This window comes from Cynocephalus volans, chromosome 1 (genome assembly GCF_027409185.1).
Source record: "Cynocephalus volans isolate mCynVol1 chromosome 1, mCynVol1.pri, whole genome shotgun sequence".
Taxonomy (NCBI): Eukaryota; Metazoa; Chordata; class Mammalia; order Dermoptera; family Cynocephalidae; genus Cynocephalus; species Cynocephalus volans.
The window spans coordinates 228,992,352-229,280,709 of NC_084460.1; the positions used below are offsets into that span (position 1 = coordinate 228,992,352).

Here is a 288,358-nt window from a genome sequence, read left to right on the forward strand (position 1 = left end):
ACTTTGGGGAAAAAGATATGAGGTAAACACAAGATTCCCATTAATTTAGGGGAAAGCATGAGGATATACAGAAATTGTGTGATTGCGGTGGGCCACACAGGGCTACCTCTGACTTGCATCCCTGGGCTCCTTGTTCTCTCTCCTCAGCTCTCAAGAGTCCTTTGATGGTACAATAGAGAAGCACTGTTATTTGCGAGAGCCCTAGGAAAGCTGCAGTATTAGGTAATGGAAAGGGTCATGATCCCACCTCCCAATGCACTGGCCAGAGGAGGGAATGCCTGTCAAAATCAGCTCGCCAGGCAACTCGATCCTGAGCTGCTGCTTCAGGTGGAATGAAAGAAACTGAACAACGTCTTAGGTAGAGCTTGAGGTGTTCAGTAAGTGGCAGGAGGACTTATGGCTTGAATCTCTTTTTCCACTTGAGGGGCTGAATATGGAAGTTAAAGGAGGATCTGGAACGTTTGCAGTGTTGCAGAACAGGTTTTGTCCTTCAGAGTCAGAGCAATGGGCTGTACATCACCTAAGAATGCTTGACAAGAGACTTGGAATTCAGAACAGCCATTATAAATCTACAGCCTCCTAAAATCTCATTCATGGAATGATGCTTTGCTGTGCTGCCCTTGACTTTCATGGAGGGGTCCTACAAGGAACAGCCTTGGGAAACTGGCATTGCATTGGTGGGGAAATGTGCTGGACACTGCCCAGTACCTCCCACAGGGAACTCTATACAAAGCTAGTAAATATTATCATTTTTCCAGATGATCTGGTAGACTTTGCTTCTTTTAAAAATAAGAGTTATAGGGAAACGTACCTTTTTCCTTTTTTTACCACGGCTGCCAGGAAACTCATGAATATCCAGGTTTAACTGTAGTAAAGGTGGAGACCTTTTGGGCTGTAGAGCTGCATTTTGCCCACTCCTTATCTCTCTTCACTGTTGACCTCCCAAGCTGTGATTTTAAATTTCTATTTTATTATGTTTTCTAGAAAGTGACCTCAAACTTTTGCAAAATGAAGGTTTGCAAAACAAAGAGACAGATCATTGGAAGAATAAATTTTGGGGAAACAAAATGTCCATAAAACTGAACTAAAGGTTAGGGAGAAAATTATGCATGACAATAATGACATAAGTTCCTATAGTATTTCTTAGAAGAAATAAGAGGCAAGGAGGCCAGGAATAATATTTATGGTCTCAAGCATGTGTCAAAGCACAATGTGTAACAAAGTGGATACGATGGGATCCCTGCCTAGACTTCTATGAAGACTGTAACAAATATGAGTTCTCAAGATATAATGGAGGGTGTGAGAAAACTATACAGGTGTTTGCAAATCCACAATCTGGCATGTGGAGAATGTTTGACTGAGGGTAGAAGAAGTCAAAAGGATGTCACTTGGAAAGTGTCCCACACTCTACTTTATTAAAAAAAAAAAAAAAAAAGACGGTACCTTCTTGCTACACATTCCAACATTTTCAGAACAGGAATGACAAAGGAACGTCAACTCTTTGGACATGTACTCTAAGTCTTATTCTGGCTAGAGCAGAGCTACCACCAACTTCATCTGTCTCTGACAATTTCATCTCTCAGAAGGTAGAGGAAGCAGTCAGGAAAACAGCTGCTCTGGAGTGAATTCTGAGCAGTAAAAAAAGGAACTGGTAAGGAAAGTAGTAATGACGAAAATCTATTGGCTCCCTCTCAGAACTCCCAAAGCTGTTTATTTAGATCTTTCACTGTGTCTCCTTGCAACATTGTCACTTACAGACTTGCATCTCTATATAAGATTGTCCCTTGAGGACTGGGACCACGTCATGTCATCTCTGTGTCTTCCGATGTTCAGTGCAGTTATCTTTTAAACGCAAAAAAATCAATCAAATGTGCTGAGTTGGAACATGATGAGCATAGTGACTGGTATCATTTCAGGATTATCTGACAACATTCTTTGCTAAAAAACCTTTTTTTCTGATTATAAGATATCTTCACTATGGAAAACTGGAAAATTCAGAAAAGTACAAAAGAGAAAATACAAACTGTCCGTAATCCTGCCGCTCACAGCTAAGCATTTTGAAGTACTTTCTCCTTGTCTTTTACACTTAAATATTGGTTCATAATTATGATCATACTGTGTCTACAGTTTGGTACCTCACACTTTTCTTCCACTTTAGGTCCTGAGCATTTTTTATGTCATTAAAATGTCTTCATTATATTCCCTTGTATGTCTTCACCACAGTTAATCACTGTGATTTAAAAAATAAAACAGGGATTTTCATAGGCTACAAGTTCTAAGAGAGATGGTATATCTGAGAAGTCAAAAGGGAAACTACACATTTCACCTGTTATAGGAAGACTGGGCAGGGCAGAGGAGCTAGGTGAAGCCCCAGACTGTTCTTCTGGTTCTGGGTTTTATCCTGAGTCAACTGTGATGCATCTGGAAGGCGAGTTGATGGGGTGGAGTGTGCAGCCAGATCTGATGAGGAGTTAGAGCTAGAGGGAATGCTCAGCCCATAGAAGAGCAGAGCTGTGGAGTCATGTTTCCACGTTTGAGGAACGACTGACTTATTCTGCGGCATCCCATTTGGCAGAACTAAGGCTGGGTGGTGGAAATTAAAAAGACACAATTTTGACTCTGTAAACAAGTTTGAGAGCTATCCCCAAAAGATGAAGGATGCCATGCTGTGGGGAGTGACCGTCACTGGAGGTGTTCAAGCAGGACAGGTGGCTTCAGGGACATTGGAGGGTAGGAGATATCTGCAGTCTCCTTTATAATGTGTCTCGTGTAAGTGAGCAATGGAAAAACCTAGATCACATCTTAGTCTCAGTGACAATTTTTTCAAAAAATGAATAATAGCACGAGCTTGTATTTAATCCAAGCCACCTGTTTTCAATTCTGAAGAGCCCAGAGACCTGCCAGTGCTTTTCTTGTGCCAGAGTCATGTGGTCTGGCAAGGTTTGTGGCTTCCTCCCCAGCCCCCAGCTTCCTTGAACCTTAAAAGTCACATTTAAGTCACTCCCCAGTCTGTGATCATCTGTGCTTCATGCTTCAGTTCTGACGGTGAACCCCAGATCCAAGACCCCTCAGATCCTCGACCGTGAGTGCCGGGACAGCCCCCCAACAGTCCCCCTCCCGGTCCCAGCGGATGCGTGTCTGGGGCTGGGGCCTTGGAGCTCACAGTCGGAAGCTGAACAACAGCCTCCCTCTAGTGGCTCAAGCTCAAACATTCTCATGCCCTACAAAGCCCCAGAGCGTGTACACAGAACACGCTGGAGCCATTTCACAGGACTGGAATTCCATTGCCTGGCGAGTTCATCCCACACGAAGGAACGTGCCCGCAGCGCCTGTCGGCTCCGCCAAGAACTCCCCGGGCCGGTGCGCTGGCCCGCCGCCCCGCCGCCCCGCCGCCCCGCCGCCGGCCCTTCTCGGGACTGGGGGGCACCCAGCTCGTCACGTTGCTATCTGACGGCAAGAAACCGCCTGGCTTTCCTTAAACACCGAGCTCTGAGTTCTCCCCCCTCCCCCACCCACTTGACATCTTCTCGGGCTTTCTGTGGAAGGGGGCAGGAGGGTTGTGACAGGCTGGTGACTTTGTCCCCGTGCCGCTGTATCTTGTACTTTTTGGCAACCCTCGTTGAATGAGGCTATCATCAGATCGTAAGACTTATTGAGCCCCTGCTTGGGCTGGGAAGGCACTGCCTTTCTGCTAGTGAAGTTTTAATCAGTATTCGTGAAATTCTAGGAGATGGAATTCAGGCTCCAGTGGATACACCTAGTGCCACTGCCCATGAAAGGGACAGACAGCGGGGTGAAGACAGGTCTCCCCAGGGCACTCGCTGGCCCACCTCATCGGTCAGCGTAGAGGGAGAAATTCCCATACCACAGAGCAACTGACACATCCTCTTTTTTTCTTCCAACCCTAGAATTACACCTGTGCCTATCTCAGACAAATAGGGAATTTTGGCTTCTGGTGACCTACCTGCCTGAGAACCACACAAACTTTTAGCAAGGTGGGGGTTATCCCCAAAGGTGCCACAATTCCTCTTTTTACATGTGAGTTGTACCTTTCTCTGAACCATCACCAGTCTGGTTTGATCCTTCTTTCACACAGAAGAGGTACTATCTTTGGTCTTTGGTCACACAAAAGAGCATTTAGGTGTGTGGCTGGGACACAAAATGAGGTCACATGTCTTACACTCTTAGCAGCCTGTGTTTGTCTCAAAAGAGGCCATGCTTCTCTCCTGCCCTGACATCTTTCTCTGAAACATTGGTTAGCATCAGAGGAATGTGTTTCCTTTTCTGAAAGAGCCATCAAATCCCAGGGCTTTCTTCGCTCTGGCAAATTAAGTGTCATACCTGTCCCCTAACCCCTTATCTAATTTGCATTGCGTACCACCCACATTGCAGGGGAGGCAGACAGAGATGGAGCGCAGTGGGTCTTTTTCTTGCCCACTCCTTTTACCACAATGACAGAGCCACTGGACAGCAGAAAATACTGTACAACTACATTAACATATTTAATCTGCTTTGGGTTGAAGTAGTTAACTTTTCATATTAAATGCCTTCCATAAAACACTTCAGTGAGGGAAAGAGAGGAATCCTTTTTCCCCCATGAATACTGCAAGGGAGCCTCCTATTGGGAAAAACCAAACAAGGTCACTCTCATAGAGGCCCCTGGTGATAACGGCATGGATAAAATCATCCTAAGATCCTCACTGCATGCTTGCTCACCACAGACAGGAGGCTGTTTTTATTCCATCCTCCTTGCAGGGCATTGACAAGCAATGAAATAGTCAGAGGGTAGCAGTAAGAAGGGCAGAAGGAAGGGAGTCTAGTTCTTTGGTCTTTAAGGACAGACCAACGGTGGTAAATTTTGATGTCTCTGGTCACCACACAGATTTAAACAACCAGCAAGAAGGGGGTGCAAAGGTTTTTCCAATTCTTTTCAAGAGAATGTATTTTGAGTACATATTGAATCTGACATTATTGTGAACTCCCTTTCAAAGCCATCTACTGAGCTGAAGAAAGAGATCAGAAATAAAATGAAATTCTGATACACATTTAATCTACTTTAAATAAATTGACAGGAAGAATAAAATTTCAGATGTTTTTTATTCAAAGGTTCTCAAAAGAAATAAAACAGAAAAAGCTAACAATCTGATCAAATGTACAGTTCAAAAATGTCTTTTGGCGTTTAACAACAAGTCCTAAGAAAGAAAACTACAGAGTTATCTTGAACCGGACGAATAAGTTACCACTGGCAAGTTTGTGGCACTAGTAAAACAAAAATAAAAAATTAACTCTCTTGATCATATAGATATCTCTATGAAAATCTTTTTTTTCAATCTGTACAAAAGGTCTTTCTTCATAAATTAATTTTTTTTTATAATTTAATGGCTGTCTACTATGTGATGTTTAACTGATTTTTTTTTTTATTTTTATTTTTTTTATTTATGTACAGAGGTTACGTTTCCCAAATCTTACCCAGACGAGTATGGCACTTAGTTCAGACATTTCTAGCAGCAGATTTCCCCTCCCCTCTGAGCTATCAAATTTCTGTCTTAACTAATGCAAAAATATCAAGTAGTGAGAGACCCAGGTTTATAAATGTACTAGGTACACTGAGGGTGCTGCGTTCAGTCTGGACTTTCACAAAGCAGTAATATTCCAGGGAGCATAGAACCAATAATACCACAACTTTAAAAAAAGGAAACAAAAAACAAAAACAAAAACACATTTCTCTTACGACTATGTAATTTTCACTAGAATCTACACTTCTCAGAGCAGCAAGGACTTTTGAAACTATGAAATGTCACTGACATCTATAATCAAATAAAAGCATAAAATTTAAGAACTAAAAAATACTCAAAAGAAATAACTGCTTAGCCCTAGCTCCTGAGCTAGGAGGATTTGGTCTGTGGAAACAGGGAGGGCCAGCAACCTGTCCCAGCACAAAAGAAAATAGACTCTGAGGTAGATAACTGATCACACACAGCTGACCAGACAGGTACACAGTTTTCGAAGACAACTTAATTTACCACTGCTTTTAAAACATATGCAATTGCCTTAATAAAAGAGCTTCAATAACAGTGAATTATCTCATAGGTACTAAAGTAGGAGTAACTGTGTATTTATGAATCAGGAATTTCATAGTTTCAAAATTGGTTTTCTTTACACTTGAACACTTGTAGTGATGATGTAAAGTGTGGCACTGCTTGGATCCAAATCTTCCTTCATGCTTTTTTGTTTGTGTGTGTCCATACATCAATTAAAATTATAAAACCTAAATGCAAAGGTACAAAAAAGGCACATTCTCCTAACCGCAAACTGGTCCGGCAAAAATAAAGAGCACAGAAGATGTGATGCTGAGACAAGTTAGAGCTACTGGGTACTGGCTCTTCGGTCTTTGGTGAAGTTACCCTTTAAAAGTGCCAAGTCATTTTTATTTTTCAAATTTACCTAATAGAGAGAGAGAGCTAGTAGCCAATCATTTTGCTTCTATTCATATCTCAGCTTATGTTTGAAGATAAATCCTTACTTTTAGCTTTTGCCATTTAGTTGCAATAGCAACATTTTTTCGGTTTGCCAGGTCTCAGGCATAATTCTCCTTCTAAAGCACTATCATTTGTATAAAAGAAGGACAAAACATTCGGTGACTCCCCTCCCCCGCCCCCCACCCCCACCCCCAATGTTACCTACGCTAAATCTAGAACATCAAGTTAGTTTTTTTTTCCTGAAAAAAGGCAAAAAAGACTTTACATTGCATCATACAGCAGATATCCTAAATCAGTCAAACTATCAGAGGAAACTGTAGGCGTACAGCCTTACAAACAATTTACCCTATTAAAAGTTCCCCAGTCAGAAAATGTGTTTCACACAAAACATTTTTCCCTTCTTGCATTTCACTACCTTACACATTATGTGAAAAATCATTAAAAACACCTACTACATATTTAAAAAAGCCAAAATTTCAGCAACTTTTATTGACTACCTTTTAAAAGCCCTATGCTGCTGTTTTACAAGGCATAATAGACCAGCTCATTTGGTCAAAGCATTCTACATCATTAGTTTGAACTAACTTTTACTGAAACAGCTACAGCATCAAAAGAGTTAAGGCAAATTGGAATTCATAGAAAAGGATAAGACACTTCACACTACATTGAAAGAAAAATGGAAAGCCAAGAAAAGACACACTGACGGCAACACTTAATTACGACACTCGCACTGCAAGCACAGAACACCATGGCTGAAGTGGACTATTTAAACTTCAGAAAGCCCATTTCATACAGCTGAAAAAAAAACACAAATTAAACACAAAATGAACAAAACCACAAAAATCCGGTCATGCACTTGGATAAATCTTCATGGTCTTTGTGCATACCCAGAAAATTGAAGTTTTCTTTTTTTTTTCTTTTTCTTTTTTTCTTTTGCATCATAACATTTGATAAAAATCTTTTGTTTTTATTTTGTTTTTTTTTTTTACTAAAATAAACCTGTTCAGGGGAACAGCTACTAGATGAATTTAAGGGTTTTATGCACCTTATAGAACTTATAGCAAAAATAGTTTCAGTTGATTTCATTATAAATAACGTTTTCAAGAACCTGTGCAAAACTGTCAATAATTTCCTAAAGCACAATTGATCAGAAAAATCCATGATTGTTCAGCCTTCACACCCTTCTTCATGTAAGAACACCCTTCTGTACATCTGTAAGAGAAAAATAAAGGACAAATAAATACTTCTGTAGATTTGGTATAATATGCCACAGAGCTTTGTAATCTCTTTTTCGTCTTAAAGAGACACGTTTGAAAGAGGCTGTGCTCATCACTGGTGGTTGACTGATAAACTTCAGAACTGATGGTCACTTTTCAATGGCTTGAGTCCACCTTTCAAATCTGGGACTTGCAAAATTCTTTCTTTTCTAATCTAAGGGAACTAGAGCCAAATTCATGTGGGTCTCCTCATCTTCGAAGATGAAGGGTGACTTTATAAAATCAACAATATTTATTATCACTAGGGCAATCCAGAAACCAGGGTGTTCTAAGTTCCACACAGCTATTTTCTGCAATCTGTGTGGTAAAGGGAAATGTTTTGAAATTTGCGGTTCGAGTGAGAGCTGGGAATGTAATCTTTCACTTTAGGGTTACTGACATTAATCTAAATTTATAGTCAAGATATTGCTAATCTTGTAATGCTAGATTAAGCAACATATTATACTATAATTCCTTTAGTTTAGGAGTATTAGAGCAATATAATGCAGGATACTTGTATTATAGGATAATTTTGGTATCTGGTGTTCTCTGAGTTATAGATTGTGTGTGTGTGTGTGTGTGTGTGTGTGTGTGTGAGTGGGGAGAAAATAAATACATATGACTTTAATATAAAGCATTATTCTTTTTGGGCAGAACAGTTAATCTGCAAATTCACAAAATCACCAATTTTAACATTTCAATAAGACTGGATGCCCTGGCCATGATTAAAGCAGTATGATCAAATCTTAGTTATTCTAAGCATGATTTTGGTAAAAGAATCATAGACTTAGCTTAATTTGAGTCCCACACTTACAGAGACCTTTCCCGCATACCTCACAGTTACTTATTGGGTTGAAAGGTATACGGAGAATGGTCATTAGACGTCTCTACAGCCACCTGCTGCTGGCCACTCGCATCCTACAACAAAGCAGAACAGATGGGACATGTTAGCAATGAGATCCAAACTCTGCTATAGGCCTGAGTCCAACACACACCTTAAAAACAAGCACTCTTTAAAGTGAATTTCTTAATGTCATGTAAAGCTTTCAAGGTTAATCATTTCCCTAAGCAGCTGAAATGTCTGATAGACCCAAAGAACCTCCCATCCAAACATTTGTGACTTGCCTATTCTTATCAAGCTACAATTTATTGGACAAATCTCTTACGGCCTTATTCCCTGTAGCCAGATGTGATTCGGAATTCAGTATTTTCAGAGTTTAAAATCTTAAATACCGTATGCACATGCTGTATATAACATATCCCCCAGCGGGGTCTAGGGCTGTATCTCGTAATGAAACATATTAATAGGCCTAGTGGATTGAATTATGTCCCCCCAAAACTCACTGAAGCTTGAATTGTGTACCCCAGGTTTTATGTATTTGTAACTTAGCCCCCCCTGTGACTGTAAAGAGGGTGGGAAATACTATTATGATAATTGAAAGGTGGAGCATTGAAGAGGTGATTGGGTTGTAGGACCATGCAGTAGTGAATGGATTAAAAATGGTGGTGAAGGGCGTGGTTCTGAGGGTTTTAAAAGAAGAGAGAGTCTGTTTCTTTCTCTCTCTCTGCTTCCACCATCTTGCAATGTGACACCCCTGGGTCACTGTTGTCCCCACCAGATGGACTGTGGACTTCCCAGCCTCAGAAATTGTAAGCAATAAATTTTGTTTTCTTTATAAATCACCCAGTTCCAGGTATTTTGTTATAAGCAACAGAAAAGGACTAATACAATAAGTTTACACAGTAAGTGGGATAAAGACTTTGTCTTGTCTCAGTTCAAGTTGGATTTTGTCACAGGACATGTTTTTTGCTAAAGTAGTTACACAAAGAGAACTTTTATTTTCAGATTTTTTGAGGGTTTCAGAATTACAGATAAGGAACTATGGGATCTGGTAACAGCTGCTGTCAATAACTGCACAATTGGAAGCAAATACTACTACTACTACTATTAATAAGCCACAGTCTCATGACCCTTCCTGGAATGGAACCTTTGGAATCTGCCTAGTGGTCGGATCAATTCGATTGATGACTTTCTTTGGAATTTTAAGGGTACATTGCAGGAAAATGCTATGCTTTCTGTCTGATCATAATTCAAATGCCAGACTTCTCCCATACCAATATCAGTATCTTCTATAACAAGAACTAAGAGTTATTTAGCTAAACTAAGAGCCTCTATAAAAACAGGTTTGGTTTCTTCCTCATCCCTGTTACAGTTTTGAAACATTAGCTTTTCTTTTTCATTGAGTGTCTTGATATAACTGATTTGTTTTTGTCATTATTGATACAATCTTTAGTACTAGGATTGCAAACTCCAAATTTATCTTAATGTGCCTGTAAGCAAAATTCTACAGGAGACAAGGCAGACTCTTGAAGGGGTATGAAATGTGCTATAAGCTTGGAAAATACTTATGGGAGTCTTGGGGGTGTGGCCTGGATGTTGTTAACCTAATTTGTATGGAGAGAATTATATTTTCTAGTTGAAAATAATACTTTAGGTAAACACTCTCTCTAAACTTAACTCTTCATGTAAATGTTTGACTTTTGATAGATTTTTCTTTAGTTCTATTTAATTTACTGATTTCTGAAACTACTCATTGCCAGAATGGCCACTGGATGGCCTGTACCAACCTCAACAGGAACCGCTGTCGTCTGCATGTGTGCATACTGCGGCAAATAGGCTCCTTGCATAGCTGATGCTGCAGGCATGTACTGAAAAGAATAATGAAGTCAGGATGGGCAATAGCAAACCATGCAATATTCTGAGTGCTTGGGAAATTTTGAGATGGACATAAAGCATTTGGAAGTCTCAAAGAAGAAATTTAAACAGGCTACATCAAAGCTTAATTAGTGCACATAAATATGTCACGGAAGGCAAAGTGCATGTTTTCTACCTTTTGAAATTTGTCAAAGTACAAAATCCCACTTTTCTTTGGATTTCTTTACAAAGCAGCACATGAATGAAGATCATTAAAGTTTCTCATCTTCAATAATTCAATATCACTAATGTGTTATTTTAGATCTCTCCTCAAAGGACCTCATTATTTTCTAGCAGCTCCCTGAACTAGTACCTAGTATCGTTTCTATAGGTGGAGACCAAAGCGGTAAATGACTTACTAGACCTTTAACAGGTCACTGCAGATTAGGCAGTGGAACCCTGCTTTTCTGATGCTGATAGTCATCTTTTCCCAAAGGCAAGAGGATTTTCTAGTCAATCTCATTAGATGTGTGTGGCCCTGGCTTAGCCTTCACAAGAAACTGCTGCTATGTCTTAGATATATGAGGTGATAACACAACACCCTTTGTTTTTGTAAGCCACCACAGACACAGGCTGACTTCAATGGCTTTGGCCACCTTCCCTCTAAACACTAAGCATACCAACCTGCAAGTTGAGCTGGTATCTCCTTCCCCAACTGAGTCCCCTGGACTTTGGTGAAATAAGTCAATACTAAGGTCATGATTCAACACCCCCAAATTCCATAAAAGAAGTAATAAGTGGGGGAAAATTTTCCGCCTTTCCTACCATGTATCATCTTCATCTTTTGCTTCATGAGACTAGTGCTTCATGACACCTGCACAGTGTCATGAGTGACACTAGTTGTAAAGGCAAAATGTGATCTTACATATAGAGTTGACTTTTAGTTCATCAATTAATCAAGACACATCTGAGCATTCACTTTGTGAAAGGCAATCTGGGGCGAAGGGAGGAAATCGCACATCATCTTTGTTATCACAGATTCTGTACTCTGATAGGGAAGATATAGGTGGCATTAATGCACCCTCCTCTGTTTGCCAAGACACATGATATTAATTTGCCACCTACTGTTCCGGTGCTGCCTAGCGACAGATGACTCATCTGCTGGGCCAGAGGGCTGATCATAGATGCGGGCTGTAGTGACATGGTGTGCTCCATCGAGGGAGTTAACACGGCACCCTGGGGAGTTGGAGACAAGAGCAACATACGACAAACTCAGGGAGAGTTAAGATTCTGTAATTACCGTTTGCAAAGAAAATGCCTTAGTTTGTTGAGGGATGTGAAACAAAAATAATCTCCTCTCAAACCACAAATGGTATCATAAACAATTTCCTAAAAATCTTCTAGACTGTTCTTCCTGAGACTTTCATAAGAGCATTAGGGGAAATTATCTCTTGGCACTCACTTCACAAAAAACCCTGTATTACACAACTCTCCCTTTCCTTTCCCTTCACTTAACTGCAAAGCAAGCTCGTCCAGAAGGAGGAGCTATAGTACGAAACACAAACTATGACCATTGCTGGCTGGCTAGGGTTACAAAATACTTTCCTAAAAAACTTAAAAACAAAAATAAAACAGTTGATGCTTTCTGTAGCCACATAGAACAAATGTAAAAATGTTCTATATGTATAGTCATTTGTGTAAAATGTTCCATACAGATAGTCATTTGGTTCAAGATTAGATTGTCAGGATCGAGAGCACATTCTTCATTCACTCGGTGTTTCTCAGAACTTTAAGCTACATTTTGGTGCCAGGGGATGGACGCCAATTCAGATAAAATTAATAAACCAATTCCAGATTTGTTTACTTCATTTGAAGAAGTGCTGTTCATTAAAAATCAAATAAAGTATATTTAAGAAAACAAAGAGGAAGGGTGAAAAATCATCCATCACTCAGTCTCATACAACCACTATTAGAAATGTCAGTGTGCCACTGCTACGTTCCAGCCTCTTCATGTTCTTACATAGCTGTAATCAGAGTATATAAACAATTTCATAACCTGAGTCTTTGCTTTTAACTTAGCATCCTATTATAAACATTAACTTACTCCATAGCTGTCATTATCATCATTTTTAACGGTTACATCATGGTACACTGACTGTATAAACCAAAATTAATTAACTTTATTTTTGGACTTTTGAGTCGTCTCTAATTTTCCTATATGATATTCTTATGGACTATACCATTCCTCTCACTTTTGCAATCACTCAAGGACCTAAGAATGTAAGTATTCTGACACGCTCTATAAATACTAATGTATGTTTTGATATCACTGTAGGTTACAGCCCTTAAATACACTTTTATTGATAATTAGACACAGTTGAGGGCACTGTTAGTTGTGCAGGCATTTAATTTTGGTTTAAATCAGGCAGTTTAAATCTTGGTGGGGAAAGGTAACAAATCCTCAGATGGGGACCTTCTGCATACACTCCTAATGTTTCCTCAAAAATGAGATATGTGCAGTCTTTGCCTCTAAAAATTGTCAAAAAGAAAAAAGGGTACAGATGTATAGCAGAGACAATGTTTGTTGTTAACACATTTTATAAGAAAAATTTTTAACTTTTAATGTCCATCATCAAAAAGCACGTGGTTTGGCATCACGTCTAGAGACAAAAAAGAAAAATAAAAGCATGTGGTAACATGGAAATGACTCAGAAGCCCAGAAATTGATAAAGGGGTTTTTCCTGCTCCTTTTCCTCATTCATCAGGACAATCTGCAGGAGTTACTGTACTAGGAAGTCCCCAAACTAAAACTGGGTTGATTCCAGCATTCTAAAATAGGGTAGCATGGACTATCAGGGACACAGATAGCCATTGGCATATGTGGATTAGTGGACGTGTATTATGTAAACATGTGTAGGTATGTGTGGATTAGTGGAAGTAGGTGTATATGTATGTGCACAAGTATAGATATATATGCATGTATGTGTATATATCACACAACACACATATAGGGTACTCCAAAAAGTTCATGGAAAAAATCTAATAATAAGATAATGAATCTATCCATGAACTTTTTGAGGTGCTCTCATACATATATCATTAGAGAGCTCTTCTCCTGGGTTATCACTTAAACATATTTTACTTGCTTCTTAAAGACCATCTCAGTGACTTCTTGCTCAGAACTTATTATCCTTGGATTGCTGTTTCATACACATGATTTTACATTGCAGTGTCCACTTTAGGAGGAATTCTGAGACAAATTCCTATCTCATGTTAAGGCCAAGTATAGAGTTCTTTTTCTGGGCAACTGATCTGTTTTTATCTTATAAATACTGTGAATTGTACTGCTTATTAGAATTCCCATTTTGCAATGATTACTAGAAAGCTTAGGTCTAAGTTTGTGGCCTTCTCATGGCAAGTGTGTGGGTCACTGTGTTGGGCATTCTTAGCCCTTATTTGTGATTTTGTTTTCCATCTCTATTTTCCAACCTTTTAAACCCCTACTTTAATTCAACAAACTGGATTTTGAGTATCTTTGAAAAACATGTTAAATACACCATATAATAAGGTGAAGTGTAACTCACTCAATTAAAAAATATGTACATAAGGACAACAAATGCTCATGTCACTAGAGAATTCACATTTGTTATTTAACAAAGAATGTATTACTACTTTAATATTTTATAATTTCCACAGAGAGGCTAAGTAATACTAATGAAAATCTCTACCTCAATTTTGCTCTTTGTATGTGCATTAAACAGAACATAAAAAAAACGACAGCTGTCTCATCTAAGTACTGTAAAAAAATTTAGCCGCTCAATTGAATGATCTCCTGCAGAACTGGTATGAGCAAGAGAATGGTGCCCTGCCTCAAATATAATGTATTTTAAGTTCCTAATTTAACTTCATGTCTGCTAGCTACTTGTTTTAAGACAAGAGTGAGTGGAAGTTTTATCATGAACTTGTACATTCTCATATTCCATGCTTAAAATTCCCCAAATCCTATTTTGGGAAAACCAGCAGGGCCCTCACTGGTTTTAACCCAGAAATTACACATACACAGTTTACTTGCAAAGCACAAAGCCATTTAGATGAAAAACTTACTGGGTGCTGTAGAATATACGGTTGAGGTTGCATCCAAGAAGGACTTTGCACCTTGAAAGGGAGGATTTGAAAGAAACATTGATTTCCATTGTAATGCTTACTATTTTCTCTAGAACTCTTTTAAATCATGTTAAAAATCTACAGAAGGAAAATAAACACTACTATCAACGATTAAAAAGATTAAGGCAGTTAGAATTCTTGGCAAACTGGTCACTCTGAATGGATGAAATGATTATTTACAACTGATTTCTATTTGTCCACTCAAGAAGTATTCATTAAGTATCAGGCACAAAAGAGACAAAACTGAATAAGACATGGGCCCCACTCTCAGGAAATTTACTGTCAAAGCAAGGGAGAAACACATAAACTCAAGTAAAGTAGTAAGAAGTGTTATAATTAAGGAATGAACTAGGTGCTTTAGGAATACAGATGTATGAGGATTAATTCCAGCACACCTTATTAAAAACCAACCCTTAATGTATGTGCTTATTTAATAAGAATAACCAAATTCAATCTCTCTTTGATACCTAGGACATTAGGTTTTAGAAATCTTGTATGGTCATCAACAATTTTCTAGTTAGTGTGGTAAATAAAAATCTGAAATTCAGATTTAGGACATTAAACTTCACTAACAGATCTGGGCATCTATAGTGAAAAGGGCATCCACAAAGTAGACCCTCTGAACTGAGAAGTAAGACATGACAGTCAGGCTTTGTGGCAGGGAAGAAAGCATGTGTAGCTGTCAACTCAAGAGAAAAACTTAACAGTCCATTTTTTGATGTCCAGAGCTTTCTAGAGTACATGTAATTTTAAAATGAGTTTCAGATTCTAATTCTTAACAACAAAACCCTCCTGTATCTTATCCCCTATTGTTAACTTCAGAGGTTCTATAGAGAGGATACGGGGAAGAGTCATGGGGGAAGAATGTATTGTGATTTACCTTGATAGCAGAGACCCTATACTTGTTTTCTCTGGTTTCCTTTGCCACCTAAGGCAGAGCAAAGTTAAGTGCTTCTGCCTTGTTAACATTTCAATTATCTGGACTGTAGCCTTGCCCCATTGGGGCACTGGTGGTTTCTTGCAGATGCCAATTTCTCAAATCCAATTGCATAAGCATATGGTGGTTTAGTGGAGAAAGGTCTACTCCGACATGAGTGCAGAGCCCTCACTGGATAAATCATGGGGAGGCAAGCACCACCCTACAGACCCCAATTTGGGCCAGATGCCCTCATTTTTATATGCTTCAATGGTCTTAATAATCTAATAGCCTGTAGAATTATGGGGTTAGGGAGATATGACATCTAATCCAATTTTCTTTCTTAAGCAGCAAATCAGCTGTTGTCAATTTCTATTCCTCAATTTTCTCTAATTATAAAATGGGAATAATAATCTATGTCCTATAAACTCTTTACCATTGGTTCTTATCCTCTTTTGGGTCATGGATCCTTTGAAAACATGATGAAAGAAATAAGACATTTTTCCTTCAATTAATAGTGTGCACAAGTGCGAGCGCGTGCGTACACACACACACACACACACACCATTTTGCAAACAATTTAAGGGGATCACAGATCACTTAAAACTCATCTGCTGACCCTACTGGGTCCCTGAACTTATGGGGTTAAGAATCTTACAAGCTATGTCTTACACATTATGTCACTGAGCATCAGGCAAATAGAATGAAATTATACACGTATCTTAGAGAAATACAGAATGCCCAGGAGAGGAAATAAGGTTGAATGATATGCTGTTTCCAGTAAGCCATATCAAAACTATGAATGATATTAGTCTCCTAATTTTTTATTCTATGAAATGATTCTGTGGTCAAAATGCATATTGCTTTTATATTAAAGAAGGGAAAAAGAGGTGGTGGAGAAACACTTTTATGGCTATAATATCTATATCATAAATTCAAATTAATATGCACACTTTCTCATTTGCCAGAGAATAAGCTTACTTTTGTCCCTATTTTTAATGACATATAAATGACAGGTTTTCAGGTTCAGATAGTTAAGAAAGAAGACTGTCATTTAATATCAGACATAGGAATTGTTTATTAGGTAAAATGCACTACAGCAGATCTCAGTGAGTCTTGTATAGGCAAGGAAGAGGTAGAAATCTTAAGTCCAAAACAACTAAAGAGGCATTAAATGAGTGACTACTAAGCCCAGAAGACAGAAGCACCAGAAGAAGTAATGTAACAACCCAGAGAAAACAGAGAAAATGAGTGAAAACTCAGGGAAAGGATAAAAGAAACTAAAAGCTGAGGGAGGCTGTGGATGCTACTTTAAGAATTCAACTTTAGGGCCGGGCCCGTGGACATAGGAATTGTTTATTAGGTAAAATGCACTACAGCAGATCTCAGTGAGTCTTGTATAGGCAAGGAAGAGGTAGAAATCTTAAGTCCAAAACAACTAAAGAGGCATTAAATGAGTGACTACTAAGCCCAGAAGACAGAAGCACCAGAAGAAGTAATGTAACAACCCAGAGAAAACAGAGAAAATGAGTGAAAACTCAGGGAAAGGATAAAAGAAACTAAAAGCTGAGGGAGGCTGTGAATGCTACTTTAAGAATTCAACTTTAGGGCCGGGCCCGTGGCGCACTCAGTAGAGTGCGGCGCTGGGAGCGCGGTGACGCTCCCGCCGCCGGTTCGGATCCTATATAGGAATGACCGGTGCACTCACTGGTTGAGTGAGTGCTGGTCACGAAAAAAACGACAAAAAAAAAAAAAAAGAATTCAACTTTAGCACATCAAATCACTTCTCTCTGTTATTCAAAGCCATTTTTATGTTTTTAGACAGAACCAGCTTTATAATATTGCTTATGTTGACCAATCCATTATTTAAACATTACTAAAAACAAAAGTGAAATTGTAAGAGTATAATTAATATACTCTTATTATCAGCCAGCTAATCCTGCATATTAATTATAATAATCATAGCTAACATTTATTGAGTGCTAATAATATGCCAGGTACTGTGCTGAGCTCTTTACACAGTTTCATTTAGTTCTTATAATTCTCTCAAGCCTGTGAGACAGAAACTATTATTATCCCCATTTTAAAGATGAGGAAACTGAGGCGTACAGAAATTAAAATAACACAGCTATTAGATTAGATACTGTAGATTAGATACATGCTAGCTACACTTTCAAGTGCTCAGACAGCCACACATGGCTAGTGGCTATCAATGGACAGTGAAGATTCTAGAACATTTTCCCTATTAGCCAAATACAGCTACCAAAAATTAAATGAAAATTCAATCTCTCTAGCACACTAGCTACATTTCAAGTGCTCAGACAGCCACACGTGGCTAGTGGCTATCACTGGACAGTGAAGATTCTAGAACATTTTCCCTAGATATCCTTGATATCCCTAACCCCAGAAATTAGGACTACAACATTTAATTCAATTGTTTTAAATATAAGAATACACAAAAATTTAGTTTAGTGCCACAGGATTCCAACAGCCAACAAAAGAGAACTCTATTTCCATGTCTGTGCTTGAACTCCATTACAATGTTCCTGTCTGGACCAAAGCAGTAACCCTCTTAGAGTAATCTCTGATACAGGAGCAGGAATGCATGTATACCACGGGGTTCATGGAGAATAGGAGCTAACCCTGCAATAAAACCACACCAGTATTATAACAAGGTGCTTAATGAGATTTTGTTTCTAAATTGGGAATTTATTTTAAGGTAAAGTCTCTTCACAAAATAAACTAAATTGGGAGTCACCTCTTTTTTTTTGGCCTCAAATCTCATCTGCATTGCTCATTTAATGCTACCTAACAGAGACATATCTTTGTGTATTTGCATGTTTACTGGTTCTTTTATCAGTTCCTGCCAACAAATAAACAAAAGTAAGGGCACACACCTACTGTATCTTACCTAATGATAATTCTCTTAAATTTCAATTTTTAGGACACATGGTGTCCAAAGGAAGGGCCTGCTGCGGAAGAAATATTTGGGTTCATCCCAATTCTAAAATGCTGTGATTCTAAGGACTGACAACTGACAACCATTTTTTGCTTTACATTCTCCTATACATACAAGTAAATCACTCTGCCAAAGAAAAAGCAGCTTATTCTAAATTGGGTATCCAAGCTGCATAACACCTGACCTAAATTTCATTACAAATGCTCAAAATTTTAAGACACATAAAAATGTAACAGAGATTCATAGTCTGCAAGTTGTCATACTGCTGATGAATCCTAAAGGTACAAACCTGGTAGGCAGATACAGGAGATGCAATATAGGGTGTAATAGAAGTTTGGGTGATCATTCGGTTTGTAGCAATACTGTATGGTGAAGGATAAAATCTAGAACAAACACAAAAGCCTTTATTAAGTAATTCTTTAAAGAGAATAATTCATGGAACAAATGTCTGATATCTTACACCTTCACATTCTCCCTTAAGCCATTATGAATTTATCTTAATGACATACCCGTTCTGTATAGCAGCTGTAGTTGGGTCATAAGTAAGTGTCATGCCAGCCTATAGGAAAGAGAAATATAAACATTCACCTAGAAAGGCATGATTTAAAAATCCCATTTCTTAAATTCAGAGTCATGGCAGCATAAAACAGTGACCGTTTAGGAGCATTTGATAAAACTGGCAGTTTTTGTTAACCAAACATAACTATGAATTCATGAGAATTCAGCTCTAGACCTGTGTTTTCCCATATGGTAGTCATTAGCCAAATGCAGCTACCAAAAATTAAATAAAAATTCAATCTCTCTAGCATACTAGCTACATTTCAAGTGCTCAGACAGCCACACATGGCTAGTGGCTATCACTGGACAGTGAAGATTCTAGAACATTTTCCCTAGATATTCTTGAACCAATATGTTTTGTTTTGTTTTTTTTAAAAATAACAATTCATTGAAAATAAATATGGGGAAATGAAGGCCCAATATTTTATTAAGAAATTGAGGTGGTTTTTTTTTTTTTTAAAGAAAACTACTTAAAAGAATAAGGGGAAAAAAATCGATGATAAATATACTATTTATTTTTTTATTTTTATTTTTATTTTTTTTTTCTTTTTTGGGACCGGCACTCAGCCAGTGAGTGTACCGGCCATTCCTATATAGGATCCGAACCCGCGGCCGCTGGGAGCGTTGCCACGCTCCCAGCGCAGCACCCTCCCGAGTGCGCCACAGGCTCGGCCCTACTATTTATTTTAATAATGTTATTTAGGATAATTTCTGAACATTGTACATGTAAAGTCCTCTAGAAACGTGGCTTAAAAAAAAAAAGAACCTTTTGTATTTCTTAGAGCAATTTAGAATGCTTTTTTACTTGATGAGTAGCTAGCTGGTAAACATAGCCTTCCATCTGGAGAATCATCAATCGCTCTGTTAGCACCATATACACTGGGAAGAGTTTAATCTGACATCACCTGAATTATAATGTATCATCAGGAAGGTTTAATCCTGGCACTACTTCAGAAGTGTGGCGGCCAAGTCAAGATGCCTTTGGTGTAACTTTTCACGTGACTTTCATGATTATACACCCACACTAACGTTTCAAGAAAGGACTTACAAGTCTCACCTCTCCTTCTCTATGCCACGGTCTTCCATTAGGGATGTATTTGTTTGGGTTCTGTCTCTTCTTCTGTCCTCCATCCGCAAACTTACACAATAAAGGTTCTGTAGGAGCTGAGTAAATAAGGAAAAATAATACGAAACCACAATTACATGTGTGTGTGGGTGACAAAATGCAACAATTTCTTTTTTTAACAGGAGCAGTGTTAGTGCTATAAGGGAACTGATAGAACATTTTAAAGCAAAAGGATTATCAGACCGTTAAAATTATCCACTGGTAGAAAACAGTACAGGATAACATAATAGTTATTATTTCCAGAGTGTAATGAAAACATTTAAAGAGCCATTGTGGGAAAGCAAAGGAATCTTTTGATTCACTTCTGCACTTTTTAAGTGCAGATATACTTCTTTTCATTCTGGGTCCTCTCCAATTCCACATCTAGGCAGTCACTGAAATAATCTTCAAATGTGAACAGGACTGTGCCATCCTTCCCTCCCCCAATTTAAAATGCTCCGATAACCTCCCATTATAATTCCTCAGAGAGACCTTCCCTTCTCCTAGTAGAAAACAAGTCCCCCTTTATACCCCTCACAACATATTTTTATTCATAGCATTTACAACCATTTGGGAGTGTGGTTACCTGTTTTGTGTCTGTTTCCCCCTCGAGAGTGTAAGCCCCATGGGGGCAGTGACAGTGCCTGTTTCGTTCATCAGTGTATCCCCAGTGCCTAACTGCCTGGTACTTTGCAGGTGCTTATTACATCTTGGTTGAATCAATGAACGAATATAAATAGGTATCATTTGTTCATTTCTGGGATTCAGCAGTGAAAACAGCTGCCCACCTTATTTAGAGGTTCTCCTGTGCCTTTAATCATCCCACTTGCTATTGCTTTACTATATATCCACCACACAAAATGATCCAAAGAAAAACCCAAGAAACGAACATAGAAAAGCAAAAGATGCAGAGACTATTTTAAAGGATGTTACGTTCATTAGAGTTAAAAAAGGCGACAACATAATAGGCCACCCCGACTTTTCCTTTTCTTTGCTTTCCTATAATGGAAATAGCAGTGTATTCCTGGAAGTTGTGCATTTTTCTGCATATTTTTAGTTAATGTAATAAAGGGAATCACAACCTTCCTGTCTGGTTCCCACATTCTGTTCTTTGTCTATTGTAGAACCCTGATTACTACTTTCAAGTTCTGTTTCAAGTAACTATGAAGAGAAAAACATTACTTGGGGAAAATTTACTCCTTTCTCCTTTGCCTCTTATTATCCTAATTCATCTCTTATTTTATATCACCATTACCACCCACTAATGACAGGGCAGAAGCCATAGTGTCTCTCAATACTTCTTTGCCAAAAAAACAAAACAAAAAGCCCAACTGCAATCACTCCTTGGTGAGCTGTCTTGGCTGTTGTTTGGTTCTCCTTTTTCCTCTCCCTGGTGTGAACCATTCCACAGGGATGGTTTGCAATGTAAGCTCACTTCTGAAGGGCAGCTGCACTATGGGGACGAGGAGCTAAGAGCAGAAATGTTAGGTGTCTAGTGAGGGTATCAGGGAGCCTCAGCCCTGCCATTCACAAAGAGGGCCTTTGTCTTCTGACTCCCTCGGCACCGTCACCACCCTACCCCCGGCACTTTCCTGAACAAGGAACTCCCATTTAAGGCAAACTGGGTGTGATGGAAGATGGGCAGGGGCCAAATCCCAGACTGCAGATGAAGTATATACTATGTGTCTTTTCAAAAAAAGGTGCTGACTTTTGGAAATTTCTACCTTCACCAACAATCACAGAAGGTAAAATAAATGGATGCAATGAAGCAACAGAGCTTTCTAGTCACTGATGGTACTTTTAATTCTATAATTGGATCATTAAAAGATGAAAACAACATCCAAGTAGGAGGGGATAAAGGGCAAACCTTTCTAAGCACAAGAACTTATTTCACACCTGGAACTCTCCTAAATTAGTAGTTATCCTCGTCTTTGTGGGCAACCAAAAGAATGCTGCTTAAAATTCCAGTACCAAATGCCCTCAGTGTCCTGGGTCAATATTAAGCATGTGCATGCACACATCTGGAAGGCTGTGGTGCTGTGGGATGCCAACCTTGACGTCTAAGGACAAATCAAGAACTCAGAGAGAAGCAAGAACTCATTTTCCACAGATCTAGAAAGGTCCTTAAAACTCAAAGCATGAAATGTTTTCTCCAGTGACATCTGAGGTTGTAAGATTGTGCTTCAACATAATCCTGTAGGGAAAAGAGAGTATAAATTCTGTGGTGCTGACGCTTCGTGGGTCTTCACTGAGTGGAGATGCTTTTAATCTAGAGGGTTTATAAACACTAGCTCCTAGACTGAAATTTATCTTTTTTTTTCTTAAAGTTTACTTGGCTCAGTGAGTCATGCAAACTATTTTCCTCCATTAGCATATTTTCCTCCAGAGGAAAAAAGCAAGCAGCTTGAACTCATTCTGGAAGTTCACCTCAGGCCACCTGAGCAGGCAGGTGTGAATGAAAGCAGTTGAGTAGCAAGACCCTGGTGTGTGCTGAAGCTCAACATGTGCTGAGTGGCCAAGTGTCCCTATCTGTGGATAAGTGCTTCCAATACATTTTCATTCATCTAGACTCAGCCCTGTCAAAGAAAAAGAAATCTCAGGCGACAATAAAGCCTGCTAAAAATGTATGATGATGAGGTAAACATCAAGTAAGTCATAACGTTTGCAAATATATTATTTAAAATGAAACAAATGGAACAGAATGTAGTTGAATCTTTCAAAAAGAATTATATTTACTACATGATTTTATGTTGTCATTAAGATATTTTTTTTCCCTATAATAGCAAAAAGGTTAAGTAGTTAAAACCGTTTATATACTGGCAGGTGTCCCATGTCTTAGGAAAACAAGTTTCTTATTTTGAAGAATTTTAACCAGTAGAAATGACACATTAGTTGCTGGTTCCTTGTTTCAGGGAAATAGGAGTGTCCCAGTATTCCATGTAAAGCAATATAAAATTCTAACAGCTTCTTTCCTCTGTTAAAAGTGTCTTTGGTCTATTTATCAGTAGAAATTTTTATTGAGTATCCACTATGTGTTAGGTAGATAAGAGCTGTATTAGGGATTGAATTGTGTTCCCCCAAAAGTTTAATGTGTTGGAGGCTTGGTCCCCACAATGACAGCGTTAAGAGGGTGGGAAATCCTATTACGGCAAGTGAAAGGTGGGGTCTTGAAGAGGTGATTAGATTGTAGGACCGTGCAGTAACAGATGGATTAATAATGGTGGTCAGGGGCATGGTTTGGAGAGCTTTAAAAGGAGAGAACAAGAAATGATTTTCTCTCTGCTCCATCATTTCGAAATGTGATACCCTGAATCACTGCAGTCACCACCAGGACAGAGCCCTCAGCAGATCTGTTTCCTGGACTTTGGACTTCCCAGACTCTGAAATGTAAGTAATAAAATTTTGTTTTCTTACAAATCACTCATTCCAGGTATTTTGTTATAAGCAACAGAAACGGACTAATTTAAGCTGAGAATACAGCGGTGGACAAAATAGAGTCCTTGCCTCCACAGGGCTTGCAGTTTAAGTGCACCCGATCTTATGAAAACCCATTTTTAGTCATTAACAGGACAGAGTACTGTTTTTAGAGATATTTGTTTTTAATAAATATACTACCCAGAAGCAAAAATACTTATGCAGGCATAGATGTAGTTCTTTGACAATTGCTGCTCCATTTACTTGGATGACATTATGAGAAACAGTTTATCCTTGTAAGTTATTTATGTATTACTTATTACAAAGATTGTCCATGTGCTCCAGGAAAGCAAATTATGTGAAGATTTAAGAAATTTCCATGTATTTTAGGTGGCAAAAGGGCCTGATTTATTGTAATCGACACTTATGTGACATCTCTACCATGATGCTGAGCAACAGTTAGATGATTTCAGGGAAGAAAAAACAAACAAAACACTCAGATCTGTGTTGTGCCCCACTTATTTTTAAGGGTATGTGAACTTGTTACAAAATGAGAGATTCTCATCTGACTGGCATCACCTGTGGCTTCTACCAAACCAGAGGGTAGTCCCTAGTTTGCCATTTGGAGTCTAATTCACAGGTTCCAGGTCGAAGAATCAGGAGACCCTATTTGCTATCAGCTTGTTCTACAGAAACGACCCTTCAGCTGGTCTCCTTGATTGTTTTTACAAGGGAGATACTGGAAGACATGCAGAAAAGGAAGTGCCATAAAAACTAGACTATGAGCAATAGGTAAGTTTGGATCTACTAATTTAAAAAAATTAATATGTAGTAGTCAATCTTCTATATGGTCACTTTTCTAGATTAGCAACTCTTTACCTTATTGTACAAAACAATAATTGTGAAGAGTTCTGATAAATGATTTGTGATTTAAGATATTCCTGTATTAAAGTGATATAAAAATTATTTAAACCACCCCTAATCAACTGATTTTACAAAATATGCAGAGTATTCTAGGCAGAATTTCTCCTTAATTAATCATGATCTTTTGGGTATGTAAAGGGTGCAAAACTCAGACTCTTGTGAGACCTCTCAGGTCAGATTCTCTTCCTCATCATCCAAGACTATGAAGTTATTTTCTCGTTCATTGGTACCAACAGGAACATGCACCTCCAAAAGCTAGACAACTCTAGTGTTACCTTGAGCATCTGTTAAAAGCCTAGGCAACATAACAAATGCAAACACTGTTCTAATATTTTTGGCACTTAAGAGCCTGACTGGGTTCTCCAATGGGCCCTCAACAGAGCTCTGAAAGTGGGATGATCATTTATAAGTGACTGTGTGATACTAACAATCCTTCCTAACAGACTATAAGCCATATGGGTAATGCTCATGATGACTAACTGCACCTCTCCAGCAAGTATTTTCCTCACCTACCTCCTGAAGTTCAAACCCTACAGTGACTTAGGCTCAAATGTCTTTCCTTGATATTCATACTGGTTGAGTATCCCTTATCTGAAATACTTAGAATGATGTGTTTCAGATTTAGAATTGTTTTGAATTTTGGAATATTTTTAGTATACTTACAAGTTGAACATCCCTAATCCAAAAGTCTGAAACCCAAAACGCTCCAATGAACATTTCCTTTGGGCATGACCTTTGAACATCATGTTGGTGCTCAAAAAGTTTCAGATTTTGGAGCATTTCAGATTTTGGATTTTCAGATTAGGGATGCTCAACCTGTACTAAAAATCACTTCTAGAATGCCTGCTTTGAGTAGGCACTGTAGCTCATGATTTGATCTTCTGCAAGTCCTCCTCATTTATCTAAGCACACGGCTCAGAAGACTTGGAGCTCTCTGCAGTTTGTAATAGAACCTTTTCCTCAGTTTGTTCTAAATGAGGTTTTCTCCGTGCTTTTCCCTGTTGGACATCGGCAGCAATAATAGCTGGAGAAATCGCTACTTCCAAACTTCCATTTTTCTAGTTATGTGGTATTTTATCCTAATCAACATTCTCTAAAACGTGAACTGCCCTTAATAGAAGTTTTTCCATCAGTTGTGAAAAACAAGTCCACTCAGCAATTGTAATTAGCTTTCTTTCTGATAATGTTGGTGACTTTCAAAATCCTTCAACTAACAACACACAAGGAACTGAGGCTCTTTCTAAAAAACTTCAACCTAAGGATACAATAAATATTCTCCATTTTTTACGCATACAACATCTTTTCCTGTTTTAGCACCCTCTGTTTCTAACCAAATTCTGCTGTTCTAGTCAACCACCAGGCAGATCTATAGCTTCTCTTCTTCCCACGACTGTTTCGTTAGGTTTTGGTCTCTCCTTTCCTGTCCCTACGTGTTTCTGTCTCGCACTCAGTTTGAGAAAGTAACATTTGAAATATATTCATGTGTTAGCTTTGTTTCTGCTGGGCTCAATTTTTATTCTTCTTAGATTCTCCTTCACCTCATTCCCAATCCACCAAAGAAGAGTTATGTATCAGTAAAACAATGATTTAACAATGTTAAAGTCATGTCAAATAGAAAACAAAAGCTCAATACCGCCATCACTCCAACATAAATATTTTAATATTCTAATAGATTTACTACTTTTCTAAGTCTATATAGATACACTTATCTTTACATTTGCAATGATAGGTATTTTTCTTCTACCATTTATATTGTGGGCCTTTTCCTTGTTACAGACTCATTTCTTTAACGGTGACATAGTATTCTATTTGAAAAGGGGTTATAGATAGCTTCTTTATTATTATAACTAACACTGTATGAACGTCTGTGTGTGTACCTTATTTATCTTTTTAATCCTGGTGCCAGCTGCTATATTGGTGGTTGTACTGTATGATGATTAGAACACTGGCCCACGGTTAGTCTCCCCAGGCTTGGAATTCAGCTTTGCTACTTACCAGCTAGTTATTCAATGTCTCCAGTTTCACAGTTCGCGAAATGGGGATAACAGTACCTACTTCATAGGATTGTTACAATTAACATAAAAACAGCTCAAGGAATATTAGCTGTTATTATTACTGCTATGACGACAGGGGGAGCTCTCATTTTTGAATTACAGCTCCTCTTCTTGCTGTTGAATTATTAAGATAAATTCTAAGGAGAGGGACTTCTGGTTCAGAAGTTATAAACATTTTTAGGGCTTGTTTTCTACCAGATTCGATTCTGAGAGATTTAACAAGCTGGCTAGGGCTGCTGCCTTGACTTCTCACAGAATGAAGAAATGTTCAAGTTACAGTTAAGGATGAAGTTACTGACAAACGCCTTTTAGAAAACTGTTTCATAATAACACTCACATCTTCTACCCAGGATTCTTGTGTTTTAATAAGATCTTACTCCACTGTTTATTGTTCTTCATTGGCAGAACCTGAAAGTGAAAGGGTGTAAAACTTTGATTTGTGAGGCCTGCTGTAGGCTGGCTGTGATTGATGATGGTAACAACTGCCTGAAGGCAGCCCATCATAAGCCTGGTGTGGCACTCACAGCACCTGGGGCTAAACACTGACATATCTCAAGTTGTGGTCCCTTGTTACTTTTTAAAGGCTAGACTTCCCCTCCTTGGTGGAGAATGAGATTGAGTTTTGGATTTACAAGCCACCCAGGGCTGTTCTGGCATTTTTGCTCTCACGGTGAAGATTCCTCCTAAGAGTGCAGCCCTGGAAGGGTATATCTCACAATGCATGCATTTAGACCCTGTCCTGCTGCACATACTGGGCGAGGGAGACATGAGTACATAACAATACCAAAGGGATGATCACATCATCCTAAAGGGACCAGGAGCATTGTGTATGTCTTTAATTATTTCTTTTGTCCTAGAGCTGCCAACATTTTCTGTTTTTACCGAATAACAATGCTTAAGACAAATATTGATGGAACAAAATGGGCAATAAAAACCTCTAAAAAACCCCCAGGCCTTCTACTAGAGTCATAATTTTTCCTCTAAACATTACCTTTTCTGCTTCTCGGCATAGAACAATGCCCTAATAATATTATTATACACAGAGAGTTATGAAATGTGGGTAAGAGCAGGTTTCAATCCCTACAGAGCACACAGAGTAACACAGAAAGCAGATGTAAAGCAAGCTGAAGTCTTTGGATAGAGTCTGCCAGCAGTCACAATATGCACTTCACCGGAGCTCCTCCATGACACAGATGTGACTTTGAGCGACGTGGAAGAATGGATACCAGTACAATATTGAGAATCTAACAGGCACTCACATACCCAGTGATTATACAGTTTAAAAAAAAAAACTCTCTGCCCTTAGCACACTGGGACTTATTCAGACTCCATTTATGTCATGAAGAGGTCCAGAAAGAGAGATAGGTGATCACATTGTTTTCTGCAGAATACGCTGTTGGCCTTTGTCCTTGGCGGGGTAGGAGGGGGGGGAGTGTGTCTGGTCAAGCAGGGTGCCAGAGCTGTTTTCAGCTCTAGGAGAGTTCCAGCTAACATGCCACATGCATTAGTCTTCTCAGAGACTGTACTCTCTTCCAGGAAGGTACTGGAAGAGCATTTTCACACAAATCCCTGAATCATGATCATGTGTTACTGTATTTTTGCCTGGAGTATATCTCCTAATTTGGACATCGGTTCTACATAACTGAAATTTACCATACCTTGTTTCTAACATTCACTGTGTGGAAAACTGCTACCATACTACTTCCCCATGACAGAATTTTTTCCGAGCAAGTATTAGGTAGTTATTGAAAACATCTATGGAATTCACCTACATTGTCTCACCAAGAAGCCATGGGTTCTTCTACCCTGGTTGGGGACCTTCGAAACAAAGGTGACTTACTTCAAACCTGCCAGGACTCAAAACCAGGGTAAATTAAAAAAACAAAAAAATAAAAAAACAATGCTCCAATATTTTCAGGGAAAAATGAAAGACCGGGTTTGGAAAGACAGAAGGAAAGGCCTATGAGCACCCCCCCGCCCCAATAAACTATGAAGTGCATTTAAAGAAGCATCTGCCATAAAAAGAGATAAAGCTTCTTTTAAAATAGGGTAACACGAGACACAAAAGCCCAGGATTCTCAAAAAGCATTTCAGAAAACATATTGCATTAAAAATTATGATGCAGTACCTTAGATTTTTACAGAAATATAAACATGTACTATATTAGGTACCATGCCCCAGGCCAGAGTGGGGTATGGCTGGCAAGGGGGGATCCCAGCCATGCTGCCCAGGTATGAAAAGAGTGTGGTGGCAGGGGGACAGGCAATATAGGAGAAGGGACAGCTCACGTGCACAGCTGATCTCCTTCCACTTAGACACCCAGAGACTTCCTTGAGAGTGTCACAGTTAAGATGAGTTCACTGTTCAGTTTGTTCATTTTCAGAAAGTATCTTTTGGGGATTGTGTCTAACGTGGGTTTCTTTTTGTACTCGACTCCAATGTCACGGGCAAACTGCCAGCCATGCAAGAATCCAAGTACTCTGACAGGAACCATCCAGGATAGTTCTGCTTATGCCAGCTAAACGACTTGCATCATTAAATAAACCATCTTCTGACTGTATTTATGAAATGTTATGTCTGCCTAGCAATAAGCCTACATTATTTAAACATTAAAGTGCAGGCGCATTCAATTTACCTTTGCCTGTCAATATTTTGGTTTGTCATCTGGTTCTACTGATAACCCACAGTGAAAATGATGTTATGGAGTGGCTATCCAGGTAATATGAAAGGAAAGAGCAATATCTAATAAATACACTGGTACTCAAAGATAATTCTGATATCATGTGTACAAGAAAAGAAAAAACAAGTCTAGAGCAATTGAAGAATGTTGCAAATTCTTCCTGGGTTCTCAAGTCTATTGGGAAAAGTTAAATTTGCTGCTACAGTGTTTCTTAAGTCCTGCATTGTACATTTCAAATTCATACCTAAAGGCAGTTCAACCTCACTTACATACAAAAAGCTATCCAAAAAGTCTCTCAAGATAGCCATGATTATTGGGATGAGCTCTACATGAAAAATGCTCTTAGAAACCACTTGGTAACAGGTTGGTACAGGTTGATGCACAAGCTTCCTGTGATCAGCACAAAATTAAAAATAAAACAGCTCCTACCCCCAAAGAACTTAACAATCTAGTTGGGAACCAAGACTAATACACAAGAAAGATTATTAAACATTCAAAAATGGTGCAAAATTAAGTACTGATTCAGAACAAAGAGAACAGCTTGACTGCAAAACCATACCCCCGGCAGTGATGCTGTCTATGTAAAAGGAACTCATTTGTTTCCTGTGCCCCATTTATCACTTGGCACAACTTGGAAGAAACTATTCTCCACTAGCTGCAAAGGTGCAGAGGATCCTATAATCATTTACGTGTGGTTTGGAAATTACAGTCTTTTTAAATTCTTGAATGGGTGTGACCAATAGTCTGCAAACCCACTTTAAAGAGAACAGTTAAATGACACAACAATGAAGTCCTTTAGAGAAGAAAGGAAAGTGTCCAACTTCAATCTGTGACAACTTCATAGATCTGTGATCTACTTCATAGATCTGTGATCTACTTCATAGATCTGTGATCTACTTCATTCAGGGAACTGGAATATCTTATCTCAGACTAATACCACAACAAATGTGTCCTGGATATTTTTCCTTCTCGAGCTTTCCTTGCAGCATGCAAAACTAAGTTGAGAAAGTAAAAAGGTCACAAGTAGGTGGATGAGCAGCCCTCCAAAGGGACTAATGCTTGGGTGTCCTGACTTTGCAAAGGATGATACAGGAAAAGCAAAGAAAACAGCAGCTGGGCACAGGTGCTAATCTCACAAGGCCTGATAGGGTAAAGTATACAAAAGGCTCCCGTGTCTGAAATTTCTCCCTTGTTTTTACTTAGGTAGAAGTTAAACTCATTCCTTTTTCTTTTCTTTCAACTCAAGTGTTATTGATGGGAAAATAGAACTTAAAAAACAAAAAAGGAATCGGGAACTCTTCCACTATGCTCCTTGGAATAGCATATCTCCATGTCCTATATATTATGCACCAAACTTGCGCCTGTGGGCAGTTCAACTTCAGATATAGCCACAGACACAGTGTGCTGTCAGGTTTTAGTACTACAAGATCAAGTGTAGCCTGTGGTATTGTACATACTTACAAATTAGTTTCTCTTTGAAATGAAACTCAACCGGATACAGAAAATTAATCTAATCACAATCATCAGTCATCCAGCTAAGGATGGAACCTTGGAGCTATGGCAGAATAAACACTGAACACTAGTTACACATGCACAGCCTTGGAGAAACTGCTCACTTCAATGATTTCTGGCTGGAATTAATCTAACTTCAAAATACCTCAATGCTTTCTTGCCTTTTCTTGTGTGAAAACCTAGAATAAATATTCTATGTGGCCTCTGTGCCTGCTTTCTAGAGTCGGACCTCACCTGTCTTTTGTGCTATTTAGTAAGGTTCAACTCACTGGATCTATTTACTTCAGTGTTAGGTATTTTTGCATATAAAAAGTGGAAAGATGCCTGGTTCTGCTACCAGGGGGAAACTCTATGTTTTGTCAAATGGGGCACTCTGCTCTTATTCTTCTGGCTTCTGCTGCAATTGCCCACTTCAGAGACTCCTCCTTTGTTCAGAGATGAGCACAAGTGCCTGCTCCCCAGCATGATTATTCGGGATATATCTTGTTGATATGGCTAATCCACTTAAGAGATTCTGACAAATGGGTGGCCAGGGTAGCACAGTTAAGGACTCCCTCTCCAGATCTGTACCCAAAACTAAGTGGGACCCCAACCTTAACACTAGGGTTTGCTTGGGTAGCAGCAGGAAAGTGGGGCTGTCAGCTAACATGAACCTAAGAATTGACAAACACTTGCTGATCAGGGATACAGATTGGGAAGTCAAAACACAGACCTATTTGCCAGCTAAACATAAGACTAAAATTATAGGGGAGAAAAAATGGAGGAGGGTGTATATGGCTTTTTCTCTTTTTGCCTATTTTAACAATTTCAGTACCCCCCCCCCCCCCCCCCCCGGTCAAAGCAAGGTGAGGTGGTTTCTAAATTGTGAAACTTTCTCCTTGTTGGCAGGCAGTATGCTTAGTGGCTGGCTGCAAATATGAGGACGTTTTCATTTCTTCCCCATATGCTAGCTTGTAAGGAAGTGGTAGTGTCTTGGTGTTATAGTGTAGTGAAGTTTATTCAAAACCAATAAATATTTGTTGTTGCTTAGCATGGTTCAAGTGCTGTGATGGGCATGAAAATAAAAAGATGAGAAAATGGTTTTTGTCTTCAAGGAGCATCCAGTTTAGTGGCACTGATATATATACACGTTAAGTGCTACGACACAGGTGGGGGTCCTCAGTTGCTCTGTAAACAGACTATGAGCCAACTGGGTCACAGGAGGTCCTTGCAGGGAGAAGGCAGGTCTTGAACAGTCTTGAAGGGTGGGGAGGAGACAGCCAGGTTAAAGGGAACCACAGGGATCTGAGGCATTGAAAACCACAAGACAGAAAGCAAAGAGAAGTGATGCAACTTGGTATGCTGGGAATACCTCTGTAGTTCCGTGTTGGAAGAGGATAAACAGGAAGAAAGGGAATGGAGGGGGACAGGACTGAAGCAGGCAAGGGCTCCAACTGGCTTTCAATGTCATTCTAAAAATCCTGGATCTTCTATGGTAGTGGCAGGGGGTTAGCAATAAAATGACACAGAGGTGCATATTAATTTAAATGTCTCTGGCTGTAGGCAGGGACAATACCTGAGAGGTAAGACTAGATAGGGCAGACAATTGGGAGGCTACTTTGATGGTCTAGGAGAAAGATGATAAGGGATTAAACTAGGTATGGTAGGAGGAATAGAAGAGGGTAGATTCCAGAAATAATCAGATAGAAAATGTAAGGATTTGAAGGACTATTTGTATGGAGAGATGAAAGACAGTGGGTGGAAAGAGCCCAGTCCTGGATTCCTGGCTTGGGTACCTGGGTGAATACTAGTTCCACTAATTACAATAAGGAAAACAAGAGGAGGAGCAGGATGAGATGGGAAGAAAGACAAGTATAGTTTTGGACAGGATGAATGAAAAGGCAATTGAGGCAAGGCAGCCTGAAACTCAGGGGAAAAGCTAGGATGAGAGATAAATGTCTGAGAGTCAACAGAATATTAGTAGTTGAGATCTTGAGTGTGGATGAAATCTATCAGAATTGTGAGCCAGAAATGGAATTCAGGGAAACACCAACAATTAAGAAAGAGTAGACAGAAGATATAAATTCACAAAAGAGAAGAAATTAACACAAGATGGAAGGAAAATAGAGATAGGTGTAACAGAAGTCTAGGGAGGACACATTTCAAGGATCAGTGAGGGACCAACAGTACCAAATACAGCAGACAGACAAAGCATACAGCAAGACTGGAGGGTCTCCAGATTAGACAATCAGGAGGTAAGTGTTAAGGGGTGTTCTCTGCCACCACCCCCAGCCAAAAAAAAAAAAAAAAAGGTGTGTTAGAGTCCTAACCCCCAGTACCCCACAATGAGCCTTTATTTAGAGATAAGGTCTTCAAAAATAAAATGAGGTCATTAGGGTAGGCCTTAATCCAGTATGACTGATGTCCTCAAGAGAAGGCGAAATCTGGATACAGAGACAGATGCACACAGAGGGAAGCGATGTGAAGAGACACAGGGAGAAGACGGCCACCTACAAGTCAAGGAGGGAGGCCTGGAACAGACATTCCCTTATAGCCATCAGAAGGAACCAACCCCGTCAACAATCTGATACGCGACTTCTGGCCTCCAGAACTCCAAGACAATAAATTTGTTGTTTAAGCCACTCAGGAAGTAAAGACTGTACTTTAAAAAAGTTTACATGAGAAAGAGCTAGAGAGGAATAGAGTGTTCAGTCCAATTTACTTTAAAGACTGCAAACACAAATACCTTTATCTAGAAAATTATCTATTTAAAATTTAAACTTTATTGGCATACAGTAGTTTGTAGTTTTGCTCATTAAATTTTGTAATTTAAAAAATGTCTTTGTAGTTATGTTCATAATTTTATTCCTAGTATTGTCTATGTATTTTCTTCCATTTCCTCACTAGTTAGTCTTGCCAGAGATCTGTTAATTAAAAATAAGTATTTTTGGTTTTGTTGAAAAAAAAATATAAGCAAAAGACAGATTGAAATGATAGGAAAAGGTGGCAATAAGTGGCAGAGCAAGGTCCCCATGGGATGGGGTCTCAAGGACAGATTTGAAACCCTTGTCCTTGAGACATTAAGGAAGGAGAGAAGTAAGACTGGATGTGGGTGCAGGACTCTTTGCTGGGACAAAGCAGGAAGTTCACAATGTTTCCACCTGGTGATCTCAACTTTATTCATCAAGTAGGAAGTGAAGTTACCTGCTTAGAGTTAGGGAGGGACTTAGGTAGGGGACTGATCAGGCTGGTGAAAATTGAGAACAGCTGCTGGGGAAGGGTGAGGAAGCTCAGTGAGGACCAGAGGTGCCGAGGGTCTGGTCAAGCTGGAGACAGTTAATTTGTGGTGGTGTCAACCTTTGGCTGCTTGGATATAACTGGAGTAGTGAAGGTGGATGGCTGGAGGATTAATCCAGGTTCAACATTCTGCCAGGCAGGTGTGACCAAGGGATGGGGCATAAGAAAACCAAAGAAACCACTAAGGAAGTAGTTTTAGTGCTCAAAAATGCAGATCAGATTTGGTAGGGATGGGAAACAGGTAAAGAAGGACCAATAAACATTGAAACTGGAAGGAGGTCTTTGTGTTTCACATCAGGTTTCGTGGGTGTTGAGTGAGTGCGACCTTGGAATGAAAAGCTCCTGAGGTGTGGTGTTCTTGATAATGGCAACACAAGGCAGAGCAAGGGGGGAGTGGCTCAAGCGGAGTGGAGAGAAAGGCCAGAGGAGTTGAGGCCCAAGCCCGGCTGGGATGGAAAGACAGCATACTCCTCAATGAATGTGACTGCATGACAGGAGTGTTGCAGATTCTGCAAGGCTTTACAAATCAGACAGCTCCTTACTGCTGGTGTGCTCCTATTAATATTTAAACATCCAGTGCCTCCCTTGGGAGAGGTGAATTTTTAAGTCTTACATGTAGATCCACAGCAACAAATTTTAAAGAGCAACATGAGGGCTTTTTATACTTGATATAAGAGTCATCATGTGCTAAAGATATACAAATATTATATAAAAGACCACTGATAAAATTTTAGGCAAACAACATACCAGAAACTCCTGGTGGTGTCTTAATGAATTTTCCATTAAAATGACCAATAACGGCTTCGCATTTTTCTGTTGATTCCATCCTGTTTATATATAAAAATAGAACACGTAAGTATTTAGAGGTCTCTTAGTTTTCATTCTATTCTGTAAATGCAGATATATTCTTATAGGTTTAATAAAATGAAACCTAACAAAAATGTGAATATGATAAAGGAAAAGAACATTTATTCTATCTTTTCTCAAACTGTTGCTTGTGTACTTCTATAGTAAAATGATAACTGATAACCTGAGTACATCTGAATCATAAAAGAAAGGAAAAATTATATCCAGAGTGTTTAATATCAAGTATATCAAATATATAATTTTATTCTAATTGTTGGAAAATTGAAATTCTATAGCTTTCTTAGTCATGATACTGAATTAAAAACAAAAATAATAGTTTAAAATACTGTTGTATTTCGTACTTGCTTGAATACTGGTCATTTTAAAGACAGTCTTTCCTTTTATGAATTCACAAAAGGACAGACTAAAAAGTCATGACAACAACTAGTGTCAATTAGAGGCTGTGCCTTGCATGTTTTTATATTCACTTCAGGTTTAAAATTAACTTTGTGGAGTCAATTATGTACCTCTGTGTCTTCTTGGCTCCAAAGGAGTAATTAAAGGCTGGGGCCTAATTTTACAAGTTATTCTATATCTACAGGTGGCTAAAAGCATTTGAGAAACATTTCTGGGAACTTAAATTACTTTGACTTATTTTTCTTTGTTGGAAGCAACACTGAATAATCTACTTGAATTGCACTATACTCCTGGACTACACAGAGAGTTACACCTTAGTTTTAATAGGTAGCAATAGTTTTAAAAACAATAGAAGTATAACTGGGTTTCATCTTTAGACACAGAAATGATACTATTCAATTTGCTTTCAGAGGAACACCTGCAGAGGTGATAAAATGATGCTGGGCCATTCAGTATCTCACTTGGATCCCTATAACCAGTGAAGTGCACACCAGAGAGATGCTGGCCTTGGTGACTGACTACCAGGAGGATCTTTCAGTTCTATTACAAGATTATTTGGCCTAACAGAAAGAGCAATGAACTAAAAGCCAGAAGAACTAAGTACCAGCCTTTGCTTCATTTCTTGGCAGCTAGGTGACAATGGAAAAGTCTACTTTTTGGCCTCAATTTTCTCATATGTAAAACAGTACGTAATAATGCTTTGTTGATATTACAGGTCTGTGGTAAGATGTGAACGTCATTTGTATATGAGAGTAAAATGTCAGCAATTTTTTCTCCAAAATCAAAGTCAATACTTTAAAACATGTAGACATTATCTGTTACTGCACAGTACTAACAGGTTCTAAATAATGCATCATATATAATCAGATTTTGGATCAGACTCTACCAAAAACCAAAGCTCTTTTTCTTTTAGAAGCCAAATTAACCAGTACACTGAAGTATCCTTTCTGGGAAAAAAGGGATAAAAATCAGATGGAAGGAATGAGGGCACTTTACTTATATATCGAAAATTTTATTTCTTAAAAAAAAATTTGAAGCAAAAACTGTAAAATGTTAATATTTGTTAAATCTGTGTGGTAGTGAGACAGGTTTCATATTTTTGTCTTATTTTTTCCTGAATATTTAAAATATTTCATTTAAAAACCTAATTAATTCACTTTATTGATGAGGAATCAAATTTCCACCTAAGGAGAAAACACTGATTTAGCCATGAAATTTAGGAGTCCAACTGTTATTTTTAAGAAGTTAGAAGTATCCTGATCTAATTATTCAAAATATTAAGAGCACCCACTTTCAGAACTATTGCTCATGTGATAGTTCCTTGTCATTAGCCACCAAATATTTAGCCACTAAATATTTGCACTAAATATATGCTTAGGTTTAAGAATGTTAATGAACTTCCAAAAGATGTGGAAAATGCAAACCAATATTTCCATTTAATTTAAGTTCATGGTGCAACTGGCTCTCATAACTTAAATCCTCTCTTTAATCCTGGCTTAAATCCTCTCTTCTTGGTCATTTTTTTATTTTCTAAGAAAACTTAGCAGAACTATTGCTGTTCACATAATAAAGATAGGGCAGCTTGCTTACCTAGCAAAGCCAACACCACGACTTGTACCACTGGAATCACGCAGTATCCTTGTGGAAATAACTTGTCCAAATGGTTTGAGCATATTTTCAAGTTCTTGCTCATCCATGGACAGTGGCAAATTAGAAATATACAGGTTGGTAGGATCTTGTTCCTGTTGCTAAAACAGAAAAGAAGTTGTCCATGAATTTCCAACAGAAGGTGAGATATTTATGTTAACACATCTACTTTTATTTAGCCATTCTCTTTGCTGAAGTCCTTTAAAAGTACTACCTAGTGAGACCATGGGAACTACAGAACACCCAAGTCACCTTGCACACTTGAAAACAGTGTGAAGCTGGGACAATCTGTGCAGGCCAGACCTGATGCTACGGAGCCATCCTTAGTAGATTTGGAAGTGGCATTGCTGGCAGGCATCACTTAGTTGGAGAGGATGCCCTCATGAAACCACAACTCTCAGCTGTTTCCAGTGTTTCCAAAAATAACCAACGTCTCTTCCACTGCTATTTTTAGGAGTCCATTTCAGGCATACTATTGTGCAGGAAGCTATTATGGCTAATAATTCCATGTAGAGATACATGAAGAAGGATTCTGGACTAAGTCATCTAGAGTCCAGTAGGGACTTTGCCCATATTCCCCTTCTCTCATCTATGGCAGAGTCCATACTACTTTTGAGTTGTGATCACCAATGGAAAAAGGAGAGCTCCAAAATTAAACAAAACAAGAAATCTCAAAGCCATATGAAATGATACACTCTGGGCAGAGCAAATTTTAGAATCTTGAAAAGGCTGAACTCAAGAGTAGGTGGGGGAGGGCAGGTTTGCTAACTCCTCACTATACAAAGGGTGATCCAGGGGTTAGCAGTAATGGAATTACCTGGGAGCTTATTAGAAATGCAGAATCTCAGGCTCCATTCCAGTCCTACAGAATCAGATGCTGCATTTTAACAAGATCCCCTGGTGGTTCATATGCAGTGGAAGTTTGAGAAGCAATGCTCTTAGATCATTTCCCACCCACCCCTGCTTTGCTGAGGTAGCATCGGCTAAAACCAAAAATGTACAACTGAATTTTCTGAGAACCAATAACTGCTATGTCTATTTACAAAGAATATGGTATTCAAATCATCAGGGAAAAAGTTTATATGACAACTGGAATATTTTCCAACCAAGTCAAAAATTACCTCTGCAACTGTGAGATTACAAGAGCCTTAATGGATTTAAAATCAGCCTTTCCCTTGATCTTGTTAACCAACTTTATCTTTACATATTGAAGCATATGACAACTTATGCTTTTTCTGCAATAACTACTATTAGTAAAGTCATTAGTTGATGCTTTAGCCTTAGGCAACAGAATAGCACACTTGCTATAACTTTCTAGATTTCTAAAATACACAGTACTTTCAAAATATATGTGAAGCGTTACACATGTTAAATTCATTCAGGTCTCTACTTTCAAATGTATCATAGCATTAACTAAACCTGAAATGAAACTTATTCTTTCACATAATCTGCAAATAAAAGTGCTATACTTGTGTGATCTGGTAAGATTTAAAATAACAACCTGGTATCCTAGGGAATGGCAAATGCCCTGGTATCCTAAGAATTAAAGATATCAAAGACCGAGAAACTATGGACAAAAAGAACTGTCCCTACAACTTCCTGGTCCTGATGTGGAGGAAGGCTGCACACAGCCAGGTCAGTCCCAGAGATTTACAGTGGTGGCTCCCAGCCTAGATGCCTCGACTCTCAGGCTGTGTCCAAGAAAAAATTTAAAATTTTCGAATGCTCAACAGCAAGTTGATCATGTGTCTCCTCAACCCTTCACAGGCTAACCAAAATGGCACCTATCTTTGCTTTCAGCTGAAATTACGGAAGTTCAGTGTGGTACCGCTGATTATATTACGCTGAGCAAAATCTATTGAAAATTATATAAAGTCTATCTTAATGTCTAAAATTTGGAAAGTGATTTGTTTAATACATGCAGGCTAATAATAGATACAATGTTTCAAAATACAGGGAAAAGCAGTAGAAATGGTCTTAGGTACTAAAGTTTTCAAATTCTTCTGAGGTGGGATAAGAGATAAAGTCCTATCCCCTTATTTCCACTTCACTTGCTGCCTCTACCAACTTCACCCAGTTAAGTGCACGGCTCCTCCATTAAGCCATCTCATGATGGTCCTAACCTCCCAAGTCTCTGAAGCTTCTGTGCAGTGCAGTACTGTGTTTGTTACTACAGTCTGGTCCTGACCCAGCCAACACAAACAGCATCCTCTCTCCCTGAGGGTAGGCCTGGAGTTGCCCGTGGCCTCAAACAGCTAAAGGACATTTCCAGTGCATCTTGTATCCCAGACTCTCGCTATAAAATAGCTCTGACTCTACAATGGAGCAGGGGAGACAGAAACACATGGAATGAATGGTATCCTAGAGATGTGTGCAAGCCACAATGGGAAACAGACAGGGGAGCTCGTATCAGGGAGATCAGGGACCTGACATTGTGTTGGGACTTGAGGAACAAACAGAAGTCCAGAGGCTGAAACCAGATTGTGAAAGGCTGTCTGAGGAGTTTGATTCTACTTTGTCAGTCATTGCTGCTTATACTTTCCCACTTTAGGCAATGCTAACAGCAAGAATAGTGACTATGCATTCCAGAGAGTCTGTAGGCAAAAGTCAAAGTAGCCTATCCAGAGCTCCAAAATTTTCTTAAAGTCTTGTGCTCTATCATTAAAAAAAAAAAAAAAAAAAAGTCATGTTAGTATTGCAACCTAGCTATCAGAGTTTGTTTTAAAAGAAAAACAATGTTTCTGACCTAATACCATCAAGTCAGACTGATACTGCAGGAAGATAAGCCTGTGATTTCCTGCACCCTAAACAGTGACAGGGGAGTAGGAGGAAGGAGGAATTGCAGTTTGAAAACCACACCTTGAAAAACAGAGAGGTTTTGGAGGCACAGAAGTAATGGGAAGACATGATCAAACCTATCACAGAAAGATGTCTGAGTCATGCTTAGTTAAAATCACACTTTTTTCAAAATAAAGCTGGGAATCCCCTAATTAAAGGGCATTAAAACACTCTTTGGATAATGATATGGCATCAAAAAATGTTACATTAAGAAACATATATCAAAATATTGTGGACTTTCTTTTTAATTACAATTATGAGAATCTAAATGACTAATATTTATGATTGCCCATAGGAAAAGTTGTCATATGTGAAGTATTTAAAAGGGGATTGTCAATGTAGGCACTAAGTACTTTCTAAATCTGTTTTTAGTTGCTTCTGTTATTAAAATATTAATAAAAATATTGTATATTCTTTAAAATCTTGATTCAACTTGAGAGTTTAACAATGAAGAAAACATTTTTAAAAAGTGCTAAAAATCAGAATCCAGAAAGAAATTTGGCTCTTAACCCATTCTTTGATATAGAGAGATAGAGTGGACTAAATGCAGGTCAATATTTCCTATGATATTAATGCATTCGTTTTCAACAGTAACAACCTTGTCAGTTAGGTTTCTTTATTTGGGAGAACTTCTAGAGCTAATGTTATTTGTCTTTCTTTTCAGTCAACCTGTCCTGCAAACATTGCCCACAAAGTTGTAATAATTTTAAAACTAAAAAAACCACAAAACACAAGGAATGAAAAGAAGTGTAAACTGGCAGCATTGGTAGGCCACAAAAACATCTACCCCTCCAGTGTCCCTGCATTCTCATCACCATACATTCCTAGTGAATAGAACAGGTAATACTCCCAGTAATTGGTGGTGGTTCTTGAATAAGGGTAATTTTGTCCAAATCAGTGACAATAATAACTGTTTTATTACATACAGTGCTATGTCAAAAAACAATTATTCTGTCAGTTACATGTGGCCAAACATAAAAATGGGACCAACGCATGGCTCTTTACTCTTTACGTCCCTAGGCATGGAAGGGGTTGAAGGGCTTCTCTAACAAGTAGAAAACTAGCTATCACATTGACCATGAGAGGAATAAACGGCAACTAATGTTCACTTGAGTAGAAAAGCCGGGCTTAGAGGTCTCGCATGGTGTAAAGCACTCAGTCATCATCTGAAAGAAATTAACAAAAACCTCCCTGTGCGTGTGGAACAGTTCCTAAAATGCAAGAAAGGGACTTGGCAGGACGAGCAGACATCTGTTTTCTTTTGTACTGAATAGGTTCACCAACCAGCAGATAGCTGCTCACGGGCATGTGACTACAAGCTGCTTGGGGCATGGCGGACCTCTGGGTGGAGATGAGAATAATTCTCGCTTGTTTGACTGCCTATTTATCGAAAAAAATGTGCAAACTTACAAGCAGCCAACTAATATACCATGCTCTGCTGACCCCCACCAGGCTTAGTAGGAGGGACTGAAAGGCCTACAAAAGTTGCCCTGTTAACACGTATCACCAATGTTGATTTGAGTTTTAACTGTTTTTTACCTCATTATCTGAGTTCTTTACTCTTCATAGAATGAGACTTTTATTTGGAAAAATGCACACATTTGAAACATCTGGCAAATTTTATATAAACAGGTTTTCCAAAAGGCCCAAGGCCATTTCTATTTGGCCATTTCTACGTTTCATCAGGATACTCAATGGACATAATTTTAAAATGTCCCTTTTTTAATTCTCAATATCTGCCCAAGTTCAGAAGAAAGTTGTCCTTTTGATTAACTGATTTTTTTGATCATCAACAAGACACTTAATATCTACCATATGGCAAGTACCAAACAAGGCAGTGAAAATTAAAACATGAATAAGAAACAATCAATCGCAGTCAAATAATTTCAATTTGCAGCTTTGCAATTCAGTTTTGGACATTTGTGGGGTCCTTTGTCAAGCCAGGTGGCCAATGTGTCAGACAATATTATATTTCTGCCCCCCTCCCCATATTAAATGACCCTTAATTTTTTCTGATTATGTAAGAAAGCTAGCCTTTAATATGTGGCAATGTGTTTTCAATATACTAACAGTATCCTGATAAACTCAGTAGAGGAAAGTGGACAGTGATGGTCCCTTTATCACCAACCATAGGAGCCAGACTTCAACTTCCTCTGAAAACTGTCTCCCCAAGGGATGCGTGCCAGGTGCTCCTTCCTCTAGACAAGCATGAAGGGGCTAAGTCAAGTGCAGATATTCAAATCCATGGTTCTATGGTACAGAATAACAGACACGCTAAAATACCTTCTGTAACTTTAACCATACAATAAAAAAAGAAATCAGGTCCAGGAAACACAATTCATTCTACAGGGACCTGAAGAAATTCACAATATGCAGAATGTTGGCATTTTGCGAACATCTCAGAACCTGCGTACTGGTCCTCTCCACAGATGACAGAGGGAGGGATTCCTTTTCCCAGCCAATTTACAGTATCAAGCCTCCTAAGGAGGTCTTTGAACAGTGTGTTCATTATCAACCCATGAAAGCTAGCATTCAAAGTGCCCTGTTGACACGACATATAGTGCCCATCTATACCCAGTCCCATTTTAACCAAATGTATGATGTTAAAGCCTACTTCAAAACAGTGTATATTTAATATGCTATGTTGCCTAACATCACAGGCAGTGGAAATGATGCCTAGGTAAGTACTTAAGGGACCACTCTAAATAAGTCCTCTGCATTTTTAACAGATTAATAAAATAGGTCATTTTCTAACTCTGCTTCAGCAGAGGCCACAAAACAATGGGTGTCAGGCCCTTCCACATTCCAGAGTGAGAAACCAGACCACCTAAAGAGAGCCTGCAAGCAGCGGCCAGAGGACTGGTTTGTGATGCTTAGCTGACCTCCCACCTCCTATCTGTCTACAAGAGATTGGAGAGGCTGAGAATAAGCATTTACGTGGAGAGAAACACGATGTGTTCTGAGTCTCACCTTGCAGACTGCTTCCCTGTCACTGCCAGTCAAGCAAGAGGGACTTCAATAGGGACTTCCACTCAGGAAGCCTGACCTGTGTCCCATGGAGCTAGATGGATTCAATGGATCAATGTCCGACTTAAAACCTAAGGCATCTCGTTGGAGAAGGGTGGTTGAAGTGGCCTACAAGTGTGGATGGTTGGCAAAGGTAGATCAGATGTGGACCACACAAGGAGAGTTGGGCCAGGGTTGTGTTAGATTCTCCCAAGAAGGCTGCCTTGAGGGGTAAGAGATCCTAGTCGAAAGAGACTGAAAGATGATCATCAGATTATCAGGAGTGAGGATATCAGCCAGAGGGCATATATTCTCTAGCTTCAAGGAACTACAGCAAAAAAAAATTTAGGAAGGTGGGGCTGGGGTGGGTGGGTAGAGATCTCAGAAAAACTCTAGAAGCATTCCACAAGAGAAAGCATCAGCTTGCTTCCTGGCCAAAGAAATCAATACCAGATTACATCATTGTCAGGTCAAGAAACTTTCCCATCTTCTACCACTGTTCCAACCCTGGAGGGATTAGAAGCTGCAGCTAATGAGCTAAAGGAAGACTAGGAAAAATACAAGATTTGGAAATAGGAAGGGAACTAATCATGTTCCCATCCCACTATAAGCTTGCTACTTGGAGCAGATCTGATCTGGGGGAAGGGAGATGCTTTAACATCATTACATGGCACTCAAAATTTTTGTCAAATAAACAGGATTGGACATTTAAATTACAGGCATCATGCGCTTAACATCAATCTGTTCTTGAAAGTCAGATATTCAGCAAAGTGTTAACCAGAAGCCTATTTCACATTGTTTTAAATAGGAAAAAATTCTAATGTATTATACATTGGTTACAACCCCCAACCAATTTCCTAAAATGTAACTAAATATTTATTCCCTAAAATGTTAACTAAATACATCTCTGTGGGCATGCATACATATAATAAATGGTTATGTTGAGAGGCAAACCTTTAAAACACTGCTTCCTGGTCACCAAATACTCAATATGGTTTTCAGCAAACAATTGCTTTGCAGCCTATGATGTCCCTCAGCACCAGCAATATCCAAGATGCACATCCCTTCTGTGCACTCTCAGCAGTTTTCAAAACCTCCATGCATGACTCTGACATTCTACAAAATGTATTTGGAATGTAACTTGAGTCTTTCTCCATGTGACATCTTATTTAAAATATTATATTGAGGCTGGGCAATGTAAACATAGACAGAAAGGGCTGAAAATGTATTGGAAGATGTATGTTTCATGGAGTTTGGATAAAAAATCAACAACGAACAAGAATATATCCATATATTATTTGTTCTACCAAAAAAAAAAAAAAAAAAAAAAAAAAAGCAGAAAGACCGGAAATGAAAGATGCAACTGAAGGGACTTTTTGAAATAATGAAAGTGGCTGGAACAGTCATGGATCCTGCCTTGTGTTTTATCCAAAAGAGGAAGCATAAACTTCATGAAGTGAGTTAGAATGGACAGAATGGAAAAAAGAAGAGAGTGCCCTAAGAGTCCTTCTTATAAAGTGTCTGATCACCCACTGTTTAAAGAGCCAGGTTAAACATTCTGCGGATCATTATGCAAAGCAGATATCACATATTCACAATAAATATATTTAAAACCTCAATCACTGCCTTTCAACAATGTCACAGGGAATTGCTTTGTATCACGGACAAATCTGAAAATCATGGTGCTTAATATTTATAGTTTCTGTTTATTTTAATTCCTCACACTGCAACTGAAGAAAATCCAAATTAAGTCCAACTCAATGTAAAGCTTTAAAAATATTAATTGGCAATGAGTACTTTAGAGTGGTGACCCCTTTTATTAGTTCCTGAATTCTTTACTTATGTTGATTCTCCTATTCAAAGTAAATCTCTATACTGGTAGCTGCATACATGTTCTTCAGTAGCATTAAGGTCTTAGCAGGTACGATATTTCTACCAGAGTCCATTAACTTCCATAAACTTTCTTTCCTTATGGACATGTGAATGCTCCTCAGGGAATGAACATGTGCTACTATTCAAAAGTAGCACAGGAGAGTATAAAATTACTTTCTTCTGTACTTTATGAGGCCAGATGATATAAAATTATTACTCTTTGGGAAAGAATACTTAAAATATCAAATTGCTGAGTCTGAAAATATTTTCCATAGCAACTGAAGGACCACAGATTAAAAAAAAAATTCTACATAATTACATGAACATCTTAATAACTGCACTGCAGGTACTAGATATTAGGATATTATCCAAGCTCACATTTGGGGAATAAAGACCCAGACATAAATATCAATTTAGACAATAGTGACTCCTGGATGTGTTTAGTGCATAACGGAATGTCTGTTACAGAATGTACACACAAGAGATGCGTGTGATCTCAAAGGTTACTCTCCTCTCTGAATTTTACTTTTTCTTAATACAAAGACCATGACTATTTGAAAGTGGGGTTGGGGGTGCACCAGACAATCTGAGATTCTTTTAGCTTTAGAACTATAACTGCACCTGAACTACTGATTAGGGTAATGCAAGGCCAACTTTTTTGAGTCCATCAAGCCTACCAAAGGCATCATTACTTTTGAAAAAGGGACTGGGCATCTTAAAGTGTCTAACTTTGATGATGAACTTAATGCAAAAAGAAAGACACAATGACTGGGTGGTCAACTCCACCTATATTCATAAATTATGACATCCCAGGTAAAACCCTTAGAGGAAAACTGTCATAAGACAAAAGTTTAAGGAAAATATTATATTTTACAGTAATTAATATCAATGTGCACTGTGTTAAAATTCTTATTAAACATAAAACATCTGATCTCCGTTTTATAATCCTTGAACATTCAGGCATATTCCTCACCTGGAGGAATTTTTCAAAAATATTCCTCATCTAGAATACTAAAAGTTCATCAGAAACAAGTCATAAGTAATGTCATTGCAGAACTACTAAAGAGTAGATTAATATCCCATAAATAATCAATGTGTAAAAATGTCTATTGTACAGAAGCAATAGCAAGTGCAGCTCACATGTACATTAAAACTACTAGCATATCTGTATAAAGCAGTGTATGTGCAAGTTATGTATTTTTTCAAAATATAACATTCTGTACACAATTACCTTTTGAGTTGTGTCTAAAATGTATTAATTCCTTGAGCACTGACATTTTAAAATTATTTTTTGAAAAACAGTACAGAGCTTAAAGACTCACAAATACATGATTACCTGAGACAATCTGATGCTATTTCTCAATGTACTTATGCGGTTACATAATTTACTATGTAAATTTTATACATTTATAAACCCTCCTTCACACATTAAATCATGAAGAATAGTCTTTGGCGCAATAGCTAGTGTTGAGGATGTGGAGGCATGGGACAAGTGTCCAGAAGGAACCGCGGCTAGCAGGGACGACGGGGAAAATGCCAATGGTGACTGAAAAAGCAGATGTGTCAGGCTTCAGAACCAAAGCCAAAGAATAGAGAAGAAGAATGATGCTGGCTCTCAACTTACCTTTGCCATTTGAGCTTGAACCCCACTAGCCTTCAGGGCAGACACAGCTTTCTGAGCAGCTGCAGGACTGTCAAAGTCGACAAAACCATAACCTGAAATGCAAGACACACTCGGTTTTTAAGCCATTATTTTAGGATTACGTAAAGAGTAAAAGAATGACTCCACTTTGTTTCTGATGCAGGCAACAGGAACAGAAACGTCTTGACAGATCTCAGGCGTTCACAGCCACAGAGCCGTGGCTTCCCCAGGCTCTTCCCTGTTGTCTATCAGGGGCTGGACAGGCCTCCTTTCAAGGTAGGGGGAAGAAAAGAACCAGCTTTTTCCTATTCATGATCTTCTTCTTAAGTGTCCTGTAGTTACTAAAAAAAATGACGTCTAAGTTGCCAACCAAGGTAAGAAAAAAAGGGGGTGGGGAAATTAACTTCAGAGAAATGGTGTTTTTAACAATTTGGTAAGAAAGATGGAGCCATCCTACAGGGCTTATGAACGACAGAAACAAAAAATTATGCTTATTCTGTATACTAAATCTTATTTTTCAAAATTAAAATTAGAACATATATTAGATACCCCAAATATAAAATAATCTAAATTTTAGTACTTGGTTAAAAATATCACACTCGTTTACCTAAAATATATCACATCTAGAGGGAAATGCCTTCAAATACCCAAAATACTTGTTTCAGCAGTTCATGGTCTAAAGTTGAAAAACAAAACATCACATCACATCACAAACAAACAAACAAACAACACCTCCTGAGAGAGGCCCTTGTTCAAAGCTTATTTATTCATAGCTTTACAAACATTTTTAATGAGTTGGTCATTTGTTTTCCTAGACTACAACAAATCAAAACCAAAAAATTAAGAAGAAGAAGGGTTGGAGTGAAAATAAGCACATGAATAGCATGTAGCAGTGAAAACTAATAACAAGCAATAAAACAGAAAAACTATACAAACAAAGAACAGGACAAAAGTAAACAATGCCATGAATCTCAACAGATCCCATGAGTATCACTGTATTAAAACAATGACAAATTTTTCTCTGTGATAATGCTTAAATGCTGAGAAAAGGTTAAGTTATATTTACTACATGTCTAAAGGATCAGGGTACCGGGCAAAATACCAGAGTTTTTCTTGGAACTCAAATCAATTATTACAAAATTGATTTTAAATGAGAATGAATATTTTGGAAAAGAAAAGCACCATTTGGAGGTTGTGTAGAAGAGAGGCAGGCCCTATCACTTATTTACAGATGTTATGAAGAAATAGCAACTTAGATAGTATGGTACCAGTATCAAAATAGACAGACATACATCCCAAAATCAAAGAGAAAGCTCAGAAACAGTCCAAAGTCAGTTTTACAGTATTAGTACCAAAAATAGTGTGTGGTAACGAAACAAGCTGTAATAAAATGGAGTAGACTATTGATTTCAGAAACAGACATTTTAGGAGAGATGAATGTTAAAGCTGAAACAAGAAGTGCTTCCTTATATTACTTGGAATTGTATTGAAGTAGTTTTACTTTGACTTAGTGGAGAAACAGCCAGATTGGAGATAAACAGGAAAAGGCTGATCCATGTAAAAGCAGAGACTGCTACTCAACTGCCTGGTTAGAAATTAGGTTAAATATATTTTGGGCATTATTTAGAAAATCTGCTATTAATGCCACATGTACATGCATGTACATGCAACACTCTGTGAAGACACACACATGGCACATGCCCACAACCTCTAACTATCATACACAGTTTTGGTAGCTCATAAATGAACACCCAGCTACACTGAAATGACATAGCTCCTATTGATGGATATTTAAGTTTTTCCCTCCCATTTTGCTATTGTCAATAAGTTACAATAAACAGAATATCTCAATTTCAATGTTATTGTACTTGAAGTTACTATCCACCCAGGTAATATTAGCATTCTTTTATCTGTTATATCCTTATTAAGTGATATCCATAATGGTTGTACTTAATTAATTGCTTACATCTTTTCCAGTGCCTGCCACACTACAGCTATTCCACAACCATTTGCTGAAAACAGATGTAATAGGCAAGCACACAACCTTGTGCTCTTTCATTTTCTCTACCTTGATTACTTTCAATTAAATCTAAGATTATATAAAATTTGAGTTACTCCGGTTGCATGGATTTCCTTATGTAAGTATGTATGAGATGTTTTTGAAGGTGGGGTTCACTAAATAGCATGGCATCCTCTCACTGAAGTTCCCCAGGAAATTGTGATGAGTGAATCATGGGAACGGCTAGGTTTTCTAGTTTTGCTTTCACCACTAGGAAACACAGGGACATTTTGTAATCACGTGAAGTTTCCTGCTCTCACCTTTATCTTTCTGGTTGGTCAGATTTATCCTCACCCACTTTTACTTAGGTGTGTACATGTGTTCTGGTCTCACACGCAACTTTGTAAGTATAAATGATTGATCAATCAGCTTCACAATTAATCCTACGTGAGCTTTTTTTTTCATCCTGAACTGCCACATATACCAGTGTTGGTATACATTTAAATACCTTTTGTTGGCTAAACTCTGACAAAAATTATAAAATAACAACTGAATCGTAAATTCTAAAATTTCACTAGTATGGTACATGTTATTCAGACTAATGTTCCTTTCAGCTTAATTTTGTCCAAAATATGTTAGGTGACAGAAAATGTTCTGGGACTTTCTCTTATTTCCATGTGCAAAATTCTTTGATCCGTTTAATCATAAAAATTAGTATACAACAAAAGCACCTTTCATTTACACTAATATTCTATAATTTCTTGTGCTTTAGTTTATCTATATTCATCTATCATTCTATTTATCATCTATAAACCTACCTTCCTACCATGTCAAGTTATCTGGGGTAACACTTTATCATGAGCTAAGTTTGTTATTTCTTCTCATTTGTCCTAAAATCACATTTTTTCCCCAGGCTCTCTTTCTAACTTTCAGGATTTTATAAAACCACTCTTGCATACTCTTCCTGCTCACTCACCCACCTGCCTACCAGGTATCTATCTGCTGACACCTACTGCTGGGAGGCTTGTATGAGGTAGAGCCCTGGAAGTTTCTATGACTGCCCACATACACAAAGCTCCCAAGACCCACTTTCAAAGGTTTCCAGAAGACCTGTATCTAAAATCAATTCTGACTTATTCCTACCCTTATTTAGAGGCCCCATAAATCTCTCCACTTATCTACAGGCCCTTTCCAACTGTTATAGGTTTGCATTCTGATAATATGTTAGATTTAGCATTAGTTTATTTTACCCATTCCTTTTCTAGATTATGCTGAGCACTTTGTGAAATTTTGGCTTCTACGAAATAGGTTGCCGTTGGAGAAAGAAGAGGGTACAATAGCGGTTTTCAGTTCAGGTGTGTGGTAGAGAATTCAACCAGGGAGGCCTCTGGGATCTCTCCCTCACTCAACCAGGGCAGCTCTTCTTTTTAACATACTGAGCTGCCATAGCAGATTTCTTCTTGAGTGGGGAAGAAAAGGAGGAGAGGTAGGGTAAGGCTAAAACCCCTTGTCTACTGTGATTTCTCTCTTAGTTTGATGCTGATGTTTGAGATCAGTTTCCTCTTTTATGTCTGCAAGAGGCTATTTTTCTTTATAAAACCAAAAGATTTTTTTCTGTGTCTCTGCTCTCCCAAGTCATTCATAAGTGCTAATAGTACTAATCCTGTCAAGTAAGTATTCGCATTTCAGTCTACAATTTGACTCTCTCTAGTTTAATTCATTTAAAATATTTATCGGGTACCACTCTATACAAAGCATGCTCTGTTCACTGTTTCAAGGCAAAACTGCCTTAATGTGCCATGTTGATTAAACATGGGCTTAGATATTTGCCACAATAGCTCCTTTAAATTTAGGCACTTTGAAGAAGAGACAGAAATACAATGAACCATTTCGAGTCTAGATTAAAGGAAATGGTTGGCTTATAAGGAAAGGACCCTACCATAGGGTTCACTTATGTGCTTTGCCTTTTTCAGATTGTGCTAAGCCACTGCCCTGTCCCGACTACTTGAAAAACTGGGGTCTGATTAATGAGGAGATTTGCCTTCTCTGCCTATTCCTGTCAACCTTATTTCAATTCACAGGGTCAGTAGTTAGATTCAAAGTCAGCTGACTCCATTCTTCCTCTTTCCTAGAAATCACATGCCTATTGTTAAGATGCTGGATCATTAAAAGTCAGAACCACAGAGCATCAGTACTGCCTACTCTAGACGCCTCCTCTTCCAGCTCATGGAGCTGGATGAGCTCATCCTAATTACACGGAAAACTGAAGGTCAGTGCATCAAATTAATGCAGCAGCATATTTCAAAGGGGCGCATGACCTCCCCTCCCTATTACAATTTGGTCAGTGAAAATGGTTGTCTCCTCCCCGCTGCCAATATTGTCAACAGGCATTCAGCAGAGAACAATTGGGAGTATTGAAACATGTAATTAAGTACTGCTTAAAACTACTCTATTCTAATTAATAGAGCCAATTTGCACAATATGTAATCTTTTCACAGTTCTTTAGTACAGTCCAGTGGTCTTCAGTAAGCAGCTCTAATCTCCTAAGGCTCAGGAAAGAAAAGCTATTTTCTAACTCTACTCCCCTTTTAAAAACAGGGGCTAGATGCCAACCAGTATTTTGCATGTTAACTGTACTGGCGTCAAATCTGGAATTCTGGCAAACTGTTAGCTGCTGTTAGGTTTCCGGCCAAAACTCAGCAGGGGACAAACGTAAGCAATATGCTGACATTGTGTAAGACACAAACTGGGTGACATATAAGGTTTGATTTTTAATAAAATGGAAGTAGTTCTGAAACCAAAGATCAGGTTTATCATTTTTCTAAAGCTATGATTTAGCAAATAACCAGCCAAGAAAACATACCTTTGCATTTGTTTGTTGTCTTATCCAAAATTGCCTTCGTGGAGACTATTTTCCCATATCTAAAAAAGTAAAAAAGGAAAAGAGGAAGTTATGAGAAACCCTCATTCATGTCTTAAGTCCAAAGAACATGCACACTTTTCAAACATCTGCAAACTTTAAAGTACAAAAAGTTCTTTACTAAGGGACAGGAAATGAGAATTCTAAACTCAAAACTAAACTAAAAAAAAGGGAATGGCTAGGTCTCCCATTTGAATCTTAGGATTACAGTTTGATGTTCAGCTTTGAAGTATCAGGTACTAACCTGACAGTCTTGAGACAAAAACACGGAATGTGAGCTCTGTAAAAAATATTTTCTTCTAGTAACACTATGTCTGTGGGTCAAACATGAAACTAAATGCAAGGCTACAGAATTATAAAAGGAAAGTACTATGATTCACACAGCTCTTATGAAATAGTAACAGGGGAAAAGCTGCCTGCATTATTCTCTTCGTTTTGGTTTTGCAGACAGAGTTGCACAGCCCTAGATCTTCACAGAAGGGCAGGTGTGTGCACATGTGTACATTAACACAACAGTATCAAACAGGTCTTTTCTGGAGACTTTTATAACTATTTTTGTAAATATATTCATACATTTTATTTATAAACTTATTTATATATAAAATTTTATAACTGTTTATGAATATATTTATTAATACCACTTCTAACTCAATAATAATTATACAGTATACTTATGAACATATGTGTGCTTGCACATGTGTGTAGGAAATGGACAATCATGAATATAAAACAATGAACCAGGGATTAATCGTTCGTTTTATGAGGGTTTATATGAGAAATGTGTTCAAATTTCTTAATGTGCCATAGAAATTGGGGAAGAGACCAAAAAATGCAGAACATTAAAACTGAGTGCACTGCTACTGAAAATGGACAGCATAATTTAAATTTATGCACTGAACCCACACCCTCTTATAGTGAGCAGACCTTGAGGAAGAGCACTGTTATCTGTGCTTGCTTCTAAGAACTGAAGGAAAAAATCTTTGAAAAACAATTTAAAAATTTTTCTGAAAAATCAAAGTAAGACATTGGGAAATGTATGTGACTTACTTCATGTATCTGAGACTCAATTTTCCTCATTTATACGTGGTACATTCTGAAATTCTACTTTCCTACATGTTAACTTTAAAAATTCCATATTTGCTCTACTATAACTTTCTCGTGATCAATTTAGAGGCCTACAAAGAATCTTAAAAGTTTTAGCAAACAGAAATATCTGTATAGCATTTTAAATGACTTTGAATATTGTAGACTTCTATTTTACACACTGAAACAAGCTGGAGTATATTTATCTAGAGAAACAAATGGCTTGAGCCACCTCTGTCCTCCAGTTAATTTCCCCTGTTTTTACTCTGTGAAATCATGTAATCAAATGATTACTAACAGGCATGAAAGTAAAGATAATTTAAGGTTCAAATGACAATTACATCCAAGAAGCATAATGCTGCACAAACACCTTCAATTCCTTATAGAGACTCTGAGTATTTACAACAACATTAACATAGATCATTAAGCTTAAAAAAAAATAAAAAAGAAATCCATGAATGAGAAAAAATAAGTTACTTAAAGATTACCTTTGAGCAACCATTTTGCTACTTAGGTCATATGCTTGATATTTACCAGCACTCTCTCGTTTGCACAAGTCTCAGATGAAAGCATTTTTAGATTGCATCTCTGCCTCATACTTTTTCCAAAAGCAGGAAAAAAAGTTGGTATGACTGTAATTTAGGATAAGGGGATTGAGAGTCACAGAGATTAAGCAGCTTTGCACGAGGTCTCAGAGTTCAGGGCCTTTGTAAACCAAACAGAAGAAAGAAGTTTGGGAGAAGATAAGGGGTTCGCCCTCTACCCCTCTGGTTCTGTTTTCAACATTTAATGATGGGAAAGATAGGGAAAGACATGGAGAAAGGGAGATGGAGGAGTAGGAACAGAGAAAAGGCTCTCGGTGGCAGGGGTGCTCAATCCATGCCCGACCTCCTGTGCTCCCTTGATCTCTGCTGCAGGGGACATCAGTCCCCTCTTCCATACCTACAAGAGGCCACCTCTCTACATCTCTGGGGCCTGATGCTTCACATCTCATTGCACCTTTCTCCGCCCTCTTTTAGGGGTTCTTTGTCCATTTGGCTTCCTTTGCTCCTTCTTCAGCCAGGAACTTTCGTCAAGTTTAATATGTGGTCCTCAGCCCTTTCTTTTCTTAGGAAATTCATCCATAGTGCCATGGTTTTCATGAATTAATCTCTGATGATGTCCATTTCTCCTTCATGTTTTTATAAAAAATATCCCCCCACAGCATTGTTTTTTGTCTCTTCCTCTTTTTAACGAAATATCAATATTTTATTGAGACACTTAAATATCTAGTTACATATCCCCTCCGGCCACCCATTTTCCAGCTCCTATCCTCAACAGCACCCCAAACACATCTTTCCATGTCTCCTCTCCCACTCTTCCACCAAGCTCAGGGGCTTTAAGACATCATCAACTTGGTCATTCCTGAAACCAGTCAGCCAATAGCTTCTCTGAGTTTTGTCTCTGCTACATTTCTAATATCCACTTGTCCCCTTCACTGTGCCTACGTAGGTGAAAAGCACATAGCAGTTCACCCTGCTTCCAGTTTCTGTTCTTTCCAACCCTGACTGCTGCATCAATTTACCTTAAATGCTGCTTTAAACATGTCTCTTTCATCTCTCCATTACCCCATTTTACCCATGCTTAAACCTGAAGGACCTGCTCAAACATTATCTTTTCCATGAAACCATCCCCAATCTCCTCAACCATTTAGTTGGCTATTTTATAAGAAACCAGATAGGGGATTACATGTATTGAGTTCTTAGGTTCCAAAGACTGCGCCAGGTACTTTACACATATGATCTTATTTAATTAACGTCACAATAATTTTATGAGGTAGGTGTTATTATTCCCATTTATGCAAATGAGAAAACAAAAACTCATAGAAGTTTTGAGCCTAAGACCTTGCCTAAAATCCAGAAGCTCAAAAATAAACAGTGTTCATGTTCTCACTGCAACTTATCTATGAAATGATTTTGAGGAAACAGTGTTTCCTTCATACACTCAAGAGTATGAAAGGAGAGGAAGAATATGGAAGGTCTCTTAGATTCACTTTCCAAGTCCAAGCAATGTTTTGTTTTTTTTAAATGTAAGAAACAAACATGTGGCTCATGGTTGAAAGATGGTAAGGAGACAGAAGAGGGTGAGCAGAAGAGATATTTTGGAAATTTATCAGTTTTACTTTCTATTGTGGTTTTCACCAAGATTTGTGGGTGAAGACTGAAAGACCATGATTTCACAGAAAGTCAGAGAACAGTTTCCACCCTGTCTGCAGTGCTACTGCATGCTGGCCTCCTGCACACAACTGCTTATCTGGAGTTACCTTAGGGATGGCAAAAGGTGTCCCCTCCTAAAATATCTTCTCTTTTGGGATGTCCATTCAGTCACACCACTCACAGCGCAAGAGAATCCCATTAAAATGCAAACCTGGGAACCAGAACACGCGATACGCTAAACCAGTCAGGCTCTGCCTAAGTCAGCTCCTCAGCAGGCGACTCTGTCACTTATTGTGGGAATGGAGTATAGTACAAGTAGTTTTGGTGGCATGAGCAAAAGGCCAGGAAATCTAAATCTAGAATTTGGGGAAGAGCCATCTATCAAATGGACCCACTCAAGGAGTAGGATAAGGGGCAGCAGCATTCAGCACAGTCACCATCTCTCTCCAAGAGTTTTACTTACAGGAAGATTTAATAATGGGGGGAGAAGAACCATTACAGATAGTTAAGATTTAGTCTAATTCTTTTGTCAATCACCAATGCCTACAAAAGTAACAGACATCTGAGTACAAAGTCATAAAGCAAGCGGTTTTCACCTCTCCTTGTTCCTATTTGCAGCTTAATATGTTTTTAAAAAGTCATCATTAAGGAACAGGGACATATGATATACTAGAAGAAACAGACCTCTTGACTGGCAGAATTCACACTGAAAGAACATCAAGGAGGTGTGTGCCTGAGAAAGCAAGCCATAGAATTTTACAGGAAAAAAGGTAACTATGAAGATTTTTTGGGTTTTATCCAGCTTCAAAGTAACAAGGCTCAGACCACAGTCCAGGATATTCAGATTATAATATTCTTTGCTAAGAGTAGATAATCCACTCTAGAGGAAGCTCTGACAGTAAAAGGATAAAGAGTAATTAAAGGACATAACTACAGAATAATTAGAATTTCAAAGAGAGTATAACAAGTAAAAACGCACATTTAAATCTATTGGCCCAAGTGAACTTGGCTGATAAAACATTTTGCTTAGAATCTACTGAAACTTTAGTTTGCACCACAGCTTTATTCATTTCTCCCCCATTTCCATTTATATCTCTTTTTTCATTTGCGGTAATATAAAATCTAAGTATATTTTAGGTTTTCACTTAGTAAATAAAGCTTAATTTTCTCCTCTGTCCTCATAATTTAGTTCCTCCTAAATTCTACCTTTTTGTTAATTTATCTAATTACTAAAGAAACACATGCTTATTGTAATTAGGAGACACAGAAAAAAATAGGTTAAAAAGTTAAAATCACCCGAAGTCCTGGATATGCATATCAGTAAATATCCTTACAGACTTTGTCCAATGTGTGTGTACAAACACGTGTGTATGTGTGCGTGCACACCCGCTCTCCTTTGCTAGAGAACTTGCAGCTTTTGAATGTTTCCAGTTAAGAGCCAAGGCTTTAGAGAGGAGTCCACTCCAACCACCACCAACAGATGGCGATAATGGTTGGTAAGTTCTTTTAATATTGGTCATTCCACTTGTAAATTCATTTAAGGCACCATGGGTTCACTTGCAGTGTTTGTGTTAGTTTTGGAATATTATATGTACATTTTTAAACCTGAAAAAGTAATGAGTGTGTTAAAAACAACAGTAAGAAGAAGTGTATATTTATACGGTAAACTAAAAATGACAGTTTGGGAAGGGGCTGGATATTGCTTGTGCATACAGAATGATGGGTTTTTTTGTTTTAATAGCTGTACTGCTCCTTAAGGACAAAGAGGGACTCATGCATCATAACAGATGCTGCGCCTGCAAAAGACAAATCAGCAAGAAGGAGGGACAGAGGATTGAAATAAGAAAAAAAGAAAATATCAACATTGGAAAACTTATGACCTAATGAGTTAAATCAGGGGAATAACAAAAGTAATAACTTACATTTATATAGCTCTTATTATTCTATACCAAGCACTGTTCTATGCAATTTAGGTCAATTATTTTAATCTTCACAGCAACCTTCTGAGTAGGCTGAGTATTATTCCCACTTTGTAGATTTGAAACTTAGGAGCAGAGTGAGTAAGGGACCTACTTGAGGTTACACAGCTAATATGTAGCAAAGATAGAAGGCAGGAAGTTTGCTTTGGAGTTTAAAGGCCAACCATGTTGACAGTGGCAGAAAGTTTGGTCACCAACCACAGACTGTTCCATAGATTCAAAACAATTTCCACTTTGAGTCTGCACAGCTCCAGACGAGTAAGGGGATGAGGAGAGACTCTGTAACTGCTAAAGCCTTTAAGACAGATGCTGATAACATTCAAAAAGCAGTTACCCACCTCAAGACTTTCTGGATACATGACACAGGCCTATCTGGGAATAAGATGCCCAATAGAACTACATACATATCAATGAGGAGGAGGCCAGCTGGCTGTGGAGGTTGAGAGGAATAACTCATGTGTCTATTTGGAGGGAATGAATTTGGAGACTCAAGCCAAAATCCCTCTTGTTATTTTGGAATTGTTGGGGAAAAGAAAAAAACACACACCCATAACCCCCCACACCCTCACACCCATACTAACCCCCCCTCCTGCCCCCATGATACTGTATTTGTAATTTCCTAACTTGCTTTTTTGGTGGCTTTATTTTTTTCAAAGGCCTCCCAGAAAAAGGGGATTTACTACAATTTGCTTTAGCTCCTCTAACAGTAGTTGGATAGGGGAAGGAAAACAAAGTATAAATTACATCCATTTAGCTAACAGAAAAGTTTGTTGGAGAATGAGGCCTAAGATAAAATAGGAGTCATTTGTCCACGTTATTCTGAATCCTCACTACCTTGAATAAATTCAGCTAGTTATATTTTCTTTATCTATTTGGTATAGGAAGTGGTAAGCATTTGAAAATGAGATACAAGATGTAAAATGTTAAATTACACAACCAATACTGAACAGATTTTGTAACACTATCTTTTTCACCCTGACAATTTTACATGTTTCCACGAGACTCTTCTAAGACATAAAAATATTAAAGGTACAGAAAGAGATACCATTTACATTCTGGTTGTTTTGGCTCACATTTTACACTAGACAGATAACTGACCTTCCACTTGTGTTGTATGGCTGGGTGTGCCCTTGTGAATAAATGACTCTTGGTATATGTAGAAAATGAAGCAATATCTTATGCAGCTGGAATTGAAGCTAGGACTTAAAGGAGGAAAATGCTTGGCAAAAAAAACCTACTGCAGACCTACAGGTCAGAAACGACTGAAAACCTGGTGCTGAAGGTGAACGGATCACAGGAAAGACAAGTACAGCCAAGAAAGACGAGATCAAATCAAGAAACCAATTCACAAATATTTACAACATGTCCACAGTTATGCCCTTCATTGTACAAGGCCTATGAAAAAAATTTAAGATGCCATACCTGCCATCTAGGGGGACATTCCTGTGGGAGATGTAAGGAACTTCTAATTCTAAAAAATAACTAAAATATGATACCTTGTATGATGAATGCTATACAAAGGGAGCATGAACACAGGAGGAACATCAAGTTGAGCAAGAAAGACCAGGGAAAACAGAAATCCAGGTGGATTATGGAGGACAATACACAGAAGAATCAGTCCAATGCAAACCTATGTGGAGAGTAAGGAAAGCTAAGTCTGAAAAGGTCCTGGGTGGCCCTGAGTTCCAGGAAAAGGAGAGGAACAGAATGTGGCTGGAGGTTTTGCAACTGCAGAATGAAATCACCAAAGCAAGATTTTAGTAAGATCAAGTCCAAAATCTTATGCCCAGGATCAGCAGAGAGAGATGCCACATTTTATTTGTTTTCTTGCTTTTTGTAGTCAAACAGTAACACTCACGTTCAAGAAATTAAAATGAAGGGATGTGGAGAGCTAAGAGGCAAACTGAAAGACTCTTAAGGGTAGAAGAGATTTAACCCAAAGGATTTCCTTGAAGAAGACTTAAATACCTAATTTGACATCTGAGAAAAATAACCCATGCACTATGGAAAGCCTGTGGCTTGTTTCTGTGAATTCAGAAGATGGAGAAAAGGAACTACCAAGTTCACTTTTCTGAACTGTCCTGGTAAGGAGAGTGATTTCAGCTCTAGTCACAGACCCAGAGTCTGCAGATTAGAGATGATTTAGCAGAAGCTCAGTCCATCCTCATGTGGTCTAACCCTCAGCTAGCCTGGCTGCCTTATAGCCTGACAGCTGATGGAGAATAAATTACAGAAGCTTTGGGACAAAGTATCACATTTTTCTCAGGAGAATATATAGATATTCACATACCTGATTTTTCCGAACAATGAAATTTCAAGAGAAACACATCCTTTGAGAATACAGATGAAATTGGTTATTTGCACCCAGATTTTGGGACTAATAGCCTTTTCTCACTAAATTTAGTGCCATTTCTGCTAATCTGCCTTATCAACAGGTGAAACTGGTAGATACATTATAAATGCTAGATGAAGGAAACAATTGATGCTATTTATTGCATGTATGGCTTAAACCAAAAAATTCATAAAGAATGAACACTAAAACTACCTCATTAAAAATGGCTAAGATGCATTTTTTGCTGTATTCTGTGAGAAACTTATAACCTGTCTTCAAAATAAAAAGCACACTATAAAGCATTTGATTTATTACACAGATTTGCTATTATGGTTTAGTATCAAGTCTATTACGATCTGCAATCAAGGTAAAGTAGCTTTACACTATTTTATGGTCTTTTAAGAGCATACAGCACACAAAAGGTCATTTACATTATCTTATGACAATGTTTTTACCTCAAGCCACTACAGTGCAGCACTTAAGGATGCAGTTACAGATGGCCAGACCCAAATTAGTGCTCTCAAGTACTAATACGTCAGAGGAAAATAATACACGCTAAATAAGGAACCCAGAATTTTCTAAGTAAAATGTATACTATCATTCATAGAAATGAATCCCTAAATGTCTCAAGCACTGATTAATGCCCAACTTTTAAAGCAAAGGCAATTTGATTATAGAAAGTGGTCTTTTATTTCTGAATTGAATTTATAAACTGACAATGATCATTTCTTAAATTCTCTTCCTCCCCCATCGAAACCTGATATGTATTTGACAATCTCACCTTTATGTTTATGTGGTTCTTAACTATACTGTATTCTAAGGAAGATAATGTTATAGTGGAAAGAAGACAGAGCTGCAGCCAGAGAGACCTGTCCTCAAGTGCTAATAGGGCCAATGACCAGCTCTGTGACTGGTGTTGTTGCCTGGTCTCAGTATCCTCATCTTTAAAGTGCTGTGATAACTTCTGCCCCCCAGGACCAGCACAGTGACGACACATAATGAATACTCAATAACTTATAAATGTTATCTTTTTCTCCTGTTGTCCTCCAAATAAGCGTACTTCTAATTCTTATCACTTGAGAGCACTAACTTAGACAACCTTCATACCTGAACATTACTATGCCCTATGTTGCAAAATGTGAGAAAGAGTAGACTTACCATTTTTATTGCTACATTTTAGCACACTTTATTTTTTTGCATATTATAATCACTCACCTTATACTGGTTGAGTGAATAAAATATAAACATGTAATATGATTTCTCCCCCCTTAAAGTGTTTGGTGTGGGAAGTTGGCAGCAGTAGGGAGAAGGGAAATACTGCATTTTATCTTGGAAAATGGACATGACCTTGTATTTTATCCCAATTTAGCTTATAAACACACAGGAGGGAAGCAAGGTAATTTAAGAGTTTAACATGGAATAAAAAATTAGTACCAAAAGGAAAACTGTTAAAGGTTGGAGGGGGAAAAAACAAAAACCCAGAATGGTTTTTGTTCATAGATTGTTTTTCAAGTATCTCCCAATTTGTCGCTCAAATCAAAACTGGAAATCCAAAACACACACACACCACCAAAGAACTGTGTAGAAACTGAATGCATTAAACTCCAACACTAATTCAAACTAAACAGAGATTAAAACTAAACACGCTCCCGGAGCACAGCAGAGTTATCTGAAACTATCAAAACAGAGTGTAAAAAATTACCTAGAAACTTCTCTTGATTCTGATACAAGCTACAAAGGCAGAAGGCAAATTGGACATTCTTAGAATGAACACTTATGTTGGCTTTGATCCAAAACACAGCACTGGTGTATTGATTTCCAAACGCAGTCCATCCTTTTCTAAAGTAATAAATCCTGACTGCCCCATGACCTTGAAAGGCCAGTATGAAGAAGAGACTGACAAGGAAAATGGTATCTGTTTTACTCCCTTCAGCTCTAAGAAATTTGGGAATAGGATATAAACATATCCCTAGTAAAAGACACACTTGGACTGTATAAGCAAGGGAATGCTATGGTAGCCTGCCAGCAGAGTTTAGTTTCTAAACTTAAGATATTTAGCTCAAAGGTCACCTGTGACAATGGTTACAGCTCTCAGAGCAGATCTGATGGGAAAGAATGAATAAGGCTCCCATATTGATTTCCTACTGGTTTGCCTCTGAACTACACTGTCCTTAGATACTGCAGATAAAGATGAGCGATCACTCCAAAGGCAGAGTAGAAGTGTTCCAAAATTCAAAATCTTAAAACTTAAGAAAATCAGAGGGGAATTATCTTTGTATGAAAGAATTTAACTCAAGAGAACCAAATGCTGTAAAATTACTTCAATATCAAATTACTTCACACAATTACCATATCCCAGATGAAGACAATATGCCTCCCTCTCAATACAGCTTGAAGTCACTGTATTTTCCAGAAGATGTTCTTCTGACTGTACGTGGAAAGTGGGGGGCTGTGTATGGGCTAAAAGTGCTTCTTATCTTCATGACCGCCAGCAAGAATTTTCCAATCTTGGTTGTTTTGAGAAATCTTGCATAAGAGGAGAGGTGCTAATGGAATGGCAAAATGCCATTCAGATTCTTCAAAAGAACAAAAACTAGATTCTAGAAACCGAAGGGAGGTAAGGCCAATGCTGATCTGAAGCAAAATTCTATAGAGTGGATTAGTAAACAGAAGGTTAGAGAGACTTGTGAAAAGAACAAGTACCAGTGAAATCCTTAAGAGCAAGTCATGCACATTAAACTTTCTTTTTTTCTCTTTCAGGGGGTGGTGTGGAAGGCAGGGCTGCTTGGGAATGCCACACAGTATATTTTGACTTGAGCTCAACAAAAAATCATTATTTGCTCATGGATTAGATTAAGAAATCTGGTAAGATGAAACTGGTTTTTGATAAGTGGGTAACTGGTTGAACAAGTGACTGAGCTCAAGACTATTGGTCAGTGGTCACAGTGAACCTGGAAGGACACCTCTAGTGATATGCCACAGGGCTCTGTTCATGGCGAGAACTTTTTTAACATTTTAAACAATGACATAAATCAGGTAATTGGTGGCATGCTTATCAAATACATAACAACATTTTAAACAATGACATAAATCAGGTAATTGTGGCATACTTATCAAATATATGAATGTCCAAGCTAGGGAATGTGGTGAATATAAGATCCGAATTAACACTTTAAAGTTATTTCAATAGGTAGAATGAAAACATGGCCAAAGCAAACATAATATTTAACGGGGAATTCTTACATACAAGTTCCAAGGGGTCAAAATCAACTGCACAAATTTAGGAAAAACTTTTGCTTGTTCACATGAAAATACCTGGGTTTTTGTTTTTGTTTTGGATTAGGCACAAGTTCAAGTGCTCTGAATAACTAAAACTTGGGTTGAACTGAGAAAAATATATGATCCTGATCACAGAAAGAAATTATGCTCTTGGGCCTTTTTGCTCACTATTCCCCAACACCAATTATTATGGGTTGAATTATGTCCCCCTGAAAAGACATGCCAAAGTCCTAAGTCCCAGGACCTCTGAATGTGATCTTATTTGGAAACAGTGTCTTTGCAGATATAATCAGGTTAAGATGTGCTTCTCAGGTTAGGTCCTAATCCAATGTGACAGGTGTCCTTATAAGAGGGAAACTGAACACAGAGACACACAGGGAGAAGGCCATGTGGCGACTGAGGCAGAGATTGAAGGGATGCAGCTGTGAGCCAGGAACACTAAGGATTGCCAGCAAACCACCAAAGCTAGGAAGAGGAAAGGAAGGATTCTCCCCAAACAGGATTCAGAGAGAGCACGGCCTCACTGACAACTTAATTTGGTACATCTAGCCTCTAAAACTGCGAGACAAAATTTGTTTGTTTTAAGCCAGCCACTTTGTGGTGCTTTGTTATGGCAGCCCTAACAAACAAATACAGCTTCAGCTTGCCTATATATTCCTATATAGGTTCCTGTGCCTGCCCTGTTCCATCTTAATTTCCTGCCCTTTAAGATGTCACTTCACCCGGAAAAGTTAGTGTCATTCTGCAGGACTCAGTTTAATGGCATTCTCCAGCAGCCAAGCCTTTTCTGACCTTCCTGGGCTGAGCTAAGTGCTGTCTCTGCACTGTGCCCAGGGCAGTCTGTTCACCCTGCATCTTGGCACAGCACTCTGCTGCTATGTTATCTGCATGGCTGTTGTCCCCGTTAGGTGTGTACCCTTGGACTGTTTGTTCTTCTCTTTGTAGATCAGGCCTCCACAGAGTGCCTGACAAATAATAAACACTTGAAATTCAGAAGAAAGGAGTAGATGAATAAATAAAGGAGTAGTGATAGCCTGCCTTCATTGAGTGCTTTCTACATGGAATGCAATTATTCGAAGTATCTCCTTTACCCTAGTCTTCTGAGCTCTTTTAAAAGGGAGTGAGCACCATATATAAACAAAGGTTTAGGAATCACATCCTGTGTGGAAGAAACAGCTAAAGGTCTTGTTGATGCTTACCTGGAAAAGGAAAGTCTGTAAAGAAGGGCTTTCTAAAATGGAAGTAGGGAGCATGCTGCCACTAGAAGTTTTCAAGCAGAATTAGGTGACCACCTGGGTCAGGATACTGCTGCAGAGCAGTGCTTCACAACTGACCTGGGAGGAGATGATCACCAGTGTGTCAGCAGTAAATAGAAAAATAAATACAGTGAATTTGACAAAAAATTAAATTTATTCTGAGATTAGGTACATCTGACATTTATCTCATTAAAATAGTCTTTCTTTTTATGAAAGAGTGGTGAAAGATGGTGGTTGTTTCAGTCTTTTTTTTTTTTTTTTTAAATCATCTCAACAGGTGCAGAAAAAGCCTGTGTTCTTTTTGATGAAGTAATATTTTAACTCTACACTGGATTCCTAATCCTAATTATTTTTGTTTAGTTTACTGGTCCTTAAAATCCAAAAATCTGGGAAACCATGAAAATATGGTGGGTTAGTGGGTGGAGGTTTGGTATCCCTGCTTTGAAAAGGGGATTGGGCTGATGGCCAACAAGATTAATGTTAATAAGAATAATGGTTACACATACCCCATTATTGAGCAAAAGAACAATGGCAAAAATATCTTTTAAAAATCATACCTCACAGCATTCAGTTTATTTTAATTTCAAGTTATAAACTGGGACAAAAACGAGCCCAACAGAATTTTGTAAAATTGGATATGAACTGACCATGCCACAAACAAAAATCCACACAAGAAAAAAAAAAATCAGACAACAAGGAGAAGGCTTTTGATTAGCTTTCCTGCCATCGGTTCTCTTCAAGGTTCAGCTGAAGTGGGCATGTTGTTAGTGCTGACGTCTCCTATGTGCTGTAACTATCCTGCCGAGTCAGCAGAAGAAAACCCCTCTGCTCCCTGACTTCCTGCTTCCTCTCCTGCTTTGTTCAGGGCTTATTTAACCTTGTATGTTTAAACAGTCAAGGTAAAAGGGGTCCTGAACATAAATGCAGGATTTTATGGATCCTTAGAAAGGACCCTGAGGATCTGAAAGGAGTGATTCCTCAAAAGAAAGCAGAGATCCTAGTGATACTGGAAAATCACTGAAGACACAAGGTCAAAGACTATAACTATAGAGCTTCATTACATAACATAGTTATATATACACACATATATAAACACACATATATATGTGTACATGTATACAGGACACACGAATATATAGTTCTTTTTAAGTATAATATACTTTAAAGAGTAAGTATATCATCTCTGGCATTACAATGGGATTCAAGATATAAGGCAATCCAGGTGGAAGTGAATTCACTCTTCACAGACAGGGAGGGTAGGCAGGCTTTCTTTGAGTTTGAGTTGAGTGAAAACCAAGTGTATGACATGATTATCTTCTCTGTGCTTATTTGAGAAATACATATTCCATGTAATCTATATTGTGGTTCTAATAATACTAATTCCCATTCTCTTATATGGAATATGCTGTTTTAGAACGAAGGTAAAATGAAAGACAAGGTCCTATATTGAAATTAAGTACCCTTTCCCACTACTTAACTGTTCAGAGCTCAGCTTATTTATTTTCTTTTACCTGGGTCAGTCCCCATCAGGCCAGCCTGGGACCTTTCCACAGGCCAATGCCTGTTCCAATCCACATCCAGAGGAAGGTGATAATTGCCCCCTTAACACCAAGACCTACACTGGGCTCACTAATTGCTCCAAGCCCCTGCTCATTTCCTCTCACAAACACTTTAACTCAGAAAGAAAGCAGGGAATGGCCTTAAGATGCAGCTCACTCCCTAGACCTGACTCCAAGCCCTTTCCAAACGATGTACTTCATTTACAGAAACAACAAGACAGGAACAAAAGCAAGTGAAGTGGGGGGTGGTGGTGGACAGGAATAAGTGCTTTTAGGCCCATCAGACAAAAAATCAAATTTCCTTCTAGTGCCTGGGCATAAAATACTAGACATACTCAGTACCAGAAGAATCAGAGAGAAGCTGTGATGGAAATTCTGGAGATATTAACAAGCCAGTCTCTCCAAAACCAACAAATACTTCAGAGAGATGAATCCATATAACTCTTTAGAATGAAGCCTGAATTGTGAACTTCACAGAAAGAGACGAAGTGCACCTGTTTTAAACAGCAGAAAACCTGAGGTACAGCACCTATTCTAGTACCATGTGGAACGAGATGCCCATGCTCACACTGTAAATCCTTTTTTTCTTTTTTTGGCAGTTGGCTGGTACAGAGATCAAACCTAACTAACTGAGCTAACTGGGTTGTAAATTTTTTTGACAATGATTATTTTGAGAACTCAGTTCTATAAATATTTTCTTTCTTTTCAACAAGGAAACCTTCCATTACTATTCACAGCGCATTTATCTATAGTACCTAAAGATTTCCATTTCTCGCACATGACATAATGTAAGGAGATTTTGCAGGAAAGGAGAATAACACGTAGCAATGTATTTTGGATCCTCAACAAAATATTTTTGAATAAACAAATAAACTAATGAATGAAGAATTTATTTCTAATGAGTTAACAATGAACATGTGAGTAGTTAGGGTAAGAACCAGAGAAGAAGAGGAGCTATGACATGTACTTGACTTCTACGATAAACTTTGAAAAGTACTGGCACATTTGATACATTATAAGGGCTTTCACACATATACCTGCTCCAAGCCTCATGACAACTTGGCAAAAAAGGTACGATTAGTCCTGTTCTACAGAGGAAGGGAACAGAGGCTGAGGGGTTAAAATGATTCATCTTTCCACTGCACTGCAGTAGGAAGAAACCAGAAAAGAAAACCAGGTTATTTGGGAGGTTCTTAGTAAAAAGAATGAGTCTGAGTCAGGTTCCTCCTGAAGCTCATTGCGTAACCACTTCCAGTGACAATGTGGGTTAAGGAAACTGGTGGCTAAAAAGACAAAAGGCAAGATCACACCTGTGTGCAGAGCCAAGGAAATACAGCTAGCCCTCCATATCTGTGGGTTCTGCATTCATGGAGTCAACCAACCTGAGATGGAAAATATTCAGAGGGGAAAAAAATTCCACAGAATTCCAAAAAAGCAAAACTTGAATTTGCTGCATGCCGAGTACTATGTTGAATTCCCATGAATGAAGTGATGTGTAGGCATTGTATTAGCTATGATAAGTAATCTAGAGATGATGTGAAGTATACAGGAAGATGTGCATAGGTTATATGCAACACTACGCCATTTTATATCAGGGACTCTGGGCACCTGTGGATTTTGGTATCTGCAGGATGTCCTGGATCCAATCTCCTATGGATACTGAGGGACGATTGTAATGCAACACTCTTCCTCAGGGAGATGGAACAAAAATGTCTCAACTCAAAATTCAACCTTTTAGTCACCATTCAAGGCCAAGTTTAAATCACAAGTTTTGAATTTATACCAATACAAGGAGAGACTTAAGGGTTTTTTTTTGCGGGGGGGGGGGGGGGGGAACAACCCAAAACTATAGTATTTGAGCCAAATACTTAAAGTTATAATGTACACTTAAGATTTTATCCTGAAATGTGGAGAAAAAAAAAAAAGGATATTTATCCTAGAAAAAAGGCCCAAACCCTCAGCCCATCACATAACAAAGGCAAAGTAATGAGGATTAAAATCAATCCCCACCCACCCTGCAGAAGAAAGGAAAGACATGTTTAGAATCTAAAGAATATGTTTTGTACACATAAGCTCACCAGTGACAGAAATAAATAATTCTTGGAGAAATGGCATGTGACTGACCTATCCATCACCTGAGAGGAATGCATAAAACATCATTTTGAGGGAAAACATTTTTTTAGTGTATTTAATTAATACACACATATATATACATACATACATATATACATACATACATACACATATATATACATATATATATATATATCTCAAACTAACAAACCAAGTGAAAAATCGCAAACGTATAATGATTTGCAGTACCATGAAGCTCTGCTCAGGGTATGGAGAAGCCGGCGAAACAATGTCTGGGAGCTTCCAATTCATCAGTGGGTTGAGATGCTCTTATTGTTACAATCGCGTAGCAAACCCAGACATGACAATTACAGGACGGCAACCTCCTAGGGAACTGTTTAAATTGTTGTGTGTGAAAAATGTTAATGTGCCGGAGACAACAGCAACAATCAATTTCTTGACATAAACTCGTTCCTACTCTTGCTAAATGAAAAGAAGGAAAGCTAAAGTGTATTCAGGGTTTCTTCTCATTTGTTCTTCTCAAGTTCAGAAAGCACAGAACAGATTTTCGTAAACTCTTGGCTAATTGGACTTGCAATCCTGATGTAACTGTATTCCATGTAGCCACGCCAATTAAAAACTTCCCAGTCGAGGACTCTTTTTCCCCAGGACCTTCATTATGTACTTCTAAAGCTACATGTAATGTTAACTGTTCTTAGCTTCCTTTCATTTCTAGGGCACATCTATGGATGGGCTCCCACAAGATTCACCTTGCCAGGTATTTTATGCATTTTAAATTATTTACTTCTTATGGCCTTCATGGCTGACAATGAGGACCAGACATTCATTAAAAATATAATCTGGAATGGTCACTGAATCTGATGTACTTTTGCAAAGACTGCAAATTAATTCAAACCTCTATCCAAAGTGTGGCAGGATAAACTGTCTTCTTCATTCTCTCCTGTTACTTTACACTGAGCAGCTCCTGTCAAAGTGTAAAGTTTAGTTGTTGTCTCTTTTCTAGTAGAGATAAAACACACTATCTACCAATTTGGCAAAGAGATAACAAAAAGAAAAATACGAAACGCCCCAGGTCGGAGAGAAAAATGGCAAAATAGGCATGCACCTCTGGTAAGAGCAAACTGGTCACACCTGTAGAACAATTTAGCAGTCTGCAGCAAAAGCTTTAAATCATTTCTCCTAAGGAAATTATACAGCATGTGTACAAAGCCTCTGCTGCAAAGATTATATAGAAGATTTGTAAACAATTTAAATAGTAAACTGTGATATACACGGCATGGAAAAAAGCATGTAACCAATGATATTACATGTCCTTGTTTCAGTTGGGAGACAACCCATGCCTCCAATAGAGGGAACAGGATATTGCACCTTGTGAGATATAGACTGTGAAGAAACCATTCTCTCCCGCTTTTCTCTTGAAATATCTAGATCAATGTTGTCCAATAGAAATAGAATGCAAACCATAAATGTGACCCACATATGTAATTTTAAATTTTCTAGTAACCACATTGAAAAATAAAAAGAAACAGATGAAATCAATTTTAATATTTTCTTTAACCCAATATATACAAAATATTAGCATTTCAACATGTAATGAATATAAAAATATTAATGAGATGTTTGACATTTTTTTCTATTCAGTATTTGAAATCCAGTGTGTATCTCACACTTCCAGGACATCTCTATTTGGACCAGTCACGTTTCAAGCACTCAACAGCCACATGTGGCTGGTGGCTATTGTGTTTGTTGTTCACACAGATCTAGGTGTTTATAGGTTGTTGTCCTTTCATTGTTTAACATTTCTCTTGCCATGGGAAATAGTAGCTTGGCACCATTTAAGTCATGGCTAAAGCACTTGCCAACTTTAGATTGTTAATGGTAGTTGCTTTAAAGTGGGCACAAATCAGGGCAATAACCCAATTTTTGCACTTCTGGTTATTTTTCTAACTTTGGGTTCCAAGGTGAATATCATTATTCACCTTTTTAGGGCTAATCTTTGAGAATGTCTGAACACCAAAGTCTACTTGAACAGTCCCCAATGAAAATAAATAGCATTTTAATTTAAACTTACTTGGTAAGATTTTATGGTCACTCTCATGATATAAATTAAATCTTGTGGCACAGAAGAACATTCTACAGTTCTTCCAGCATCATCTCTAACTCTTGTGGCTTAATCATTTATTTTGAGTGGGATGAATAGCATATATGGCCTGAGATCATACGTTGGAATGGTACATTTCTGTTTAAAAAAAGCTTCACTTTAAGAAAAAAACTTGAGGAGGTGCAGCCACGTATTTATTCATTGTTTAAAAATCAAAGAACTGACTAAATCTGAAGCCAATCAACCTTGCAGATCTGGGACCTCTACCTGTCTCAGATACCATATTTGAACCATATGCTACCACATGATGTTAGTGGAGCAACCAAAGCAGTCACTGGCCCTTAAGGCACATTTCTTACATACTAGAAAAAGGTACCCTCTATGGGAGGAGCCAATCTTTCAAGTATAGGACTTGGTGACTGAGTGTGAGATGGATTTCAGCTCCACTCACCCCCTGGCCAGGCATGCTTGTGCAGGTGACAATGTCCCCAGTTGTACCTGGGGTCCTGGGAACAATTTCCCAGCTGGCATACAACAGCAGACTTGGGTAGAAAGTTTTAGAGACAGCAATGAGCTCAATATGTAGGTTACAGATTTCCTTCAGCACATCGGTACCAAGAATGCCATCCTTATTCAGTATTGCAAAATGGTGACAGCCCTCCTTATGGAAAAGGTGAGGCAGAAAGAAGGACATGAAATTCCAGATTTCAAAAAGTGAAACTACTATTATACATATAAGTTGGAAATTAAAATTTCAAAAATTAAGACAGTTCTTAATATGGATAAATACATGATGAATTTAATTAAAAAAAAGTTTTCCATAAATCTTTATGAGGTATATAATAAATGATTCTGAGACAGTCTATCCAATGATACGACTGGGAGAGTTGGAGCTTGTGGATCACACACTTTTTCATTCCTCCTTTATTGCAGGGACTATAACAGAGTATAGAATAGAATCTATCTATCTTCTCTCATACATATTATAAACTTGCTAAGGATAGGAACGATGTCATTCATTTTAATGTCGGATGCTACCTACCACAGTGCCTTTTACATAATAAGTACTTAATAAATAGTGGAGGAATTAATTTTTAATTTAAAAAGAGTTAAACTGTGAAAATAAAAAAAGAAAAGGTAGTGACATAAGGCAGAAACAATAGGGCGAGCACAGAAAAATATCTGATAACCACTCGCCGGCTGGAAGAAGGAAGGTGAGGGGAAGGACAGAAGGAAAGTGTATTTGTTCCTTGCCCTATTTGTGCCAGGCACTGTCCAAAGAACTTTACATATGTTATCTCACTTAATCCTCATAACAGGCATTATAATCCCCACTTTATGAACTGAGGACACTGAGGCCAGAAAACTTAAGCAACTTGCCCTGGATCATCCATCTATTACACACTCGACCCGGATTTAACTAGGCTTGCCTGTGCCAAATCATACCCCTATCCCCTGTCCCCTCAGCTCTAGGGGAAGAGCTATTAAAGAAGAAAAAAAAAAAAAAAAAATTCAGGAAAACAAATACTTTGAGCTCTTATTCCTTTGAAGTTTATGTTAACAATGATTTTGTTACTTGTTTTTCCTGTGTTTCTGATGTAGCTGGAAACAAACAAATGCCCAAGCTATGCTGATGCTCTCAAATCATTTGTGGTCATCTAAAAGTTCTGGGAATAGTGTTTATAAAGTAATTTTTGCCACAGTGCCAGGAACTGAAACACAACGCTGTATTTATTACATATTATGGAGTATCTTAAGAAATGGCCCTTAGAGAAGGGTCCAAAACAGTAAAATAAACTTTCTGTATATGTCCAGTATTGTCAGATATCTTTATGTAAGAGTGTGTATGTGATGCAATTTAAAGATATATATTTAAAAATATATACAATAGCCTTTGTGACTAAAGAAAATAAATGATAAGGCACAGTTAGTAAAAGTTGGACTAGTTTTTAGTTTACAGGCTTCTTTCTTATTACACAGAAATGTATTAAAGGCCTTTATTTTATCCTTGCACTATTGATGCTTGCTTGCATCACTGTTAGTGCTCATCAAATATTCACAATGTTCACAGTGCTATGTAGCTCTATGTCTCTGTCCTTTGGAAGCCTGTACTGCCAGGTTCTGATGTTTCAATCATTCTCACTCTTTAGACACATACATATACACACCCAAAAATTTGGTGCACTGTTGTGAAGATCTTAGCAAACCAGTTAGGTTAACTAAACATATTTTAAATATCAACCAATAAACTGTTGAAAAAGGTTCTTTAGCAATGGAATTAATTTTGATTCTTAGTTTCTTCTTTATACTTTTTTCTATCCTTTAAAATATTTCCAGATTTTCCTAAGCATATATATATTACTTTTGAGAGAAAATATTTTTTAAAAAAATATTTTATTTTATTTTACTTCTCAATATACACTGTAGTTGATTTTCACGCCCCTTTACTCGCCCCCCCGTATCTGTTCACTTGACTTAAACAGTTCAAGGAATTTTAGTGGTTATTCTGTCTTCTTCCCCCCAACTGATTTGTTTGTTTGTTTGTTTGTTTTTAGGTCCCGCAAATAAGTGAGAACATGTGGAATTTCTCTTTCTGTGCCTGACTTGTTTCACTTAATATAATTTTCTCTAAGTCCATCCATGTTGTTGAAAGAAAATATTAAAATAGACTATTTCCTTTGCTGTGATTTATTAATTGATCAACACTACTTAAAGAGTACTAGTCAAAATATATAAAGCAGCCAGATGAGACAATAATTTGAATACAGCTCTAATTCTGCTCAGTCCCACTGACAGCTTTAAAAAGAAACCTCTTTAAGCTAATATTCTTATGGTGAATATGAGACTCTGGAAGACATTAGAAGAAAGAATTTCTCAAAACATATTCCCAGCTGGCCCAACACTGGCTTTCAGATCTCCAGGGAGTAATCTAGGAAAAGCAGAAACACACCAGCTGATCTCAGGGTACAAAGGGGTGGGGGTAGGGGGTGCGGGGAGGACAGAAGGGAGACCTCTATGGAAACGACGATAGAAATTACAGGAGGCTGGAGAGTGTGAAAAGTCGACAACACATGGAAAAGATGTGAAGCCGGTGCAAATTCAACAAGGAAGAAATATAGATAAACAGAATTTTCTGATACACAAGTTATAACAAAAGATGGGCAAACTGTTACCACTATCCAGAAAAAAACACAAACTTTTAAATTAGAGCTAAAAAGAATTAGTAGTATATGTCTATCCCTTAACAAAAAGGTAAAACTTCAAATTTAATCTTTTAGAAAACTGGGGAACTCATAGGTATATTAATAAATATATAGCATTAAAAAAAACTTGCTACTAAAAAACACATTTAAGTCTTAAGAGTAGTGATCAGTACTTTAAGCTGACTTAAATATTCAACAGTTAGAGAGGGTGTCATACTCCAAATGACGATCCTTAATCCACTGATTAAATACATCTTCACAGTCTACTCTCATTTTTCTTATCATTTCTCCCCTTTTGTGAAATATTCTTTTTTTGGTTAAAAAATTGCTATTTAAAAACTAGAATAATAATATTAGTTTTCTTAGAGTTTTTTAAAAAATATGTATTTAAGGAGGTGGGTGGATAACTATAACTTTTTAACAAAACTGGAATCATCTTGAATACATAAATATTAAATTTTTTCCCCCTAATACTATAGTGTGAGATTTTTTTCATGTCATTAATATTCTTCAAACACAAGATTTACAAAAACTATAAATGTTTTAATGGGCATTCATTAATTACTTCTAAATATTTAGGTTGTTTTCCAATATTTTAGCATTATAAGTGATGCTGTGATAAACACTGACATCTTCAGCCCCATGATTACCTTCCCTGTGCCCAGCACCCATCTCACTGTTCCTGCAAGGTAGAGAAAGGAGCTCCCGAGTCCCAGAGCTTTCATTCTGACGCTGAAACTCATTACTTGGTACCACTGACAAGGACAGAAAATCTCCCTCTTGACACCCTTAAAGATCAGGGGAATCCCATCTTCACAGTGGGGCAGGGAGAGTTAAGGGTTCAGAAAGAAATCAGAACTGAAAAAAACCATAAATCTAGGTACAATGCCACAGAAAGGGCTTACTAATTAGATAATATCTGAGGACCTTTACCCTGTTCTTAGGGACATCTAGAAATGAGTGTTCCTAAGGACAAAAGGAATAAGGCAGTTGAGCTATGCTACCATCTGCTTTTTGCTTTAAATTGAACCAGAGTGGTACATTAAAATGTCCAAATAATTTTATCCCACATCTCAATTTCCCTTCCATTTCAAATCTCACAACAAATATTAGCATGGATGATGAATGTGAGCAAGATCTAAAGTGAAACTTTTACCTGCAATCTACATACATGCTTTCAAATATTTATGACTAAATTGAAATACTTAATATGGCCAACGGGTAATATTGAGAAAACTCAATAAAAAACTGACTCTCCAAAAGAAAATGGTGAGGCATTTCTTAAGCTATTTGTTTTATCCACCAATGATAAATAAGTTTCATTTTACAATCTTAAAGTTTGATCTTAAAACCTGGTAAAACAGCCTGTGAAATCAAATGAAAGTAACTTGTTTTTCAAAGGGCTAATCAAGATATCCTGAATTCTGAGCAGCAGGTTTTATTACTGTCATTTACAGAAATTTGTCTTAAACATCTGACCCTTTCTCCTCAAAGAAAATGGCTTCTATTAATGGTTGGCATAATACCATAAAACTTTGGAAGGCAAAATCATCTTCTGAGAGATATGTTTCTATAGATATTTTAAACAGCCAAATAATCTAAACAGATATCACTATATCCCTTACAGAACTGCAAGATGCAAAATGTGTAATGCAATATAGGAAAACCCAACCAAAAATATTTTTAAAAGGCATTATATTCATTTGTTAATAGTGCCCGATGACTATTTATTTAAATGTTTGAACAAGCAAGTCTCCTCTTAAGATTATTAAGTCAGCATTACAGCAGAAATAACAGCATATTCTTAGAGGTCAGACATCTTAGAGGTCATTCTACCCCAAAGCATCCACATTATTTGCTCATATCAGAGTCCTTAAGGGCCGGCCGTGGCTCACTCGGGAGAGTGTGGTGCTGATAACACCAAGGCCACAGGTTCGGATCCTATATAGGGATGGCCGGTTAGCTCACTGGCTGAGCGTGGTGCTGACAACACCAAGCCAAGGGTTGAGATCCCCTTATCGGTCATCTTTAAAAAAAAAAAAAAAAAAAAGAGTCCTTAAGAGGTATATATCAAGTTAGCATTACAGAAGGAAAAATCAATACCCTTTTTGTGAGAAAAATCTGACATTGTCATCACTATGCTACAACACAAACTGGGGATCTTCAAGTGATATATGAAAAAATGATTATCTCCCAGGAACTGGAATAAAGGCCCTGAGAAGCCACCATGGCAAGGAATCCACGTACTTATAGGAACAGACTATGATCCCAAGCAGTACTGTCATTACAGCTGGGTTAAAAATGCTCATTTCAATCAAATGTGACACCCTGGGGTAGTGGTGGTGGTGGTGGTGGGGGGTCCGCAAAGCGCAGTTCTCATAGGATTAGGAATTCCTCTTTTTGCAGAATCTTAGGGAAAACAGAATCAGATTTCTAGTGAATATTCCTAAAAGTAATTTTACTTTTACAGAGTGTCCATTACTTGTACCTTCATAAATGGTTGTTCTGCACTTCAGAAATTCTCTTTGAATATCACAAATTTAAAAAAATTAAATCTAAATTGAAATGACAAATTGACTTTAGTCAGCACTGTAGCACTGGGCCACATTTTGCTGCCTTACTGTAGCCAAATTATAGCCATGGCTGTGTCCTGGGTCTGCGTATGGAAATAGAAATAGTTCAGTGGGGCCTCCTGGTTTGTTATTAAGCCATCGGATTACTGGTTCTAATTAAGGATCGTGTTACTGGCTACCACACAGTTATTAATGTGCATTATTGCCATTATAGGAAGTTCTGACCTCTGCTGTGAGTCACCTGGAGTAAAATTTAATTATCAACCAGACAAAAAGGGAGTAAGGACAACATCAAATAGCTTCTTGTGAGGCATCTGTGATTGTAAAATACTAGTTTACAATATTTGCTTTGCCTTAGGAGAATAATTACAACAAAACCCCTTTCTAAAACGTGAAAATGATTCATCCAGAAAGTGAGACTACAGTGTATCTATTTTACTTTTCATATGTTATTAATTCAAGAAATTATGTAGTATATTTTTCAAAGTTCAAGGACATGAGCTACAAAAACTCAACTGACTGAAATTAGGCTAAAGTTTAAAAACAATATTGTAGGACTTGCCAACACATATTTTAAAACTGCATATATTTTCTATGTTATCCTTTGTTGGCCAAATGCTTATTCATATCTTTCGAAGATATTAGTTATTTTTGTTTGGTGCCAGAGTAATCAAAATGATGATAAGTAATTAGAAATCTGAATAACTTGGAAACAGTTGTCACCACTTGAATGGACTTTTTTTTAAACCTGAAAGTTATGTTTTTGAAAAGTCCACATGAAATCAATAAAACTGACCCATTTCTGATATTCTAATTACAAAACTACTAATTATCTCACACAGTCCTCAGAACAGCTAGTAAAGTAGGTAAAATAGGTAACTTGTCAGCAGCAACACTGGGGGAGCAGCAAGTACTACTAAGAAAGACAACACTTTAGTCCTCTAGAAACTTTAACCCAAGATTAAGCACTTACCTTCCTGAGATATTTTCAGTGTAGCCATACCCAAAGGCAGAAGATGGGCAGACACATTTCTGCATTCCTTTCCATATATACGATATTGTGCCTGCCTTGATGAGCACTTTAACCTATGACTCTAACAATATAAATACTGATGTCTTCTATGAAGATGCAAACTATTCAAGAGGAGGAAGGCAAACTTTAATTTTCAAGAGGCAAGTGTATTGAAATAGCAAAACATTTTACAACTATGCCATTTCACATCTATTTACTGTGTGCCTACTATGTGTTAGCATTTAGTCTAGACACTAGAGAGAAGGAAAGAAAAGAAAAGCCAGTATTATAATACAAGGGGGTAAGTGTTAGGTGCACTGGGCTACAAGAGTCTCTGCTTGTTGACTTTAGCATCATCCCATCATTAGTACAATGTCTAACACACAGGAGATGCTCAAATAAAAGTTTATTAAATTGAACCTAGTATACAATGACTCCCCAGACTGGATAGGTGATGCATGACCAATCTTTTACTTAAAATATGACAATGATAAGAGTAATAGAAACTTCAAGCTGTGACCATGGGTTTAGTGGTCTACATGACATCTAGGATATGCCTATATATCTCATAAAAATGAACTTAGAATGTTAGTATTTTATACTTACATCACAAAAAAGGAAACCAAGTCATAGGCAAATTTGCCCAAGGTTACACAGTCATTTCAGTAAAGCTGAAAGTAGAACCCTTTTTCTTCCTATTGTGAAACCCACAATGCTAAGTTGAGTGACCTGTAGGACATGCAGGTCCTAGAGACTAGTAGACAGAAACATAAGACAACAGCTCAGAAAAGAGAGCTACACTAGACATTTCCATATCAGAAATGATCAGTTTATGGAGAGCAGCTGAAAATTCAAGGGAGGGAGGGAAGAGGGAATTGTCAACATTTAAAGGCAGGAAGAGTTAACCTCTAAGGAAAGGCTAGTAGTTTCAGGAGACACAATAAAGCGTTCCTCCGGGGGACCTGAAACTGCCCACTCCTGAGGAAAGTTAGGATACCTGAAGAAAGCATTACAAATTCATATTCAATATAACATCATTTTCATTTTAAAGAAGAAGAAACTAAAACTTAAATATTTAGTGTTATTTAACTGGTAGGTTCACCTGAAATCAGGTCTTCTGCTTCTAAACTGACTCCAAATGACATATGTTATCGTTTACTTATTCATTGAGAAGACAGCCCAGTAAATTATATCCTTTGAAATCCCATTAAAAGATCAGAGAAGTTCTTCATGGATGGGAAGAATGGGGATAAGTTTGCCAGTGTTTATTCTGATTGGTTAGAGTTTGTTCTAATTGCTAAATAAATATTTTGATGTCAGCTGGGAAGGGGGTAGTGAGTAGTTCAAATAATCTTCCCTTGTAATGCCAGGTTTAAAAATTTAAGAAGGTTGGATATCACTCTAACAGTCTAGGCTATGCCAAGCATGGTGTAAAAATTAGTATTATAAGCAGTCAGTGACTGTTCAGAGTGAAGGACTGTGTTATTAACTTCAACTTGGATCTCCCAGACCCTAGCACTCCAACTTGGATCTCCCAGACCCTAGCATATATGCACTAAATAGATACTTGCTGAATTACTTGATAAACAAAGTTCTCCAAATCTCAGAAGTCTTCTCCAGTCTTTAGGGTCTCTTCAACCATTGAATTTCTCCCATGTCTGCCCATTCTTAAAAAAAACATTTAGTTATAGCTTCAGCTCTTGACCTCTTTTGGCTTGGGTCTTTACAATTCTTATCAGAGATGGGCTGCAATACTATTCACCATTGGAATGGACTCTTTACCATGGATATGCCAGTCCAGATGTGATACTAAAAATATGTGACTCCTGGTATGACACAGACCGACCAATCAAAGTGGGCAGCAACCAGTAGGCATCCTGGTGCTGAATGCGGGCCCTGCTTTCCTATTTTAAAGATGAAATTTTGTTTATCAAAGTTATATAAAATACGAATCAGAACATATCTTTAAAATCCAGATAAACTGCAGAAAATATCCAGCTCTCCATTACATCTATTTTAAAATTCAACCTAACTTGGCCTGAACTGCCACATTCTCATTCTCTGTCCATTCCTCCTAAAGATATATTAACCAGCACAGGAATGGGGTTTGAGTGAAACAGCAAGCAAGCAAGAGATACTTAACTCCCTCAATGATACATGCTACGACTGAATCTTTCATTTGTTTGAAGCCTCTTAATTAAGACTTCATTTGTAGCCAGTAACTACAAAGAAAAATAAAAGGTAAGTGTAAAAAAAATTAAGACTTTGACGGCAATACAATGCAACGAAAGAACCAAAGAACAGAAGTCAGTTTTATTGTATCCAATGACACGATCCTCTAAACACTAGAGTTCTGAAGGAAATTTCTTAAAATTACATTCCAAAAAACACCAGAGAGAACTCTTGCTTTTCATTTGGATGCCTTAATAAATTTAAACTAAATGTAATTATTATGCAGAAGTTCTTAAAAAAAAAAAAAAAAAAGCAAACTCTGCAAAAGAATGATTACAAAAGAAAATTCATTGCTTCCTTTTCTAGGAGTACTAAGAAAAAAAGATCTTATCACCAGTGAAAAAAGAAGTATAAAATCATTGTCAGAGAGCAAGTCTTTGTGCTTTAACTAAAATCATGTAACAAATGAATTCATAGAAAGAATGAATATGAACTAAAGGAATAAAATCACTTTTAGTATTAACACAGAGGTGGGACCATGTCTTTTCTTTTCTAAGGTATAATACTAAAGCAATACTTTATTGCCTCTGTAGATGTAATAATTCAAATGGTTCAAAGTTTCAATGAAAAATCCAACATTATCACTCACAAGACAATACAAACCACATAACCAGCAAAGCAAATACAAACTTGTCGAAACACAAGATTCTCAAACAAGTTTTCATGTAATGGTATAACACCACACTGCTTCTTTATTTAAAGACTATTTTTAACCTTATTTTTATCACCATTTATAGCATCCACGTGATATCCAGTGATTTAAGAGATAGCCACAATCATGAATTTCACTGATATAAAAGATCAAGCAAGATTGCAGAACTGGAGAAATATTCTAAGCAGAATGGCAGTGAACACAAGACAGTAGTAGGTCTGATCAGATTCCTCAATGGAGATCAGCAAGTACTGGTATAGCCAACCTTGGGCGCTGTGGGTGAAACCAGCTTGAAGCTCTGCCCACCAATCTCCATACACGGAATGGGCAATTTTGAGAATTACACTCTCACTGATCCTAACACCATATAAAAGCACTTTCACATATGTTATCACATGTATCATCACATTTCTAAACTAAGGACTTTTGCTATACTTCATGGACAATATCTCAAATCTAGCCCAACAGCACACCAATCAAGGCTCTGATATCCCTGAATAGAATGTCTTACACTTTACAAAGCTCTTTAACATTCTATGACTGAGAAAGGAGGATAAAATATGCAATAACAAATTTAGACACTATCCATTGCTTGGAGAATGGGCAGGGACAGTATTTCTGAGCTTTGACCATTCTAGACCAGAACAATAGCCTGCACAGTCATTATCTCTAATTTAATTACCTTAAACCAAGTTTTTCTTGGTTAACTGTGACAAAGAATGTCATCTATTGCACTAAAAACATAGTAAGAAAGGACCATTATATAAATCTACCAAAAAACAATATGGGGTATTTTTTTAAAAGAATATATGCATTTGTTACCCAAAGTGTTCCCCACAAGACATTTCAAAAGATGCCTCATTCAAAATATCCTCTTCACCAGAGGAATGAAAAGATTTCTAATTGATGTTTTTCACTATTTTATCTACAAGAGTAAAAATGACATTTATCCATCTATGCACTCAACCATGAAAGTTTTTTTGTGTGTGTGTATAGTTATATGTACACACATATGTATATATATATGTACAGCCTGTCCTGTTCTAGAAAGGACTTACAGTAGCTTAAAAGAGACAAACTTTAGAAGATAAAATAAAGGTAAAAAACCACTGGTAAGGAACACAGGACAAACGCAAAAATGAGGCCGGAATGAATCGGCTTTGACAGAAGTCCATTGTTTCAAGTGCCCGACTTGTCATCAGTAGTTGAGCCTAAAGAGCCTGTCTCATGACTAGCAACCAGCACTGATCAAACACAGCAAATGACCTGGAGATGAAACACCTGACTGACAAGAAATCTATCACAGGCAGCTCTTCAGCATATGCATAGTTCAATAATAATTGGTTCTAACAAAGACTCTGAAATGCAATTGTTAAGTGTAACTTGAATCACGATAACAAAATATATCTCAATGTATCTTATTGCTTTGAAAATGAACAATTCATATAAGATATATAAGGTAAAAATCTATAATCAGAAAATGATTAATTTGTATAACCTATTTCTTGACCTTACTGGAAGATAGCCTAGTTAATGAATACTTGGAATTATTAATGTTTTATGCAGGGATATTTAATACCAAAAGATCTGAAATAAGCACAGTTCTAGGTCCCTAGAAAGATGCAGAATAACCCTTTTTATTATCCCTTTACTGGATCACAGAGCTGGAAGGAATTTGCCAAGAGTTTCAGAAAGCTTTCGTCTTACATGCCAATTCTGATGAGTTACTAGAGGTTGAGTTGTGTAGGGAAGGATTCTAAGGCCCAGCTAGGCCCAGCAGGAAAGAGCGTTCTCATCTATTTATTAGCGATTCTGCTAGGGGAGAGGAAATGAGGCAGTACATGGACACTTGTTTATTCCTGATCTCTGGTTCAATTTGCTGATGTCACAAATGAAGAGCTGAAAGCTTAAAGTGGTTGGTTACTTATTTACCATTTCTTGATAGATTTATTTATTTATAGCCTGCCTTATTACAAAAAATACTTAATGTGTTACAGAAATACACATAAGGTAACAATAAATAGATGAGAAAAACAGGTTGAGAAAAAATTATATATATACATCTTGGGGGAAGGTAAAGTTCATCCTCGTGTCAAATTCTAAAGCCTTCATTTTCACCATAGCCTTTCTCAGCACTGTAATCTATATCCTTTGATATTTTAGTTGCTCATCTCAGTGGGAGAGAAAGAGAGAGAGAGAGAAATACGTACCTCAGAAATAGGTACCAAGTTTGGCCATCAAAATAACAATGTCTCTGTAATTAGGGTTTGGGGCCCAAAGAGCCTTCCTTTGTGCCATATAGAGTAGCATTTAATTCATTCAAAAATATTTACTGATATTTGCTTATAATAAGTAAGCAAATTGTACAGTATATTAGATAGTGGTATCATGACCATTAAATCCTAAAAGGAAAGGGGGGTTGAGATTGAGAATGCCAAGGTGATGTGGGGGCAGACTACAATTTTTAAAGGGAGGCCAAGGTAGGTCCCTTGAGAAGGTGACACTTGAGCAAAGTCTTGAAGGACACTAGGGAATGAGTCAGGAGGATCTGGAGGAGAGCAATGCAGGTAGGGAAGGAAAAACCAACGCAAGGGTTGGAAGGCGGCAGCACGTCCAGCATGTTTAAGAAATGCCGAGGAGTGCACTACAGCTGGAGTGAAGTGGTGGAGGAGAGAAGGGGGGATAGAGTCAGAAAAATTATGGGGAGAGGGGGCGGGTAGTATAGGATCTTGTAGCCATCGTAAGACTCGTGAAAGTCTTAGTGAAAAAAAAAAAAGTGAAAAAGCCATTTGTAGTCAGTAAGCCAGGACTCCTGAGTTTCTTTGTCTTTGGAGACAGGGCTACCTGTACATTTTGTGCAGCTGTGGGCAGCAGTAGTGTCCACAGATTTTAGGGACACGTCCAAAGATATTTATCTTTATGGCTCATATGGGCCCATAACATGAAAAGACCTGCTCAGATTGTGACACCCTGGCAACTGTGTCAGTGTGGTGGCAAGCATTCCTAAGACTGTGCCGCCAGGGAGGTTCATAAAGTCAAGGCAAGACAAGTGGAGAATGAAGTGTTGCCTAATTTGCTGCAGTTCAAGATCATTTACGAAGTGTCATCTCACTTCTCTTCAATGTGGCATTAAAATTCTTCCACCCTGGACATTTGTTAGAAGTGGAACCCATGGAAGAGACCTTGGTCCAGCAGTATCAGAGGTCAGAAAATCCATAAATCTATGGAGTAAGACTGAGGTACAGATGAACCCTATAAGGAAGTAAAAACAGTCCTGAAAAACTTAACTGATCTATCAATACTGTCTATGCAAGCCTAGTAAGGCTGGTGCTCTTATAACAGACATCCAAAAGAAAGGAATACAAGGGAGAGGGGAGAGGAAACTAATTAACAACTACAGCAAGATGAACTACTTCCAGAGGAAGAATGTTCTTTCAAGCTCAAGGCTGAGAATTTATCAAGGAATTAATCAGGAACTCACAGCACACACAATAAAGCAGATGCATAGCCCATAGCAGGTTTATAAGCTAGAACCAACAATTTGAAATTATGATTTGTTAAGCAACAAAAACACAGGTTAAATAAACTTCTGCAACTAAAACATATAATCCAGGCAAGTTGCTGAATGTTTCCTGTCTTCAAATATTAAAAAGAGGGACAATTAATTTAAGGCCAAAGCAAATTCCAAGTGAGAATGAGTGTAAGAAAATCACATTTAAAAAATATTCCTTTCACTGAAGATATCAATCAAGCTAAAAATGGCTGGAAATCACGATTTTGAGTATCTTTTGACTTTAATGTTTATTGACAGGTCAGAGAACTGCTGTGCATCCACATTTCTTTGTAGGGCCATTAAGAGAAGGGACCAGATTTTCCTTTCCAATAATGCCATTAGATATCCAAGACATCAGCATTCCCAAGTGAGCCACTTTGATAAGAACAACGACTGCTGGACAAGCTGACAAAAGACGACCAAGCAACACTCCTTCTACTGTGATCTTAAGAGAGGTATTCAGAGAGCATGAGAAACATTTATCTATACCTCTTCCTCAAAAAAGTTTGAGGCTGCTGGCACAAATATGTGCAACACCACAACACAGAAATAGATACAGAGTTCAAGGTGAAGGGAAAATAAACCCAGGAGTAGAGTTATTTCACAGAAATGAGAACCGGAAAGTGAGATCCTGCAAAACTGCCCTTGTGGAAGCAAACTTGACTTAGAACTTCTCAGTCAACATAAAAGGAAACACAATTACAAAACTGAGTATTCTTTAGAGTAAAACCAAGTCCTGGACCCAGCAGAAGTTCTGTTTTTCCCAGCCCTAAGGCCGGAAGGAGCTTCCTCATGTAGGTCTAGGGGTCACACCCTATGTACAATGCCCGGTCAAACAATCACCTGGGCTGGAGTACCCTGGTGCAGGCCGGAATTCTACAAGGACAAATAGCTATGCGTTTTTTAACAATAAATTTTAATACGTTGCTGACCACGTCTATATTAAGCACTTCAAGTGCAGATGCTGCATAAACATGCCCTGCCATCTCCTTCACATACATTTGAACTCCTTTACAAAGGAGTCACTGATTAGGAAAGTTGTAACTCTGCACTAGTATTCTTTTGGAAATTCAAGTCTGCTCATGTCCATTCATATAAAATTATACAAACAACCTGCATACACATCACGTTCAAACCAACGCCCGGTCAGGAGCAGGTACAACTAGTTGGCACACACTCTCACCATGATCTAATAGCCAGCTGTACAATAACAAACTGCCTACCAAGGTTGAATCATGGCAAAGTGACATCACTGACTAGTACTGATTCCATGTTTGAGATGCTCCTGGTCTGACTTTTAGATTTATTATGAGACATGTAAATAGCTGCATTATTAGGAGTTCAACCAAAAAATGAAACAAAAAAATTCTGGTTACTTCTAGCTTCTAGATCAGATTTACTCAAGAGGATACTAAGATAAAATGAGCTATTAAAAATTACCTTTTGCAACTATTTATGAATGTGAATAAGGATTTCCCACATGCTGTACAACCAAAATGAAATACAAAAGTAAATCAGATATGTTAAATTAGATGCTATTGATACAGTTCTGCAACTATTACCCAGGAGCCCTGATCTCAAATTTTCGAGTTCATCAAAACTGCCTTACTATTCTCCCTGATGAACTTTGTAAACATTGCAAATTTGTACTTATAAAACATATACTTAAACAAATACCACTTTTAAACATTTGTATATGTAGTTCTGTTTAAGGGTCATTTAGTTAAAGGGCTTTTCCACTTAATTTTTTAAAAAGCAAGCCTGCTGGGGTAGGTTTGTTACAGGTGTGAGGAGATACTGGTTCCATCAACCTTTGGAGACTGGGTGGGGCCTGTCACTTCCAGCAATGAGCAGCTTTATCCATTGGTAGCAATCCAATATAATGTAGTACGATACCAATATAATGTAATACAAATATTATTGTTTTCTGTGTGTGCCAAGACAAAGTAGGAAGCTCTGCAATGAACAAAAAAGCTCCAAATCCTTCGAGCAATTCTCTATATCTGATTTCTTACAACAGCTTTTGACAAGAGCTGGGCAGTGGAGAGGACAAAGTTAAGTTCTTTGGCAAAAAACGGAAGTACAGATTTTCATACCCATGGTTAAGGGCAGAGTTGAGGATAGAGTTTACATTCACTCATGAAAAGTAAAGAGGCAAATCAAGATTGGTAGGTGTTTCAAGAGACACGGGATCTACTCCCAGGCTTGTCACTTCCTAGTTTTGTGACTCCAAGAAGGTCTTTTAACCCTCTCTGAGCCGTAGCTTTCTCAATTACAACATGAAAGAACTAAAACAGAAGCTCTTAATTGGGACTGAACATCAGAATCTCTTGGGAAGCTTTTAAAAATATATAATGATAGCAATAACATTAATATGTGCCAAGAAATGTTCGGAGGACTTTAACCTACTGAGTCCCTACAAGAACCCTGTGTTGTAGATACTATTATTATCCTAATTTTACAGGTGAGGAAACTGGGGCACAGAGAGATTGAGAAATTTGTTCCAGCAAGGGGCAGAGCCAGGTGGAAAGCTCTGCAGGACAATTGCATGTTACACTGCTGCTCTCCATTTATCTTTCTCAATCTTCTGACTCAGAATCTACAGAAGGGCCTGGGCATGCAAATTTTAATTCTGGTGAGCACTCCTTGTTAACAGCCACTTGACTAGAAGAGATGTAAAGTTCTGTAATTCAGACTAGAGATGAAAAAAGTTCAATAAACTCTTTAATTAAGTAAATGCTCGAGTTCTTTCACCTCAAAAAACTGAGCCAAAATTAAGTAAGTATAGCTTTTAACAGCTAAATGCATGGTATGAAACTAAGAATAATGAATAAAGGAAACATATTAAAAGTCTAAGAAACAAAATATTGTCCAGCCAGCTACAAAGGGCCATTGAAGTAGTTAAAGTATTGCACCAAAATCTATGCCTTATATTAGGGGGCAGTGATAATAATTTCATAATGTATGGCCTAGATTTGGAGATGAAGACAAAACATTTTGGAAAAACCTTTGGAAAGAACCAGTACTCCTGTCCAAATGGGCTAGCAGGCCCAATTTGCTTCTAGGACCACAAACGACTCTGCTCCTTTGTTTCATCTTTAAAGAAACAGTCCTTAGGCTATAGGAAAGTGTCTTTTGGAAATGTGGAAATTTAAAACTGTGCTTGTAAATGCTGATGCTAAAAATATGGTCGTCTCCCATTCAGATTCCCTTACTGACATGTGACATTTAACAGAAGCAGGAAGATACTATGCCTTGAAGAGAAAATGAGGAAGACAAGTGGTCCTGGCCCTTACAAGCAGTTAGGAAAGAGTAAGCCTGGCATGGCCAGGTGAGGGAGTGCATAGATGGCCAGGAGGAGGGTCCGTGTCCCCTGGCAGAGCCATGAACTTGGTCAGGATTGTTTGCATTGAGACTACTTCCTTGCTAATTCTAGATCCCCCATATATGGAGACTCATCTCTCCTCCCACTCAGTCCCATGGCTCTCTTACAAAATCTCTTCTCAAAAGTCTCTAGTCTGAAGCCAAATGAGTCTAATCAAGGAAGTTGCAAAAGCACTTTATTAAACAAAAACAACTTTTAAGAAAGTTTGAACCCCTAAGACTTAAAATTTAAAAAAAACATAGGTGTTAGAGAAATATATAGATCTTATCATTATTGACCATAAAAACTATCTTGACTGAAAGTTTCTAATACGCTGTAAATGGCCAGTGAGTAATAAATGAGTAAATCACCTATTTCTGCCAACAAACATAAAGTTTAATTACTAGTCTCTCTTCTGCATTGAAGATTCACCAGTCTGGAACTAATGCATTACTTATGTCCATTTAATAGCCACACCAAAACTACATAAACTCATAAAGCAAACCAGCACTCAATTTGAAAAGCTCCCCCTGAGAGTGGATGAGAATTTCCAGGCAAGAAAAAAAAAATAACCTCTTCTTCCTGATTCCCATATCTGTTCATGATACCAAACTCCCAGTTTCCTAGACTCAAATTTACACTCATCCGTGAGACATCTTCCTCCTTAGACCCACCCTCTATTCCATATTCCATCAAGGGCAAACCCTGAGGCAGTCTGTATCACCCACCTTCTTAGTGAAGTTCAACTCCTCCTCTGGTGTTAAAGACCCCCCCACAATATGACCCCAGTGAATACCAGGCAGGTCAAGCAGCCAAGCCAGTCCTGTCTTCAGACCTGGGCTTGGGCTGCCCACCCTATGCTGCAGACTCATGCGAATGCGGAGCTTTTCAGTATGCCCCCAATTACATGCAGTCACTTTTTATTTTGTAATTTTGGTAGCACCTTCTTTCTCTCACATTCTGATCTACGTTGTGTGTAAAGTTCATTTTCTATATGAGACAAGAACCTCCGTGAGGGCAGGAAATGTGTCTCTGCAAAATCACTGGCATAATTCTTAACATGTATTTGTTAAAGTAGATAAAAATGGGATTCACCAATCACTTCTCCCCCAAAATAACGTGGTCTTATGTTTTAATCAATTTATATTCACAGTAAAATTATAATGCTTCCTGTATGCTCATTATTTTCTAAAGCAGTGTTAGGACTTGTTAGGTGTGATCCTTAAAAGAACATTTCTTTTTATATATGCACAAATCCTCTCAGGCATCAAGCGAATGACAGCTTACATACCTTCTCTGTGCTGTGTAATCTTGGGGAGCTGCACAGTAGACTGCTAACCAAGAGCTTAGTTTCATGGGACCAGCTATGCTAAAAGGGATTACTTAGTTAGATGTCAGAAAAGAAGGATTCTTGCTCTATCCTCCTACCTTTACTTTGGGCTTTTGATTCTTGTTGCCTATTCAAGTGAACTTAAGGAAAGCTGATTTTTCTAAAAAAACCTTGTTCTATCTATCATGGCTGAATATCTCTTTTCAGGTCCTAGAGAAAGGAGTCTTTGTAGCTCATGGTAAATGGAGGAACATGGGTGCTGATGAGGAGAGGATGAGGATAATGACCTGGTGTTCCGTGTCTATTTGGGGAGGCAGGAAGCACAGCGGTTCAGAGTGTGGGCTCTGCAGAGTGTCCAAGCTCAAGTTCTGCTTGCACCATTATCAGCCATACTACTCTGAGCAACAAAAAAAAGAAACCTCAACTTCACCTTTAAAATGGGGCTACTACTACTACTAATGAAATTGTTCTAAGATTAAATAATAAAACACTTGGCATAGTTAATGGCACACAGCAAGCATTAGACAAATGTTCTTAGCTGCTAGCATTATTTAGGTGTTTACACATTACACAGGATTTTTTCACATACATTTATTATAAACTGAAGATGGAAAAAGATGAAGGGAGAGATTCTAAATTTCTGAGATTCATGGTAACCCAAGTAAATTCTAGATAAAACCAAGCACAACTGCCAAATAAAGATTTTAGAGGCTTTTATTCCTGATGACACTACCTTCACCTTCATAATGGTAAAACATCCTCAAGCTGCTGCTACAAAAATCCAAGGATCATATAAAGGAACAAAGAATGGACATAAAGTAAATACCATCTGCACTCAAAGAACAAGAAGATGATTTTTTGAAAATTCTTGTGGCTAAGACCATTACTTTCAGTGCTGATTTCCCAATTAATTTCTACAAAGGCTAATAATAATATTGACTTGCGAACAGGTTGTGAAGTATTTGGGCTCTTTATCATGCCCAGAAATAACAAAAGACACACTAAAGAAAGAGGTCAACTGACAATAAGGAGGATTGGCTAAATCTCTAAATATCTGTGCTCACCAGCAGATTTTACACTGAAGATCAATTAGAAAATAGACGTAACTGAGATTTTCTACCAAAATATCAAATGCACGCATATAGTAGGCATCTGGAAATAATTAATATTTGAGGTTTTGACTACTAAGGATGACACTGAAAGTCCCTGACCTGCAGTTATTTTAAATTTTGTAATAGCGTATACTTGAACCATAGGTATGCCTCTTAAGAGAGGCAAACGAGCCATGCAGCCAGTGAAGAAGCATAGCCCATCACCCAGGGTCCATATTTCAATATGGTTTTGCTCTAATTGAGTACACAGCAACTCTCAAGAAGGGACTAAATATTGTGTTGGTTTTTGAAAATTACCTCCCCTAAAAAGATAAGCCAACTGATATTTCTAATGATAAAACTGAAGAAAGAGTAAACAGAAGTATAAGTGAGATGGTTCTCTTTTGGAAAGCAGGTATTTGTTTCATAGGGATTTTTTTTTTTTTTGGTGCTAAAATTATTTTTGTGAAATTTTTGGATTTCCAAAAGCCTTCAGATTATATGTCAAAGATTTACTGTACATAAACTATTTCTTAAAGTGTCAGAATTCATCCACATCAAGAAGGGAAATGAAGCAACTAACACAAACAAGAAAATTAATCTATAAGGCTTACTCAAGAGGTGAACAGGGAGAAAATTCAGTTAAATATGCTATCGCTCCTAAATTCTCAACTCTGCTTTGATGTCCATTTTTCAAAGGGAAAAAAAAAATCACAAAGATTATGAATTTTGCTCAGTCTCAAATGCATCATGTGTTAAATTCTTTGACTGTATGGAAATTTACTGGAATACTGTCCATGAAGAGAGAGTTAAATTACAATTAGTGACTCAATATTTTGACTCAGTAGATTGGCATTTCTTTTTAAAATAGATGAGACAAAACTAAAAACTTCATATCTTAGATCAAACTTTTCAGCAAAATGTTCAAGTTCCTTGGCCTAAGCCCTCATTGTATTAGTATGTATCATTCTATTATGCTAGCAATAACAGCAGCAAGCCAAGCTCCAGAAACAACTGCTATTAGTATTTTATGTACTGAAATTCTTCTAGATTGATGAAGAAAGAACTCAATGAATCGATGAAAAAATTAACTGTTTTACGGGACAGAAACATTTGTAACTTAAAAGAAATCTATTATTTATAAAATAAAATTCATAATGGGTAAGAAGCTACATAACAGTAATAGAAACAAAACTGCCATGAATTTTCTATGGTTAACTATGAAAAACTCATAATCTTAACTCAATTTCACTTTTTGAGAGGATGAGAAAATATTTTGCCAATCAATAAAGATTACTTTTTCAAAAAGGGACATAATAACAACTATTTTTTCTACCACTATATGTTTCTGTTAACTTTTCTTTCCCAGGCCCTCAAAAATATCTAAGAAATAAAAATTTACTACATATAGTTTAATAGTCTTGTAAAACGCAATTTTAAAAATGTAAAAATTCAAATGGCTACAACACAACACAGCTCAATACGCCCAAATCTCGATTATCTGAGATGTAGTACACACCAAAATAAATAAATAAATAAATAAAATAAACTGTTGGTCTTTCATTGATGGTGCCTGTGAATTAAAGCACAACCACTATCATCAATACCACCAGCAGCAACACGCTTCTTCAACTTGCTTGGAAGACTACACTTGAAGGGTCAATTATACCTTAAAGGAGACCATTTCCTTATATTACCTTCTAATTTAACCCTACACCAGAAGGCTTGCTTTAGAATGATGTTGAATGTAGGCTATAAAATCTTTGGTTTATGTCTATCATGTCTGCATAGCTCTCTGAATATTCCTGTGTAAAACACATGTGGAGCATGTGTGTGTGTGTTTCTTTTCTAAAATAAATGTAATAACTAAGAGTATATTCAGGCTTCTTGGACTGAGTCACTGGACCTTGGGTCACCTGGCTCAAAATTCTCTCTTCAATGTGAAAGGGAAAACTGGTTCCCTTTTGGGTGGAATGAATGACTGTCCTCCTTTACCACAGGATTGTTGTTTTGTTTTGAACATAAGGTTCCTAGGGCCAAGCCCGTGGCGCACTTGGTAGAGTGCTGCGCTGGCAGCGCGGCAACGCTCCCACCGCGGGTTCGGATCCTATATAGGACTGACCGGTGCATCACTGGCTGAGTGCCGGTCACGAAAAAACGACAAAAAAAAAAAAAAAAAAAAAAAAAAAAATGAACATAAGGTTCCTCCTATTTTACATAATTTCTGTAAGTTCCAAAAATTTCCTATTTACCTAGGGATTTTGAAATACTGGGGGTGGCAGGCTGATTGCTATTTTCAGAGTAAATGTTGAAGATAACTTCATAATAGGGTAAAAGCTGACTAATTCAGCATTTAAAAAAAACTATGCATTTTACTAGAATGGCTTCACTTTTAAATTTTTCCCTAAAGGCAGCCTAATCATTTTGGAATAAAAAGGATGGTCATTTCATTCCAGGGTAGAGGGAAAACACCTTCCAGCAGGTAGATTGCTTAAGAAATCTTAAGGGTTAGAGAGAAAAATGGAGATGTATAAGAGAAAGAATATAACCATTTCAGGTTGTCCATTTTCCTGTCAGCTGCCCTAATTTCTTATGACAATCACAACAACTTAAAATATTCTTTTAAGATCAGTATTTGACAAGTAAATGTTTTGGAAAAGCATTTGGTTCCCTGGGCCTCATTTGTGGCCCTAATAACAAGAATACAAGCCTCTAATAACAAGAATACAAGCCTCTAATAACAAGAATACAAGCAGAGCCACACCTGGGGAACAGAGGGACAGGCTGGAGCTCGGGGTCTAAGAGAGAACCACCAAGAGGCAGCACCTTTCCTGTGCTCTCTCAGATAACACAACTCAAGTTTTCCTTTTATTTGGAGCTAAAACTTTACAGTCACGAGAGAGAGAGAGAGAGAGAGAGAGAGAGAGAGAGAGAGAGAGAGAGAGAGAGAGAGAGAGAGAGAGCGAGCGAGCGAGAGAGAGAGAGAGAGAGAGAGAGAGAGAGAGAGAGAGAGAGAGAGAGAGGATTGAATTACGCTTCTTTTCCATTCCAACAACTAACTTTCTCGGTAACAAAAGAATAAACTCCAAACTTTTTAGCTTCTTGTTCAAGGTGCTAACAATATGCCCCCACCTGTGACTCAGCTTCATTTTCCTTTACACCCACGCTCTCCCCTCGGGTCACCAGCAGCCCTGACTAACGACAGCTGAATGCCAGCTCCACACCAAGAAGCCTCCTGCATGCTTTTTTAAACATCTGAGACTTCTCACGACTCTTGGGCTCTTCTTGAGGCCTGGGAGACACTATTGTTTCCACCCCTCCTGAAATTTTCCTTGTCCTTTAAGGCCAAAATGTCATTTCCTCCCTGAAAGCTACTCCCAATCCCTTCACATCAAGGTCAATGCAGCCTTCCTCTGGTGTCTCACACAACGCTACCACTGATGATAATTTACTTTATTCTGTCTTAAATTACAGTTAGTCGTTTATGTCTATCTCTGTTGGCCTGTCTTGCTTTTCTGCTTCACCTCTGAAGACCTATACTGTACTCGAAAGAATAAGGACAAATTGCAGAGAACAGAAAAAAAAAGGAGTAGGAAATAAAAATGTATTGACTATTATAACCAGGGAAACAAATTATATTTCCAAAATATTTCCTTTTAATTAGTAACAGCCTATCATATCATAAGCTGGTTTTAATTTCACATTTATATTAAAATCTTATGTTTTATTGCACTTTGAAATAAATTAGAAATCTACTGAATGGAAGGAAAAGGATTGGTTGGTCAAGGATTGGTTTAAGAATGACAGAAAGGCTAGAGAAGGTAGGAGTAGAAACATCTCATTTTGCTTTAATATCAATAGACTGTTCTTCCCTTAAAAGCTGTTGCTACACTGAATTATCTAGACCTTTTCATATAATGTCAATGCCACAGTAACCTTTAAGCTACCCAGACTTCGCCAACAGAGACTGTAACACTGTTTACCCCATTGTAAATTAGGAAAAGCTATGGACCAAACCTTCACAATAAACACTGTTTTTGAATTTGCAAAAAAAGAGACTATGCACACAATGGAAGATTTTACATGCTGTAGTAATTATTATGACAAGGAATAAATCAGGGGTGGGTAGCATGAGGCTAAAACTAGTTTTCTGCAAGTACCAAAAAAAAAGCCTTAAGGGAGAGGAGGTGGGAGGTTATGTTAACATAACCTACTTCTCTGGCTTTCCCAGCTTTCAAAACGAGAATCTGGTCGGGATTTTTTTTTTTTTTCCTCTGTAGTTTTAAATGGAGGATTAAATATAATTTAAGTTTATTCTACTTAGTTGGGATTTTGAGGAGCAAAGGAACAGGTCACACTAACACTTGTGACAACTTTCTTCTAGGCAACTTTCTTCTAGTGGACCAGCTCTTTCACTTATATTAGTTGATTTAATCCTGATTACAACCTTATGATAAAAGCAATATTTGGCCCATTTCACAGGTTACTGACTAAGAAATTCTGTAACTGCCTAGCACTGTGGCAGATAACGCTGGGATACCAAAAATTAGTTACCCTGACTACAATGCGTTTATAAGCTAGGTGAGAAATCTGTGAAGATGGCATGCTATTTGCATTCTATACTGTCAGACACGCTGCCATGTAACCCAACAGGTGCTTGGAGAACAGAACTGCGGGGAAGTTAGATGCTGATTGTGGGATGTATAATAAACAGATAGCTAAGGAGGAAGGTTATGAGTGTGGTCCAAGCATAAAGGCAGCAAGGAGGGCATGCACTTAGCCTTGCAGAAGGGAAGGAAATGGGGAGGTGGTTAAGGGGAGGGAGCAGCAGGAGCCAACGCTTCTCACTTGTCACACTGCAGGGCAGCAGGAAGGAATCACACAATCCTCCTCACAGTACGAAGGAAGAAAGAAGGCCAAAGAAGAATCTACAGGACTTGGTGACTACGGGGACTGCTCCAAAGCTTCAAGTTTAGGAGAGTAAATCTGGAAAAGTGAAGTTTTGAGAGAGAGGAGATAATGTTGAATTGGAGTTGCAAATAAAATATTCAAGTGGAAAACATGGAAAATTGGAAAGAGTAGAAAATAACTTTATGAGAGGATGGGGCTATAGAGGAGCCAACCAAGAAAAAGGAAACTAAAAGGGCAAAAAGTTGAGGAGAGGTGGATGATAGTTAAAAAAGGCTAGAGAAATTTAGGGATATTTAAGATGCCAGTGCGGTTTCAGTCGAAAACTGGAAGGCAAAATACTAATGGCTAAGGTGGCAAGCAAATGGAAGCAGTGAGAGCCCTCAACTCATCTGCCTAGAGTTTGCCTGAGAAGTCTGAATGAGAGAGACATTCATGAATATTTACATATGACAAAGACCACACAAAAAGGCACGGTCCAGCAGAGTATTTGTTTGGCTTGATTTTAGAGAAGGGAGAGAATTAAGAATGACCAAAGGTCAAGGGATAACGGATTAATCCTCTCTCCTACTCAGATCATCCCACTTCCTAAACTTGCTGGCTAACTGTACTGATGTGCTCTTTTTGAGAGGATAACCCTTTAGAAATAGGCAGAAAGTTGTGGCAGTCATGAGTTTCTGAGATTTCCCATTACCTCAACTGGTTACCTACCAGTCTGAGCCTCCAGCCGTACATGACCTCTTCCTCTTAACCATGGTGATCTATACTTTACAGTTTCCTGAGTCTTTCTGAGTTAGGGTGAGGCTGCTTTTCTTGCTGTCATCTTTTTTAACGTCACTGCATCTGCTTTTTCACTGTCATTTCCTCTAGTATTATAGCATCTCTACGTTCTACTGCAAACATAGCTTTTTAAAAATATTTTCTGTTTTCCTCTCCAGTTTTTAAAATCTTCATGTCATACTTGCTTATAGACTTCACGCACTGTTTGCATGGAATTTGGCCACTACTATAAAATCTTGGGTATTTTTCCCCATCTTCTGTTAAGATAACCTTCTAAGATATCCAAGCCCCCTCGGGAGCCAAGTCATTGTGTTGCCTGTTGTGCCCTCCCCCCAAGTCAATTTGTAATTACAGTGCTAAATTTTCAGTTCTAAACGTTTTTTTCTTTTTTAGAACTATGGATTTATACCTACATTTTCTGAGAAGTTTCTGATGCCCACTTTTCTAAAATCTCTAATTATGTCCACCAGGTTTTTAAGCTCTAGAATGAGTCACTTTCCCATAAGCTTCTTGTCACTTCCATGTCACCAACTAGCTATTCTGTATTGGAAACAAGTCCTGAACAGAAATGCCCTTTTTTTTGCTTTCTCTACATTCTAAGACACAAAATTGTCAGCAATTCAAATTTGGTATTTATTGGATTCTCTGTGTTAAATGGAATGACGCTTCCAGCAGATTTTGAGATACAATCCTTTAGTATTGTCATGTCTTGCCCCTATGTTACATATCAAGAAAACCATCATCAGAGTTAAATATCAAACCTGGGATTGTGCAAGAGACTTCCTTTGCAAATGACACAAGAGAGTGAGGGTGACAAACAGCGACTGCTGCTACTGATAACAGCAAAAAGAGTAATGTTTACACACGTTAAGAAAATCTGCAAACATCAAAGAGGCCAACAAATAAGGAATGAATACTCCAGGAAAAATGATAAAACACTCTTCTACTGCATTTGGAATATGATTAGATTCAATAAAAAAATTACTGGCTCAATTTCTCAAGTACATGTTTAGTGTATATAAAACGTGGCATTACTCTATTATTTTACGGTTATTTAACTCGGTCTCCTTGACGTCAAAACTCACCTTACATAATTCCAAACGAGTGGAGAACAATTTGTCTTTTGAAATCCTCTTCCCTTCTCTTACGCCTTGAGAATTTGAGGGTTAGCTTTATTCTTTTGCTTCCTACAAAGTTATATTTTTAGCTCCTTAGACTTTATGGCGCTCTATCTACCTGTAATTATGCTGCAAAAGCATAAGATGACGCCAATGAAAGGCCAGCAGCAGACAAGATAGCAAAAGGCCTATTTGTGGTCTTAAACAGCTGCAGTAGGGCAGGGCGTGCCTGGCAGAGTTCCCTCTTCCTCCAGCCAGGCATGACAAACCCCGAGAGCTGGACTTACTTTCAGAATAGTCACTGGTGAGGGCATTATTTCACTGCCCTGGAAGCCAAGGGCTGGAGTCAAAGTCAAGAGAGCTGATCAAAAAGAGTGACATGGGAAAGACACAGAGAGAGTGCTAAGAGTTATGGCCTTCTAGAAAGTTCTCCAGATCCTAAACCACCACCTACTATCCCACCCTTCCTCTTCAACACAAAACAAAAGCAAAAGAACAGCAAAACAACCACTACCCCCTTATGGAAGGCCAGATGTTGCTTTTAATTCTAGTTTGGAAATATTGCTCAAGTTAGTTTTGAATTTTTTTCTGGAAAAAAAAAGAAAGAAAGAAATATTAGAATCTACTATCTTGCATAAAAAGAATAAAAAGAAATAATAAGTCTGGATTTTACCCAGGACAAATGAGAAGAGATGCTATAAATCAGGTGTTTTGAAATGGAAATATCTTTCAGGGAATAGGAAACATTCTCTAGTAAAAGTCATCATCCATAGTTATGCAAAATTCCTTTTGTAAGGAACCATTATTGTCTTAGGATAAGTAAAAAGTGCTATTATATGTATAGGCTTTCATAGCTCAATGCAATTTGATGTTTTACTGTTTACAGCCATCTTTGCACTATACAGTGCTTCTAGCTCCTTAGTTTAAATTAGTGCTTTCTTACTTAGTGAGTTAATATAACTGCAGCAAAGTAGCACATTCATATTCTATTCATTGATGACATTAGCATATAATGCAAATGTATTTTTGGACTTTATGCACATGTACACATTTCTTCACAACACTCAGAAAGGGTAGAAATGAGTTCTTATTCTCAAAGAGTGAGGGTAAATAACCTCGACCACAAAACTGCAGGTGCTCATGAAGACAGACTAATAGTATCCCAGAAGGAATTAAGAGCTTTACATATATTAAGGATGAGGCTAGGTGGTTAACTACCTTCCTGACAAACAATGAAAGCTAAAGTTTTTCTTATGGGATAGACTGGCCCCCAGAGGTGCTTCCACAAAAATGAGCACTCCTGAAAAGGATCTAGCCATAAGTTTTAAAAAAATTCATATTTTACTTCATATGTCAATAAAGCCAAATTCTATTGAGAGATGCTCCAATTTATTTTATTATACAGACATTCTGCTGATGTTAATACTGACTGAATAAGTGTCCAAGGACTTAAAACTTGGAAACCCATTTTACTGTTGCGATGCTAACTGTGCACAGATTTGTCTTATAAACCTCTCTTATCACACAATTTATATCACTCTAGAAAATGATCAGCAAAATAGTTAGCACCTAAAACAACAAGAATGACTACTCACGGCTGACAGAGCTTCACCAGGTCCTGGTCAGTGGTGTTGGGAGGCAGTCCTCGGATATAGAGGTTCGTCTTGCTTAGCTGATCCCATCCTGAGTTGCTACTGCTGCTACTGTTGTTATTACTGCTGGTGGTGCTGGGACTGGGAGGGGCCATGGGGTGGGCTGGAACCAGAGACTGCTGGAAAACAAAAACCAGAAGCGTTAGAATGCTAGAGGTAAGGGATTGAGTAAAATTCCAAGTCTGTATGATCTCCAAAATAATATGAAATTACCAAGATTTAAATACAGATTATCTTACGCTATAGTGATGTATAAATTTTAATTTACACCTCAAAAAAGAACTGTTCATTCTACTAAAAAAAGCCCTTTCCTTCAACATGAAATTAGTAATGGGATTTTCCTCAGTTGAAAATTATCTTTGTGCACCTTAACTGCGACTAAATTTATGTAAGATTAACGTATTCACGTATTTTAGGGAACACATCTACGAAGACTCAAAATTAACTTGCATGAAGTTATATGATAATATCATCTTAATATACAGTAACTTAGAAATCACTAGACTTTTGAAAAGGCTTTCAAATTCTGAAGAACATTTGACTGAAAGTTGCTGATAATTTTATTAAGATGACTCTTCAAAAAAATTACTCCTCAAGTATAATCAGGTAGGATTTAATCTAGATCCTCATATAAGGACTTCACAGGCACACGCTCCGTTGAGACATCTGGATAAGATTCACAGGGCTGCTGCCTTTCGCACTGGCTAACCTTGTGAAATTTAACCCCTGTGAGAATGGTGTAGTAGTTGGAAACCTTCCCAGGCCTCTCAGCAACCACCACAACTCTTGTAAAGCTTCATCCAAGGGCTCAGTGTGGTTTTTACAGTTAGCAGCCACCTAGGAAGAATGTCTGAAACTGTACTCACACCAGATAATTGTCTGTAAACCGACTGAAAGAAACCACACTTCTTTGACCCTGTGCTGCACACATGACTTTTGAGGAAGTTCAATGGCTCAGCTTGAGATGGAAGTGAGCACAATCCAAAGTGTGCTCACAGCAAATGCTCAGCAATTTCATACCAGGACAGGAATTTTTTCACCCCACATCTGCTACAAAATAAATACACTAATCTAAGGACATCATTTATATCACATTTTGAACATACAAAATTAAAGTCAATAAACATTCAAAAATTTTTAAAAATTTTATAGCTTGACTTTTACTACCACAAACAAGAAAATTAGGCATATAGAAGACAAATAACATTCCACAGAGGAAAGTCTGAAAAGCAGACCCCTTGCAATAAACACACCCTCATTCACCCCATCAGCAACCTCAGCTACTCACTATAAGATTCCTGGTTCTACACCTAGTTTCTGCCATGATCATCCTAATTCCACAATATCCCAACACACTGGGATCTCATTAATTTAGACATGTAACCATTTCTTCTGGTTCTACATCTTCCAGATTCTTCTTCCCACTGTCCAGAATCCTTTCTAAGATATCATATGAGTCTAAACACCACTCTATCTAAAGAGTTTCTCTTTTAGTAGGAGAGCATCAAGAAAGGTTAATAATAGTCGATGCAGAAATGCTATGTACTGAAGGATGAACTTGAACTAGGAAATCAGTACTGCTTAATGCAAACATAAAACCTGCCTGAGATCATGTCCTGTGAAATCTATCTGATTTATTCCCTTCACTAGCAGCTGAACTCATCTCCTTTCCCCATACTACTGGTTTTTCTCTAAGGGCTAAAGACTCTACTTTCTAGATAGAAACTATCCCTGACCCAAGCCACACTGTTATTCACAGTAGGACCCAGAGTGTTCAGAGTGCAGCTATTGGGAGATCTCACCTGGGATGAGACTTGGGGAAGTCAGAAAGAAGCTATAGATCAGGTCCATCCTGGCTTCTTAGTGGGATTACATCAACACAAAGCAAATGAACCATCAGACATTTTAAAGGCTGTATTTCAAGTCTGCATCTACTCTAACCTCTGCTTTTGTCTGAAGTGCCGGGTGTGGACTCGTATGATTAAAAGAAACATTTGGGTGTATGATTTATTTGGAGATTATTTGGACATGAAAGTAGGAGGCTTTTATTTATGTATTTATTTTTGGCAGAAGAAACAGAACTATGATTTACATTTCTGAATTTGCATAGCTGACTTAATATATGTTTGACAGACATCCATATTTATTACAGCAATATTTTCCCACTGTGGGGGAGCATATATATACAGGCTGTGCCTCCCTGGTTCCCCTCTAGCCTGCCCTGTGAGGGAATGAAATCTCCCTATGCTCTCACTCTAGGTAGGAGAAGGTGGTTCCTGAATGTAACCGAGGACTACTAATCTCGAGTGAATCCTACAGAGAACAAAGTTCAAATTCAAAAAGTATCTGAATATCAACTCTTTCTCAGAGCTAGCTGAACACGGAGAAAGATACCCAAATGAGAAAAGCACTGAATTACTCTAGGTTATCTATTTTTTATTTTCTGGTGCAGAAAATTTTAGATCAAAGACAAAATATTTAGAACTCATTGAAATTAAAAACGTAAGTCCTGGTAAGGACTAGACACATGCTCAAAGAAGAAAAGTCAAACACAATAAAGGTGTTTACTCCAAAATACTCAGAACGGATTAATAATAATTTTAATAGTATGAGTAATAATTATAGTCATATATTGCATGTTTACTGTATGCCAGACACTGTGCTAAGTACTTTATATGCATTAACTTACTTAATCCAATGAGACAGGAACATTCTTGTTCTCCCATTTTGTAGGTTAGGAAACTGAATCTCAAGAGAAATTAAGTAATGTGTCAAAGCCACATATCTGGTAGGTCACAGGTCTGGAATTTGAACCCAGGTCTGCTAGACAACAAAGCCAGAGCCTTCAAACAGTACTCTTAAATGGCACCCCCAAACACTTTCTATATCTTAAATGCCTATTTATATTCTTTCACTCTCTGTGCTCATCCTTTCTGCAGCCTAATTACCAAATTCAAAATTCTCCGAAATATGATACTTAATACCACTGGCAGCTATTAATTTAATGAGCACACAGATAGTCCTTTAAAAACAAAAAACAAGGTTAGCTTTAAAAAGAAAAATGGGTTTTAAAATTCTACTTTATAAATATTTTTATTAAAGAACAAATTCTGCAAACAGCTTTTGAAAGCTACAGCATATTATAGCTAAACATTACAGTCAGCATTTTAGGAAGGTATGACTTAAAGCAGTAAAGAATTAAAGCCCCTCTCCTAGATTGAAATGCAAATACTGACAAGTCTTTAACTACAACTTCAGAACCCTGATAAATTTAAAGCAATTACACTTTGTAGTTTGACTATGTGCCTTGGAAGCACAAATAGTAAAATTAGACAAAAAAAAGCTTACGAAGAGATGATACTTTACCAAACTTCATTTTTATCACTGGTGGTCCTTTCACATTTTGCCTCTCAAAACCCCTAAAATGCCTTGGAATTTGAAAAGACCCTCTTATGGATGAAGCTCTTAGTTTACACACATTCAATCTAATTAGGGAACCAGGTGGCTAGACAACCACAGCTTAGTGCTGACCCATCCCAAAAGATGGGTCTATCTCAGCCTTCTCCAGCCTAATTTTACTGCTTCAGCTCAGGTAAACAAGCTACATTCTTGTTTCTCCAAGGGCAGGGAAAGCAAGCTAATTCGGTTTTCCTGATAACATTTATCTGGGCTTAATGTGCATGCCAAAATCGATAGAAAACTGTCAGTGGTGAATAAATGGGGGGTTGTATTAGTAGGCCCTCTGCACTCCGTACAGGAGTGAGTGGTTTGGTACCATCAGGAAGAGCACTCATCAGCACTCCAGAGGACTTCCTGTGTGGGCAGCACTTAGGGAGGACTTCCTGTATGGAGAGCACTCAAAGAGCACTCCCTGTGTGGACAGCACTGATGCCTCCATCCAGCCAGGCAGGCCCACTGGGCCTTCAACACTAAAGGACAGGATCAACAACAGGCACACGGCAGCTACACGCAGGGTAATTCTATTTCTCTCTCCATCATACCATCCTATCACCCCCACCCAACAGCGCACTAGGTAGTTTCTTCTTTTTAAATGCACGTCTAAAGGTCCTTTACAAAAGAAGCAAAATTAACCACATGTGAACTAAAATATATTAGTAATCATGTACATTGTTATATATTTCTATTCCGCATGGACAATTTAAAATCAAAGACTTGTCATTTTAAATTCTATTGTTTCATTTCCTTTCTATTATTAATATATTGGCTAAAGAACAGTGCTCTGACCAATCCTGCAGCTACAGCTGTCCTCGTCTTCCCCCCTGCCCCCTTACTTAGCAACTTCCCTAAGAATTCTAGTACATTTTGAAGGGACAGGAACCCTAGGACCGGCCTTTCAATTTCCCTCAAGTATTCTTTAAGGCTATCATCCTTACACTTTAAAAAGGTTATAATCTCTACCTCTGCTGCCCCTACACACACACGCGCACGCACATACACACGCGCACACACACGCCACTCCACTATCCCACCACCAGGGAGGTTTAACACATCAACTATCCAGCAGCAAAATAATCACAACCGTTGCTCCTGAGAGCAGAGAGAAGTTATGAAAAATCATTTTCACTGGGAAATAGATAATATTAAGCCTGGCATGAACTGAGTACTATGTAAAGACACAATATCCTAACTAGTTCCCATAAACTGGTTTCTCTCCCTACACTTTCAAGATGTAAAAGAAATTTAACAATTTAAGGGAATTACCAAACAGGAGAGGGAGAGGACACCCAAATAGGCTAATATCAGTTATGATATTTCTTTGTTTCTTTTTGTTTCCATCTGAGTTGTTGAAAGAGGGCTGGAAGAGAAAAGTTCTGGCACAGGGAACTGGATAAACAAAATTGAGAAGTGGGAGGTGAACTGGTAAGTGAGAGTTGAGAAACTGGCCAGGAAGCAGTTGCTCTTCCGCTGAGGTCAGGGAAGGAATTCCTGAGGCCAGGATGTTACAGAACAGCAGCAAGATCAATGAAGAATAATAGTGCTCCTTTACACATACAGTGTTTAACTTATTCATACTGTGCAGTGAGGGAAATATCAATCCCATTTGATACAAGGATATCAAAACTTAAAATCACATACGTAATTGGCTAATGAAACTGGTTCTTGTACCTTCAGAGAGGGGTCCATTTTATATTAGCTATTTAAATAAACTTTAAAAATAAAAATTCCTAATAGGCTTCGCAATTAATTTTCCAAGATATCCATCAAAGCTGATTCTTGCATGGAAAACTGCAGTATCCACATAGATATTTCTTTACCTAAGTTAATAAATAAAGCATAATTTTTTTTTTTAAGTTTTCAGATAAAACAAATTTAAGACTTGCATTGTTGAACACAACATGACTGATTGAATGGATAGATAGCATGCTGCAAAAGCAACTTAAACAAAAAGAAAAGTCCTTAGGAATTAAAACCGCTTGGACAAGTGCTTTAGGGTAGAGGTTGTGGTTGTGAAGAGATAAGAAGAAGAAAGGGTAATCGAGTGTTCATGATCCATGGTAGAAAACTACGTTAAATACAGCGTCTGGTTTCTAAGGTCAGGTTTCCCTTCCAGATCCCCCCAAGAAACTAGATTCCTTATCATTCATATCTTTTAAGGATTGGTTCTGTTCTCCTGCCTGCAAATCTGCCCACTTGTTCTGTTCATCCAAAGGTTCTTCCAAGAACCCCAGTAACTCACAGAGTTGCCCACTGAGAACCCTGGGCCAGGAAACACACCAGGGTTCTTGTCCTATTTGTTCCTTCTAGTTCTTGTAACAGCATTTATAATGGGGGTAGGGGTGGGGTACAAAAGAGACCAACATGAAGATTCCAGACTGAAGGCATTAAATTTAAGGTACTCACCAGAAAACTGCAGGGCCAAGAAAGTGAGGGGACCAGAGCAATGATTTCAAAACTTCCTTGCCAAAGCATGCATTCATCAGGAAGGAAAAGCTTTTAACAGTGGGTTCCTAGCCTTGGCTACTCTTAATTGCATCACATATAATGGTGTGGTATGGTACAGTTTCTAAAAACAGTAGGAGTTCAACCAAGGGAAGATCAGGGAGGAGGGAGGATGAAAGGTCAGGGGATCAAAAAGGTTGAGGAAGGTTTCTCAGAAGGGATAGATGGCTGAGTGAGCAGAATACTAACAAGGCATTAAGAATAAAAGGAACTGCAGATCTGAAAGGAAGCTGGATAGGGAGAGGAGGGGAGGAACTAACAACGGTGTAGACAGGAAGGATCACTCTTCATGAAAGCCCATGAGACGTCCCACCTGGTGAGTTCAGAGGAGGTTCAGAGGTTGATGTTTGGGATGGGGGTGGTACTAGACAGGGAGTGGGAAGCAAACAGGTAGAATATGGACATGATGTCACAGGTTGACACAGAGTCTCAAAGGGAGAAAAGGGAATTTTTTTTTTTTTTTTTAAAGATGACCAGTAATGGGATCTTAACCCTTGACTTTGTGTTGTCAGCACCACGCTCAGCCAGTGAGCGAACCGGCCATCCCTATATAGGATCGAACTCGCAGCCTTGGTGTTATCAGAACCACACTCTCCCGAGTGAGCCACGGGCCAGCCCTAGAAAAGGGAATTTAAGGTGCGAAGGGAAGAGGATAGCTTGTAGGGAATATAAAACCAGGAAACGTCTCCCCTTCCTCTACAAAAAGAAGGTATGTAGTACAAGAAAAATTACTGGCTGGAAAAATCACAATATCCACATGCAAGTTCCGCCTTGGCCAGGAACTGGAATGAATGTTATTTCTGGACAGCTCATTTCCTTACCTGTGACTGGATGATTTCTAAGCTCACATCCAGCTCTAAAATTCTAAGGCTGGATAATGCTTCTTGCTTTCAGGCATATCAAGATAGAACCCAGACAGGTCCTGAAGTACTCTTACCTGTCTGCCAAACAGAGAAATGAAGCAAGAGGTTACAGCAGCAGACCGCAAGGACAACTTCTGTTATACTGTACAGCTTAAGATTGGCACGAATCGCACTGCAATGCTATTTTTCTGCACCCCTTACACCAGCATTAATTCCCTATTTAGTCACAGATGATTCTAAGAAAATACTCTAAATACATAAGCTATACTAAACTCATAAAGAAAGCCGAAAGGAATATATTTGAAACAAAAAATGACAATATTCAGAGCTTCTGAAACCATGGTGTCCTAAAGGTGAAAATAGCATTATACCTAAAATTACCTTCATAACTTAGATCTCGAGACTTAGTTAGTAGCCTGACATCTTTATGTTTAACATGTCATCAGTATCCAAAGTTGCATTTCACATTCTGTTCAATTTCTTAGGTATGAAAGGACCCTGTAATAAGTTCCAAAACCACCTTAAAAGAAAATTCAAAACAGTAAGAAAACTGCACCCCAAACAGTAATTAGAACACGATAAACATAAAATCCCACCCAACTTCAGGTACAAAATTAATTATTCTTGTGGATTCTGAATGCAGGTGTGCAGAGAGTGTTTTTCTCCTCCTTCTGAGCCCCAAATGAGGAATTTCCAGATCCAAACCAGTTTTCTTCCTCAACCCACAGCCTTGTGAAAGAGAACCAGAGCAAACTCTTCCTTTTCTTTTTACTCAAAATAAATTGAAAAACAAAAACTTCCTAAGGGAAGTGAAACATTACTTTTAACATGACCGTTCAGAATACCTCTGCAATATTCTACATTTCCTGCCTTACCCCAGTGAAGTTAGGATTCCAGGGTTGACAACTTCCTTCCAGCTGTTTTTAAGTCTATCTACAGTACAGTTTGTATCTTCTCCTAGTACTTCTTGTAAGTAAAGAATTATCTTTGAGATTGCAAAGTCCTCAGGGTGGAAATTACCCATTCTAAAATAACTTTCTCTACATTAAACAATACTTATTCAAAGTAAAGTGATTAACTAAACATTAAGTTGGAAAAATTATATGAGTAAGCTTACCCCCCCAAAATACCAAAAACCAATTTATTCAATTTATTTATTTAGTTTAGATGCAGAGGGACATGTGAATGAGCTTGCAGCAGCAACAGTGACTTCACAAAGTAGCCCCTCGAGAAAAAAAACGTTATCTGCACGTTTAGGAAATGGAGCAAATATTTAAAATTTCCCCATAATAATTTTAAAAAACATGAAATCTTATCTGACAATGTTGTAATTTGTATATAGACAAAGTAAAATATCAACAGGAAAGTTTTTTGAGTTGATACAACTCAAAAATTAATGTTTACATTTGTTTCTTTCACATGGTAAGGTCCAGCAGCTTACTTCTGATACAACATGAATAATTACAGAAAGCCAGTAATACTAGAACTCTTTTGTTACATATTAACCTACATATTTCTATGTAAATGTCTGTGCCTCTGAGTTCAGACAGGGGACTGAATGGGTAGCTCTGAGCTATATTGCGTGGGGCAATGGCCTTTTTTTTTCTTAACTCTTTTGCCTGAGATCTCCACCCTGCATACACATGCAGGCACAGACATAAAACTGAAACAAAAATTTTTGTGAAAGAATATTTTCCTCTACCATATGCAATGTACCCCATATCTTTTCTAGTCTATTTTGCTAAAAAAGAAATGCTGGTAGTGATCTACTAAACTGATTTGAGACAACACTAATATTGCCACCTGCAGATTAAAAACACAGTGGTCTACAGCATTTCTGAAACTGATGTGCATGTGAACCACCTGCATTGCTAAAATGCAGATTTTGACTCAGCCATTTGGGGCCAAGATTCTGTATGTCTAAAAAGCTTCCAGGTCTTGCCCATGCACAAGGCAGGACTCAAAGCAGGACTCTTGGTTTGTGAGGATGAATTTAGGAAGGCTCCCTTCCAGCTTTAAGAGGAGCAAGCTGCATCTGTTCACAATGTGAGATAAAAATCTTTCTTCCACTGATTTCCAATCCAGTATCTGCTCAGAATAACAAAATGTTAGAGCTGGTAGACACATTAGAGATCATATGATCCAATAATTCTTCACTGGAAGTATAACATAATCTTGAGAAATGGCAAGACAGGGAGTAGAAGTGGGGACAGTATTTTTATCACTGGGAGCTTGGCATTAAAAATGTTGAAAAACACTGATCTAATCCAACCCCTCACTTTTCAGGAAACCTGAGGCCTGGAAAAGTTAAAAAAAAAAAAAAAAAAAAAAAAAATCCAAGGCTATACAGCTAATTAGAGGCAGAACTAGGTCTCCACTGCCACCACTGCTGTCACCAACCACCAGTCTCTGTTTGCTGCAAGGATGATGGAACAGGCCAAGTTTTCTTAATGAGTTTTTAAAAACGAATAAAATTGATCAGCTAGTCCTGTTAAGACATCACAGAAAAAGTATATTTTTTGTACAGCCTCTTTTACACCTCATATTTTATTGATTATCAACTTAGATGTTCATCTCTATGGTAGACATAGTTTCTTGCTTTAAAAAAAAAAAAAGGAAACTCAGAACACCTATTAAATTTATAATTCAAAACCTAAAAATGCATGTGAAAGTCATTTATTTCTATTTAGTATTTATTTATATTAAAAATGTGTAAATAGCATACATGGTCATTCTTTGTACCTCCACGAGAAGATACAAAAATCAAACAGGTTAATCACAGCAGTTTGATGCTTTTCTGTCAGAGGAGTACATACAGGGTCAACTGGCAATTTAACAGGTTTACATTAGAAACCCTTGAAGAATCACTAGAATTGCCCACTCACTGTCTAGTCTCCCTATACCGTTCACAAATTAAAACAAATGACTTCAACCTCTCAGTTTCCTCAAAAATAAAATGGAGAGTTTTGCGAGATTTTTCCTTTCATGTATACCAGTACTTGCTTTTATTCTAAAGCTACACAATGAATGTGTTCAGATTAATTCTCCAAGACAAAACTGATTTCCCTTCAGAAGTCCAAAAATTAACATGAACCCTGCTCCCAGCAAATCACTGTTCTTTAACCTGACTAAACATTTTTGCATTTTTACAGGGACAAGCTTTTCTTACATGTCAGATTTCTATTTAACGATTCTGCGTATTTGGACAGAATATCTACTGCTAACAATAGCCATGAGACTTTCTTCTCTTTTATGGAGTCAGCCCGTGCCCTATTGTCTAATCACTTTAGCAGTGATGATATCAACCTCGGAATCCATAGGTGCCTTGGAAGTGAACCAAACCAAATGCGGGCAAGGATCATTCCTCTCTTCATCTTTTCTGAAGCAGATACATTGAAGTAGAACTTCACTTCATGGTTAGCAGAATTTGGAAGAAGGTTTCAATACTTACATAAACCAGACACAACTTTTTTTGGGGGGGTTTAAGATTATTTCACAATATTCTGTTTAGAGTAGGGAGTTGAGCAATAGCTCAACAAGAAAAACAGTGAAGATATTAATCTTCCTGAATACCTTTTTATTTTCTGTTCTGAGATTAAATCTAACCGAAAGTGTAAAGGAAGTACCTCAAGACTTGAATTTAGGAATTTGTGAAGTTTTCTTTGTAAAGAAATAGCCCAGTTTAAAAATCAGAGCACATAGCAAAAGGAATGAATTAAGAGAAATGGCTGATTTCTTTTTTAAAGATCGGACACAGGCATGATAACTTCTAGTATGGAAAACAATTTAGGAAGGGACAGGCAAGCTTTTCTTTTCTACACTGCAGCCAGGAAGCTGGGGCAGTCCATCCACATCCTCAGGACAGAGCACACCCGCATCCTCAGGACAGAGCACACCCGCATCCTCAGGACAGAGCACACCCGCATCCTCACGGCAGGGGACACCCGCATCCTCACGGCAGGGGACACCCGCATCCTCACGGCAGGGGACACCCGCATCCTCACGGCAGGATACCCGCAGCCACCGTACTCTTCTCCCTGCAACCAGTCAGTTGTTGCTCACAGTTATGCAAGAATTGTTCTGATTAAAACATTACCCCACTTCTAGAAATTCTATCATGAAGCAAATTAAGAGAAGATAAAAATCTAAAGGACAATTTAATCCTGCATGGATATATTTTTAAAAAAGTAATACATAAATTGTAAACGCTGGGGCCAGAATTTATCCACAGAATCTTGGACAGGTTATCTCACTCTGCTCTTGCAAAGAAATACATGTAGAAACTCTGCCTGCATTATAGACTCTAACTTCATCTCCGTTCTCCCTCACTGCAAAATCAAATTTTACCTTGCAATAATAGCTGATATGCAAATCCTGACTAGCAGTTATCCTAGAAATAGATAAAACACCAGGAACAATGCTTTTCCCTTAATGGTAGATTTGTTTCTCCATTTAGTTGGGTCTGTAATATTTTACCTTTTTGTTACTATCAAAGTAATCTAAGTAGTCTTTAAAAAATAGCTAATAAGCAAAAACCAAAAAGGGGGGGGGGGCATTTTTAACCATGACAATTTATAGAGAATATTTTTTCCTAGAGAACTTTTATTCATAGTACTAACTGCTAACATTATTGAGCATTTTCTTGTTTTGGTACCAAGCTAAGTGCTTTGTATGTATTCTTTCATTAAATCACAATAAAGTAGGTATGCTTATCACCACTTTACAGATAACAAAACAGAGACGTTAAGGGATTTCCACAAGGAAACTGAGGAGGTGGCAGTCTGGTTGTGAAATAAGGTCAGTCTGACAACCTCTTCAGGAGCTAAGAGGAAGAGAAAATGGGGGTAAAAAGGAGGGGTATGCCATTAAATTTCACTGTACTGGGGGTCTCACTTGATGCATAATTGCTCTAATTAAGGCTTTTAGAAAAACTGACTTTTGCTATGAACAGTATACCCATGTCATGGTTACTAAAAATCTTCCACTAAAACATAATCAAACAGTTTGGCTCAAGAAACCAGTTGCAAGGCAGTAAAACTGAGTGACATATTTTTCCTCCCTTCCTCCAATACCAACAGCACAGCATTGCTATGAAGGAATATTGCTAGAAAACATTTCAGGTCACCTGCTTTTCTTTACCCATAGATCTTCTAAAGATAAAATATTTTAATCTCAACAAAAGGTTAACACTTCCTAATATGGTATTTCTACATTTGAATTAAGGAACAAATCTCCCCCACTAGCCTGTAAGCCCCTTGAGGACATTGGACCATGCCCTACCTAGTAATCGGACCCTATAGCCCAGATCTTGGACTAACAACTTCATGCATTTGGTGAGAGAACACAGACTGACATGTGTTAGAAACCATGATTAAAATGTCATATGTTGAGCAGCTCCACGGTATTGAGGTGGGCAAAGTTGGCAATGGCTAGACGGTGGTAGAGCCTAAGTATCTTAGAAAGGAGTTTGACAACTGGGAAGAAATTCATTAATTTTATCATTTTCCTAGCTGAAAAAGGATCTTCACCACCACTGGAAATGTATTATATTTCTTCTCCAGATAAGCATCTCTGGAACAACTTCCTAATTCCATGACAGGTGGACTTTTAAAATTTCTAGTTTAGACTTCAAAACACCAGGGACACTAGACAAATTATGATTGATAGTGAGAATTATAATTCAGAAAAAAAATTGAATCCTAATAATCTTAATTTTATTGCCTTGGGATACATGGGATATGTGTGTATCTATCTTTTCAAAACAGATTAATCAGAATTACTATAAACCTTCAAAAAGATGTAATCACTTTGGGATCCTTCTGCCTTTGGTAATGGCCACATCTGGTCAGGCAGTTATTCATTCTTGCCAGGATTCGCTTTATTAGACTTTCAATTGAAAAATGACACCTTCGCTCCAATCCTTTTAATTGATTTTTAACCTTAGAGAAGTGTAACACAGAGTTATTTAGAGGACTAACTTCTTAATGGATTCATCTGAGTTGGTTGACAACATTCTTTCAGATGAATCACAATACCCCACCCCCAATCAGCACCATTAAAAAAAAAAGCTACTCCTTGAAATGCACATCATCTCTTTAAACTTGCAATTTATACAGTAACTACAGCACTGCAAATGTAAATTAAGCTATTCCAAAATTAAAAATGAGATAGAAATGGAGAGAAAGTGGAAAGTGACTGCATTAGATTTCTACAAATTACCGTAAACTGGGTGGCTAAAACAACAAAAATTTATTCTCTCCCAGTTCAAGCCAGAAGTCCAAAGTCAAGGTGTTGGCAGGTCAACGCTCCCACTGAAAGCTAGGGGAGAATCCTTCCTTGCCTCTTCTAGGTCCTGGTGGCTCCTACTGTTCCTTGCCTTGTGGAAGCAGAATTTCAATCTCTGCCTCTTCCCTCACATGGCCTTCTGTGTCCTATTCTCTTTGTAAAAGGATACCAGTCATTGGATTTATGGCCCAACTTAAATCCAGTTTGATTTCATCTGAAGATCCTTGATTAATAACACCTGCAATGACCCAATTTCCAAATAAGGTCATATCCTAAGGTTCTGCTTAGACATGGATTTTGGAGGGACACTGTTCAATCCACTACAGTGGTTTTCTCTAGAGGGCTATTTTTACTCTCCTACTGCTACTTTAAAAAATCTGAACTATATAATCAGAACATACACAAAGAATTATTTTACATATGCACCTACTAAGTTGTAATACCAATAATTTTTTAGCTATATTTAGATCCAGAAAGAAACTTGTGAGTCATCTTGTCCATTCTCATATCCAAAGTACGAATTTTCTCTATGGCATAGAGATTGGAGGTGTAGTAAATAAATAAAAAAGTTTAAAAAGTCATTTTTTTCAATGAAAAAATAGAATTTTCTCTATGGTACAGATTTTTATCTATGGCATAGGGATTGGAGGTGGGGGTGTATTAAAAAATTTAAATGTCATTAGAAAACAGCAGAAACCCTAGTTTATTACAAAAATATTTCTAATTGCTACAACATAAAACAAGTCTAGTCTCTCCTTCTGCTGTGCATTGACTGAAGAAACTTAATTCCCACTCTGTTGAGGGTGGGAAGTCCTATTATGTTAATTGAAGAGGTGATCAGATTGTAGGACCATGCCGTAGTGAATGGATTAATAATGGTGGTTAGGGGTATGGTTCTGAGGGCATTAAAAGGAAAGCATGTGAGAGTCTCTGTCTCTGCTTCATCATTTTCTGCCGTGGGAGACCCCTGCATTGCTGTAAAGCCACCACCGAAGAAGACACTCACCAGATGTGTTGCTTGGGCTTTGGACTTCCCAGCTTCCACAACTAAGCAATGAATTTCATTTTCTCACAAAGTACCCAGTTCCAGATATTTTGTTATAAGCAACAGAAACAGACTAATACACCTTCTTTTACCCAAATTTAAATCTTTAATGACAACTATTATCCCCCAGTGATACCTCAAAACATACAACAATAACCAAACTACTTCTTTGGTCTGGACGACTTCTAAGGAAGCAGCATAGTAACTACGGTGGAGAAGATGGATTCTGAAATCAAACTGCCTGAGTTCTCTCACTATGTGACCTTGGACAAATTATTCAGCACCTCCAAGTCTCATCTCTTCATCTGTAAAGTGAGGAGGATGATGCCATCTATTGCATTCCAGCTCACAGAGGCGTTGTGAGGATTATACGTGCTAATGACTGTTGAGCCCACTTGAGTAAAGTCAAGCTTGTAAGACGTGCTCAGTACCTGTTACCTACACTTGAGCCCACCTTTCTCAATGTCCCTCTCTCAATTTGGTATCTGGGCGACCGGGGGGCTCTGCCCATGCAGCCCTCACAACTTCTAATCTTAAAATTGGCCTATACATATAAGTAGCTTCTCAATCTTCCTCCTCCTGAAACTCCTTTGCACAACTACATTAAAGGGAAAAAGTGGAGAAAACTGGAAGTAGAGACCAGGTGAGTTCAAAAGTGGAAGATCATGTGAAAGGCAGGCAAAGCTGGGGGGGCAGACCCCCTGGAAAGGTTCTTGGAAGGGCTGGGCTGCACAAACCTGTCATAGTTCTTGGACTTTTTCACTTAGGGTTAGATTTGCCACCTGAAATTCTAACTAGAGATGCATTTGGGTTAGGGCCTCTCTTTAAAATCTCCAGAATTCCAGAATATGTCGTAGTGAAACAGTCATCACCAGAGACAACCGAGATGAGCATCAGGAAGGGAATTTAAAGATGTGCATATGTTCCATTAGCAGTGTCTCACTTTTGTTATTCTCAGGCTTCAAAGAGAGAGAGGGAAGAGTGCAAAAGGCCATCCAATTTACATTTTTCACTATGATTATTAGAAGCGAGAAAGAGATTCTCTGCCTCTTCCTAAAGTATCGTATGACAAACATTTGTTCTCAAGACTCAGAACTAAAGCTGGCAGTACTCAATCTAAAAGTCTATTAAAAAACTGGGTTTCTGGGCTAACCTAGGAATCTAACCATCACTGATAATATTTCAATAGGAAAACCTGGGAACCAAACTACCAAATACATTTCTAGGAAAAAAAAGTGTTCTGATTTCAGAACTCCCAACTTAGAGAAAAATTTTTTAGTACTAGAGCTTTTTGTCTATGCAAGTAGGATGATTTCATTTCTTAATCTAAATGTTATAATTTTACTAATATTGGTAAAACTATACTAACAGTCCAAGCAACAAAATCAATTTGTTGGCTAATATTTATGACCAAAACAACTGTTATGGACTAAATGTCTGTGTACTCCCCAAATTCATATTTTGAAATCCTAACCCAACCCCCATTGTAACAGTAATAGAAAGTGGGGCCTTTGGGAAGTGATTTAGGTCATTAGGGTGGAGTCCTCATGAATGGGATTAAGTGCCCTTATAAAACAGACCCCAGAGAGCTTTGGATCTCTCTTTCTGCCACATGAAGATATAGCAAGCAGCAGTCTGAAACCCAAAAGACGGCCCTCACCAGACCCCAACCATGTTGACATCCTGATCTCACCGGACTTCCAGCCCCCAGAACTGTGAGAGATAAATTTCTATTGTTGATAAGCCACCTAGTCTACTTTTTTTAGGACAGCCAGAATTAAGACACCAACCACCCAGGTCTTTTCATACAACTTGCCACATTAAATATCCTTCAGTATTTTATACTGAAATGTATGATTTTATGATTATTTCTATTCAACTTCCTTTAGTTAATTTGGGATTATCTTCCAGCATGCTGGTATCTTTTTGAAAGCTAATTGTTATCCTGTGTAGATGACCATTCTTCCTAGCTAGATGTCATCTGAAGAACTGAGAAGCATGTTTTCTACATGGTGCATTTGTTGCTGTTTTCAATGAGTATGATCACAGGATATTCACTGTCTGTTTATCAAATCCTAAGGCTGTCCCGTCCTTTGATTTTCCCAGCTGCTTTCTCCTCTAGCTATTCAATAGGCCTATACATGGTTGTCAGTACAGAAATTAACAAATTTCAAAATATTGTTATTAGCTGCAGTAAGTGGGGCTGGGGTACAGTAATTATTCTTTTTTTCTTAATGTTTCTTTTTACAGTCTTCCCTTAGAAGGGATGAAAAGGAATTGTGTAAATCTCTACATTTTAGCAAGAGCTTTTAACCACTCAAAGTTTTTCCCTAAAATTAACAGGAATTGGCAAGTTTTGTGGATGGCAGCTAGGCAAACAGAGGCAGTGTGAGGAGCCATGTACTGCTGTCTGGTGACCTCTTTGACTGGACAGCTGGCCAGCCTGTTGGGGTGTGGAGGGACTCTGCAACAGCATGAGCCCTGGAACCTCTCTTGTCTCTGCTGCCAATGACAGTCTTGTCCACTCTATGTGTACAGCAGGGAGGGTGACAAAAAGAATCAACAAAAGAAAGAAAATGGCAATGCACTCTCATCGCTCACTGTATTTGGGCTCTGAGGTACTCAAGGTCTCTCCTCCCTGCCATGCCCCACAGGAGACACAGATCATCCCACCCCCATAATGCATGCACACACACCCCCCCAGGCAGTTACTCGAAAAAGTACATGGCAAACACTCGACAGAAAAAAAAGAAAAAGATTTTCCCTATCCTGGATTTCTAAGAGTTTCATCTGGGCCCTGACACTGCTGGCTTACCCTGGCACTCAGCTGGTCAGCACATCTACAGACCAGCCTCTGAAACTGGTTCCAGTTTCTTATAGGAACTCAGATGACTCTAATGTATCAGTCCAGCTAGTCCGGTACTCTGGCCAACCAAGATTCCAAGGTGCATGTGCTGTTAGCTTCTCTGATGTCAGCCTTACGTATCCTGATTTTTCTTCAGACCTAATTTTGACTTGCTTACTCATAAATTTGTCATTCTCTACTTGACACCCATTTTCATTTCCTGTCTGCATCATCCCTGGACTGAAAAGATCACTGCTTTGTAAGACAGTTATTCTTCACTACTGAAAGATTCAAACATTCAGAGCAACCAGCCTTTCGGGAATATTTCACCCAGCCGTCCTCAGACTTTGGTGAGACCTTAAAATGCCCTTCATGGGCCACATATACCTGTGGTAGAAGGACCCAATAATTTGCATCTTTAACGAGCACCCCAGGAGGTTCTGATGTAGTTGATATTGGGACCACACTTTCAAAAATGCCCACGTAAAGGGTAGAACCAAGACAGTGACTTTGAAATTCAGAGATGCAGGTGTCCCTCCTACTCTGGATAGATTCTACTGCATGGTTCTGACAGCTGAGCTGAGTCTTCAGGGCACTCTGGCTCTGTGTCTGTGCCACACGCAAAGCAGCCTCACCTTGTCCCTTGCTCCCCATGGGGCCTATCTTTCAACTCTTCAGATGACACCTGACCCTTTCACTGGGAAGCAGGAAAAGGTGTCTCCTGGTTCTAAAACTGCCCACCCTCTGGCCACATCCTCCAGATCCTCTTTTGCATCAGGTGTTCCAAGCAACTTCTGGTTCCCAATCTGACACTTGTAGCCAACCTTCTTCAGATGTGAGAGGTTTTCATGGCTCCACTAATTGATATGCAGAGAGTTCAATGTCCAGTTCTGGGTGTACAAGACTACATACTTTACTGGGTACAAACAAATATAACCTGGTCTGCTGGGATGAATCACCCTGGGAGAGGCCTTTCACTGTGCCCCACCTATATACAACTACAAGATCTTTCTGTTCCTATTCAGGCATGAAGTCAATTCCACATGTGCTCATTTCACAAACCGTCTCAATCCTTAGTTTATGGGAATGTTTGTAGCAAAAATTTTAGAAACTGGCTGCTTTGGTAAACCCAATGACCTCATTCTAGGCAGAAAAAGTGAAGCCCCTTTAGGTGCATTCCTGATACACAGCACTACCAGGCACCGACAAATTCTTGCTAAAATAATGGCTGGTAAGTATAGCTTACTTCACACACTGCATATGTTTCTGAAAAATCTGAGTTGAACAAATCCGTGTGTTAAATGAAGTAAGGAAACAGGATCTTTAAAGAGAATAAAATTAGCAAATATTGCACCCCCCAAATATGCATGAAATATATAAACACTACACTACAAAGAAACAGAGGTTCTAGTACTCAAAGATATTAAACAATGTAGTTGGTAATGAGAAACATACTCAAACAAAAGGTCAAAGAACTCAGCAATTAAACAGCAATTATATGCAATGAAGAATCTTTTTAAAAGAGAAATGACTAACTTAGCTATTAAAAAAATTAATGCCGTCTGAGATGTGTCCTCTGTATTCCAGGAAAAAGAAAAAGGGAGAAAAGTTTACAAAAAAGAGTAATGGTTGAGAATAACAAAAGTGAGGCGCCTCTAGTAGAACATAAGCACATCTTTAAATTCTTGCATGAGATTCAAGAACTTAAGGTTTAATACTGCTCCACATTCTAACAGAGCTATAGCTCTAAAATAGCTTTCACAAGAAATTACAAACGGGTAAGAATCTCTACTGCAATGAATGGCTTATCTATGAACTACAGGAACTCACCCCCATTCCCCAGAGGTAACCTGACACCTTAATGGGTAGCGGTGCAACTCAGCCTCTGCTCAATACAAAGGGCATTATTGCCCTCCAGCTCCACGCCCCCCCAACTGAGGTGGGATGGATGGAAAACCATCACATCAGAATGCTGTTCTAATGTAATACACAGCAGACACTGAAGAAAAGGGAGATCACAGAGATTATCACCCTGGAAAAGCCAGACCTTGAATTGCAAACTTAAAGAAGAGAGAGATATGAATTTAAATATGGGAGGATAGTGTCCGGTGGCCATTTGTGATATCATAACAAAAGTTTGGAGGAGAGAGGCAGGAAAAACAGACTTCAGGAAGCAAGGAAGGAACTTTTAGCTGGAATGGCAGATGGACTTGGGCAAAGCAGAAGAGGGGCGGGGGCAAGTACTCAAGGTCCTTGAAAGTTATGATTGGAAGTGGACGCTTCTATAGCTATTTACATGTTTAAGCTATTTCTGTAAATAACTATCTTCCATCCTGCAAGTTAAGAACAATAACAAAATAACATTTTATATTTTACATTATATACAACAGTATATACTGGTATTATATACCAGTATAACGCTTGTGTTATGAAAGCTAATGTGACCACAAGCAAGTCATGAAGTATTTTCGCTTCATTTTGGGCCCAGTTGATGAGCTTTGCCTAAACTGAATGATGTCTGGTATCCAATTAATATGGGCTTAATTGTGTCCCACAAACAAGAGAGATTGGAGTCCTAATCCTCAGTACCTTGGAATGTGATCTTATTTGGAGTTTTTACAGAGGTAATCAAGTTATAAAATTTGGACACAGAAACAGATAGACAGGGAGAATGTCATGTGAAGATTGGAGTTATGTTGCCACAAGCCAAGGAACCACCAGAAGCTCTTGAGATACCTGGGACAATCTATCCCTAGTACCTTCAGAGGGAACATGGCCCTACCAACACCTTGATCTCGGAGTGCTAGCCTTCAGAACTGTGTGAAAATAAATGTTGTTTAAGAAACTCAGTTTGTGGAGCTTTGTTATAGCAGCCATACCAAACTGATACACGCAGGTGCTTCAGTAGTTTGCTTGAACCAAGTTGTTCTAATAACTAGTAGAACACAAATTTTGCCAAAACATACATTTTTTTTTAAGAAGAAAATTAAAATTTTGCTCCCAGGATACTACTTCTGTTTTATCATGGCTCTCTGTTTCACCACTTCGGAAATATGGCCAAGTCTTAGGAATTCAAAATAAAAATAACCAAGGTAGCATTGATTATACAGACACATGAAGGATGTCACCCCAAACAGAATGAAACAAAATAACTATCTAGTCAAGATTGAGCCTTTAATCCAAAATCTTTTTACCAAAGCTATGAATCAGGCCTAACTACTTGGTTTTACTCATGTATATCTACACTGAGGGTGCTAATACGTACCATAATTACACGGTTTGAGGTTCATTTTCTTTCAATTCCTTCTGTGCACCTTTTGGTATGAGTCAACAAACAAAAAAGGATCCTATAGATCAGGGGCAGCAAACTATGCACATAAAGTTTTACTAAAGCACAGCCATGCCCATTTGCTTATGTATTATCTATAACTGCTTTCAAGCAATAAGGCAGTGCTGAGAAATTGTGACAGAGACCTTAAGGCCTACGAAGCCTAAAATATTTACTAGCTGGCCCTTCACAGAACATTTGCCGGGCCCAGTTATGGATAGTCTCTGAAATGTATGAGCAATTCCTATGTAAACTGTTATCGACTGCTTCCCTTGACTGTCAGTTACCCCAACTCCATGAGTACTATTTTCCAATCCTACTTCATACATTTGATTAGAGAACAATGAAAAGAGAAGGACTCTTAGAATTTGAGGTATCTTTTTTGCTTGAATTCCTTTTAATGCTCTCTAGTTTTTCTACATCTCTTTAAAGAACTAAAACTCAATTTAGCAATGAATTGATGTCAAGAACATGGAAGATATACTTCCTTTTCTTCTCTACTCTACTTCAGTACCCTAACAAGCAGCTTAATACAGTCAATTAAAGGGTAGGTTAACTATAAGGTGATAACCAACACAAAACAGCCAATTGAGAATCTTGTTGCTATCCTGGAATCAAATCAAATGCACCTAAATTCAGGTCAATTAGAGCACAACAGCTGCAAGAGAGACATGTTCTTACTATGCATTTCTTAAATATTTGAACCTCTTATACCATTAATTTCTACCTTACATAGTTATTTATATACCTGTTCCACAGCTCCTATTAGACTGTAAAATTGGGAACCAGATCATTAATTTGTTATTCCCTTCAGGACCTAACACAGTGCTTAGCCCATAATGGGCACTAAAATATTGACCGGGTGAATGATAATCCAAGCTGGATTTGTTTGAAAAGGTCTAAACTTCACTGGCAGTCAAGACATAGGTTTTTAGTCCTGGCTTTGTTAGAAATAAGCTATTCGATGTTGAAACATCCTAACCTCTAAAATGAGTATTATGAAAAGTTGATCTCTTTAGGTCCTTTTGGCACTAACACATTATGCTTCTTTTGTGATACTGTGATATAATGAACTTTCCTTCAGACCACTTCATCCAAAACAGTAGTATTAAACTAAAACACTAGTATTATATCATAGGATTCATTCAGCGTAAAATTTCATGTTTTTAGACACCAGAAATAATTGGTGAGGGTCTCCAACAGACACCCACCCACTTTTCTTTAGACTAGGTGCGACACTATGATATGTATATTTGGGGTTTCATCTGTGGTTCCTAGCTTGTTCTAACTTTCCCCTGCCTTTCTGTCCAGGGGGCTGGCCATAAAGAAATTCTCTGACCTACCTTACTTGATTGTAGGTCATAAGACCCCCATTCCAGAAGGGATCCTGCCCTACCCGGGTGGGGTGGGGGACTGAATGCTGTACAGGAAGGTCAAGAAGAATGTGAACTGACTGGCATGTTACGTTTCCCCACCTAGTCTGTTAGTGTTAGCTCATACCCTTTTTTGCCCAATCACATTGCTACACAGTTGTCCATGCTTTAATCATGTCTATGTGATGAATCTTCCGTAAAAACCCAACAGCACAGGGTTCAGGGAGCTTCTGGATAGCTGAACAGGTGCAGGTTCCTGGTGGGTGGCACACCCAGGGAGGGCATGAAAGCTCCACACCCATCCCCCACACCTCTCCCTATGCATCTCTTCATCTGCATCCTTTGTAATATTCTTTATAATAAACCACTAAATGTAAGCACATATTTCTCTGAGTTCTGTGAGCCATTCAAGCAAACTAATTGAACCCAAAGAAGGGTTGTAGGAACCCTAATTTAAAGCTGGTTGGTCAAAAGTTCCAGAGGCCTGGACATGCGAGTGGCATCTGAAGTGGGAGGCAGTCTTGGGGACTGAGCCCTTACCTAGTGCAATCTGACGCTATCTCCAGGTAGACAGTGTTGGAATTGAACTAGGGGATACCCCACTGGTGTCCGCTGAGTTTGCCTGGCTGGCTTGTCAGTGGGGAGAAATCCCCACACATATGGTAACAGAAGTTGGTCTTCTGTATTGATGATTGTGCTGTGAGAGCAGAGGAAAGACACTGTGTTTTCCTTCAGTGGGAAACTAAGAACCTTAAAATAGGTAAAAAGGAAAATGCTATAAGTGAACAATTGGTGACTGAAATATCTCAATTATAACAAAGGGCACTGAAGTGGCCATTCAAGTTTTTCAAGAACACACAGCAGTATGTTCCAGATGAGCGTTCAGCACTGGAAGGTTGTAAAGTCTTAACTGTGGTTTCTTCTATACAGGAACTTGCACCTAGAAACCACAGAGTAAATTTTGCACGCTGTAATAAGTCAGGCAGGAAGGAGCTGAAACATGCAAATTAGTTTACCCATAGCCAATTATATGAAAAAGGAAAAAAAAAAAAAAAGAAACAAATTAGGATGTGTGGGTTTTCCAGATCATTGATGATTTAAACTAGATTGATTTCTTAAGTCACTTGATTTCATAAATACTTTAAGAAGCAATAAAACAGGTGGGAAAATGGACCTTAAGTGAAGAGAAATTAAAGGCGAAAAAGAAATGAGAGGTGGTAAATATTAGTTTATTTTGTCTGAAGATAACATGCAACATACCATTGCTAAATGCCTATTCTGCTCAGAGAATAATAATTTTAAAAAAAACCCAAAACAAAAAACAAACCTTACATGAAAACAATTCTGAAGCCCTACCAATGATTTTTAAAAAGAGATAAACTCTTTAAAGCTCCTTAGAAAAACAGTGCAAGGGTATACCATATTTGGAAAAGCACAGACCTTGAAAATAGGATGGTGCAGCACTAGGAGTCAGAAGACCTAGGCTTTTCAAGCTGTGAGAATTTGGACAAGTCACCCAATTTCTCTAGACTTTAATTCCTTATGGGCAAATTAAAGGTTTTGGACAGATAATCTCTAAGGCCTCTTCGAACTCTAAAATGCAAAAGGTTCCTTTAAATAAGTGTTCCCCAAATTGTTCCAAGAATACAGTTAGTAAATAATCTAGGATTAAGTGGTTCCATGATCAAATAATTCTGGGAAAACAATGAAATACATAAAGCTGTACAAATGTCTTTACCACAGGACTTTTGAGGGACTTTTTTCTGCTAATTTATACTGTTACTCTCCTAGACAATACCATATAGTATGTAATGCTTCCCAAGTTTCTTTGAACACTGAATATTTTAATTCCTGGAAAACTTTCAACATTTAATAATAGAACCACAGTACCTTAGTGAACACAATTTGGAAAAAGCAGCTTTAAACAATAAACTTCATGAATTTAAAATCAGATGCTGAAAGCAGCAAAATGCTCACATAATAGTTTAGGGCATCCATTTCAGAAACCTTAGTAACATATCTATAGTGTTTACATGTCACAAAGCACTTTATCTTACATTAACTCATTTGACCCTTAACTCTGGGAAGTCAAAGACAGATGAAAGAATCACTTTCATTTTCCCAGTGAGAACTGAGTTTCTCTTTTAGCTCTTTTTCATCACAAAGTATTTTCTGCTAATGAATAGAATGATCACAATCTTCTTCCACTAATATAATTACAGGCTTTCCTTGACCCATCCTTTAAGATCCTCTTTTGTGCAAACTGACCTGTTAGGAAACATCCCAAAGAAGCAGGGAAGCAGCTGGAGTACTTGTGCCAGGAGTGAGTCAAGAGCTGTCACATATGTAACTTCATCTCATCATCTCAATAACATTAAGTAACTATTACCCCTAGTTTTGCTACTGAGGAAATTAAGACCCAGAAAGTTTAAGAAATGTGTTCACAGTTTTAGAACTAATAAGTGATGAAGTTGGGATCCACACCCATGTCCACCTTTTTTTCTTTAAAAGCAACTTAGGATGTTTTGAAATGGTTCGACAGTGTTTTTCTAAATTTAAGTTTGGCTTGTGGGTTCGGCTAAAAAAATTAATATTTTATTTTGGTTTGTGGTTCATAGTTGGTTGAAATATGATTTGATTTACACAAATATTACAACAGTAGTTATACGGAGGTATAATTTATACAAGAGCTGCATCCTAATAATTACAACCACCTGAGCCCTTACTAGTTGCCAGACAGACACATACATATTATCTCATTTAATCCTCCCAACAACTCCACAAGGCAAGGATCCTGGAACTACTCTACCTTCAAGATTCTGACCTCGTAATTTCTTGACTGATGCAGCCTCTTTTATGTTTCACCTCTTTCTCAGGGACCTTTGTTTTTATCCTATCAGGACTTCCATGCCCCTCCCTACTCTGAAAGTTTACTATCTCTCTGATTTCACCTGTCTCCTTAGCCTTTACATCTTAACAATGCCAAACACTATCCTGATCCTTCTCCCATTTACTGGTGAGGAAGATGGCAGGGCTCTCACTACAGCTTATCATCCTTCTTCTTATCTGTGTTTGAATGCTCACCAAATTCCCAAGAGCAATTATTCCAAATCTTTTGTCATACTCCTTAAGCCTAGAATCTCATGTTTTGGCTTTTAAAAAAAATCTTGAACAGATGGGCCTAGCCTCCTTACTGAAATGTAAGCATTTAAAAGGTTGAGCGTCACTGGTCTTCTCACTCCTCACCTTCTGAGCATAACCATCTTCCTTCCATATCGCTGATGGGAAACTCTCTAAGGAGATCCCTTTACTTTAAGACTAACCCCGCCTATTTCCAACTATTCCCTCCTTTTTCTGGTTGCTTGCTCCACCTATAACCACAGTGGGATGCTAAAATAATCTCCTCTCTAGGCTGTCACTCTTGAGAATTTCCAAAGGGACTGTCTTTCCTTTTGACATATGATTTCCTTAAAGACACACCCTCTTCACTCATTCACACTTTAAATCCTTTGGAATGTGCTTTCTACCACCCCTCCCCACCCCACCCCCCGCCCCACCATACACTTAGTACTCTATTGAAACTTCTGTTCAAAAGCTTACAAAGACCTCCCAATGGATATTTCCAATAGCCTTTTACTAGGCCTTTGTCTTCCTTGACCTCTTGGCCACATTTAACAGAGCTGACCACTTCTCCTTGAAACTCTGTTCTTCCTTGGCTTCTGTAACACTATCTGAATTCTCCCGGTGTTTTGCCATTTCTTTTCCCTACTTTGCCAAAGGCTCATCCTACTCCTTCCCTGGACAGAATCTTTGCTCCCCGAGGTCTGTCACATCTCTTTTCTTAACACACACTCTCTCTGGAGTGCTTTAATCTATTCCCAATGCTCCACCTATTAAGTTTGAGGAGGTTCTGTGCATCTTCCCCAGAGCTCCAGTTCTACATTTCTAACTGCTTTCTAGAAATTTCTGCCTGGGATGAGGAGTGGAGAGAGTAATGTGTGATTCATGAGGCCAAATTAAAATGGCCAAAGTAAATGTATGGTGCCTTTCCCTAGCAACTGTTTTATTGTGGGAGGATGAACACTGTAACCTCTCACCACCCTTCCTGTCCATCTCCCATATTCCTTTGAGGTGGGAGATGTTTTCTATAACCAATGCACTTGTTATAGCACAGATGCTATAAGTGACTGTATAGTTACAGATGAGATATGCTCTGTTTAGCAGTACGGCTAACCTGAGTCACTCACTATTCCCCTAATAAAGCCCATGTTTTCCATCTTCAAATCTTTGCTGTAATGTTCCTTTCCCCTGAAATGTCACCTTCCATGATGTAACCAACAATCCCGTATACTGAGTTACAAATTTTGGCATTTTCAAGTTCTCTTTCTCCCTCCCCTTCCACCTGCAGTTACAAAATCTTTTGGAAGACACAGATCCCTTTGATCAATTGATAAAAGCTATGAACCTCTACCCAGGAAACAGACAATGTATGCATTAGCCAATGTATGCAATGCATACATTGCAGACATCACAACATTACACATACAATTTTAGGGGTTTCATGTAGTCAAATATCTATAAAATTTGGTCACTCCTCCTGTCTACAATTTAACTGCCTTCTTTTGGGTCCTCACCATGTCTCAATTGTTTGATCAGCTAGGAAACTGATTTCCCTGGCCTAATGTACAACAGTATATCCCCTGCAAGCCGCAAGTTTACTTCCTAAAGATTCGTGTCTGTTTCAAAAACCACTTAACTTATGCTACACACTCAATAATTATTTAACTTGATGTTTCTGAGTCTCTGTTAAGCTTTCAGTTAAACAAAAGAACTTATTATCCACGAGAATAGGTAGGGTTGGGTTGATTATAAATGGTCTTCCAAAAAGGTGATTTATAGGCAGTTCTCCAAGGAGAGAGAAAAAGAGATCCTGCCTAAGTACAGAGAAAGGAAATGCTAGGTGATGGGGCAAGAAGGGCAAAAATGGAAGAATCTGAGATAATGTGGAACAGTGAGGCTACATATTTGCTCCCAACCTACACAGCACCCAAACAACAGGACTCATACAGATATTGTAGCAATGCATCAACTAGCACAGTAAGAAGCTAACAAGGTAATACTGCTTTCTTCTCTCTTCTTCAGCCCCTCTTCCCCCTCCCTCCCTTCAGCACTCTCTCCCCCTCCTTTCCCTCTCAAGCCTTGCACCTGCTGCGGGGCACACCTCCAGCTCCCCAGATACTGAACACCCCCTGGGTTACACACTAACAACTGCTTCTACAGTGCTGACATGATCTGTACCTGTCCTTCTTATGGGCATCCTCACTGTTCCCACTACATTACCCTTTAAAAAACTCCAAACTGAAAAGGAAGTTTGCAGTGAAGACAACTGTGCAGATTCATAATATAAGAAATTCAAAGGGTTCCGATACAAGTAGAACAGTCGTGGCTTGTCACATTTAAAATAGAATTAAATGGAGGGGGGGGGCCTGTACACAAAACAATTGTATTTAAGTGCAGCCCTCCATCAGATGAAAACAAAGCTGACTGTGCTAATTCCTCAATATTTAGAATATTTAGAAAGAATAGCTACTCTCCTGAAAAGTAACCTAGAACATAAAATCTCACATATATACCTTCATTTCCCCTTTACTAGCTCATATAAATAAATTTGTGCCTTAAAAATGTTTTTTAAAAAGTACAGATGGCCTGTTTAAAATATGTATACAAATAAGAATATATTAGGTTATTAAATATAAAAAGTATCTGTCAGAAATCAGTGATTTCCAAAAAGGTGGCACAGAAGAAGTTTGCAGAAAGTAAAAATCACAGAAATTCATAAAGAATAGGAAAGGACACCTCAAAACGCAGACATTAGAAACAAGTAGCACCTCCATGCTTCTTGTTGAAATTCTCAAACACGTGAGTTCTTTGGCATTTCTCTACAATTTTCAGACATAGTAAAAATAATACAACTTTCTAGATTTTTTTCACTTTGTCTTTTCTTAATAACCAAAGGATTGTATATACATTGAGGGGGAAAGGGAGACTAGAAGGTTGAAAGAAATTTTTTCAAATCATGAAAAAATAGTCACTCGTGATTCTACCGCCGAGGAAACTACTTGTTAATATTTTGGCATATTTCCTTCCAACTTTTTAAAAAAATAATATACTTTTTAGATTGTATCATATACACAATTAACAAACACAAAATAATCTTCCCTAGTTTACATTACATTGTTTTGAAATTCCATATATTTAAATTAATAAAGGGAAGCCGACATGGATTTCTATTTACTAGGGTACTATTCTACATAACACCTAGTTTCGTTGTTGTTGCTGTCATTTAATAAGTGTTAAATAACAGTTATGTTGATTTATTATTTTAATTCAGAATTTAGTTTCCTCCACTTCATTTTTTCACCTTATCCTAACTCCCTGAAAAGCTTTCATCCTTCCTCACAGTATATCTATTGTAGTTTACCAAGATTTTAGAATGTGTTAAGCAAAGCATTGTGTACAGATGCGAGAGTTTAAAAACAAACGCCCACCAAACACCTACAGATGTCCAAGGACCCAAAAAAAATGTTTATTTTTCTCAGTAATGCAAAGACAACATCTTTGAAAATCAAATATACAAACAAGACAAAGGAAAGAATTCAGGAAATAATCATGCATACTAATAATCAAATCTTTTGTCAGTTTTCAAGCAAATTAAAAGGTAGCAGTTTTTACTGATAAGAGTGATCAGTGTTCTTTTTACCTTCTCCTACCATACATTTGTGTAAAATAAAGAACATAGAATTGAAGGGCTTTCCTTCCTCAAATAGAAGGCAAACTCTGCTACCAAGAACATAATCCATGAATCAGCTGTTTAGGGTTCAACTCTTCTAGTTCTTTTTGATTCTTTAAAAAATATATATATATGGTTGAGAATTTCATTTTCAACTTCCAGGTCCTTACCCTTTTGAGGCTGGCCCGCATTGTAAACATAGTCCATTCTTAGGAGACTGTGTCAAGGTCTCTCAGGACCACACAGAGTCTTCCAGGACCACCTGCTGTTGTTGCCTGCTCTGTGGGGACATTAATAAAAACACCTCAAAAGGATTAACACAACAACCCTGTGAGGTGGGCACTATTATCTTTACTTAGCAGAAACCGAGGCTTAGGGAGGATAAGTGAAAAAGCATGCAAATGGTAGAGCCAGAACTTAAGCCAGGGTCTTTCAATTAATTGCAGGAGGAAACATTGGCCAAACGGCTAAGGAAGGTAAAATGTGAAAACTGCATTAATATCAGACCTTAAGGAATATGCTAAGAGGCAAAATTTTAAGTGGAAAAAGTAGGAATGGTATGATTTACAATCATGAATTTTTTTATAACTAGTTCTCAAAAGTAAATTGGGTTTTCCCTAGACAGGATTGCTGGATTTAGCAAATAAAAATATACAGCACAACAAAATATTTGGGACAACTTATACTAAAAAATTATTCATTGTTTATCTAAAATTCAAATTAAACTCGGTGTCCACTATATTATCTGACAACTATCGAGTAAAAGCTTTTATGAAACAAACAAAAAACACTAATAAATTACAGAGCTACAATTCCCAAAGCTGAAATCTGGGACACTCTGTGTGCCACATGTCTTTGGGAGGCCAAGAAAAAGGAAGTGTAGTGAGGCTACTGCTGTTTCTTGACTGAGCTTCCTTCTCTTTTTCCTAGTGGCAGGCACAGCCCTTGACGATGCCAGAGACCTAGCTTTCATCAACTAAGCCATTTAATTTCACTCCATCAAAATTCCAGACCCTCTCTACTTTATATGGATGTTGTGCAGATTAAATATAACTGAGGTTGGGAGGGGATATCATAGATATCCTTAAAATTTTTATTTATTGGCTGAGTGCTTTAGAAATATATTCTCAGAAACTTGGAAAGACAGACCCCCTCCCCACTGCCCCCCACCATTAAGAAATGGCTCAAAAATAAAAGTATTACCAATGCATGGTAAGCCAGTTGACAGTAGTCACTAAAAGGAAGGAAAAAGCAAAAACTAGAAATGTGTTCAAAATCTGAACTACGGAAAATTTAGTGAGATGCCGAAAGTGGTAATTAGCAGAAAAAGTGGGCCATCACTGATAAAGAATTCTATACTTTTCAAATGGTTATGAATAGATATTTAAAATATACTCACCTTGACTCAAATAGTATTGAATCACAATACACTGAGATAATACAAGAATGAAACAAGACCTTACTTATACATAATAATTTAATTTTCTGCTACTTCCCTTTACACCTCCAGTCTCCGTGTCTATGTTTACCTTCTTTTAAAAAACAACAAATTGGGAATAGCTCAGATGGTGTTCATTTAAACATCTTCTATGCACAACTTTAATCTTCAAACTTTAACAAAACCCAATCTACTAAACACAAATTGCCGCGAACAGAAACTGCTTGAAGAGGATTAATCAACAGCTTTGTATATCATCCTCTAAACAAGGCCAAACACTGAATCACTGTTGAATTCCTCACGTGCAGCTACACCCAGTTAATCTTCAAGAAAGAAGCAAACTATGTAAATCTCCTTAAACTGGGAAGCTAAGTACTTTTTTTTTTTGATGAATACTTCACTCATCAAAAGTTGGCAATATTTAACAAGTACAACTATTAGAAGATAAGTCCATTTGTAAAGAAAAAGAAATACACACACACACACACACACACACACACACGAAAATTCTTGCATTCACTCCCCTACCTCCAAAACCCCATTGTAAATCAGTAGGACAACATACTATTTAGCAAAAAGGGCCAAGCCACAATTTGCAAAAACTAAAGTAAATGGCATAACTGAGCTAACTACCTCAAGAAAGCAGTCCAAAATGGAAGGAAACATGAAGACAGAAGTAGCTAATAAAAGAATTCAAGAAACACAATACAAAGGAAAAATGGAAACAAGTTTTCTATATTTAAAAGCTTTTAAGTATAAAGCACTTTTTTTCTTTCAAAACACACTAATACTTTCACTACTATGAAAGTCCTGATAAATGGTTTCATTCTGGGTATGGGGGTGCTGTCTTCTTCATATAATTAGACCAGATTTACTTTACAAATATACAACTCAAAGTCCCAGTCACAGTAATAGGATGCACACATTTCTCCACCGAGACTTTAAGCAACGATCTTTATCTAGATACTGCCTACTGGATTATCACTCTACTCAAAAGCTTCTCACTTTGACCTGAGCTGAGCAGGTATATTTCTAACATGTTCACAGTCCTGTGATGCAGGAAAATCCTGTTTATTCCAGATGACTCTGGAGATCTGTGCTCCCTGATGCCATGGCTATCCTGCGTGGGGGCAGGAAGAGGATGAGCACCACCCTCCTCTCCTTTAACTGACTCTGGCTGACTCCTATACACGTAAAATGTAAAAAGTTTTAAGGACTGTCCAATCATTCAGTAAAGCAATATTTTGACATCAGTGCGGCTTCCAAACATCACGAACTCAACATTCATAACATTCATTTACTTTGCCCTTCGCCTCCTATCTCACAACCTCCACTACCTCCCCTACTGCCACCAAAAAAAAAAAAAAAAAAAAAAAAAGGTGGAAGGAATCCCTAAACTAGGCTTCTAAGACTGGAAGAGAGCAGTGGGCAATGATGTGGATAAGCTCTATTTCTATTGAGATGTACATGTAAGCAGGCAGTTGTAGTGTGGTGGTTTTAATTGGCCCCATTGTAGGGTTTAAATCTTGGCTCTGTGCTTTGGACAAGTTATTTAATCTATGCCTCAGTGTTCTTAACTGTAAGATGGAGATATTAATTTACCTGCCTCATATGACTGTCAAGAGGACTAAATGAGTTAATCCACCAAAAGCATTTAGAATAGCAACCAGCAGGTAGTAAGGTACTCAATGACTATTAGCTACTGCTAACATGTATGCATAACACAAGTGTAATGCTGACCCATTATATTTTTTTCCAAAGGTGATTTTTAAGTATTCCTTACATTCAATCTTTTCCTCAGGCAGATTATGTGAAATCAGCTCTAACAGCTGATTAAGTATTTCTAGATTAAAATCAAATGGCATAATACACCTAACATTTGCCAATTCTTTCATCAAAATGAACAACCAATATGAACCGAGAGATGCAAGCTTAACATCACAAAATCTTATAAAATGCATTCATTAGACTTCCCGTTTAGGCTAAGCCAGGATGAGATCACAAAGTCACTCATGGTAACCAGGTTCCAGCGCTGGAAGTGTGCTTTCCCAGTGAATGGCTAGATATTAACAAAAGAAACCTTTGACTCAAATACCACTGGTACCCGGGGTCTTGTGTCTGTATAATGCCTACACATTCATTTCTTTCTTTGCCTATAGAAAAAAGAAAGTCTGTTTGTTTTTCTGATTCAGTCAGCCCTTTTAGTCTTTCAATCTAAGAAGAGCCTTGTGAAAAGAAGAGCATCTTATCAGCGTGCTCCAGACCAGCAGGCTGTCCCCCCTCCATACACAAAACCTCCAGCCCCTCACAGCAAAAGGCCTCGCCCTCAGAGCTTTTCCCCGCATTTCAGAGCTAACACCCCGCCGGGTTTTGACAACAAATAAATGAATACACAAGGCCCTAACATAATTAGCCATCTTTTCAGGTAGAGTGTGGTGGGTGGGGGAGGAGGGGTTGAGAGAAGAATATTTATTATAAATTGGCTTCATTTATGAAGTTGATGTAAGTGTGCTGGATCCGAGGGCATTTATTTTCACAGAAGCCACATGAAGTGAGTTTAGAGATGCTGCTTCTGGATCTTGACAATTTTAGCATATACTTCAGCCAAGCCACAAATGCAGATTTTATTTTTTTAATTAAAGGAAGGAACTTCTTGACCCATGTAAAAGTTCCATTTACTTCGACATCAAGGGCACAGAAACCATAATGAGTTTTCTGTCTTTTTAAGGGAATTTAACATGTAGAAGAACTAAAGTCCAGAAAGCAAAAAACATTACTTTTTGACATTGCCAAAATACTTGCAGATACTCGTATACTTATGCTAGGACATACCAAAAAAAAAGAAAAGAAAAGAAAAGAAAAAAAAAAGAAAAGAAAAGAAAAGAAAAAAAAAGAAAAAGAAAAGAAAAGAAAAAGAAAAGAAAAAAGACTTTGAGAACAACAAGAACTAAACATGATCAATAATCCTGTGAATGCCTATAGGAAAGCCACCAGGCATCACTGTCATCGATCATGATCTTAATAGAGCCACAGGCTCCATGGAAGGATACAGTTCGCTTATATCATTATTGGGGTAATAACTTAATTGATTTGTCTCAGTGGCTAAGGACGTAGACAAGAGATTTATTATGGAGGAAAAATATCTGCAATCGTGTTTTTGTTTTCTCAGCAAGCATCTTGCCACTGACCTCTAAATCAGTTTAACCTTTTCTAAACAGACCTACACATTTTTTACATAATTTAAAGCTAGGTTTTGTTATTGCTGCTGATGAAAGGCTCTGTGAGATTTATCACAACATGGCTTCAGTAACCTCCTTTTAAAAACAAAGATGAAAAACAAAACAAAAGGCTGCAACTATAAGCTCCCAGCTCCATCCTTTTCCCGGCAGGGGATTTTGATCTAACCACTGAAGTGCCTTTGGAGTTCAATCTGTTAAAAAATGTATGAAACGGTATTAAAATAGGAAAAGGCATGTGTATGACTCAGGCTTATCCAAGTATCTCTGCAACTAGGATGTCACAGGATTTCCCTGTGCTTCTGAAAACTGAAAACCTTGAGAAAGTGACAGTAGCTAAGTTCCTTTTTCTTTCTCAGCGCGCGAACGAACACACACACACACACACACACACACACACACACACACACACACACACACACACACACACACACACACACACACACACACACACACACACACACACACACACACACACACACACACACGAGAGTCTTCCGGGTTTCCTACGAATCAGACAGGTTCTTTGGGGTTCCAAGTGAAGATCGCAAACCAATGCTACGAATTATTACCGTCCATCTCTACACACAAAGGTTTCAGGAAAAAGCCAAACTTGTTGCAGCGCTGGGCGAAGCCCCCGGCCGGGCGCGCTTCTGCTCTCGCCGCCTCTCCGCCCTTCCCCTTCCTCTTCCTCCACGTCCCACCCGGCCCGGCCGGCGGGGGCGAGGGCATCCCCCCTGCTAAGGTCACCGGCCCGAGCCGTCCTCGCGGGCCGCCTCCTTCGGAAACAAGGTCACCGCCCAGCCCGGTCCCCCCGAGGAGGAGCGGAGCCCAGCCAGCGCTGCTGCCCTTTGTAAAGCGGGGCTGGCCGGCCTCCGCGCGGCATCCCGGCCGCCGCCTCACCTGCTTGCGATAGGGCGTCCTGCAGTTGCTGCTGCCCCCGGGGTTGCCGCTGCTGCTGGGGAAGATCATCGCGGCGGGCGGCGGGCGGCGGGCGCGGGGCAGCCTCGCCGCGAGGGGGAGGGTGCAGGGAGGGGGCCGGCCGGGCCCGGGGCCGCGGCCGCTCGGGGAACTCCCTCTCGCCGCGCGGCGGCGGCCGGCGGGGGCTGCAGCTCTGGGTTGACTTCCCGTCCGCCCTAAACCTCCGCACTCGCCTAAAAGTGCGGCGCGGCGGCGGGCGACACTCGAGCAGCTTGGGCGGCCGCCGCCCTGCGTGCCATGGACGGGAGTTCGCGCGCGGAGCTGGCGGCGCCGCCGACTCTCCCGGCGGCAGCGGAGGAGCAGCGCCGCCGCGTCCCCACCTACCGCGGCCTCAACCACCGCCCCGAGAGCGCGCCGGCCGGGGGCGGGGAGGCGGCCGCGCACCGCCTTGCGCCGCGCCCAGGCCCACCCGCGCCTCCCCGCCCGCCCGCTGGGTGCGGCCCCCGTTGCCCCGCCGGCCGGCGAGCCCCCGCGCTCTTCCTTCGAGGCTCGGGGCCGGGGCTGGGACCGCGCGGCCCGGGGAGCCGCCGGCGCCCCCACTCTGTTGCAATGGTTGGGTCTGGCTCCCCGCGTGCCGCACATTCCTTGGAGTAGCCAACCCCCCCTCCTCCGTCCTTTTCCCCCCTCGGTTCTTTGCCTAAGCACCAGCGGCAGCTTTGCACCCCAGCTCGAAGCCCCTTTTAAGGGCATCGCTTCGGGGATCACTGTGGCACCTGGGTAGGAAGCGAAATGGCCCCAGGTCTTCTCTCTCTCCTTTCATCTTCCAAATTATCCTCCCCCTTCCCCCCAAAAAGGTGCGGACAATCACTCCTACTTCATTTCCAGCCTTCCATCAGACCTCTGGAAATCTCCGTTCCCCCAATTCACACGCGAAAATTTTAGCAGAGGAGACAAGTCTCCACTCCCCTGCCCTCACTAAAATACGCACTATAAAGTTTTGTATTTCATTCCTATGCCAGAGTTTACAAGCGTTCCTTAAAGATGACAATATCAAGTAGATAGCGAAAATCATTTAAGACTATCAGATTGTAACTGATAACTGGAATACTATAATCCTTCCTTATGTTAATTATTAAATGAGACACAAATGTGTTCTCTTCAAGGGCCACAAAAAGTCAGCAAAAAAAAAAAAAAAAAGGGGGGGGGGACAAAGGGAGAAGATAATTCCTTTGTTTCGCATGTGGAAATGATCTAAGGCTGCTCCTCAAGCTGCCTCTTTTCTCGACCATCTTTCCATGGGTGTATCAAGCCCCTAACCTGCGCAATGCAGAAGGCCTATATGGCAAGTCCGACAAGTAGAGCCCAACACCTCTTGATAGGGCACTGGGATAGGCTTGCCATCTTTTAAGTTGGCCTGTTCCACGGTGAATATTACAGAGTATTATCACCACGGTAAATATTACAGAGCTCTTCCTTGGCCTCCGGATTCTTAACACCTTCCTGGAAAGGCCCATCTGCTAGGATAATGAAAAATCCTAACTTGTCTAAGAGGTGAGGACTCAACTTCTGGCTGCCATAAGGAAAGCAAAGTGTTCCCTATGGAAATCGAGTTTCTAGCAAAGCTGTGGCCATATAAAGACTTTTCTAGCAGTAAGGAATTGAAAAATATCCATACCAGACCCAGAGAGCCTCTTCCATATTCCGTACTTCCAGGGAGAGCAACATTTTCCAGCAAAAGTGATGAGAATTAGCAAGTCTCACCTACTGAAAACTACCATATACACAAAATACACATATAATTCCTAATTCTTTTCATTAAAAAAAAAAAAAAAAAAAGCAAAGGAGCATAGTCTGGGCACAGTACTAGGTGCACAATGGGCAAGCAAGAACTTGTTAGGTAAAATTCACAGGAAAATATCTATCCTTTAAAGTGATTAAATATCAAACAGTGCAACTTGCATTCAGTTGTGTGTTAGTATATAAGCTAGAGCAATTTTCTGCTACTCCATGCATTTAGAATTGTTTTGGCTGCCCTTTTGCTGTGTCCTCTGCCAGGACCCTTTACTGTAACTTACCAAACACAGGTGTAAAACAGAAGGTTTTAGTTAGAACTGTTCAAGTCACAGGTACCTTCTCCTGAGAACTTACTGCTCAAAACCCCAGCAGTTCAGACCTGTCATCTATGAAAAAAATTCCACATACAACCTCAGTTGTCATGACTGTTTCTTAAGAAACTACAATCTAAACCACAGAAAAAAGGCATAGATTAATTTTTCTATGGCTCTGCTCTAAGGTCATGATACTTTGGACGTTGTGCCATTCTAGAATGTTAAGACTTGGTTGGATACCCTGCAATAGATTTATAGGGATAAGAAAAGTTTTTAAGTGATAATAAAATTTAAATTACAACACTAAAAGAATTCTAAACTAAATACTAAGATATATTAAGAATACTAAAAGAATATTAAAAGGACTCTATCTTTAGATTAAAAAGGATATCTAAAAATCAACAAAATGCAGTTTGTTCTATAATAGTGAATGACATAAAAGGAGAGAATATAAGGCATATATTTTTAAAAACAATGTCCACCGGGGATCAAAAGTTCCAAACTTAAGTGCGTGCTTTATTCTTTAACTAAGTAAAGCGTTATAAAGAGAGAAGATAGATCATCCACTCTCAAAAACTGTAAAATATAACTCAAGCCCAATGAATACAACATAAGAGGAATAACAGAAATATGAAGCCATGTGTATAATATATATAATCACTTATATTCACAACTGTGTAGATGTAAAAGTGATTATAGGGATAGAACCTGAAACAAGTATGTTTTAAGATGCTGAAAGTAAGGGAACAGTCTGGAGACACTACAAGTTATCATAATAAGAACAAGGTCTTTGGAACCTGCCTTGGAGGTGCACATCCTCTTTAAAGGGAAACTGAGACTTTGCGCTTGGGCTGCCCTACAACATTCCTCCTCCCCCACCTCAGCTGGTAGGTAAAGCTGTGGGAATCTGACCCAAGGGCAGTCAATCCACAGACAGGCCAGTGACTTATGACCTGGCTCAGATTGAAAAAATGAGCAGGGCCAATCCAATTCTCACCCTTGGTTATTTGATTCAAAAAACTCCAAGAGCTGAACCAGTTAGGAAAGGGGCAGAAACTGCAAGAGTGCCAGGGGGTAGAGTTGAGGCCACAACAAGCCAAAACCATATGCAAGCCAATGTTATGAGGAAGCAGAAACTATGAGTAAACAGGAAGCTGACTGGCAGCCCTCAGAGAGCAGAGCAGCCACCAGGAGCGGGTGAGCACTTGGCTGTGAGATGATGGAGGGAGCTGCAGTCCCTAGAACTGCTTTGGCTCTTAAGACATGACAGCCCCTCCACGTGCATACTTAAAACACCCCCACCCCGTCTTCACCTAGCTTAAATGATTCTGGATTTTGCAATCTAAGGAATAAAAGGAAAACAGAGCCAAACAGATCTGGCTGCACATTTCAGCTTCCTACTTACTAGCCACATGGCTTTGGGCAAGTTAGTTACCTTCTCTGAGTCCCAGACTCCTCACAAGGTTGTCTTAAGTACAGTACACCAACAAGAGTGCCATACTCACTAATGGCAGCTGTTATTATTCTTTTTCCAGATTGTATAGTGGTTGCTTGTAGATCTAAATGGGTGTGCTCTGTAAATAACTAATGCTTAGTAATTCTGGCTGACCATCACAGAGCAGGAGCAAGGGTATAGCAGGAATCAACCACAAGCAGATTTAGGTAAGGGGAGGTCACTTTTTCAAAAACTGTTTGTTGAATGGCTGAATGACTATGCTTTCTAAAGCTGTATATAGTACAGACTTAACTTTACAAGGTTAAAAAAAAAAGTCTGGCAAAGGTCAGTTACAAGAGCCTAGGTGCACTGAAGTCTTTCTTCATGTGTTATTGTACAGTTTCCTTTAAAGGAGTTACATGTTGGACCACAGCCATTTCTGTGTGAATGGGAAGACTGTGAGCAGTATCAGAGATCACACTCTGTAAGGCAAGAGAAGTATACAAATAAGGACCGTGAGGATGGAGCCACCAGCACATGCAGAAGCCTGTAATCTAGGAGGAGAGATAAGACATAAGTAATGATGCCCTCTGTGACTTAAGAGAGGCTTGTATAACTGGAATTTGAGAACTGGAATTTAGAAGACATTTGTCCCATCGAAACAATTTTAAAAAGAGACTTTCAATTTTAAATTTTTCACATCATTTCACTTTCACAACATCCCTATGAGGTTGGAAAGGTTATTAGGCTCAACGTACAGATGAGAGAAAGTTAAGTAAGACTGACTGACCTACCCACTGAGCAAGTAAGTAGCAAACTAGAGTTAAAATCTCAACCTAGCTAGAATTAAAAGACTTACTTACCCTGTGCTCCCTCAAGCTCTGTGCTACATCTCAAAAAGGCCTTATAAATAATGCTGCAATTCCTAGATGAGTACTTGTTACCCACGCAAGCACCAGAGTTGCTGTACACTAACAAGGCAAGGCATTAAGTGATAAGTGCCAGACAAGTGGCCCAGACAATTATGTGTTATGGGAGTAAACAGAAGGGAGAGATCAATACAGGATATAACATGGGCGTGGGAAGCTCAGCTGTATAAATGTTTTGTTTGAGGAACACTCAAAAAGCGGCATTGTGCAGATGACCAGAAAAACAGAACTAGAGATAGAAGGCTGGTATGAGAGAGCACTAATCAATGAACTCCCTGAAAGGGGCAGATGAGGAAGGGTCAAAAGCATAGGGGAGCCACCACCCTAATACACAGATTACTGAACTCCATATAAGGTGGGAGTCTTTGAATTAAATTACTAAACTATGGCGGTGAAGCTAAGCTTTGAAAGAACAAAAATGAGGGCAGAGAAGACGTCCAATGTGATAAGACTAGAACACCTCTATCAAGAAAAGAACTGACCTATAGCAGGTTCTATCCTTCTATCACTGCTAAGCATTTCAAGCACCTTTTTTTTTTATTTGAGTCAAAATGAAAACAGAAAGGAATTAAGAGGAAAAATTCATCTAACATTATTTTAAATTACAACCTTTAATGCATAAAATATAGTCAAACAGTATTGGTTACTGTAAGCAGTTTGTGCTAAAAAATTATGTACATTTGAGAGTCTTTATGTTTAAAAGCTCACAAAGCCTCTGGTTCCCAGCAATACCAAAAAAATAAATAAATAAATAAAAAAGGGAAATAATATGGGATCAACAGATTCTTTAAATTTTGTTCTTTCCTTTTACAAAGTAGAGCTGATAAAGTACCCTGTTTCTAAAGTAGCAGCAATATTTTCTATTATTTACTATTTTGCTTTTTAAAAAATCTACAATTCTTATTCCAGACTTAAAGCCTCTCTAGGCACATTTAAAACATATGTGTATAAAAATGAAACCACTATAATAACATAAAACTATAACTGTAATCCTGGAAGGTATACAGAACAACATAAACATAGCCATATTCTGGAGTATTACTAGAAGCTATGTTCTGATTCTTAAATCTATCCTGGTGAACAAAATAGAAGTAATAAGTTTTGCCCTACTGTTGCTTCTCTGCATGAACTATTAAATAATAGCTGTCATTTACTGAATGACTACTATATTGCAGGCACTTTCTAAGCACATTACACACACACACACACACACACACACACCCTGATGAGAGACTGACTATCCCATTTTACTGAAGAGAAAACTGAGGCTCAGAGGTGTAACTTGCCCAAGGTCACAGATCCAATAGATAGTGGAGCTGGGGTTTGAACTTGGTGTCTCTGACTGCAAAGGCCCGTGCCTCCAATAATATTAATGATGGTTATTATTACTATTAGCTAAGGATCAGGTACAAGCCCCACAGGGGAAAATTTACATGGTAATAAAAGCCAAAGCTTAGGCATCAGAGCACCTAGGCCTGCACCTTGGCTTCACCATTTACCATGTTTGACCTTGGGCAAGTCACTCATTCCCCTCCAGAAGCCTCAGTTTGTTCATTTATAAAAGGATATGGAATTACATTGAATTTCTATTCAGTTGAATATGAAGGCAAACTTTCCAATATTGGAATATAAACTGAATGGTACAAATATATATTCTGGCCCCCAACCTAATGCCCAAATCTCACTTAACTAACTAATGGTTGCTAAGGTGTAACTCTTCTCTTGCAACTGGTTTTATTTTCTGGGATAGTTGGTGGGATAGAGTTGGGAGAGAAGCAGAGAGAACTATCTTCTAGAAGCTGGGATAGTGTTTAGGTGAAAAGTATTTCCAGAATCCTGAACTGGAACCAAGAACATATTTTCACTCAAAAAATATTTGGAGGCCATATTAGAAATTAGCTTCATTATGGGATTCATTGATGCTTATAGGTCAACTAAAATCCTAATCATCCTTTAAGACATTTCTCTTTATGGGGAAACATTCTCCAAATTCAAAACAAATATTTACACACACAAAATTTGGATATAATCTGTCCATAAAATAGTTATTGCCCTGCTCTTGCAAAATAGTTTATAAAAATTCAAAGCTCACTCTAATTTTTGGCATAGGGGTTCTCTATAAGATAAATTTCCCTTCCTAAGTTTTTCTATAAAAACACATAAATGGATTCTTATTCTTTTAAAAAACACACAGTCTGAAGAAAAAAAAGGCTATATGAATTTAAAAAGTCAAGATTTTGTTTTGTTTTGGTTTATCATACAATGAAGCTGTACCTGTAGATCAAGTTCCATAGCAAAATAAAGTTAACTATTTGGGAAACCAGGACAAAGAGAAGTTTCATTTTTATACATTATGGATTGCTTTATTACTAAATTACCTGAAACAGTCATTCACTGTGGAAATCTAGCACTGAAGCTGTTATTCTCCATGCCTATAGTAAGTGTATAAAGATATAAGTGCTTATTTTCAGAATATTTCAAAATAACCCAATTTTCCATCAATTATAGTAAAACTTACAAATTATGAAAGAAAGATATTACTAGGTAACCTTTGAGCTTACAGTTTACCTAAAGAAATGGAAGTAACATAATCATCTATATATGTGAGCAAACTATGGGTAAGGGTGCTGAGGTGAGGAAGGGAGGAAGTGGTGTGCTAGGGAAATCGCTCACCACATCTACCTCCTGCTACAGGACCTAGGAAGAGACTGAAAGAATTTAGGAAATCAACAGAATTTGTAGAAAACTAGAGCCAAAAAATTTAAATCAAGGAAAACAAAATTAAATTGAACCTGGAATGACCATCTCCTTTCCATGAGTAAAAACCAACTGTATGAATGACAACTTTGACAGTACACAGCAAACTGTACCTGGGACAGACAAAACCCTCACGTAAGCTAAGCATGGCGAAGGTTATATTAGACATTCCTAAATGTTGGGACAGGGTGCATAATCAATTTCTATACAAAACCTGGAGCACAAGTTAGGTATTAAAACATTCAAAACATAGAAGAAGAAGAAGAAAACAAACAAACAAACAAACAAACAAAAAACAATGAAAGTTTCCTTTCTCTTCAGTTGCCAAGATTACCATTAAATTAGGTCTATTTCACCTGAGGAGGAGGATGCTAGAAAAATTAATGATATCCTTTATGTAAATGAGAATGTTGAAAAGCTTTTCATTCTCCACTGAATTATGAAGGCTCAAACAGAAGATATAGAATTACAAATGAATTTCTACTCAGTTGAATATGTATAAAGGCAAATTTTCCAACATTAGAATATATAGTTAAGAGTACTGAAATAGGATACATAAGGACCTTATAAAAATTCCCCACCCTAAGTGTCTTTAAAAATGACTAATTTGGGGTTATCTAATATACTTAACACATGGGGCAAACTGATGACAGACCTGTGGCAAATTGATACTCCCCAAGCGAAGAGAAGGCAAATGAGGAAATTCTGATGTTGTCAGGACAATATGACTGATGGTGACATCAGCAATTCCTAATTCCAAACCGTAAAGAACACTCCCAGAATGCTGACACCAAACCAGATACTCCCAGAACCATTCTCCCTTCACCACCCAACCTAATACTTGATCTAGTGGCAAATATAATGATGTTTCAACCAAAGGATTATTAAGTTTTAAAATCCTGTTAGACTCTTCTAAGTTGGACAAAGTACCAGGAGGAAAAAGTAGATAACTTCTGAAAACATTTACATTTTTCAGACCTAATACACACACACACACACACACACACACACACATATACTAGTATACATATATGTTTACACATATAGACATAAAGAATGTATAAGAATGTTACAATTTACAAGATGTTTTATTATGCATTATCTCATTAAAGTCTCAGGGAAGGAGGCAGGGCAGGTATTCCCTACCCCCCCCCCTTTTCTGAATAGGCAGATAGTCTCAATAGCTCTCTGTAGGTTATGAAGCCCAGAAATATAGAATTTCAGGGTTGGAAAGAATTATTAAGGGCCAACCCCTGTGCCTGGCATAAAATAATCATTCAATAAATATTTCAATAATTGAATGATGCTACTGTCCCTCCTTGGACACCTTGACCAGTAATAACTCCATTCCATTTATCCATATTTAGTCATACGTATTAAAACGTTCTTTATTAAACAGCTCTGAAGTCTGAAATCATCCATCCTAGTTTGACACCTGGACTAGAATCTATGTCTTCTGTAAATTGTATAGTCCTTTTTCTTTGTATTCTACACAGCCCTACCCATAAAAGTGAGGGCAGAGTCATCTTCTTTTGAGCCTTAATCTCGTAAGATTGCTTAAACAGTCTGTAAATCTCTAATGATTTACTTAACCTAAAGTCGTAGTAGGTTTCACTGTAGGCACGAATGGATGATGCAAGTTAGCTTTCTTACACACACACAAATAACAGAAGTGATAATTTTCATCCTCTTTTCAAAATCATGAACACCTGAGTTAGAAAGAGCTAAATGTAAGAGATGTAGTGATCAAACCTGAAAGAATATGCTTTACGAATTACATTTAAAATAGTGAATTTGCATCCTAACCTTTAGATCACTTGAGATCATAAGAGGAATTGTAATAAAGGCTGCGTTTTGCATTTGTATGTGACTTGTTAAGGAAATGAGGTTCCATGACCAGGTGGTTTCCCTTGACCTCAACCGGAGAATTAGTCTTCTTGCTTTACTTTTTGGGTAAAAGAGAAGTGTCCTACTCATCTCTCTGTAATCAATGTCTTACTCTATGTCAGGCAGTATAAGAAGCCACTGATTGTAAGCTGCCCAAGGATTACTGATATGTTAACATTTGGAAAAAGTGGATGACAGTAATTATAAGCCATCATAGATTATAAGATGCATCCCAGTTTCAGAGATGTTGAAATATGAAAAAGGTGAGTCTTAGAATCCATGAACTATGGCACAGAGGTGCATGAACATACTGCATGCAAATGTACATACAAGTCATAACCTGGGTTCCAAAAACATCATTAAATATATCAGGCTACAAAATCTTGCAAATCACAGTTTTCCCCCTGTTTCAATACCCCTTTATGAGGGCACTTCAAAGAGTTCATGGAAAAACAGAATTAAAAGATAATATCTCTCTATAAACATTTGGAAGACTCCTCATATTTAAAAAAAATTATAATTTAAGTTTTTGGTGACTAAAGGATATCTTAAAGTAGGTGTACGAATTCTTGTAATTGAAAATTCTATAGTTTGTTTCATTCTATCACATAACATTTAAAAAAATTCTATCAGTAAATAAGAATAGGCAAATTGCTGATAATTGTTGAAGCTATTCTTTCTACTTTATGTTTGAAAATTTCCACAATTAAAATATTTTTAGTTGATACCAATCTACTAAAAAAGCCTTATAATGTTGACTCTCAGGATTCCAGGACAGATTGATTCTGGGTGCTACAACACCTAGAAAGTGACTACATAGCTGGTTGTAAGTTTTCTTTTAAGTAACTACCTTATCTGCCCATTTTACCTTTTCTCATGAATTTCTCCTAAAAAAAGGAAAAAATGAAAGAAACTATTTAAAAAGTTGAGATGTGAGACTACAGTCTGGATAGTACGAAGGCAACAGTGCATCTATTAGGAAATGCTACAAATCTATATAATTAAACAGATAAGACTCAGCTAATTTCTATACCTGACCTAAATTAGCAGCATCTCTATACTTCATACTCACTCTTTTTTTTCTCTGTATCTTTTATCCATTATCTTCCTCAAGCTAGAACTGCTGGAACCTCTTCTGTATTTCTTTCTGACTGGTCCTTATTTATTCCAAATTGTTATGTACTGTGCTTCCAAAATAATTTTTATGGCCTCTTTGACCATGTTAATCTACTTCCTAAAATTCCCACATCAAATGCAAATTTCTGAACGACTCTTGTAAAGCACTCCATTTTCTAACTCTCTCACCCCTTTACCTCTATTCCAGCTACTATTTGTGTTTTGGCTGCCCATGAACTCACTCTTTTCTGGCTCTGAGCTTTGCCAGGAAACAGCCTCTATTTTTCCATCAGCCAAACCACACTCATCCCTCCCTCTGTTTACTCTGTTGAAATCACAACTCATGGTCTGCCCCCCTCTGAGTTTTTCCTACTCTCATCTATTTTCCAAGACCTCTTGCTATGTTTTTTAAGGCCGTATTAATGCCTAAATTAGGCCAACTTATTCTTTACATTATAAACTCCTCTACTGAAGAAACCATGGCCAAGATTTAGCACGTACCCTCCACCATTTCCTCTATGGAAAGGCATCCTGTGAGAGATCAGCAAGTACTTACTGACCAGGCTTCACTACAGATCAGTAATTCTCAGCTTCCTTTCCAGTCCAGCACATCTGAGATACTATAGACTCCCATCAGTCACTGTGGCTCACTTCTACATTATTTTGAGCCAGAAACGATGAGGATGCCTACTCTTATCCTTACCTGAAAATCATTGTTATAAAGAATGAACTAGAAAGTAGTCACAGAAAACCAGAGAAGAAAAGCATTTCACCTCAGTGTCCTATCTGTCTGTCCTATCATTAAAAAAAAAAAAAAAAAAAAAAAAAGCTTCACTGCAAGGTACACAAAAATTATAGCCTCTTGACCTAAGAGGGTTTGGAAATGATTAATGTTTTCTCTGGTGAGCATTTATTCACTAAAACCAAGATGGTACCAAAATATATTGAAGAATGACTAAAGCAACCAAGAATTACTTTCCTCTGATGACAAATTCCCTTGGAACTCAAGCGGTTAATTCTTTTGTCTTCCCCACACCAAGAAGCACCTGCCCCTTCCTTGTTCCTCTTCAATGCAAAATAGCACAGTCCTTGAGGTCCATTCTTCATTCTGTCACCTACAAATTGACATTACCATTTATAGTATGGAGTAGTGGACATGGCATGAGCTTTCAATAGAAGCTACTGTGTTCAAGAGACAATTCTACTACCTGCTAGCTTAGCAACCTTCTTTTAAATCTACTGTTTAACTGTAAAAAGGGAAACGACAACAATATCTCCCTCATAGAGTTTTTGCAAGAGGCAAAGAAGACAGGCACTTCAGTTTGTTAAACTGTGAAGACTTGTTACTTTCATTTACTTACCTTCAGCAATGCTCACTTTCTTCAGGTAAATTTAGCACATAGCTAAGAGCTTTTCTTGAGTGATATTAACATTTCATCTAAAACCCCAGCCTTACGGCTCTACCTCAAAAAAACCTGTACACATCCACTTCCTTCAGTGACTGACATTGCTGCCTGTCGTCAAGTTCTGAAATTCCCATTCTTCCACCTATTCTGCACTCATTAATAAACATGATAGTGTTACACAACACTTTAGGGGGTTCAACATGTGCCAGACATTGCTGTAAGTACCTTACAGGCATCATTTCATTAATCCTCACACCACCCTCTGATTCTTCCCATTTTCAGATGTGGGAACTTGAGCTTCCCCTTCATTCTCTTTATTCGCTCATCCTTGTGGTCTATGAGGTCACCATCATCATCACCAACACGCCTGCCCCCTGCCACATTATGCTTACTTAACCAACCTACATCCCCAAATCAGCCAACGCAAGTTTGTTATTTCTTGTACCCAGTGTTCATAGCCCTATCATCCTTTCAAATGAGCATTTTAAAACAGATTTTTCTATTTGTCCTCCTGAGTTGCTGAAAACCTCCCAGGCAAATCATAACTACAAGGGTATTTCAAAAAGTTCATGGAAAGATTTGTAGTATCTTTTAATTCCATTTTCCCACAAACTTGAAGTACACTCATACGCTCGTTGGCTTCACCAAAAATTCACTTAATGTTAGTTGTACCTTCAATGCTGTACAGCATTCATTTGACTCATTCCCAAGTGGCTCCCTACCCCATTTCACACCAAATTAATTCCAAACATTTCATTTTTTTTCCCCTCAAACTCCTAATCCCATCTTCACTACCAAATGATAAGGCAGAGATCATTTGACATCATTTACACGAAATTCCCTTAGTTCTTTCTCAAATATATATTTATGTTTTTGCATATCTTCTTGTCATTCTTGTCTATGCTAGTAATAAAGATGTTCCTCGTTTTTTTCAAGATGTAGGTTTCCATTGGTATCCTTGATTTCAAATGAATTTCCTCATAACCTCCCCCCATCCGCACCCTCAGCCGACTCTCCCCAACTCAACTTCTGTACCAGTTTGCCTGCATGCTTGCTTGCTTGCTTTTCAATTTTTCTTGGTTACTTAATTTTTTTTTTACTATAAAAGTAATACATTACTATATTTTTCTTTTAGAAATAAAAACAGCAGATGCAGTTGTTGTTTTTTTTTCCCCAGTAAAATAACTTGCTCAAGTCTTCTTTATCCTAAAAAAAAAGCTGGGGAAGGGGTGATGCTTTTCTTGCTTCTTAAGCTATTTTATTCCTTCTCTCTTTCATTGCCAGAGTTCTTGAAAGACCATTCATCAGTGGATGTTTGTACTTCTTCACTTCCCATTCTGGTTACAGACCAATGTAACCTGGCTTCTGACCCACCACTCATCCACAACCGCCTGTCGGCCCCCATCCGACATGGTTTAGTTCTGTAAAGCTTCAGCCACTCACCTTCATGCATTCCAACGTGTCCACTCTTGGTTGTCCTCCTTTGCTCTCATTTTTTCCTCTGCTCTAGATTCTTTTCCATACATGATCTCACCCACAACTAGCACTTCAGTAATCACCACTGACCACAGGAATCCCACATCTATAGCTTCAATTTTGGCTCTTCTCTTGGGATCCAGACCTGTGCTTCAAACATCCTTGAGCGTCTATGTCCCTTGGCCAGCAGCCACTGCTCTCTCTCTCTCTCTCTGATGCCAACACTGAAATCTGTACGCTCCCCACTAAGGCCCACTTACATAGTTATATCTTTCTGTCCATTTCACTAGAGTGTAAGCTTGCCAACAGCAACAGGTCTACTTCAATGCCTTGTACACCCTTGAAACTCTGGAAGCAAAAGCTGTTTTAAATTTATTGACTTATAAGTCCAAGAAAAGAGGACCATTACATAAAACTAAGAAGAAAATTTTTCTCACGCTCATTAGCATTCTTACTGTCTGTTTTGTTTTGCTTTCACACAGAGCCTTCAAAATCTGAGAAGCACTTTATCTCTAATGAGTGAAAATACTGTCAAATGCATTTGGGAATACTGATTATTTCCAAAGAGCAGGGAGGTTGAAAGCCCCATTAACTAGCAACTTTTGGAAATTCATGCTCTAAGAGGGGAAGCTGAGCAAATGAATTTTAAATTACTTTTTGGGTTCTTCTTCATCCCAACTTTTAGTTGAAACTTAAATGAAAAGAAAAATTGTACACTTGGGTCTAATTATGCCTATTGTCTATTTACTCATAAACAACTACACAAATGGCAGGAACTAGGATAGATTTTGTAGAAGGAACTTCAGAACATCTCTTTCATATTAAAAAAATAAAGCAAGCAAAGAAATGAAGAATTGAAAACTCTTTCCTGATGTTTATTTTTATACCCTGAGCAACTAAAACCTAAAAGATTGGCAGCAATAGGAAGGTGGGGGATTTAAAACACAAACATAAAAAGGATGGTTTTCTTAAGATAATCAGGAATTGATAATTTATTCACAGGCAGATTATTTAGATTAAGATCTGAAGTACAAAGAAAAGAAGTCTCCAGACCCTTATTAGAAACCTTAGCCCAGAAGCAGGCAAGAATGCAACACTGGGGTCCTAGGCAGGAGCAGAGGGCAGTCAGCCCCCTGTGCCCAGAAGCAAGCAAGAGAGCAGTGCCCATGGTCCTAGGCAGGAACTGAGGGCAGCCAGACCCCTCCACCTGGAAGTAGGCAAGAGAACAGGCCCAAAACACCATCTCCACATGGGTAGCCCACCACAGCCACTGCTGCCACAAAAGCGGCTTGATGCCATAGCAGTAGCCACAGTCACCATGCAGGTGGCCTGCCAGACACTCAACTGCATTGACACAGGGAGAGTTAGCAGCAGAGACTGCAAAAAGAAGAGGACATCTCCCTCCTTAAAGCCCACTCCATAACAGAAGAAGCAACCTCTCTACCAGATGACCAGACATCAACATAGAGATATTAGAAATATGAAAGCCCAAGAAAATATGACACCATCAAAAGAATTCAGTAATTCTCAAATAGTAGACCCTATAGAACAGGAAACCCTTGAAATGACTGAAAAGAAATTCTAAGCAACAATCTTAAGGAAACTCACTGAGATATAAGAAGACTCAAACAACATAATGAAATGAGAAAAACAAATCCTGGATATGAAGGAGTAAATTTACAAAGAGATTAATTCCTTAATAAAGAATGTAACAGAACTCATAGAACTGAAGGATTCACTCAATGAAATAAAAAATACAACCAAGAGCTTAAGCAGCAGGCTAGAAGAAGCAGAAGAATTTCTGATCTGAAAGATAGTCTTTTTGAAATAACCCAGGTGGACAAAAAAAAGAAAAGAAGAATTTTAAAAAATGAAGAAAATCTAAGAGAGTTAGCAGACAACCTTAAGCATGCAAACATTCAAATCAAGGGAAGGAGAAAGGAAAAGGCATGGAAAACCTTTTCAACAAAATAATAATGGAAAACTTCCCAGGTATCAGGAAAGATACAAACCTCAGATCCAGGAGGATCAAAGACTGCCAAACAGATTCAACCCAAAAAGATTTTCTCCAAGACACATTGTAGGGAAATTGGAAAAGCTCAAAGACAAAGAGAGAATCAAGAAAAGCAAGAGAAAATCGTCAAGTCACCTATAAGGGAGCCCCTATCAGACTAAGAGCAGACTTCTCAACAGAAGCTCTACAGGCCAGAAGAAAATGGCATGATATATTCAAAATACTAAAAGATAAAAACCTGCCAGCTAAGAATACTATACCCAGCAAGGCTATCCTTCGGAAATGAGGGAGAAATAGTGTATTTTCCAGACAAACAAAAAGTGTGGGAGTTCACCACCACATGACCAGCCCTACAAGAAATCCTCAAAGAAGTCCTGCATCTGGAATCTGACAAATGATAATCACTACCATGAATACACAAGAAAGAACAAAACCCACTGGTAGAACAAACATGCAAATGAGAAAGAGAAAGAAACTAAATCTTACCACCACAAAAAACCATAATGACAATGTAATAATGCCCCTGCTTTATCATTTTAATAATTTTAGTCTTCTCTCTTTTTTTCTTGGTCAGTCAAGATAAAGGTTTACCAATTTTGTGGATCTTTTTAAAAATTCAACTTTTGGTTTTGTTGATTTTCTCTATTGTTTTTTAATTCCCTATTTTATATATTTCTGTTGTAATCTTTGTTATTTCCTACTTATATTTACTTTTAGTTTAGTTTGCTCTTCTTTTTCTATTTTCTTAAGATAGAAGTTTACATTACTGATGAGATTTTTCTTATTTTTAATATAGATGCTTACAAGTATAAATTTTCCTGTAAGCACCAAATAAGACCTTCATCCTATAAATTTTGATATATTGTGCTTTGATTTTTATTTCAAAGTACTCTCTAATTTCCCTGTGATTTTTCTTTTTACCCATTGTTTAATTAGGAGAGTGTTGTTTAATTTGCACACATTTGTGAATTTTCTAAATTTCCTTGTTATTGTGGTCAGAAAACATAATTTCTATGATCTTGGTCTTTTAAAATGTATTAAGATTTGTTTTGTGGCAAAAAAACAACTACATTTTACATTTTGTAATGATGAGTATGCCAACTATCGTGATTCGATCATCACATATTGTGCACAAATACTGATAGTCAACTGTGTACCCCCACAAATATGTATAATCAATTGTTTCAATTAAAAAAAAACCCCAAAAACCCTGCACTTGGGAAATGTAATCTTAAATTTATCTATTTTTATCCATTTTTAGTTGTGACTGGTAATTCCTACCTAGTCATTCATTTTGGAATTAATTTTTCCATTCCACAGTGCTATAATTTGAATGTTCTTTCAAAACTCATTTTGAAACTTAAGCCCCATTGTAACAGTGTTATGTGGGTAAGAAATCTGACTATGGTATTTGAAACTATGGCCTTTGGAAGGTGGATTGGATAGTGAGGGCTCTACCCTCATGAATGAACTAATTCACTCAGGGATTAATGGGTTAATGGATAAATGGGTTATCACAGGAGTTGCACTGGTGACCCTATAAGCAGAGCAAGTGAGCACATTAATGCATTCTTGCCACTCTCTACCATATGATACCCTGCTCTGCCTGGGGACTCTGCAGAGTCCGCACCAAGAAGGCTCTCACCAGATGCACCCTCTAGACTTCAGACTTTCCAGCCTCCAGAACTGTAAAAAATAAATTTCATTTCTTTACAAATTACCAGTTTTAGGTATTCTGTTAGAAGTGACAGAAAATGGACTAAGATGCACAGATATAATTTTCTCTTTTCACCATATCTATATCAGTTCTGAACTAGATTACTTCTAGATTATTTCTGTATATCCTACACTCATCCATGCTATTCTCTACACTGCATCCAGGACTCTTTCTGAAATGTAAATACTAACACTAACCTCTTTCTCAACCCTTCTCTTTATAGATTTCCCCATCATATACCTCTGCATCAAAAACACAAATGCACACAGGTGTTCTTCAGAAAATATTCTGAACTCTTTAAAAAATCTTAAAGAGTTTTTTCCTTGATTTCCTTTCTGGTCTTGTTCTTCCATCATCACCCTAAACTCAACTCATCACCCTAAAACTCAATCCCTATATATACGCATAGCTCCTCAAACTTTATGTGTGCACTCTCATCTCGAGGTCTCTGTTGCAAAGGTTTCTTTCATGGGTTTCTCTACTCTATGAACTAACCAAATCTCTTTACCTTCTTCCATACTCTTTAATTTTCTCCTCTTTCCTTTATGCTTCAGTAAAAAGAACTACTTTAGTAAAGACTTCCTGACGTCCTTTCTCTTAAAAAGAAGAAAGAAAGAAAGAAACCTTAATTTTGGCTCCTGAGTGGAATACAGTCAACAAAATAATGGCTTCACTTCTGGCATCTGAAGTTAAATTCATCTCTATTCCTGACAGTATTCTAACTAAACGTGGCAGCCCAAAGTGGGAGGATTTAAAAACACTACTATTTTTTAATGGGTAGTCAAGGCTCTCAAGTTTAAATGTACATACTTCATCAGTGCCTTTGTAAACAAATAATTTCTTACTATTACAGGGCATTCTTTTTAACCCAAGGAGAGATGATTAGTTTCCTTAAAATTTTCAAAACATCTTTTCTCTTCCAGCTGGCTTTTAGTTATTTTAAATCTTATTAGCTCCTTTAAAGGATGATTAAAAGAGAACATAAAATGCTTACCTTTTCTATTCCCTAACAATGTTCCTCATCTATTCATTTAACTAGTGTTACAGGGAACCTACTACACTTGAATGGTTGGGTACTGTGCATGGAGAGGGAGGCCATAAGCAAGCTGACACTGGGAGGAAGGAGAATGAGACAAAGGAATCGTCACTTGTTACAGTGACTCACAGGGCAGGGATTTTCAACAGCCCTGAGACTCCGAGGAATAGAGAAATGAGAAGCCAGTAGATAGCAAGAGGCAAAGTAGCCAAACTCTGAAACCAGCTAACCAAAGAGCAACTGAGTGACAGAAATGGTAGAAGTTCAAGAAGAAAATCAAAACTCTTGCTCTTGAATGTGTACCTTGAACTGAGAACAATCATGTAGTTGGTCTCCACAAGGCCCAGGCCCACTAAGGTCCCAGTCAATCCTGAGACCTTGGAAGGTAGCTTTCCTAGATTCTGCTGAGGTCTGGTTTCGTAGCTGAGATTCTTATTCTCCTATGTATTCTTAGAACAACCCTATCCCATTACTTAACACAAACAGTGGGGGTTCGCTGTTACTTGCAATCAAAAGTATCTTGCTAAACAAATACTAACAAAGTTGTATGAGAAACTGTTTTTTGTAAGTTAGTACTTAGCAACAGCAAGTCATTTTTAAGAGGAAAATAACTTAAAGTCAGGCAGCACCACCTACTTATTTAAGGTAAGTTATTAAGTTATTTCCATTTCTTTGAAAACATTTATTATTAAAAAAATTGCGGTGCTTGTACCTGCACAATTGGTAGCAAGACATTCACTTCACCATCCCAATTAAAGTGTGGTGGCCTGGTGTCCAAACCAAAGGGGGGGGGGGGGAGCTTCTTATACATAATCTGAGCTGTCTCAAATTCTTTATATTTCAATGTCTCTAAATTAAACTATTAGTTGGTATATACAAGTCAATGTTATTTGTTGTAAAGTCTTATAAAAACTGTGCATATATGATGTGAGGAATACTACTTGAATTTTGGTTTGAAGTGTTTTAAATCAAAGGAGGTATTTTTTTGATCTTAGAAGCCAACAGATTTGTGATAAGATGGTCTTAAGGACTGTGTTATATTTTAGGAATGAGCACTTCCTCTCCAGATTTGTGCCGCCGCCTCATTCCGGGTGACTTCTAAACAACCTAGGGTCACAGTGGCTTCTCTTTAATTAATATCTCATTACTGGAGAGAGGGCAGCATGTCCTCAGGAAGAGAATACAGGAAGAGATTATAAAAGTCTTCAAGGCAACTTGTGGTTTGGTCAAGAAATGAAAAAAAGCCTAGCTTCTTTGTTACCGAAGTGAGGCTAGAAATGGTTTATGATTCCTACAAATTGAGGAGGTTGGAATTTTTACATTTGTTTATTAATTCTGGCTTAATGCATTAGACTTTATCTCTTTTTCAACCTGCTAGCCTATGATTGAAAAATATGCATTCATTTTTTAGAGTCTCTCTCTCTCTTTTTTTTTTTTTTGTGGCAGCTGGCCAGTACAGGATCTGAACCCTTGACCTTGGTGTTACTAACACCTTGCTCTATCCAACTGAGCTAACCAGCCAGCCCTTGCATTCATTTTTTAGATAACAAAAGAATGATCCATAAAGAAAACATGAGTCAAACAAAACTCTTCCATCTAAGGCATGATTCCATTAAGGTTTAGCAATACCCAAGTTATATGAATACAACATTTTCCTTCTTTAAAATAAAAAAGTACAATATTTAAGAGAGTAAGTGTCAATAATACCTATCTAAAAGATATTTTTAAAATCCATGATAAAAAGCTAAAACTGTACCGCATATATCTATGCATCTGTATATATATATGTATATATATATATACAGATGCATAGATATTCACATACACCCAATCAACTAATCTTATGAGGCCAGGAACAAAATCGTTTTTTTTTCCCCCATGGTTGGCTGGCATGGTGAACCGAGAAAATTCTATTTAAATTGGGCTCACCACTCTTGCTTCCTCTCGCCATGTGATCTGTTTGTACCCGCAGGCTGCCTGCTGCTTTCCGCCATGAGTAGAAGCAGCCTGAGGCCCGCGCCAGATGCAGCCGTCCCAGACTCATGAGCCAAATAAACCTCTTTTCTTTATAAATCACCCAGTTTCAGGTATTCTGCTACAGCAACACAAAACAGACTAATACAGGGCCTGTAATCCCTGGGTCTTGCAGGGACTTCCAGCCCCAGTGAATACGTCTCCTGCCAGTGCCAGGCCTGCCCCTCAACTCCCTGCTGACCCCTACTTCCCATCATGCTATGCTCCCAAGTCACAGGATGTGACAGTTCCCAGCACCTATTGTCTGTCAGTTCATGTTGGGATCCAGAAATAAATAAGACATAGCCTTTGTCCTCAAGCAGGTCACAGTCTAGTAGGAGAGAAATGAGGAGTTAACTGCCAGATGTCATGTTACAGGGCACATTGAATACGGATCACTTATTCTGGGGGAGGCCACGTGTTGAACATCCCTATGGCAAAATCCACATTTCAAAGAACTGAAGCTTCCTACTAACAGCTATGTAAATAAGTTTACAAGTCGATCCTTCAGCCCCAGTTAAAATCTTCATATGTCTATAGCCCTTGCTGACTGCTGAACCACAAACTCAGGACAGACCCTGAGCCAGTCACCCAGCTAAGCTGCCTCCTGATTCCTGACTCTCAGGAACTGTGTGAGATAATATTTATTGTTTTAAGCCACTAAAAAAAAAAAAAAATGGGCTCACTGCAAAAATGAATGAATGAATGAGTGAATAAAACTAAATCAAAAATAAATTTTCCCTGAAAATCATGAATACACAATTTAAAAATTCTAAAAAGCCTAAATATATAAACATATATGTATACCTATCTATATCTATCTATATTCTATATGATTGTGTATACATAGACAGATAGATATAGAGCTCCCAGATAGATATAATTCCACAAGAAATTATGTTTTAAAAATACCTCAAAGAGTAAAATTCACAAAAATTACAATAGTTATGTATATGAGTAAGCAATGCTTTCAGAATATTAAATCTTCAATTAAAAACACTGACACTGATTAATGGTTTCTATTGGGTACTATTTACAAGAAATCACCTCAGCAGGGTGCCTGTGTCCAGTTTCATAATCACATAGTACAGTCACCCTACAGGATTATGTTCCAGGGAAATTCGAATGTTAAATTGAATTTCATTCTCTTCAGGAAGTGACTTTTCTTAAGATTGAATACAGCTGTTAGCACAGACCACTGTTCCAAAAACATTTCTATGAGAACTAGAAGAAAACACCATTTTAAAAAATGCAAATTCACTTTCATTATTTCACATCTGTGCAACTAAAGCTGAAAAAGAATCTCTGGTCTCTGTTAAATTAGGTTAAATTCGGTTTTTATAAATATTCAAGAGAAATCATGCAGGATGGTTACAAGATGGCTATAAGACTTTCCATGTACTTTTGTAGCCTATATATTTTAATAACCACATCACTGGTTTGTTTATAACAAATACAGTGCCTCGTTTTTTGTTTCAAAACTCAAAGTTATACTCACACTCAATTTTTTTTCTTAAATTTCACTCTCGAATACAACTTGGTTTTCTCTACATATATTCACAGAAGTGTAGCCTGGCAAATAACTTGGGGTGGCCTCAACGGAGGAAATGCTGCCAGCTAAAAACACCGGATGTAATCGAGACCACAGGAGACACGCACTCAGTTATAAATGTTGAACTAAAAAGAGATATTGGAAAGAAACAAAGTCTAACTTTTTATTGAATGGGTTAATTACTTAGTGAACTCTTACTAGTTTATAGTTTACTCCCAAACAAAGCAAAATCTCTGGGAATTATTTTGATAATCTTAGGTTCCACTTTCTGGAGATTTAAAAGAAAAAAACAAACTATGGATTCTTAACATCCCTGGCTATTTTCCTACATTTGTGGGCAGAAGAACAGAGCGACGCGGGAGTCTACCTGCCAGACAATACACGATAAGTAAGTTGGAGCAGCTTCCACAAATAGTTGGGAGTTGGGAAAACAGTATTTTGTAAGAGTGTCTTTTCTAACAGCGTTACAGAAAATGTCCTTTTTTAAGGGACCAGATTTAATCTGTGTGTAAATGGACAGGTAACAGAGTAAGTTAGTATTATTAACTCTCTTTGGCAGTGGGATGGGGACAGGACAATTTAATTGAGAAAGTCAATAGTGCCTGTTTTTCTATTCCCATCCTTGGACACTGTGCTTCCTTTCATATAGATGGTAGATATGATGAATACTGTCTCCCCATTAGCTACAAAACTCCAAATTTGACATTTTTTTTTAAAGAGGAAAGCATATGACTTTGGAATCTCTATTTTTTTTTTTTTTTTTTTTTGCTTTCAGCTTGGCTATCAGTACTTTCTAAGTTTCACATGTCAATAGCTACCTGTTGCTCTCTACCTAAAGTTTTTGGCAACTAAATACATTAATCTGTTCAACAAATAATTCTTCAGACAAAAAATTAAAAATTCAATTTACTTTTTTGGTCAGGGACCAGATGTTTTAATTGTCGGAATATAATAATTTCTATCTAAGACCTTGACTAAAGGGAGCAGTTAGCAGTTTTTAAACTTTAAAAGTTAACAGGAAGTCTCTTTTCAATTATTATTATTTTTTTGATATAATACGATCAATATTTGTCAGGAAGGTGAACATTTCTCTTAAGAGATGAAAGAACCTACCATATATCACACAGGAGAAAATGGGCATCGTGGTAAGAATCAGTCATTTTTGAAACTATGTTCTGTTATACATGTCAGCCATCTTATTATTTCAAGCAAGCTCCTGAAAAAAGAAAAAAAATCTTTTGCCACTAGAGGGAGTTCAAAATTTCCTTTGTACTAATATACATGTAGAGTGAGTTTAACTTCTGAGACAATAAGTACGATTACAGTACACTTCTTTTTTATTAAACAATAAGATTAAATCAAGAATTAGGTTTTTGGGGAAATATTTTCCCCTTTGACTAGAATAACTACTGTGAATATATGTGATGGGTTTATGTGAAATACATTTATATTTAAAGTTATGAAGTAAATTAAAAATTTTAATCTCTGGAAATTGTATAAGGTTGAGTTTGATTCTAATTGCTTATTCATTGAGAATGAAATCCTTTAATCCTTCAAGCTTTATTTAATATAATTGTGGTAGAATGTTCCAAAGATAGCTGCCACAATCCTTCCCGTTCTACATATACTTTCTCAGTGTGACCCTGCCCTCCTAAGTCAAGGGTTGAGACCTATTTTACCTCTCCTTGAATATGAGATGGTCCCATGACAGGACCAGCAGAATGTAGAAGTCTCACTGAGTGACTTTCAGATCTAGGCCTGAAGAGGCTGTCAGCCTACTGCCACATAAAGAAGTCTGGGCTAGTACACCTTCCAGGCAGAGCACACATGGAAAGAGTGGCCCAGCAGAATGAAAAGCCACACAGAGGAGAAGGGAGGCATTCCAACTCACAGCTAGATAAGCGTGAGGCATGTGAATGGGGCCATCATGGACCAGTTGATCCCAGCCAACCCAGGGAATTGTGCGAAAAAATAAGTCACTGGGTTAAGTTGGAGGTGGTTTGTTACTCAGCAGTATATAATTGAAACAATAATAATAGTAACTACAATTGTATGATGCTCTATATCTTTTAAAAGTCCTTTCATATCCACTACCTCCTATAGCCATGCCATAAAGTAGGAAACTAGGTCAACGGTAAAATGCCCTGTCTAAAATCTCAGAGTGCTTAAACACAAATACAATGTTTACATGTAAAAGAGATATATGGTTCTCATAAGTAAATATTGTATCCTCATTTTTCTATTTTGTATCTAGTATAGTAGTGATGATCAAAGAACCAGGTATTGACTAAAAACTACTCTCTTCAGTGCTTCTTTCCAGTAAGAACTGGTTATTCTAAACAAGGATATCCATTTCTACTAGTTCTACAGTTTCAAAAAGTAAAAGTAAGTTTTCTGGACCTGTGCCTTTTTATTTATGCACACCTCTAGTTTTGTTTTGATGTTTAAGAAATGTTAATTAATCATTTAAAAGTTCTCCACACAAAGCATTGGCATCTTCAAGCAATATTATAAACCGAATTTTTTAATTTGAAATTGACGCATAACAATTTTTTCCTTGCTTGTTCTCACTGTATTCACAAGTTTTACAACTCTCCTATCTGAGTTCCAGTTCAACAAAACAGTGACTGGGCACCTAGCACCAAGTCCTTTACATTTTGGTTCTCCCTCCTCTCTTCCCTCTTCCAGGGTTACCTGTGAGATCGCATGTGATTGATATGGTCATACAGTTCCAGCAAGAGAAAGACGCTGGGATTTTCCCATGATAGCTAAATATTCTTGGGGGGAGTTGTATGTGGCAGGGGGATAGTCTCAGAATTCAAGAATAGTCTGGTTTACCTAGGCAATAGTCCATTAATAAACTGGGAAGAAGATGATTGCTAGAAATCAGGTTTTCCAAACAAATTAAGTCATCCACATCCAATACAGAACAAAATTCAAGTTTTGAAAGCCTAGGATCCAGACTAGTAGTCCATCAACCTACAAGTAGGTTTCTTTCTGAGGAAGCTTCTCCCTATCTTTTGGTAGAGAGGCTCTAATTACTTGTTCAAGACATGCTACTTTCTCCTTTCCCACAACAGTCACAATGCAAATGAGAACAATGATTGCAAATGTAAGCTGCAGATGCTGCAAGCCAGGAATCTACTAGAAGGCTGTTAGGATAAATGTAGATTAAGCATCTTCTATTTTATACCTCTCAATGGCTGCTCCTTGATCTTAGGCTAAAGAACAAAATCCTTCACATGGTTCACAAATCCCTCCAAGATTTGACTCCTACTTACTTCTCAAGTACCATCTTGCACTATTCTTTCCTCACCCATTAAGATCCAGATATCCTGGTCTTTCAGCAAGGCAGCCAGTCCAGCAATATGCTTCGCACATGCCGTTCCCTCTGCGTGGAATGCCCTTCCTCTACCTCTTTGCCAGGTTAACTCCTACTTATCTTTCAAGTTCAGCTTAAACCACTTCTACCAGAAAATCTTCCCTCTTACCCCCCAGAAGAGGCTAGATTTTCCTGTTTTATAGTCTTAATATAGCTTCAATTAAATTATTATTTAATGTCCATCAAGCTACAATTTAAATTATTATTTAATGTCCATCCTGTCTGCTTCATTATGAAAGCTCTTGAGAGAAGAGGTTGTATCCGTTTTGTTCACTGTTTTATCGCCAGTGTCTTGTATAAGTATAAAGTACTCAATACTATTTATTGAATCTGAATCTATTATATTTAAGAAACTTAAAAATATGTAACTATATATAACTTTATATATTATATTATATGTACTTGTGACTATACAAGGAAGAATCTAACAGTTTCAATAAGAAAGAGACATGCACAAATGACCAAGTGGCAAAGCAGACTCTGATCAGGAATATGATAGAGATCTGAATAATAAATACTGGCAAAGCAGAGAGAAGGAGACTGACTCCAAATGGTGACTACAGAAAGCTTTGTGTAAGAGAATCTGAAAGTGCCTGTCAGAATGGGCAAGAGTTACACATACATCTTCCTGACCCACTAGAGATAGTAAAGTTCATAAGTGTTTCTCATCCACACCAAAATTCTGTTCTTCACTCTTCCTTTTCACCTGGTGTCCCAAATGCCTTCCAAACTCCAGGAAATAAAAGAAACAGTGGCTTACTAGGACATTTCTTACCTCAAAGAAATGGCATTTTAATGATAAACTTATTGTGTAAAGACTGACAACCCCTTGCAGCAATAACAGCTTGGCATCTGTGGAGGAACTCAGATTAGGAACTGTAAACAACCCTGTCCAAGAAAAGTCCTTGGCTAAATACAGATATCAGGAATGTAAAATGTTTGGGGGTGGGGAGAGAGAGTACAGGCCATGCAGGTAGCCTGGTGGCAATGTCTCAGAGAAGTAGAGCTGTGGGAAAAGCTAGGCTTGCTGCAACACTGTAGGAAATCTTTGTGACACACCGATGTGTCATGACACAGTGATTGGGTAACACTGATGACAAGAATTTCATTTAATGGTTTAGAATTCTGGACAGATACACTAAGCAGCCTGCCCAACTACCCAGAACAAAGCAGAATTAGACCTGGGAAATCACCCTAGTTGCCCAATCCTCGAGCAATTCTCATCGTGTAGGATCTGGCGAGATGAGCGACGAGTTACTCCTCTGAGGTTCCTGGCTCCTAGCTAACTGGCTGGATCTCCTGGATGAGCACCTACTCTCCTGGTTCTTAATATAAAGATAGGAAAATATACTTAAAACAAGTCTGTTCACAAAATTCAAGTTTTCAGCAACAAAACTGCATTTTTAGTTTCACAATTAAAGTTACTAAAATTTGGTCCAAGTAACAAACATTACATGACATTAAGGTATAAATGTGTTTCCTGGCTTTGCATAAATTATGTCAATGTTAAAGTGAAAAACAGGCTTCCACCATGGAAGACATGTTTGGCAAACCACATTGCATACACAAAATTTTCTGATTCTGATCCGAAGAAATGTAGTTTGGCTTTGGAGACTGTTCTTTTTTATACCATATCTTCACAGTGCTATCTTAAAGCCTAGCAACTATTCATCATAAAATGAACTTTAATTCCCAAGTATATTTTAACATCAATCTCTCAGCACAAAGCACTATAATTTAAAAGCAGTTTGAATATCTAGGAACATGTCTGTGCAACTGAACTGTGCTTCTTAAGTATGGCATTATGCAATACTCGTTTACTTTGGATTATGTGATAAGGACTCAGCTCCTAATCATTTTAATCTCACATTTTTTATGACCCCTTTGTTTAAAGTCAATATTTTAATTGGCATATATAAAGAAGTGAACAGATCTTGGATCAGAAATTTTGTTTAAACTGAGAAAAGGGCACATATTAGTTCAAATGACTTTGATATGAGCATACTAGCCTAATTTTTATTGTTGTAAAGGAGCTTGTTATAAAGTGAAATTTTTAAAAATAATGAAACAATAAGGAACGTGTAGTCACTAATTCATGAGAAGTGTTTAGCTGACGCATGATTCTAGTGTCTTTAAAAACCAAATAACCTCTGCAACAACCACTTTGGGCAATAGATATAAATTAAATTAAAAGATATTTCAAAAATCTTACTCTAGATATTAGTTTCAGTCCATCCAATTACCCAACGATTCATCAACACTACTAAAAAAACAGGACGAGTTTGATCTACCTTTTTTTCCTATTGCTTACCCAAAACAAACAAGCAGAAAGAAATAATCTTTGAGGGCGGTAACAGGAAGGAAAAACAGCAACACTTGGGTTAGAAAATAGTCTGTCCATTAAAATTTTCTGCGATGATGAAAATGTTCAACATCTGCACTATCCAATAAGGAGGCCACTAACCACACCCATCTACTAAGGACTTGAAACATGCCTAGCACGACTGAGGAACTGAATTTTAAATTTTAATTAATTTAAATAGTCACATGTGGCCCATGGCTATTGTATTAATGACAGCACAGGGTTATAATTAACTGAATCCCTGAAAGATGAAGAAGCAAACTATTGCATACAATCAGTTAAATATGGCAATATCAGTTATTTTATGGCCAGCAGGAGTCTAGAATTACTTTTATCTGATGATTATCTGATGATCTTTAAAAATCCTTATTAAATTAGTCATGAAAAGGAGTTTTAACTACAAGTAAATAAAAGTACTGTCAAGGAAGGCCAGAAATGATCAGAATGCCATGGCAGAAAGGACAAGCCCAGTCCTGAGTCCTGTGGTTACTGTTCTGCCACGTTACCCAGCATTTCCAGGAATTAGATATCTAAAGGAGGCTGGTACTTCAGACAAAGTAGTTCATCCTGACCCAGACTTTTTACAGAATCAGCAGAACCACACAGAACTGAAAAGAAAGCTAGGTCTTGCTAACTCTCTTTGGAAATAAATGGGAATATTTTAAACTATTGCTATGCCTTAACCAAATATCCTACTGGAAATACACTCTAATAAGATGGTGAACCCCTTGGAGGACACACACACACACACACACACACACACACACACACACACACACACACACACACACACACACACACACACACACACACACACACACACACACACACACACACACACACACACACACACACACACACACACACACACCAAAAAGTTCATGGAAAAACAGAATTGAAAGATAATACTAATCTTTCCATGAGCTTTTTGAAGACTCTGTGTGTGTGTGTGCATGCGCATAATTGGCTTCTTTCTCACTTTTTGGGGGGGTGGGTGGGTATTCCAACATTTCTTTTATTACCCAATTATCATACCTTATCCTGAATACTTTTATTCATTTAAGCTTCACAAACACCCTCTGAGGGAGACAGATGCTATGGTGTAAATGTTTGTCCCCTCCGAAGCTCATGCAGGAGCTTGATTCCCAATATGGCAGTACCAAAAGGTGGGACCTTTAAGAGGTGAATGGAACGTGAGGACTACATTCTTATGAATGGATGAATCCATTCATGAAGCAATGGGTTAATGGTTTAATGGGTTATTATGGGCATGGACCTGTAAGTACATTAATAAATGCTCTTGCCATTCTCACCATGTGATTGCCTGCATCTCTGCAGGACTCTGTAGAGTTCCCAACTAGAAAAAGGCCCTCACCAGACATGCCCCCTGAACTTTAGGCTTCCTAGCCTCCAAAACTGTAAGAAATAAATTTTGTTTTTTTTATACATTACCCAGTTTCAGGTATTCTGTTATGAGCAACAGAAATGGACTAACAGAGGAAGAGGAATTATTCTCCTGATTTTATAGATTAAAAGAAAGGCACGAAGTTAAGCGACTTGCCGAAGTTAACCAGAACATCAGTCTTCTGATTCCTGTTCAATGACTCTTTCTTCACAGTATTTAATACACAATAGTCATGCAATACATTTTATTGTCTAATAGTTGAAATGCAATAGGAACAGTAAATTTTTATATTCACCAAGCTTTAGACTAGTCTTTGAATTTGGGGAGTTTATTTTACATTAGAATTCCAGCCTTCTTTTCTCTGCCAAAAAAGGCACTTATTTTCAAGATTATCTCGAGGTATGAGAAAATAAACCTATACTATTCCTCCAGGAAGTCGGAGGAAAGTCAAGAAGAGCTATACGACCAATTGAAATAGAATGATGGAAAATCAAAAATTATTTCCAGGTCTAGACTAAATTAACCTGTCCAATTTTCCTATCAAAAAGGCACCCATTATCATATCCTAAGGATTTAGTTATAATGTGTAAATAAATGTTCCACCAGATAGCCAAGTCATTACTTAAGAAGCATGGATAATCTTGAATGGGAGAGGAGTACTGATCAACATCACTGAATTCATAAAGTAAGCTCCATGAGAAAATCTACCAAGAAAGGTTTTATAATCTTTACTGTAGCAGTCCACCTTTAACAGTTCTTCTAAAACAGGCCCTTCCAACTTAAGTAAATAACTGGGATAGACCATCTCTAAACAGCCACCACCAGTTCCTTCCCTTGAGTACTCACATGCCACTCCACCCATCAAAAGGTGGAATCTACCTCATCTCAGCTTGAATCATGGTGACTTCCTTTGACCAATGAAATGTAGTGGCAGTAACACTGTGCCTGGCAGCTTCCACCTTTCCTCTTGGAAGCCAGCCACCAGGTAAGAAGTCCAACACTCCTGAGACCATGCCCTGTGAGAAAGGCCGAGTTACCCATGTGGGGAGAGAAAAGCTAGTAACAAAGCAAGAGGCACCAGCTATTAAAAGCAAAACCTTCACAACCTTCTAGCCCATTCAAGCTGGCAGCTGAATGCAGCCCCACCCCAGCTGACAATTCCTGAGACACAGAACCATGAGGAATAATAAATTATTATTATTCTAAGCCACAAAATTTGGGTTGATATGTTATCTATTTTCATACTTGATTACCAAACTTACTACTTCTACTTTTTATTCTGAATAAAAGGAGTAACTTGGAACTTTCAGTTGTCAATTTTCACTCAAGTTTAAATATGGCTGAAGACAAATATTTCTGAGGGTGTTTATTGTCATGGAAAAGGCTCATTCCAACAGAGAGCTCATCCTTGAGGTTTCCCGCTGCATTGGTCTCATTCTTATTGTCACCACCAACTAAAAATAAAATAAAATAAAAAGTGAGCTAACAGAGTAATGGATTCCTAGAAAAGCATAGCATATATTTTTATACTGTTAAAAAAGAATGTGTTTAGCAAAAGAATCCTCAGCTAAGGCCTTTATATTGAAATTTTAAGGGTGATGGAGAAAAATAACCAGACAAACCTATAAAGCTGAAATCAAGCAGCCAGGCTGCTCAACTCTGGAATACATTCTAGAATCTCATCCCTGCCTCCATGCGACTTCTTTCCTTTTCTTCTTGAATATTTAATTCAATGATGGGATAAGAACTTTAAACTATCACAAAACTTAAGTAGATAAGTGCTAAGTTTGCACATTAATCTTGTTCACTGTGGAGAATACTTTGTATCCCTATGATGATATTATGCTGGGAAAATATCTTTAACAGACACAATAAAGGGGGTAAGATAGCTAGAGAAGTCTAAAATGCTAAAAGGGAACAACAGTCTCTAAGGAAAAACCTGCTTTAGAGCGCCCAATCCATTTTGATTGAACACTGAAAAATTGATGTTCAAGGAAAAAAAACCTTATATCAAAATAGAATAGCAAATTGGGGCTGGAAGGTTAGCTCAATTGGTTAGAGCATGGTATTATAACGCCAAGGTCAAGGGTTAGGATTCCCTTACTGGCCAGACACCAAAAAAAAAAAAAAAAAAAAAAAGAATAGCAAATTGATAGCTACCATCCTAAAGGCACCATCCCAGAACTTCATGGTTAGCCTTTGTGACACTTTATCTCCATAGCCACCTTCTTCATTTCTGTCTAGTTTGTGGCTCCCATGTGAGGCCTTCTAAAGGTACCATGGGGGAGAGAGGTACAAAGCACAGACTTCTCATTTCTCTTGTAGTCTCTCCCAGTTTAGTAAAAAATCTGTAAGAAAGGGATATATGATCTGTAGAGCAAAGCCTACCTAATGCCTCATTTAACCTGAAAAATTGCCAGTTCTGTCAGAAATGCCAACACTCCAATCAGCTATTCACTACACAGAATCTTCATTTTTCCATCAGTATGTGCAAGAGTAACAGATGTTAAAATATGACCAATTTTGTGGCTGACAAATGAATCTCAAAATGTCTGTAACAATATGAACAAAGGTAGTCCATGAGTATGATGCTTCCTTCTGGATCAGCGTCCCAAGGGTTTGATGGATTTGATGGACACCGTCTAACAACGTTTTTGCATCTTTACAACGTATAACATAGGAAATGTTCAAATTGTGAGGGCTACAGATACATAGGAATGGTCCATATCACAGGCAATACACATTGCTTTCATTCAGGAAAAATCAGAGGCACTGATTATTAAGGGACCTGAGTAATAATACATCAGTTTTCCTAAAACAGGTTCAGATATGGCCATATTAGATACTCTCCCATTGAAGGGATTAAGGATATACAAGTTAAATTCTCTGAAACTGTTTCCAAGAGCTTGACTGTAAAAATGTAGGAGTATCACCCTGTCCATATCACTTTTACCCCTGTGATCAGGGATATTAGCTGAGATTTTTGACAGGACCTGGACAAAAAATAAAAAATGCCTTAGGGTCCTGCTGTTCCTACCATCACTAGGAGGAAAGAAGTCACTTTGATGTTGACACTCTCTGACTTCTCATCAATTCCTTTTTGCTTTTCAGCAGCACTGAAAGCATTCGGAAGTCAAGAATACTCTTTAAGATCATTATGAGACTCCATAGGGGAATCAAGTTATATAAAGGCCATTGTTTATTCAGACGCAAGGCAACTTGGAGGATCAATGCTTTCTGGTAACTGTGAACATAAATTCTCCTCCACCAGGAAACCTGCCCACGTGGACTCTGCCTCCTGTCTGAAACAAGATCCAACATCCCCAGCCTCAAGAAACCAGGTTCAAGGAAAATTTCTTTATTTTTTCATTTTTTTCAAGTTTCTATGGATAGCACTGACAAGGAATGATTCTGACACCTAAAACTAATCCAGCATCCTGATTTCAGAGTGACTCAGCTCCACCTTCAAGATATACCCACTAACTGATATTTCAGTCAACTCCCTAGCTGAGGAATACCTGATATCCTAGGAAGGATCTGGATGGACTATCTTCTCCTCTTGATGAAGCATGAGAGTCGCCATCTTTACTGCTGGCCAAGCCTGCTCCCGTCTTTCCCCGCTTCACCAAAATCTGTTCACTTTAAAATGGCCTATTCAATGATGTCGCCAGATCTACTGGTACAGAAGCGCATCCATTCTGTTTCTATTTCCTTAGTAGGCTATTGACTCCAGGTCCCCTCCCTAAGACTCTTTTGAGGGGTTCTCATAGCATAGACATATTTGTGCACATTGTAGGCAGCCATCATCTTCTTCCAAGAAATCTCATGTATAACATTTTGCATCCGCTAGGTTCCCATCTTGAATTATTCATCAATCTACAATTGTTTGAGTGACAGAAGATAGATTCTTTTTACTTTGTTTTAAAAAATTGAGATATAATTGACACAGAATAAAGCACACAGATCTTAAGTGTTCAGTTTGTGATTTTTAACAATTGTATACAGTTGTGCAACCATCGCTCAAAACAAGACATAGGACATTTCCATCTATAAGAGTCTTCCCTCATGCCCCTTTCCTGTCAACTCCCTCTCCAACCACTATTTGATGTCTATCATGATAGACTTTTGCCTGTATCTGGATTTCATGGAAATGAAATCACAGGTTGAGGATTTTTTTTTTTTTGCAAACTGGCTTTTTTCCACTCAGCATGTTTTTGAGATTCATCAATTTCGTTGCTTGAATTAATAGTTTATTTTTTATTGCTAAGCAGTATTCCATTATAAGAGTATTTATTTATCCATTCTCCTGTTAATGAACATTTAAATTGTTTCCAGTTTTTGACTTAGAGAATAAGCTACTAAAAACATTTTTATGTAAGTCTTTTTTGTGAACCTATGGTTTTTATTTCTTGTTGGCAAATCCCTAAAAGTGGGTCATACGTGGTAAATGTATGTTTCACTTTAAAAGAAACTGTTGAACAGTTCTTCAGTGTGGTTAGACCATTTTACACTCCCACAATGGTTGGGAATTCCAGTTGCTCCTCAGCCTCCCCAACATTTGCTGTTGACAGTCTTTTTTATTTTAGCTATTCTAGTGGATGTGAAATGGCACCTTATTGTGGCTATAATTTGCATTTTCCTGAGGTCTAATGTATCTTCTTTTGCACAGTGCCTGTTTAAATGTTTAATTAGGTTGTTAGTCTTTCTACAGTAGGTTTGTAGGAATTCTCTATGTATTCTGGATCCGAGTTCTTTGTCAGATACATGTGCTGTGAATATTTTCCCAGCTGGTACTTGTCTATTCATTTTCTTAAAGGTGCTATATTTCAGTAAGCAGAAATGTTTAATTTGGATGATGTCCAATTTATCAGTTTTTTTAGTTTATGATTTGTACTCTTTGTGTCATGTGCAAGAAATCTTTGCCTTCCCCGAGGTCACAAAGACATCTTCTTATGTTGTCTTCTAGAAGATGTATAGTTGTGAGTTTACATTTGGGTTTATGATCCAATTCAAATTAACTTTTAGTGTGTAGATAGATGGTAAGGTTCACTTTTGTTTTTCACCAGAGAGACTGTTTCTTAATAGTATATTTACCTGTAGTTTGGGAAATAGTGGTATCCCAGTATTTTTGAAATTTAAACACCTTAGTTTCCATGTAAGTTGTACGTGCCCACACCATGCTGATTTTACTTTCTACTACATTCAATATTCTAGTAGAACTAGCCTTTCTAATATAGAGAAGTATTATGAGGATAGGTCATTTAAACTGCACATCCTACAGTAGCTAGAGATTTTGTGTTACATAAATATTTCACTTTGATTTTTTTTAAAGCAGGAGCTCCGATATAAAAAGACTCTAAGGTTTTTAATTTTAGTCAAAGTCTTATAATTTGATTCATAAGTACAACTATTTAGAATGAAATGTTTATAAATGTAAAATACCCACAACTTGGTCATGTACTCAAAATGGAATAGGGAGGCAATGTAAATCCAGAAGGCAGGAAAGGGCAAGGGCTTACTAGGAAGGTGCTAAGGGAACTCATGGGCACTTTCCTTCCTGCTTTTTTCCTTTTTTAAAATCTCACCAGCCAAATAGAAATGACCTTGATTTATGCTGAAAGAAAACATAGCTCCTCCTCCAGACTTAGAAACTGAGACCAGTAGGGCTAGAGACTGCATGACAGTATGGTGCAAATCATGAAAAATAATTTATTATTTGAGAGTCAGTTAAGTGCACTTTCTCCACCCTTTTAATTCATTTCAAATTCCATTCAGTGTTCAATTTAACACAGGAAATAGAATATTGGCCAATGAATTAGGCCACTGTACCTTACCTGAAGAGCTTCTGGTAAGTTGTCAACTACTTTCTATTTAGCTTTCCAAGACACTAACTAAATAGGGATATCTTTGACCTCAAACTCATCATAGGAACAGTCCAAAGATTACTGAATTTCTTCTTATGAATGAAGTATGTTGATTTCCACAGTAACAAAGGCTACAGCCATGTGTTCCGTTTGTTCTTGTAGGAAATTGTGTGTGTGTGTGTGTGTGTATAAGAGTTAAGTGGGACAATGGAAAAAGTAGAGAATTCCTTTTTCTGTTGCTAGAAAAGTTACTATGCCCTATTTTTGTAGAATGTGCAAAATGCCATCCTGCAAACTTCAGATGATGGACAGAGGAGTCCTGAGTCTGTTTGGAGGGCAGACATTCTCCAGTGTTGGGTGGGGAGGGGTGACCAAATCCACACACTGATGGGAACTGGGCTGACCGGTTAGCTCAGTTGCTTAGAGCTTGGTGTTACAACACCAAGGTCAAGAGTTCAGATCCCCATACCAGCCAGTTGTGCGTGCGCATGCGTGCGCGCGCGCACGCACACACACACACACACACACACACACACACACACACACACACCACTGATGGGAACAATTTTTTAATAAGAATTTTATAAAATAAAAATTTCCCTTATATATCTAAGCATCTATCAAGATTCAGGGGTAAATTTTTCAAGGCATACTGTAAATTCCCAATGCCAATATTTATTTTATATATAAACATGAAGAACTTAGGGACCACATATATAAAATCACAAAGGTCAAAGCTAAAGGCATAAATATCTAGTTAGATATTTAATAATAATAACTAACATTAATGGAGCACTTTATAAATGCCACACATTGTTCTTTGCATGTCATAATTCATTTATTCAACATGATAAAGATATGAAATAACTACTACCTTTATTCTCAGTTTACAGAAAACTGAGAAACAGAGTGTGTGTGTGTGTGTGTGTGTGTGTGTGTGTGTGTGTGTGTGTGTGTGTGTGTGTGTGTGTGTGTGTGTGTGTGTAAGAGTTGCCCCAGGTTACATTAACACTCAGGCAATGTGACTCCAGAGCCCACTGCCTTCATGCTGTGGACTGAACTGTGTCTCCCCAAAATTCACATGTTGAAGCTCTTACCAGTAATGTGACTGTTTTTGGAGGAAGGGCCTATAGAGGGGTAATTAAGGTTAAATAACATCATAAGGATGGGATCCTAATCCTATAGGATTGGTGACTTTATAAGAAGAGGAAAGATCTCTCTCTTTCTCTCGCTCCCTCTCTGCCTGCCCACACCCTGCAAGCAAAGGCCACGTGAGGACACAGCAAGAAGGCACTGTTTGTGAAAGCAAGAAAGAGGGCCTTCATGAGAACCTGACCATGCTGGCACCCTGATCTTGGCCTTCCAGCCTCCAGAACTGTGAGAAAACAAATTTCTATCGGTTAAGCCACCCAGTCTATGGTATTTTGTTATGGCAGCCTGAGCAGACTAAGACACTATGAAAATTACTCTTCCCAGGAACTTTCATATAGGGGAGAATCTGAAAGAACACAAGATCTAATTTTTGCTTAATCTATAATTTCTTCTCATACTAGTAAACTTTCTCTCCTTTTCACCATTTCACCTTTTCACAAAGTACTAAAAGCAACTGAGAAACTGAAATCTTATTGGATTTTATCATTATAAATATTCATAGATATTTAAAAATATACGCATCAATACATGCAAGTTAAGACACGTTTACTACATTGATCTTTGCAAAAGAAACATAAAAGCTTCTGATCAATACAAATGTAAAAGGTTTTGGTCAGATTTTTAGCATAACTAGATTTTCTGGGACTAAAACGGAATAAGAATGAAGACCTTAAATGGCTGCTGTTATAGTGTTCCCAATTTATTAAAGATAATCACACAGCATTACTAATAGTGCCAGATTCTAGCATTCTGATCTAGAGAAGGGAATTATCAGTGTCTAAAAGGTCTTCGTCAACTCTAACATCTATAAACATTTAAGTGGTATTGAGCAGATTCCATAATCTGATCTGCTTTTAACTGTGGAAATCAATGCAGTTATTAAGAAGCTATTTGAATAATTCATGTTGTAAGAGAAGGCCTTCAGAGGAGCCATAATGTGTTTGCATCTTAATGGTATTTTAAATAAAGTTTTGTCTTGCTACAATGCACATTTAGTAAGCAAGACCAATCCTCATCCATCAGTTCAAAGGTAGTGGTGAGAGAAATTCTGACAGTTTCAGAACAGCTGAGCTATCTGGCTTTGATAAATAAGGGCGTTAAGGGAAAGTTTCTTCCCCCAATATCTCAGAGGAAGATAGTTATCTGTCTTTTCACTCCCCCTGCTGCCTTGCCGTTGGGTTTGACCGTTCTCTTGGAGATACCATTCAGTGATATCATTGCAAGGCCATTTAGCTACATTAACCAGACTAAATGTACATTCATCAGTCTCAACAAAAAGTACGTATTAAATGCCAAATGATTAATTCTGTGAAAAACATTTGGGCAAACACAGTTTTCTTTCTTTGGAAGTTTTGCAACCTTATATCATTCATTTCCCTTACACTGAAATCAGATTTTATTTAAGTAACATCAGCTTTCAAAAAGTTTTAAATTTCAGACAAGTATCAAAGAATATGAGACTATAAGAAAACGCCCCAAAAGTTACCTACTCCCATACTCATCCAATACTTGACCCACCTCCGTGACAATCCCCCGAGCTGTGAAGCCAGTCTACTTGAACTCTTTCTGTTCACAAAACTCGTTGCTGTTTTGTCCAGGATAGACCAAGACTCTTCAGGCAAGTATGAAAGTTCTTCCTTATGCTGAGTGTAAATCTGTCTCCTTACCCTTCTACTAACCTGTCTTAACTCACCCTTTGGGGCCACTCATCAAGCAGAACCCCTCTTCTACCTGCTATCCCTTCTGACACTTGAAGGTGATGATTATGGTCGTCACAGTTTCCTCTTCTTCAGGCTCAGCGTCCCCAGCTCCTTCACTCTTCTCATGCCCAGTCAGTATCCATGACCATGTCAGCATCAGTGCAAGTCACTATGATTACATACTTTTGGAGACCGTGTATGTAAGAAAACCCACTTGGCATGTCCATTATTAAAAATTATCTCTATTTTAAGAAATTATTTCAAGGGCCAGCCCATGGCTCACTTGGGAGAGTGTGGTGCTGATAACACCAAGGCCACGGGTTCAGATCCCTATATAGGGATGGCCGGTTAGCTCACTTGGGAGACCATGGTGCTGACAACACCAAGTTAAGGGTTAAGATCCCCTTACCAGTCATCTTAAAAAAAGAAAAAAAGAAAGAAATTATTTCTATTATTAAACCAATTACTAGATCTGGGTTAGCTCCTTTTCTTTACTGCTTGAACACCCATCCCTAAACCGCTTTCCCTGCAGGTCTACATGATTTTCCCCTCTTTGTTTGGCCCACAAAATTTTCCATGTTCTCACACTGACTTTTCTCTCCAGTTCTGTCCATCAACACTGTCCTCTACTCCCACTGCACCCTTGCCACACTGAATACTACTTACTGTTGACTGAATGGTCCAAGCATTCTCCCTTCCCTATGCTACTCTCTACCTGGAACACTCTTCCTCCTCTTCTTTACCTAATTAATGATTACTCTGGACAGGCAGCCTGAGAGTGCATAGGAGAGTACGTTAATTAGTACAGACTAACTGCTATAAAAAACAACCTTCAAACCTTAGTGACACAATGAAAGTTTACTTCTCATTTATATTACAGTCCAGTGTTGTTGGAGCGGGGGATAGTATTTATATGTGGATGAGTGAGCTGCACACAATCCTTCAAGGACCCTGGCTGCTTCCACCTGAGAATGCTGCCATCTTCTGCAGCTGGCCTCCAGGGTCATCTCAGAAAGGAAGAAAGATCGTGAAGGATTGTGCAGAGGATGTTATGCCCAGGTCACTATGTGGTCTATATCACTTCTGCACACATTCCACTTGCCCCAACTCAGTCACAGGGCTTCATACTTACTGCAAAAGAAGCTGGGAAATGTAGCTGCAGGAGGAAAATGAAATAGGGTTGCTGAATCCATATCACTGTTTCTAGATGATTCTATTTGGTTCTCCATTCAGTTTATGCTTACTGATATAGTTAGAACTGGTATTATAAAAAGAATATAAAAATAGACATTATTATAAAAGGATGATTACAAAAGGATAAAAGCACTTGCAGCACTGGATGGTAAAATTCTATATTTTTATTTTGTTTCCCCAAATGAACTAGAAGTTCCTAGAGGCAGCAATGCAGCTTTCATTTTTATATGACTAGCACACAGCACAGGACATTCCTGCTGCAAATGTCCATTTACACTTGGGCGTGATTGGGTTAATGAATGAGTCTCAGTCTATTCTTTCTACTATTCATAATTAGATTGCTAAAATGGTACTCGAAGATCTAAAGATCAAGATATACTCGAACATGGCTCTTCTGAGCAGTAGGGGTCTAGAGATGTTACATTACCTCTTATAGACAACAGGATGATGCCCTTGGTAACCATGGAAAAGATGATCACCTCCTTTTCCTGAGACTATAAGCTGGGTCTCGTTCATCTCTGAGTCCTTAGCACTAGGCACTCTTAGAAAGTGTCTGTCAAATAAATGAGTGTAAAACACTGGAAAATATTTTTATAAATAGGTTAATCAGATCGTAGGCCACATTAACATTAATTTCGTGTCAAAAACTAACAAAATTCGATAATAGAACCAGCCATAATATGGCAACAATCAGTTAGTTATACAATGGCTTACAACAATTATCTTTCGATCTTTTTTTAATACTGACTATTCTTATATTCTTTTCATAATACCAGTTCTAAGACATTTTAGGCTAATAATTTCTTTTAGAAAATTGTATTAATTTTTAAATTAAGTGAAATGGTGGAAATCACTTAACCACTTAGATATGATGACCATACACCCAGCTTTTAACAGCAGTAGTTTCTTCTGCAGATGTAGAAAGAATGTCTTCTTCCTTTGGATTAAATCATTATAAACTGAGATATCATCATTAGGAAACTGAAAAAGCAGGAAAAGCTGTCTTCCTTTTCCAGTCTATAAATAAACAAAGGCAAAGATAGAGACTGAAGTAGTTCCAAAGCCACTAATTTGAAACTTGTGTTGACCCGCCTTAAATACCTTACTTAATATCATGACCAATTTTTCTTACGGAAAAAACAAAAAAACAAACAAAAAAACCCCAACCTCAAATGTTTAAAACTGGAAGAAACGATTCATAATGTGCTTCTTTTCTTGACACCTTGTATTAACTTAAAGAAATAATCAGGAACTTTAAATCTATTTGCTTACGTTAAACTAAATTAAATGTTTGCTCTTTGGACGCTGGTTGTTGTGTTCAAAAGATTAACCTAGTGAATTAAAAGTATTCACCTTCCAGTGCCTTCACAGTTTTTTGAATCAGACAAAATATGAAAATGAAGCTTTTAATGCAGCATTTTCCTGAAAAATCATCTTTCTATAATCTCCATCTAATTTTTTTAAGAAAATTAGGTCAGTGAAAACCAGATGGATAAAGCCTGAATAAAAGCAAACTTGAACCCCTTAAAGGAGACTGCTCAGAGGATTTGGGTATCAACCGTGGCAGGCCTGAAGTCCCTGTCTTCTAGATCTCCATGGGAATATGATTTTCTGTTCAAGGCCCAGAAAATCCAATCAGTTATGAGAAGGCTCCATGGAATTAAAGAAACTGAGAGAAGATGGAAAAGAGAGAGAGACAGTTTGATCCAGAGGCCTCTGAGCCTCAGGAAATCCGTAAGACCTCATCTCAAGGCCCCAGGGCTATCATGGCGAGCTAAAGTATTCCTTTCCAGTGTGGGTACCTTCACCAGGTCAGTGTGCATCACAGGCTTACACTGGCCTTATACAAGAGTGGTGATCATGACTGTCAAGTGGTTGGTTAACTAGACACCCTACAACTTGCCAGATAACCACAAAGCTAAGCACTGGAGGGTGCAGGAGGGACAGACAGAACCTGCCCTCATGGGGCATACAGTCTAGCAGGGAACACTGGCATCCATCAAACAAGTACTAACATGATGAAAGTCTCTTAGGAGAAATTAGGAACGATGCGATCTCATTACAGGGGTTCCTAACTTGGAAGCCTTCCCTGAGAAAGTGATAAGTTGTGATATTTACATTTGCTAAGTCACTTAACCTCGTAATGCCTTAGTATCTTCATCTATAGAATGGGGTAATAATAGTGTCTACCAAATAGGACTCTCGCAAGGTTAAACAAAGTAGATAACAAATGAAAGCACTAACTACAGTGACAAGCACTGGGTAAGTGATCAATGTACGTTTTTGCAATTACTGTTATGATGATTATGAAGCTTTTTATCACTAACATTATTGGCCTGAATGAAGAATAAAACTTAGCCAGGCAAAAAGAGGGGAGGAAGACAGCAGGAAGAACTATTCCAGATAGAGGAGAGGATATATGTAAAAGCCTGGAGACCCCAAAATGCAGGAAAGGCTGTCTTCCTTTTCCAGTCTATAATAAACAAAGACAAAGATAAAGACTAAAGTAGCTCCCAAGGCAATATTTTGAAACTTGTGTTGACCTGTCTTAAATACATTACTTAATACTGTGACTGATTTTTAAGGAAAGTGCTTCTATGTGGACAGAATCAAGGGCCTACAAAAAAGAAATAAATTAAGGGATTTCTATAAGGGAATCCTTCAGGATCCTTTTGAAAAATCCCCACTCTTACTGTAACCATTCTAAAAGGATTTTCTCTGGACTCTGTTTCCCTTCTAGATATTGTATTGTAATCTTTATTTTCTTTTTTATAGTTTTCTGCATTTTCCAGTTTCTCTCTATTAAGCACATATTGCTTTCATAATTAAAAAAAAAAAAAAGAAGACATTTGAAAAAGTGGTCCCTTCATTGTTTCTCTCCCCATAACAACCTAACTTCCACAAAGTTTGGTTTTTGTTCATTGCCCTCTTTTCACTTTGTACTCACTCCACAAGTCACTGCCACCTCTCCATCAAAACAACTCTTTTAGAAAGATCTTCACCTGGAACTCCAGCATTATGTTTCAGACACACAGACATGCTCTCTAGCTTACATACTTAAAACATGTCACTGCCTCCTACGCCCTACAAAATAACACCCAAGCTCCTCAGCAAAATCGGCCAAATGATCCAGGACCTCAGCCCAGTCTATCTTTCCAGTGTCATTTCCTGCCACTCTTCTTGTCCCCTCTCCTCCACACCACCCCAGCCACACAGAACTTCTCACCAACCTCTTGAACACAGTGTACACTTTGATGCCCCCTCTACCTCAGCGCGCTTCAGTTTTTCGACTCCTCCTTCTCAGCCCACTAAGTTTCAGTGTCATCTCTCCAGGAAAGTTTCTCCTATTGTGTCCACCTGCCCCCCAAAACACAAGCCCGTGGGAACTACCACATGTATAGCACTCATCATATTGCCCTCCAAAGAGTCAGATAAATGTTTAGGTCTCTGCTTATATTATGAGTTCTATCAAAGTCAAGCTATATCTACTTTATGTTTCTTGCTACCTCTCATTCATAATGCCATAACTACCTGTTGTTGCTATCCAAATTAAGATAATACCACAATGATTTCTTTGAGGAAATCTCATAAGAGGTGGACTGTTCAAACCAGACATTGAAGAGGCTCAAGGACAACACACCGTTCTAATTATTTACAATTTTCTTGCAATGTTATGTGAGTATTTATCAATTCAGCACACAGTTACTAACTGCTCACTCTTTGCCAGGCACCGTGCTAGGCACTAGGTACACAATTGTGAATAAGATGCTAAAGATACACACAAATGAGTGTATAATTACAAATAATAGTAAGCAGGAAAAGAACAGCAGTAAGCAGGAGATCACAAGAGATGACAACTTTGAAGTCCCAATTTAAACCGGGGTACCAGGGAAGGCTTCTCTCAGGAAGCACCTATGACAACAGGAAGTGGAGACTGTGTGGGAATTAGCATGTAAAGAATCGGAGAAAGAGCATTCCAAAAGAAGGAAAATGTCCTGGAAGGTCCTGAAGCAGGCGGGAGCTTGGCACGTTTGAGATTGTAAGGATGGCCAGTGTGCCTGGAACCTGGTGAAGAAGCAGGTAAGTCGAGTCAGCTTAGGGCTCCTCTAAGGCATGCTGGTTCTGTGAAAGAGACTGCACTTTCTTCTAGGGGCACCTACAAATGAGCCATTAAAGGTTTTACGTAGTGTGTGTGTGTGTGGTGTGTGTGTGTATGTGTGCGTGCGCACACATGTGTGCTTGGGTGGGGGATGATGGGATCAGATTTTCATTTTTAAAATATCCCTCTGAAGTGTGGAATTAAAATTCCTTTAGGTAGAATTACTAGTGAAATGGAAAAGTTCTTCATTTATTTGATTTTTCAGTACACTTAGAACAATATTTAAACATCTGCCAGTCAAATATTATATTCATTAGTCAAATATTTGTCTGTGATTATTCTTAAAAGTTAAACCCAAACCATCTCCGTTGCCGTTGTTTCTCTGAATAACATACTTCAGGTATACAAAGTTATTGCACGGACCCTGGTTCCTAGGATGCCACATTGTACATGCCATCGAATGTTTAATCAGGGCTATCATTCTAAAGTGCTTAAAGCCTCTTGTCAAGATAAAGATGAACATCTGATGTTGACTGAAACTCAAATTTTTCATTTTAACTTAAACTTGGCCTTTTCTACCTGAGCTGATGCTTTATGAATGGTGTAGAAGAAACAGGAAAGGCTGTTATTTTTGTTTGTTTAGAAATATCACAATATTTCTTTCTGTTGAAAACAAATTCACTCAAGTTACAGTTACGTCACAAAAAGTAGATGAAACACAGTATAATTTAAAAAATGTTCTTGTCACATTTTGTTAAACCAAAAGCATGTTAACAACCTGAAAGGGTGACAGGAAAGAAGAGGAGAAAGATAGTTGGAGATTGAAGAAAACCACAGGACACACTCACCCTTCAGTTTATGGACTGTGGCTGGCAAGCAGGAGGGCTGTATGGGCATTACTTACTACTTGGGAAGGAAAACTGTGAACATGCTTCGGGAGGGCACCAAAGAAATAGCCGACATCCAGCCAAGCCAAGCAAAGCAAGAGAGCAGAGAGAAAATTGTAACCATCCCATACAATGTAATATAAACTTCTTTCCCAAGCTTTTTATGGGCACTGATTTATTCATTGCAAAAACAATGTTTGGAAAAATCAATGAAAGAAAGGGAAATGCAGACCACACAAGGCAGTAGAGAGCAAGGACCTACAGGCAATGTTAAAAGAGTGGGAACTAATGGTTTCAGGAAAAGAAAATCTTAAACAGGTGAAAAAAAAAAAGTAGTTGTAACATTGATAATAATCCACCTTATACTAAAAGCTAATGTATTTGGCACATACTATGTGTCAGGCATTGTACTAAGTGCTATCTAAGGTTTATCTGACTCAAACCTTTTACCAGCTTTACGGTGAACAGTATTTTTATTTCCACATGAAAGATGAGGAAACTGCTGCTATATTCACTATCAGGAAGCTAGAATGTGAATGTGAGGTTAGCTTTGTCTGCCTGGAGCTTTTGCAAATGAATTCCAGGTAAGTCTTGTTGCTGTTTTTAATCTAGATGACTGAAGTATAAATAAAATAGGATATAGATTGTTATCTTAATTCTTTCAATGGAAAGTTTCCTAAGTCATAATTTAGATTTCCCTTCTTTCTTAAACACAATATCCTGGGCATAATTTAAAGTTCTCTTAATAATTCACAATAGGCTGAACATAATTCATTATTTTTGTTTTGTTTTGGCATCTGGATGGTACGAATATCCGAACCCATGACCTTGGTGTTACCAATACCACACGTACTTTAATCAAGTGAACTAATAAGGGCATAATTTAAACATTAGCTATGATGTTTGTTTTTGCCTCAAAACAACCTGAAGAGTTACTAAAATATGTAGGACTATTTGTTCCTGCACCACGTGGAAGTTTTTGGAGTTGTTCCTGTTTTTCATACTTTGTCTATGCCTTCACTGCCAGGCTATCAACTCTAACTTGCTGCTGTTAGGGTCCTGAGCTCTAGCAGCAACCCATTCTCCTCTTCCTCCCATCCAACTATTTCTCCAACTGTCTCTTGTGCCAACCACTGCCTACTGAATTCCACTCAGTTCAATTCAACACACTTTTATAAAGTCTACTTTGACCTGTACTTGTGCTCTGTGAGCTGACTTATCAACAATAATAGTAGAGATATTGTGCCAAACCAAAACCAAACAAAAAACTGTGCACTTCTTTTCCAGCAAACTTCAGCTAGTAAAATCCGAGGGACTTTGTGTAGCTTAACAGAGGTTGAAAAGACTGACAGTCCTGTGATTAGCAGTAGTATTCTCATTTTACAGAGGAGTAAACTGTGGCTCAGAAATATTAAGCAACTCACTTAGGCTGTCATAGCTAGTAAGTAGCAGAGCTGGGATCGAACACAAGTTTTCTAATTCCTAAACTTCACTGCCACCAATGGGCAGAGGAAGAAGTGGGGGAGAGAAACAAACATTTTTGGCAGTACTAATGGCTGCAAGTAATAACCACAATTTGCTTTATGTATTTTCAACATGGTAAATATTGAATAATATCACAAATCCACATTGAAATTATAAGACATGATTCAGAACACAGACAAGAGATTACTAAACAGGCAACATACAATATATGGTCAGCTGAGCAGTGCTGCCTATGCATTCATAGGAGCCAGCCTGAAGGTCACATTTCCACACACCACATGACCTCCTCAGTGATTTCCTGGCATTCTTGGGTGCAGCTCACCACTTCTGAGGCAGATTATAGCATGGAAGTAAAACAAATATGCAAAGAAATATAGGTTTCTCTAACACATATTAAATATTTAGAATAAAAATATTGTTAGCATCAATTTCTGCATATCATAACATGAAAGCTTTAATGATCACCTTATTCAGAAACCCATCTCTCCCATTTAGACCTAATTCTATTTCAGCCTGATTGTCCCAATTTATCTGTTTATTTAACCAATATTTATTAAATCGATAATCAGCAGTGCATATTATGCTCGATGGTAGGGATAGAGGTAATACTTTTTATAGTATACAACCCTGGATATTTACTTTAGTTCAGTGATTGTAATTGAATTAATATGTACCTTCATTTCTTCACAATGATCATGAAAATTGTCAATATTTATAAAGTGGATCCAGAAACTTGTCAAAGAAGTTATTTCTAATGTCAAATTACGTTAAAAAGCATTTTCTTCCCAATTTACTCATATTTAAAGTGATTTAAGTCTTTACATAGAGAAGAAAGGTCTTCATTATGGCAACCACACCTTGAAAAGCTTCATTAGATTTGCAGTAAGAATTGTTGGTCACATCTGGGGCTCCTGGGGCTCTGAACACACAAACAGAAAGAAATCTCCAGAGAAACTTTCTGAACACAAAGGCCAATAATGTATAATCCACACACAGAGTTGTAGAGAGATGGCTTACTGGATGGGATAGACCCTTACCTTACATTCACTTTAGGCTCACACAGCCTTTATGTTCTGCTCTGACTTCTTTTTAACTAAAAATCAGAAGTACCCAAGCAAAAACTGCATCAGCTGAAATAGCTCCTTAGTTCACACAGCACCTTTATGACACTGCTTTGGAGACAAGACCTAATACCCACCATGTGGCCTGATTGTTTTTTGTGATACAATTATGTTTTGAGATTGTCTGGCCTAGGATCATTCCACATTTGTTTTCCACATAATCCTGTTCATAGAGTGTCTATGGCACTTTAGATAATTTTCATTCATGTTCATTCAGGTTTTCCTTGTCTCCTTCCTAACACTGGCGTATTTATTCCTACTTCCCATAAGCATCTGCTATTTCATAGGGTTACTAAGTTGTCATCTCCCTCAGAAAAAACTCTCATTGGCTTCCCAAGTACATGACATTTAATTTCACCTTAGAAAAATAAACAGGACACCACACAAAAAGTACTGCTGTTCTTTCTGCTTCTAAGATTTACAAGCAAAATGCTTTGGCTCGATCTTCCATGATCTTTTTAACAGCACAAATGCTTAAAAGATTAAATATATTTGGGAGAAACTTTAAAATCCTTAATTCTTAATGTCATATGTCAAATAACTGAAAATGATACATAGGCGAATCTTTAGAAATTTCAAACAGAAGTATGAACAAACCCAAGCATTATGTTTCTGACCTATTTTAGAAACATTTTCTTCTTCCTTCCATTTGTCATTATTGACTGTTGACCAAAATGGTATATTATTTCGTATGTTACATGGTTAATCTTATTGCCTCCAGCGATCAGGGAGTATTTTATGACCAAAGTTATCAATAAATAATTTATTCCACTTTTCCATTACTTGGAAAGTAATGTTTCAGAACAGTGTCTGACACTAATATTCCAAGCATAGCCACTGACATACTGAATAGATGAGCTAAAAGTTTAATGCACATATCTTCTAAGAGATCAGTTTGTCAATATTGATTGAACCCAATGTGCACAAATGTATATATTAGGAGAGAGGAAATTCCTCTAAACACTTTACTTCAAGCCTAAGCTTTCTGAGCAATGGGAGGATTTATGGCTTTTCCTACACCAGGATCATCGGTTGGGAAGGATTCTTAATTACAATATAACACATAATTAAATCCATTAACCTTGTAGATAAGTTAAAACATACCTCTGGACCCACAGAAGGTAGACACTCCCTGAAGCAGGTGATGACCCCACTCCTCCCCAAAATGTGCCACCCTTACTTAAAGCACGGCAATCAAGGTGAACGCCCCAGCTCTGGTCATACATTTGGGAAGGCATCTGCTTTTCTGTGGGGAATAGGAATTCAAGCCACTTAATGACTCTGAAAGACACCAAGTCAGGGAAGAAGGTGGTGACCAGATCTGGTGCTCTCATCACTTAGCATGTCACCACAAGGTGAGGGAATCAACACAGATCACACACGTACCTCAAACTAGGGGCTGTGCAAGTGACAATTTATTTAATCCTGGCAATAGCTCTGTGGGGTAGGCTTTGTTTCCCCCGTGTTGCAGATCAGAACACCGTGGTTCAGAGGGTTCAAGGAGACTAGGAGTCTCACCTAAGGTCACAGTAGGACTGCTGGAGTAAGGCCACAGGTCAGCGGTGCGTGGCCACGGGTTATCCGCCAGCTAGTTAGGACGGGAAGGAAGTTCTGGAACGGCTGCTCCATACCAGTGCCTCCACCCTTCTCTAACACAGGCCATCAGACACTCTGTTGCTTTTGTATATTTTCCTCTTTGGCTGTTTTGTTCCCTTTTAATGCCACTCTTGACTTTTCTTCTGATCTCACTAATATTGAATGGATATGTGAGGTGGGGAAGAAGGTGTGTTTTCTCTCTGGTCTCTAAGCTCCCTAAAACATGACCATCCCTCCAGCCTCCCCTCCCCATGACCTTGTCACACCTCCCTCTTCTAAACACAGACAGCACCCTCTTAGCCTCTTCATTCCTCCTCCAGTCTACTATATGAGTTAAATAAGCGATAAAGCTTAATATTATGCCTCTTAGAATATGTGCTTTAAAAAAAAACAAACAATAATAATGCTCTGATGAAAAGAATAAAGTGTAGTTCATGGCATTACAAACATCAGAGAGATGGAAGGTGGCTGTGGCCTTGTCCAAAATTCTAGAACTTACTTCTCTCCAATTCAAGTAAGTGGAAGGACAGGGTGTGACTTCCTGTCCTGTTCATTTTATTTTTGTAAAGTCAGCACAACTGCCACTGAAGGGCCAGAGCCTGCTCCTTCATCACTATGGCTGGTCTAGCTTCATGAGAGCTACAGGACCACAGTGTGCACACAGGGCTGCAAAGACTGTGGATGACACCCAGCCTGGCTCCCATCCGTCACTGCCACTCACTGCCTTCCTCTCTGAGTTACCTCTCTGAGTTATAACCTCCATTTTCACTGCTCTATACTCCATTAGCCTCACTTAAGTATTTGCTCATGGCAAACTACTCAGAAATTCTTCACAAAAACAAATTTCCAATAGAAAATAATAGAAAGGGGATCGTAGAAAGGACAAAGAGTTTAATTTCCCTCGGACTTTGTATTAGTCCGTTTCTGTTGCTTATAACAAAATACTTGGAACTGGGTAATTTATAAGAAACAAAATTTATTGCTTACAGTTTCAGAGGCTGGGAAGTCCAAAGTCCAGGGAATGCATCTGGTGAGTGTTCTTTGGTGGTGGTTTAACAGCAATGCAGGGGTCTCACGTGGCAGAAAATGGTGGAGCACAGAGGGACTAACCACTCACGTGCTCTTCTTTAAAAGCCCTCAGAACCACACCCCTGACCACCATTATTAATCCATTCAGTACAGCATGGTCCTACAATCTCACCACCTCTTCAAGGCCCCACTTTTTAATTACTATAATAGGATTTCCCACCCTCAACAGTTATAGTGGGAATTAAGCATCTAATAGATGAAATTTGGGGGATACAATTCCGTCAATCCACAGCAGACCTGCTAGTTATTTTCTTCTAGGCATTAGTCATGTGGCCATTTGCTTAGCTGTAAAAGAATCCCTCAGGCTCGTTGGCAGCTGAATGGAATCACCTTGCCACCTTCTTGATTTAATACTTTCAATCGATATTCAGTTTTCTGTGACTATAGGAGGCAAGTGGAGGAGCAGATGACCCAGAACAACAGAAAACACACAAGTTTATCATTACTGTTTTTAGCTAGGGAATGCCTACATGTTTGTCCCCCACCAATTTCCTTCCAAGCTGTCTTCTGCTTAGCCCAGTGGGCCCCAAACGTGGATGTACATCAGATTCATCTGAGGGAGAGCATTCAAGTGGCCTGAGAGCATGTTGTGTTGTGAGAAAAACCAATCTGCTTTTGTGCCATTTATTATAGATAACTGGCAAGTGGACACTCAAGAGTTTGTGCTTAATATTTACTGACTTCACAAATGTGCTAAGTACTATAACGAATTAACAAGGACATGATCCCTGCCCTCTGTTCCTACAAATGCCTTTTGCCCAGGATTTCTAGGTAGCAGCCTAAAGGAGACTTTCTCTTGGCTTATAATTTAACATACCACACTGGTCAGATGAGAGCAGGAAAGGAAGGAGCCGAAGGATAAGGAAAATGTGATATTTTGATGACAAGGGCAGTGAGTGGTACCCAGATGGTTAAAACTAGGTGGGTTTTGATATTCTAGTATGGGTAAGTAGAAATGATACTCTCAACAATAAGAATATTTGGCAAGAAGAATAGGGACTTTGGGCAAAAGATAAGGCACATCACATTAGCCACGATCACTTCTACATTTAGATGGGCATTTCAGTTGACGAATGAACCCTTGAGATGAATGGAAGCCATGTGAGGTTTAAAATGCAGTCTTATATTTGCTATTTATACATTAAAGGACAAACATGGCAAGGAAATGGGCTCTTCCTGCAGAATTAAGAAGAAAACACTGTCAGGAGAACGAAAAAAAAAAAAGAACAAAAACGTGATTCATAAAATTACTCATAATACTTTTTTCTTCTGACAAAATCAGGGTTTCATTTCTGCTAAATGTAGTGTCCACATAGAGAAATGATATCTGCTCTAGAAAAAAGAGGTTCAAAAATACATGCTGAGTTGTCGGATGGTTAATCCAGTAACTGTAAAAGCTGATTCCTACTCACTTAAGCTATTTAATCCAGAACCTTTCAGTAGATATCTACTTTCATTTTATAATATGCCTCTCAAAAAACATAAGTTCAGGCTGATACAAGACTAAGTATTTAGGGCTGAAAAATGATTATTACATAGTCTTATCAACCAGGATTTTAATCGGGAAGCTTAGCCACCCGCCCCTTCACGAGATGAACTCCAGTGAATTTAACAGCAAACTCACCGGAGGGCAACAAAAGCGTTTATAACCCCATGTCTCCTACTTTTTTCCGTGGCTGTTCCCTTTCTTCCTCACAAGTGTTTTGTGTATTATGCTGCCTTACTCTAAGGTTATGAAAAGGAATTTGAATTTTGCGAAATTAAATAGCAGTTAAGCCACCCAGCGTGAACTTAAAGAAAAACAAACCCACTTTACCTATCTCTCTAACTACATACTCAAGCCTTTTTGAAAGCGTAAGGAGTAAACATACTCTCCTGCATGCTACAGGCAGGATAAATCAAGACAGCCCTTCGGGAAGCACACATCACAGGTGACTCCCCCCGCCCCCCCCACAGATGCACGTGCCTCAGGGGAGCCCCCACACATGCCCACAGAGACCTGCGCAGGGCCCGTCACTGTGACACCAGCAAGAACCTGCATGTGCGTCAGTGAACAGGTAGGTAAATTATGGTATATTTAAAAAACAGAAAACTATAGAGCAATAAAACAGATAGAATAGATATATATGTAATCAACATGGACTTTTCTCAAAAACAATGTTGAACCAATTGCAGAAGGATACAGACTATGTATGACAGCATAAATGTAAGTTTAAAAACAAAATACAGTGCTATATTGTTTTATTAACATACATAAATGTAGGGAAAGTATGAATATGAAGAGCAGACTCAAAGTTCCTGATGAGAGGTACCTCTGACGAAGGAGGGAAGGTGATATTTTATTACTTTTCTTTAAAAGAAAAAAGGCTGCAGCAGGAAGTGCCCTGGGCTGTCACAGGCCTTGGTGGTGGGGGGCTGAGGGCCTCAGCCACGCCCCCCCATGTGCAACCAGCCCAGTGACCACCACCAAGCCATACCAAGAAGGTCCCCAGGTTCCTAAGTTGGGACGGTGGGGGGTGAGGGCTTTTCCACACCCCCCTGACATCTGCACCCAGCCCAGCAATGACCAAGCCACTGCTGGAAGCCTCCAGTCTCCCCTGTGGGAATGAGGGGGGTGCCACAGGCCTCAATCTCATCCCTCCTTCTTCCTCCTTCTTCCGTCACATTTCCTACCCCTTCCCTTCTCCCCCTCCCCTCCAAACTGTTCCACAACAACATCCTAGAATGTAAAAAAAAAATTTAAAAAATTACATTTTCTTTTAAATGTTCAAACAAACAAACAAAAACAAATCTTCTACCTCCTTAGTGATTCTGAACCCTAGAAATCCCACTTGTAGTCTCTCCCAGTATTTACCATCCAAAGGTAATCAGTATTTCATCTATGTCATAGTAGATTAGTTTTTCTTTATTTCAAACTTACATAAATGGATGATAAAATAAGCAAAAAAACCCACAAAAAAACAACAAAAAAAGAAAATTAAAAGGAAGGTGAAATATATATGGCCACTGCTTTAAACTGTTCATACTTTCAAGTATGGGTATCTCTTATATTCTCTCTGCAGATTTCTGAATGTAACATTTTTTTTTTAAGTAGTGAAGCTTTGAATACTTTTTATTTAAAAGTTACACATTTTCTTAAATTCATTCAATAGCCCATTGACTCTTACATTCAACATATATTTGTTGAGCATGTCATTAATCCTGGTATATGAAGAGTAAGAAAATATCTTGCCCACACAAAATGGACTAATTCCTATTTAGGAATCCTGTCATATTCCGCAATTTAGGTTTCTGTATACAGAAGGGAAGGATTTCCGTTAGGTCTAAAATTGCCCAAGAGTAACTACAATATGCTTATTTACAGAATGGCATGATATTGCAGTTGCAAAAATATAACTGCCAATATTTATCTTTAACTGTCTTCTCGCCAAGAGTTTGTAAAAGGGCATCTAAGCAAATGAGTTTTGAAGATGTTGCAAAGTCAGTTATTATCAAACAGTCATAACAACAAAAAGTCAAATAATCTGATCTTTCTTTGAAGATTTTCCAAAGAGACAGACTAATTGGCCAACCTGTCACTATTAATGAAACCATATGTGATGTGGTAAAACTTGGATTTGTCATGGCCATTACAACAGCACATCCAAAATCTTATGACTCCATTCTCTACAAATTCAAGACTAAAAGTCATGTTCATTCTGTTTTTCTCTAAGGTAGCCTTGGATAATCTTTGTGCAACAAATATACATTGCCAACTATACTGAAAAAAATCAAGCCCCAATATTGTTGGCTAACTCCAGTATGACTGGTCCTGCCCAACTCAATCCTACACTTTTCATTCAACTTCCTTCTTTGATAAAGATAAGGGAAGCCTCACTTTTTTGGTCATCACTTGTCAGCCCTCAGTCCTGCAGGCAAGCTACCTTGAGTATCACTTACCTTCAAAGAAGCATCAGGTCTAAGGGTTAGAAAAAGTCAGATACTAACCCCATTACAACTAATGTCAGGAGTAAGGAATCCTAGCATGCAATCATTACAGCAGGCTTGGCTCAGAGACCAAGACTAAGGACTGTGGAGCAGAATTCTCTCTTCTCTCTAGAGCCTTCTCCTGAGTGTGAGCACCAATCATCAAAGCTCACAGTAGAGCCCATCAGATCATAAGGCTGGTTTGGATAATACAAACCTATATGTGGGATTGCTAAGGCAACAGGGAGCAAGAGGCCAAGTAAACAAATTAGGCCTTGGTAGGGCTACACACCACACACACACACACACACACACACACACATATTTACACTTCTAGAATTTCAATCTTTACCTAGTAATTATGAATGTCAAACAGCTTCCACAAAACCTCCCTGTCTTGATAATTCTAACACATCAGAAAAGTGTTTGCTAGTTTAAAATGTATTTATGTATTACTCTCATATGGTATATATGCAGTCAAAGTGTTTTACTATACTTTTATTGCAATTTATTGCCATCCCAAGTGAGTTACATTAAGTCTGTCAATCATACCTATAAAAACCAAAGCTTCTAAAATAATTTTTATGACAATAAATTTATTCACTAAGTTATACTGTAGTGATACATTCTAGAGATACCTCAGAATATAACTAAATGTAAATATAAAATAGTTTGCTTTCAACTGATGCTTTGCCAAACCCTAGTTAAAAGGAACAAACAAACAAATTTCTAAATTAGACATCCATGTGAAAATGAGACACCAAAGCAGATGTCACGCTAATTTTAAGATTTTTAAATTTGAGAATTGGAAGAGTGAGGGCCTCAGCTTTTGTTTTTATCTGACATACTCATTTCTCAAATGTTAACACAGTATCCAAAAGCCAACATGTATACAACACACACACAAAAACAAAACCAAACAAAATTAAAGCCCAAATTTCAAGCTTCAGAGCCCACACCTATAATGCCATCAGATGCAGCATCTGCTTTTAGTTGACTTCTTAATGTGTTTTGAATCTTTACTGTAAATAAATCACTTAAATGAGCCTACAAAAATTTAGGTGAAGGTCTGCCTCCAGGGAAGCAGTGAGGTAGAAGGAAAATAAATGAAAACACTTTGACTTTGAAGTCTGACATAAGTTTCAAATCCTGGCTCAACCCTTACCTACTAGATGGCTTTGGGCCCGTGCGTCACCTCAGTAAACCTCAGTCTTCTCTTATGTAAAATGGGACAATAATAACTATCTGCCACAAGTTGTTGTGAGGAATAAATAAAATACTTTCATAAAGTGCCTGGCAATAGTATGTAATAAATAAATGTTAATTCTCTTCCTCCTCTCTCTTTTCTTGAAGAAGACGAGAATCACTCAGGAACAGAGCATTAAGAAAGTACTGGCAGCACTCCGGAAGCAGAGAAATGCACAGGATGTTAATCAGTAGAGATATAATTCAGGACATTCTAGTCTGCATGTGATATCAAAAAGCTGGGAGAAGACATTGCTACCAGGATTGCAAGAGGGATGCAGCTGACCAGTAAGTGTGCAAAGTGGAAGCCTAGCCATAAGGACAGAGAAGGTATTTAGGGAGAGCCAATGAGAAGAATCAGGACTTTTGATTTAACACACTTGGATGTCTGATCTTACCACTTGAGTGCCATATCAAGATGAACCTTGGGCCCTGCAAGGAACTGTGATGAAAGGGACTACAGCGGACTTTGTTTCCCAAACCCAAACATGTTTAGCAAAAATAACTGCTAAGACACTGTCACCTAGACTTACTTATAAGTTTGGATCCATGAGGGCACCATAACCACATTCTATACAAAATAACTTTCTGGCCCCACTAGCAGCTAACCAAGCAGAACCTGTCTGCACTGTCAAATGCCATGGCTCAGCTGGATAGTAGCAACCCAAACAAGTACATTATTTCATCAAATCTAAGACACCATAGGCAGTAGGATACACCGTTAATCTATGGACCACTAATAAATAGAAAATACTCCAAAATGAGGAATCTCATAAGAGATCGCTACAGAAAGCTGAGATCCCAGAGGGTCACATTTTCTGGGGAAAGGCAAACAAGAAATAAACTTACCACACTGACAGACAGCAAGGAAACACATATGTCTGAAGCTTATGACTAGCTGAAGAAAAAAAAAATCTCCCCTGAGAATTTGAACTACCAGCTGGTACTGCATCCATACAACCAGTGTGGTACAAGAAAACCTCAAGCAGAGAATTTAATTTCAAGTGGTCTCAAATTGGTAGTTTCTCCAGGTGGCTACCACAAGCAAACACAAATCTACACATCTCCCCTGGAAGAACTTGGCTTCAACCCAGGCTGATGACTCACTGAAACATGCTACCAACTGTAATCTCCACCTGGATTTCAGGGATGTTAAAGTATGGGGGGAAATGTGTGCATTAGAATTTAAGAAATGATGCAGCTGTTTTCTTAAAAGGATAAAGTGATATTGTATATATAGGGGTCTCAGTCACTCCACAAGTATTTATCAGTCGTATCCACTATGTAGAGTAGTAGAGATTTCAAAGCAATTAAGGCATAACCTCTGCTCATAAGAAGCTGACTAACAATCTCTCTGGGAATGTGGATTCATGTTTCTATCTGATTTAATTTTGGACTGTTTTGCCAACATGGGTATAGTACTGTTACAAAATGGTTAGATGGGTAAATGCACACCACCCCAAACTTGGGCCAGCTTTTTTATGACCTAGCACTGAAAGTGTATCTATGAGAAGTCAGCTTTCATAGAAGCAAACTTACTTTCGTTACTCCAGTTTCAACAAAAACATACAGACTACTTTCTGATTACTTGATTAGCTTTCATCCAAAATAACAGTATTATACATGAGATAGGTAATTTTGATCATTTGGTTAAAATGTATATATTAAGTAGATATCATTAATTTCTATTTGGGGCAGGAAAGTTTGAGGGAACTTCATCCTTAAGGCTTTAAAAAAAAACACCTATGATGTAAGGCATCATTAAAGCAACTTTTCTCTGTGTTAATTTAGCTCTTAGAAAGTGAACATTTAATTTCTTGGTCAAGAGAGATTCTAACTCTTGCATGAAAAGAGGTATCAGGGCTAGCTTAGTAACAACTTGCTGAAAAAATTATTTATTAGCATTAGTTCTGCCCTTACCCATGATAATATTAGTGTTTACCTATGTTAGGATTCTCACATACACATATGCCAAAACCCAGCCCCAAGACACCCTTAAACACAAAGTCTCTAATAATATTTCTGAGAAATGTTCTGTTATCATCATCTAAATGAATACAGGTTTCTCCTCCAAAGACAGAGCCACTTGGATTCACACCTTTGGGATACCCCCATCTCTAGTCAGATCCTTCAGCACCATGTCAGACAGTCATTTAGAATATACAGAATGAATGAGTTGGTAATTTTACAAGAAGACACAAAGAGAATCTCAGGGAATAAACTACATACAAATTGGACATATTATAGGTACACACTCTCAAATTCCACATGGTCTGGCTCATGTTTACATATTAGATCATTCTTTCATTGCACTTGCAGTCTCTTTTCCAAGTGCACCCTCACTTTCAACCTTAACTCAAACCAGCACACTTTCTGTCTTCCAGAGAGGCAGGATGCAGAACTTCTTGCCTGGGCCTGTTTCTCATGCTCTCAGCTCTTGCTGCCACTGCAGCCTGACTCTGCCCACACAAGGTGTCTAAACACCAAGGCACCTGATGGCAACTCAGGGCTCCAGGGTCTTGAGAGCTTCCAGCCGTTTTCCAAACTCGTTTTTTTAGTAGGCTCTAGTTTCTTCACGGTCAGACAACACTCCACCAGAATCACTATCTAACGGTTTCTAGTTGCCCATCTTGGTACCCACCTCCCTACAGACCGTTTTGCTTCAGGAGTCACTAGTCTCAGCATTTATATCCACACCTGATTTCTCTCAGGATCTTATTGATATCCCTATAACTAACTCTCATACAAACATACCAACTCAGAAATTACTCTGGGGAAGCACCCGAGAGCTGTCATAAGACAACATATGTAATTATAGGACATACATAATCTACAATATAACTCTGCAAGTGATTAACTGATTGCAAAAAAATAAAATAAAGGAGATGAAAAGTTGACCTTATAGTGAGTAGATAAAACAATGAAAGTGGGGGTTGGGGGGCGAGCAGGGAAGGGATTATAAATTTCTGAAAGGAGAAAAGATAAAGAAGATTCTTAATAAAAGATGCTTGGCCTGCATTGGCAGCATCTGAAACCCAATGCAGATAACTGTGATTTTCATTGAGTACAGTAGCCCAGAGCCAAGACAGTAAAACTGCACAGATATATTTTTAAATCCAAGAGGCTGTTGTGCGGGTGTAGATGTAAAAGAAAAACAAATTCAAGCTGGTGTTCTGCTTGGAATAGCTCCACATCACACTCCCCAAATATTATTCTGTAAACCGAATTTATTTTTACTTTCTAGCATATGTTAATTAAACGTATTATAGTTTTTCAGTTGTCAGTATAAAACAGTAACATTATTCATTATCCACAGTGCCTAGTACATAGGTATTTTCCTGATTATATAAAAAAAGACAAAATTTATAAATTAAATTTATTCTATTTATCAATCACACCAATTTGTTGTTCTCCTCCTTTTATTCCGATTATTTTACTCTAACATGAGAAATATTCATAGTTAACTATATATTATATTTTAACAATAGTGATTTGAATATATATAAACTCTTTGGAAAAGTGTTTTTTGTCACATGGTAAATATTCAATAAATGTTAGCATTATCATGGTCATTACTGTCATTGTTACTGTTAACAGCAATGTCCCATATTATAGTGAATTTTAATTATATCACAGTCCATACCTGCCAGGAAATTCCTACAGCTGTGCAGGACGGATTTACATAGTACTTAGTCTTATAAAGTGGAATTCCAAATTTAAGTAATTAAGAAAAAAAGTAGAATCATTTTGGTTAGATAACTTTTGCAACCATGACAGGCACATTTCATTTTGTACTTAAATATTTTTGTGGTCAGTAGCGAAAGAGCTGTTTAACAGTAATTTTATTTAAAAGGTTATAGATAGTACCTAGGTTAGGGGTTTTCAAGAAATCTTTGACAAGGTATCCAAGGATCCGCTTTAAAATACATCCAAACAAAGCCTTATTGTGCCTAAGAGTTCCCCTCACCTCCAACCCATTCTTCATGCATCTGCTGAATTAATCTCCCTGAAATGATGTCATTCCTTATCTTAAAACCTTTAATGGCTCCCATTGCCCAAAGGACTCCACTTGCCAAGTCTTCCTACAGGGATGTCAGACAGTGTGTTAATCCGTTTCTGTTGTTTATAACAAAATACTTGGAACTGGTTTATTTATAAGAAAACAAAATTTATTGCTTACGGTTTTGGAGGCTGGGAAGTCTAAAGTCCAGTGAACACATCTGCTGAGTGTCTTCCTTGGTGGTGGCTTCAGTGACACAGGGTATCATATTGCAAGACAGTGAGTGGAAGCAGAGAGAGACTCTCATGTGCTCTCCTTTTAAAACCCTCAGAACCATATCCATGACCACCATTATTAGTCCACTCACTAGGCATGGTCCTCAGAATCCAATCACCTCTTCAAGGCCCCACCTTTCAATTACCATAATAGGATTTCCCACCCTCAACAGTTACAATGGGGATTAAGTTTCAAGGACTCTGGTGGGGGCCGTACAATCCACTGCAGACTGTATCCTCAGACTGTATCCACCGAACTGCTCTTCTTATTCACCTCAAACATACTGTTATAGATGGAACTGTGTCCCCCCCCCCAATTCATATGTTGAAGTCTTAATGCCCAATGTGACTTTATTCAGAAACACAACTTTTAAGGAGGTAATTAAAGTTAAATGAGGTCATAAGGATGGGGCCATCTACAAGCCAAGGAGAGAGACATCACCAGAAACCAACCCTGCCAACACCTTGATCTTGGACTTCCATCTCCAGAACTGTGAGAAAATAAATTACTTTGTTTAAGCCACCCAGTCTGTGGTATTTTGTTATGGCAGCTTGAGCAGACTAAGACACATACCAAGCCTATTCTGCGCTGCCTCTCCCCAAACACCACCACTCATCGTGACTGTTATCTTTCAACAGTCATCACAAATGTTGCCTCAGCCATAAAGCTTTTTTGATCTCCCCTGGACAGAAGTGAGGTCTGTTTCTCCAGTTTTTCTGTAGACATCTCTCCTGATACCACCAATAGCCCTCATCTGAGATTGTTAATGTCTGTTAACTATACTCTATTTTCTTACCAGGTTGTACTATACTCTCTCTGAGAGTGGATATAGGTCTTCCCACCTTCCAATCCCCCGTATGCCTAGTTAAGAGTCAAACTTTATTATATAAGAAAATTTTACAAGAAATCAACATAAGAATCATGATATAATTCTTGGCTTTATTTCCAAGAATGATCTTTCTCAGACCCACGTCTACTTAATTTAACATTTTTATATAGCATTTGAAAGAAACAGTCCATAGTGAAATCTCCTCATCTACATATAACTCTTCTCTTTCATCATACCAGCATACTGAGATGACGGGGATGAGCTGTGTGAAAGTGGACCCACAGAAAAGCCAGTAGTACTTCACAAATATGTGTGGATCACACTGCTCTCAACATCTTGAACACAATAAATAGGTTCAAGACTGGTCTGGTCACACTACAGATGATTGATCTATTGGTTATTTAAGGGATATTTGGAGCAATTGGTTGATCTCTTATAACTGACAACTAGTACTCCAAGAAGTCCCTCCTGCATTTCCAAAAGTAGAAACAAAACCATGTTTGGGGAAATCCTTTGGTTTAACTCAATATAACCTTTCAGATATTCTGATTATAAGTGGAGGTGCACTACGTATTTTGAGAAGTGGGGAGAAGGATTTATACTATAAGAGAAAGTAAAGGACAAAAAGTTGTCTATATTGAAGGCTCTAAACTATGTTTTAGGCCAGGGTTAGAGAAAGGCCCAATCCAACTTTAACAAAACACCATGTGGACTTCAAATTTAGCCTGTGTTTTGTTTCATTTTAATACATAATATTCTGTTGCCCTCTTTGGATTTGCTAATTTTGGAAAATGTCTCTAAGAGGAAACCAGGAAGTGCATTTTGTATTAATTTCTAATGCTCTTTTCAAACAAATAAAATTCACTTTGTAATTAATTTAAATATAATCTCCCTTGTTTATACAGGTTTAAATAAAAGTCCAAAGAGCTGAGTGCTTAGGCTCAGTTGCAAACAAAAGTATTACCTTCTTTGACAGTCAAAGAAATAATTCTCATTCAGTGATCCCTTTATTATTGCTATCTTTAGTTTCCATGGGGGTTTATGTGAAAAAAATAAAATAAAACCCCATGTGCACTTAGATAGAATTACAAATGAATGTTCTCTATTCCTGTTTATGTTAAGAGTTCCAAGAGTGACTATCATGTGAGTATAATGGCGGTCTTTTAGCAATGCTGACATAAAAGGGCCATTCAACTATGTTGTTTAATTGTATGTATTCCAATGCTAGGCAACACTCCAAACCTTATTGTAAATATTGTATAAGGTCTGTAACTTAAGCAAAATAATGGACTTCAGGCTTTTCACAGTTAACTCCAAGTGACAGTTGACTTCTCTTTAGGATTTTATATATTGTTTGCCATGATAAGTGCAGATTACTTTGTCACATAAAACAAACCGGCATTTGGAAACTCCACCTAATGTTATGCTCTAATGGTGTCATTTTTTCCCCCATGCACACTGTCTTGGTGCAGTGTTCTGTTTCCAGGTCTGTAGAAAAAAATAATCTGTTACAGATTCTAGTGTTAAGGTTAGAAATTTAATCAAATATAATAGGAATATATAATCAACAGCTTTATTTTTTTGGTTTTTTTAAAAAATTTTAATTGACACATTGTAATTATACATACTTATGGGGTACTGTCTGATGTTTTGATACATATGTATGTTGTACAATAATCCAGTTAGAGTAGTTAATGTATCAATCACCCGATACACTTATTTCTTTGTGGCAAAAACATTCGAAAGCCTTAACTCTAGCTGTCATATACTAAAAAAAAAAAAAAAAAAGTGTTCAATGGCTGTATCGAACAGGTATTAAGTACACTGGTTATCATGTTACAGCAAAAGAGAGATTTTTAATTTGATGGAATTTGTCACTTAAAAGTATTTTTAGCCAAAAAAACATGTTTTTGTACACTGGACATAGACACTATTTTCTGTGCTATGATTAAGGAGGGAAGAAAGGCAGAGAACTATAGAATAAAAGGTAGTACATTCCTACCCTTGAGTTTTATAAGAATGAGGCTCATTTACTGTTCAAGGGACATTGTTTATACATTCCAGACCTCCATCTTATAATTGCTACAGGATTTGTAAAAAGGAAATCTCAGCAGGGCAGCAAAATTTATTCAAAGCAATTGCTGCACATAATTGGTATAAAATACCAGAACAGTTTAGTCTGAAAACTCTTTCTCAGCAATGCAGATTTCTACCCCCTCGACTCTCTCTGTATTCAAATAAGGTTTCACTACTTCTCTTCCATTGATTGCTTCAGCCTTTTCTTCCTCTACTCAGATACCCTATTTTTTTTAAAGGTCCTATGAAGAATTTTCAACACAATTTATGTGAAAAACTTTTGCGATGCCCATTTGGCTTTATTAGTGTTTACCTGGTTACTACGGCAACAGTAAAGAGGAACCCAGGTTGTGGAAGAAAGCTGGTTTTATCTTTTATATTTTCATAAAACATTATGCATTAGTTATGTGTTTTATCAGACAAAGTAAAAGTTTCATTGCATTATCATCATCTCAAGAACTTGATTAAATGAACAAATTAAAAAATATATATTAATATCCAGACTAGATATGTAGACTTGAAAAATACATTAGAGGAAGTTGAGTCACAAAGTGGCATATTTCATACACTGTAATCACAATCTTTCTCCGACATGCCATATCATTGGTCTATCAAGTTAGCTGGGTTTCTGACAAAATTCCTTCAAAAGTAAAATGGAAAGAAGAAAATAATAGCATCTTCCTATTTAAAGTGATATTTTCATTTAAAAAGCTATTTTGAACAAGATCTTTGTGTGTGTGTGTTGATGAACCAGTTTATAATAGCTTTGCTAATTTAATACCACTTTAAAATGTCATTTGATGGGATTTTAGCAGATGTTTCTTTACTGACACGAACAAGAACTCGAGTACTAAAAGGAATGTACTTAATGCCAATGAACTGTATACATAAAAAGTTAAAATAGTAAATTTAAGTTATTTTACAACAAACAAATCAAAACAAAAACAATCTTGAGTGTGTATGGGCAAGAGCCATTTTAAAAATTTGTCATAATAAAACTTAGAACTCATTCCTTTTAAAATGCTCAGTCTCAGAATTCCTATGTCCTATTAAAGATAGATCAAATAAAGCATCATGCAGAAAAGGAAGGCAAAAGGTAGGCTCGTGCAGTATAAAAATAACCAGGAAACAAATATTTATGAACTTAATGTCCTGCAAAGTATTTTCAGTTGTATTACAGGTAATATGTCATACTTATGATGTGATAATCTGTTTCTCCTTACGAAATAACTATGAGCTTCAAGTGACTGTTTTTTCAGATTCTAGACTTAGAATGATGCAGATTTCTGAGGACAAGCTAAAAAGAAGAAAAAGCATCATAAAAAGGATGAAGAGAATTGTAAGATCAGATTAAAGACATTATATATATATACACACATATATACATCAATAAACACAAAGAAAAACAAACAAATGAGATGAAGCCACTAAATATGAGGATCCTTAAGAGAAGGTAAGTAAACCTTTAATACGTAATCAGTCATATTTTCTTCTACCTGGGTACAGAGTATATTTCTTATTTTCATTCTTTGAATATCTTCTTTGCAACCAACTGCCTACACTTGGAAGCAACTAGCGTGGAAATTAAGGACCAAATATCCAGAATCGTTACACCATAAAAATAAATTTATTGTTTTTTAATTGAAGTAGCCTTTTCAATGATGATATACCTGGACACAGTAGTCTATTTTTAAATACAACTCAGTCTAAATAAATATAACCTACCTCTGTAAAGCATATGCCATATAACACAAAGGATTCTTTTTTTTTTTTTTTTGCTTTGCTTTAATTAGCTGAAGCCTTAGGACCTGATCCACTTTAGTCACTTTTGATTTCTTTTCCCTTTACACGCTGGTCAACAGAATTCACAGGGTTCCTAAATATGGAGGCTAGCAATCTGAAAATCTGAAACTGCAAGATCCAACTTCTTATTTCAAAATGGATTAATAAAAAATTAAATCAGGGAGTGCTTACTTAGAGTTTACTATAGCTGCACTGTACAAGGTGAGAGCCACTAGCCACATGTGGTGAAAAATTAAAAATTCAGTTCCTTAGTTACGCTAGCTAGATTTCAAGTGCTTAATAGCCGCATGGGGCCAGTGGCCACTTTTCCAGACAGTGCAGATATAGAACATTTCCATCATCATAGAACATTCTACTACACAGAGCTACATTACAGGACTGCTTCAAGTAGCAAGCTCCTCAAATCACTTAAAATGAGGTGTTTTGGATTACTTTATAATGTCACCTCAAAGTATTTGATGTCAATGTGTATTTGATTGTTTTAGGTATATATCTGTTATGGAAAGCAAGGTACAACTCCACTAACAGCTAATATTCTTAGAAAATTACCCACCATTGATAGCAACAGGCCTGTCAAATGCTTGGGCACATAGCAGACATTCACTAAATACTGCTTATCTCATTTGAGTAATAACAACAGATTTTAAAGAAGGTAGTAAGTTGCACTGTTAACTAAAAGAAACAAAACTATCCATTAAGAAAAGTAGTAAGTGACCATTCATTTATTCAACAAAATTTGCTGATCCCCACACCTCCATTTGCCTCTCCACTTTCCACTCTGTCCTGTGCACCACACTCCCTGCATCACTGGGACCTTCTTCCCTCTGGCTTCCTATTGGTTCCACTGGGGGCGCTGGCAGGAGTACTAAAGGTGGGAGGGGAGTGAAGGGTGACTAGTCAACATGGGTTGGCCTTGGTCCTCGGCTGAAGGTCATCACTCCTCTCGGGCAGCTCTCTTCCCAGGACTGTCCCTCCTGGTGATGGTAACTGTTCCGACCCTTCGCTTCTTCAGACACTGCATAGTAAAGGTGCCATCTTTTGCTGGCCTCAGAATATGTCATTATCTACCTTGGTTTCCCTAAGCACTGCCAACACATTTGTAAATATACCTGTTCAATAAACATTCTTTCAATACCAATTTTGAGTATACTGTGTGTTCCTATCAGAATCCTAACTGATATCATGTTTTCTTGCCAGCCACAGTTCTAAACCCTTAGAGACCTCCAGCTAATCCTAAGAAATACAGTTTTTAGAAATGTAGCCTTTTATTTTGCTTTTTAAAATTTAATTGCTTCATAATAATAATGCCCCATCCATATGGTATTTTAAAAAAATTATACTAATAGAGTTGAAATTTTCATTTTAGTGGGCCTGCATTTATTTCTATACACATTATATTTGTTATATTTAACTTAAGATCATCATTGAATATTTTGTTTTTGTACTTTATGAAGAGTTTGTGTGGCACCAACAGACTAGCTTAACAGTAATAATCACCTTTGAGGACACCATGATCAAATTTAATAGTAAAGCTCAAGATTGAGAACATTACTTAGGTAATTTAGACTAAAAGCCCATTTTTGTCCTAATCATATATGCATTTGAAGCTGAAGCATTTTATCCCTAAAGAATTCCGTCTACGCCTCATACTTCTCTTTATCTTGTTAGCAAACAAAAGATACGGATTCAATTGAACAGACATCTATTAAGTACCAACTATGTGCAAAGTATTGCAATAGGCACAAAACTGAACAAAATATATTTCTTTTCTTAAAAGATCTTGCATTTTTGTGAAGCAGGCATGTACACCAATTACTGTTAACAAAATGCTATATTTAACCATTACTAAATACACATATATAGTCATACCTCGCTTAACAATGGGGATAAGTTCAGAGAAATGCATCATTATGTGATTTAGTCCTTGTAGAACATCAGAGTGTACTTACACAAACCTAGATGGTATAGCTTATCGCTCTTATGTGAATAATGTGTTGTGCTACAACACTGTGACAACTACAGTGTCACTAGGTGATAGGAATACTTCAGCTCCACTATAATCTTATGGAACCATCCTCGCATATGTGGTCCATGTCAACCAAAACATCCTTACGCAGCTCATAACTGTTAACTTCATGCTATGCTTTTTCTTTCCTCATATTTTCTGACTTCCTGTCTTTTTTTCCCTAACATTACATCTATTTTTTTTTTTTTTTTTTTGGCAGCTGGCTAGTAAGGGGATCTGATCCCTTGATCTTGGTGTTATCAGAGCTGTGCTCTGACCAACTGAGCAAACCGACCAGCCCCTAAATGTATATTTATTACACGGTACAGTCTAAATGAAATGCCACTTAGTGAAAGTTAAAATATAATTTAAAAAAAGAAAAATCAAATTAGTAAACTCTAATGTCTCCGTTTTTTAAACATCCTAAGAATGAGATTTTAGAGTGAGCATACGACCAACACAAATTTGATATATGTGCTTCAACTTGCCTGCATATTCCTAAAAAAGCTTCATAACATGTTGAGAAAGTCAGATGAAAGGTACTAAAACCAGAAACTCTTAGTTTAGCAAGCCGACTTGGATCAGATAGGAAATTCCCTGTATTTCTAAAGATAATAATTCCTCATCTGCTCTCTTGAACCTTTACTTTCTTTTCAGACTTCAAATCCCTCTGATTGAATATGTACATTTTTAACTTAGACACATAATTCACATGACTTCTAAGGTATCAAGTATGCCCATCTTTCATTGTTGAAAATTAAAGTAAAGGAAATCTTAATACAAGGCTACTGCTGTGTTTTGGGAGATTTGGAACAATTTATTTATGCATGAATATTATTAACAGCAAAATGTTTTGGCTCAACATGTGGTTTAAGACGATTCCCTTGGTTCCAACCAAGAGAATCTTCTAGCCCAAGCGGTCAATTGCTCTGTAAAAATGGTACCCTAACTTGTCTACAAAGGCATGTCTCCCCCCACTCCTTAAACATACCACCTCACTGGGAACCTCCTTGACTATGATACCTTGTCAAATAATAATGATCCACACACAATTTGGTTTTCTTACAGATAGGATGATTTTAAATTGCCCACAGTCCTTTCTGTCTGTTTCTTCCGTGTATTCCACCATTTCCAGGTTCACCAGTTATGATCACACACACACTTATAGGTGGGAAAAAAAGGTTTGAAACAACCAGAGCAGAGGACCCTTGAAACACTGAGACATAAACAAAAACAAACAAAGCTAGCTACAGCCGCATCTTAATTCTACTCAATCATGCAATCCTAAGAAGTTGGGTGTAAATCAAACATAATAAAATAAACTCATCTTTTCCAACAGACTTAAAAAATTATTTCAAAAACCATTTTTCTTAACATCTAATTAATCTTTAATAGACCATGGTTCCTGATGGTTTAACTTAATACTTTCTGTCAAAGAGTTAGTGACCTGTAATAATCTTTGAAACATGGAAATGAACTAAGGAGACATTTTCGTTGGTGAATCTTTTTGTAAAGTATAGAAGTCATTCTCTCTTATTTGCTTAATATATCCTAATTTCCCCTGTGTTTGATTTTCCTAATGTGTGGCATATAGCCAGTCATGACATTTTCAGCTGTTGTAGTTAATGAGTATGTGATCCAAACAGCATGAGGAAAAAGCTGTGCCCAAATGGCACAATGGGCTTCGATGCCACCTACTGTGCATTTTGTTTTTCCCAGGTTATCTGCCTAACTGATTAAAACAGAGCTCCTGAAGCCTAATCATATGATGAGTGCCAAAGGCTGCCCACCTGCCAACCATGTTCAACTCTCTCAAGAAAAAAATCAGAGACTAGTGTGGAGTGTCTGGCATTGGGAAGAAGGTGAGTCCCATCAGAGCGGTGAACAAGAGGAGTGGCTTCGACAAACAGAGGCGGTGTTTAATCAGAGCCTTGCTGGCTTTTTGTTGTTATTGACCGAACAGGTTACAGCAGGTAGTGATAGCAGGATAAAGAAAGTTTAGCAAGAATGTATGTAGTCTGGAGTCTACCCAGCCAGTGTGGGAAAGCTCCAGGCATGGTGAAAACGTGAGAGGGTTTTGGCCCCAGACCCCAGACCCGGGGCTATGAAAACAAAGACTTTCAGGAATGTGGTAAAGGAAGAATCCAAAAACAGAAGAAGGCCATGAATAGGCCATTAGCCATGAAGGATGAGCAGGGCCCAGCTGTGGGCTACCCAGCTAATCAGCAATGGGATAGAAACAGAACAGCAAAACAGAGTCATCTCTGGACATTCTTGACAAAACAGGAGAAGCGACCATGCTAGTGGTGGGAAGCTCAGAAATCTGGCCAGCTCGGACTCAGCCATAGTGATCTCAGCCATAGTGACCACTACTGATTCCTGCTCAGACACCAGCTGGTTACGCTGGCCCCATCCACAACCCACCCACCTCTGTGACCAGCTTCCTGGAATGATTGCTGAAGCTCGTGGGTGGTCTCCCTTCTGCTTTCTTCCTCTGCAGGACATGGCATTGTCCAGTCCTGTGAGGTTAGGAGCTGCCCTCTCCAACTCTGTCCCTCCTGCCACTTTCTCTCTCTAGAGCTCAACTTCTGTTTCTTCATTCTGGGTAGCCTTCCTCATCTGTAAAATGAGTGGCTTGGACCAGATGATCTTAAAGTTCCTTCCAATTCTAACATTCTGTGATACTTGGATGTTATAAATTCCCAGAATCATAAAATTTAGAGTTGAAAGGAGCTTCAGAAGTTGTCTATTCAACCTCCTACTCAGCCTAGGCTAACCTAGCCAGAACTAATAAGCTTTGAAGGTTCTATGTAGTTGTTTTTGGCTGGTGAACAGGCAATAATCAAAGCTTAAAACCTTAAATATAAAGCATGAAAAAAAAATATATAAGATTTTTGGAACATCTAAGAAAAGGTTTGAAGGAACTAAGGCCTATAGAACAGCATGTTCTATTGCTTAGAAGTTAGCATCTAAGCAATCCTCAAACTTTGTTTTCACAATATCAGGGGCATATTAAAAAATCATGAGGAATGTCAGAAAATTCTCCAAACAAAACTAATTTTTAATGTATTATTATGTTTATAAATATATAATACAGGCTGATGGGGTGTCACAACATCATCAAATAAACAAAGCCTCAAAAGGAGAATAAAAGCGTATAAAGGGGAAACAGTTATTTTGAGATGAATGCAAGAAAAATAAAAAAGAATGTCATCTCTTCTTAAAGGGTTTCAGTGGCAAGCTACTTTTCAAAATTAATTTTGATCTCTGATAATAAATATTCTCTCTCTCTCTTATTTTCTTCACAGTCTTCTATGCCAACTATCATACTATAAATCTTAAAGAAATAACTGATGTACTTAAGAAACAAGTATTTAAAAGAATAGTAACTTTCTACTGTTTTTTATTATTAATTACTTAAAAGTGATAAATTCATAAATAAGAAAGAGATATACCATACCAACAGTTTGGAAGACTTACCGGTGTTATCGCTTCTCTCAAAATTCATGAATAGATTTAATATCACTCCAATAAAAATCCTACTAGATTTCTTTTTTTAATGGAAATTGACAAGCTGATTCTAAAATTTAAAAGGAAATGCAAAGGACCTAGAATAGTTAAGACCATTTTGAATATACACTTACTGTACTGCTATGGTAATTAATACAGCATAGTACTGGCACAAGGATACATATGGAACAAAACAAGATTCTAGAAAAAGAACTACACAAATGTAGTCACCTGATTTACAACAAAGGCAACACAGAAATTCAAAGGGGGTGAATGTCTTTTCAGTAAATGGTTCTGGATCAATTAGATACCCACATAGGAAAAAGAAAAACAAATCTTGACCCTATTCACACTGAACACAAAAGTTAAATAGAAATGGATTGCAGATCTAAATGTGAAAGATAAAATATAGCTTCTAGTAGGAAGCATAAGAAAACATCTTCATGACCTTGAAATAAGCAAAGATTTCTTAAAAGACACAAAAAGCAATGATCATGAAAGATTGGTAAAACTGAATTCCATTAAAATTAAGAACTTATTAAAAAATATCAATCAGCCAGCAAAAAAGGAAAACTGAAAATCGAAAATATTCTCATATATATATCCGATAAAGGATTGTATCCAGAGTATATTTAAAAACCTACAAACCGATAAAAATCTAATTTAAAAGTGAGCAAAAAGTCAAGTTGTATGGTATGTAAATTGTATCTCACTAAAACTGTTATTTTTAAAAAGTGAGCTTAAAACTTGAAAGAGACTTTATAGAAGACAATATCCAATTGGTCAATAAATATATGAGAAAGTGCTCAACATCACTAATCATCAGGAAAATGCAAATTAAAACCATAATGAGATACCACCCACAGAATGGTTCAAATCTAAAGGACTGACAAGACCAAATATTAATGAGGATGTAGAGCAATTAGACTTCTCATGCTTTGCTGGCAGGAGTAGAAAACATATCTACCAAAGCTGAACATACACATACCCTATGGCCTACAGATTCCTCTCTTAAGAGTAACAGCATATGCTGAACACACTATATGTACGAGATTATAATTACAGCAATTTCATTCATAATAGCCCCAAATTGAAATAATCCAAATGACTATTAATAATAGAACAGATAAGTAAATTGTAGTATATTCTGTGATGAAATACTACATACATTAAAAAAAAAGAACCAACAACTGCACACATAACAACATCAATGAATCAAACGAAAATAATAAGCTATAGTCCAAACACAAAAGGATGAAGACTATATGATTTCATTTTTATGAAGTTCAAGAATAAGCTAAACCAATCTACAAAGATAGAAGTTAGACTAATAGTTACCTTTGGTGGGTACAAATGAGGGTACTTTCTGGGTTCTGGAAATGTTATATCATCAACGAGTGGCTCTTACCTGAGGACAGCAACCTACACATTTAAAACTTGTGCACTATACTGTATGTATGTTCTATCTCAACACAAATTTTAAATAAACAAAGACAAAATTATCTCACTGTGCTCCATGATGGCAAAAACTGTGTGTTATTTACATATTTGCAACTTCTAGGGCCTAACATGATGACTGCTCAGTAAGTGTTTACTGCATTTAATTAAAATGGCCAGGTAGTTCCATCTATATGATCTTAAATAGATGATTGTAGTATAGTATGTCTGAGTTGTTAGTAGAACTACAGCCGTGTGCTTCCTGCAGACTCCTTTTAAATTCCCTGTTCATTCATTCATATTTAAAATATGTGGCTTTTTTTCCCCCCAAAAGGAAGACAGGAGTATTTGCATACTGAAAACCAAACAAAAACGACCCCATCTGCAGGGTTTAGAAAGATTCAAATTAAAGAGGCAAAGGAAGAGGAAACAAGAAAGGTGCGGTAGTGGCGCCCTAGAAAGCAGATGTTCATTAGGGCCCAGACACACAGATTACTATCACAATGCACTTATCTGAACATGCTATCGTCAGACCATACAGTCAAATCAAATTTTGAAGGCTCAAAGGATGTGCACTGAAGAACATCCTGTACTGATGAAACATGAATTTGAATTTTGTGACAGTGACAGAGGGGTAGAAAAGAACACCAGATATCACTCACTGTCATTTTAAATCCTATGCTAAAAAATAATCTATTCTTTAAAAAAAAAAAAAAAGTAATCAAAATCAAGCTCTAAGATTTCTGCCATTAAAATTAAAATCTGAGAAGCTGTTACCAGGTAGGAAACAAACCTTTTTTTGTGTTTTGCAAATTAAGAAGATGCAACTCTTTTGTGATTACTTTTTAGATAAGGAATAGTTTAGTGAAATATTCAAGAAATAGAAAAAAAAGGTTTTAAATTTTTATTAATGTGATTTAAAATTTTTTAAATGTGATTTTACATTTTAGTATATGGTTTAAGAAAAAAATGTAAACAGCTTACCATTTGACTATGTCATATTTATGTTCCAATCTCATTAGGACTACACATTTACCATCAAAATACTTTCTCTTATGCTAATTCTGTACTCTTCTGCTCAAAGTATTACCTCATGTCTGCACTTCTATAAAACACTTATGCATTTCCAAATAAAATTTTATTTAAATGTTCTATATAAAATTGCATAAAGAATCAGAAGAGAAAATCTGATTCAAAGGTGCAATTGTAGTTAGCAAATTCTTAATCATAATCTACAGCATTAAGAGGTAGTAAAGATTTTTTAGCCTAACTAGGACACACTTGATCCCTGATTTGGGCAGATGAAGTGGGAGTAGCTTACATGTGATGGTCACCACTAGCACACACACCTGCTAGTAGTCAGAAGTAAATCCAGAAAAGCGGGGGGCAGGAGTAGGACTGAACAGAGAAAGGAAACAGTTTGAGACTGTCCAAACCCTTGCTGGACATAGAGCCATGGACTGACTTTACCCAGTGGTGAGCTCCAGATGAAAAGCACTACTAGCAACCCTTGGGCTGCTTTAAAAAAAGGGGGGAGGGGGGTTGGTGCAGAAAAGGGAGCAAGAGATTATCTCTGCAGCCAACACAAGAAAAGAAAACAGGTGAGTGGGAAGCTAAACTAGGAGTGAAGAGGGGGCTCCCTGGGCCTGATCCCAGCAGGAAGCTGGGCACCAACCATTCATGGCTTTGCAAATTGCTGACTCATCTGACTTCACAAGCCACACCTCTCATCTGCTTAAGACCTCTTCCCCAGTCCAAAACGCTCAAAGCCCCATTGAAGGACCGCAGGGAGGCCCTCTCTTCCCATTGCCCCTAGGCGAGTTATAAGAATCTTCCCACTCCCCTGAAGAAGACAAAGATGGGTTCCTGGAATTTCAACTGAATACTCGCCTCCCCTCTCCAAGAAACATCATCTGGTATTGTGATTTGATTCTATGGTAGGATTAGACAGACCTACTGTATATGTGAATTATAAAATGGATTACTTTTACAGGCTCTTATGGGTTGGCTGGGGGCCCTATCATTAAATATAACAATTTATATATGAAATGAGTTTCAAGTTCTAATTAACCAACTGACAAGTGAATTGACTGGAATAAAACTTGTTGGAAACACAACCCACTTGTTAAGTTAAGGCATACCCAATCATTCAACAATCACATAAAGCACGAAAAGAATATTATCTGGTAGCCAATTCTTTCTATGTTGTTTATTTAAAAAAAATAAAAGTATGCAAAAAACCAAATAGAATAAAAGTATGCAAGTGATCATATGGAATGAAACCTAAGAAGAGGCTGATATTAGAAACCTATATTTTTTAGAGTTCCATTTAAAAAATAAGAAAATTAATCAGAGTTGTGCTTTGTAGAGGGAAGAGGGGGCCTTGGGAGTATTTTAGTTAATGACTTGAAAATAAATTTTTCTGGCAAATTTTTCTTTTTATAAATTTCTACATTTGTCAAAAACCTGTTTGATAATGAATCCAACTTGTTCTTGAGAGGACAAAAGTAAAGATGATGGCATTACAAACTTCTAATAAAATTTACTTTTCCTATGTCCAAACACTTTATCTGTGACTTTATTATATAAACTGTGAAAATATTTTATTGTAATCCTACGGTAAGGGAGGGTTTAGAGGTTCCCTGGTACAAATACACTTCTAATTGCAACTCAAAATCACCATGTTTAAAAAATATTTAACAGGGGAAAATAGTATATTGTTATTTGAAGATAATATAAGCATAACATAAAATTCATTTTGGGCAGCTTTGATTTTCCCCCCAAGAAACTTAACTCGAGAGTACAATATTCCATGATGTATCCATCCAATTCTGCCATTCTAAGTATTGAAGTTTTCAACTCTTAGAAAAACACAACTGATACTGTGAGAGATGGGCCCACACTTACAGAGCTGGGAAGATGATGCATTTTTCCTTCAAGACCAGTGAAAATTGTTTATGACACCTATGAAATGATCTCATTGTGTTGCACAAAACCTTTTCCTGAAATCATTGTTTATCTGGGACCCAGCAGCTCAACTGCATAGACCTGCTGTTCAATAGGCAGCCAGGGGGACGATTCAGGGCCCCCCACTGAGGCCAAGTAAAGGACAATATGACTACTAAAGCACTTGGTTCCATTTGCAGAGGTGAATAACAACTTATTTTAAAATAATTAAAGCTGGATAAATGACCAGTAAGAGATATCCATGAAAGATCAGGAATAATAATAAAAAAAATCTGTTATTTTCTGAAGAAATGCCAGCTTACATGACACACATTATTAATGTGTAGATGGCAAGCAGCAATGAGCTAATTAGCAGCATTATAAAACCCCAAACTTATTTTTTCCCCTTTGCCATAGGCAAGGCTAATGAGTAAGGAGAAATAAATACCATTTCAAATGGTTCAAAATAATAAAAGTAACATTTCTGTATAACCATTATGTCATCATTTAAGGATTACATTACCAGCCTGTTGCAACTCTAATAGGCTGGCCTAATAGCACATTTGTAAGCATAAAACTGGAAAAATAATCATGTAAAATAAATTGAATATGAAACTTTGAGTGGAAGGAGTTAAAGTACAAAATATGCTGTTCTTTTAAAATTCCAAGTACTCTTAAGATTATAAAGTAGAAAGAAAAAAAGAAAAAAAAAACCCATTTTCATTCACTTATTTAAAGCCCACTTTCTAAAATTCTCAGTTTTATTGTAGCTTTTTTTTTTTTTTTTTTTTTTTTTAGCACTTTCCTTTTTTGCACAAAACACATGGCAGAGTTTCTAATCCCACATCTATCTTGGTACCTTCTCTGTCAATCAGATCCTTGGATGGTATGTTGGCTTTCTGGGTGTACTATTTTGCAAATAGTCTTTGCTTATTTCTTGTATTGTCTATTCTGTCTTCCCTGGTAGCTTGTGAGGTGCTGGAGAGCAGAAACCACATAATCCACTCCCTAACCTTTCTCAATGTCAAGTGCAGAGAATGGTCTTCTGGGGTCACTCAGTAAAAAGGATCGATTGGCTAGTGTTTTAGCCCTTTGTGAGCCTCAGCAATTTTACAATATGCTATCAGCTTTAAACTTAACCTAATTCCAGAATACAGATGTTACAGCCAATGTAGGAAATAATCCACCAGACGTCGATTTTGCATGCTTACGGTGCCAGATTTAGAAGCAAGTTAACTGTTCATATTAGCACCCAATCTCTCTTTTAGAACCTAGGTTTTCATATTCACCATCCAGAATACTACACCTATTTTCCATCTTCTAAAATAACAAATGCATCCATTTAAGAATTAGCTAAAAGTAATGTAGGGAGAACAATAATGCCCAGTTTCATTTTTCTCCCCCTAAGAGGTCTAGATGTTGTTTTTTTTCCCTCTCCTTTTTATTTCTCTCTCATCATTGTGACACGCTTATTTTCCAGTGCTTGCTTGAAAAATTAAAATATTCATATAATTACGTTAAGGAGACTTGATGCATTCAGTAAAAATAAGGAATTAGATTACGTGAGATATATGTTCAGTTTGTTGTTGGCTTAGCTGTCACTGACCCCTTTATACTTTTCTTTTCTCCTCATAGCTATCAGATTAAGAAATGTTTAGTTTCTATTATCAAATTTGTGTGTGTGCTCAAATTTGTATGTGCATTTGACACACGTGGTTCTAAGGAAACAGTTTACTGTGCATCATCTGACCAAACTCCCAGTGGTAAACCTCTGTATCACCCAAGTGCTGCCTCTCATGAGGGACAGCCAAGGTCTACCAGGTTTTGCTCTTTATTTATTAAAATGATACAGGAGAGAAACCAGAACATTTAAATTCATCCCTGTAAAATCCTCAAGCCCAATGTTCAATTTCTGAATATTTGGTTTGACTTTATACCAAATATTATGGTGCTGCATTTAAACAACTGACGTATCATTACTACATTTTCTTGAAAATAAGCTATCTTACATTGAATAAAACCCTTCCACTTAAGAGCGATTTGATATATTCCTGCTTATTCCTATAATATCCCAAGGAATGGGATGAAAAACTATTCTCACAATTTCAAAGCTAGATGGGCAAATGTCACATTTAGGGTTATGCAATAGTCAGTCACTATGAGATACCTATAATTCTCAACACCCTAATCCCCTTTTTTTTTTTAGTTATTATCCACTAAATGAATAAATATTGTTACCAAATTTGAAATACACTGAAAAAAGGGGGTTTTCTTTAAAATTAAGCAGAAAACAGTTTGGGTTGTGTTGCAGAGTGGGGAACTGGTGATAGGAAACACAGAAAGACTGAGTCATCAATTCATTCATCGTGTGTGTCATTCTTCTGTTTGAGTACTATGAGATTTTCTCTGTCACCTATACTCGTTAATAAAGATTGCACAAAAAAGGCACTTTCTATTCCATAAATTAAGCGCTGACCAATGGATACATGATTCATCTTAGGGATCTTAATTCACAAAACTTTTGAAAGTTTTCATTATAGGAACAAAATAAATCAAAACGCAAATCAAACTATATTCAGATTTTGTTAGAAAATTAGTAGATTATTACATATATGTAGATTTTGGTATGAAAATCTTTCTGGTCTAAAAAAATTTTGCATGCAATTTTTCTGAATAATAATAGTTCAGTAGCAAGCATTTATTTAGCATCTACTGTTCTTGGAATCAAGCAAGGAACTAAGGAGGAATTGATATCCTTTGAAGACAGGCTTACAGTGGGGTTCCCAGAACATGCATGGAGAAAATAAACTCTAGTTAACTGAGCATTCAATGAAAAACAAACTAGATAAGAAATCCCTCACCTTTAAAAAAGAATGAACAATTGTTAACTGTCCATGTCATTTTTACTGAGCACTTATCTTTCCATTCTAGATCCTTCTCACATTATTTTTATTGGTGAAGCAGATATAGAAAAATGATTTTCTTTTCTGAATTCCCTCTTTAATAAAATGAAAAGGGAAAAAGATCCCTTTGTCTTTAGCTGAAAAACCTGTAACTTAAAATTCCAGCACTCATTAAGTAAGCTGGGATAATTTTAAAGTTTCAATAAACCATTCAGCAAAATACAAAGTCAGAGCAATATATCGGTAAAGTTTTTAAAAATTTCCTTGAAAGTGTGTTACATGGAAATTGCCCACAATTTAATTTAAATTCAAAGTCAAGATTGCTAAAAATGTAAGGTATATCTAGTTATACTGACACTAAATGATTGAATAATTTCCTACTTCTCTTCACTTATCTTTTCTGGTTCCCTTCTAGCACCTTAAAATTTGGCTCCCGAGATAGAAAAAATAATATATAAAATAATAGTATTATGGGATGTCGAAAAGAAATAGCCATCTGAAAGGAACAATGCTACAATGTTGCATTATAACATTTTCATTTTAACTTTTGAATGACCTTGAGTCTTCCATTATCACTTCCACAGTCACAATATTCCACTTACCTAAGGGAATGAGATTTACTCATCAGTATAAAATATTGCATTACTAAGTTGATATATTTAAGCAAACTTTATTCACTTCATAAATGTGGTTATTTCTTAAGACACAAAGCACCCCATGTCTTAGTAGTATTGCCTTTGTACTTCCAATCCACTTTATTACACTCAATAGTTTTATGTAGCAAATCATGCCTCCTAATTTCTGGAGATATAGATTGATACAATATTCATCTGTCTATAAATAAATAAGAGTTAAGGAATTCAGCAGAATGTTAATGCATACAAAAGTCCAATTCAGAAAAACTGTTTTGTTCTAGTAGCCTTTCCTTTTTTTTTTTTGACCGGTAAGGGGATCACAACCCTCAGCACGGTGTGGTCCGCACCACTCTCAGCCAGTGAGCGCACCGGCCATCCGAACCCGTGGCCTGGGCGCTACCAGCGCCGGCCCCTAGTAGCCTTTCTTAAAGGAATCCCAAATCATCTCACTCATTATTTTTCTGATTTTGAAGCTAGGTTCAGTTATGTTCTTTGCCATACACTTATACAAAAATGGTTTATAAACAAAATTATGTTTTGTTTTAGAAACAAACATTTCTTTAATATAAAACATTTCTTTACTATAGAAAACAATACTGCCGCATACAAAAAACTTAAAAAATCAAGCTTTTGATATATTTTAGAAATATATTTTTAGAACTATGTGAATAAAGATTTTACAAATGTGTCAAATTGCTTTTAGTTGGTACAAAGTATCTAGCTAACTAATCATGTAAAGAAACTTTTGTATTTTCCTTTCTTCAAAAGAAATAGAATAAGTATCTCAATCTCCATAAATATTTTCATACATGCATTGGCAGTAATGTATGTTGTAGTATCTTTGAAATAAATGGACCATGATTCAAGGGTTGCCTTTACAATAAGTGAAATTAATACAGCCAGTGGTTGAAAATGTGTACATACAAATCTTTTAAGTTAAAATATGTTAGATTACCAGAATATTTTTCTTTGCAGCAGAAAAGTGAATACTAAATTTAATTTTCCATAATATAGCATGTCATTTTAAAATTCAAAAAAATTTTAGAACAATATATGCTGACATTTAGGAAGCTATATCAAACTACATTTCAGAACAAATTTGTCAGGTGATAAAGAGAACCTGCTGTGATAAGACCATCCTGACTGTGAAATATGAAAAAACCCAACAGCGTATAAAATCAGGTTACTTGAAATCTATGTTACTCCACACTAAGGCATTATGAAAATTACAAATCTCTTTCATTTCCAGCCATGTCCTGCCTTTCCACAGCATCCTCACATCTACTTTTGTTTAGTACAGATGGATTACTCTTTCTAATGATTTTTTTCTTTCTGTCAAAGCACAAAGCAAACCAGTATGGTCATTTGCTCTAATACAGCCACATTGATGTTATTTTTTTGTTAATAAAATGTAAAGGTGACTTATATGCTTTTATGGGAAAAATTACAAAATAAATTTGCCAAAACAAACTCTGATTGGATCACTAACACAAGAAGAATGTTTTAGAACGTAACTTTTTAGACGTAGTACTAAAACTCATTTTCAAGGGCCATTTTAATTGGAATCATCTATTCCTTCTGATGAAAAAAATCATGTTTATTCCTTCTTGATTAAAGAAAATGACATCTATCTGTTGATTACAAGTTAAATATCACTTTTTAAATGACCATGCCACTCCTCAGTTTTTCATATAACTCCCAAACAGAAGTTTCAAAACAGCTCTGACTAGCAAACACATCACTGTACTTTAAACAGTGATGTTTTCTAACTCACATTTAAGGAAGGTTAAAGCACACACAGGCAAGGATCATAATGGTAGACAACAGATTCTCAGTAGGTTTATTAACTCTTCATGTAGATTAGGCAACACTTGTTTTTAAACTAACTACAAATCCAACAAAGTCTCTATTTTTTTTATTGACTCAACACCACTATGGTGTTACTAACAGATATATAGAGAGAAAAAAAATGAGTATGTGTTCCAAACTGTGCTTATCTAAAACCTGCATCTGGTCACTTTTTATTTTTAGGAAATGCTCCTTTCTGAGATAATCAAAATAATTTTACGATACGGAATTTAGATTTAATGGCCAAACTTTAATACCACATTATATAGGTCAAGCAAGTCCGTGTATCTTTCTCCTGAAACAAAGAGATTCACAGTAATAGGATTTCAGATTTTATAGTAGAAACAGCAAAATATGTTTTGAGAACGTCATTTACCATAACACAAATCAATATTAAATGCTTTATGCAGGAAGCACACTTTCATAAAATGGGCCCTAAAGCTTTCTGGGATCCGACCCTAATTACTAGATCAGGCTCTTGCTGTTTGTCTCTCTCTTCAATTATTCACAGGGCAGAAAAAGCCAAATGGCACTGCATTAGCTATATTAAATGTTATGTACTTGGTTTCTAACTTACTAATGGTACATAAAAATTACTAAGGTAAATGTGCCTGCAGAAACACGGCTTTTTTTTCTTCTTCACCTGAGTGTATGTATTTATTATTCATATAGAGAAGTGTTGAATAGGATGTCCTTTAAGCATCCAATACTGCATAATTTAAACAAATGCATTAAATATATAAGAGATCTAAAAGGTAGTGCATTGATTATGCCACTAAATTTCTTTGAATAGCTACAATGTAGCTCACAAAAAACTAGCATCTCCCTCAAGTTCCTGAAAACAAATACTGAGAACTACACATAAATAAATAATGGTTATTCTTGCTGCTACCATCTTGCCGCTTCCTGGAGACCCAAAGTAAAATGGGAATTGGGTGGAGTGAAAATGTGGCCCCTGAGTGCTAGGAATTTTCTGGTCTCGAGGCTGTGTCCTTTTTACATGGACAAATACAGGGCTATGTCGTAGGTATATGACAACATGGACCACACACATTGTAAGAAAGAAAAGCTTATCAAGGTTGAATCAGAGATTCTTTGTACCAGGCCAGAAATGCTCATCTGCCAGCAAGCAGGGCATGATTACAACCTCTCAAAGAGAGTTCAGACACTGCCTCCATACCTGATTCTTTTGTGACCTAGAAGGGCACCTGGAGTTGTGATAGGAGATGTTAATGGCTGAAAAAGGCTGGTTCATTCAACTTCTGCCCTCCCAAATTGTGGAAAAAGCTTCCAAAGCAGTGAAATCTCCGGTCTTCATGGACCCAAATAAAATTTTTAATGAATTCAGGAGGCATCAAATTCTCATCGTAAAAATAAGATAGCCCACTAACAAAGTACCCAGGGTCCCTAGAAAGCCAGTCGCAATTTGTTTGCCTACATGTCATCAGCCGTTGTTACCTAAGAGTATGCTGGGGCCACTTTTGAGAAAGCAACATTGGAAATCGATCTGCGGTAAACATACAAGGTAGTTTGAAAAAACCCCAACAAACTAAATACAAAGTCACTTCTTCCTCCGCAGTGAAATCTGCCCATTGTCCCTCCTTCGCAAAAGCTACAAAGAAGATTAAAAGGGACATCAATGAACGCTGAGTGAACTTTGGTCACTTTTCTACCCAAAACACCAGCGTAAAAGTAGAAATCAGTAACCAGGTGAAGCGCCACACCGCACAAAGATCAGAGGCGAGGGGCGGGCGCGCCGGGCCGGAGGCGGGAGGAAAATGTCCCGGCCCCCACCCCCGGCGCCCCAGTCACCGCGCGCGGGAGGTTGAGGGGCGTCCTTGGGGAACCGGAGGCTCCCCGCCACTCCGAGGGAAGCGAAGAGTTACAGCTTGCAGGGCGAGGCCCTGGAGAAGGGGTCGACCAGCCGCGCCACCGACGGGTCCTGCCGCGGGCCCCAGGCGTCTGCCGCCCGCCAGCCAGCGCTCGGCGAGGGGCGCCGCTCGGCCCCGCGACCCTCCCCGCCCCCCGGGCCAGGAAGGGGCTGGCGGCTCTTTCCTGTCTAGCCTCTCCCCCCGCGGCTTCTGTAACCCGATCCCCGCGCTCGGCTCCCCGGGAAGCCGCCGCCCCGCGCGCCGCCCGGCTCTGCCCGAGCCAGCGCTATAGTTAGCAACCTTCCATCAACTCCGCCCGGGGGCGCCTGGGGCTCCGCGGCCCGACCCCGCGCGCGCCCCCTCCGCCCTTCCTCCCGCACCCCCGCCCGGCGCCCCTTTACCTTCGCTTGCAGATACTGGGGGTAGTAGTAGGTGGCGTACTGAGGGTACATCTGCTGTTTCCACACTTTGCCCATGAAGCTGGAAAGGAGCCTGCCGTGCAGGGTCGCGGACAATTTGGGGTTTCCAAGTCTCGGTCTCTCCTGCCTCTCCCTTTCCGGCGGCGGCGGCGGCGGCGGCGGCTGCCTCGGCGGCTGCGGCTGCCGCTGCTCCACCTCCCTGCCGGGACCAGACGTCCTCCTCCTCCTCCTCCTCCTCCTCCCAGGCAGAGAGAAAGACACTGCAGAGCGCAGAGGGCACCCCGGACAGGGCGCTCCCAAGGAGTTTCCTCCCCGAGCCCGACTGCTCCGGGGCTGCCAAGGGCTGAAGCGCTGGCCGCGCTGCGCTCCGGCGAGCCGGCTGAGCGGGGCTGCGAGGGGATCAGTACAAGCGGAAAGTGCTGCTGCGGCGGCGGCGGCTGCGCTCCGTGCCAGGAGGCATCTGGGGGGTGCGCCCGGCGGGGAGAAGGGAGAGGGGCTGGCGTGCCGAGGCCGTGGGGGAAGGGCGGGCGAGGGCGGGGCTTGGGCGCCGCCGAGCCCGGGACCGGCTGGAGGTGAGGGCTGGGTTTTAAAACCACTCCTCACCTCCCAGGCTCGCGGTTGGACGGGCGGAAGCTCTGGGAGCCCGGATCGCTTTGTGTCGGGGGTAGGGGGGTGGGGGTGGGGGTGGGGGTGGGGGTGGGTTTGGGGGATCCAGCTTGAGAACTGCAGAGCGGACACCTCTTTTGCTTTCATGAGTTTTTAATCTCCGTAAGGGGGAGGGGAGGTAAGGGGAAAAGAGGAAATCTGATTAATCTCCCCCCTCCCCCGCCCAATGATTTTTTTCACAAGGGAAGGAAAATGATGTAGTGCCCAACCACAAAGCTGGAGCCGGGACACCTGGGTTCTGTCCCTCCCACCCCCACCCCAGGCCACAACACTCATTTTCTAGGTGACCTTGGGAGGGTTAGTGTCTTTCGGTTTGGTTTTCCCAGATGTGAGAGGTGAAATCGTGCCCCCTGCACAAGGAGAAAGCAAAGAGAAGCGCGCTCTCTCTTTCTTTCTCTCTCTCTTACACATACACACCTCACAACAAATGGATCCTTCTAAGTGGGAGATGCCGCAAAGAGGCAGAATGTTATTAGAGGACACAATATAGACATCAGCTTTTCTCTGCCTCTTTATAATGCTGCCAGACAGTCTGTCAACTCCCACTCAGAAGCAAGGAAACTCCCCGAGTTTGGAATATTTTAAGGCCATTTTGAAAGTCACGCTGGCATATTGTTGCAGCATGCTTCGGTGAAATATAAAATCAATCTCTCTGCCTCTCTCCATCTCCTAATTGTCACAGATCTAGACCGCCCCAGACGACCAGTGGTTCAGTTCACTACATAACTGGATATAATTTAATGGAGTTAATTGGTCCCCGAAGCTGCCTGCAGAAGACTTTTATATTCTAACTCAAAAAGAGAGATAATACCAAAATACACAAATAGGATAGATAAGAAAGCATCCCCAAATTGGGATTCTTGCACAAATAATAAAATGTAATGAAGAATTCATTTGTTATTAAATAGACCTTGATTACTTGGTTTTGTCATTTTGGTTTTCTGAGAGTCTTTTCTTAACAGCACAAAGTAAATCAAACAGAACCGGAATGCATGATTTTGTTAAACAGTTATATTTTTATATGCTCACATTTTAAAACAGGTTTAGTAAGATACTTTAAAATAATGATGAAATCGTGAACAGAAATCCTTAAAATCGTTATATGATTTAGACAAATTTCTAAGTAATACGTGTTTTACAGAAACAAAACAAATGTAGCTCATGTGAGAACATTTGGATATGCCAGGAGGCAAATCATGGCCCCCTCTTGTTTACCTATGTGAATTCCTACAAGGAAACTAGTATTTACTGAGCGTCTGCTGTATTGTTGAAGTTAATGCCAACGTGAAAGTTGAAGTGGTTCACTGTCTAGATAGGGGAGCTTAAAGAATTCCATATATTGTTTCAATGTGGATCCCCTAATGTTTTTAAGCAGAGAAAACACATGAACTAACTGATGTTTTAGGAACCTAGGAAAACTAGGAATGATGGTTTGGAAGCATGATTGAAGAAAGAAAAATATGTTGAAAACAATCTCAGAAATTCTAGGTTTAAGGTGATAACAGAAATTACTAAACCTAAACTGTTCTATTTACTGTTTTTTTCTGGATGATGAAAATTCATCCTGTTTTTTAGAGAGTCCCCAAACAGATCCACACTTATATAGATGCTTGATTTACAACTGAATTGCTATTACAGAGCAGAGGAGAACAAATTAATTTTCAGTAAATGATTCTGGGTAAAATGGCTATCTATATGGAAAAAAAGAAATTGGAGCCCTGCCTCACAAGTACCAAAGAAGTGGGAAGAGAGTTCAGGTGAATTAAAGATTTAGATGTGAAAAACAAAATTATAAAACTTAGAAGACAATATAGGAGAATATGTTTTGACCTTCAGCAGGGAAAGATTTCTTTAATAAGGTGAACAAGAGTGCAAGATTAATAAATTTGACTGTATGAATATTAGGAGCATTCATACACTGAAGGATTCTATAATGAGTGAAAAAAACAAGTCACAAAATAGTTAGTTGGGATACATATAATACAAAAGGTTAATACAGTATATAGAATATATAAAGAACTTCTTGGAACCAATAAGAAAAAGGGAAACAACTTATTAGAATATGAGCAAAAGAACAAACGTGTATTTCACAGAGGAGGAAGCACAAATGTCCAGAAAACATATGAAAAGATGCTCAGACTCATGAGTAATAAAGGAAATGTTCTGCTCTGGGTCATGGACACATAGGAATATATTTCAATATTTTTCTTTAAGTGGTTCATGGACTCTTTCATATTTTTGCTGCATTTAATACTAAAATATTTTTAAACACAAATCAGCTTTCAATTATAAATATAATTATTTTTAAGCTAATACAAAAGCAAAGAGAATAGAATAATGACCTTTATGATCCTAAAACCCACCTTCAACATTCATGAACATTTTGTCATTTTTGTTTCACACAAACACACTTTTATTTTCCTTGAGCATTTTACAGCAAATCCTAAGCATCACATTTCACCAGTAACTATTGTAGTATATTCCTTTCACCAATAAGAATTTTTTAAAAACACAATACCATCACCACACCTAAGAAATTTAACAATTAATACCAGCTAATACCAGTTATTGTTCATTTTTCTGTCTAAAAATCATTTTTTGTAGTTCATTTATTGATATATCTTCTAAAACATTTAATACAAGTGTATAAAAGTTTGCCCCCACTCACTTTTTAAATTGATATTTATTTGTTAAAGGATTTGGGTCATTTGTCCTATACAATTTCCCACACGGCTGATTGCAACCTCATGGTGTCATTTAAAGTGATGGTTAGCACATGGAGATATCATCTCACCCCAGTTAGACTGGCTATTATCAAAGAGACAGAGAATAACAAATGCTGGTGATGACACAGAGAAAGGGGAGACTCCCACACTGTTGGTGGAACTGTAAATTAATGCAGCTATTATGGAAACAATATGGAGTTTCCTCAGACAACTACAGATAGAACTGCCATACAATCCAGCAATCCCACTGTTGGGTATGTAGTCAAAGGAATGGAAATCATCATGTTGAAGGGACACCTACTCTCCCATGTTTATCACAGCTGTATTTACAGTAGCCAAGAATTGGAACCAACCTAAATGTCCATCTTCAGATGACTGGATAAGGAAAATGTGGCATACACAATGGAATACTACTCTGACATAAAAAGGAATGAAATGCTGCCATTCACTGCAGCATGGATGAACTTAGACAAAATCATGTTAAGTGAAATAAGGCACAGAAAGAGAAACACTGTAAGTGGGAGTTAAAAAGTAAACAAACAAATAAAAAAAGAGAAAGATACAACAATCACAATAATACTCGGAACTTTCTAAAGGAAGGAACAGAACCGAGGTTAGCAGAGGTGGGAAAGGGGGAGGGGGAGAGGGGTAAGCAAGGATTTGGTAAAGGACCACAAAAAACGATCACATTGTATAATGTTGAATATGGTAATTATACTGATTTGAGCATCACGTATTGCACACAGGAAATGATGTTCAACTCTGTACTCCACAGATATGTACAATCAACAATGTTACAATAAAATACATACATACATACATACATACATATATAATAGGATGGTTCTAGAGGTTTGATTAGATGCAGGTTAACTTTTTTGGGAAAAAATAGTTCCAAGGTGTCACTGAACATACACAGGGGATGTGATGTGTCTCACACTTCTGGAGACACATGTCTGGCTTGTCTCACGTTTAGTGATGTTAAGATTATCAGAAGTTCAGGTATTATTAGTCTGATTTATTCATTATAAAGTTCCCCGTCAATCATTCACAGGATGGGTTTTAACATTCATGAGTGTTGCCTCAATCCATTATTTCATTAAGAGTTACAAAATTGTGGTTCTTCGGTTCTTCTAATTTATCCTTCTGCACCTATTAGTTGGAAGTTGTCTGTGGAGAAAAACCTTCTCTCTTTAACTCTTTGGTTAACTTGAAATACAGTTAGCACGGGGAAGGCAGGATAAGTCTCCCCCTATTTACCAATTTTCAGAGGAATAAGTTGGTTCCACAGGAAACTACAAACACGGCCAGTTTTAAGTAGCATTCTGAACTCATAGATGTTAATATACAGTTGTCCCTTGATGTCCTTGGGGGATTGGTTCCAGGACCTCCCTTGGATGCCCAAATCCACAGATGCTCAAGCCCTGTTATAAAATGGCATAGTATTTGTGTATAACCTATGCACATCCTTCTGCATGCTTTAAATCATCTCTAAAATACTTATACATTTACAATGTAAATATTGTGTAAATAGTTGTTATACTGTATTGTTTAGGGAATAATGACAAGAAACAAAGTCTGTACATGTTCAGTGCAGATGAAATATTTTTTCCAAATATTTTTGATCCGTGGTTGGTCGAATCCAGGAATGTGGAACCCATGGATACAGAAGGTTAACTGTTGAGGGTACTTCAAAATGTTTGTGGAAAGATGGAATTAAAGCTAATGCAAGTATTTCCATGAACTTTTTGAAGACCCCTCATATTTGAATTGTTTCAATCCATTGCAGCCATTATTCTTGTTGATGCTCAAATGGTCCCATCTTTGGCCAATGGGAGCCAATTGGCCGCTATACATACATATATATATATATATATATATAAGTATTTTTATATATACATATATTTACCAGATCTTAATAGTCTTTGATAGATTTTTTGCTTTCTAGCATGATACCATTGTCCTGGGTTCTTATACAATTTGTGCCCAGAGCAGAATCAGCCATTTCTCTAAAAACCCAGGTCAGCTCACTTTTAAAAAAATAATTTTAAAATAATGACAAATTTTAAAAAATATGTTCTACATACTTATCACATTTGGGAGAATGAGCTCACAAAATTCATAATGAAATTTTGTGCCAAGATGACCCCTAGGAGAGCACAGTCCTTTGAGTGTTTTTCCCCAGTGTTGGTTCCCTTCACCAACTTTGAAGGAACATCCTCCATGTTCATTTGGGGATACAGCAGACTTGGTGCCTGCACTCATGGAGCTTATGATCTAGTGAGGGAGACAGAAATGAAACAAAAATAAATTAGGATAAACTCTGGGAAGAAAGCAACAGGACAATGACATGAGAATAACTTTGTTGGAATTGGATTAGAAATTTTAGGTATGGTCAGAGAAGACCACTTCAAGGAGACAGGATGAGTAAATGGGTCAGCCATAAGAACCTTGTATGGGGTGAAAAGTAGAGGGTTGTGTTCCAGCAGAAGAAGCAGTAAGTTAAAGACCTTGAGGCACTAACTGTCCCAATCTGGTTTCTGTTTCAACCAAAGGTAAACATTTTTTTATTATAGTTAATCAGAAGTGGACCAAACAAATTATCTTTAATTAATGCCTTTGTTCTAATGCCATCTGCATGAGAGTATTAAAATAATTGAAGGATAAAATTAGACATTTTGCTACAAAAATTACCTTTGTTAGAACATCAGTGAATTGTAACTGAGACTGTGGTGGATTGAATTATGTCCCCCCAAAACTCATTGAAGCTTGAATGTGTCCCCCAAGTTTTATGTATTAGAAACTTAGCCCCACTGTGACTGTTAAGAGGGTGGGAAATCCTATTATGGTAATTGAAAGGTGGAGCCTTGATGAGGTGATTGGATTGTAGAATCACGCAGTAGTGAAAGGATTAAAAATGGTGGTCAGGGGAGTGGTTCTGAAGGCTTTAAAAGAAGGGCAGAGTCTGTCTTTCTCTCTCTCTGCCTCCACCATCTTGCAATGTGAGACCCCTGGGTCACTGTTGCCACCACCTGATGGACTTTGGACTTCCACCCTTGGAAACTGTAAGCAGTAAATTTAATTTTCTTTATAAATCACCCAGTTTCAGATATTTTGTTATAAGCAACAGAAATAGACTAATACAGGGATTCACATTCATGAGAAAGATCTCATGCAAAACTGGGAGAATACTGATTGGTAAGTACTCTTGCTTCCATACTAGGTAATGAGGTGCTATCTGCAATACATTTACTGAACACATACACAGAAAGCCAACGTAGTTTTTGCAAGGTGAAAGTGTGACCAGCATATATGTGAGAGTTGAGAGTTAAACAAATACAAGTGTAGATAAAAAGGAACCAGTGTGTATAATCTATGATGAGGTTTTGTCATGAATAGGGAATTGTTTTATAGTCTTCAGAAAAGGTTATGTATAAATTTTCTAGCTTGATGTTTCTCAGATATTAATCCTCAGGCCCTACTTTGTGATGCCTTGAATTGAGAAACTAAATCTTATTATATATCATTGCTAAAGAAAAGTATTTTCTTTGTAAATAGTAATATGCTTTTAAAACATTTTTATCAAAATGAAACAGAAAATTTAAAAATTCTCAGAATGTGTCCCCTATCCCTGCCAGAGTTTGAGAAGCACTGTTTAGTTCACATTCTTTACTACAACTCATAACTCTCTTCCCATTTTTCCAGACTCATTTCTTTCCACTATATTATTTCTTGGCTTATAGTTCATTTCTCCCTTCTATGCCTGTTCCTTCCAACCCTTGCCATATTGTTGTACAAGTCCAACCAGCTTTGGCCTTTTCTGATCCATCTGCCTAGAGCACCTTTCACCTTTCTTCACTTGCTCACTCCTACTCACTCTTTTATTAAGATTCAGTTCCATCCAGACTTCCTTTAGCCACCAGGTTGGGCTGAGTGCCCCTCCCATGATTCACAGTCTGAACCTTACCCTGAACATCAATCAAATGTATTCAACATCAACCTTGTAAATAGGGATACAATTGGAATGGAGTCAGGGTAGAGTTGTGGGGGGAGTTGGAGAATTCCAAGCAAAAATGCCACTATGTGCAAAAGTGTATGTGTCTTATAAGAGTGTGGTCGGAGAACTATAAATCATTCATTATGACTTACAACTCCAAGTACACGCTGCAATGGTCTGAGTGTCTCCCAAAATTCACATGTTGAAATTTAATCCCCGTTGTGATGGTATTAAGAGGTGGGACGTTTTGGGAATTGATTAAGGTTGAGGGCTCCACCTTTATAAATGAATTAGTGCCTTATAAAAGGGCTTGAGGAAACTAGCTTATGTCCTCTATGCCCTTTTGCCTTCTGCCATGTGAGGATGCAGCAAGAAGGCCCTCACCAGACACTGAATGCTGGCACCTTGATTTTGGACTTCCCTGCCTCCAGTAATGTGAAACATAAATTTCTATTGTTTATGAATTTCCCAGACCATGGTATTTTGTTTTAGCAGCACAACTGGGCTAAGACATATGCAAGGGTGTGTAGGATTTGGGCTGGAAAGGCTTAAGTAGGGGTCAGATTATGAGAACCTTATTAGAATACTACTGTTTAATAAGTTGTTTTAAAATATTTTAAGCATAGGAGATGTGAGGAGCTCTGAAAATCACCTGGACTTTATTCTGTAGGCACAAGGGAATTATTGAGGTGTTTTGTGAAATTTGAATTGTAATCTAAATTACAAGGTCAGATTTATAATTGGAAACTTTATGATGTTATCAGTACAGTATATAGATTCAATGGGGATGGGGGACACTAAAATCAGAAACTCCAGTTATTCCAGGGAAGAGGTGACAATAGCTTAAACAACAGCCTGAATGTGCAAGAGCAGTAGGTGTGGTCCATTGTAGGAGCAGGCAGTAAAGGGGTGCATTGTCTGTGGAGAATTTTAGAACAATAAGAAAGCTAACTAAAAGCCAGTCTGCTTTATATTATCACTATGCACCTGTTTTGTCACCAAGCAATATTAGTAATAAAATATAACTTCTGAAAGAATCTTTTGTTGGTCTAAATTTCAAACAGTTGCCATGATTACGGCTGAGTTTTAATAATTGTATGAGTTATCTATTGCTGCTTAACAATTATCCCCCCAAATTTAGCAGCTTAAACAACAAACATGCATTATCTCACATGGTTTCTGAGAGTCAGAAATTTGGGAGTGGCTTATCTGCGTGGTTCTGGCTCAGAGTCTCTCATGAGAATAAGCTGCTAACTGGAATGGGAGTCACCCGAAGGTATGACTGGGGCTGGAGAGCCCACTTCTGAGCTCATGTATGTGGCTGTTGGCTGGTGTCCTCAGCTCCTTTCTGTGTGAGACTCTCTGTGTAGGATGCTCATGACACGGCAACTGTTTGTCTCCAGAATGAATGATTGGAGAGAGAGGACAAGAGAGCACATAGTCAACCAAGACAGAAGCTGCAGTGTCTTTTAGAATCTCATCTCAGAAGTGACATGCCATCAGTTCTGCCATATTCTATTAGTCACAATGTGGCAAGGGACTGACTACACAAGAAGATGAACACCAGGAGGTGGGGATCATTAGAGGCCATCTTGGAGTCTGACTACTACAATAATGTATACAGAAACCTCAAATGAATATGTTCTTATTACTTGCTCTACTTACTTACTCGTACAATAAACATGACATGCCATGTGGAAGTTAATTCAGATAACTACCCATTAAGCAGTTATTCCCTATTCCCTACTCCTCTTGGCCCCTGGCAATCTACAATCTGCTTTCTGTTTCTATGATTTACCAATTCTGGATATTTTATATAAATGGAATTGTATATCATATTGTCTGGCTTCTTTCACTTAGTATAATGTTTTTGAAGTTCATCCACATTGTAGCATGTATCAGTGCTTCATTCCTTTATATGACTGAATGATATTCCATTGTGTGTATATATATATAACACAATTGTTTATTCATTCATCTGTTAATGAATGTTTCCGTTGTTTTATTCTTTTGGCTATTGTGAATAGTGCTACTACGAACATTTGTGTGAAAGTATTTGTTTGCGGGGAGTACTGATTTTGAAGTGCCAGTGATCATCTTAGTGAATGGGTCCAGCAGGTATTTGTATCTGTGTCTGAATTTACGAGGTGAGGTTAGAGATGGAGATAGACGTAGAGTCAGCAATGATGTATGGGTTATTAAAATCAAGAAAGGGGATGAGATTACCTAAGGAGAGCATACATAGGAAAAAGAGCAGTGGACCAAAGGTAGGAATTAAGTCTACATGTTTATAGCATACAAGACTTGGTTAAAACCTCTAGACATTCTCTACCTAACACCTTGGATCTCCTTAGCACCAAACTAGCTCACACAAGGCAGAGCTTCTCATTTACCATTGACCTATAGACCTTATAGGACCATATAACTTCCTTTGATAGCTTACTTACTCAAGACTTTATTTTTAGTATCAAGAAATCCCTTCTTTCTAGGTGCTCAAATTGCAATTTATGACATTAAGAAATTACATTCTGCTTTGCGGAAGATGAATGGATAATGTTTAGTCTGTGCTCTGTGATAGAAATAACTTCTCAGGTATATTTTCTATTGACTAATCCCAGGCCTTTCATCTTTCCTTAAGTATTTTCTAGTATTTAAATGCATTTTCTAGGTCTCCCGTAATTTACTATCTCATGATTCAATTGGATAGTCTAGTACAGTACTGTCTCATGCTCAATAAAGTATTTGCTCTACTGAGTTCTTATAGTCCACCCTTCTCTTAAGAAAGCATCATATTCTATTACTATAAAAAAGAACAAGTCAAATCCACTATGATTTATTAGTACCTTTAACTTTTGTTTCATTATGATCTCAAGACCATTTATTGATGTTTATGTCTACAGCATCATTTCTCCTATTATATCAGTAGAGAGTATTTTAATTTCAGAGATGTGTTAATATTACATTCATACTTTTCTATTAAAATCCTTTGTTTTACACATATCTGTACCTTATAAAAAGAATACCTTCAATTTTCTTCCTATAATTTTTAAGTGTTAATAATCTTGTCATATTTGCTATCATACCAGAATTGAGAACTTCCCCAATTTCATTTAACACTGATAGGCAATCCTGAAGAACACTGGGGACCTAAAATTCATCCCAAAGTGGTAGCTTTCAATTAGACTGACACTAAACTATTCACCCGCACTTTTGGGGATATTGCTCTCCATCAAATTATGCTCCTAGGATTGCATGAAACTCTATGTTTGCAACCATCCCACTCTAATGAATACCGGAAGATAAGCAAGTCTGTACATCTATCTATATTCCAGCTCATATGGCACTCAACTGTTTCCATTTTCTGTATATACAATAAGGAGTGTATTGTAAACTCCAATCTTTATCAGGACTTTCTGTTTGGTTTATATTGTGATCTACACAGCAAGAATAATGAAATATGAGTAATCCTGCACTGTCAAGGTGCTTTTGATGGAATTCCTTATATCTGGAAGATGTCTGGCCTGGGGAGAGGAGGAAATCTAATCTAGCTTTCAGAAGAATGATACCTGTACTCTGATGTCTAGAAGGAAGTACATCAGACTCCTGGGTAATGTGATTACAGGGTGTTTACTCCTGTGCAGTCCTTAGGATATACCAACTCTTTGAAAGATAGGTTTTTTTATGTGTTCAAAGGGGGAAATTAACACCCCTTAGTAGTATCATGCAGGAAAACTAGATTGCCTGATAATTGCCTGTGTTACCTACTTAGTTACCTTATTAGTCCATTTCTGTTGCTTATAACAAAATGCCTGAAACTGGGTGATTTATGAAGAAAAACGAAATTTATTGCTTACAGTTTCTGAGGCTGGGAAGTCCAAAGTCCATCTGGTGGTGGTGACAGTAACCCAGGGGTCTCACATTGCAAGATGGTGAAAGCAGAGAGAGCAAGAGAGACAGACTCTCCCCTTCTTTTAAAGCCCTCAGAACCATGCCCCTGACCACCATATTTAATCCATTCACTACGGCAAGGTCCTACAATCCAATCACCTCATCAAGGCTCCACCTTTCAATTACCATAATAGGATTTCCCACCCTCTTAACAGTCACAGTGGGGGCTAAGTTGCTAATACACAAAACTTGGGGGACACAATTCAAGCTTCAATGAGTTTGGGGGAGACAATTCAATCCAAAACAGTTATTAAACCCCTGGGTAATTGGTGTTGGTGGAGAACAGCAAAGGGTGGCTAGATCAGGACACTCCTGCCCACCAGGATCTAGCCTGAAAACCAGCCATTTTCTAGTTGGTTTCATGCTCACGTTTGACTTCCGTGAATCTCTTATTCTTGATAGCTCTTACACAATGTCAGCCACTTACTACATGTTATCTTACTTAATCCTCATAATCTCGCTGCTAGGTAGGTTACTATCTTTGCATTTGCAGATGAAGAGACAACATTTGCCCAGGGCTTCAGAGTGGAGGAATCTGGGTTCGAATTGAGCTCATACTCATTGTACTAAGCCTCATTATTTCGCTTTAAGCCAAGAGCCAAAGAAAGATATGAATGATTCAGTTAATTAATTTTATAATTAATTTTGAAATTAATAGGCACATTTATGTAAATTTTCTGTAACATTGTATGTTTATCTATCCTCATCTTGTAAAAGCTTCTTCTGATCTTAATTCACATATAATTATGACTTTTACATAGCTGTAATCATAGCAAATGCATAATTTCAGATTCTATCATCATGTATTACTTACATTTTTCCACAATGTATGGTTTTTATAGTTATAATTTTAGTAGTTATACAATAATATACTCAGCAAATATTCAATCATTAAAAAAAATTCTTAAATGTAGCAGTGAAAATTAAGAATAGAAGTACTTTAGGAAAACCAGAATTATGGACAAACAAAAAAAGGAGAAACAGAGGGTGAATATTTTCTTAACAAAAGAATTCAATATAGAATTCCTTTAAATAGTATGCTCTCTTGGACCCCTGGAGGATTTAGTTTCTCAAAATTACGAGTTACTCACACACTTAAGTGAAGGTCTGCCTAAATCTGAGATCCCTTCTAGCACCACCATGATTAATGCAGCGATAGTGTTAAACGAGGCTACCCATATATTCTAGGTGTTGTTCAGTTACAGAAACTTGCAGGAATGAAGGATGTGTTTACTTCTTAGGTCCTGGTGGTTCAATAAAAACTCAGAAGGATTTTTCTCTCATTTACTCCCACGATGCCCAAGACCAAGCATTTCTAGAGCCGTAGAACCCTCAGGATGACAGGGACAGTGTGTGGTCATCTATTCTAGTCCATCCTCCTGCCTTCAGTCGAGGCCACACCTAAACCAGCCCAGACAGATGAAACTCTGTCCTATTTTTAACAAGACCCAGGGATGGGAAAACTTCTCATTTCCTCCATAAACCCATTTCACCATTCACTCATTCTTGCTCAGTGAGATTAGTTTATATTTAGGAGAGATTATATTTAAGATACCCAATAATGAAAAATATGGTTTTAGTTTTGTTTAACAGAGTTAGATTGCTCTGGGGGAAAAAACCACTATTTGCCATTTTGCTGATATTCTGCTAATTGCCTCCCATCAGCTTTTGTTTTAGTTCTTTTAAATATCAGGAAGCTTAAAAAAAACAAAGATTAGTCAATGAGAGAAGTGGCTTCTTTAACTCAGATCCGATGACCATCCTTACTTCTATGTTTCCACCCAGCCCTGGCCCTAAATCAAATGCTTGCTTGGTCCTGCATGGGATTCTTTTCACCTTAAGAATCTTTCTTAAGGTGAGATATGCTTTCCTACAGTGTCATGCGTTAATTGCTTTAGTTTGGGCTAGTTTATTTTATAAATCTATCCTACAAAATTGATTATTTTCCTTATTTTCTTTTTCTTAGAGAATTTCTGTTGTAAAAACTATAAACAATAGTGTAAACACTCCCCTCGTTCCAGTCTTCTGTTTTGTTTTTTTTTCTTTTTTGGCACTGAGACTGATATGCAGCCACAAGTGCTAGATAAGAATTGTCTGTCAGATTTAGCCATTCTGCACATGATTAATTTTGTTATGGGCAAAACACACTATGTTTTCTAGCTTCCTCTGGCAGCCACTGCGTGAAGCTATTTCTGCCCTTAAATCCTCTTAGTTTATGTGTAGTAAAGTATGTCTTAGTTGAAACAATTATTTTCTTCCATTCATGCTATAATACCTCCTGGGCTTTCTAGGATCATATTTTCACTCTTATGAAAGTGGTTGGCATCACTTTGATAGGTTGTCATGATCTTTTTCCATGTCTTATAAAATCGTTATGACAAAGACATGATTTTATTTTTTGTGTTGTAACTAATTTTGAGGCAAGTTACATTAGTAAAAAAAGAGAATAAAAAAGATAGTCGAAGTCAGATAAGAAAATGAAGCAGAACACAAGGGTTTCTTTCCCATCAGGCTCTGGTAAAAATCTACAATGAAATTTTGTATTTTACAGGAGGTGTATGATTAACAAATATTACTGAGCGGTCAACAGGTCTGCAGACTCAGAAAATTTAGCCAAAGATGTATTTGCTGATCTGTAAAACTATAGTGCAGTCTCTTTGTATTGTATTTGCAGATGGATTTTGGTGGGTTGGAGTCTAGAGACAGATATAGGTTTGAACTCTTGCTCTGTTTTTATTTATTTACTTAATTTTCCAGCTGTATTGAGGCATAATTGACAAATAAACATTTTATATATTTAAGGTGTACGTGATTTTTGATTACAAGTACATTGTGAAATGATTACCATAATCAAGCTAGTTAACATGTTTATCACCTTATGTAGTTATCTTTTTTGTTGTTGTTGTTGAACACTGGTTGTTAATTGCTGTGTGTCCCTGGACAAGTTATTTAACCCTGTGTGCCTCAGTTTCCTCATTATAAGTGGAGAGGATAATAATTGTTTCCACTCATAGATTGTTGTGAGTATTAAATGAATATAATATATATATATATATATTCACTGAGAAAGGTGCCTGGTAAATAATAAGTATTACATATGTTAGCATATGTTACCTATTATTGCTAATTTTAAAATGTAAGATCTCGTTGCCACTATTATTATAGGGATCTTGGGCTTTAGCAAAAATTACAGTGTTTAAAAATGATTGTCAAGGGAATAGGAATTCTTCATAGCAATTTCAGACAGCACAGGAACTCCTGGGTGATATGCAAACATGAAGAAAAGAATTTACTCTTTACTGATCACAGTTACCACTATTTGGTGATTAAGTGAATGTTAAGGTTCAGTTAACTGTCATGAAAAGTCACTGAAAGCTGGGCTAATGGGTGGACATCCATCTTCTAAACGTCCTTTAGTTAAAGAGAACCTACAAAGCGCCTGAACTTCATATTTGTCACTATCTCTACTTGTCCCATGGTGCTATTTTCAAGTTTCATCTGTGTTCTCCACATGTGGGGAACCAGTTGCCGCGTTTCAAACCTCTTTGGATGGCATGGGGCAGTCAGTAAAAATCACTGTCTTTTGTAAATTCTCTCTATTCTTCATGTTATATGTAAGAACTGTTTAATTTTAAAAGCACCACAAGCAGATAAGAATACTTTCTTGTTTCAAGTGTTCACTAATTTATTAGACAACTATTTATTGAAAACTCCTTTGTGATAAGCATTTGATGTATAAAGATATGGAACTTACACTGTCATAGTTTAGTGTTGACAGTTGATCCTCATTATTATTTAGTCTTACTACAATTTTTTGGTATGTAATTGCAAAATCAATACTTGCAGCACTTTTGTGGTTGTTTGTAGACATTTGCAGAGTAGTGAAGATTTTGAGTCCCCTGTTGCTAGTGTTTCCAGTTGAAGTTGAACAAAGCAATGATCTGCCTTCTTTTTTCGCTATCATGCAGGAGACTGTTCCTTTTGCAGCTTATTTATTGCCATGTTTTTTTCATTTTTGTGCTTTTGGTTGACGACTTCATTATTTAAAAAGGCCCCGACTATAGTGCTGTTTAGAGTTCCTAAATACAAGAAGATCGTGATGTGCCTTAAGGAGAAAATATGTGTGTTAGATAAGCTTCATTCAAGCATGAGTTACAGTGCTGTTGGCCATGAGTTCGATGTTAATGAATCAATAATACTGTATATCCAGAAAAAGGAAAATTCATCAATCTGAACATGAGATTTCTCTGGAAAGTGCTAAGTAACATCTCTAGTGCATGATGAAACTGCGGAAAAAGATGAAAAAGTGGCTGAAACTGTAAATTCATGAGATGAATTGTGAGGCTGAAAACCAAAGAAATTTACAGTCATGTTACCCAAGGTCAGGAAAGTATTAAACCCCTCTAGGCCAGTATTTGATTAAAAAGAAGTACTGCACATACTTATTGGTAAAAAATACATACTAAATGTGGTGCCTTTAAACAGAAACACACATAGAACAAGGTTATATATTGATCAGTTGACAAAAATGTTGTGATTGGAAGCTCACAGGAACCTAACCCTGTATTTCTCCTAGGATCAATGGCTTAGTATTCACAAATTCGGTGTTTATGATGACTTTATCAAACATAACTACCACAGATAACAAAAATTGACTATATATTTTTTGATACTCTATAGCTGTGGTTCTGCACCCCACGGAACATTTGGTGCTGTGTAGATACATTTTGATTGCAATGACTGGGCGTAGAAAGGGGTTGGGAGGAAGTGCCACTGGCATCTAGTGGGTAAAGGCCAAGGATGCTGTTAAACTTCCTACAATGTGTAGGACAGCTACCAGCAATAAAGAATTATCCCATCAAAAACGTCAAAAGTGCTGAGGCTGATAAACCCTGCCTATTCTTTTTAAGGACCAGATAGTTAATATTTTCACCTTTGTGGGCCATGTGGTCTCCATCATAACTACCCAACTCTGCCATTGTCATATGGAAGCAGCCGCTGACAATAACCCAGCTGGTGAACAGGTGTAGCTGTTTTCCAATAAACTTTATTTACGAAAAACAGTAAGTATGCTAGATTTGGTCATGGGCTGTAGTTTGCGAACCCCTCCATAGAAGTGATTCTCAATCTTAAATGCTCATTAGAAGAACCCATGAGCTTTTAAACAGTGGTATTGCCTGGACACCACTCCCTCAAATTCTGATTTGATTGGTTTGGGTTGGGCCCTCCAGTGTTAGTATTGTCTAAACACTCCCTAGGGATTAGGGGACAGCCAGCACTGAGAACTACTGCTCTGTGAGTTTCTGTTTGTGTATTTGAAAGCTGACCCAGAACAGTAGACCCTTATCAGTAAGGAGCAGGTCTTTCTCTTGCAATCTGGCTTATGTCCCAGGCACTTTCCTGAAAGTCCCCAATTAATGGCCTTTTATTAGTACTCATTGCTCTGAACCACTGAGGTTCAGATTTAGAAACACTCCATGCTTTCAGGTAACTTGAAACTCCTCACTTCCCTGGCTCTCCTCCTGTGCTTCTAACTACGCTTTTGTCTCTTCTTCTACCTTTTGCACCTTAAATATATATGCTCCCCAAAGAGCTCTGCTAAGGCTCTTCTCTGACTAATTTTCCCTGGACTGTGACTTGGCTCTACCTGTCTATAAAGAGCTTTCACGCTGTTATCTGTTGCCCTGGTCTCTCCCACAGGGATTGTTTTAGTAGGCCACCTGATGACTCTGCTCTTGCTTTGATCATAGTTTTGGAAATTAGATATGAAAATTATTCTTTATGGAATGAACTGAAAGTTTCTTTTTGCAGATGTCAACACCCTCTGCTAGGAACTTTCATGGAACATTTTACATACTATACTCTTACTGCGGAACTATCTTACAAGAAGAAATAATCCCACTATCAGGTCATTTGGTGACTTTGTAGCTTACCTTATACATCTAAACCTACCTACACTGAATGGAAAGTTACCAGTATATACAAATCTAAATATTCTTTAATAAGAGTAAGTACTATAAACACCAATTTTGTATTTTACATCATCAGAACATCCCTACAGTTCAGAGTTATAATAATGAGGCACTCTTTCATTGCCAGATGCATCCTGCAGATCTTGGCAGGTGGGACACGCAAACTGTGTCATTGGCAAGAGTTTTAAGAAGATCTGTTTACAAAGGTGTGGGAGGATGTATTTGTTTCCTAGGGCTGCAGTAACAAATTACCACAAACTTGGTGGCTTTAAACAAGAGAAATTTATTCTCTCGCCATCCTGGAGGCCAGAAGTCTAAAATCAAGGTGTCGGCAGGGCTGTACTTCATCCGGAGGCTCTAGAGAAGGATCCTTCCTGTTTCTTCCAGCTTCCAGGGGCTGTTAGCCTTCCTTGGTTTCCTTGGCTTGTGACCACATCACTCGAATCTCTGTCTTTGTCTTTGTGTCACCTTATCCTCTCTCTATGTCTCTATGTCTTCTCTTCTGTCTGTGTCAAATCTCCCTTTGCCTTTCTCTTACAAGGATACATGTAATTGGATTTAGGCCCCACCCACATAGTCAAGGATGATCTCATCTCAAGATCCTCAACTTAATCATATATACAAAGATCCTTTTTCCAAATAAGGTCATACTCACAGGTTTTGGGGGTAGGATGTGGACATATCTTTTTGGGGGCCACCATTCAACCCACTACAGTAGGGTTGGGAGAACTAGCAAGGAATAGTGAAGCCCTGTGGGCCTGTCTTTACCACACTCAGGTCTGCAGGAGAAAAGGGAGGGAGCACTCAATGGAACGTAGGGCCAATAGCTACAATGATGGGGTGGGGAGGGGACACCGGACAGCATTGTGGCTTTTGAAAGAGAAATTCAGTTCATATTTGGGCTGGTATAAAGAGAGCCAAAGGAATAAATACCCAACTTCATTCTCCTCTCACCCTCCTATTGATGCCTTACATGGGTTAAACCAAAACAAATGCCAGAGTAAAGGATGCCCATTCATGCAGTCCAAAAAAAAAAAGAGGCGTAGAGAGTGGATCTGGAGGGGCGACCAGAAAGCATCCTGCATACCAGGACATTAACACTTGTGAGCAGGAGTGGAAAAGTCCTCAAGTTAGAGGTTCAAATGAGGTTGCTTTCACAAGTGCAGCAGTAAGTTTAGTTTTTTCTATATGTAAAAAACAAATGAGAACATATTTCATTTTTTTTCCTGTAAGTTCAGACCATTACACACTGGTACTGGGAAACACTATTTACCTCTTTGTTTCAGGAAAAGAACTATAAGCAGAATATAAACCACCACAGTTATTTTCATATGCAGGAATAAACCCATTATCATAAGCATCATCATTGTTATTATCATTTTACTTCTCTTATTTATATTCCTTTTCCTTCCCAAAAGGAATTTGGGTGGCTCATGAAGAAGAAGACGTGTATTATAAGGATGATGGAACTGAAATGGAAAATCAAGACAGCAGGAGAAAGCAAGTATGGAAAGCAGGAGAGAGCAAGTACGTCAAACTGAAGGGCTAAGAGAGATGGTATGATTGAGCATCAAATTTGGTTCTGCCTTCCTGGCAGCTGTCATTATGATAACACAGTTATGCCCACATTTCACTCGAGCAGAGCTTGAAAGTCACAAGAAACTCTGCAACACGTGGTTCCACAAAGCCTGTCTCTTTCCTGTTCATGTAACAGTCACTTTCTATAATTAAAAATTACCAGATAATGTGCAGAGCTAGTTACTTGTGGAAATAAAAATTTGAGGGGTGGGAAAAAGACTGTGGAGAAATATAGAAGGAACAGAAGAAAAGAAATAATGAGGAGGTATAAAAGGACCATAGTTAAGGTCAATGTAGTTCTTCTAATTGGTAGTTCCTTTCAAATTTTCTCACTCCTTTTATATTTTTGATTTGTTTTATTGAGGCATAATTTATGCAATGAAATTCACCTATTTAAAGTGAACCATTGATTATTTCTGACAAATGTTTACAACTGTGAAACTCCTACCATGATCATGACATTGAATCTTATCATCACCACCCAAAATTCCCTCATATACCCTTTTACACTCAATCCTTTCCTCCCACTGCTGTCCTCTAGCAACAACCAATCTGCTTCTTATCAATATAGTTTGGGCTTTTCTAGAATTTCATATACAATGATACTTCAACAAGGTTGTGGAAAAATTGAATTAAAAGGTAATGCTGATTTTTTCACAAATTTGTTGAAGTACCCTCACATATACATAGTCTTTTGTGCCTGGCTTCTTTCACTTAGAATAATGCTTTTGAGATTCATGCATGTTGTTGTAGGTATCATAGTTCATTTTTTTTATTGTTGAGTAGTTATCCATTTTTTGAATATACTAGTATTTATTTGCATTTTGGCAATTATGAATAAAACTGTTATGAACATCTGAGTACAAGTCTTTGTGTGAGCATTCATCTACATTTTCCTTGGGTAAATAATAGTAGTGAGATTAATGGGTTATATAGTAGATGTATATTTAACTTTATAAGAAACTGCCCAACTTTAAAAATTAGCTGTACCATTTTACATTCCCACTAGTAATGTATACTATTGTTTCACATATTTGTCAACACTTAGTAATGTCAGTCTTACTAGTTTTGGCTATTCAAGTATGTGTGTAGGTGGTATATTTTTAATTTACAGTTTCCTAATGATTAATGATATTAATCATCTTTTATTTTGTGTTTACCACACTTTGGTGAAGTGTGTTCAAATCTTCTGCTCATTTTTAAAATTCGGTTTTATGTCTTATTGTTGAGTCCTAAGAGGTTTCTTTTGTTTTAAAAAATTCTGATTTAAACAACAACTTGAGCAAACGTGTTTTGCAAATATTTTTTCTCAGCCATGAAAAAGAAATAATATTACTTATACCATAGAGCTTTTGTAAGAAATTAGATTTTATAACGTGCAAAGGTTCTATTACCTGACAGCCACTTAGTAAATGTGAGTTCTCTTTCCATATCCCTTCCGCTACCAATACCTCCAAATCCTCTAGAAAAGTTGAGGATGGTGAAAGCAAGAAAAAGTCTTTGAATGAAAGCATCTGAAAAAGTTTCAAGACACAGGTGGGGTTATAAGGGAAATTGCAAATGATTAAAGAGTGAATGGTATGAATTTATCAAGGGGCAAAGATTATTCTTTCAGAAAATTAGGAGGTGAGGGAAAAAGAGAGAAGGCAGTAGCATAGATGAGAGACAATATTGAACAGTGGTTAGGCACAGGAGTTTGCAGATAGGTTGCTTGTGTTTGAAGCCCAGCACTGCCATGTGCAAGCTCTGTGAATGGGCAAGTTATTAAATCTCTCTGTGGAGAGCAGGTAGGAGAACAGGGAAAGTAATGAGGTTTGAGCCTGTGAAAAAAAAGCTCAGATTTATATTTACTAATGGATTACAGGAGCAAAGACTGCAGGAATTCTGTGGGATCTGTCAAATCAGATGATGCTGATCTTTTCAGTAAAGTGTGATGTTAAATCATCTTCTTAGAAAGAGGAAAATCAATAGCAGAGTAGGGGGTTAAGGAAAGCAAGGAAAGTAGTAACAGCAGTTGTTGAGAATCAAGTAGTGACTTGGCAAGAAAGGCATTAAAAGATTGCCAGCAATCAAGAAGGACCCAGGTGAGCCTGGGTTTAATCAACAGGTTTTTGTGACTTTTTAGAACTGACTTTCATCAACAGGTTTTTGTGACTTACGTTAATGACATTTACCAGCCTGGAAGAAGGAAAAGGAGAAAAGAACACAGTCCACTGATGTTGGTAAAACAGCAAGTATCTAAGGGATTCTAGATGAACACATTGTTGAAATGGTCAACCTTTTAACATATATTGTATCTATAGCATAGAATAGTGTGACGCTAAAGAAAGAAGTTTTCATGAGCACATTTTAATCCTGTAAGAAGAGAAAAAAGAGTATTTTTTTTAAGTGACAAATTTTAAATGGCTTTGCAGGTGGATGAGACAGTAAGATAAAGCTGAAAATGTGGTAGCTCAGATATCTGAAGTTTGTTGATAAGCAAATGCAGTTGAAGTTGAACTGATGAATGGGGAGATGTCAGATGGGAGTCTCTCCCATCATGGGAAATTTTAGAGTGGAGATTTTCGAGGTAGAGAACTTTGGAGGTTGAAGTACTTGGGCTCATGAATATCAGAATTAGAGAGAAGATGGGAGAAATAGCAAACTAGCTGAACAAGGGACTGTAGGATCAGTTTTAGGAAGGATAATGTGGGGCATGAAGATGCTCACACACGTTGTGGAAGGCTGAAGTCCTTATGAGACAAGGAAGCAGGTGTTAGAGATCGATAGGTTATTGTAGAGATTTCCCAACTATATTATCTTGCCAACCAATCCTGAAAATGGGTGGCGGGTCTGAATCCAGCTGAATGTTTGCTTGGCCTTGTCTTGTACTTAATGCTAAGTGAGTTTTGGTATTATCTTCGGTAACTGATGTCATCTCAGTATTCATAGCACACCCACACCATGCTCCAGAAAACATGAAACTAACAAAGCCCAGCTGTCAGCCTCTTCCTCCTTGCTCTCAGACATAGCAAGCCTGCTGGGACAGCTCCAGTGAGCTGCCTTTGCCTGGGACAGACTGCAGGGCTGGAGAGAGAGAAAAACAAAGCACTCTTCCGTCCTGCTTCCTGTGGGACCATTTTAAGGGGTGGAAGAGTAGGAAGGGAAGCTTGTCCATATTTCAGTGCCGGTTAAAAAACACACCTTGGCTTTTGATTCAAGGTGCTAGTTTATGTATTTTACATATTTGCACTCTGAGCCCCAGGGTGCTTAAGTACAAGCACACAAGCATGTAAAAGAGCATTTAAGATGAGTCAGTGAGTGAACTCTCTAGGGGAGTTTGTTCTCCCTCCCGCCTCTTCCACTTCCAGTGTGTAGATGAGGTTGTGTTTGGGGGAGGCGCACAGGAAGAAAAACAGTCTTCAAAATTCAGCTACAGCTTATGGTACATCATTTACCACATTGAAAAAAAAGTTAAACTTGCCAATGTCTACCGCAAAAGTTTTTAATATCTATTTAAACAGGGTCAGTTTCTTTTTCTATGGAAACAGGCAAAGTATTGTCACTTAAGAGCCTCATTCCAAGTAATTTGCAGCCCATACACAAATAACTGAGGGGCTGAGGTGCTTGTATTGATAATTCAAGTTTCAAAAAGAAATCCTGAGAAAATGTTTTACCGCTTCTGTGGTCCAGACTGACTGTCTCCATTAAACACATTCATTGGATAATTGCTTAACTTTCCATTTTCCTTTTCTGGTGAAGTCACATATAACATGTCCAAAATGGCTAAGAGGAATCATGGGATTTCTGCATATAAATACAGGATTGCTTTTCAAAAAGGACAGAATGTGTTTCAGAACTATTTATATTCTGGGCAAGCTTTGAATTTGTATATATTACGTGCATAGAAAATAATTCATTATGAGCTTATCTCATGTGTGCCCCAAACTAAATGACCCTTTGATACTGATGTCATGCCCATTCATGTTAGTAGGAGTCAAAGATACCAAGAGGAACAAAAACTGGTGCCAAGAATGTACGGAATGGTTTCCATGGAGCATAATGGCACGATTGTCTTATGGAACAAAATTGAAAAGAACTAGGGAACAGAAAAAGGGTGTGGTGTCTGCAAAAATGAAAAACTGTATTCATGGATTCAAATTTATGCTTAAAATGAATTGGATGTGGTACATCATTCCTGGTTTTCAGGCAAATGTTCGAAACTAGTTAAATAGTGATGGAACTTTCAGAGTAATCTGGCAAATTCTCCTGGAACTTTCTTTCTCTCCACCTCAAATATCCTTATCACCAGTTCTTTCTTCCCTAAAGGTTGAAAAAATACCCTACTTTATTATTTTTTTAAATCAGTGCTTTTGGAGAGTTTCCTTCTCATCTCCTTTTTAAGACTTCATGCCACCAATCTTCTCATTGCTTTTTAAAAGTGACATTCCGTCCCCCCCGACACACACATTTGGATGGGCCTGTTGGTAGAATCCAGGAAGAACCTAATCTGATGAATTGACAGTTGGGAATAAAATCTTGTCCAAGAGACAGTCCAAAACATTCGTTTCGTCTTCTCATCTGACTTGGTTACATTGTCACTCTGTTCTATAACCATAATTAAACCTTCCTTTCATTTGTCTATAGCTTTGTAAACACTGAAAACCAATTTAACATTGGCTTTAATGTTATTACGAGTATGTAAATACTGGTCACTCAGAGGCCTCTAGATGGTACAATTTCATGAGTCTGGTGCCATTCCAAGGACTGTTTCTTGTGTTAAGTTCAAATGAAGGTGCCTTTCTTATGACACCAATCGCTTCAAATCATTCCACAGTTCAGTTTGTTTTGTAATTTCTACTTCAGACTGTTTTCTTATGGTGCCTTCCCCACTATACATCTAAATAGTCCCTTTCTTATTCTTTTCATAACTTGGAATGTATTTTGTCATTCCCTAAGGCACTTGACTTCCTATTTGAATCTGACTAATTTCTTCATTTGCAGACTAATACTTTCATAGTTATCCCCACCCCCAACCCCTACCACGGATCTCCCTGGAATTCTTTCATCTTACTAGTATTCTAATTTATACTGATTGCTTTCTAGCCTTGATCTCCTCCTAGGGCTTCCTTTTCTTGTGCTCCTGGGTTGAGTGGAACTACTTTTTCTTAGATCCTACATCTTTCCTTTGATTACTTTCTCCTTTGTCTTGTAGTACATTTTCAAGCAACTCCCTCTGAAAAGATGCATGGAATGAACCATTCTGAGACTTTACAAGTTTTAAAATGTCTTTTATTCTGTTCTCACCTCTGATTCAGAGCTTGACTGAGTGTAGAATTCTAGGTTGCTAAAAAAAAAATTCTTAGAATTTCCTAACATAATAAAAGAAATTTATGAAAAGCCCACAGCTAACATCATGCTTAGTGGTGAAAGACTGAAAAATTTCTCCCTAAGACCAGGAAAAAGGAAAGATTTCCTGTGTTTTCCATTTCTGTTCAACTTTGTACTTCAGGTTTTAGTCAGAACAATTAGGCAAAAAGATGAAATAAAAAATCATCCAGACAGCAAAGGAAGGAGTAAAACTATCTATTCACAGATGACATGATCTTTTATATAGAAAATCCTAAAAAAATTATATACTAGCTATAAGCAATGCAAAAATCCAGAAAGACAATTCCATTTACAATAACATCCAAAAGAATAAAATACTAAGGAATACATTTAACCGAGAAGGTGAAAGATTTCTGAAAACTACAAAACACTGAAAACTACAAAACGTTGCTGAAAGAAATTAAAGACCAAAATAAATAGAAAAACATAACATGTTCATGAATTAGAATTCGAAAAGCAATCTACATATTCAATGCAATGCCTATCAAAATTCCAATAGCTTTGTTTTTTTTCCCCAGAAATGGAAATTCCAACCCTCAAATTCATATGGAATTGCAAGAGGCCCTAAACAGCCAAAACAATACTGAAAAAGAACAGCAAAGTTGGAGGACTCACACTTCCCAATTTCAAACTTACTACAAAGCTACAGTAGGCAAAACAGTGTGTAACTGCCACAAGTATAGACATACGAGGGTACTTCAAAAAGATTATGGAAAAATTGTATCATCTTTTAATTCTATTTTTCCACGATCTTTTTGAAGTAATCTCTTATAGCTCGATAGAATTGAATTGTGAGTCTAGAAATAAATCTATAGATCTATGGCCAATTGATTTTGACAAGGGTGCCAAGACCATTCAATGAGAAGGAATAGTCTCTTTAACAAATGATGCTGAGACAACTAGATATCAACATGCAAAAAAATGAAATTGGACTCTTATCTCATTCCATATATAAAAATTAACTCAAATGAATAAAAGACCTGAATAAAACAGTTAAAACTATAAAACTCTTAGAAGAAAACATAGGGATAAATCTTGATGACCTTGGATTTGGCAATGGTTTCTTAGATAAAACACCAAATCACAAGTAACAAAAGAAAAAAAATCAATAAATTGGATTTTATTGAAATTAAAAACATCTGTGTATCAAGGGACACTATCAAGACAGTGAAAAGAGAGCCCATGTAATGGGAGAAATTATTTGCAAATCATATATCTGATAAAGGTCTAGTCCAGAATATATAAAGAATTCTTACAAATCTCAACAACAAAAAGATAAACAACCCAATTTAAAAATGGGCAAAGAACTTGAATAGATATCTATTCAAAAAAGATATACTAGTGGGAAGCAAGTACATAAAAAATGCTTGTCATTAGTCACTAGGGAAATTTAAATCAAAACCGTAATGAGATACCACTTTATACCCACTAGGATGGCCATAGTTAAAAAAAAAGCGGGGGCGGGGGAATAACAAGTGCTGGCAAGGATGTGAAGAAATCGTATGCCTCAAACATTGCTATGGTGAAGTTTATGTTATGCATATTTTACCACAATTTTTTTAAAAATGGGGGAGGAAAGTTAAAGTAGTGATGGTTAGTTTTGTCAATGTGGCTAGTCTGTGGTATCTGGTTATTTTATCAAAAACTAATCTGGATGTTACCATGAAGGTATTTTGTAGATGTCCTTCACATTTATAATTGACTTTAAGTAAAGTCAACCTAAAGCTTTTACTTTAAGTAAAGGAGCTTGCCCCCGATACTGCGGTGGGCCTTATCCAATCAGTTGAAAGGCCTTCAGAGCAAAAAAAGAAATTCCACCTCAAGACTGCAGCATTGACTCCTGCTGGATTTTCCAGGCTCCTGGCCTGCCCTTCAAATTTTAGATTTGCCATTTCCCATGATTGTGTGCCAATTCCTTAAAAATAAATCTCTCATATAGATTGATTGATCTTATTGATTCTATTTTTTCTGAAGAACACTGATATGGTACCCTTAAAAAAATTCTTTTAAAATATTGAAGGCATTCTTCCTAATCTTTTAGTTGCTGATGAAAATTTTTATACCAGTCTGATAATCCTATTTTTGTTGATAATTTATTTTTCTTGGGAGGCCTTTGGAATCTTCTTATCTTTGGTTCTGAAGTTAGTCAATAGTATGCTGAGCGTTGTTCTCTATTTTTTCCTTGGCAACATAGGAGTTTTTCCGATATGAAGGCGTGTTTCTCTCTTCAGTTCTGGAAAGTTACTTATGAAATTCCTTTAATTATTTTCTCTTCACTGTTTTCTTTATTCTCTAGTCTGGCATGCGTATTAGATAGATATTTGACCTTGTCTGATTTTCTATGTTTCCTTACTCTTTGTCTTTTTGTTTTATTTTTTAAAAGAAGTTATATGACTTACCTTGGCTTGGTAATTTTTTTTTTGAAATTACATTTGAAAATTCCAAGAGCTCCTTATTTATTCAGTAATTGTTCCTTTTTCATATTGTTTTACAAGTGTAATCTTTTCTTGAATTTCCAATTAAATTTTGATTGTTTGATTTAAGTTATCTCTTTCCTCTGAAGTCAGTCAGTTTTTTGTTTATTTATCATGAGAGGCAATATAGCCTAGTAATTTATCAGTGCAGACTGGAAACAGATCAAATCCTACCTCCAATACAGGTTGACTTTGTAACCTTGGGCAAGTTACTTAAGTCATCTCCACCTCAATTTCCTGGGGCATAATAGTCATACTAAGTTTATTGTTGTGAAGATTTAGAAAGTTTGTTTTTGAGCATACTTCAACAACTCCCAGCACATGGTAAGCACTCAAGAAATGTGAGCTATTATAGTTAGTCTTTTCTTTCATATTGCAGACTTCGTTCATATGACTAACAAATCTTGGTTGTCCATTCATCTTTAAAAAATGAGAGACTACAAAGCTGACTTGGGAGTTCAGATATTGTGGGTGAGATTTGCTGATTAGAAAGCCTAGTTTTATTGTGAGTCAGTATAAGGCATTGAATTAAGCTCAATGAAGAGAACTTCACTGTGCAGCACCAGCACCCATAGTCTAGTTCTTCCCAGATAACCAGGTCAATTTCTTTAGAGAAGAATCCTCAAATTAGTTTGCTTTGCATTAAGTGTCTGACTGGAAACTCTTCTACGTGGGAGAAAAGTGTGGGATGTGTCGATTGTTAGCTATACACACCTAGAAATGATTCCCTAATTTTTAGTCACACTCCTTATCCCCAACTCTCAGTGGTCCTACTTGGCTATCTTTGAGTACAAAGTTCAGATGCATGGTTGCCTCTTTCTTTGGTTATAGATGTTTCCATGTGCATTAATATTGATAATTTGATTTTTTTCTTTAAAAATCATATATTACATTACATCATATACATAACCTACCTATTTTACATTTTCAGAATTCTTATAACATTTATATACATTCGTATGATATGATCTCAAAAAGTAGGCTTGAAATGGAAAATACGTAATATAAAAACAAGATTATTTTTAAAAATTAGGTGCCATAAAATAAAATTTCAGTAGTGGAGAATTATAAATGTTGCCTGCAATTTATTTTTGGTATGAATTTCAGAAAGACATTCTGTCTTAACATCTTTTGGTAAATAAAATAAAAAGTACAAATAATAGCCTAGGAACTGTGGATGACAATGTATGTCCACAGTTAATTCTTAGGTGATACAGACAACTTAAGAGATCAAGCTTCTCCATTATTATTTTGTGGGTTATCTCTGTTTGTCTTCTCACATCCCTCACTCAGATCCCTTTCCTACTCTTCTCCGACCTGCACTGTGCCCTGGGATGCTGAGCCCTGCAGGCTGCTTCACCCACTGTCCTTTGTTGACAGGCTTCTCCTAGAGGTCAACCAATAGTAAGCACAGATAGAATATTGGGGGGGCCCTTTCCTTTTTGGCTTCAGCTCTCACTGAGCTCCAGCAACACCATTTCCTTTCCTTTCCCCTTCAGGCTTAGAGGTGATAATGGTACTAATCTCTGGGGACCTCAACACCCCTTGCTGGTCTCTTTAACCCTGCCCACAGCTCTGTAAATTGGCTCTTCATTAAAGTCTCTTCAGGGGAAATCTAAGCGGAGTTCTGTTTTCTCCTGGATCCTAACTGATCTAGTGCAACATAAGCCTAGGTTCTTTTTTCTAAGAAACAGAAAACAACTTAGACTCTCTTTTTAAAAAAGGGGGTGGGGGTTGAAAGGCTATCAGGGTACAGAGAATTAATGGGAAGCTTGAGGACAAGGCTTAGAGAGTGGGCAAGAGCCAAAGTAGGGGTACAAGAGCTTGGCAAAAAAAAAAAAATCATGATGAAGTACACACTGTTGGACTGATCTGGCTCACACACTCTGCACCTGAGATAATCTCGCACCCTCCCAGAATGATTTTATTCCTGACTCAGCATTCAAAGTCCAGGGAGAGGCCAGTCATATGCCTGTGCCCTGCTGTGATGGGGGTTGTAGGGACCGGATCTGGATCATCTGTCTTTTGAAATACAAGGAGTGCATAGAAAAATTAGATGGATAGGAAAGAGAGGTGGATACCAAATAGAAGTGACCAATGCCTACTGTAGATACTATCCTTAATGGCATCTTAATGTTTAGAAGTACTATTATCTTAATGCTTATTGTAATACATTATGGATTTAAAGGGTGGTTACGTTAAATTACTTCTCTTAATTATATAATTATTTGTTCATTCATTTATTGATCTCACCTTTTTTGTGTCTGCTCTTGAAATAGAATCATTAGTAAAGTGATCCAGGACATGTTCCTTAGATTTCATTTCTGTCAACCCAACATATTATATTCAAGTAAAGCAAATATATACATGGCAAGAAGTTCAGAGTTTTATGAATCAGATTCACATATAAATATGCTATCATCAGCCTTTTCCAAGAAACAATATTGTCAGAGGTTGCTGATAACTCTCACAAATAAATTTGTTCTTGGTTATCAGAAAACTAAGATCATATTGAAAATCAATGTTAACTCAAGAATTCTCAGCTCAAAATGCAAGCTTGTTCTGAGCTCTAGGAATTGTGCAGGAGAGGGAGAAAGGAATGATTTGTGGTCTGAGGAATATGCTTTGACAGCCCAAACCTAAAACACATTCAAAAATTTCCACAGGGGCTTTAAAGGTGACCTTGCAAGGAAGGGAAGGCAATCCTCACCCAGCAAAGACAGGATGAGAAACATTGCCTTGAAAGATACACAGGTGAAATTTAAGGTAAAAAAGAATTTTGAATTTTACCAGATGAGTGTTTTGGGATTTTGTAAATAGGGTTTAAAATGCTGGCATCAGCATAAATATCGGAGAATCTGGAGACTAGCCATCATATGGCAGCATCTGCCCGTTAACATCCAAGAGCAATGAGATTTGGCTATTGTCAAAGAAAGGGCGGTTCCTCCTACCCTGAAACTAAGGACTGTCATTGAAATGACTCTACAAAGGCCTCCGTAGAAGCAGGTTCTGGGGCTGGTCTGCAGGAAATAATTATGAGATTCCTGAGCTACTATGCTATTAGCTAGAAATAAAGGTCATCTAACTTACAGTTTATCCAGAAATCTCTGTCGTGCTTTAAGTATGAAGGAACAAGAGTAGAGGAAGCCTTGTGTTTCAACTCACAAACTTTTTCCTTAAAAGGAAGCATTGGTAGAAATCACTTCACCTCTTTTCTATTGTTTAATGAGTATAGAAATAAAATGCTAAATATTTAAAAATACAAAAAAAACAAAAAACCCCAAACCCTCTCAAGTTTATGTTCAAAATAGAACATAGGCTCTAAACTAGAAGGTCATAGTAAACTGGGATGCATATTTCTTTAATATAACTTTAAAATGATACTTGATAATCATTATTACCTTCATTAGCCAAGCAGTATTAGGAGACAAAAGGAGACACAATGCTGCTGAAATTAGTTAAAATGAAGTTTAGATACATTTGAAAAGCATTGTTTTATTTTCAAAATGAAAAATTATGTGGATTCTTGCTTTCCTAGTTTTTTTGAAAGAAAGTATTAGATTGAATATATGAAGAGAGAGACTGACCTTGGGGGTATTTCTGACTTACAAAATAAAAATCCATGCTCTCTCAAAGTTAATATGAGTTCCAAGAATTATTTCTTGCTCAAAGACTCTTTTAACATATTTTGGACCTATGAGAAATATTTGAAACTCTTATGGATGAATGTCTGTTTAGTGGATTCCATGTGTATCATAAGTGTTCTAAGCCATTAAATTGGGAAATATGACCCCTGCCCTGAAGGGACTCACTATGTTAAAATCACAGATTATAGATAACCCAGACTCATAATTGTGAAGGACAAAGATTCCCAGGCCAGGAGGCTCATGAGGGTCCTGGCTTTACCAACAGTTAGACTGAACCTTGTTGAAGTTAACTAAATGTTTAGTGTCTCCATTTCCTCATCCTTTGTGGGTAAGGTTATATCTGCCTTCCTTATCTGATGGACTCCTGAGCCAAAAACACAAGATAATGGCTACAAACATTCTAAAACATTCTAATACATTATCATTATCTATATTAGGCCCCAAAAGGCTGCAAAAGTGTGTGTGTTTCCTTTTCAATAGCTCTAAGAAGCATCATTAACACTTGTACAACCTTGAAAATCTCTTTTCAGCTCCAAATTGCAGAACTGTGTTTTTAGCTACAATTTGGGCCTGAGATTTTAAAAGGAAGACGTAAATTATACCTCCTCTAACAGGAAGCAAAATGCTGATATTTTGAACAACTTTTTTTCTGACGTTCATAGAAGTGTGGAAAGAAACTGCAAAAGGAAGAGAAACATTGTACTATTTAAGTCCTAAAACAAAAACAAAAATTTCAGTTTAGGGCTTTTTTGGGTAATTGACAAAATTCCAGTGTTAACCTACTTTATGGAAACTTCAGGTATAGAACAAAATTTTTTTTGGCTACAATGATACTTGAAATAATACTTTAAAGTAAGTAAGATATTGCTGGATTTTAGAAAAGAAAATGTAGATACCTTAAAGGTAGACGATATTGGTTTTAATTCTAGATATGTTCATTATGAAATGAAACCTTGATGTATGTAAAAATCTTGATTCCCACAACTGTTGAAGATGCCTGTGCCATACCTCTTATCTTCTCTGTACTGCTCCCCTGGCCCCCCACCAGCATGTCTCTGAGTTTCTGCTGCCATGATCAACTCCGTTTCCATGTATTTCACATTTAAACTTCTGTTCAGTATTCAGTGCCCTTCTAGGTCTCAGAAGAGGTCACTTCGGAGGTCACTGACCAGCCAACTGCTATTCCTATTAGTGCAGCTGTGGTAGTGGGGTCAAATGATGCAAAGCACATCCTTAGAGAAAGATTTCCAAGCTCGCAGTTTGTGTAGGAAGTGCAGGAAACACTGGTGGGGGAGTGGGAGAGCGGGACAGGGAAGGAAAGGCAGCCAGTAAAGGGTGCAATATCAAATGCCCATTATCAAGCACTGTTGGGTGACTGGAGTTTAATACCACGGAGGAGTCCTGGGAAATGGCATAAAACATGTTCTGTAGAGTTATCCCAGTGAAAAGTAAAGGGATACAGCCGAACCGGCAGCTGGAGCTAATGGAAGGGTCCGGTCTAAGGGATCTGGGCAGGATGCCACACATTTACTACACATGGTATCTACATGTAAGAAACTGCTCATAGCCACTTTCCACTAGGCAGGCCTTTCATATGTAGGCTTCATGGCTCATCTAATACCATTTTTATTAGCACAGTAATTCAATTTAAATTTTAAACTACTTTTAAATTTAATAGATTTTCGTGTTTGACTTTTGGACAATGTTTGAAATGCCTAAAACTCTTCCTTTTACTGAATTTAGATTTTTATACATTAGCTGATGAATGAATACTAAGCTTTTGTGTGGTGATGCTGAGTGCTAATCAACAGTTCGGTTTTGGTGCCATTGACATCTTTGTCAATTAGTTGAATTAGCCAATTAGTTAAATGTTTTAGATTTTTGCTCAATTCTAATGAAAAACAGAAGTGCCAATATTAATCATGAGGCTTTTTGTATATTTAGTAAAATAAAGGCAAAGATGCAAACTAAAAAGCATGACAAAAAGCTGAAATCTTTAGTCATATTTGAACCTAAGCTTTGTTTCAATTTAAAAAACAAAATTAAGAACAAAGCACAGATTATGATTGGAATGTAATGTAAGGTTAGGACTTTTATATTTTTTTGATTTATGAGAATCAGCACCCTTTAAAGCATATAAGTATATTGCTGGATTTTTACATTTTCAACTTTTGTGCATGTTGTTTCAGGAATGCTTTATGCAAAGAAATCAGAGACTGCACAGAAAACTGCTTTATGAAAAAATGGAAATAATTGAAAATATCACCTTGCTAAAGGTAAAATTGAGCCCTGGTAAAGATGGAGTCCCTGACCAAGTGGCCATGCATTTGAAACTGTCCATCGTGATCTGAGTTCTGTCAATCTTACCAAGTTGTGAGGTCTGGCAGGCCCAGTAGCCATCCAATATGAGAGGGTGGTGATACACGTGGGGCTGAGCACAAGGAGGACCATAGGACACAGCCAGCTGTGTGAGCAGAAAGCCCAGCCCTCATGCCTGGAGAAGTACTTTAGGTGACACCTATGGCCATATGGGCATTCATTATTTCCAGCTGATGGCAGAGAAAATAACCTAAACTTGGTTATGGGCAGATCTGCCTGACTTGTGGGTACAACCCCAAAACTCAAGAGTGACCTTGGAAGACTTCAGTAGTTCACCTTATCTGTGGTTTTGCTTTCTGCCATTTCAGTTACCCATGGTCAACTGTGTTTTAAAAATATTAAGTGGAAAACTCCCCAAACAAACAATTTATAAATTTAAATTGCATGCAGTTTTGAGTAAATGATGAAATCTTGCATCATCCCACATGGGACATCAATTATCCCTCTGTCCAGTGGAGCCACTGGGTAGACACTACCCTCCCATTACTCACCTAGTAGCCAGCTCTGTTGTCAGATTGACCGCTGCCGTGTCCCAGCGTCACAGTGCTTGTGTTCCAGTAACCTTTATTTTACTTAATAATAGCCCCAAGGAGCAAAAGTGATGCCAGCAATTCAGATATGCCAAAGAGAAGCCAGCCTTAAAGTGTTTCCATTAAGTGAAAAGGTGAAAGTTCTCAACTGAATAAGGAAAGAGAAAACATCATGCTAGTTTTGTTGTTGCACCTCAAACTGCAAAAGTTATGGTGAGAGTGCATGATAAGTGCTTAGTTAAGATGGAAAAGACATTAAATTTATGTGTGGAAGACATGAACAGAAATGTGTTCTGAGTGATGGTAACGTGTTATACTAGAAAACATTGAGACTATGTGAAGACTTCAGCAAGGGATCCTCTGAAATGAGGGATCCCAAGCCATGCTTTGGACTGAAAAATATAAAAACTACTAGAGAGGCTGCATCTGCCAATGAAGATGCTGCTGCTACGTTTCTGGCAGAGTTGAAGTTGATGAAGGTGAAAGGAGACCATCCAAAGCAAGTCTTCAATTGTAATGAAACAGGGCTCTTCTGGAAGATGCCCAATAGAACCTACATTCATAAAAGTACAAAGGAGGCACCAGGGCATAACATACGGAAAGACAAATTAACTCAGGTACTACATGGCAACTCATATATAGGGTTTGGTATGATCTGTGGTTTTAGGCATCCACCGGGGTCTTGGAATGTATCTCCTGAGGATAAGAAAGAACTATCGTGTAGTGCAGCAAATCCTCCCAATAAGCCAGCTGCTGGTGAGTGATGCAGGACAGATATAAACAGTGGATCCCTTAGCCACAGAAACTCTGGTGTCTTCTTTGCTGGGCAATGGGTCCCCTGGTCTGTGTGAGATTCTATGCCTGTAGATCAAACACTCTGCTAGCCCTCATATAGTGCTATTGGCTGAGGTCCTGCAGGCAAGAAAGGCAAACCCATTCCTGAAGTATGTGTCTATTTTGGGAGAACAAATCTCTGGTCCTTCCAGGATGGATGTAGTCAATAAATGACATTGCCGATGTCAGCTGTCCTAGTCATTTTGTCTGCTTGGTTGGTTACTGTCTCTTCTAGGGTGGATGGTCTCTGGTGGGTGCCAATGAGTTATGTAGATCTTCACACTTTGTGTCCACTCCCATGTGTCTATTCACATGCCTCTATCTTAGACCTCATTATACTTAATCTTCCAATTTTTCATTTTCCGTGCCTCTGACAGTTTCGCCAATATTTTTTTTTTGGCCTCTGACCAAAAAGCTAGACAATTAGCCACTGCCTCTGAATCATATGTTCTAACCTCGGGACACTTCTTCTACCCAAAGTGGATATACCAGATACTCTGAGCATTTATATATATTTACATTACTAAGTTTTCATTTCTCTTGAGTAAATATATAAAAGTGAAATTGCTGGGTCATATGTAAGTGTATGTTTAACTCTGTAAGAAACTGCCAAAGTGTTTTCAAAGTGGCTATAGCAAAATTTTGCATTCCCACCAGCAAAGTATGAGAATTATATGCCAATGCTTGGTCTTTTCAGTCCTTTTAATTTTAGTCATTTTAATTTGGATGTGTTCTAGCATCTCGTGGTTCTAATTTGCATTTCTCTGGGAACTAATGAGGTTGACTATTTAATTCATGTACTTAATGGCCATTTATATATCTGCTTTTGTGAAGTAGCTGTTCAAATCTTCTGCCCATTTTCTTTTTTTTTTGACCGGTAAGCGGATAGCGACCCTCAGCATGGTGTTGTCCGCACCATGCTCAGCCAGAGATCGCACCGGCCATCCCTATATAGGATCTGAACCCGTGGCCTCGGCGCTACCAGCACCGCACTCTCCTGAGTGAGCCACGGGGCCAGCCTTTCTGCCCATTTTTAAAAATTGGATTGTTTTTAAAAATTACTGAGCTATAGATTTCTTTATATATTTTATTTTTATTTTTATTTTTGATTAATCAAGGAGACATTTATTTATTTATTTTAAAAATGTATTTATTAGTATTATTTTTACATTCTAAGATGTTGAGGAGCAGTTGGAGTAGAGGGAGAGAGAGGAAAAGGGAGGGGGGTGTGGTCAAGGCCGGTGGCACCCCCCTCATTCCAGCAGAGGAGCTCAGGGGGCTTCTGGTGGTGGTTTGGTCATGGCTGAGCTGGATGTGGATGTCAGGTGGCTTGGCTGAGGCACTCAGCTCTCCATATCCCAGGTCAGGAGGCCGGGGGGCTTCCAGTGGGGGCTCGGTCATTGCTGGGCTGGATGCAGATTTCAGGGGGCACGGCTGAGGCCCATGGCCCTCTCCCCACCCCGGCTTGGGCTCCCCAGGGGGCTTCTGGTCCTTTTGGGTTTTATAGGTGTTCTTTGGTGGTGTTAGGCCTTTACTGGTTAATACCAAATTTTTTTCTCTGATCTGTGGGTTTTTTGTGTTGTCTTTCAATTTTGTGTTTGATTATTAGCTAACCCCACCACTTAAACTCTGAACTTATTTGCTGTCCTTTGGTTACTTCTACAATGGGGGAACTTCCTGTGAGGATTAGCACTTGAGCCCTGTGGCTGAGCTAAACTGCTGTTTTGCTGCTCCTTCTCGAGGGAAGGCTTTTTGTGCAGCTCAAGTTATAATTGTTGATCTTGTAAGCACTTCTGGGCTTGTGAGGTCCAGCACACCTGGGTTGTGTGGAAACTCTGGTCTGGGCCTGAGTCTTTTCAGCAAACTGCCCCCCTGCAGTTCAATTTTCATGACCAGTCTCTGCTGAGTGATCTTATGCTGATTGGGGGACAGATCAGCTGTCCACCCTGTGCTCCAATGTTCCTTCAGTGGGCCCGTCTCCCCCCCGCCCACACTCTAAACACCCCATAGGATGGGTCATGTGCCAGTCCCTTGCAATGACTCACTGGTCTCTGAGTGGCTCCTTTTTTCAGTTGTCTGTAGCCCCTTGCTTCTATGTGTGTCCACAGGAACCCTGTTAGTGAACTAGCTGGCCTGGGGGCCACCAAGGCCCTCTTCTCCCCTGCAGCCTCCAAGCAACTTTGTATGAAGGACACAGCTGTGGCATTTGCCAGCTCTTTCTCCATGTGTTCACCAGGGCCAGCCTTGAAGTGGCTGGGACTTGAAACAGTTGGAGCAGTCCTTTCTTTCTCTCATCGTGGCTTCTCCCACCTTCGTGAACTCTGTAGGTCTCTCCTCCTCTTCCCCTGAGCTCTAGCAGCTCCAGCTTGGCAGTCATTGCTTTTCAATAGCTGTAAATTGGTTGGTTGTAGGAGAAAGTGACACTGGGTACTGTCTATTCTGCCATCTTGACTGGAAGCCTCTAGCAATTTCTTTATATATTTTAGATATAAAACCTTTGTCATATAAACGTATTACTAATATTTTCTCCAAGTCTTTGAGTTGCCTTTTAATTTCTTAATGGTATCTTTTGAAGAGCAAAAGTTTTAATTTATATAAATTTCAGTGTATTAACTTTTTCTTTTATGATTTGTGGTTTTTGCATCCTGTCTAAGAAATCTCTGCCTATCCCAAGGTTGTGAAGATTTTCTCTGTTGTTTTCACTTAGAAGTGCTGTAGTCTTAGCTTTTATGGTTAGGTTTATGATCCATTTAGGGATTGTGTGTGTGTGTGTGTGTGTGTGTGTGTGTGTGTAGTGTGAAGGAAACATCAAGACTGATTTTTCTCTGTATGGATATCCCGTTGTTCCACCACCATTTGTTAGAAAGACTATCCTTTTCACATTGAGTTACCTTGCCACCCTTGTCAAAAATCAATTCACCATGTATGTAGTTGTACAGAAGGTTATTTCAAAAAGTTCATAGAGAAATAGAATTAAAAGATAGTACGAATCTTTCCATAAACTTTTTGAAGACCCCTCACATGTGTGGGTCTATTTCCGGACTTTCTATTCTGTTCCATTTTTTTATATGCTTCTTCTTATGTAATGATATCTCAGTAGCAACATTTATACTTAATATCTTCATCTTGGTTTCTAAATACCTTGGAGCTGAAAGGAATCATGACTGATTCTCAGCTATGTGGCATGAAAAGTACAAAGTGAGCCTGGGATGTCTTGTAGTCCCAAAGAGCAAGGAGGCAATCAAAGACCAATGGGCACGTGATGAAAGTACTTAAGGGCCACACCGAAGAAACTCCCACTGGCCAAATTTAGGACAATTTTAGCATCAAAAAGAGTATCAACTGTAAGTGATTATAACTCATAAATCCATAGAGAGAGAGTGAAAACTCATGTCTCATTTGCCACACGATGGGTGACTTTTACATTAAATTCTCACTCTGAAAATCTGTAATTAAAGAGAAAGAATGATCACTTACTACATCTTTTTAGAGGATGGTAAGGGAGGATGATAATTCTTTATAGAAGAATTTAGTCAATAAATATAGAGGAAATTAGAGCATTAGAAAACTGTCATTTTGTAATTCCCAGTGAAATAATTGATTTGTGCCAGGATGATTCATGGATGCTAAAGGCTAAAAACCATTAGGTGAAAAGGTGTTGTACAAAAGGACTGTCTCATGCTGACTAAACATGTCCTCATTACTAATTGCTAAGTGAAAAATAAAACTACTTTTTTGATAAATAAATCTGGTTGTCAACCCTTAAATCAAGTTTCACTGAAGTTCAGATGATAACCTTTACAGCAAGAGGGTCCAATCCAGGTTCAAGTGCTCCACCAGTGTCATGTCTTTCCAGTCTCCCTCAGCCTGGAACACTTTCTCTGTCTACCCTTGAGTTCCACGCCATTGACATTCTTGAAGATTACAGGACATTCCTTTTTTAGAACATGGCTTGGTTTGGGTTTGTCCGATGATTTTTATGATTGAACCTAGGTTATGCATCTGTGGTAGGAATATCACAGAAGTGAGGCTGTGTTCTCGCTGCATGCTATTTGGTGTCACACAAAGCCAATTTGTACCTTTATGTGAGGTCTTAACTTTGAGTACTTAATTAAGAGGTTTCTGCTAGATAGCTACTTTTCTATAAAGTTACTTTTCTTTCCTTTGGTAATTAATAAGTATTTTGTGAAGAGATAATTGGAAAGTATTTTTGAAAATATTCCATTCCTGGGCCGAGCCCGTGGCGCACTCGGTAGCGTGCTGCGCTAGCAGCGCGGCGACGCTCCTGCCGTGGGTTCGGATCCTATATAGGAATGACCGGTGCACTCCCTGGCTGAGCGCCGGTCACGAAAAAAAAAAAAAAAAAAAAAAAAAAATTCCATTCCTTATTCTACTTTCACTTACTAGTTTTAGCACCCATTCATATGTCTTATGTGAATTATTATTCTGAAGATTACTAAATCATTTTCTAACTCCATCATTTCTCTACATTTATTTTTTTTACTTTTTAGAGTAAGAAAGATCTTTCTCTTATTCATTTATTCACTTATTTATATCAGTGTGGACTCAGGGACTCTTTATTCAGTGGATTATAATCCATCGCTGTCTTTATTTATTCTGATGCTCACATCATCCCAGATTTGGATATCAGAAGCCCCTTCAAACTGCCTTCTGTATCCTTTTGACATGTCCCATCACTCCTTGAGCATCTTCTTATTTTCTGGCATGACAGGATATTCTAGGCTCATCTTGTACCTTCCCTGACTAGCCCTAGAATTAGCCATTTCTCCAAGAAGTCTTGATTTCTTTTAGTGGAGAGTATTATTTGGAAAAACAAGATTTGGGTGCTAAGTGTGCTCATGGTTTCTTGGGTGTTACTCCTCCCAGACCCCCTCAGTGGGTATACAGACACTGAGCACCAGGTATACAGACAAATCTTTATGTGTGTGTGTATAGGTGTATATTTTCCTGAGTTTGCATAGCTCCAGTTCTAAATCAGTACCACAGGATTCATTCCTCTTTCATCCTTTCCATATTTGTATTCCCCTTCTACATTTAGTGAGAAACCTGTCTCTCATTATTTTTAGAAAATTCACTTATTTGTCCAGTCACCTGCATATAGCTAGTTTCCTGATCCTGTCAGGCTCTTACTGCCACCCCATTCCGACATTGTTCTTGAGTGGGACACAGGTACTGGTTGGCACTAAAATGTCCCTTCTCCCCATGCTGACACTGTTCTCATTATTACCAGCTGCTACTGAGCTTCCTCCGACCATCTCACTCCGGTGCTGTTCTCACACAGGCTGTCTTTATTCATCCTGTTTCTTATGGTAGTGAAAACAATCCCAGTGATTCTTCATTAAGCATTATGCTTGATTTTGGTTATGTATAATATGTATTCACTATATCTGTATATATACATATATAAATAAACATATACATATGAGGGGACTTCAAAAAGTTCATGGAAAGATTCATATTACCATTTAATTCCATTTTCCATGAACTTTTTGAAATACCCTTGCATATGTGAATATGTATATGTGAATATGTATATGTCTCTATTTCGTATATGACTTTTTAATAAGGGAAGTACATTCAACGTTGCAAAATGCCTTTTCACCACTTATTGATATGATTAAGTGGGATTTTTCCTTTAACCTATTAAGTGATAATAATAATAGATGTCATAATTTTTAACTATCTCTTGCATCTCAAGAATGAGCCCCATTTTATCATTGTGCATTAATTTATTAATTTGTTTATATTTTATGGCACTCCTGTACTATTTAGAAATTATATATCATTCTGTAGTTTCCCTTTTTGTGCTTTATTTGTCAGCTTCAGTGTCCTTCTTTTCCTTTCTCTCCATATTTAGGGATCACTTAGAATTGACATGATGTGTTCCTAGATGTTTTGAATGAAGTCATTAGTGAGACTGAAGAAACGTGGTGTTTTTGTGAGGGCTAATCTTTGATAACCTTCTCGATTTCTTTACTGGTAATTGGTCTGTTTGTTTTTATAAGTCTTTTCTAGGGCCACTTTTGGTAATTTATATTTCCCTAGAGACATTTATTTTATGTAGATTTTCAAGAGTATTTGCATAATTTTGTGCAAAGTATTTTCTTATAATTATTTTGGTTTCCTTTTAACCCACTCTAACTGCTGATTTTGTGTTGATGCTTTTCTTATGTTTCCATTAAAAAATGAGACAAGCTATCATTTTATCTATTTCATTAATATTTTTCAGATTTTTATGTTTATTCTATATTTTTGTTTCAAAATCATTAATATCTGCTTTTGTCTTTATTTTTTCTACTTTCCTTTGATTTATTTTCTTATTTCTTCCTTTAAATATAAACTCATTTTTTTTCTTTTTTGCTTGTGTAATACAGTTTGGTTGGTGCTCTGAATTTTTCCTCAAAGCACTGATTTTAGTATAACACATGGATTCTGATATATATTTTTCATTATTATTATTTTGTAAATAGCCTTCAATTTCAGTTTCTATTGATTTTAAGTCATCTTTTTAAATAGTCTTAATTTTTAGGCAGTTGGTATTTTGTTTTCTATTAAAAAAATCAGTTCTACTTTTCTTTGCATTATGATTTGAGAATATGATCTGTACTATTTCTACCTGAATATATTAAGAGTATTTTGTGGTCCATATACTGAATTTTTGAATGTACTTTAAGATGGAATAATTTTTGTTTTCAGGGTGAAGGGTGTGATATATAGCTTTTAGAGAGACTTTATGAATTATAGAATTTGGTCCTCTATCTTTAATTTTTCACTGTTTACTTGATTTGTCATGGGTCAAGAGAATGAGTCAACTTTCCCTGTTATTTCTATTTCTCTTGTACTCTATGTAGTTTTGCTTAAAGAATTTTCACACTAGGATCTTTAGTATTAATGATCCATGACAGATATTCATTGTAGATTGACTCTTTAGACGCTCTAAAGTGAACTTATTTGTCTTAATGCTTTTTTCTGTGAATTCAACTTTGTTTGATACTAATAATGTAATCACTGTTGGCTTTTTTTTTTTTTTTTTTTTTTTTTTTGGGAATTGCCTGATATATATGCCCAGTATTTAGCTTTGCTCTCAGTATATCTCTTGCACGCAATGTATAGTTGAGTTTGGTTTTTAAAACCTACCTGAAAAAATTTTTTTCTTTTAATTGGTGGCTTTATCTCATTTACACATATTGATACACACATGTTTGGTTTCAGTCCTCTTATCTTTTATGATTTCTGCTGTTACTGCTTTATTTTATATTTTGCTAAATGATCTTTTTAAAAAAAAATTAAATGTGTACATGTGTTTTCCTTCTGATTGTTCAGATTTATAATTGTTTTTAGGTCCTTTACTGGTATTTTAGAACTTTTAACAATATATTTAAGCTTACATTTTTTGATTTATCAACTTTTGATGAATAATTCCCTACTATGAATAAGAAAATTAATTTATGTCCATTTCCACATACCTCTCATCCACCTTCTAATTTCAATTAGCTACATGTAAAAAAATTCTTCTTTTAACTATAATTTACAGGATTATTTAAGTTGGTTTCTTTTCTTTTTTTAATAAGATAATTATAGAATTTATTTTAAAATTTAATTCATAGTTGTGGCTGATTAACTGTGGTTTTTTTTTTAAAGACTATTTTTTTAAGACCAATTTTAGGCTCACAGCAAAATTGGAAGGTGCAGAGATATTCCATATATGTGCTGTCCCCACACATACATAGCGTCCCCAATAATCAACATTCTTCACCAAAGTGGTACATTTTTTTTTACAAGCAATAGATCTATAGTGACACATCATAATCACTCAAACTCTATAGTTTACATTAGCGTTCATTTGTGGTATTGTGTGTTCTATGGTTTGGACAAATGAATAATGACGTGTCTACCATTATAGTATCATACAGAGTATCGTTTTCACTGCCCTAAACATCTTTTGTGCTCTGCCTATTTATCCCTCCGTCCCCACTAACCCTGGCAACCACTGATGATTTTACTGTCTCCATAGTTTTGCCTTTTCCAGAATGTCACATAGTTGAAACCATACAGTATAGTCTTTTCAGATTGACTTCTTTCACTTAGTAATATTATATTTAAGGTTCCTCTATGTCTTTTATGGCTTGATAGTTCATTCCTTTTTAGCACTGAATGATATTGCACTGTCTGAGTGTACCACTGTTTGTTTATCCATTCACCTGCTGAAAGACGTGTTGGTTGCTTCCAAGTTTTGGCAATTATTAAAAAAAGCTGCTATAAACATCCATGTGCAGGTTTTTGTAAGGACATATGTTTTCATCTCCTCTAAGTAAGTACCAACGGGTGCAATGGCTGGATTGCAAGATAGTAGTATGCTTAGTTTTGTAAGAAACTGCCCAGCTGTCTTTCAGAGTGGACGTACCATTTTGTATTCCCACGAGCAATGAAAGTTACTGTTGCTCCACATCTTCACCAGCGTTTGGTGGTGTCAGTGTTTTGGATTGTGGCCATTCTAGTAAGTGTGTAGTGGTGTGTCATTGTGTCAATTTGCATCTCCCTAATGATGTATGGTGTGGAGCATCTTTTCTTATGCTTATTTGCTGTCTGTATATCCTTTTTGGTGAGGTGTCTATTAAGGTCTTTGGCCCGTTTTAATCATTTCATTTTCCTGTTGAGTTTAAGAGTTCTTTGTATATTTTGGGTAACAGTCCTTTATCAGATATGTCTTTTGCAAATATTTTCTCCTGGTCTGTGGCTTGTCTTTTCATTCTCTTGAACTTTATTTCTTTTTAAGAATCAGATTTATTGAGATATAATTTACATACTGCAAAATTCACTCTTTTTAGGTTTACAGTTCTATGAGTTTTGACAAATGTGTGCAGTAGCATAACCACCAGCATGATTGACATACAGTAAAATATTTCCATCACTCCATAAAGTCCTTCTGTATGCCTTTGTAATCATTTCCCTATCCCACCTCCAGTCTCTGGCAACTACTGATCAGATTGCCATTCTTTTAAAAAATGCCATATAAATTGTATAATGCCTACATAATGTAGTCTTTAGTGTCTGCCTTCTTTCATTTAGCATAATGGTTTTGAGATTTAAACATGTCGTTGCATGTGTCAGAAGTTTCTTTTGTGTTGCTGAGTATGTATTCTATTTTATGAATATATCCATTTTGTTTATCTCTTCCCAGGTCAATAGACATTTGAGTTATTTCTAGTTTTTCAGGATTATAAATAAAGCCGTTTTAGGTCCGGCCCCGTGGCTCACTCGGGAGAGTGCGGCGCGTCAGCGCCGAGGCCGCCGGTTCGGATCCTATATAGGGAGGGCGGGTGCGCTCCCTGGCTGAGCGCGGTGCGGGCGACACCAAGCGATTCCCTTTACCAGTCACAAAGAAATAAATAACTAAAGCCGTTTTAAACATTTGTGCAGAGATGTTTGTGTGGACATACGTTTTAATTTCTTTTGGGTGCATACCTAGTAGTGGATTGCTGAGTGTATGTTTAACCTCGTAAGAAACTGTCAAACTGTTTTTTAAAGTGGCTATATAATACCATTTTACGTTTCCAACAGAAAGGTGTGAGAGACCCAGTTGCTTTGCTTCACTGTCAATGCTTGGTATTGTCAGCTTTTAAAATTTCAGTCATTCTAATAGGTGTGTGATGGTATAACATGGAGGCTGTAATTTAAATTTCCCTAGTGACTAATATTGAACATATTTTCATGTGTTTGCCATTCGAGTCTTTTCTTTGGCAAAGTGTTCAAATCTTCTACTCATTTTTTAGAAAATGGGTTGTGTGTTTTCTTATTATTACATTTTGAGAGGTTTTTGGTTTGTTTTTTTTTTTTACTTATTCTTGGTACCAGTGTAATTCATAATTTTTTATTTTATGGTTTGTACTTTTTGTGTCTTATTTAAGAAATCTTTGCTAGCCCAATGTCACAAAGATTTTCTTTTTTTCTTTTTCTTTCCTGAAAGTTTTATAGTTTTAGGTTTACACTTAGATGAGACATTCTTTTCATTTGCGGACGGCGAGCAGCGGCGGCCGCGCAGCGAGAAGCCGCGGAGGTTTTCCTGGTTTCGGCCGCAGCGGCCGATGCCGCGGATCCTCAGCAGCGGATTCTCAGCAGCGGATTCTCAGCAGCCACCGCTTCGCCGGGCAGGAGGAAGGGGAGAAAGCCAGTGCCACCACCCATGCCAGCCGCCCCTCGGCACGCACAGCTGCGGCGGCGGCAGCGAGCGATCCAGGGTCTCCTTCGATTGCTGCAGTAACCCGGGTTCGGGGCCTCGGTGGTGCTCCTGCTGTCCCGCACCCACCCCTGAAGATCTCCGCTGGGCGAGGGAATGGTCAGAGCGATCACCGTCCTTCAGCTGATCGGTTTTACTCCGATCATCGGCTGCATGTAACGGAGGGACTAACGTCTAATGACAGGAGGATTCTCACCGTCCAGTCCAGGCTCACGGATACCAAACACATCAGCTGGAGAGCAGTGCCGCGCAGCGACAGCCCGTACGTCGAGACCCCGGGCGGCGCGCTGCCCGCGGGCGGCCAGGACAGCTTGGCCGTTCTGGAGTTTGCGGAGGGGCAGCTCCGTGCCGACCGTGTCTTCATCTGCTCCCACGAAACCCGCGAGCACGGAGCCGCGTTGCTCCGTACCTTCAGCTTCTTGGGCTTCGGGATTGTGAGACCAGGGCATCTCCTTGTCCCCGAGGGACCCGACGCTTGCTTCGTGGCCTACACATTCGAGAGAGTCTTCGGACGAGGAGGAGTCGTGACACCTTGGCTTCCTCACCGCCCTCCGCAGGGACCGGCAGGTGGGAGCCCCCCATGGCGGTCCCTACAGGGGGCGTGGAGTGCAGACTCGTCTCTCTCTTCCCGGCTGGTCCGCATGTTGTAATTGTGTAAATAAATGCTCGCTCCAAATTAGCGGTACATTTCTTAAAGTTTAATACTTTGTTTGTGATACTGAAGCATTTGCTTTAATTCTAAATAAAAATTTATATTAAAAAAGATTCTTTCCAAGTTAATTTTTGTATACGCTATTTTGTATATGGTCTAGCATCAATTTTTTTTTCTTTTATAGTTTGTACATTTTCTGTGCTAAGAAATATTTGTTAATCTAAGGTTCCAAAGATTTTCTTTTATGTGTATTCTAAGAATTTTATAACTTTAAGTGTTACATTTAGGTCTGTGATTCATTTTGAATTAATTTTTTTATGTGATTGAGGTTTAAGTCAAGGTTTATTTCCTATTTATTTTTTAACATATGGATGCTTAATTGTTCCAGCACCAGTTGTTGAAAAGACTATCCTTCCTACATCGGATTACCTTGATTGTCAAAATTTCATCGTGTGACATGGGTTTATTTCTGGACTTTCTGTTCTGTTCCATCATCTGTATGTTTATCCTTTTGCCAATATCACACTTTCTGGATTAGATTAGCTTTTTTTTTTTTTTTTTTTGTCTTTTTCGTGACCGGCACTCAGCCAGTGAGTGCACCGACCATTCCTACATAGGATCCGAACCCGCGGCGGGAGCGTCGCCGCGCTCCCAGCGCCGCACTCTCCCGAGTGCGCCGCGGGCTCGGCCCTATATTACCTTTATAATAAGTCTTGAGGGGGCGAACCGTGGCTCACTCGGGAGAGTGCGGCGCTGGGAGCGCAGCGGCGCTGGGAGCGTCGAGGCCGCAGGTCCCGATCCTATATAGGGATCGCCGGTGCGCTCCCTGGCTGAGCGCGGTGCGTGCGACACGAAGCCAAAGGTTATCCCCTTACCGGTCACAAAATAAATAAATAAGTCTTGAAATCAGATAGTATAAGACTTTCAACTTTTTAATTTATTTTTCAAAATCATTTTGGCCGTTCTAGGACCTTTGATTTTCCATATAAATTTTAGAGTCACATTGTTAATTTCTATAAAAACGATTTCTGCGATTTTGATTGGGAATTACACTGAATCTGCAGATGAATTTGGGGACAATTGACATCTTAATAATATTGAATTTTCTGAGCCACGAGCATGGTATATCTTAACCATTTCTTAGGTCTTTGATTTATTTCATCAATGTTTTGTAGTTCTTAGCTTTTTGGAAGATTGTGGGAGATGATATAGACTGGAAATAAAAACAGCTTTATTTCTTCCTTTCCAACCTGTATGTTTTGTACTTATTTCTTTTCCTCTATTGCTCTGGCTAGAACCTTCAACGCAACACACTAGAGTAGTGGTCAAAGTGGACTTCCCTGTTACATTCCCGGTCTTAGGTGGAAAACGTTCAGTCTTTCATCACTCAGTATGACATTAGCTGTAGATTTCATCCATTTTTAAACAGTATCAATTGATCATGTCCCCTTTCTATGAAAGGTGATTCCATGTCTACCCCTCAACTTCTAAAGTTTTTGAGTAATACTATTATTTCTATATTGCCTTGGTTTATAATGTTTACATTTTATTTTGTAACACAATTGTTGTTCAGTCTTAGTTTTACATTTAAGCCAATTTAAAGATTACTGCCAGTACTTTAACTATATTTCTCTATCCATCTCTTGGCTAAGAAAGTTCGTTTTAAAATTTATTTAAGCATATTTAGATGAAGTATATTCCCATATTCTTGCATGTTTGAAAATAGCTGTTGTTCTTATATTTGAATGAGTGATTGGCTGGCTTTTTTTCTGTGGTCTCTGTAGGCATTCTTCAAGGCATTATTTTCTAGAGTTAGGCACTGCTGTGGAGAAATCCAAAACAAAGCTTGCCTGGAATCTCACAGAATTATCTTTTTAATCATTTAAGGTTAAATAATTCACTTAGAATAGTGCTAGGGACTTAATAATCATTCAGTAAATGTTAGCTATCTGTTTTGACTTCTCATTGCATAAAGACCATTGTCTTTTTAAAGTTCACTTTATTTATTTATTTATTTATTATTTATTTATTTGATTTTCGTGGCCCTTTACCGATTTAAGTTCACTTATTTAATGGAGAACTCTTTAGTCTCTTCTATGGTAAAAATATGCAGGTATGTGTGTTTCATCGTGTTTTTTGGTTAACTCTTTGTTTTTGAGTAATTTTTGTAAAGATTCTAAGTTGATCCTGTTTTTAAAAATTACTGATTTCTAACTGAGGGGAATTCTTCCTGGACAAGCTATTTTTTAGGAGAAATGTGGGTGAAGAGCCAGGGGACTTAGCTGAGGTAGCAGTAGTTTGAAAAAATCTTAGTATCTCTGTCCTTAGCACACTGGCCTGTGGGTGTGGATATGGGATAGCATGATTTCCTTTTGGATCACAGTGAAGTTTGGTACTGTAAAGGACACATGGTGTGTGTGTCTGTGTGTGTGTGTATGAGATTTAGGTGTTTTTCCTTCCATATCCTTGACTAGGGCTGGCCATTTAGCTCAGTTAGTTAGAGCACAGCCTTGTAACACCATGGTCAAAGGTTCGGATCCCTGTACCAGCAAGCTGCCAGAAAAAAAAAAAAAAAAGAAAAAAGGAGATATATCCTTGACTCTTTTAAGAACTAAGTCTACTTTTTTTTCTGCTTACTTCCTACATTGTTTTTCTCTTCCGTTAGCTGCTCACTTTACATGTCTTTCTTTAGTCTAATCAATCTTTGTTTTTTTCTTCCTCAATGGTTGCATAGTACCGTTTAGGATCATTACTCATCTTTGAAAGACTGGTCATTACTAGCTGTGATTTCAAGGACTTGGAAGATCTTAGAGTTTATGGAATCTCTGAAAGTCTCAGAATGTTTCTTCCCCATGTTTTCAGTGTTCTCTGCACCCTCCTTGGGTGAGCAAGTTACCTTTTAGTTTGATCACAATAAAGGTTTTTTGTGTATGATGATGTTTCTGTCCTCCATTTCTTCCTTTGATTTTTAATTAATTCAAGTTTATCTTCAAAAAAGCACTATTACTTAGTGGTTGTGAGTACAAACTTTGGCTAGGTTTGAATTCAGGTTCTGTCATTTACAAGGTGTAGCCCTGGACAAGTCGCTTATTCTCCTACGACCTCAGTTTCCTCACTTGTAACATTGGGACAGTGATAATAATAGTGCCTACCTCATAGAGATATCAGGATTGAGTTAAAATTTGTGAGATTTCAAATAGTCCCTGGCAAAGAGTAAACAATGTTTATAAAAATAGATAAAGGTGTTGGTGGTCACCTGCTACATAATCTGATTGCTTCTTTTAATCTCTTTTCCATTCTAGGAAACCAGCAGATTTGTAAAAATGTCATGTCTTGGTGTTTCTCACTCAGCACCACATTCCCTGTTTTTCATAGCTTGTGGCTTGGGGTTGTGATTATTTTCCAGCTTGATTGGGACGAAGTATTTGTCTCTGTTTTTATCATTCTTATTGTTTAAGTTGGTTTCAGCCAGGAGAGTAGGTGTAAACATGTCTTCACTAGGTCACCTAGCACTAGAAGACGAGTCAACTTGACCTAAATTAATTTTATGAAATCAAATCTTAAATTGCTATTCAGAAAATACAGAACTGTGCATTTATTTTCTATAAATTAAGCACTCGTTCTTCACAACTCAGAGACATGTTTCACTTTGTACATTTCAGAACAGTTATTAAAAATATTTTATTAAATTATTATATTCACCTAGTTACAAATCAAATAATTCAGAAAAGCCCAAACAAAGAGCCTTCTCTCTCTCCCTCATTTTCTATTTTCTCAGCCACATTTCCCAAGAGCAATCATTTGTACCTGTTCCTCTTTTGAAATCTTCTGGCAGCAAGCTCGATGTATTTAAATCACCAGGAATGTATTTATATATAAATATATATTTTCTGGTTAATTTTGAAACACGTCAAAAAACAAAATAGCAAATTGGCCTGTTAAGACATGTTCCATGTGATACTGTCACAATTCCTCTGATGGAGTTGTACTGTCTGATTTTTGCATGCAACTTCATTAACCGGGTCTCACTTTAGGACTCCTCATGGTTTGCTATTAAAGTAGATTTTCCCTTCCATCATAGAGCAGACTCATTGAATCTCAGGTAAATGGGGGCAATTTTCCCTAAAAATTGCCAGGATAGTCTGCAAAAGCTGTCTCTTTGTTTCTACTATCATCCTCCTTATGTTTGAGTGAGGACATTGTTTCTTTATCCAGATTTACTCACTGTTTTCTTAAAAACACTAATTCGATCTTAGATTAGAAAAAAAAAATTGGTCCTTTAGTCATTTGGTAGCTTTTCCTAATACAGGTTCAAAATGATTTACCTGCAATTTCAAAATTAGGAAACTCTGAAAACTACAAGTTTTTAACTCATTTGGTGGCAAAACCTGACCTGAACTGATTTGAGGGAATATTTATTCCCTCAAGTGTTTAATTATAAGATAGTGCCCCACATTCCATTAGAACTATTACATAATTTAATGTATATGCGCTATTGCCTTTTAAAAACTGAAGAATTCTGAAACATTTCTGGCTCTGAAAAATTTGAATAAGGGATTGTTGACCTGTGTTATCAAAGTAGAATACTATAAGTATTGGAATTCTCTGCTTAATTAAATATTTGATCCCTGTTTGCTAAATACCATCTTAACCCAACAGGGCTCTTTGTATTTGTGTTTGTTAGTGTCCAGTCATGAAAAATCAGCAATACTAGTTATTGTACTGAAGAGAACTGAATCTAAGACTTTGGTTAAATGGTTGCTAGGGAATTAAAATACAAAGAAGGGACACTGTGTTTGTAAAGCCATAGTAACGGCAGGAAGAGCTACCACTCTGGGGCTGGAAGAACAAAGGGAAGGATTTGGAATTATTAGAACCTAGAAAATGGGATGAAGACCCTGAAGGGCTGGGATCAAGCCTCTGAGGAAGTGGCACTGCCTGGCTGGAGCTGGTATGTCTGAGAAAGTACAAAGAAGGTTGGTTCTGGGCATGCCAGAAAAATGACAGAGTCCAACCAACTGCCACTGACAGGTTGAAGAGCAATCATTGGGGACCACACTGACAGGAAGAAGGAAATCTTTTCTTCTCCTTTAGCCTGCCAGTCTCTCTCTAGTGCCCTCTATTAACACAGCCTATCAAAGAGCCAGCTGGCAAAAGAGAAATACCATTTGTAGATTTCTAGTGCTAGGATTCCGAAGCAGAATATAGAAGGATGGGTCTGAAGCTAAGAATCAAAAACTTTAAAATGAGCATAGTCCAAATTTTAAGCTACTCAGCATTCATCTATAGACTTCTGAACATACTTGTATTTCCTTACAGCAGTGATAACAAATATATGCAACTGTCTCTCATACAAAAGTTGTTTTCACTCTCCCCCAAATGGGGAGATATAAAGTCACTCCAGCCAAATTAAATCATCCTTAATGTATTTTATATTTAATGTGGGTGACAATCATGTTGTTCATCTCTAGGTGATATTAATTACTCCTTAAATTTATTCCCAGTCCTGTACAAGCATTTTGTATTCTAATGACTGAGTTATAAAGTTAATCTTACCAATAATCTTTTCAAAATAATCAGGGAAAAAGAGGAGGAAGAAAAAAAGAAATTTGTTATTATATGCAAGTATATATATAGTATTTTATAATACATAACATATTACCTATCATATGTAACATAAAAGATAATAAAATAAAAATATAACATTATAATAATATAATATCAGGCAATATCATGTTGTATTTATATCACAAACACAGAAGAAAATATGCATCATTTTTATAGTCCTAGTTTCATTAGATTATAGTGATATTTATAACTTCCTTCTTTCACTAAACATGTCATGTTTTTCTTGCCCTCAGCCAGCATTTCAGCTGGCCTACATCGTTTACCTGGTGGGGTGACCCAAATCTTCATTCTTAAAGTGTCTGAATCTTTAGTGGTCATGTCTTCCTTTAGCTGTAGTTTTCCTATAACTTTTGCTATTTCAGAGGCACCTTTCTGAATACTCTGGGTTCTGTATATTGTTCTTCCTGCCCCCATTTTATAGCCAAAACTTCACTTCCTCCTGGTAATTAGAATCAATGACTCCAGTCAACAGAGTGACCTCTTTCTTTGGCTGTTGATATGATGGACTAAGGAGCTCGAAATGGCCGGCTAGTAGTCTCAGCTTTCAATTCAGTGGAATCGTTGTGTCCCCTGGTGGAAGCGTTCCTCTAAGACCTCCAGATCTACAGAATTCATAATTGGGAGAGGAGGAGTGAAATAATCTCTGAGTGGGTATAATGTTCAAAGAAGCCACACTCACTTCTACCCCTTGATGATTCCTGCATCCGTCTATTCCGGCTATGGGAAAACAGCACCATATTGGTCATTGATCCAAAGCTTATAAGGTGGCTTATAATCAAACATTTCAAGACACTGTCTCATAACTAGTGTTGTAACTGAATCATTAGTAGGTCATTGTACTTTTCTAACAGATTAGCCATTTTTTGGTGGTGGGGTAGTTTGTGTTAAATCTCACCAGAAACACAGTTAGGTTTATGAGCTCGTTGCAGCAAGGAAGAATACCCATATTGGAGAACTATGGGGTGTCTCATAATGGGTGAATCAGGGAAGAGTATTTATGGAGTTAAGAGAGGTGAAGTTAGTCACAGAATGGTCTTGTCTGGGACTTGTCAGAATCTATAAACCAGTCAAGTTACTGTACAGTCACTGATCTTATCTCTAACACACAAGTCCCTGCAGAGTTACCATGGGATCAGTGTGTCTGTGGTCTTATCTTGGAACACATGAATCTGAATGACTTGTGTTAAAAGAGTATGACTTTAGATTTCTTGTCTTGCACGTCACAGTTTAGGATAGTTTATCTGTTTTGTGAGTACTAGAACAGTTTTGCAAATTGTGGTCTTTGCTTAAATTCTTAGATACCCCTTCACAGCCACCAACGGAGTGTTTCTTTTACTTCATCAGACTCCCTTTCCAAAAGATGGACTATTATCTTTGGGGGATGTGATCAATCCAGACATGTACTGCTCTTTGAGAGGTCATAATTGTGCACTGAGTGTTCAATGGTGCTTGTTTTTATCTCTTTAATCATCAGGCCTCTCATTCTCTTTGTTGGATGATCTCTTGTTGAAATGCGTGTCATGACAGCGGCTGTGTAGCTAGTTAAGACGGCAGATCACACATTTGGCATCTGCAACACAGACAAATACTAAGACAGGATTACTATTAAAGTTTGGAAAGTTCTTCAAAACAAAATACTAGACTTACAAATCTAGGCCATGAAGACATGTCTCATAATTTATTTGGATCTTCTTTAGATAATGAAGTGGCTTTCCCCCTTAATGTGGCTATGGATTACTCAACTTGGGCAGAGTCTGAAGAATTAGCCTCATATCTAGGGACTTCCAAGGGTAAGGATCTTAGGAGCCCTGTGATTAAAGACCAGGGGTGCCTGTGAACAACTTAGAACCTTAAACCAACCGAGAAGGAAGAAAGTAACCAAGAGGTAAAGACCAAAAATATGCAAATAAATGAGAGGCAAGAGTGTGTGTGTGTGTGTGTCGGGGGTGGGGGAGGGAGGTCTTGTTCTGACAGTCTTGGATGAAATCAGCCTACTTCAATTACTACTGGATCTACTGGGCCATAAAGATGAAGATGCTGAGCAGCTTGCCCTGCAGACTGGACTTGCTGCACAGCCTTCTCTTATTCTAGCCCACTCAAAATTTACAGCCTTACAAGTTACTTGGTAAATGGGTCAGAGAAGCATATACACATGTGATGTATATTTCTCCCCAAATCCAAAAAGACCCAGAAGGTTTGGCACTGAAAGACAAAAGCTTAAAAACAGCACAGTATTTAGCCTTCTTGAATCTTAACACTTTTAGAGAGATATAAGAGCTGGGCTGTATAAATATACCAAGACGCCTAGTCTGTTGTCTTTTAGTTCCATTTTAATAAGCACGTTAAAAATAATTTCTCTCAGCACATGCTAACTGTATGAAGTTCTTTATGTACATTATCTCAGTTAATCCTGACCATGATATAAGGAAGTAAAATGAGGGGAATTTTCAGGTTTATCCTTAAAGATCCTTGACTGCCTCTGGAGATACAGATCCACAATTTACAAAGTCAAATAAATATATTTGCTGATGTTCAGTGAGAACACCAAGGCTTCCACAAGGCTGATCTGAGACCACTTACATCAGAATTGCCTCAAGAGCTTAGTGAAAACTTAGATCCCTGGCTTTCATGACAAAACTCCTAAACTGGTATTTCTAAGGGTAGGATCTAGGAATCTTTAATTCATTAAGCTTCCCAGGTGATTCTTATGCCACTGTTATACTGACATTCATAAATTTCAGATTTCCATTGAGTATGTTATTTAAAAAAAGTTCCTAAATAATCGAACGTGGTACTTAAGGAACTCTCCAATATTAAGTTCTTAACAATGCCTTTGGTCTGTTCCACTTATTAATAGCACCTTTGTAAAACAGTTGTATGAGTAAATGTTTAATATACTATATGACAGTTCTCCCAGTATATGAGGCTTAGTTTCCTAAAAATACCATAGAAAAAAATTCACAGTAAAGAAATTCTAGAACTTAAAGGAATAAAGAACTTGGGGAATTAAAATCCTAAATAAAGAGCTTTAGTATAAAGTTTTTTATACATTTCATTGTGTGAATGCAAAATTAAAACAGTAAAGATGTCTGACTAAGTAAAGAGACTATCATTGGGCATTTTATATATCTTGTACTAGTGTATCAATCTGGATTCGAAGTGGCAGAAAGACAAATCAAACTAACTTAACTTAAAAACACTCTTTTTTTCCTGGCTCTCATAACTAAAAAGTCAAATTGGTACGTTCAGCAGGATCCAGGTGCACACGTGAGACTTTCAGGATTCTGTGTCCCTACCCATCTGTGTTATCTAATGTCCCCTGTGCTGTCTTCATTTGAAATAAGCCTCACCCAGTAGTGTAAAAAGATGGCCACCCCCCTGGGTTTAGCAATCCCTGGGAATCCCTGGGAAGGATCCTTATTTTTCCTGGTAATTCCATTGAAAATCCCACATTGATCAGAGGGACGCAGAACTTTTAATGTTCAGGCTGGGAGTGGTGCCATTCCCATCAGAATTTGTTCTGAGAGTTGGGGAGGGGGATTTCTCAAAGGAAAATAGGGAGTTTCTTTTCAGAAAGGAAATATTTATCATGGGCAGGTGAAAACCCCAGCTACAGTGGGTAAACTGCATTGTGTGCTATATGTTTCCATTTACTCTCCTTAAAGTCTTTTATGGACATCTTCAGAATCTTCCTCCTTTAGAGTTTCAATAAGACATTTTTTGCCTTTGCTGTGCATAACCTTCATACAAAACGACTTCTTTTTTTTTCTCTCCTGTTCTTATTTTTCTAATTTTTGATTCAGTTTTGATTCTTCGTCTCCTCATTCTGGTCCCAGAGAGGAAGAATAACTAGAACTCTTGGGATGCAAAACCTTTGTTTAGCTTTTTAAAACCTTTTTGGCATAGCTGATTAAGCATATCTCATACTCTGCCACAGTACAGAGAATTATATAGATTTACCCACATGGTCAGGGTCATATAGTGTTTTAGCACAGAGTCTCTGGAGTCAGACTGCTTGGGTTCAAGGCCTGTATTTGCCATTTGCTAGCTGTGACCTGGGCACATTTTTAGTCTATCTATGACTCAGCATCTTTGTCTGTAGAATGAAGCTAATAGTGCCTGTCCAACAGGGTGGCTGTGAGGATGGATTAAATGACCTGATCTATGTGGTACATAGTAAAGGCTCAGTGTGCAAGAGTCTGTGTTATGCCAAAGCTCATGAAGTCTGCTGGTCTCTTTTTACTAGTATGTATTTCATTCCCACCTTCCTTACAAACATGCGTGTGTAATTCCAAGCTTGGGGCCTATTTTCTCTCAACATTCTTTTCTTTGCAAAAATCTTCATTGCAAAACTTCCTACTCCAGTTCTACCATGTACCTTACATTCCTCTTCTTTTTCCAGTTCTCTGTTCCTCTCCTCCTAGTACCGCCAAGAGGACTGACTTAGCATTCTCATATATGGAACTGAAATTCTTTTTTTTTTTGACTGGTAAGGGGATCGCAACCCTTGGCATGGTGTGGTCCGCACCATGCTCAGCCAGTGAGCGCACCAGCCATCCCTATATAGGATCCGAACCCGCAGCCTCCATGCTAGCAGCGCCACACTCTCCCGATTGAGCCATGGGGCCGGCCCTGGAACTGAAATTCTTGAAGTTGCTGAAAAAGAAACATAAAATTAAATCCTCATGAACAAAATTTTGGTGAGGTCAACCCAAGGTAGGGGGAGAATTTGTTCTATTATACATCGGTTATTTCATACATTTCATAAACAGATCTTGCCTACTTCAAATCTGTGACTATAAGACAGTTTGTAAGATGCAATGGGAAGAAAAAAGCTAAATGACACATGGACTTGCCCTTAAGGAGAAGAAAATTTTGAGTCCCTTTTCCACTTTACGTACCTGAGTTTAACTCAAATTAAAACCATTGTTATGATATGATCTTATTTTTAAAATTTCTTGAAAGTAATTTATTATTACTTTCTCTGCATCTAATGTATCTTTGGCTGCTTACTGTGTGCCAGGCCCTGTTCTAAGTGCTTTATGAATATTAAATCATTTCACTTTACTGCACTAGTCATTCCCATTTTGCAGATGAAGAAACTGAGTTTCAGAGAGCTTAAGTTTCATGTCTAAAGTCATGCTGCTTGTAGATATGGATATTGCAAATATGCAGGTAAGTGCTTGCTAGTCATATACTTAAATGAAAATCAGAAAACCTACTAAATAATAAAATGATGTGGGATTATGATAGTGCTTTGCCTTTATTAATCATTACAGTCACCTTACAAGATTACACATTTTGAAAATTCAGTTATTTTTATTTCTTTTTGAAATTTATTTATTTAGTTTGAATTTTAATTTATCAATAGAAAATTCAGTTATTTTTTTAGTCTCTCATAAGGTGGTATTTTCATTTTTTTTCCATTCATCATTTTATTCATTTGTTTATTCACTGATTTTTTTGTTAAACATTTATTGATTGTCCATCCTATTGCAAATCACAGAAGACTCAGGTAAATAAGAGACATTTATTTTCTCCAGAAGAGTAGGCTGTTTTAAATTTGTGGATGTTCACCTTTGGGAATTGTAGTATGAGATGCTTTTTATTGAGTGCTTTTAAAAAAGAATTTCATTTTTGGGTGATATCAATAGGGTAAGTTAAGAAGCAGAGGAAGTTTTCAATAGTACCTCTACTAGTGAGGTTTTCTGGGGATAGAAAAATGGCCTTTTTGGGTTTTCTTTTCTTCATTCTGTCAAGCACTTTGTCCACATGCCTTATTCATAATTGGCTGTCAAAGAAACCTACTGATGCACTAACAGATCAAGAAGAGGCTGAAGCTATTAACAAACATTTCAGAATTATAAAACATTTTTTTCTTAATGTTATTGCCAATATTTACTTCTTAAGATTATGTACTACATTATTCAGGAAAACAAAAATTCTAAAAAGTAGATCTACTTGGTGGTACAAACTATCTTATCTCTATTGATACTGTTGCATTCCTGGTTTTGACTGTTTTCATCTTACCTCTGGTGGAATTCCTAGTAAAATAAAACAACCCATATTATTAATATGACCATAGAGGGAGAATTTCATAGTTCTTTAGAAAGGTACACAGACCTGAAAGAAAGAATGCTCTCTCATCAGGAAGCTGGGACACCTGGTCCAAGATCTGGTAAACTAAAGAGTTTTGGATATGGAAGTGAAAAATATGAATCCTAGAAAACAAAGAACCCGAGTTCTCATGACAGAACATCGAATTTTAAACTACTGCAAGACAAATTTTTGCTGGTTGTCATTTCATTTATTACTGGTTTGTGGAAGCCATGTTAATTATTCTGTGTTCTAAAATTTGGAAAGAATAGTGTGCTTAAGTTTCAAGATTATAACCCCCACCCCCTCAAGGAAGCCCTTTAAAATGTATATTTGATTTTCCCCCCACTGTGATTAAAACATGAAAACATAACATAGAGTAAAGATATAATATATTCAACTTAGATTTCATGTTTTTATCTTCATCTTTGACTGGAGATCAGTGATGCTGAACATACTTCTTGGTTATTTAATAAGACCCACGAACCTAGGGGCAGTTGGATGATACCAGCTTGAAAAACTCATACTATTTGGTATAAACTACGCAGCTGCATTGAGAGAGTTGGAAAATGTTCCCTTTGCCAAGCAGCAGAGCCAGTCATAGAGAAGGAAATGAGGCACTGCTCCATATAATGTGTGAATGGTACTTCTCAGGCTTCAAATGAATATTTACCAACTGAAAACTGAGGGTATATGGGATATGAGCAATCAGCTAATCCCATAAAGGTGTCACAACCTGCAGAATTTTTCTGTTCACCCCCCCCTCCCGGCAGTGCATACTAATTGAGGCAGGTGTGGTCAGTGATTTGGGCACCTTCAGAATTCAAATTTGTAAATTTCCATAGAAGACCTGGTAGAGAAAACTTTGGTTCTTTATCCAGGTGCCATTGGCTTTTAGCTGGATGTATTTATGCCTCAAGTGAAGAGAGCATTTTAAAGATTTCTTCAAGGTTTTGAGGACAGGAAAGACAAAGTGCTTTTTGGCATTAAAAGATATCTTTAAGTTTCTCATTTCCTGTCTCTGGTGCATTCACTTTCATTATTTCTTTCTTATCAACAGATTTCTAAACAGTTCTCCAATAGCATTCCATTTGAAATGGGATTGATTTTGTCTTGAGGTAGCTAACATTAGGAGCTAAGTGCATATTTCCTGTTTAATCTTTTCAACTTCATTTCCTAAAAAATGAACACACTGAGTATTTAACCTATTTGGTGGAAGGGGAAGGAAAAAAAGTACAGTCCCTTTGGCCCAGAGCCTAAAAAAAACCGAATAAGAGCTTGAAAGGCAGCAGTTTGGGAAGCAGCGAAGTAGGTAATTAGAAACAAATTTAGAATCCTTAGAATTTCATTAGATATAATCTCAGGATTTCTGGGAATCAATCTCAAAAAATTCCTAATCTAATCGCACATCTGGGGTTTGAATTTCATCACACCTTTGCCACGCAGTCACCTCGATGTATAATGCATTATCATAACAGGGACAGGAAACTTAGCACACCCTAAAACAGCTCGCCCCAGCTATGATCATATGGAAGGTTTTCATTATGTGGACTCAAATCTATGTCATGGTAATTTTCACTCATTGGTTCTGGAGGAATCAAGGGGGCCACACAGAACAAATTCAAAATTCTATTTCACAAGCTCATTACATTTTTAGACAGCCTAACACCTCCAATTCTGTCAACGGTTCCTCCATTTCAGCTGTGTTGAGCAGACTCCAATTTGTGAAGTCTGCAACTATGGCACCCAATCTCAACCTCTTGCTCCAGTTATAGCCTGAGCAGAGCAGAGTAAATCATGATTTTCATTAGCCTTCCAAGCAGTGGGATTCAATTAAATAAAGCCTTGTCAACAAAAACAACAAAAACAACCTGATTTCAGAAATTGGCTAAGGACTTGAATGGACATTTCTCTGAAAAAGATATACCAACGATGGCCGATGAACACATGAAGAGATGCTCAACATCACTAATGACGAGGGAAATGCAAATCAAAACCACAGTTAGATACCACCTCACACCATTAGGGTGGCTACTGTCAATAAAACCCAGAAACTAACAAGTGTTGGGGAGGATGTGAAGTAATTACTGTTGCACTGTTCGTGGAAATGTAAAATGGTATAGTCACTGTGGAAAACAATATGTTGGTTCCTCAAAAAAAAAAAAAAAAAAATTACCATATGATTCAGCAAATCCACTTCCGGGTCTATACCTCAAAGAATTAAAGCAGGATTTTGAAGAGATATTTGTACACCCATATGCATAGCTGCATTATTCACAATAGCTAAAAATGTGGAAACAACCCAAGTGCCCACTGGCAGGTGAAAGGGTAAAATATGGCATATTCATACAATGTAATATTATTCACCCTTAAAAAGGAAGAAAATCCTGACATCTGCTACAATATAGATGAACCTTGAGGACATTATGGTAAGTCAGATAAGCCAGTCACACACACAAAATGCACGATTCCACTAATATGAGACAGAAAGCAGAATGGTGGTTGTCAGGAGTTGGGGGAGGAGAATGGGGATTTACTGCTTAATGGCTATATGGTTTCAGTTTTGCAAGATAAAAAAAAAGAGTTTGAGAGATGGATGGTGGTGATGGAGTACAACAATATGAAAGGTATACTTTTAAAAATGGTTAAGATGGTAAATTTTATGTCGTGAGTATTTTACCATAATAAAAAAAATTAGAAAAAGGTAAAGCCTTAAATATCAGAATTCTTTGACAACTCTGTCCCACAATTGAAATCTATTGAATATATTATCAGTTACTTAATCTTTTTCATGCTACAGGTATTTTCTAGATAATATAGCCACCAACATTCTTATGCACACATCACTAATAACAACTAACATTTCTTGCTACTCAGTATCAGGGATTATTCAACTGCTTCACATATATTAACTCACTTAAACTACAATGAAGGTATTATTATTATTATTCCTATTTACCAGTGTGGAAACTGAGGCACTTAATAAGAGATAAAGTAATTGTTGAAGTTTATACAGGTCATTAGTGGCAGAACCAGAGAATGAACTCAAGCTGTCTAGTTATAAAACAACTCATACTTAGTTGGCTTTTCGGGACCCAAGTGACAAGCCTGTCACATATTTCCATTAGACATCAATTTATATTGGTTCATTACTCTGATTGACCCAATTTCTTTGTGGATCCTGAGCTGGCATTCACTCTCACCCTAGGTTTCATGCCATCAGCAATTATGATCAGCTTGTTTTCTAAATCTCATGCAAGATATTGATAAAAATGTAAAACTGGACAGGGACAAATTAAGACAGAACCCTCTGGTGCATTATGAAGAACCACCCTCCATTAACATCTACGTATTAATGAACAGATCTGGGTAGAAGTGCTCAATCATGCATGTGGTTTTATGGTTATGCTATTTTTCTAGGTAAAGGTTTCTCAACTCTAATGTCACAACACACTGGTATGTTGCAATCAACTGTGAGGTGATTCATAAATAATTCGTTTCTTTAAAAATAGAGCAGATTGCAGATTACCACCAAATTAAAGCCACCTTACTCATTTCCATTTTATCAAACTTTCTTGAGTGTGATAAATAAAGTAGGTGTTATAGCTGGCATGGGAATAGCAGTGGGTAAGTCCCTGGGAGAGTGACAAATAGAAAAGTCAACTATCAAATGTGTGCTGGTAGAATGGTTACAAGGATTCAATGAGAAACTATGTCAAATTCAATTTGAGTATTTCCTCTCTCCATTTTCATGGCTATGACCTTGCATCAGGTTCCTAGCATCTCTTTCATAGAGTGTTAAAATGAATTTTTCACCAACTTTTTATTGTGAAAAATTTCAATCATATACAAAAATTGAATGTTATAATGAATATTCATATACCCATCCAGATTCAACATTTTACAAAATTTAATTTATCTGTGTTTATATGTATATATTTTGTTCCCTGAACCATTTGAAAATAAATTGCAAATGTCGTGATGATTCTCCCCAGGGCCAGTCCTGTGCCTGCTTGATCCATTCCCTGCTCTTCCGCCTGCCCTGTTATTGTATCTCAGGGAGCCAGTGCCTGCAAACTACATTTCCCAGACTCCCTTGCAACTGGGTTCTGTTTAGGGTTTGGCCAATGGGAAGCACTGGCTGCAGGTTGGATGATAAAAGAGGAGAATACAGGGTATTTCTACCATTGTCCCTGTGTTTTGGGAAGTGTCTTTGTTTACTTCTGTCAGCCCCTTTCTCCATGTTCGAGGCTTCCGCTGGGGAGCTTCGGCCAGTTTCCACTGGACAGCCCTGGCTCCTGGGCTGTGGTAACACTACTGCCTTCCATTGTCCCTCCAAGCAAAGGGAAGGGAGTGATTTCCTGCTTTTGCTAATCTCTGAGTTGCCTTTCGGTCCCCTATTTTCCCTTTCGACTCTTTCAGCACATATTTTTTTTAGCCAGTTCCTGTATTGAATGCCCTCTTTTGAATTCCTTTTTTGTTGAATTATATTTCCCTGATTCTGAATAACACAGTCTTTAAATTCTTCAACATTTTTCTTCCAAAAATTCACATTCTATCAGCCTCAGTACCATTATCATGTAAGAAAATTAACAATATCTCTCTAATATCTTCTAATACCCTAGTGCATATTAACATTTCCTCACTTGTTCCCCAAATACTTTTTATGGAGATTTCTTCAAACTAAATCTGAGGTTTACTCATTGTGTTTATTGTTACGTCTCTTTAGTCTCTATTAATCTGGAACAATTACACAATCCTCACCCCTGCCCCCACCACGATATTGAGTTTTTGAGGAGACCAGACCAGTTTTCTTCTAGAATGTCTCTGGATTTTCTGATTTTTTTTTCCTCTTGGTGCTGCTGGCCTTTTTCCTAAACTCTATATTTCTTATAGTCTGGAAGTTAGGTATAAAGTCTTGATTAAATTTAAGTTAAGCAGTTTTGGCAAGAATGCTTAATAGATGCTGCTGTCTATTTCATATTGCACCATACCAGGAAATACAATGTCAGGATGTCCCATCCCCAGTGATAATGTTTGATCCATTTAAGTCATGATAAGGTCACGACTACTAGATCTTCTTGATTATAAGGGTTTTTTCACCTTTGTATTTCATTTTTGGCATTCTTGTAGCCCTGTATGATGGCTAATTGAATAGTAGCATTATAGTTCTGTTACATTTTAAGCTTAAGTTTTATATGTATAGCTTAGTGAGCTTTATAATTTCTATAAAATACTACCTTGTGGATTGTACATGTTCTGTGAATATTTGTGAAATTAATGACCTGCCATTTTTAGTAGTCTGATTGCTTGCTCATATATCCTAGTCCTCCTTTCACTTGTCTCTTTGTTTTTTTCTAATCTCCTTTACTCTTAGCTTTTACACCCCCTCAAGAAACAATGAAATAGAAATGGGATGGAACAAAAGCCAACTTGCTTTCTGCCCATTCGAATCAGCTGACTCAACATATCTGGAAATGAACTCAACATCTTTCCAACCAAACTTACTCTTCTCACTGTATTATGTAACTTAGTGATCATGGTAGCACCAGCCACCAACTGCAGATTCATCTTTGAGCCCTGACTGTCACTCATACCCCTCCTCCAATTATTCCCCAAGGTGTGTCCATTCTGCCTCCCTGACTGGGCCTTCCTCAGTAACTCAAATCTTATTACTATTACTTAAGGTCAGTTTTTCATTAACTCTCATGTAGATTACTTCAAAAATTGGCTTCTCTGTTTCCAGGCCTACTCTCTCAAATTTCTCTTCCATGTTACTTTCAGGAAGTTCATTCTGATATGCAGGTTTCATCATCTCAATCTGCTCCTTAAAATCTCCCAGTTGCTCTCCCTTGCCTTCAGGACACAAGGCTCTCTACATTAAAGTGCCCCTCCAGCCTCACATCTGGATTCTCTGCCTCCACCTCCACAGGAGCCCCACATGTCACATCTACACACTTGTGCCCACACTGCTTCTGCTCCCTGGAATGTGCTTCCATGTCACATTCACATGGTTAACCTCCACTCATGCCTCAGTCTCTGCTAAAAAGGTACCTTTATGTGAATCTTTCCCTGAGTTTCTCAGAATTCCAGCATCTAGTACAGTGCTGACACAAGTAGGGAATCAATATATGTCCTCCTTCCCCACTGAAGGGAGTATCCTACACTTCTCCCTGCAACCCTCAAACGGCTTTTCTTGATCCCACCTTCCATCTGAATTACCCCCCATCCCCATAAGCCTTTTTCTTAGCAAAATTTTCCTGTATTCCCTAGAACTGTCATGGCTAGATATAAACATAAAAATATAAAAAATATAAAATAAAAATACGTCAAAAAGAGAAGACTCAAGGCTTGAAGCAGAGGTCACCAGACCAGCATGAGGACTACTGTGTAGGTCTATAGAAAAAGCCTGGGGACCACAAATCTAGTGAGGTCACAGCTAGCATCAGGCTGGAGTATGTCATTGCCAGGAGTCAAGAGCCAACTTCCAAATCAGGATGTGGGAACCACAGCAGGGCCAAAGCCTAGAAGAAGCAGCCACAAGAATTCTACTGTGCCCTTCTTCCCATCTCATCACTGGGGCTGTGCAGGCCAATGATGAATCTAGAAGTTTATGGTTTGTACCAGCCCTGTGAAATCACACAACAGGGCTGATAACAGTTGTATCAGAAGGAAGACTGGGGATTGGTCCTAAACTACAGTATATTAAATAACCACTTGTATCTCGAATGAATAACCTTATGTTTTTCTGTCTCTCAGAGAATAGCAAATTATAAACAGGGACCTAAGAAGGAGTAAAAATAAAACCAATGATGAATTTTAACAAGGCCAATTCAGAAGAATGCAAATACTACTGCAGGAATATGAATAGGAGAAGGAAAAATATTCAAAGAAAAATGATTATACAAAGAATGATAAAAATAGCAGGATAATGTATGGAAAAATGTAACACATGAAAAATAAGAAACCACTATTTCCTAACTTCCTTATTTGCCTAGTATCTGATAACCATGCCATTCTTCTTTTTAAAAATCTCCCACTGCCTTCCTAATACATTTAGAATAAAATACCAAACCTTTAGCATAACTTGCAAAGCCAGGAATCTGGTCTTCACCCACATTTTCAACTGCACTTCACACCTCTTTTCATTTCCCTCACCAGATTCTAACCACATGGTTTTCTGTCTTTCAATACACCAGTCTCCTTCTTGCCTCAGGGCCTTTGCAGATATTTTCCTGTCTTCCTGGAATAGTCCCAGTCCATTGCCAACTTATCCTTCTGCCAGCCTTCTCCAGCCATGCTTCTCCCAACAACCCTCAAACAGTTTTCTCTAATCCTCCTTCCATCTGAATTAGTTCCCATCTCCAATAGTTTTTCTTTTACCAAAATTTTCCTTTATTGCACTAATCAGAATTTGCAATAATATAGTCATTTGTATGGTTGTTTGTTTGAAAGCTTCATAAATGCCAGCATGCCTATATTGTTTACTGCTAGATAGTAGGAACTGAATAGATAAACTTTTATTAAAGACTGAAAAGGAGGATGAGACAATGGACTGGTGTGTTTGTCTTTGCCATAGAGATTGCTACTTATGCCTCAATTTCCCTCAGTAAATATCATCTCTTCTTCATTGGTCGTAGAGCCTAAATTTTCACCTAAACACATGTCTGATCAGAAAAAGACTACATTTTCCCAGACTTCCTTACAGCAAGGTATAGCTATGTGACTAAGTTCTAGTTAATGGGATGTAAGCAGAAGTATCATTTGCAACTAATGAGAATGATCCTTAAAGGGAGGGAGTTGTCTGCCAGTCTTTGACTTTTCATTCTTCCTATAGGTTGAAGTGAAAGCACGATGGTTGAAATTTAAGCAGCCAAGGTGGACCTGAGGTGATATGCAAGGAGAGACAGAGTGCAAAGTAGAAGAACCCTGTATTCCCAATGATCTTGTGGAGCACAACACCCATACTAGGCTGAGACTGTGCACCTATCACTCACAGCTGTACCTAATCCTAAAGAGTAAGAATAGATAAGGTGTTGGGAGACAGGCACAGGGCATGGGAATTAATGGCATCTGAGCCAAGTCTTGAGAACATTGGAGTTAAGTGGAGAGGTACACTCCAGGGAGAGCAAACCCCATTAATAAATGTGCTAAGTAATAAAGTAGCATAGCATATTTAGGTAATGATAATTAAACCCCTAGGATCATCAATATACAAAAGCTAGTCAGAGAAAAAGCAGGTTACAAATAACACATAGAAGATTGAGATTGTGGCAGAGACTGCATCCTGTCTCAACACCCACTCTCCTCTTCCTCCTTTCCTGTGATAAGTCATTAGCCATATTTATCAAACATTTCTTTTTCTCCCTGTATTAGCCTATTTTTGTTGTTTATAACCAAATACCTGGAACTGGGTGATTTAAAAAGAAAATGAAATTTATTGCTTACAGTTTCTGACGCTGTGAATCTAGTCACCTCGTCAAGGCTCCACCTTTCAATTTGCCACAATAGGATTTCCCACCCTCTTAACAGTCACAGTGGGGGCTAAGTTTCTAATACATAAAACTTGGGGGGCACAATTCAAGCTCCAGGGAGTTTTGGGGGACATAATTCAATCCACTACATCCCCCCTTTTGATAAAATGGTAGAATTACACTTCTTTGCCCCCTTTGTAGTCAGACGTGGCCATGTGACTTCCTTTGGTTAATAAAATGTGAACCTGAAGAAACAAAGTAAGATTCACCATGTTCTTTTTTTTCCTTCTGCAATGATAACAGGCAACTTTTCTGATAGTGGCCCTGTGTTTCAGAGTGAAGACCATAGAGCAGAGCCCTAATCGATCAAGGCTAGTCATGTAATGTGAGGGGAAAATAAGTCTTTGTTGTGTTAAGCCTCTGAAATTTTGGGGTTGTTTGTTATTGCAGCATAATCTAATTTATTCTGATGGATGGAACCCTGGTTTTGTTCAGAGTGGCAATGCACCCAGATGAGGTAACATACTCCCTTGCAGCTAGGTATTGTCAGCTAAGTAAATGCTTGCTGTAAGACATAAATGGAAGTGTTATGTATAACTTATGGGAAGCCTGCTGCTGTAGACTGGATCCTCCCCCGCCCCTCCCTCACTGAAGCCTAATCCTCACTATAAACATTGAGGGTGGGAAATCCTATTATGGTAATTGAAAGGTGGAACCTTGAAGAGGTGACTAGATTGTAGGAACATGCAGTAGTGAATGGATTAAGAATGACGGTTAGGGGTGTGGTTCTGATGGCTTTAAAAGGAGAGTGCATGAGGAACTCTCTCTTTGCTCTCTCTGCTTCTACTGTCTTGCAATGTGAGACCCCTGGGTCACTGTCACCACCACCAGATGTGTTCCTTGGACTTTGGACTTCCCAGCCTCAGAAACTGTAAACAATACATTCATTTTCTTACAAATTACTCAGTTCCAAGCATTTTGTTATAAGCAAAAGAAACAGACTAATACAACTGCATAAAGGGAAGTGACTTAATTGGAGAGGTCCCTTTTTGCCTGTTGGCCTTTTCTCCTTCCTTTCATCTGAAATTTGGGTAATGATGGCTGGCACTCAAAGAACTATCTTGGACCATGAGGCAATGCAATGTCTTATAAAACCGAACATGCAAATACTGTATGATCCACCCTCTGTACTCTTGGGCATTTATCCCAGAGAAATAAAAACTTATGTTCACCCAGAGCCTGTATTTGAATGTTCTAACAGGTTTATTCATAATAGTTGAAAGCTGCAAACAATCTAGAAGTCCTTCAATAGGTAAATGGTAGTTAAACTGAGGTCCATCCATACCATGGAAAACTCCTCAGCAATATCTCTAGAGAATTATGTGGAGTGATAAAGCCCAAAATGCTACATACCATACGATTTCATTTACATAACATTCTTGAATTGACAAAGTTGTAGAGCAGATTAGTAGTTGTAACTTGTGTTGATGAAAAGGGCAACTTTTGTTGATAAATATGTTCTGTATCTTGACTGTATCATGGTCAACACCCTGGTTGTGACATTGTACTATAGTTTTGCAAGATGTTACCGCTGGAGAAAACTGAGTAAACAGTAGATGGAATTGCTCTGTATTATTTCTTACAACTGCATGTGAATCCACAATTATCTAAAAAAATTAAAAATTAAAAATTAAAAAACAAAAAATAAAGATAAAAAAGGAAAAAATAAATCACAAAAATCTGATATCTACCAGAGATCATTTGAAAAAAGGCTCCTGGGGCTTGGAACTGGGGGCATTGGTATTTTTTCTTAAGTTTCTCAGGTGAATCTAATGTTCAGCTAGACTTGAACTCAAAAAAGAGAGCTGCCAACAAATGGTGCCACACATTGTGCCAGGGCTTATTATAAGGCCAGTGGAAATAGCCTTATCCCCAACCCTAGAACAGGTTACATATGAAGGATACTCTGGAAAAGAGAAGAGAATGAGAGCAGAAGTTACCAGGGTTGCAGCGCTCCTCACCTGAGGTTATTCTCCTCTCTCCACCCCCTCTACCCACCAACCAAAAGGTGGAGGTTGTTGGTGCTTCCTGCTCAAACTCTGCCAAGCTAAATGGTTAGGAAGAACTCTAATATTGTGTGTAGAGAGCAGATTCTGTAGGAAGATCCCAGTTGAATGTTTGCTTAGGCAGAGGACTTGTTGATTTTCCTGTCCTGAACAGGACAAAAGAGGATGGGAGAGGGATGGCAGTGCAAAGACAGAGAGAGGGTGCAATCGGGGAACCTGAGCAGCTGCTGTTTGGCCTGCGTGTCTTGTGTGCCAAGGAATATCTCACAAGTGTCATCAGTTAGCTTATTGCTGTCCCTAGAAGAGAGCACCCCTGGTTGAGTGAATCCTAACAGTAAGAGGGACTAAATGCTAGTGATGAGAGCTGAGGGTCAGTTGGGAGTGGATCCTACAGCAGGACAGTGGAGAAGACTTAGAGCCTTCTGAACAGTTCACAGGGTGCTCTACAAGGAAGCCAGAGGATTCTGCAGTCAGTTCAGCATTAGCCAGAAAAGGTATGAAAGGCAGCAGAAAGCAGACCACAAGAGCAGCTAGTTATGTGAGAGACCCATATCTCTCATCCATCCCTTCTTCCTGCCTTAGCACAATGGAATAGCTGTTGCAATGGTTCTCATTCCTGGCTGCATATTAGTTTCACCCAGACCTTTAAAAAGTACTGCTACTCTGGGCTGGCCAGTTAGCTCAGTTGGTTAGAGCATGGTGCTGACAACACCATGGGGTCCAGGTCCAGGATTTGATCCCTGTACTGACCGGATGCCAAGAAAATAAAAAAGTACTGCAATCCAGACCTCACCCCCGGACACTGGGATTTGATTCATCACTTTCAATACCATATCCCAATTTCATTCATGCCAGCTGTCTCAAATTCCACCTCTGTCTAGATAACTTGCCATTTCCGAGATCGAGGCTGATATGCTTGGCCTCCTACCCAACATGTCCATGTGAATGTCTCAAAAGCACCTCAAAGCCAACATGCCATAATTTCCCTAAACATTTTTCTTTCCCAAGTCTTCTTTCTCAGGTAACAGCCCCATAATCTATCCAGCTGTGTAAGCCTGTATCCTTGAAGTCATTCTTGACAATTCCTTCTTCCTTAGTCTCTGCTAATGTTCCTCAATTTTACATACTTCTTTGTATCATCAAAACCACCACCTGGTCTAAGCTATCATCATCCGTTGCCTGTTAAAAGGCCTTCTATATCCATTTTAATAATCTCCAGTTCATTTTTCACATTGCTTCTAAAAGAACCAACTTTTGAAATACAAATATGATCCTGTCACCTCCAGCTTTCCCCTAGCCTCAGTTGGAAATATTTGAATGCTTTTTTGCTGAACTTAAGTTTAAGAGCCAAATCACAGACTGCCATACAGCTATGCCTGGACTGGTAACTGCTCACCTCATGTCTCCACCACTTCACTTTTTGTACCAGCTACACTGCTCTTCCTTTGTTATACTCAGTGAGCAAAGCTTCCTCTTACCACAGGCCCTTTGCACATGCTGATTTCGTTACATGGAATTCCCTTTTCATTGGTACTACTTCCTTCTCCCTCTCCCTCTACTTTCAGATCTCAGATTGATCTTCACTTTCCTGGGAAGTCTTCACCTTCTCTAACTTCCCCAATGAGGCAGCACCTTACACATAATCATGAGCTTAATTTTATCTTACTACCATGTGCTCAGGACTATACTAACAGCACACACATCATTTTATTTAATCCATGAAATAACCCAATGATGTTAGCACTATTATCAATCACATTTTACAAATGAGGAAACTGAGGCAACCGATGATAAAGTAACTTGTCTTTGGTCATGGACATGGGACATGACCTCAGGTTCTGTCTGGTTCTAAAACCCCTGTCACATGCTCTGTACTGTGCCACCACCCAAAGACACAGTGCAGGGTATCTCCCTTATGAAACTCATCTCCCATCTGGCATGGCAGTCACCCACTAAAAGTGGACCAGAACTCAGGGTCTGCTTTTAAGGCCAAGTCATCAGCCACTAGCTCCCATGGCTTCTCTGTGCTTGTTATAAACATATGACAACACAGACAGAGGCAAGCTGGAGAGATTACAAGGTAAATTCAAGAGAGTGCAGGGAAAGCATGACAAATGAAAGTCATGCGGTGGGAGGATGGGAGGGCCACCTGAGGTTTGAGGGCTTATTCTGCATGTGTACAAGGAATGAGTTACTAGTGATAGCAACAATAGGGCTTTCTCGGAGATGGAAAACTTTTACTAAAAGATAAAGTAGACATTGCTTAGGATAAATCTCATATCATACCTTAATGTCTACAAAGGAGACAGGGAGAGAGAGGCCAGGAAAGAATAGAGTTCTCAGGGGAGGAAATCGCAGTGAGAACAGGTCTGGATCAAGCCAGAGCACGTTTCAATGAAAAGAATACACGAGGACAGGGCAAACTCTAAGGATAAGATAGGATTTTACACAGCAGGAACCCCTAGTAGATTTATTTTAGACTGTTTTAAAGTGGTAAATGTAGTCAAATGCCAGAGCAAGTAGCTGTATGAACTATGCATACCATTTCCTACAGATTTTGTTGCTTAAAAGTTTTTCTCAAGTTCAGACAAAATAGTTTGGAAATGTGAACAGCTTTAACTTCTAACAATAGGGGAATGGTTAAATAAATCATGGCACGTGCTGTTTGATGGAACAAGCCTTTAAATATGATGCAGATGACTAAATGCAATGAACCAGGACAATACTGATTGATCGGATAAAAATAAAAAGCAAAAAGCAAGATACAAAACACACATACTTAAAACTACATGAAAAATACTTATTTTCTTTTTATACTTTGCTGTTCATTTCTAAAATTTCTTCAGTGGGTATGTATTATTTTCATTATCTGAATCAAAAGGTAAATGTTATTTATAATGTAGCCCTCTTTCATGTTTTATATCTATTTTTTTCCTCCCATGTGTGCACAAGAGGTGTTTTTAAGACCTCTACCAGGTTCCTAGCCACTCAGCTCATCCTTAGTCTACAAACATGGCTGTTAGTCCCTCGGATTTCCTTCTCCCAGGGCTGACTTGACCAGGCTTTGGATTTTGCTCTTCTGAACTGTGGCTTTTCTTGAAGAAACCCATATCAACTTCAGGAAAGTCTCCTAGGATGCCCTGACTACTAGCTGGGCTTCCTCCACTCTTTAGCTTATACTGTCTTCTATAGAGTTTGTGTTCATTTCCTATTGCTGAATAATAAACTACCATAAACTTGGTGGCTTAGAATGGCATCCATTTATTAATCTCCCAGTTTCTGTGGTCAGGAGTCCAGGTCTGGGTTAATGAAGTCCTCTGCTCAGGGTGCCTCAAGGCTGAAATCAAGGTGTTGTCTGGAGCTGTGATCTCATTTGAGCCTCGGATTCTCTTTCAAGCTCAATGGTTTTTGCCAGAATTTAGTCCTTTGTGGGCATAGGACTGAGGTCCCGTGTTCTTGCTGCTTATTGGCTGGAAGAAGCTGCCCTCAGGTCCTAGACATGAGGCTCTATAACAACAAGGGAGCTTCCTCCTTCTAGGCCAGTGGAGAGTATCTGCTGTTGCTTTGAGTCTTTTTTGGAGGCTAACCTGATCAGGTCAGGCCTAACCAAGCTAATCTCCTTTTGATGAACTCAAAGTCAACTGAATAGGGCCATGATTTACATCTGCAAAATCCTTTTACCTTTACCACAGAACTTGATCTAATTATAAGAGTGATATCCCCATCATATTCACAAGTCCTACCCACACTCAAGAGGAGGAGATTATGTAGTGTGTATGCCAGGGAACGGAAATCTTGGGTGCCATTAGAGTTAGAATTTTGCCTACCATGATGTTACAGGAAATAAATTGAGTACTGCCAATATTGGGTTAGAATTTACTTAAAATGTATTTTAACTAGATTAAAATTCATAATAAAAATAACACACATTCTTAAGTATATTACATATCAATTTTGTACATATTTCACTAGAAAACTTCTCTTTTCACCTCTGTTTACTTGAAGTTCCCCAAGAATGAAAGGTAAAATGTTAAAGAAAAAATGAATTGTTTACAATAGTTATCTCTGGGAATTTGGATTTTCTTGATAGGATAATATCAATAAATAAATAGAATAATCAATCGACAAATCAACCAAATAATAATAACAATCAACTAACCAACCAGATACAGCCTGGGAATAAATTAGGTGCTGAGGAGAATAAAAGAATACTTATTGTTTTTTATTTTGGGGGGAATAACATTTTCAATCTCCTTTGAAACAAAAAGGTCCCACTCTTAAAAAGTTCAAAACTTTTCAGCCATTGAAGTGCGGTGGGAGAGTGGGATGTGCGTCGAGGCAGGGGAGTCGGGGCAATGAAAAGATGGACCCTGATATCTCCCCACTCTGTCTGGTGTTAAGCTCTTCTCTTAACACAATGTGCCTCCTGAAGTTGCCTCTGAGAAAGAATTTTAAAAATCTGGCCTGTTTTCCTACCTCATAGCCAAGAAGCTCTTAAGTACTTCCAACCCAGCTGGGCTAATAACGTAACTGGCCAGCACTCATAACACTTATTGTATATCAGGTATTGTTCAAAGCCCTTTATATAGAGTAAATCATTTAATCCTTACCATAACTCTGTGAGGTGTGTGTGCTATTACTCTCCCCATTTTACAGGTGAGGGCACTGAGGCACAGAGAGATTGCATAACCTGCTCATGATTCTAAACCAGTGAGAGGAAGAGCCCAGGTTTGAATTTGGGCAGTCTGCCCTCAGATGCTGCCCCACCTTGCAGGGAGGTTTTTAAAGGTATCACCCTAAAACCATCCAGCTCCCAGCAAGGACAACCCTACCATTCCCTCCCCTTCTGTGTGAGTTCCTTATATACACAGCTCTCATTAGAGTCTAAGCTCCTTTGAATAAGATTGACTATATTTTGATTAATTTTTATTTGCTGCAAGCCAAGAATGTTTTCTTTGCTCCACTAGTATAATTTTTTAAAAATTAAGAAACATTTTCAAAACAGAATGGCCAAGAAAAAGCCAAAGATTAGGGGCCTCCTAATGTCTGATTTGATCGTGGGAGTATTTGGGAAGAGACTGGCTGAGGTGATCGGACTGGTAGACTGTCAGTCACAGAAAATCCACACCTTGTGATCTCCAGGAATAGCCTAGCGGAAAGGAAGTTGTGGAGCTCACATAGTTGGCCTGGCTGTGGCCCATGGTTGTATGGCTTTGGAATTTAAGCATGCACCCTTTCCTTCCTCTGAAACCCACATTTTGAAAGCACATTTCTGAATATACTTCTGTTGGACATATTCCCAACGAGGTGACATTTCTTACTTGTCTTCTGTGGTTATAACTGTAGCTGTTTTTTATCTTCATCTTTCCTGCTTGGCTGTTCTCTCCGACTTTACTTCTCAGTATTGTAGCTCTGGCCTCTCCTCTTTCTTTTTTGCATCAGCCGTCTTACTCAGTCTCTGATCTTGAGGTTAACTCCCTCACCCAGAAGCTTTATAGTACTTTTTGCCACAGACATTTCCATGGGATCCATTAGTCCTCCACCTGTTCTCTGCTCACATAATTAGATGAGAGCTGGCATTCTTTTCTGTTTCCTGGAATTCCCTGTGAACGAGGTAGCCTTCAAAATATTTCCATCATTTACCAGGGAAAAGATTTTAGTCTGAGTGTTTTTGGTTGCATGTAGGTGAAATCCAAGACAAGTGATCTTAAGCATAAAACAATGGATTAGCTCTCATAGATTTTAAGATACTGGAGTCTTACAAAAGTGAGTCCACAGAAGAAGCTCAAGAAGATAACAGTCGCTCACAGAAGAACTTTAGACACCAAAGCCTCAGGGACAGGAACTGTGGACTCACCTCTTGTCTCTTGCCTCTGCTGGACCTCATTTTGCAGGGCTCCTTCCTCTCCATGTGGCCAGCACTAGCTTCAGAGGTGGCATCATCCCACTGTATTCATCCCCACACCAAGAGGATGTCTTTCATCCAGCATCTGAGTGTCACTCTTGGGGAAAGATTCTGATTGGCATTGTGTGGCAGGGAGATGATGCCATGTGGTTGGCCCAGCCTCTGTAAGCCTCCCTCTGTGCTGCAGGGGAGTGGTAAAGATCTGCCTCTAGCTTCACAGGGATGAGAATAAGAGCTCCTCAAAGGAAAGAGGGCTGTGTTTTGAAGGGGATGGAAAAGCATGCTATGTGACAAAATCTTTAGCTGCCACAACCTAATGGAGTAGGGAGATCTTCAAATATAATGCTGACTCCAATGAAGTGTCTAAAAAATTCTCTTCCTAGTGATCTGTTTTATTTGTGTAGCGTGATTTAAAGGTGTCATCTAGGCTGAATGTGAGTTGCGGAACATGACTCAGCAGGAAAATCATAGTGGCACCCAAGCCATGTAGGGCATGATGACTCTGCAAACCCACAAATTAAAAAAACACTGGAAGAGGGAATTTTCTGTATAGGTCCAGGAAGATCTCATCCCCAGGAAGGAACAGCTGAAGGAGCTACTGCAAGATTGAGCCAGAGGAGGGCCCCAAGTTAGCACTGGGTGCTATTATGGTGGCAACATAGACAGCCCATGCAGAGCACCATTGCCTTGAGAGTGTGCCTGGGCTCAAGGGAAATGGCAGGTCACTGGAATAGAAAACTGAAGCGGTCCCAGCACGTTGACCAGGGTTCTCAGGAATCAGCTAAAAGAGCCAGTAAATTCTGTGTTCTAATGCTGGTTTTTGCTACGATTAACAACCTAGGGTCTGGAGGTAATTTAAGGAGAGTGGGGTGGGGATGGGGAGGCAGGAAGATGCACTTATGAAATACTTCACTAATTTGAATATGTAGAGAGAGTTCTGGGGTTTTCTCACAGGACCATACCTCAAGCCTCCATCTGGGTAAAATCAAGAAGAAATGTTTGCTGACTGCTTATACCCTAAGGGTAGGATGCTCTTTCTAAGAGCTTCTGAAAAAGGTTCTTTTTAAGCAAACCCGTCATAAAAAAAGAAATAGGATGTCTATAGTTTTTTGTTTTTTTGGTAAATTCTGGCTGACGGTAATTCAGAATCATGCTTTGTTTAGTTTTCTTTTATGCAGACAGTGCAATGCTTGGACATGTCATGAACTTAGCAAAGAAAAAAATTTAGTATCAAAAATTGGAATTATGAAGAATGCACATCTAAATCTTTAACACGGAGCTTCTGGAATGGGAGGTGGGGATGATGGGGGGGATGTCATTCAAATACCAGCCTGGAGGAATCATTTTGATTACAATGTAAGAAATGTAAGAAGTTACTGTAATGAGGTCAGTTCTGGTCCTTATGTTACTAGCCGACCAGTGAGGACATAGCTGAGGTAGAACAGAAATTAATTAGTATGATGGGGCTTTATAATCTGAGGTAGTCAGAAACTTAGCAAAAGTAGGTCTGTGTTCTTAAAAAAAAAAAAAAGATTTTAGAGAGACCTTATTAAAGCACAGAAGGCTCAGCTATTTAAGATGGTGACATACATAGAGGCAGGAATGTGCACAGAAAAGCTGAAAGGCAGCCAGGCCCTGAAGGAATTTCAGTGGAATTTCTTCACCGGAGGAGTAGTTAATAAATAGAGCAGATTTCTAAGGGCAGAAACTAGAGCAGCTACTACAACTAGTTTTTTTTTTCCCCCCTTCTTTTTTAAAGAAGGGAGTGATGGGAAGTTAGAGAGGAAAATGTTGAAACAAAGAATGTTGAAACATGCCACCTCCCATACAAAAATGTCTATTCCCAGACATTCAGAATGTTGTATCTTTTAATAATCATAAAACATACTGTGGAGTTAGCCTTGGGTGTTAGTTTTAGATTAATACTAGATATCATTAAGAACTGCATGTAATATAATACTTTTCAGAATCTAAAAAACCGTTTGTTTTGTCTTGCTGCCAACATTTCCACTGTTTTCCATTGCACAGAAGGACAGAGAGGAAGGCTAGAAAATCCTTTCCTGTTCTGCAATCGTCCCCTCCTCCCGCCTTTGATGCAGGACTCTTCCTCACAGCCAGGTGCACAAAGCTTTTTCTGGGGCAGTTTTAATGTTCTGAATGCTTACGGGCCTGAGGTTCTGGGTTATTTCTGCTCGCCTTCATCAGATAGGTTGGCATGGTTACTCGGTCATTGTGCATGTTTTTATTCTTTGGGTTGTAAAATGATGACGAAAAGAGAATGGGTGTAAGTATGTATATCTTTCAACCAACATATCTGCAGTTTCATCAATATGCAGATTTCCTCTCTCATCAGTCAAAAAAATTTTACTGAGGGCCGGCCCATGGCTCACTCGGGAGAGTGCGGTGCTGAGAACACCAAGGCCTCGGGTTCGGATCCCATATACGGATGGCCGGTTCGCTCACTGGCTGAGCGTGGTGCTGACAACACCAAGTCAAGGGTTAAGATCCCCTTACCGGTCATCTTTAAAAAAAAAAAAAAAAAAATTTTACTGAGATTCAAAAACTGTTATCTTTAAAATTTGCCAGTTGATTCATGGGGATGGAACTGTTATCTGTCATTCCTGTTATCAGTTCTCTATTTGTGTCCCTCTCACTCTCCATGAAAAGTGAAAAGAATATTTATCCAAAGCCTAGAGATCTGGCCACAGAAGGATTCTGTCACTGCAACAGCTGAGACAGTTCATGTGAGTGGCTGAGCTGACAGGGGTGTGGAGTGACTGGAGTCGCCACACAGCAGCATTTCTCATACCATGGGCCTCACGGTCGCTTGGGGGTTAGAGATGCAGTTTCCTAGGCTGCACACCAAGCCTGCTAATATAGTATTCCTGGGCTTGTGGCCTCCACCTCTGCATTTGATTGTCACCCAAGAGATTCTGAGACCTAGAGGAATAGGATGTGTAGTTTGAAGGGGAAGACATGACAGAGGCTAAGAAGGCAGCTTTACCTTATGAAAGAGATTTGCTTTCATTTCAGCATGAAACTTGCAGGAAAAAGCAATGGCGGGGGTCACAGTGGGTCCCAAGCAGCAGCTATTTGGCGGTTCTAGGCAAGCAGGGCATGTCTTGTACTGCAAGAGTCTGTGCAGGACTGAACCGGGGCCAGGTGACAGGCAAGCATTCAGGGAGTGTATGAGAGAATATAAAACAAGCTGTGCACAGAATACTTTCATATCTTGTGTGTATTAGAGATCCCTGCTCACAAATCTGGTGGACTGAGGTACAAAGCAATTCACTGAAAGGCTAGGGAGGTTTTTGCAAATTGAAGGCAAAATTGAAGAATGAGCTTGAAGGAGAGGACAGCAGATCCCTTGGCTGGGGGTGGGCATGGCACCTTGATCAATCACCCCCAGTCTGTGTTGAGTGGGTTGAGGGAACTCCTCAAAAGGAACTCATGGTGACTTAAAGTCAGGATGTGAAATGGATTGGATGTGGAGCAGCCAAAACAATGACTCTGTGTTAGTCCATTTTCTGTTGCTTATAACATAATACCCAAAACTGGGTGATTTATAAGGAAATAAAATTTATTTCTTACAGTTTCAGAGGCTGGGAAGTCCAAAGTCCAGGGAACACGTTTGGAGAGGCCTTCTTCACAGGGTATGACATGGTGGGAATGGGCTGAGCAAGAGAGGGCTCACCTCTTCACTTGCTCTCCTTTTAAAGCCATCAGAACATGCCCATTACTCCATGAATGGACCAATCCATTCACAAGGCATAATCCTCACAATCTAATCACCTCTTAAAGGCTCCACCTTTCAATTACCATAATAGGATTTCCCATCCTCTAAAAACTAACACAGTGGAGATTAAGTTTCTAATACATGAACTTTTGAGGGATACATTTAACCCATAGCAGATTCCTCAGCCAAAAAACATGCAGACCAACAAAAGTCATTCTCACTGTACAAAAAGCCAACAATCAGGGGACTTCGAGTAAGCAG

General features: G+C 38.1%; 1 protein-coding gene and 1 pseudogene across 5 annotated transcripts; one reads left to right on the top strand and one right to left on the bottom strand.

Annotated features, from left to right (window-relative positions):
• Nucleotides 1-6,937: 6,937 nt before the first annotated feature.
• RBMS1 (RNA binding motif single stranded interacting protein 1) lies at nucleotides 6,938-211,665 on the bottom strand. 5 transcript variants are annotated; one of them, XM_063091974.1, is made up of 14 exons: nucleotides 211,144-211,665; nucleotides 96,469-96,644; nucleotides 51,123-51,181; nucleotides 46,243-46,334; nucleotides 36,846-37,003; nucleotides 34,740-34,819; nucleotides 20,076-20,191; nucleotides 18,979-19,028; nucleotides 18,759-18,852; nucleotides 14,535-14,585; nucleotides 11,556-11,666; nucleotides 10,364-10,444; nucleotides 8,569-8,653; nucleotides 6,938-7,691 (listed from the first exon to the last, which is right to left on the bottom strand). In XM_063091974.1, exons 1-13 carry the CDS (start codon nucleotides 211,216-211,218, stop codon nucleotides 8,576-8,578), a joined length of 1,221 nt encoding a protein of 406 aa, XP_062948044.1. In that variant the 5' UTR covers nucleotides 211,219-211,665; the 3' UTR covers nucleotides 6,938-7,691; nucleotides 8,569-8,575. The 5 variants fall into 5 exon arrangements, with proteins under 5 accessions (XP_062948044.1, XP_062948012.1, XP_062948025.1 ...); XM_063091942.1 differs by having other exon boundaries at nucleotides 96,469-96,641; nucleotides 211,144-211,388; XM_063091955.1 differs by having other exon boundaries at nucleotides 20,085-20,191; nucleotides 211,144-211,388.
• Nucleotides 211,666-255,296: 43,631 nt separating this feature from the next.
• On the top strand, nucleotides 255,297-256,190 carry LOC134369295 (ornithine decarboxylase antizyme 1-like; annotated as a pseudogene).
• Nucleotides 256,191-288,358: the final 32,168 nt, after the last annotated feature.

Excerpts from the sequence above, each read along its gene's own strand:
- RBMS1 (XM_063091974.1), bottom strand. The coding sequence starts at position 211,218 with ATGGGCAAAGTGTGGAAACAGCAGATGTACCCTCAGTACGCCACCTAC. Across the intron at positions 19,029-20,075 it reads GAGAAGGAGAGGTGAGACTT|GCTGGCATGACACTTACTTA; the intron begins GTAAGTCCTTTC and ends TCTTTCCTATAG. Across the intron at positions 11,667-14,534 it reads CGTATATTCTACAGCACCCA|GGTGCCGTGTTAACTCCCTC; the intron begins GTAAGTTTTTCA and ends CCAACTCCCCAG.